Here is a 288,358-nt window from a genome sequence, read left to right as displayed (position 1 = left end):
CTATTGAGTTTGAATCTGCCATAGCCTGTATTCTGCCAAAGATAGAATCACTGGTCCTATTCTATTCTTCCAGGGCTTAATGGGCCAGTTGAATCCCTTTTAAATATCATGCTCTCTTAGATAATAGAAAACAGTTTCCTTGCATTTTCCCTTCAAGAATCCAATTCCCTTGGGCTTCGCTGGTGGCACAGTGGTTAAGAATTCGCCTGCCAATGCAGGGGACACGGGTTCGAGCCCTGGTCTGGGAAGATCCCACGTGCCTCGGAGCAACTAAGCCCATGCGCCGCAACTACTGAGACTGCGCTCTAGAGCCCGCGAGCCACAACTACTGAGCCTGCATGCCACAACTACTGAAGCCTGCACACCTAGAGCTTGTGCTCTGCACAAAACAAGAGAAGCCACTGCAACGAGAAGCCCGCGCAACGCAACGAAGAGTAGCCCCGGCTCACCGCAACTAGAGAAAGCCCCGTGTGCAGCAACAAAGACCCAATGCAGCCAAAATAAATAAATAAGTATTTAAAATAAATAAATAATTAAATAAAATGGAAGAAGCTTAATTTAAAAAAAAATAAAGAATCTAATTCCCTCCAGTTCATATAAGCATCCCTCATGTGACTTATTTTGAATTATCTTAGCACTTACCATCCTCTCTGGAACCCGTTCCCATTTACCTATTTCCCTCTTAAGATGTGGTCCCAGAAGAGAAGCAGTTCTCTAGGTGACAAGTTCCCAGCCAAGTGTGGCTAAGCCTGCTCCCATTCCAGATTTCTGGTTGTTCCTCTTATACTTTATTCTAGCCAGGGGTTCCATGGTCCCTGCTGAGTGATCCTGCTGAGTGGCATACTATCCTCAGCAATACTTCTGTTTTTAGGATGTGCATATTTATTAAAACTGAATCAGCCAAAGACCACCAGGGACAACCGTGGTCTTGGACGGACACACACACACACACGCATGCACGCATGCCACAGTCAGATTTCCTGGCTTGCTGCAGTGAGGGAGGACACTCCAGAGGAACGGTGGCCAAGAGGAAGGAGAGAAGCATCCTCCACCAGGACTGTGTTCCTGCAGAAGGATTCTGAGGGGGCTGTGAGGGGAGGGTGCTCTGCTCTAGACTGGTTGCCTTCTGCTTCAGACTCAGGGGAAGTGGAAGGATGAAGGGCTGTTAAGAGACCAGAGCGGCTTAGTAACTGGGTGTCCTCAGTACTGAGTAGGTTTAGCAAAGCGGGGCTGGGGCACCACTGGGAGGAAAGTGGTGGTCGCTCATTTTACAGTCACTACAAGACCCTGGGAGAAACCAGGTCGCCTGTTAAGTTTGCAGCTGCTTTTATCTGCATCCTCCCAGCCTGATTAACTAGAGGATTCCTTTTTTTCTTTTTCAGTCTGAGCTGATTTTCACTCTTTCCATCCCAGGTTGATATGTACTCTTTCAGTATCTTCATGGATTCAAGGGGCTTTAGGAGGCCGGAGTGGCACTGAGCATTGTCCTCACATTCTGCCGTGTGTTTCCAATGAGAGTCCCAGGTAAACCACACAGGCCCGGTGGTGGTTCTTGCCCGACCCTGTTCTTTTTACTCCTCATACTGTCATTCTTAGGCCTCACCTGGACTGTGGCCACAGTCTCCAAGTGCCCCCAGACCTCTCATCTGAGCCCCAGATCCATTCATCCAACTGTCTGCCCAATAAGCCCACTGGGAAGTCCAACAGGCCCTTCAAATTCAACACCCCCAACTCACCTCTCTCGTATCCCCCCAGCTACCCTTGATCACTTGTGCCCGCCTTAGGGTTGCTATTGGGTGCACTGTGGCTCCATCCACCCAAGCATCCTCCTCACCCAAGACGCCTCCCTCCCCACCACATACAAACTGTTGCCATAGCTTACTGGTTCTTCCTCCTAAATATATCTTTTAAACCTGCTTCTCTTCTCTCTCTCGGGTCCTTTGATCCTTTGCTTGGATTAATATAAGAGCCTCATGGGAATTCCCTGGTGACAGAGTGGTTAAGAATCCACCTGCCAATGCAGGGAACACGGGTTCGAGCCCTGGTCTGGGAAGATCCTACATTCTCTGGGGCAACTAAGCCCATGAGCCACAACAACTGAGCCTGTGCTCTAGAGCCCGCGAGCCACAACTACTGAAGCCTGTGCACCTAGAGACTGTGCTCCGCAACAAGAGAAGCCATGACGATGAGAAGCCCGCACGCCGCAACAAAGAGTAGCCTCCACTCGCTGCAACTAGAGAACTCCCATGTGCAGCAACTAAGACCCAACACAGCCAAAAAATAAAAAAATTAATTGTTTTTAAAAAGAGTCTCAAAACCCACCTCCCCCCTCCAGTCTCATCTCCCTCTAATCCACCGAATGCCCTGCTGCCAGAAAGAAATCTTAAACATGCAAATCTGATCCTTTCCCTACCTGTGTAACGTTCTTTCATAGCATCGCATCACCTGGTGTGAGACCTGAAATATCTGACACAGCTCACGGGGCTTTTCATCTGATGGGCCCGTTTTCCCAACCTTGTTTTCTACCAACCTTCCCTTCGCCAGATGACCCAGCCGCAGAGAACCACCGACTCCCTGGACTGGCTGCCCTTCATCCTCTCCCACCGTTGGGCAAGCTATTCCCACTGCCTAGAATGTCAGAAATACTGATGACATCGTTACTAATGGTAACGATACTGTTACCATTTATTGATCACATACCCTAGGTCAGGCACTCTGCTAACGAATTCACGTGCATCAACGTAACAATTCTGTAAAATTGGTGCAATTGTTATCTCCATTTTACAGATGAAGAAACTGAGGCTTAAAAGAGGTTAAGAGACTTACCCAAGGTCACACAGCAGATAAGTGGCTGAGCCAGGATGTGAATCCAGGTTCAATGAGACAGATTCCACTGCATCTCCTCCTGCGTACGTGATAAATTCTAGTCATGCCCTAAAACCCAACTGCCACATCCCTGTATCCTGAACCTGTCTCTCGCCTCTCCTCCATAAGCAGTTAGTTTCCCACCTTCCTGCCACTGCATCTTGTACCTAACTGTGTTATATCAACCATCTCCCTGCTGGCCTGGGACGGTGGGTGGTGCCCTCCCCAGGTAAGCAGCCAAGCTCCACACCGTGGGTTTTGCTTACAACCCAGGCTGTGGCTGACCAAACGTGGAACAGACACCTAATCCCAAACGGCTAGTGTGCGGGCTTGGACTATAGCCGTGATGCCTACGTGTGTCTGCCTAAACTGAGAGCTCCTGGAAGGCCGTGTCGGCCATGGAGGTGCTCCACTCAGATCTCCTTCCAAAGCTCCTGCTGTGGGAAATGTAACTGGCTGACAGCCTCCAGCTGCTGCCTTTTATATCCACCATGGCGTTCCCGTTTCTCCCAGTCTGTCCTCAGCCAGTGAGTACACTGCAGGTACTGGGGCTGGTCTGTTCCTGCCCCAAATGGGGCTCCTCCAACTGGCAGTCTTGGCTTGGGAAGCTCTCTGTCCGCCTGGCTGAGACCTTCTCGGACCTGCATGGCGTCTGATGCTCTTCCTTCCTGCTCTCCTTTCACAGGTGTCAGACTTGCATCGAGTCTGAAGACTCTCCCCACCTGCTCCTGCTCCTTCATCCTCTAGCTTTCCTTAGCATTTCCCCCAGTAAGTTTCTTGCACATCACATTCTGTTTGGGTGCCTGCTTCATGGAGGACTCTAAAATGACATAGAAGCAGAAACCATGTTCATACAGCTGACACATAGCAAGTGTCCGATAAATGTTTGCTGACCAAGCAGTCTCCCTGACTGTTGCTAGCTCTCCCCCAGCCATACCTATACCACTTCCAGAACAGTCCTCCTAGAAAGGGCTGTGTGCACGGCACTTCCTTTCCTCCCCACAGGCAAAGTCATAGCAGATAGAAGAGGAAAAGATACAGTGGTTTAAGTATTTTTAAATGTGGCAATTAATATTAATAGTGGTACTAGTGACATGGAATGCAAATTTCTCAAATTGCATTATGAGTTTTTTAAAAGGAGAAATTCAAAATGGCAGGATTTTTTTTTTTTTTTTTTTTTTTTTTTTGTGGTACGCTGACCTCTCATTGTTGTGGCCTCTCCTGTTGCGGAACACAGGCTCCGGACGCGCAGGCTCAGCGGCCATGGCTCACGGGCACAGCCGCTCCGCGGCGTGTGGGATCTTCCTGGACCAGGGGCACGAACCCGTGTCCCCTGCATCGGCAGGCGGACTCTCAACCACTGCGCCACCACGGAAGCCCTGGCAGGATAACTTTTGACCATTGAGTCATGAAAATGGGATTAAAAGTGGTTTTAGAAAAGGGGAACTTTGGGGCTTGGGGCTTCCCTGGTGGCGCAGTGGTTGAGAGTCTGCCTGCTAATGCAGGGGACACGGGTTCGAGCCCTGGTCTGGGAGGATCCCACATGCCGCGAAGCAACTGGGCCCGTGAGCCGCAACTGCTGAGTCTGCATGTCTGGAGCCTGTGCTCCGCAATTAGAGAGGCCGCGATAGAGAGAGGCCTGGGCACCGCGATGAAGAGTGGCCCCTGCTTGCCACAACTAGAGAAAGCCTTCGCACAGAAACGAAGACCGAACACAGAAAAAAATAAATTAATTAATTAATAAACTCCTACCCCCAACATCTTAAAAAAAAAGAAAATGGGAACTTCACTGGTGTGAAAGTGCCTCTGTTCCTCCCACCCCAACATGATTCCTTTGGGAGATGTGCCAGGCTTGGGTGTCTGCCTGATTGCCTCATTGTCCTCCCCCTGGGAGGAGCTCAGAACACTCGGCTATCCCCTGAAGCACCTGCTTCCCCTACCATTAATCTTGAATTCAGGTTTCAGGGTCTTCCACAGTTGCCCACTTCCTGTGGGTGGCATCAGGTCTGCCAAGTGTTCATTCCAAGGGGGTACCATTCCCATCATAGTTTCTCTGGATGGCAGCCCCTTGAGTCACCCAACGCACAGCTCTGTGTGGACTCCTCTTCCCCAGGGCAGCTTCCAGGAAAATTTCTTTCTCCCCCGGACTCTACAGCTTGAAACCAACCCAAAACAATTCCTCTGTGATCAGATGCATTCTGCTTTCCCTGGCAAATTTCCTTGAAAAAGACTCTTCATGTAGTGTTTTTGGCATGATAGTCCAAGACAGGGTTATAATAAGCATCCTCTTGAAGCCTTAAATACAGTCTCTGGCTCTGCAAATACCATTATGACAGACTTGCGTTCTCAGTCCCAAGAAATGTTGTGGGCACTGGAGCTCAGAAACGTCCTAGGCGTGGAAGCAGGCTTTATTCTTATCCGTGTCTGGGATCCAAGGAGAAAATGGCAGGGTTCCAAGTGCCAGTTCACGCGACACTCTCACGGAGGCCGAGGGAGGGTCTCTGCAAGGGTGCTTCTGTGATGAGAAGGTGAGCAGAACACATCTGGGTGGGTCACATGGTGCCTCTGGGCCACGGGGCTATGGGAGTGCAGTATCAGAGTCTCAAGTTAGCACGTTAATGGCCAAAAGCAGAAGCTCGGGAAAGGCCTCAGCGTTGCTGAGTGGTCAGAAACACTCATGGTTACTGCTGGAATTGGAGACATGGGGCTCAAATGACATCGGAAGGTTACCGAGGGGTTACCTCGCTAGAATCACGAAATGGAAAGGGTGAACGTCAGGCTCCCTGTGTGCCCCACCCTCCCCGACTCCCACCCTTCCCTCATTCTCCCCGGGTAGTTGCCTGGGCCCTATCCAGCCATTCCTGGGGCCTAAGGCAGACTCCTCCTCCCGAAATCAACTCTGATACTTATTTCAAATCCACGTGTACCTTTGTTTCACAGAAGATGAATGTGTCTGAGGAATTCAAGTAAAAATACAAAAATGTTGAAGCCTTGTATTTTTGTTAGGAAGGAAGGCCTACTTGAAAGGACTTCAGTTGAGAGTATTTTTATAAATCACACCCAGTTTGGAAAGCTAGCTTTTTCATCCATTGAGTTCCTTAAGGCCTGGGTAAAACTGCATTTTCCTAAGGAAACTGTGGAATCCTTGTGAGTTGCCTTACCTTTCAGGATTTTTCAGAGAGGGACACAAAGTTGGTGGCCCATGAGTTGGCTGTCTGGGGGGCACTGTCAGCACCCTAGTGCTGGCACAATACCGGCCTGGACAGTGGGGTGCAGTGAGGCAGGGCCAGAGTCCCAGGGGATGCTACTGCCATGGCCAGAATGTCGGCAGTTTCCAGGGCACCCCTTTTCCCCCCAGGGCAGCCACTTGTCTGCTGCAGCCCAGCCTGGGCTTCCAGGCTTCACCAGAGGCACGGTCTGGGAGGGACGAGGCAGAGGATTTCCTCCCGTGAGCAAATTCTCCATGAGTGGCACCTTTGCAATCATTTTTACAAGATGCTATTGTAACAGGAAGCAGAGGGACAGATCTCATCTGTTACTTAGCAGAAGCATGAAGCCACCTGGGGTCAGGACACAGCAGCCTTATAAAGTCTGTCCTTGGGCAGACTTCCTCATACATTTCACAGGTTAAACCATTGAAACTTGGGGGCTTCCACATGCCTGACCTATAATGTGGAGACCATTCATCATGTGTTAAGGCCAGGTTAATCTGCTAAATAAAAAACACTTGGGTTGGGGGAGGGATGAGTGGGAGTTCAGGGTTAGCAGATGTAAGCTGTTATGTATAGAATGGATAAACCACAAGGTCCTACTGCATAGCACAGGGAACTATATTCAATATCCTGTAATAAACCATAATGGAAAAGAATACGAGAAAGAATGTATATATATGTGTAAGTGAATCACTTTGCTGTACAGCAGAAATTAACACATTGTAAATTAACTATACTTCAATAAAAATTAAACAAACACCTGGGATTTGTCTATCATTACCAACAGCTCAAATTACAGGCAAAGAAAAGTCTCCAATCCCTTTTATTCTTCCCTTTTCACCCTGGAAAGTTCTGTGGTCTCTATTCCTGTTCTCCTCAGCCTGCACTCCCACCCCCACTGCTGGCTGCTGTCCTTTCTCTGCCTTTGTTTTATAGCAGTGAATGGTAATGACCCTCAAAAGCTCAGGGGACATTCTTCCATTGTTAGAGAATCCAGCTACGCCACTCAGGCCGCCCCAACTCAAGACTGTATTCTTCTAGCCATGAGTCACTGCTGCCATCTTGTTCCTGTGCTTCCTGCGAGGAGATAAGAGGAGGAAAAAGAAAGGGGGGGCACCCGGCCGGCTCATGGAGCACCTGCAGGCCTGGGTGGGCTCCGGCCATAAAAGTCTGCAGAAGATGAAAAAGGCAGGAAGGGGAACTGGGCTGTTGCCCTGAACAGGGACAAAAGCCATGCCTCTATGGGGGCAGGGGTCACATTGGGCCACACAGTCCTCTAGGTAGGGGGCCTAGGGCAGTACCATTAACACAAACGGCTCTGGGCTCCAACAGGCCTGGCTTTGAAGTCCAGACCTACTGCTTCTAGCATCCTGGACAGGTTCCCCAGCCTCCTGGAGCCTTCCTTTCCTCATCTGTGCAATACGGAGCCCGGTCCCCTTCATAGGATCATGGTGAAGGCTGAAGGACATGACCTATGCAAACCACCTAGAACACGGCCTGGCATAAAATTAGGAACTGAGCGTTTAGTAGGTTTCCTCTTTCTCTCTCAGATCTCCCTTCTCTCCTTCCTCCTCCTAATGGGAGAGCAATCATCCCTAAGCAAGAGGACCATCCTCAGAAAGGTTCAGCAGTGCCCAGCCATCTCACAAACGCTGGCTGCCACACCCACAAAGGGACTGTTTTTGCTTAGAAACGGAAACTGGGGGAAGGTCGGGGAACAATGAACCTTGCCCTACACCAAGGGGGACCTCAGCCCTCTCATTTGTTTGATCTCGACTCTGTTTGGCAATGGTTAATTCTCACATCTAAGATTCGTGGCAAGAATTTGAATCCCCATTTAAAGGCAGCTCTTATCATTCAGCTCCGTAATCATCATTCAATATTTATTATGTTCAGGGCCTTCTTCCAGACATTATATATCGCCTTCAGTCTGGAAAGTGGAAGGCTGAGAGGGGCTGCTGAGAGATCCGTAAAGTCCCCAGGGACACACAGGGCTTGGGAGCAAGTCCTTGATCACCCAATCCCAGCAGCGTAGGTCCAGGAAAGGACTGGTGACATTGGAGCAAGAGGACTTTTAGGTTACGTGAAAGGAATCTATTTCATTTCCGGCAAGTAATAAACTCACAGAATTCATTACCCAAGAGGGAGCTGAGTGTAAGCATAGAAAGTACATCAAATGAAGTTTCAGGCAAATTCATGGTTGGCTGATCTCTGTGTGGGGTGTCCCCTGACCCTGCGACCTTGCCACCAGGAAGGACATCCAGCATTTGGCAGGACTTTAAAGGAGAACTCTGTCCCCTTGGGCCTGAGGTTCTGGTCCGTGCAGCACTTCCTATGCCCATGAGATTGTCCTCAATTTCTTAGATTTGTGATTTTTCAGTGTCATTCATCTGAACTGGGGGAGAAAGGGGGTAACAATCCTGGAGAGAGGGGACTTTCAACAGTGGCGTAAGAATCTCCCAGGCAGCATACCTGACTGTGATTTCTTTTCTTGTCTAAAATTCCAAAGGCCTACACCCTTTTAAGACTGCAGCAATTTCATAAGAGCATGGAGTGTTTGCACTGGAAGTGAGTTGCTGGACCATTCCACTTACTGCCGTTTCTGCTCTGAACAGTTCTGTGCAATAGCAATTAGATTCAGAAATAGAAACAGTGACGATGCTAGAAATGCAGTTGCTGAGCTATGTATCTTCGAGGCAAAAATGTCTATATACCTGAGGACTGAACGTTTACTTATTTATGCAACAAATATTTTGAGCACTAACACTGAGCCATGTGCTCTGAATACAAAGATGAATAAGACATAAAAATATCTGTCTTCTGAGAGGTTAGCCAGTGGGGGAAACAGGCAAACAGCTCTCATATTGTGGGCGTTATGGGAACAGGAAGAACAGGAGGTCCATCCATCTCTATCTGCAGGAGTCAGGATTCGAAGGTCTACAAGGGATTCCCTGGTGAATGTGAGAAGGGGAAGGGTGATTCATGCAGACAGGAGAGTGCGGAACATTTGAAATGCTCAAAGTCACTACAGGTGGAGCTCAGGCCACCTGAGACAAATGGGAAGGAGGTGATTCTGGAAAGAAGACACTGAGGGTGGTGGTCCAGGCTAAGGAGCGGGGCGCTGATTTTCGAAGGGAAGCTGGGAAGTGTATAATCAGATTCTAACCGTAGGGAGATCATGGGATTACCTAGATGAGGATGAAGCTAGAAACAAGGACGGGATAAGGTGATTTGCAGGAGAGTAATGACTGGGGATCAAAACAAAGCCCTGAGGGCTTCCCTGGTGGCGCAGTGGTTGAGAGTCCGCCTGCCGATGCAGGGGACACGAGTTCGTGTCCCTGGTCCGGGAAGATCCCACATGCCGCGGAGCGGCTAGGCCCATGAGCCATGGCCGCTAAGCCAGCGCGTCCGGAGCCTGTGCTCCACAACGGGAGAGGCCACAACAGTGAGAGGCCTGCATACCGCAAAAAAAAAAAAAAAAAAAAAAAAAGCCCTGAGGCTGGGCCAAAGGTAAGATCAACGGGCATAAGGGGGAGAGAGAGAAAGGGGGTGTTTCGGAACGACTTCATGATTTCTTTGAGTGGATGGAGGTATCATTAAATGGTAACTGAATGCTAAGGGAAGAATGTGACGGAGAAGATAACAATTAAGTTTGATATGCTGCACTTGCTTTCTGTATGAGGCAGTCAAACTGAGATACCCGCCAGCTGGTGCATACAGAGATCCAAGTCCCAGAGAGAGATGTGGTCTAGAGATCTCCGGTCCCAGGGGCACCAGCAGGTGGAGATGAAAGTTTGCCAAGGGAGAGTCCAAACGTGGACAGAAGAGTGAACTGAGGGTGCTGCGCCAGAGAACGCTGAGGGCAGAGGAAAGTGAGCTCTCCAAGGAGAGCAAGCAAAGAGGTGGGAAGAGACAGGCTTCTCAGAAAACAAAGGAAGGGTGATGATGTTTGAAGAAAGGGGAAGTGTTTGACAGTGTCAAATGATGCAGAGGTCAAGGAATATAAGGACTGAAGAGAAGCCATTAGACATGGCAATAAGGACCTGGGTCCTTATTGCTGACCAGGTGGAAGAAGATTCTGTGGGAGATGCGAGGAGAAGCCAGAAGGCAGTGGGTCAAGGAGTGAATGAAAGGCAGGAAGTGGTGACAGGAGGTAGACTATTCCACCCAGAAACTCAGCTGGGAAGGGAAGGAGAGAGCTTGGAGGATGAACCAAGAAGGAAAGTTCAGTAGAGGAGACTTGAACATAATCAGAAACAGACTGTTAAGGAGATTTAAGAGAGAGAGAGAAAATTGATGGAGCAAGCATGCGGAAGATACTCAGAGTGGAGCTCAGCTGTCATGTGTCAATTTTCCCTCCCTGTTCCATTTCTTCTCTGCAACCCTATGACATCCATTTGGACCACTCATCCGTCTTCAGACACTACTTTGTGTTATGGTTATTTGAGTGTATATCTTATCTTCTGTAATTAATTTTGTATCTCTTTCAGGGCAGGAACTCTGTCTTAAACATTTTTGTTGTAATCCATGGACCTTTTATTTTTTTTAATAGAACTGAGTTTCATAGTATTTTTTAAATTAAGGCATAACTTACATAAATTACTGGACACAAAGATAGTACAGCTTGATGAATTCTTACATACGTATAAACCCATGAAACCACTATTCCAACATACAAATATTTTCAGCACACTTGAAGGCTCTCATGGTCCCACCCAGACAGTATCCTACATCGAAGTAACCATCATTCTGACCTCTACTGCTATATAGTTTTGCCTGTTCTTGGTCTTCTTAAAAATAGGATCACATGGTGTATGTTCTGTTATCTAATTTCTCTTTCTCAATAATATGTCTTTTGTTGTGTGCAATGGTTTATTAAGTTCTTTTTTTTATCTGTGAAGTAGTCCATTGCGTAAATATATACCACAGTTTTTCTATCTGTTGATAGATGCTAGGGCTTCTTCCAGTTCGGGGCTATTAGAAACAGTGCTGCCATGAACGTTCCTGGCTACATACATTGGGGTCATAGCACTCATTCTGCTGGGTGTATGTCCAAGAATGGTACTGAAGGGTAATAGGTTGATATTTGTTCAGCTTTAGTAGATGCTGCCAAAGTGTTTGTACCAATTTATATTCCCTTGCAGTGTATGAGTGCTCTGGCCCTATAGCATTTTAAAATAAAATGCAATTCAATGAGGAATGCTTAAAACATTGAAAAGAACAACCACTTTTAAGAACCATCAACACTTCAGAAGTATCTATTGATATGTAACAATTACTGTGTAAATAACAGATCACTTCCCTATCCACTAAGACTTCTGTCATAGAACCCCTGGTTGGTCTAGTTTGAATTGAGGTAAGTTCTCGAGTATAAAATAAGTGCATTTCTATATAATTAATTTCTATAATGTACTACTGTCACTAATTTTAAAAACGCTTTTTTGCCTCACATTCAGATCCACGAGATTTTATTTTAATACTCCTTTATGGATCTGATTTTTCAGGGAGCTGGCAGAACCGCCTTATCCTAACATGACGTATGCGTCCTGGATGTCTCAAGAGTCAGCGTTAATTCAATTATTTATTCATTGTTCACTCTGTAAATATATATTGAGCAGCTACTCTGTGCTAGGCACCGTACTAGTCACTGGGGGCTGTGGGGCGGGGGATATAAAGAATCCTCTGTTATGGATTCTGCCCTCAAAGAACTTGGTCTAGAAGAAGGCTTGGATACAAAGAACTTAATGCAGAGGAGAAAGTTAGCAAGCCTCATACTTCATCAAAAGCTTTGCCAAGAGAGCAGAGCCATACCAACTTTAGTGGAAGTTTAGCATAAGAAACTGTCATTTGATAGGTCAGTTATCTGAGTGGAGACAGCAAGTCCCCTGAGGGCAGATCTTTGTTTTCAAGTCACTTGAGTGTTCCCTCAATGTAAGCTTCATAGGCGCCCATTATCTAGAGGGGAAAAAGAAATGACAAGAACCTTACTGGGTTTGACAAAGCCTGCTCTTTTAAAAACCCCTAGGGAGAAACTTCCTTGCTTGAAGTCAAGGAACCTCTGGGAACCTAGAAGTCCTAGACCCTGACATGCTTATAATCTTTCCAATTATTGAGATGGTTCCAAATGGTGTTAGCTGGCAGTAAAGGGCCCAAGGATGCCCAAGAGTAACTCATTAAACTCAACGCTAGGCCTAGATGGTTACCACAGGAATGCTGATTCTGGCACAGTGAGCAACCAAGAACAGAAGCTTTGCTCTCTGGACCCACTATGCCAGCACAAAGGACCTACTTTGGAAATAGCGGCTGAGTATGTGAGTGTGATCTTGGAATCCAAGTTAGAGCATCCTTAGCTGAACATCATTTGGGAGACAGTGGGAAGTGAACATTTAAAAGCTGAATTCCTAGTCACACTTCAAGCTGCTGAAGAGCTTCATACCAATTATAGGCTTAGCAGATACTACTGGTTATTGTGGCAGAGTTTTCATCCCATATTCCCTCCAGACCCCTTTACTATTTCTTGAGCACATGGGCTTCTGAGGCCTTCCTACAGGAAAACTGTCAGAGAAAAATGACTGCTATGTATATTCTGCCTCTAACAATATGTATTCTGGGATTCTTTTGTACCATCCTCCTAGAAATACTTCTACTTCTCTCCTGTGTTGAAACTTCTGCTCCTGTTATATCTTTCCCTTTCTCAGGTAAGGTTGCAAGGGAAATACATTTTTTAGATGTTGTGTGTCTGAAGATGTCTTTATTCTATCTTTGTACTTTTTGGATAATTTGGCTGGGTATAGAACTCTAGTTTGGAGAGCATTTCCTTTCAGAATTTTGAATGCATTGTCTCATTTTCTTTATGTTTCCAGTGATGCTATTGCAAAGTCCAAAGCCATTCTCACTTCTGATTCTTTGTATGTGACTTTTTTCTTTCTCTAGAATCTCGTAGACTCTATTTCCTCCAATTTTTTGAAAATGTCCAGTGAGGTACCTTAATATGGATCTATTATTATCCAACGTGTTGGGTATTTGATGCATTGTTTTAAGCGGGAAACTTTTGTCTTTTTTTGAATCTCTGGGAAATCTGGGGAAGTCATTTCATCTGTGAATATCTTCTTTCCGCTTTCTGTTTTTTCTTGTTCTCTCTCTAGAACTCCTATTATTTATGTATTGGACTTCTTGTACTAGTCTTCTAATTTTGCTTTCTTTTCTTTCCAATTTTTAAAAATCCCTTTGATTTTTTTACTCTACTTTCTGAGAGACTAACTATTGAGTTTTTTATTTCTGCTGTTTTTAATTTCCAAGAATTCCCTTTTGGCCTCTGAATGTTCCTTTTTTGTTTCACCCTGTTCTTTTTTCTTGGATGCAATATGTTCTCTTATCTCTGTAAAGATGTAATTTATATACACTTTAATTCTCCTCTCCTTGCATGTTCTCAGTTCCCCCACACACACATTACTTTTTCTTAAAAGTCTTTATTGAGTTTGTTGCAATACTGCTTCTGTTTTATGTTTTGGTTTTTTGGTCCCAAGGCATGTGGGATATTGGTTCCCTGACCAGGGATCAAACCCTCACCCCCTGTATTGGAAGGTGAAGTCTTAACCACTGGCCCACCAGGGAAATCCCCACCCATACATTACTTTTATTTTTAATTGTTGTTTGTCTTGGTGTTTATTGTCCACATTATTAGCTCTCCTCAGACAGTAGTATTGGGATATCTGTTCATGATTAAGAGAGTGGAACTATTAATCTGACTGGCAGTTTTTAAGGTAATTGAAAACTCTGGGCAAGTGGGTGAAACTTTGGACTTTGTGCTTCAATGTAGGATTGTTGGAGAACCTCCTATGTCAGTATTCCTAGTCTGTCCCTTGTAGGTTACACAGGTTCCCTAAGCACTCTAAGTGTTTAAAAGAGTGCCTGACACATAGCAAGCAAGTACTCAATACTTATTATTCCGAAAGCTACTGTTATTGTTATTGTAGAAAATACGTTTACAGAGAAGCAAATATATACATTATTCAACTAATCAAAAGCCAATACCCTTGCGTGGATCTTCATAGAGATTCACAAAGGTGCAATCATTCTCAGAGAGTTGGACACAAACTTTAAATGGTGCTCTGATGCTTCATGGTTGGGTGGATGATAGAGAAGGTGAGTGGAAGGAAAATGTTTGGGGCCAACCTAGGAGAGGTGGAGAGGCAGCTGACTGAGAAGGAGGAAGTGGCTAGAAGAGATGCCAAGTGGTCATGGTGGCTTCCAGAGAATGCTAGTGGTTTCCTCATTTAAGCTGGTATCTAAACAGTCGTTATCTTTGCAGTTCTAGTGGAATGGGTTTTGGCACACTTGGGGGCAGATTTATTAATTAGCTCCATGTCTCCTTGGATGGCCATCAATTTTATGGGTGATAGCACCAGAGGACCAGCCCTGCCAGGGGAGAGAAGGAATATTCCATTAATCTGGCTATGGGTTATTAAGCCACTCTTTCTTCCTGTCACCGACAGATTGTGAATAACACTGTGTTCTCTCCCACCCTCCTCCTCTTCCTCCTCTTCTCTTTCCACAGCCTGGGGAGTACAGTGAATCTAGAAAAGCCTCATTGTTCTCAACCCTGGTGGGTCCTGGCCTGTCTGGCCCTTGGTAAGGGGAAGGGCCCCCTTTTTCCTCCTTCCTACACCTGTTGGTCCCCAGCCACCTGGAAGTCCCCTCCAGGAACCTGACTTGCAGCTTCCGCAGTGCCAGACCACTGGCCAGAGTGGTGGATTCTTCCCGGGAGCTGGTGTAGCCTTCGGCAGGGGATCAGCTCCTCGGGTCGTTGATTTCAACTGCTCAGCATCTTGTCTCAGCTCTTCTTGTGCGTCTGCCTCTCTCAATTCAATTCTAATAACTTTATTGGCACAAAGATGCGGAGAAAGGATTGCCAAAGTCAATAATCAAGTTTCTGCAACGGAGACAATTTTTTTGGGGGGGTGGTTATTTCATGCAGATAAGAATTGTGTGGGCTCATATTGGGTTTTATCTTTGGATTATTCTCTCGTAAGACAGCACATATTAGGAGGTCTGAGTCAGATCATTTCTCTCAGTTATACAGCCTCATTATTCTCTACTTCTTGGTTTATGCTTGTTTGTTTGCCTGTCTCTTTTAAACACAATTATTTTAATGACAAAAAATCAGGTAAGCGAATTTTTATTGAACACCGACTATGTCCTAGGCAGTGTGATTGGGTATTTAAAAACATACACTATATTTTATCGAGAGTAGGAAAAATCTGGGTCAGGCTATAAAGAAATGATGAAATGTGATTGTCCATCTATCCAAGGCAATTAATAATATAATTCCTATCAGAGAGGAAAGAGACCTGAATGGTTAAGTGTGTGTGTTCTCAGCTCTTCCCCCTCTTTATGTGACTTTGGGCAAACTTCCTTGTGCCTCAGTTTCTTCACCTAAAAAAAGGGAATAATATCAATAGCAATACCTCTTAAGGTTGTTGTGAGAATCATGTAAGATTGAACATAAAGCACTTAGAAAAAGCCCTGGAAATCAGTAAGCACTTAATAAATGTTAGCTATTTTTATTACTGTGATTTACAGAGACCTTAACAGTTTTCTTATCCAAGCTCCTCCTCTTCCCACTGAGTATCTAGGGGGCCAGCGAGACTGACTTGCCCAAAGTCACAGCTTGGTCTCTTTAATTGCAGACAACGATGCTAATGACCTCGACACCATGCTGCCCCTTGGTCAATGGTGTGAATTTTGATTCTAGAAACTCAAGCAAAATTTCGGTGGGGGATTCCTCTCCAGCCCACCATACCATGAATAACCACTCACAGAGTATGCTGGGACTTCCACTGTCTCCGACTCACTTGATTTCTTGGAGTGGAATTACACAGACATGACCAGCATCCGACTGAATGATGGTACCTCTGGTTCATACGGTGTCAGGATGGTACAGTGGTTAAGAGCCACAGTCTGGTGCCAGACAGACTTGATTCAAATCTTGGCTCTTCCCTTTATACATGCTCTGTGATCTCGGACCAGTTACTTAACAGCTTTAAGCCTCAAGTTACTCACAAGTAAACATGCATAGTAATGACACTACCCCTCACTGCATCGTCATAAGGATGAAACACAGTAGCATATAAAGAGCTCAGCCTGGTGACTGGTACAGAGTAATTCTGAATACATGGAAATTAATATGGTTTTTATACTAGTTTTTGGTACTTTATTTTACCCATCTTCATTTTATCCTCAAGACATTCCTCTAAGAGAGGAAAGAGAGATTCTTTTATTCCCACCACCTATTCATAAAGGTTAACTTAGCATCATAGCTGGCAGTGGGACCTGAACACACAAAGGCTTCAGTGACCCTAAAACAGTGCTCCTTCTTCTATACTTACACCTCAGGACTAAGAAAACCTGAAAATGTCCTCGAAATAGAGAGGGGAGGGGAAATAAAGAAGAACAACTGGGAAAGTTAATAGGGTCATCACAAACTGAAAGTTGGAGTGATGTTTTTGTTAGACATAGTAAATCAAAATGCACACAAATGAAGCAGAGATGGAAAAAAGAAAGTTCCATGTAGCCCCAGAAGGACCAAACAACAACAACAACAATGTGAAGCACGCTATCTATAGAGAAGGACAGACAAACCAATAATCAGAAGCTCCCGTGTAAGTTAAGGCCAGGAGGAACTGAACACTTTCAGCTTATCCCAGATCTGGTGCAAAAACAAGACAGGGAGAAGGAAGGGAAGAGGGCCATGGAGTGAAGGATGAGATCATTGTCTGCAAAGACTGTGCATTGTCACGAAAATGGTTCTGAAGATGAACGTGGTTGCTAAGATAGTAAACTTTGTATTCATGTAACCACAAGCTAGGAAGTCAGTGCATTCTGGGATTGTTCGTTAAGTCAGGATGCAATTGGATGAGAGGAGGGAAAGGTGCCCATTTGCTATAGATCCTTCTTTTCCCTCTCTTCCCAAGGCGCTGCGAATCAGGAGGTCCTGCACAGTCTACTTGCATTGGGAGAGGCAAGGGAGAGTCCATGCACTGACTGCCTACTCTATGGAGACAGGAGCCAGGTCTGTCCACCTGGGATCTCAGCACGTTGGACAGTTTGCCACCTTCTGTAACTCTTTGTTGATGGATCCCTTGGGAAACTCTACTGGGCATTTTGCTATCCAGTGGTAAAGGGACCGCTGCCAGGGCAGTATGGCATGACAAGGAAAGAATGCTATGAAAATCTGAGAAACAAGAAGGGAATCTGGACCTTTTACACTGAAAGAAAGTAATGATGGGAAGGAGCATAAGGTGAAGAGTGAGAGATGGGTACTACGGTGAGGGAACAGGAGCTGGCATTCCTGTCTTGAAGGGTCTGAGGGACTTGGAGCAGATTCACAGAGGGGACCAATCATGGCCTGGGATAGTCCCAGGGGTGGGTGCCCGCCTGGGACAAGCAGAGGAAGGAGCAACTACAAGACTGTCCTGGTCTTTTGGCTACATTGGCGTGTCCTGACCTCACCTACTGGGAGTAGTGCTTGTTGATGGGTTAGGGGTATTTCAGTTGGTGCCTTTTTTCAAATCAGCTGCTGAAAAAAGGTACAGGGCTGATCCATGAGCTTGAGGATGACATTTGCTTACGGAGAAGGAATCTTCTGCTCCCTGAAACCACCAAGCCTACTTTCAGGCCTGTCCTCATGGGGTGCAGTTTTGAATTCAGTAAATTAAATTGGGAAGTAAGAGCCATCACGCTGTTTGGATTTATTGCCATCTGAGTTTTTAAGCCAACATTTGTAAAGTGCTGTGTAATTTAAAACAATCTCATACATTATCCACTTGGTTCTTTTTTTTTTTTTTTTTTTGTGATATGCGGGCCTCTCACTGTTGTGGCCTCTCCCGTTGCGAAGCACAGGCTCCGGACGCGCAGCCTCAGCGGCCATGGCTCACGGGCCCAGCCGCTCCGCGGCATGTGGGATCTTCCCGGACCAGGGCACGAACCCGTGTTCCCTGCATCAGCAGGCGGATTCTCAACCACTGCGCCACCAGGGAAGCCCTCCACTTGGTTCTTGACATAACTCTGCTAGTTCCATTTTATAGACGTAAAATCAAGGTCTTAAAGATTCAAATAAGGTAACGCAGCTAACAAATGTCCATCAGACTTCCTGATTTTGCTGTTTTGTTTTGCTTATTTCCTCACACATAATTTTTTTTTCACTATACCAATCAAGGTTATCATGAGGCTATAACTTAGAGTTCATGAATGAGTGACAGGGCATCAGTGAATCTCCTAAAATTATTTGCAGGATTTGCATAAGAGGGCATATTTGCTCTTTTTTCTGGGGAGGCGAGGTCACAGTTTGAGCAGATTCATGAAAGTTTTCATGATACACGAAACATTAAACAGCACATCATAAAAAGAAAAACTGTATTGCTGAACACTTCTTTTGCATCCAACACGTACCCCCATCCACTCCAGTGCAAACTTAGTCCAAACTAAGCCCTTTATAATTATTCCAACATTTGGAATTGGGCTACATAAAACATTCAGATCAATTGAATCTTTACTTTTATTGGAATGTTTTGGCTCTCTGTAGACACAGCCTAGCTCTCTCTTGTCCTAACTGTTCCCTGTGTCTTTTCCTCCCATTGACCACCCAGCCTGGGGAGGGGAGAAGGTAGACAGGCAAGAAATGATGTTTCTGGTCCTCTTTAGAATGCTAGCCTCCAGCCCAGCTTCTTTAACTGACATTCTTGGTTTCCCACCCAGAATCCCAGTTTGTCTGTTTTTCCTCAGGATGGTCATGGACTTTCCTGAACTTGGCCCTATTCCCAGGCCTAGCACATCAATCTTGATAATCTCACCAATCATGGTAATTTTATTCCCCTTGCTAGGAACTGGCTTAAGAAGGAACATGTGGGACTTCCCTGCTGGTTGAGCGGTAAAGAATCTGCCTTCCAATTCAGGGGACGCGGGTTTGATCCCTGGTCAGGGTACTAAGGTCCCACATGCTGGGGTTGGGGGGTGGGGCAACTAAGCCCTCACACCACAACTACTGAGTTCGCACACCTCAACTAAGAGAGACTGCGTGCCACAAACTACAGAGCCCACGCGCCCTGGAGCCTGCGTGCCACAACTAGAGAAGAGAAAACCCTCATGCCACAATAGAGAGAAGCCTGCAAACTGCAACGAAAGATCCCGCAAGCCTCAGAGAAGATCCTGCATGCCACAACTAAGACCCGACATAGCCATAAATAAATAAATAAATAGATAGAGAGATAGATAGATAAATAAATAGATAAATCTTAAAAAAAAAGGAGGAACATGTAACTCAATTCTGGTTAACAAGATTGGAGGGTAACTCTTCTGGGAAAGATTTTTAGCCTTTTAAAGAACTACAAAGAGTATAGAGGTCTCTTTTCTACCTCTGAACATGGTTGCACACAGATCTGATCCTTGGAGCTGTAGCAGCCATCTTGTGGCCACGAGGGAAAATGGCCAACAAGGTGAAGATGGCTGAGCAGAAAGTACAGAAAAACCCTAGGTCTTTGATGAGGTTGTTGAAATATTAAATTAACCAAGGAGCTGCCCTCCTTTTAAATCCTGTGTTATATGAGATAGCAAATGCCCTCATTGTTTAAGCCATTTTGAATTGAGTTGGCAGTGACTTGCTGGCAAAACCATCCTAATTAACATGAGTCCCTTGCCGTGGAACTCCTATGGAATGTCTTAAAGTAAGATCATTTGCTATTTTTGAGTTAGACCCGGCTTATAGAGAATAAAGAGCCAGTGTAACTGGATGAATGACCAAAATAGGGGGGGTTGGGTAAGATCTCATGAATTAACCTATATGACTCCAAATTCCAAATTTTAGAAGAGACTTTTGAGATAATTTAGGTGATTTTTAAAATTCTGACTAATGGACCCCTACAGTGATGCAGGGATGCTTTAGAAACTTACAAATATTTGATTCAAATTCATTTAGAATTGTGTTCTACAATTTTAAATTCCTCAATTAAAAAATCACAGTTAAGTATTTCACACACCAAATGCTTATTACTGGAGACAACCCAGGCATTAAATTGTGTTTCTGTGTATACAGTTCCTAACATAAATATTTTGTAAATGTTCATTTATTCAGAATGTGCAGCTCTATACTGGTTCTTTCTATATTATTATTATTTAAATGCAGGCCTTCCCATGTCTGTTTACATAAAATTATACACATGAGTATCAAATATACCATGCATGGGCCCTATGAAATTAAGTGTCAGGTGAAATATACCTTTGCTCAGCCCCTGTGTGATCATGGTATAAGTTTTTAAAAACTAATTAGGCAGGTGTTGTGGTGCAAAGATTGTGTCACCTTACATATAGTTTTAGCACTTATTATAAAATGTGAATGCCTCTCTCTTCCTTTTAAAGATAATAAGCTCACCTTGGCAAGGTAAAGCTTCTGGGTTAATCCTAGAAAATTGGTCAGCAAAGACATTATACCTAAAATACATATTCAGTGTTCCAAGCAAAATAAATTTGTCTACCTTAAAATTTTGAGTAAATATCTGACAGAGATAAGCATTGGAGAAGCTGAGACATCACTGGACATAACTGTTCACGGTTGTTATTACGATGTATCCAGCACTGTTCTGAGGTCTCACCTGTATTGACCAATTTAAACCACCCACTAACCTTGTAAGGTTGGTACAATTATTGTGCCCCATTTTACAGATGAAGAATCAAGACAGAGGCACTCAGCCAGCAAGTGGTAGTCCAGGATTTGAACCCACAAAGTTTGCCTCCAGAATCTGGACTCTCATTCACTATATTGTATTTTCCTTCAAACAATGAAGATTTACTTGGTTGAAAAAGCTGTTCGCTGACTCCCTCCCTCCAGATTGGATGTTTGCCAGTTAAGGAATGAGAGCAGATCTTACCTGCTGTTATTGACTCCACTTTGAAGGGAAATTCTCCTCATAGCCTTCTTTCAAACTTTTGGACCTGAAATTGTAGGGTGAAAAACTGATATATTTGCAACCACTTATTCGTGTGAATTAAGATTTTCTCAATACTATGCAACTAAAACAAATTTTTAAAAGACATTGAATGAGAATTATTTACAAGTTGCTAAGATGTGGAAGCAACCTAAGTGTCCATCAACAGATGAATGGATAAAGAGGATGTGGTACACACACACACACACACACACGCACACGCACACGCACACACACACACACGCACACACACGCACACAATGGAATACTACTCAGCCATTAAAAAAATGGCTGAGCAGTATTTTGCCATTTGCAACAGCATGGATGGATTTGGAGGGTATTATGCTAAGTGAAATAAGTCAGACAGGGAAAGACAAATACTGTAAGATATCACTTATATGTGGAATCTAAAAAATACAACAAACTAAATGTAACAAAAAAGAAGCTGACTCACAGTTATAGAGAAGAAACTAGTAGTTACCAGTGGGGAGAGGGAAGGGGAGAGAGGTAGGGGACTAAGAGGTACAAACGATTATATATAAATTAAATAAGCTACAAAGATATAATGTACAACACAGGGAATATAGCCAATATTTTATAATAACTATAAATGGAGTATAACCTTTAAAAATTGTGAATCACTATATTGTACACCTGTAACTTATATAATATTGTACAGCAACTATACATCAATTAAAAAATACATTGATGAGGCTGATATAAGAGTATAACTGTCATTGGTTTCCCTTGTTTTCAAATTTTATATATTCATTGGAACCTTTTTTTCTTATAGATTAATGTGGTGACAAGTAATTGTTACAAAACTCAACTTATAAAGTGAATTTATGGTAATGTCCACCTCTGTCCTATTTGATAGATGTGGACCTGTCCTTCCTGTTTTGGGCAATGAACTCTGGAAGGTTCTGCGGCTGGTAGAGAGCAAATATTAGAAAAGCACTTAGGAGCAAGGAATAAAAACTCAGTGGCTTAAACAAAGAGGGGTTTATTTCTCTCACATAACAAGAAGTCAGGAGGTAGGTGGTGCTGGTAATGGTCTGGCAGTTCAACAATATCAGGGCCAACATCTCTGTGATTCTCTTGGCCTTTCCCTCATGGGCACAGGAAGACTGGTGTAGGTGTAGCCAACACATTCACCCTCTAGACAGGAAAAGGAGAAAGGACAGCACCTGCCTCCTCTTTCCCTTCCATCAGGAAAGCAAAATGTTTATAGAAAATTCCTGCAGCTTCTGCTAACATCGCACAAGCCAAATCTGTCACCTGGTCACTTCCAGTGCAGGGAGGCTAGAAAAGCTTCCCTGGGCTTTATAAACAAGGTGGGCAAGGGAAATGAGGCTGGTAATGGATGCTGAGTCAACCACAGAAGCTGCCGCAAAGAAAAACGAAGACTTTCCAGGTTACCTTGGGCAAATGGTCCTTTAGGGAACCAAACGATGTTGGCTTTGAGGGATTTAATAAGTAGGACATACGTACACTCATTTTAAAACATTTGATTAACTGCTTATTATGCATCTAACACTGTACTGGGTACTGGGGAGTCTCAGAGGTTTGACTGTAGAGGCTTCTCCCAGCTGAAGGAGGAGATGAGCTTGCTAACCAATTTTCCACTGTGCTAAGGAATCATGGGAAATTCTCAATCTCCATTTTTGTATAAACGATAGGGTTAGATCTCTAAGAACACTTCAAACTCTATAGTTCTCTGATTTTGCATTAAAAAATCATTTAAAATGTTCTCTGTCCCTGCTTCAATGTCACTATCAGTGTTACTGTCAACAACATGTAATGGCCCATATTTTTCTAGAAGCTTACGTGTCATGGCATTAATTTGATATGATGGGAGCAACCAGAATGTTACATGGGAATTATATTTTAATGGGAAGTGTGCTACAAGCTTCATAAGCAAGGACAGATGGTAGAAACTTGGAAAAGGAAAAAGTCAACACTAACAGAAATTAAGGATTTAGACTACGAAGCTAATATCAATAAGCAATTTATAAAGATGAATTTTTGTCCTTCTAAGATTCTATCACTCGTTAGACCACCTTTCAGGAACAAGTGGCATACCAGTTTCTGAAGGTGGTTGCTCTTCGTATGACCTCAGGCACTTACCCTCAGAGACCATGTAGACACAGTCCTTCACACATTCAATAAACCTGCAATGAGCACCTATTATGTTCCAAGCACTGTAGTAGGTCCTTGGGACATAAACACAAAATAAGTCTTGGTCCCTTACCTTAGGATGCTTATGTCTACTGGAAGAAAAATGGATACTTTGACTAAAAGTTGAAATTCACTGTGACAAGCTGCCATAATAGAACTGTGCAGGGGAAACCCTGAAGCTATCCAGGTCGATCCCACCTGATGCAGGCATGGGGCAGGGAGGGGTAGGGTGGTAGAGAAATGGGAAGAGTCTTCATAGGCAGAGTAGAGGTAACTTTTGAGCGGTAGGACAAGTGCAAAGACATGGAAATATGTTTGGAAAATTACATGTCATTTCATGCATCTCCTAGAATACAGTGTACATGGGAGAGAAGGGTGAGTGAAGCATTTGGAGCGTTTAGCTCATTTTGAAAGTGTTTTGGGTACCTTATACACAAAAGGATAGGCTAGTAAATTAAGGGAAAGCTTTGCTGGATATTAGTTTTTCTTGATTTCTTTTTGCAACCAGCTTTTATTTCTACTATCTGTTTATTACAGGGGCTGAAGCCTGGGAACTACCCATCCCAGTCTCCTTTACCTCCAGGGTTTTGAACACCATTAACAGTCAGCCAGTGAGACGCACTTGCTCACATTTGGGGATGGAAAGGAGCTGTGTTATTATGTCTCTGGCAGTGGCTTGTGTGCATCTGGGCTTTGGCAGAAACAAGGAGTTACAAAGTTCTCAAAGCATCCCTGTCGACTACCCCCTTCACTACCGTAGGACGGCTGTGATCATCAGTGGCAGCTTCCTTGCAGTTTCCTGACCCGGATGTCAACAGCAACTTTCTAATTTGTAGGACCATGGCTGCCACAGTGAATCTAAAAAGCTAGCGGTAGCTCCCCCACTCTCATTTTTGCAACAGTTGTGTAAGCATCCAATCCCCTCTATTAAATATCGCTGCTTGAAATACCAAGAGCAGTTTCTCTTTTCCTGACTGAATGTTGACTGATGCCATATAAATATAAATGAAGGTAAGGGACAAAACCATCCTTAGTGGCAGGCAATATAATTGTTTAATGTAGAAAATCTACAGTTAAATTTTAGAACTGAAAAAAATGTTCATCAAGGTTGCTGGATATTAATATAAAAAAAATCAATGCACACATCACAAACCTGGATGTCATCCTTGATTCTTCCCTCTCTGTACCTCCCACATCTAACCAATCACCAAAATCTTGTTGATTATACCTACTCAATATTTCTAAGATGTACCAACACCCCCTTGCCACCACCCTCAACCAGACCACCAACATTTTCTCCTAGATTACTTAGTCCATCTGGGATGCTATTTAAGGAATACCATAGACTGGGTAGCTCATACACAACAGACATTTTTTTCTCCCTCTTCTGAAAGCTGGGAAGTTTAAGATCAAGGTGCTGGCAGATTGTGTGTCTGCTGAGAGTCTGTTTTCTGGTTCATAGATGGCTGCCTTTTCACTGTGTCCTGACACAGCTGAAGGGACTAGGGAGCTCCCTGGGGTCTCTTTAATAAGGGCATTAATTCTATTCATGAGGGCACCACCCTCATGATCTAATCATCTCCCCAGAACCCCACCTCCAATTACCCTCACACTGAGGGTTAGGTTTCAACATGAATTCTGGGGGGACACAAACATTCAGTCTATAGCAATCACCATAACAGCCTCCTAACTGGTCTTCTGGATGCAGTTTTATCTTCTTGCATTCCTCACAGCATAGCTGGAATGGTCTTTCTAAAACACGAACTCAATCCAGGCATTCTCCTGCTTTAAAGTCTCCTCATTACTCTTAGGAACAATTCCAAACTCCTAAACATGGTTTACAAAGTCCTTCACAATCTGCCCCCATCTGCCTCTCTAGTTTTATTTCTTTCTACACCACACTTCTCTCGAGAACTCCTACCATACTGTAATTCTTTCACATTCTCAAATAAACCTTTTCATAAGCAGTTGTCTCCATCTGGGACATGGCATCCTTCTCTGTAGCCCCACCCCACCCCCTCCTTGCCCCTTTAGCTCCTAAACAACCTTCAAGCTTGGGATTGGACCTCATTTCCTCTGACTCGATAAACTAGGCCAAGAGTCCTGCCAAGTGCTCTCATAACTCCCTGGACCCCCAGCCCCATCATGGCACATACCATACTTTATTATTGTTGCTTGTTTAATTGTCCTCCTTCAGCCAACTGTAACCTCCACAAAGGCTGGAAGTGTGTGCATCACTGTATTTCTGGTGCTGACACATAGAAGATGCCTATTAAATATATGCTGAAAATAAACCCCTATTCTAGGTCCTTTTCAGAGGTTGGATTAAAGGATGAGGGGGTTTGGGGAAAAGGGTGAAGACCACCAAGGCTCTACTGATGGGTTATGGTCCTGCACAAACCACCACATAGGACAACAGTGAAGTTCATTTGTATCTCAGTAAACTCCAGAATAAGATGAAGCACTTGCCTTGGGGGCACAACTTAGGGAGGTACCAGAAGGCTCAGGAATTGAGATACAGAATACTTTACTGAATGTGATAGCCATAGCAGAGCTGGAGACATAAGGAAAGACCAGGAAAAATACTGAGCCTATTTGCCTATTTTGCCTATTTGCCTATTTTGTGTATTTTGTTCTTCAAGTTTTTGCATTTTGCTTTTAAAATACTGCATTAAAATACTATTTATTCTACCGATTACTGAGTTTTTTGGCATGCTCTTAAATTCTGTACCTCAAGTAAGTTCATTACTCACCTAACCGTAGTCCCAGCTCTAAAGTATCTGTAGGGTGTTTTACCAGACTCTCATGGGGAGGCTTTTTCTGTCTCCTTGTTCAATATAATGTTTGCTGTAGATTTTCGTTTTTATATATACCCTTTATAAATTATAAGAGCTTCCCTCTTATTCCTGGCTTACCAAATACATTTATTAGGAATGGTCATTGAGGTTAATAAGTACTTTTTAAGTATCTATCAGGATGATTATTCATGTCTCTCCTTTAAGAATGTAGTGAATTCAACAGCCAAGACATGAAAACAACCAAAATGTCCATCAACAGATGAATGGATAAAGAAGATGTGATATATATATACACTATGGAATATTACTCAGCCATAAAAAAGAATGAAATAAAGCCATTTGCAGCAACATGGATGCAACTAGAGGTTATCTTACCAAGTGAAGTCAGAAAGACAAATACCATATACCGAGACCAAATACCACTTATATGTGGAATCTAAAATATGACACAAATGAACCTATCTACCAAACAGAAACAGACTCATAGAGAACAGACTTGTGGCTGTCACGGGGGGAGGAGTGTGGGGGAGGGATGAAGTGGGAAGTTGGGGTTAGCAGACGTAAGCTATCATATATAGAATGCATAAACAAGGTCCTACTGTATAGCACAGGGAACTATAGAAAGAATATAAAAAAAGAATATATATATATATAACTGAATCACTGCTGTAGCTGTACAGCAGAAATTAACACAACATTGTAAATCAACTATACTTCAATTAAAAAAAATAAAGAGAATGTAGTGAATTACATGGATAACAAGTTATATTTTTCCCAATTATTTTAATCATAAATAAACAATATGCATATCTATGGATCAATTATCTTGTCATTGAATTATAACCTTAGGTCAAATCCCCTATGAATAGTCTCATAAATTAGCGTGTTGCCATTTTATTTTCAGCTTTTTCATTTTAAACTTTTCCCAAATGCAGCACATGTGTTTAAAAAATGCTATTATCAATAGCAGCAGTCTTCCTTCACTAGTGGTCTACGGGAATTTAACAGGTTTTCATTTCCTCGTGCATCTTGTTTTCTGTCACATTTTGTGCTTGAGGGAGGGCCTGGCAGTACAATAATCATTAAACCTGAAATTTTCACTACCTTTTTATGAGAAATAAGAGAAAATCTCCACACATGGCAGAATTCTGTCAGGGAAATTTACTGCCATAGAATCCTCTAACACATCTGAATGCTGCAGAACAATAAAGTTGGAGCTTAGGTAGCCAACTCTTTTATGTCTTCTCTTCATATCCTGGCTGGGAATATAAAGTAAAAAATTATTTCATGACTGACTCACCAAGGGTCGTTCAGCCTCTTCTTTCTCTTCTAGGAGAATCTGTCGACTGTTGATTAATTGGATAAGTCACTGTGAAGCCCGGCATCAGAAGGTGCAAGATGGAACAGCTGCACGGGGTAAAGCCAAGGAAGTAAATAAGATTGTCCAGGAGAATTGTGGACAGTGGCTGTGCACAGTGGTTGAGGAAGTGGGCTAGACTCGAGGGTAAGCTTCAGGAGAGCAGGGGCCTCGTCTTGTTTCCGTGGCTGCATCTGCTGCACGTAGCACACGAGTAGTACTCAGTAAATACCTAGCAATGGATAAAAGAATGAACCACTAAATCCTGCCAGACTCCACCGTCAAGGACTAAGCTAAGAGAAGGAACATGAGAAGGGATCAAAACATCCAGCAACATAGCGTCATGAATGCCAAAGAATGTTTTAAGTGGAGGGAATAGACATTGTGTTAAATATTGCCAAGAAGTTGTAGCAATTACAAAATGGTTGATTAGAAGTAAAAAAAGAAAAATACCACAGCAATGACTTAAAAAAATAATGGTTTTGGGACTTCCCTGGCGGTCCAGCAGTTAAGACTCCACGCTTCAAATGCAGGGGGTGCGGGTTTGATCCCTCGTCATGGAACTAAGATCCCACATGTTACACAGTGTGGAAAAAAAAATGCTTTTGATGTTGTTGTTTGTTTGGTGCAAGACAGGAAGTTCAGGAGGTAGTCTAAGATGGGCAGTGGCTCAACGATGCCAGAGACCCAGCTCCTTTCTCTCTGCCTTTCGCAGTGTGCTGGACTTCCTTCTTGTGTCACAAGATGGCTGCTGCACCTCCAGGTGTGTCCACATCCACAGCAAGAGGAGGCATGGGCAAAAGGGTAAGAAGCGGGCCAGCTGAGTCCGTCCATTTTTCTCAGGAACACCAAAACTTTCCCCGAAGAAGCTTTTACTTTCCTTTCTTTGTTGAGATCTGGGTCACATACTCACCTCTTGATCAACTCCTGACCAAAAGTCTTGAGATTGTGTTACCCAGCTATGGCTCGCCGCCTGACGCGCATAGAAGCCAATACTACAGCAGCAGCTTTTGAAAAAAGAAAGAGCTCTATCACGAGATCGGGAGACAAGGAGACAGGAGGCAAGACTCTCAAACCTGTCTCTATGATCCAGGGTTCGGCGTGATTTTTAAGGGGTTAGGCGACTTTCAAATTTGGAAGCTGATTGGCTAGTCTTGAATTAGTCCATGAGCTACTCATGCTGCTGGAAGCCAGATTTTCCTCACTGAAGAACTTCTGGCTTGTTAAAGGGCTCTGGCGGTAACATCTCTACTCTTTGAGCTCCGTAGACTGAAGAGTCTTGGTTCCGGGTCATCCTGGAGACAGAAGTTCCCACCTTGCCCATGCGCAGTGCTGCCTCTGTGAAACAACTCCAGGTTTGATTAATCAACAACCTATTTAAGGAGGCAAAACTAGTTTAAGCTGGTCAGTTTTCGTGTTTTAATCAGATTTGTTCCCTGCAGCTGAGGAGAGGCCTCTTCCTGCAGTCAAGTGGTCTCCAATGGTGACTCAAAAAAAATGGGATTCTGTTGGAGGGAAGAAGGGCAAATGCGTGTTGGGTAAACAATGGGTGTTGTCTGCTGCAAATGTTACGTTTTTAAAGGACCCAAGCAGGATCGGCAGCATAATTTGCGGGTTCACTGCAAAATGAGAATTTAAGATTCCCTATTCAAAATTTATTAAGAATTTCAAAACCACAACAGTGAAGCATTAAACCAAGCACGGAGGCCCTTCTGAGTGTGGAACCCTTCTGAGTGTGAGGCCCTGTGCAAATGCATTTATACCATGTCCATGAAATCAGCCTCAGACCCAAAGCTGCCCATTGAGCTGGGCAGTTGGGAGGTCATTGGTCAATTCAGGTAACTTGAGGAGGAGAGAAGGGGAAGAGAATGCAGTAGGCAGAGGATTGAATGGGAGGTGAGAAAGTGGAGATTTCTTGTAGAAAATAGACATGATGCAGTGGGAGAAAGCTGGCTAAATAGGGAAAGAAAGTAGAGAGTGGGCAGAGGCTGCATGTCCCCAGCAAACCACTGCCCGGGCATTTTCTTTTTCCTTTTTTTTAAATAAACTTTTTTTAAAATTTTATTTATTTGTTTTTATTTTTTGGATATGTTGGGTCTTCGTTGCTACACGTGGGCTTTCTCTAGTTGTGGCGAGCCGGGTCTACTCTTCGTTGCAGTGCGTGGGCTTCTCACTGTGGTGTCTTCTCTTGTTGCGGAGCGAGGCTCTAGGTGCACGGGCTTCAGTAGTTGTGGCACGCGGGCTCTAGAGTGCAGGCCCAGTAGCTGTGGCACACGGGCTTAGTTATTCCGCGGCATGTGGGATCTTCCTGGACCAGGGCTCAAACCCGTGTCCCCTGCGTTGGATGCAAAGGAGAGAGCCCTGGGTCAGAAAAGCTAGGTTCAAATCCCAGTTCTGCTAGGGACTAGCAAAACTGAGTCCCTGTCCCTTAATTAGCTCAGCAGAGGATAGCAAAACATGTCGTGTGTTTTGTATGAGGTTGACTTGCTACAAAGGGAAAGCAGGGTTGTTGCCCTTTGAGCAGTCACCCTCCATACAAAGCCTGGCATCCCCTTCCTGCCTGTTCCTTCACATTAGTGACCCCAGCCCCTCAATACTTGTTATAAGAAGGTGTGTCAATTTTAAGAGATTAATTCTATAATGATACTGTAAATACAAGTGGTGGGTGAGATGGGGTGGGGGATTGTGTTGGGGGAGGGGAAGGAAGAGGTAGACCAGTTGGTTTATATAAACCCACTCTGTTCTCTCCCACGTCCCGCCTTTGCCATACATTGCAACTTAGGCTCTGGGTTTATGCCACTTGGTGATGTAATCAGTGCTTCAGTGATGTCACCCCCATCAATGCCAGGAGACATAAATTTCATTTCGCAGATGATGCAGCAGACAGCTTCTGGGCAAACAGTGACTCTAGCAATAAATATTGGCAAAGAGAGACTTTTAATGGAAAAGCTTTGTGAACCTGGAGTAGCCAGGCTGTAAATCCCAAAACAAAGATGGATTTAATACTTTAGAAGACAGAGTCATCAGAAGCAAAATAAATAATTCCAAAGCCCATTGGAGGCAATCAACTATTTAAATCTAAGTATTAAATAAAACCACAGCTAACTCAGGTTAAATATATATATATATATATATATATATATATATATATATATATATATGAAAATGAGACAGAAACCCCCAGTCTAGAAAGAAAAACGCCTTGCCTAGGCTCTGAGCTGTGTGGCCAGGAGGAGGGCCATGTCCTTCCCCAAGGAGGGAGAAAGCAGAGCCAGTCAGGAGCTGGTGAGCAGAGCCCCTCCTCTGGGGCCAGGAAGAAGGATGGGGACAGGAGAGCCACAGCTTTGGATCACACCAGATGGAATCTATCTGATGGTTACAAAAATTGAGAGTATGAAGGGAGGATAGCAAAAGAAAACAAAAAAGGACATGTTTTAAGCTTATGTAAAAATCAGAAAGTGTCCCCCAAATATCATGTCAGTAAAATACATTAGGAAACCGAATTCTATGACATATTAAGTAATTTAATGTGAATTTCACGTTGTATTCCTCTGCAGTGAGTTCACTTCAAACACTGAGTGATGCAGGAAGAAACCTGAGGCTTTCTTCATCCTAAAAGATGTCTGGGCACCTAACACCTAACAGACCCTGACACTAAATCCTGGTTCTAGGAATGACCTCCACCACCTGGACGGAAGGAGTGTCCTCTAGGGTCTGGAGTCCTGAGTGGGCAGAGGTGAAAGAGGATGCTCGGCTCATGGCTGAGAGTCCCAGCGAGATGCTGATACACTCAGGACAAGAATCAGGACTTATTCATCTTTAGATTCCTCCTGCTCAGCACATCACCTGACCTTTGGTGCCCTCAAAACTTGAATAAATGAACAAATAAACTCTGGATAAAATACCTGTATCTGAGTCTTGGCTCTGCCAGGTAAAGGCCGTGTGACAGTAAGCAAACTCCAAAGCTCTTCAGACTATCGTTTCTTCAAGGAAGTCACGCCTGGGGTTGTAAGGAGTAAGTCGACTAAAGTGTGTGAAAGAGCCTGATAAAATGCACCCTTAAAAGTAAAAATTCAAGAGGAATCACTGCTCACATGAGAAATCCTTTTCCTGACCACTTATTATCTTTCCTTGCTACCCTCTCTCTCTCCCAGGTTCACACTAATTTATGGTCTCCCACTCTGACCTAAAGTGCACTGTCGTGATGGTGGGTGGGGGAGGGAGAGAAATCAGCCTCAGGTTGCTGACCGTCTACACAGCTCTCTCTCACCTAGAAGTAACAATATTTCTAAAAGTGCATCTGCAATGTTCATGGACCCGGAGACTGGCCCCCTCACACCCTGGTGTCCAGAACAGTGGCCATGTATTAGATGGATCTGTGTGTGTGTGTGTGTGTATGTGCGCGCACACACACACACCAGGGAGGGGTGTGGATGATCCAGCTGTTGAGGCACGGTATCTCCCAATGGCTATTAAGTGACCCCAAAGTACCCACGGAAGATCTAGGTTTACTCCCACTGAAAACAGGAAGTGGGCCTTTTTTGACGCCAAGGGTCAGTAAACTATAACCTGTGGGCCAAATCTGGCTTGTTGCTTGTTTTTGTACAGCCCACAAGCTTAAGAATGGCTCTTACAATTTTATTTTATTTTTTTTATTTTTGGCTGCGTTGGGTCTTCATTGCTGTGTGCAGGCTTTCTCCAGTTGCGGCGAGCAGGGGCTACTCTTCGTTGCGGTGCATGGGCTTCTCGTTGCCGTGGCTCCCCTTGTTGCGGAGCACAGGCTTTAGGTGCACGGGCCTCAGTAGTTGTGGCTCTCGGGCTCTAGAGCGCAGGCCCAGTAGTTGTGGCGCACGGGCTTAGTTGCTCCACGGCATATGGGATCTTCCCGGACCAGGGCTCGAACCCGTGTCCCCTACATTGGCAGGTGGATTCTTAACCACTGTGCCACCAGGGAGCCCGGCTTTTACATTTTTAAATGGTTGAAAAATCAAAAGAAGAATATTTCATGACTTGAAAGTTCCATGAAATTCACATATCAATGTCCATAAAATAAAAATGTATCAGGACATCACCCTACTCCGTTGTTTACATATTAACTGTGGCTGTATCACAGTTGAAATAGGGCTGCCATAGAGACCATATGGCCCACAAAACCTAAAATATTTACCACTGGGTCCTTTACAGGAAAAGTTTGCTCATCCCAGGGGTAGGTCTTTGATTCAACAAACTTTCAGTGAGAATAGATTCTGGTGAGTCAGACTCTGGGCTCATCCGCAGGGGTCCACTGATGTATAATGCACTGCCTCTGTCCTTGCAAGGCCCAGGGTCCAGTAGAAGAGCATACAGGTCAAGCACATAGTCCTCTGTGTTCCTAGAGATGCATGGGACCATCCATCCTGGGGCCCTGGTTTATACAGAGATCCCAGTTTGAGGTAATGTGGCTCCTGCTAGAGGTCCTAGCCATTCATGATCTCACTGAGGGTACAATGCTGTGGGAGAGCAAGCTGGTCCCTTGAGGCATACCCAGCGGTCCCTGTGAGTGCTGCAACTAAGACCTGATGCAGCCAAAAAAAATAAAGAGTTCGCATGCTGCAACTAAAAAAAAAGTGAGCCTTAAAGATAACTAAGGATGTAAAAGAAACACCTCTTGCTGCTGAATGGCAGGGACGTGAGATGGTCAAAGGGAAAGGCCCCCAAAGCAGTAACTGGCAGGCAGAGGAGGAGGAGGAGTGGTGGGGCAAACAAGGTGACCCTACTGGAGAATGAAACTCTGGTCGGATGCATATGAGGGCTCAACATGGAGGGTGACGGTGTGTATGTATGTGCCTCATCCAGGAAGGAAGATTGCTATGGCAAAGGTGTGGTTTTGCTTGTTTTGGAAAGAGGCCCTCAGGATGCAATTTGTAATCTTGGGGGAGAGTTGAAATGGGTTATGGAATTTAGAAGCAGGTGAAAGACAATGGGGTGAGGGGTGGCAATTGTGGAGTTTGCTCTTTTGCACCTGTTTTCAGAGCCTGTTCTGCCCAGTTGGCTGCGGGGGGCGGGGGGGAGGACTGTGTTTACCAGTGTCTCTGCGCTGTCCAAGTCCACCTGGTATCCTGAGACAAAGGATTCACACAGGGACAGGCTGCTTGATGTTGGAGTAGCAACATCAAGGAAACCCCCAAATGCGTTGGTGCTTCTACCCGCACTTTACCTCACTTTCAAGAAAGCTGCACATGAGCAAAATGTGTATAATTTGAATTAAAATACAAAGGCCCTAATTCAAATAACACTTGTAACTTGCATTTGTATAGTGCTTTACAATGCTAGAAGCTATTTTCAAAGGTATGATCTTCCCTAGGTCTTTACAATAATCAGGGAGGTGGCTATTATTATCAGTTCTACTATTTTACAGTTAAGGACCTTGAGACTGAGTGTGAATCTATTACTTTGCACAACAGTAAGTCCAGAGGTGGGGAAGCTCTGGGTTAATCCAGTGGCTCAACATCATTAGCCGTAAGGTCTTTCCATCTTTCCACTCCACGCTGCTCACCTCTTGGCCTTGTCCTCAGACTGTCCTCCTAGATCAGAAGACAGCTGCCACATCCTCATACCACAAACCCCGGCAGCATAAAGGGATTGTGCCTTTCCTTGAGTTCACCTTTAAGATAAAGGGAATCTTCACCGGAAGCCCTTCCCTGCAGACTTTTCCTCCTGCCACATGAGCTAGAATAGGGTTATAGGTCCATTCTTAATGGAATCGTTGGAAGGGGGATGCATTATCAGGATGGGCTGGGATGAGATGCACTGACTGTCCACTCCAAATTCATGGCCACTCACCTCCGGAAGGCTCTTACAGCTGCCTTGCAGCACACTGGAGACTCCTAGACTAGTGCTCCTCACACTTGAGTGTGCATCAGAGTCACATGGGGGGCTGGTTCGAGCAAGACTTGGCACCAGCGTGTCTGGGCCAGGAGGTCTAGAGTAGAGCCTGAGAATCTGCATCTCTGACAAGTTCTCAGGTGAAGCTGATGATGCTCTGGGTCCTGGGACCATACGTTGGGAACCACTGCTCTAGATCACTGACCTTTACTTCTTAGACAACACCATCGGCCTCTAATCATTTTTCCTCAAACATCTAACACCTCTCCCCACTTGCTTCTCCATCTCAACTAATACCTTGATGCCCATTTCATAAGGCTACCTTGCTGCTGCCACCATCGCATCTAACATGGTACTCATACACTCTGGTTTTCTTTCTGTTACTCTGGATGAGCGGCCATGCTCTTATCGAAGGCCAGTCCCTACATCTGCGCACTCGACCTCATCTCGTCTCCCCTATCCAAGAACATCTCTCCAAAAAGTGTTCCCCTTGTTGGCAAACATACTCTGATATTGTCTGTCCCCAAACAAAACAAAACGCAACCCAAAATAGAAAAACTGGACTTCCCTGGTGGCACAGTAGTTAAGAATCCGCCTGCCAACGCAGGGGACATGGGTTCGAGCTCTGGTCCGGGAAGATCCCACATGCCACGGAGCAACTAAGCCCATGAGCCACAACTACTGAGCCTGCGCTCCAGAGCCTGCAAGCCACAACTACTGAAGCCCACGTGCCTAGAACCCGTGCTCCACAACAAGAGAAGCCACCGCAATGAGAAGCCTGTGCACCACAACAAAGAGTAGCCCCTGCTCGCCGCAGCTAGAGAAAGCCTGCACACAGCAACGAATACCCAACGCAGCCAAAAATTAAAATTAATTAAAAAAAAAAAAGAAAAAGAAAAACTCCCTTGACCCCAATCCCTCCTCAACCATTACCTCAATTCTCTGTTTCCCATGACAGCGAAACTCTTGAGATCTTCATTCTCACTCTCCTCACCTCCTTTTTTCATCCTCTCTTGAACCAAGTTCCATCCAACTTTTGTTTCCACCTTTCTGTTGAAACTGCTCTTGTCAAGGTCAACGATGACGTCCTGGTCCCTAATTCTAGTAGTACTGAAGTCCGAACACTCATCTTACTCAGTCTGTTAGCAGCGTCTGACACAGCTCGTCACCTCTCATTTGGAACCACACTCTCTATTGGCTTCTGGCCACTGCTCTCTCTTGGCTCTCCTCTCTCCTCTCTCCTCTCTGGCTGTTCCCTCTCAGTATTTCCTCCTGAGTTTTCTTTGTTTCACTGAACTCTAAAGACTGGAGAGTCCTAGAGCTCAGTCCTCTCTACCTACATTCTCACTGGATGTAGTTTCAGCTAGTGTCAGGATTTTAAATGCTGCCTACCTGTCGTGATCCCCCCAATTCATACCTCCAGCCTAGATCTCTCCACTGAATTCCAGACACACAGACCCCACGGCATGTATCTCCATTTATATAGTGGATATGTCAACATTAACATTCCTCCAAACTGTGCTCCTGCTTCTTCGCCAGCAACCCAGCACACATATACCAAGTTTTTCTTCCTACTCCCTGCAAATGGGGACTTCATTCTTTCTGTTCCTCACGCTAAAATCTTGGAGTCATCCTCGACTCTACTCTTTTCTCTCCCACACCACATCCAAACCATCAGCAAATGCCATTGGATCTATCTTCAAAATGTATCCAGCGTCTGACCCCTGACCACAGCTTCTACTGCCACAGGTTCTGATCCAAGCCACGCTCCTGTCCAGCCTCCACTGTTACAAAAGCATCTTAACTAGTCTCCCTGCTTCTTCCCTTGCCTCTACCCAACCCCCATCATCTATTCTTGACACAGCCAGCCAAAATGCCATTAAAATGTAAATCAGATTATGTCACTCTTCAGCCCAAAGTCTCACTCAGAGCAAAAGCCAAAATCCTTACAAAGGCCTGCAAGGGATCTGGCCTTGGAAGTTTATCTGATGTCATCCCCTTCCCCCTTCTCCCTTCTCACGCCTCTCATCTGCTAGGCTAGCCTCCTTGTAGTTCCCTGAACCCATCAAGCACATGCTTACCTTATACTTGCTGTGACTCTGCCAGGGGTACCCCTCCTGCAGAAATCTCTGAATCTAGCTCCTTCACATTTCTGCTCAGATGTTTCCTGATCAGAAAGACCTTCCCTGACATCCCTAAATAAAATAGGAACGATTTCCTACTCTCACTTCCACCCCAACACTTTCTCTTCCATTTAACTGACCCTAATTTATGCCTAACATATTCTATAGGTATCTGCTTATCATGTCTCCCCACTAGAATGTATGTAGCATGAGGGCAGGCAGTTTGACCCCATACCAAGTACCCAATAAAAACTGTGAATTTATTAATGGAAAGGCAAGTTCCCACAGAAAACAACAAATTAGCAACTAACTTATACTTCGGACTATTGTGAGTTAGATTAGGGGCAGTCAGTCCCACAGAGCTCTGTCAACTTTATTTTCAGTCTGAGCTTCTGGATCTGCATGGCCAAGAAACAGACTCTGGACTACATTATCTCTCTGTAGGTGTTGTCATACTCAGAGACCTGGGCAGCAGGCTTTCCTCAAAAGAGCTCCATTTAGAAAAGGGAACCCTTGTACCCTGTTGATGAGAATGTAAATTGGTGCAGCCAGTATCGAAAATATTATGGAGGCTTCTCAAAAAACTAAAAGTAGAACAACCATATGACCCTGCAATTCCACTCCTGGGTATATATCCATTTAAAAAAAAGAAAACACTAATTCGAAAAGATACATGCACCCCAATGTTCACAGCAGCATTATTTACAATTGCCAAGGTATGGATGCAACCTGAATGTCCATCCACAGATGAAAGGATAAAAAAGATGTGGCATATATATATATACACACACACACACATATATATATATCTCACAGATTCGGTTAGCCAAAAAGTTCATTCAGGGTTTTCCATGAGATATTATGGAGAAACTCAAACAAACTTTTTGGCCAACCCTATATATATATATATATATATATATATATATATATATATATATATATACACACACACACACACACACACACACACACACACACAGGAATACTATTCACTCATAAAAAAGAAAGAAATTTTGCCATTTGCAACAACATGGATGGACTTAGAAGGTATTATGCTAACTGAAATGAGTCAGACAGAGAAAGACAAATACTGTATGATATCACGTATACATGGAATCTAAGAAATAAACTACTGAATATAACAAAACAGAAATAGACTCACAGATATAGAGAACAAACTAGTGATTACCAGTGGTAAGAGGGATGGGGGAGGGGCAAGATAGGGGTAGGGGAGTAAGAGGTACAAACTATTAGGTATAAAATAAGCTACAAGGGGCTTCCCTAGTGACACAGTGGTTAAGAATCCGCCTGTTAATGCAGGGGACATGGGTTCGAGCCCTGGTCTGGGAAGATCCCATATGCCACAGAGCAACTAAGCCCATGTGCCAAAACTACTGAGCCTGCACTCTAGAGCCCACGAGCCACAACTACTGAACTCACATGCCACAACTACTGAAGCCCATGTGCCTAGAGCCCATGCTCCTCAACAAGAGAAGCCGCCACAACAAGAAGCCTGTGCACTGCAATGAAGGGTAGCGCCAACTCGCTGCAACTAGAGAAAGCCCGCGTGCAGCAACGAAGACCCAAAACAGCCAAAAATAAGTAAATAAAATAAATAAAATTTAAAAAACAGCTACAAGGATATATTATACAACACAGGGAATATGGCCAATATTTTATAATAACTATAAATGGAGTATAACCTTTAAAAATTGTGAATCACTATGTTGTACCCTGGAAACACATGTAATATTGTACATCAACTATACCCCAATTAAAAAAAAAAAAAAAACCATCTTCTCTCAGCTTCTCCAAGTCCCAGGTCCTTTAGTATTTAAAGGAACTGCTGTCAGGGACTTCCCAGGTGGTCCAGTGTTGAAGAATCCGCCTTCCAATGCAGGGGACGCAGGTTCAATCCCTGGTCAGGGAACTAAGATCCCACATGCCACGGGGCAACTAAGCCTGGGTGCCTCAACCTGAGAGCCTGCGTCTGCAAGTAGAGAGAAGCCCACGCGCCACAACAAACGATGCCGCATGCCTCAATGAAGATTCTGCATGCCACAACTAAGACACGACGCGACCAAAAAAAAAAAAAAAAAACACGGGCTTCCCTGGTGGCGCAGTGGTTGAGAATCCGCCTGCCGATGCAGGGGACACGGGTTCGTTCCCCGGTCCGGGAAGATCCCACATGCCGCGGAGAGGCTGTGCCCGTGAGCCATGGCCGCTGAGCCTGCGTGTCCGGAGCCTGTGCTCCGCAAAGGGAGAGGCCACAACAGTGAGAGGTCCGCGTACCGCAAAAAAACAAAACAAAACACTGCTGGCAAATTCCTCTGGCAAGCAGATAATCCCTCCCTGATTGATCAAGTCCACAACCAATTAATTTTTGTACATTGTTTTCCCCAAAGCTGGCCACACACATATGCCCCCACAAAGAAACCTACCTGGCATAGTTCACCCCCTCCTTTCCTGCCACGAGATCATACACTCCTTAAAAACCACCTGATCAGCCGGATGAGGATCATTTTGGTGATTGCTTCCCTCACAGTATAATCACCTGTACCTTGACAAGTAAACCGAGTATTCTATCAGGATCCTTTACATTTTTATCAGCATTGATGTGACTTTCTTCCTTCACATAAGCCAAAACTTTTTCTCATCCCGAAAATGATGTTCTTTTGTTAAAAATAGAAATGTTCAGCATCCTGTGAAAATGGCAAGAATGTCCATGAGGAACTGTCTGGGTTGGAGCGCTGCCAGCTTGGCATTTAATACCTGCCTGCACTATCAAGAGACCTGAAATGACCTCCCAGGGTGATTTTTTTTTCTCTTCTGTGAAAGACCACACTAGAGATTTTGGAACAATCCATCAGATCATGAGATTAGCAAAAGGAGACAGGACTCAACGGGGAATGAGACAGGACAGCAGCCTGACCCCTGCTGCACCCCTCCACTGAAAGAGATTAAATTGAACTAATTGGATTAGAAGCTAAGGCAAGAGGTCTGTGATGCTGGGAGGGGTGGGGAAGGCTTTCACTATCCTGCCAGTGGTAAAGCATAGGTGTAGCTGGTTTAGAGCAAGCCACCTGAAAATAAGGCAAATTCCAAACCCGTGGGTGAAATCTTTGCCAAATGAATCATTAACTCTCCTCTTTGTAAAAAGGAAGAAAAATCTCCTTAGGCAAGAAACTCAGCTAGCTGGGGGCATTTAGTTTTGAGAGCAGTATGAAGGGGGTAATCAATACATGAAGTCAAAATAGAAACTTCAGAAAAGAAAAGAATACAATAAAAAAAAGAAAGAAAAGAAACTTCATCCAGTCTGGAATAGGGCCAAATGCTATGAAAATGGCCTGGGGTCACCCACTGGTAGGAGTGAAGGGACTTTAGAGTCATAGATCCTCCTGAGAGTTAAGTAATTAGAGTTTTTACTTGTGCTTGAGTTGGGTAGTTCAACATTTTTTAACAGATGTAGAACCAGTTGTAGGTAAAAGTGCTTCATAAACTGCAAAAGGCAAAACCAAACCAAACCAAAAAAATAAAAACCCACTAAATAAACAGAACTGTTGTGTTTGTTATCTAGCTGCTATTATCCAAATTCATAGTTTATGTATTAAAAAGCTCAGGTGAGTTCCCGTGTTACCAACATCTCAGTTTGTGCCCAAGTCCAGTGGGTCATCACAGCCACTATGCCTGGGGGCCTGTGCTAATCTTGTGAGACCATCAAGATTCAGATGTGCAGCAGAAATTAACACTCAGAACTTAGCTCAAAAGCAGAGCCTGTCAAACTGTACTGTGCCTTCAAATCACCTGGACAGTCTTGTTAAAATGTAGATTCTGATTCCTTGGGTCTGGGCTGTGGCTCGAGAGTCTGCATTCTAACAAGCTCCCAGGTGATCCCAATGCTCCTAGTCTGCAGACCACACTTTGAGTAGCAGGGCTTTGGGTTATGCAGTCTGCAACTTTGGTTCTCTTTTCAAGGATAGAATTTCCAAGTAGGTGGATTCCGGGGTAACTGGTTAGGTCAACTGTCTGGGGCAGTGGCTCTCAAAGTGCGGTTAGTCCAGGGACAGGCAGCATAGACATCACTTGGGAGTTTGTTAGAGAGAGGCTAATTCTTGGGCCCCATCCCCAGAGTTTCTAAACCAGAACCTCTTTGCGGGGCACGGCAGTGATCTGTGTTTTGAAAAGCCCTCCATGTGACTCTGGTGTTCATTAGCGTTTGAGAACCACTGCTCCAGCACATTAAAATCACCTCAAGAGTTAAAAACAAAATCAAGACCATGGACATTACATCCATGGACATTCTATTGTGTAGTCAGTGTTGGGAATGGCTGGGCTGGAACAGAAAGCTGAGCCTGCTCATATAGGAGAATTAACTGTAAAGCATCTCAGTGAACCACAACAGGCTCGTCGCAGGTCTGGACATCAATCTGAACAGGGTGCACCCTGGGTCTCCAGCGTGACTGGGTCAGAGTATGGATGATGCAGGATTAAGTCCTCACTTCCCTGGCTATGCCCTGTCTCTCCTTTCGCTCACCATGTGCTCTGGCTGGAACAGCCTCCTGCTATGTTGCCACCAGTCTACAGTTTCACCCAGCCTTAAAGACCCATATCAAACCTAGGTCTTCAGAAATCCCTTCCTAAACTCTCTTGCTGGATTAACTTTATTCTTCTGTAGAGTTTCATGGCATGTTATTTGCAATTCTTATTTTCCTGTATTACCTTCGAGTGCCGAAACCCTGGTGTTGAGATTTGAACTGTAATAGGGGAGAACAAACCTGACTCTGTATTAGATCTGTTTCTTTTACTTTAACCTTTGTATTCTATTGCTTTTGCTACAAGTTAAGAATGTTGCCTATAGCCTGAAATATACAGGATAGTCCATTCTCAAGGCTCTGACCTTTAAAGGTGTAACACTTTTCCATTCACATAGAGATAAAAAGTTGCAGAACAGAGAATAACATTCTCTTCTTGGAGGTTTATAGGAACCTTGTGACCCGCAGACAGAACAAAGGATTCCCGCACCAGGAATTTTGTAGGCGGATACTTCCTGGTGGCACAGCCGTTAAGAATCGGCCTGCTAATGCAGGGAACACAGTTCGAGCCCGGGTCCTGGAAAATCCCACATGCCAGGGAACAACTAAGCCCGTGTGCCACAACTACTGATCCTGTGCGCTAGAGCCCGTGAGCCACAACTACTGAGCCCACGTGTCACAACTGAAGCCCACGTGCCTAAAGCCCATGCTGTGCAAGAGAAGCCACCACAATGAGAAGCCCGTGCACTGCAAGTAGAGAAAGCCCGCGTGCAGCAACGAAGACCTGACACAAACCAAAATAAATAAATTAATTAATTTTTTTAAAAAAGAAGTTTGCAGGAGGCACCCACACCCCCTCCTCTTTTAGTATAAAAGAAGCCTGAATCCTAACTCAAGTAATATAGTTTCTTGGGACCCTAGTCCTCCATCCTCCTTGTCTGCTGGTTTTCCAAATAAAGCCGCTATTCCTTGTCCCAATAACCTGTCCTCAATTTATTGGCCTGTCATGCTGGGAGCAGTATGAACTTGGACTTGCTAACAGAACTGTTACGTAGAGTCTGGCCACCTGGCTGGAGAGACTATGCAGAGAGGGCTTGAGTCTACAGGAAGAGAGAGGGGCCCATGGAGTCCACCCTTCCAGCCATCCCTGCCAAGGTGCCACATGTGTGAATAAAACTGTTCTGGACCCTCCAGACTGGCCCCATTACTGGCTGAATATCACCAAGTGATCCCAGTTGACACCACCTGGAGCAGAAGAATCACGCAGCTGAGCCCTGCCCTCCTACCTGAGCTACAAAATCACAACAACATAACAAAATGGTTTGCTGTTTAAGTCACCAAGTTTAGGGTAGTTCATTATGCAGCCATAGACAGCTGGAACACTGTGTTGATGGCATTATGTGAATTCTTTGCAGTTTAACATGTAAATATTTGATAGTTGTTGGAGAAAACATATAGGAATACACACGTTCAGAAGAGGGGATTGTGGAAGTGGATGACATCTTGTGCTATTTCCACTGACTTTGATTTCTCGAGTCAATTATATGGCTTGTGGACACATATCTAGAGCAAACTGCACACCCACTAAAACAAGGGCCTCCGTGAGAGAGACGCTCAAGGCCTGTGACGTAGCACCCCGGTGCAGTGTAGGGGCTTGTCCAGCGGATGTAGAGCCAGGCAGGGAATTGTAATGAAGGCTTGAGAAGGTGGAGCCCACAATCAAAGAGGGCTTTGTCTGCTCCAGAACACAGTGTGGCCATTTCCTCAGGCGAAATGTTCAGTTTGGGAGAGATTTGCAATTTGAAAAGGGGGATTTTATTTCCTCCACTCCCCAGCTAATTTAAACTTCCACGGATCCCAAGGGAGATTTTTAGTGCAGTATAATAAGGAAACTTTCAGCATCACAGCCTCTTTTTTTCTGAACGTGTTTCTTATGTAAATACTGCATCAGAGCCATTCCCCTTTTCTTTACACTTTAATTCTGCTTTTAAAACCTGCAAAATAGAAACACAGAGAAAGACACCTTGAAAATACTTTGGGTTTCATCTCTTTTCCATTTTTACCTCAGGCTCCTCACATTTTTTTTAATCCTTGTTCTTCAAGTCAAGCATATTTTAAAATCGTCTCCTGTTGAACTGGGAAAGCAGAGGGAAAGAAAAAAAGATGATTCCTGTACATTTAGGATGCCCAAATAGACCATGAAATGCAGGGCACTTCATGATGATCTAATAATCCTCAGAATGCTGCAGTGAAGTCAGGTGGCCCTGAGCAGAGGCATCAAGGGACATTCAAAGAGGCCCCGGCCGAGACCCCGGTGCTCCCCTCCCCCATATCACAGTGGTTTCTGGAGGCAACGCGGGGGAGGGGGAAGAAAAACGCCCGGCTGAACAGGTCTCTTTCAAAAAGGTTTTCTTTTCTTCCTGGCTCCCTTCCAGTTCCCCACCTCCTGCCTACGCGGAATTGGCCACGATTTAGCGTTTGTGGTCCACTCACAGCACCCCATACGGCGACTATCATACAACACCTAACTGTAGTGATTTGCTCATATCTATTCGCCTGCTTGGGAGCATAAACAGGGAAGGGAGGGTAATATCTCATCTCCATATCCCTGCACACAGCAAAAATAATAAAGAATAAAAATACGCGTAAGGAATGAATGAATGGGTTTCGATTCCAACCCAGGCACTTCCTAGCAGCATGTCCTGGGGCAGGTTCTTTCACCTCTGAGAAGGACCCCGGTTTCCCTCTTCTGTGAGATGCGGAAAGTAGCAACCACCTCGTGGGTAGCTGTGAGGGATCAAGGGGTAACATTGACGAAGCGTGCGGCAGAATGTGCCAGACACCCAGTAGCTTCTCAGCTAAGGTCCGGCCACTCCTCTTTTCCCCGTAAGGCCGAGCCCGCGGATAGAAAGGGCCCGGCTTCTCTAGGGGCTGCGGGGGGCCGGGGGGCGGGGCTGCAGGGCTTGCTGCGCCCACAATACCGCTCTGCCTTCCTGGCTGTCACTTAAATCAGTTCCCTTAAGACAGGGCCCTTTCAGCCGAAGCTTAGATTCTATTTAAAAGGCAAATCCTGGGGAGGGACGAGAGGGGGACACTTTTCAGGCCTGAAACCTCACTGTGGGTGGGATAAGGAGAGAGAGGGGGGTGGAGAAACTGGGAATGTTGGGATTCCAAAGACAAGAATCAGGAAGGGCTGCCTGGTATACAGGAGAGATCATGGCTCCCATCGGAGCTTTTCCTGCTGCTGGAAGAGTGCAAATTACTTAACCTCTTGGAATTGTCGTTTTCTGATCTGTAAAAGGCGGCTGTAAAAGCCAATATACGGGGTGACTCTGGGGGCTAAATGAGGCAGTATAACAAATGCTTAGTAGATGGTTAGTGCTCAGGCGCAGTGGGTGCTGGAGAGAGGCGAGCGAAGCGCGGGCGCGGGGGGGCTCCGCCACTTAGCGGGTTAAGTAAGGCTCTCTTTGTGGCTCATCCAGGCCACGGTTATTATTTCCTTTCCATCGCCTCAATTTCTCAGGCTCTGCTCTTTGCCTGGGGCCAGCTGTGACCACAGTGACAGCCACCTAAATTAAGTATGAGAGAATGTACCTTCTCCATCCTCAAATCCCAAACCAGAGACAGAAGCGAGAGTACAACAATAATATTTCATACCAGCGGAGACAGTGGGCCTCAACCTCAGCTCCAGGAAGGAAATGGTGAAATTCCACCATTCAACTGAAAGCTAGGAGAAAATACCAGTAGGTGGGAGGCGATGCGGCGGGATGCGGCGCGGAGCCGCCCGGCGCTGGGGGCGCAGGTGGGAGCCGGCCCGCGCCGCACTGCCACCCCTCCCCAACCCATCTCCCAGGGCGGCGTCAGTAAAACCTCCCGGGCCCTGTGCTTCCGCCCCTTTTTCTCCCCGGCTCTTTCCTTCTCCTCCCACCTCAACCCTGCCCGCGGCTCCCGCGCCCCCTCTCCAGACGCCCCTTTGGGGATGGCGGGTCCCACCGGCTGCAGCGCGGGCGCATCGGAGCGCGGGGAGCGCCAGCCGCAGTGCGGCCTTTGTCGCCCTCTCCCCGCCCTTCCCCTGGGTCCACCTTCTCTTCGTTTCTCTCTCCCAACTTTCTCCTTCCCCTTACTCTCCTCCCCCATACCATTCCCCCCTTTTCTCCCCGCCTTCTTCTTTCTTCCCTTACCCCCCACCCCGTGCAGCCTCCCTTCCCACCTCCACCCCCAGTTTAGAACGCCCCAGGAGAAGGCCGGTGCCCTGACAGCGATCCCAGCACCCCGCTGACCTTTTCTCGCTTTGCTATGAGGAGTTGGAGAGACTTTCTGCAGCATGCTTTGGCTGGCTTGTCCCAGTGGGCCCGCGGAGCTGTTGGAGACCCGGGGCCCGAGCTTCCTCCTGGGCATTCCACAGCACCCTCACTGTCCTGTGTGCCCACTAGGCTGGCCCCAGACCCGGTAAACTAGTCAGCCTCGGTGATGCCCATACACCACCTCTGAGAGCTGCATGCGTGGGGGATCGGACGGGGGGAGGGGAGCAAAATGTAACAAAGCAGAGACAGCTTCTCCTGTCCCTGCTGGCCCCTGGGGACAGAAATGCTGCCACAGGGCTCAGGTTCACCCCAGTTGGGGTGGGGGTGAAGGCGGGAGAACCAGGTGCACCCCTGGGGGGGGACTGGAAAGGGGCCTCTCAATGCAAAGACTGGAGGGCCTTCTGGCGAGGCTGGGCCCCAGAGCAAAGCCTTATCCAAATTCAGTGCCACACTCTGGAAGCCTTTGACATTTCCTCCTCTGTGGGGATGGGTTTCTCTATAGGTCACATTGCTCGGGGAAAGAAACAAGAATCGTGATCTGAATTGTTGTGGAAAGCATGTATTTAAAATCTTATTAAGGTTTATATTTAGACCCCGTGTCTGCTGCCCTTATCACCAGAGATGAATTCTAGAGGGGTCTCTGTGCTTTACTGACCTTTAAGAAAAGACTTCAAAGATGAGAGAAGAGCCGGGAAAGGCAGGTCCTGTCCTGGGAGGGTAGGTTTTTGCGATGCTTGCAGCCGTCACCTGCCTTGACAGGGAGGCGGCCCTGGGCTGGGTCCACCTAGATGGCATCCTAGATGCACCCAGTAATTCCAGGACAGTGTGAATCCTTTCCAGGGGTGAAGGGCATTGACGGTCCCTTCCTCCAAGGCTTGACACCACAAAAGAACGGTCTCCCTACCCTCCCTTACCCCCCATGCCCCGCGAACCCTGGGAAAAGGCCAGATTGACCTCTGGGATCATCTAATAGTAGCAAACAATTGTTGAGTGCTTTCTACATGCCAGATACTGTCCTAAGTGCTTTCCATACAGTAACTCACTTAATTCTCACCATCACCCTGTTACCATCCCCACTTTACAGATTAGAAAACAGCCACAGAGGGCTTAAGCACTTTGTCTGACGTCACAGAGCTTTCTGATCGTTTTCCCTCATCCTAAGAGAGTCCCCAGCTGCAGGCACCCTGCCTAAGCCTCACTGCCAAAGAGCGTGCTGGGGGTGGTCAGTCACATCCCGAAGCCCCGGGCACAGGTGCTGAGGAGGAGGGAGTGCACGAAATCGCGCAGGAGAACTGCTGCAGAGGGAGTGACTTTGCATCCGCCCTCTGGCAGCCGATGCCAAGAGCTGCCTCTCCCTGCCAAGCTGCAGAACCCATCTCCCACATCTGCCTCTTGAACTGGCACTTCTCTCCTAACAGCCCATCAGCAGCTTCGCCTTTCTCTCTCCATCAGAGTCCAAACAGTCACAGGTTGTCACAGCCCTCCCAGTCCCCAGTTCTCCCAGAGTTGAGGGCACCGTGGAGGCTATGAGTACGATCCCCAGAGATCTAGAGAGGAGCCCGGAGGCATCTCGGAGGGTGACGCTGCTTCCCACTGGAACCAATCAGAGGCTGAATGAGTAGAGAGGGAAGGGCCCTCACCCATGAGTTGTGCCCACCTGGGTTGGGGGGAGAGGCTCAGATCAGAAGGGGATGGAGTGTGGACTGCTGAGGTTCACGGACATGGTCCTGCCATGGCACCGGGGACTCTTGGGCACTGTCTTTTCTTTAGCTCAAAAGCTGCCTCCAAACCAAATGTTTGCCAGCTCCCTCTGATGGGGCCCAGGGGGCAGTCCACATGGGTGGGCCAGAGCAGGAGAGGAGGGCAGAAACCAGTGGGAGTAGAGGAAAGCTGGAGGGGCTGTTCCTACAGGAACAGAAGCCAACAAAGAACTAAGCCACCTTAGTTCTTGCCTGCTCTGCGAAACGGGGCCCAGATGGTCTTGGAACATTGCTGCGGGCCTTGGAGCAGCACAGGAGGAATGCCAAGGCGGCTATAAGCCACTAGGCGTGTGCTGAGAGCCGCTAGGAGAGCCAGCCCACTCGCACACACGTGGATGCACAGCTACATACCTCCAGCCCCTCTCTTCCACACACACAGACTTTGACGCACTTTATGCTCATGTTGGTACATACCCACATTTGACATAAGCCACACACACACACACACACACACACACACACACACACACACACACGGGGTGGGGGGGAGTAAAGACACAAGGGGACAACCAGTGAAGCACACCCTTGCGAAATACACCTTTGTCTGTTTACACAGACAGGCCCAGCCCCAGAGGTATACCATGACAGACTCCAAGATGTGTCCACTGGGTGTTCCTGGGCAGGGTCCCCGTGGCCTACTGCTGGCCGTGCCCGGACAGCTGGTCCCAGAGCCCGGGCGTCCAGTACCCAGTTGTCCGTAGCTCATTTACTCAAACCAAGTCTGGTTCTAGGAAGCTTTGAGAATTCCAGGAATTGCTCTGGAGGTGCTGGGCTTCCCACAGGGATGTCAGGCACATGAACTGGGGTTACCTGAAAAGCTCTGGGAACATCTCAGGGAGAAAGGAGAGCTTTGTCCCCTTTGAATGGCCTGAAGCTTCCACAGGGCTCCTCTTCTCACGTGGGTGGTCCTCAGCGCTGATCGACTGTGTCCTCAGCTCCACGGTGTCCGCTGGCCTGGATGCCACCTGTCATGTACCCCCAGTTTGTTCTGTATGTTGATCCACACAGAAAAAGCACCAGACCTGGGGGCTGAATAGCACGAAGTTAAAAGCACAAATTATGGAGTCAGATGGCCCGGGTTTGAATCTGTGCTCTGCTGCTGACTAGCTGTGTGACCCCGCGCCAGTTACTGAACCTCCTTAACCTCTCTAGGCCTCAGGTTTTCTCAGCTGTGAAATGAGAACAGTAATAATACTTACCTCCTAGGGCTGTTGTAAGAATTAAATGGGTACATTTGAACAAAGTGCTGCGTGCTGTACACTGGGAGTGCTCTAAACAGGTGGTACATGGGCGAGAGGGGTGGAGGCCCAGGAGCAGGCGACAGGGTGGCTGATAAGGAGAGGAGTGTGGGACCGGGAGAGGTAAATAGTCTGAAACGGACCACAGACCTATGTCTCTGTGCTGTCAACTTTGATATTCTGGAGAGAAAATAAATAAGAGCATATTTCCTCACAGAGTACAGTGTGCTCAAACAGAAAGCCTCAGAAAACAGAAACACTTCCTCATTATTCTATAATAATAGCAAAGGCAATGCCTCCTTCGCAAAGGGGCCCAGAGCACCTAGAGATTGCATAGTCACAGCTCGACCGGCACGGGCCCTGCGCTGCGGGGCGGAGGCTGCCGGCTTACCAGCTCAGGCTGCTCCTGTAGTGGGGACAGCAGCACGTAGGCTGAGGGCATCCCGGGGACCCCTCCACACACACACACACACCCCACCACCACCATACTCAACCTGAGGGCTGCATCCTCAGAGCTCCCACAGCGGGTTCGCTGCCACATGGCCAACCCACACGGAGAGGCAACTGACCTTGGAGGTCACCAGCAGCTTCGAGGCCTTGGAAGGACTCCACAGAAGGAGGGGAGGAGCTCTCTCAACCCACTGCACTGTCAGAAGGAGACATGAGCTGATGGGGTGCAGGCCTGCCTGCCGCAGATTGGCACTTCCTCCCCGCCTCTCTTGCAGGCTAAGTTTATGTCTGAGAAGGTCCCAGAAGCAGAGCAGCTAGAGGGATGCTCCACAGGGGAAGGCAGGAAGTGACTCCCCTTCTGTCCAGAGCAAGCCCTGGCTGAGTTGTGGACTCCACTCCCAGGGCGGAGAAACCCAGGTGGGCACAACTCATGGGTGAGGGCCTCCCGTGTCTGTCCACGCTCTGGATTGGACTACACGCAGAGAGAGTATGAAGAAGCAGAGACCCACGGAAGGATTCCATGAGGCCAAAGCCATTTCAGAGAGTTGCTGACTTGATAGGGCCACTGAGGCAAAGAAAAGCTGTCCAGGATCAAGTGTGAGTCTGGTACCAGGAAGGCTTGATACTTTTCTCCACTACTAAACATATTTGGTATTTTCCTTTTAGGAGAAAGTGGGAAGCATGTGGCTTCCAACTTGAGGAGTTCTTAATGCCCTTCTTTCGGCCAGCCTGCCTCCCTGGGCTCTCAGATACCCACTCTTACGCTTGCAGCTGATCCTAAGCAACTTCAGCAAAGGATGGATGGATCATTACCACTTCCTGAACACCCCGGCAATTGGCACCAGGGAATCCCACCGTCACAACCCTTTTTTTTTTTTTTTTTTTTTGCGATACAGGGGCCTCTCACTGTTGTGGCCTCTCCCTTTGCGGAGCACAGGCTCCAGACGCGCAGGCTCAGCGGCCACGGCTCACGGGCCCAGCCGCTCCGCGGCATGTGGGATCTTCCCGGACCGGGGCACGAACCCGTGTCCCCTTCATCGGCAGGCGGACTCTCAACCACTGCGCCCCTGGGAAGCCCCCACAATCCTTTTTGACTAGATTGCTGTGAGGTCTACGTCTCTTACAGGTGTCATAATACAAGTAAGACCACTGAATTTCTGGTGATTCATGTAAAGGCAGGTACACAGTAAGTGCCTTCCTTTTTTTCGGTGCCTTCCTATCACTGATAGCATAAGAGCAATGACCTCAGCAACAACGATCACCACCGTTTGCCAAGGGCTCATTATTGGCTGGCACAGTTCTGCATGCTTTGTACATACTGTCTCATCTAATGCTCTCAGCAGCCCCACGGGACAGGTACTCTTTCCAGCCACATGTTACAGATGAGGAAGCTGAGGCACCAAAAGGTTAAGTACTTTGCTTAAAGCCACACAGGTCCTAAGTGACGGGGCCAGCATCTGAATCTGGTAGAGTCCAGCATCTAGCTGTGAGGCACAGACTTAAGCACCCCTCTCCAGCTTCAGCCCGTGACACTCTACCTCACGTCCCGCTCACAACTTTTGCACCTCTCTGTCTCTCTGTCTAGGCTGTTTTCTACCTCAGCACCCTCTCCCCCACTTTCTCCTGGCTAATAGCTCCCTCTCTTTCCAGACTCATTTTACCTGCTGCCCCCTCTTGGAAGGTTCCCCCATCTGCACGCCCTCAGTCCCAAGGCTGAGCTGGGTGACCCTCATTTGTGCTTCCCTAGCAACATGTGTATGACCCCACTGCACATGCTGTGAAGGCGCATTTATTTTCTCCCACACAGGTCAACAGTGATGTCTTATCCATCGTGGGATCATCAGCGCCTGGCAGCGTGCTTGGTATCTGGTCATTGCTTGTTGAGTTGTGAACATTACCTATAAAGGGCCAAAGAGTAAATATAGACTTTGCAGACCGCATGCAGACTCTATTGCTGCCTCTCCTCTTCCTCCCCCCAGTTCTTTAAAAATACGAAAACCATTCTTAGCTTGAGAGTCACCCAAAAAAGTAGGCCATGGGATAAATTCTGCCTGCGGTTCATCGCCTGCCAGCTCCTCTGTCATTGGGTAAGATATTTCTAAATAAAAAAATTACTAGTCAAACTAATTCAGTGATTTTCATGTGAGGGCCATATGGGTATTTCAAAATGGCAGGAGGAGGTTGGGTGGATGTGCTTGGTTGTCACAGTGACTGGGGAGGGGGGTTAGCAACATTTGGTACCCAGGCACCCGGGATGCTAAGCATCTGGCAACGCTCAGGGTGGTCCTGGGCAACGTGACAGCAACTCACCGACCGACACGGGCTGGCCCTTTGATGCTTCTTTCTCATGGCTTCCGGTAATGTGAAATAATGTTGGGAATTCTCTGAAAGAAAAGGCGTTAGAGAACCAATTCCTTTGCAGATCCGATTGTTTAGGTAGTACAAACAGGAGAAGTGAGACTGTATGCCTTGAGGCAAGGACCCTCTTGGGTTTTTCATGGGATCCCAGGCACAACCTCAGGACCCGCTGTAGCTTACTGTCCTCCAAGGACTGCCCTGAGCAGGCCAGATCCATCTGCGAGGCCTGTCCCCTGTCGAATTTGGGGACGCATGAAACTGCAAGTGGGCAGGCTGAATTGAAAATGGACAACCAAGTGGCAGGAACCATGCAGTGCAGAGGCTTGGTTAGTGGTCAATCCAGGAAGCCCAGAGCAGCCTGTGGAATAGCCCACCTGACTCCCTCTTTCTCCCCCACTTCATCCCATTATATACTTGGAGTTTAAGCACATGTTGCAACTTGAGTAACACAGGTAAAATCTCACATACTGTCTTCATGAAAACTAATGAAATATTAGTCTAAACGATTACTCAGATGCTTGCAAGGCACTGTAGAAAAATGCACCAATAAGTACAAAAGGGTTCAGTCGTCTTTTGAAGAGCTTTAACCATAGTCCTCTGGACCATAGAGACAGAATTGGGCATAAGAGTCTAGGTTTGAGACTACTTCTAGCCCTTATTAGCCATGAGTGAGTTCTTTACTCGCTTGGAGTCTTCACTTCCCCATTTGTAAAGCCAAAGTGATTGAACCCTCCCCAGCCTTTTCTCTGGGGGTGATTTCGGTAATTCAAAAGAGATGAGGCATGTCAAGGTCATTTATGAACTATAAAGCACCATAAAAAATAGAAACTACCTCAGGACATCTTGTTTTTGCATAAATCAGAAGCTAGTTCTTTATAAAAATTCTTGCTGCTTTAGAATTACCTCTCTTTAAAACAATCTAGTTTGCACAAAAAACAGGTCATGTCGACCTTTCATCTGGTGGCCAGATACTAAGGTACCAAGATTAGTTCCAATTTTACAGCATTATATGGAAGTTCCAAGATAGGACTTCATAAGGCGTTGGGGTGATTTACTCTGTCATTGATTTATTCATGCAGTACATATGCATACCATGGTTCTACACTTGCCCAGCAGTGCAAGGTGCTCTTAAGATTACTATCTTATCTACCCTGTGTCATGGCAACCCCTGAGGTAGGTTTTATTATCTCTGTTTTACAGATAAGGAGACTGAGACTTACGGAGTTGTTTTGTTTTTTTTTTTAACATCTTTATTGGAGTATAATTGCTTTACAATGGTGTGTTAGTTTCTGCTTTACAACAAAGTGAATCAGTTATACATATACATATGTTCCCATATCTCTTCCCTCATGCGTCTCCCTCCCTCCCACCCCTCTAGGTGGTCACAAACCACCTAGCTGGTCTCCCTGTGCCATGTGGCTGCTTCCCACTAGCTATCTACCCTACATTTGGTAGTGTATATATGTCCATACCACTCTCTCACTTCGTCCCAGCTTACCCTTCCCCCTCCCCGTATCCTCAAGTCCATGCTCTAGTAGGTCTGTGTTTTATTCCCATCCTACCCATAGTCTCTTCATGACATTTTTTTTTTCTTAGATTCCATATATATGTGTTAGCATATGGTATTTGTTTTTCTCCTTCTGACTTACTTCACTCTGTATGACAGACTCCAGGTCCATCCACCTCACTAAAAATAACTCAGTTTCATTTCTTTTTATGGCTGAGTAATATTCCATTGTACATATGTGCCACATCTTCTTTATCCATTCATCTGTTGATGGACACTTAGGTTGCTTCCATGTCCTGGCTATTGAAAATAGAGCTGCAATGAACATTTTGGTACATGACTCTTTTTGAATTATGGTTTTCTTAGGGTATATGCCCAGTAGTGGGACTGCTGGGTCATATGGTAGTCCTATTTTTAGTTTTTTAAGGAGCCTCCATACTGTTCTCCATAGTGGCTGTATCAATTTACATTCCCACCAGCAGTGCAAGAGGGTTCCCTTTTCTCCACACCCTCTCCAGCATTTATTGTTTCTAGATTTTTTGATGATGGCCATTCTGACCGGTGTGAGATGATATCTCATTGTAGTTTTGATTTGTATTTCTCTAATGATTAATGATGTTGAGCATTCTTTCATGTGTTTGTTGGCAATCTGTATATCTTCTTTGGAGAAATGTCTATTTAGGTCTTCTGCCCATTTGAGAACGAACAATGGAGCTGGAGGAATCAGGCTCCCTGACTTCAAACTATACTACAAAGCTATAGTAATCAAGACACTATGGTACTGGCACAAAAACAGAAATATAGATCAATGGAACAGGATAGAAAGCCCAGAGATAAACCCACACACATATGGTCACCTTATCTTTGATAAAGGAGGCAAGAATATACAGTGGAGAAAAGACAGCCTCTTCAATAAGTGGTGCTGGGAAAACTAGACTTACAGAGTTAAGTAACTTGCCCACAGAAATTCAATGAGAAATTAACCATTTTCTTTAAAAACAATTTTTTTTTTTTTTTTTTTTTTTAGCCGCTCTATGGCATGTGGGATCTTCCCAGACCGGGGCACGAACCCGTGTCCCCTGCATCGGCAGGCAGACTCTCAACCACTGCACCACCAGGGAAGCCCTAAAAACAATTTTTTAAAATAAAATTAAATCTAGTTATTTTAGTCTTTGCTAGAATACTTTCCTTCTTGTTAAATCACCAACACATGTACAATCATTCTTCAGTAAAAACAAAATATGCAAGTGCAAAATAAATTGATGGAAAAAAATGCAAATTCCAAATTTTCAGAAATATTGGCTTTGTTTTGTTTTGTTTTTATGTTTTGAAAGCAGACCCTGTGAATCAGTTTTTAAAGAAAAATGGGAAAGGAAGTGAAATATGACTGGAAACTTCAGGAAGAATGAAAAAGACATGGTTATGAGGACTTATGGCTGTTAATTCTCACTTTCTCCAGAAGTTTTCCTTGTTGGTTGATCTCTCACGTGTCTGGAAGGGATGGGAGCTATTTTCACCTCACATTTTCCCCTCTGTTCCTTCAGGCAATGAGCTGGAGACCTCCTGCCTGAAGCAAGTGTTTTCGTTACCACCCCTTGTCATTCTACTCTTCTCTGGCTTCAGCGACTCCAGTATTTCCTGGCTTCTGTGGGCCAGAGAGGCCAGAATCCTAAAGGTAATTTGACTCATGGTCACAACCTGGTAGCGTGTTCCAGGGTGTGCCACTGAGTTGCTTGATTGTCTCAAGTCCTTGACTTTTACGTTCTTAGCTCAATTTCTGACAAAGCTGAAGGACCAGCTCTGTCTGTGAGTTTGCAGGATGTGAGGGAGGTAGAATACTCTTTTGATCTTCGTTTTTATTTTTATCACCCCCACCTTTACCTCTGCTGGCCCAGAAAACACACAACAATACCTGTTTCTCTAAAGGCGTTGGGAGCTGCCTCCAACCTTTAGAAGACCCTCAGTCTAGTGGGTCTCATGAGTCCATTCCCCAGATATGTGTGGCCTGAGCAGATCAAGTGTGCCAAGCGTCAGCAGGCTCAGTTGGGCACGGGAAGAGAGGTGCCCACAGGGCAGGAGCTACTGCCACTGCCAAGCAAAGTTCTGTCTAACTAGAAATGGTCTTCCCTAAGACCATCACTATAGAAATCATACCCATTTTCAAGGTCCACCTCACACTCTTGACCTCAACCACTTCAGCTGGAAGAGACCCCCATTGCTGTGCTGCTCTGTACCACGCAGAAGCATGTATCACCGACCACCATGCATCCCACTTATTTGCCAAAGTCTTGGCTTTCCTCCTAGACAGTCAGTTCCTTGAAGGCTGGAATTAAATCTCATGCAGCCTTGGACTCAGAACAGCACCTATCCTAGTTAGTGCCTTGCACACAAGAGGTGTTCAATAAGTTATTGAGTTTTAAAACTAATGGCTTTTTAAGATTTCTGCAGTATTCCTAGGTTTAATGGTCATAGAAGCATATGTGAGAAAATCTCTACACTCTTGGAAATTAAATAAAACACTTAAAAATAATCCATTAGTCAGAGAGGAAGTCTCAAAGAAAATTAGAAAATATTTTGAACCAAATGAAAATGAAAATATATCAAAATTTATGGAATGTACTTACAGCAGTGCTTAGAGGGAAACTTATGGGATTAAATGCATATAGTAGAAAAGAAGAAAGATATAAAATCAATCATCCAAGCTTATACCTTAGGAAACTAGACCAAGAAGAGCAAAATCAATCCAAAGCAAGCAGAAAGGAGGAAATAACAAAATAAGAGCAGATATCAGGGCTTCCCTGGTGGCACAGTGGTTCAGAATCTGCCTGCCAATGCAGGGGACATGGGATCAATCCCTGGTCCGGGAAGATCCCACATGCCGCGGAGCAACTAAACCCGTGTGCCACAACTACTGAGCCCGCGTGCCACAACTACTGAAGCCCGTGTGCCTAGAGCCTGTGCTCCGCAAAGAGAAGCCACCGCAATGAGAAGCCTGCGCACTGCAACAAAGAGTAGCCCCCGCTAGCTGCAACTAGAGAAAGCCCGTGCACAGCAACAAAGACCCAACACAGCCAAAAATAAATAAATAAAATAAAATTTTTAAAAAACAGATGCTTCAAAAACAAACAAAAAGAGCAGATATCAATAAAGTTGAAAACAGAAAAACAATAGGGAAAAATCAGTGAAACCAAAAGATGGTTCTTGGAAAAGGTCAATAAAATTGATAAACATCTAGTTTAAAAAGGACAGAAGACACAAATTACCAACATGAGGAATAAAAGAGAGATATCACTATAGAACCAGTAGACATTAAAGAGATAATAAGGGAAGTACTATGAACAACTCTACACACACAAATCTGACAATTTAGGTTACTTGGACCCATTTCTCAGAAACCACAAACTATCAGTTCAATCATGATGAAATAGATAATCTGAATAGTCCTATAATGACTAAAGACATTGAACTAATAGTTTTTAAATCATTTGAGGGGAGTTCCCTGGTGGCTCAGTGGTAACAAATCCACCTGCCAATGCAGGGGACATGGGTTTGAGCCCTGGTCTGGGGAGATCCCACATGCCTCGGAGCAACTAAGCCCCTGTGCCACAACTACTGAGCCTGCACTCTAGAGCCCATGAGCCACAACTACTGAGCCCACGTGCCACAACCACTGAAGCCCGTGTGCCTAGAGCCCATGCTCCGCAGCAAGAGAAGCCACCACAATGAGAAGCCTGCGCACCACAATGAAGAGTAGCCCCCACTCGCCGCAACTGGAGAAAGACCGCATGCAGCCATGAAGACACAACACAGCCCTAAATAAATAAATAAATAAATAAATAAATAAAATGTTAAAAAAAAACGATTGAAAAAGAAATCTTGAGACTTCTCTAGCAGTCCTGTGGTTAAGACTCCGTGTTTCCACTGCAGAGGGCGTGGGTTCCATCCCTGGTTGGGGAACAAGATCCTGCACGCTGTGCAATGTGGCCAAAAAGAAAAAAGAAAACAGAAATTTCCAGGTCCAGATGGTCTCACTGGTAAATTCTAACCAACATTTCAAGAAGAAATAAGGGCAAAGAGAAGAGGAAGAAACACTTCCCTGCTTATTTGATGGGGCCACAATTACACTGATACCAAAACCAGATGAAGACATTACAAGAAAATCCATATCTCTCATGAACAAAGATGTAAAATTCTCAACAAAACATTAGCAACTTGAATCCAGCGATGTAATACAATAATAACACAGCACAACTAAATGTCCTTCAGTGAATGAATGAGGCAATGATATTCTTCTATATTCTCACTGTGGTGATGGTTGCACAAATCTATAAATGTATCGCAAGTCATAGAAATGTACACACACACACAGACCAGTCAATTTTACTGTATGTTAATCTCTACAGTAAAGTTTAAAAAATTGTGTGGTGTGTGTGTATGTTACCTTTGTGACGATGGTAACTAGCATTTGTATTATACTTTATTTTTTTATTGAAGTAGAGTTGATTTACAATGCTGTGGCAATCTCTCCTGTACAGCAAAGTGACTCAGTTATACACATAGAGACGTTCTTTTTTTATATTCTTTTCCATTATGGTTTATCTTTTGATACAAAGTGTGCTTTCAAACACATTTCACAAAATCCCCTCAACTACAGTCATATGAGGTATGTATTACTGGTCTCATTTTTGCAGACAGGGAATCTGAGTCTTAGGTGAAATGTCCTCCTGTGTATTAATGAGGAGAGTCAAGCTACAGGCGCAGACCCTCAGTGGAAGGTCTTATAAGCCCAGATTCCCACTAACACTCCCTCACTCTGTGCTTGTACCACCCGATGGTGATGGCAGTGAAATTCCTTGTCCCCTGGATAGAAAGCGAATCCAGGAGCAATCCTGCTCAAGGGCAGTGGCTGCTGGGACCTCACTGGAGAAGGGGTTGGGAGCTCACAGTGCAGGGAAGCTGTGGTCTAGCTCCCGGCCATGGCAGGTAACTCCATCCCCCTGAGAGTTCAGTTCACCTGCAACACAGAAGCCTTCCACTCTTTAAATGCCTGCTCTCCATGCGGTTTCTTTTCATCTTATGATTTTCTTTCCTACAGTGAGGGTAAGGTATTCTACCATGTTCTAAGGAAGCAGTGGGAGGTGTGCGTGGAGGAGCAAGAATGAAGATTGCCACAGTATTGCATCCTATTAATATTTTCTCTAATTCCCTGCAACTTCATTACACCCTTTCTCTGAGAGATCCTCCCTCTACTCCCACCCTCCTCAAAGAGCACGTGAGTTAGGGGCAGAAGAGAGAGCAGGACCTGGGGAAGCACACCCACTGCGGTCCTGTTGATTGAGGTGGTCGAGAGGAGTGGGTTATGTACCAGAAACACACCAATGAGAAGCGTGCTAATGACTGATTGTATTTTTTTGTTGTTGTATATCTCTCCCCTTCTTTCAATTCAATTTGCATTTATCAAATATCCAGAGAGGTATTTGATACAAGTAATTGCTTATATCCCTTCTTCATCAGAGAAGTAGATGTTACTGGCCAAAAGCCATTTTCAAAGGACTTAATTTTCAAATGGAACCACAGCTCAGGGTGCTGCAGGAAATTTTGCCCAAATGCTAGAACCCATCAGGAAACTCTGGACAAGCAAGGGGCCGGTTTATTTACCAGTGGTCACCCTGCTGAAATCACATCTTGCTCGAGGGATATAGTACATCAGCCTTGATTCTGGCTGTAGCATCCCGAGGCTGAGTCATTCCCCACCATTGCAACCTCACTGGAGTTTAAGTCTGGCATGGGGGCTTCAGGGATGAGAGAATTCTGGAAGGCACAGAAGATGTAAAACTGAGTCTGAGGCTATGTTGGAAGGGAGCAGTAGGCTAAGGGAGAAGTTTGCAGGGTCTTTGTAACCTGGGCTTTGTGAGCAGAGGGTATGGGCCAGCCATAGTTCATACACCAGCACTAGCAAATCACAGCAAAGGGCAAGAGATGACTTCGCCTTGTCTTTCTGGAAGCATGAGGCACCGGGACATGCTTTTTAGGGAAGCCAATTGCGTGTCTCCCGTGCTTAAAGCAACAAACCCTAATGGCTGGAGGAGGCACAACCCCAGGAGGACATAGTTTAAAGACGAGTAAGAGGGAACCCAATCGCTTCTCAGGCAGCCTGAGGTTATCCTGGGAGCCCAGGACTCTTTCTTCCTCAAGAATCAAGAATGGTAGATTTAGGGGATTCCCTGGCGGTCCAGTGGTTAGGACCCTGCGCTTTTACTGCTGAGGGCCTGGGTTCAATCTCTGATTGGGGAACTGAGTTGATCCCACAAGGTGGGATGGGAAAAAAAAAAAAGGTAGATTTAGAAATAATATTTTAAAATATCCCTATATCCAGAAGCTTTCTTCTTTGGGGGGCAGATAGTCTGCCTTAGTGTTCTGCGAAGAAAGCCAGTACAAGGCCCTAGAATAATCCTGAATTGATTCCAAGATTATGGGGTACTTTATTTTTAGTTTAAGAAGCAATTTCTCACATGCTGTCTTATTTGATTTTCCATTTCTGTGAGGCACGTTTTATGATCCCCTTTTGAGGAAGCTAAGGGTCCGCGAGAGTAAGGAACTTGCTCGAAAATCTCCAGAGTCACGTGGTGAGGCAGGGACGAAATCCTGTGTTTGTACAGCACCCTTGCCCTGCCCTATGTCACCTCTCCTACCTGGAGTGAGGTTGTCTCAGCGAAAGCCATCTCTAGGGATTGCAAAGTTGATAAATGCAAGATAAGAACATACTGTGAATTTAACAAAACACAGCTCCACTGCTGGCTAGGAGTATTTGTTAAATGTTTTCCAAATCCCTGTCTTCCTTTCTTCCTGTCCTTCCTTCCTTCTTTCCTTCCTTTCACAGACACACACTGAGGGGCCACTACACAGATGGGATGATGTTGGCATCCTGGAAGTTCCAAAGAGAAGTGAGACTCAGATTCTTCGTTCAGAGGGTTTACCAGGTAGTGTTTGATGACAACTAAGCACTTTACAAGTAGACTGTAATCAGGGCCGGTGACTCCAAGAGTTCCCCCACTGTCCTTATTAGAATCGATAATTTTCTTGTCTGTTTGCTTGTGTGTGTTCTGTCACCCTCAACAGTAAGCTCCCTGGGAGCAGAAACTCACCTATCTTATTTGCCCCCAAATTCTCAGTGCCCGGAACAGAATTTGGGGCACAGTTGATACTCAGTAAATACTTGCTGACTGAATGAATCCAGGAGAAATTGATCCTTCATGGGGGCCTCCTGGAAAGTTTCAAGGAAAACATAGCATTTGCACTGGGCCTTGATGAAGAGGTCGTTTTTATAGGCAGGTACAGGAGTTGTCCGTGTTGCAGACAGAACAGGGAGAGCGTGGAGACGGTGAACAGGAGGTTGGGTGAGGGACGCGATGTTTGGCTGAAGCAAAGGGGGCGTGCGAAGGGGGCATTAGGTTGGGCCTACATGGTGGCGGGGTGCAGATGGTAGTTTGTTCACTTGGCCACAGGAAACCATTCAAGTGTCTGTAGTGGGGAGAGGCTGGCTAGAGCCGGGGATTAGCGTGATGACCCAGTAGTGACACTTCCTATGGGTGGAGTGGAGAGTGAAAGCAGGGGGGCTGTTGAGGGTGTGAGGGCAGTAGGGAGAGCTCCTGTGACAGGTAACAAGGGCCTGAACTGGGTAGACGTCGTGAGACTATGCAGGAGAGGGGCACGTCACCTAAGACAGCCTGTTCAGGTCTCAGCAACTGAAGGACTTATGGAGGCTGAAGGACAGCAAGTTTGCAAAGATGGTTTTGAGGTGCCCAGCTCCCGGGCCAGGAAGAGAAAAGGGGAAGTCAGAGGAGTTAGACTGAGAAGAGGGGCAGAGGGGTGGGACAATGTGTCTGCTTGGGGCGTCTGAAGCTTGAGAGCCCACTGGGATGTCTAGTGAGAATGTCCAGTCAGCTGTCAGAATGTTAGAGATACGGGTATGGCCGACAAGCCCTCTAATCACTGAGCCAAAAATAGTCAACGGACCAGAGCTGGGGGGAGCCTTTGATGGCAGCCTGCAGGATTATGGGCTGCAGAGCACTGGTCTTGGAGGGGACCTTGGAGCTCACTCCTCCTCTGTACAGAAGGGGAATCTGAGGCCTAGAAGGGTTGGGTGACTTGCCCAAGGTCACACAGCCAATCCTGCCTCTCGAATTCTTACAGGAGGTCAATGAACTTTAAGGGGATTGAGATGTTAAAATAGAACAGTCCCTAGCTTGCATCTCTCTAAGTGCAAAGCTGATTAGGGTATGTAGTAAGGAAATGAACTCTGTTGGTAAACATAGCTGCCACCCAGATAAGAGCAAGCTCCTAAAGGAATCAGGTGCAGGATGGGTGGTGACTTGCATTTTATTTGTTTTTTGGTTTTGGTATGCTTTGTCTCCTACATATAGCACTGCCCTCTCCCCCCAGGGCCACAGCTATAGATGATCAACTTATTCTGAGTCCTGAATTCATAACCTCTCACTGAGAAAATGTTTCCAAACTCCTGGCAGATGGAGGGCAAGGAAGAAAACCAAGCTTTGTCCTGAACCCCAAATTCCTTTCTTCCTCACTGAAAGGACATTGGTCCAATTACAGACTCCAGGATTTTTAAGAAAAGCATACGAAAGCCCAACCACATGGCAAAGGTCATCTGGCCTGTGGAGAGAGTGAATGATTAACTCCTGCAAAAGTGAGTTTTGAGGATTTTTTATAGAGTTCAGAGGTGCTGTTTAGAAAATTTTAGCCCAGGGCAAATTGTAAGAACAGCTCTTGCATGGCGGGGGGGGGGGGGGGGGGGGGGGGGTGGGGGGGGGGTGGGGGGTGCTCTATCTCTCTCTCTCTCCCATCCTCATGCCATGTGCTCCACCCATCCCCCCTTCCCTGAGGAACTTGATCCCTATCTATGTGAGAAGTATCCTATGTCCAGAGCAGAGGGTGTGGGTCCCTTCCTGCCAGGCCCCTCTCCCTTGGTTCCTGCAGGCTGGTTTGGCTGCAGAGCCAGCAGGAAGGGCAGAGGCTTCCACCTGGAACCCAGGTCCTAGACTGCTTTGCTCCACGTGTCTCTACTGTCACCTACACTGTGAGAAATTCATTAGGCCAAGTGCACAAAACATGGCCTTGTTCACCTCCAGCAGGGTGACCTTGGGGGAATTTCTCTTACTCCCTCAGCCTCCATTCAGCTCATCAGCAAAATGCGTTGATGATGCCTACCTACCTCAAAGAGCTATTGAGGGGATTAAATGAGAGAAAGCATAAAACGCGCCGCAAATGTGCCCGGCACAATGGAAGTGTCCACATGTCTTGTTGGACGTCCTTTCCTTTCCGATCCTGGAACATTTCCTCATCCTGTCCTCAACCCTCCTACCGGGACGCCTCTGGGCTTCTACTTTTCCCTCGCCTTTTCCTACAGGCATTATCTGAGGAAAAGGGGACCACGGGAGCACGGCAACTTTCTTCCCTCTCCCGCGGCCGCTTCAACCTTGCAGGGAAGGCGGGCGAGCGACCTACAGCGGCACAGATAGGTCTGTGCTGGAGTGGCCATGCCTCCCCTCGTGCAATAAACACTCCCCACTGCAAAGGGGGAGCCCAGGGAGCACGGCCCGCCCTGTGGATCGGAACAGCCTTGCTGGGCACTGGGTGAGCTGTGGATGCAGGGCCCGGGTGGAGCCGCTGGGAGCGGGTGCTGCAAGCTCCCGACAGCTGGAGAGGGCCAAGCGGCGCCGAGGTCCGCAGTGTCCCGGCCTGGTCCCCTCGGCCGGCTGGCTCTGGGCTGGCGGAATTTCCCCAGGTTCCGAGCTGCGGAGGCGGGTCCGCTCTAGGGAGCCGCGGGCGCCCCCTGCTGCCCTACACCGTAGCGCCACGGCCGCCCCGCCACGGCCGCCCCGCCCCACAGATCCCCGTTCTTTTTATCACCCACCCCACCCCGGCACCCCAGCCCGCGGAGGGTTTTACCAGGCCCGCCCTGCGCAGAGCCGAGGGTGCCCGCTTCCACCCTCTTTCCTGCTCCTCCTTACTCCTTCAAGAGCCCAAGTCCTGGTTACCAAGGGCACCAGTCACTAATGGTAGCCCCTGGCGACAGTCAAGGGCAGGGAGCATTCTTGATGCCCCTCGCATCTCACTGTGTGGGCAAACATTCCGGAAGGAGGCAGGAGAGGCCCCGCCTGAGCGGCTGTGGTGATGGGGATAAGCGCAGGGCAGGAGACAGAGGTCAGCTCCCTTTGACCCCTGCCACCACCCCCGCCCCCGCAAATGTCCCCAGCTGTGCCTTTCTCTCCCAGGGCAGCCTGGCTTGCTCGGCTGGTCTCCCAGGTCTCAAACGACGCGTTGGGGCACTCCCTAGCGAGCACGCAGTATGTTGGGTGCTGGACCCAATACCCTAATATCCCTCTGTGCCCTGAAGAGGGAAGTGACATTTCACGTGATCACGAAGGGATCTGCATTAGGCTGTCCGGGCGTTTTGTTCATTTACAGCCACATTCTGTCTCACACGAGAACCCTCACTGGTCTTTTGCACCAGTGTTCAATGCGTAGGTCCCGACCAGAGAGTCACAGGTTACAACGTCCAAGCACAGAAGATATTAAGTTCACAAAAGAAGTCACACAGCCAGAAATAAAGCTGGCTGAATGAGCGGAAACGCATGGTCTAGACTCGGAGACTTTCTGCCACTACTATTCGTAGCCACGCTTGGCAGGAAGGGAGGGTGAGAGCCTGAGGGCCTTTCTGACATGCTTTGTTTAAATGCAAAGAGTGTGTGTGTGTGTGTGTGTGTGTGTGTGTGGCTTACAGTCACAAAACACATGTGTTGGATGCTGGCTGAGTAGGTGTATCTGGCAAACACTCTACAACAATTATGTACCCGTACCCCCACTGGCGGTGGAGGGAGGCTGAGATGCCACCGTCGTGTCTGCAGCATGAGTGAGCATCCTGGCTTTGCTGCACCACTGCTGTGCTCTGCAATGAGAGAGGAACCGGGCCCTTCCTGGAAAAAGGCTTCTGGTGCCAGAGGTAATTCCTCTTTCTCTAAAGCTAAAGATGTGATTCTTCAACCCCTCAAAATGTTACTTGGTGCGGGAAAGAGCCTGGCCCAAGAGTCAGAAGACCTGGGTTCAAGTCCAGGCCTTGCGAGGAAGCAGATGCCTGTCATGGAGCAAAATCATTCACTCCTTCATCCATTTAACCAATATGCATTGAGCACTTGCTATGCACCAACATTGTTCTGGGTGCAGGAGATACAGCAGTGAGCAAGACAACTAACCCTCTGCTGGCACAGAGCTTACATTCTAACAGGGGACCAGCCAACCCACTTCGGGGAGAATAAAGCAGGGCAGGCGCAGAGGGATGGGGTGCTAATTGTTAGACTGGTCAGGGAGGAGTGGGCAAGGGATATCTGAGCAGGGGGGCAGACAGGTATAAAGGCCCTGGGGCAGGAACTTGGTGTTCACTTGGTGTGTTTGAAACAAAGCAAGAGAGCCAGTGTCCTGTCCTCAGCATAGAGTGAAGGGGAGTGGTAGTGGGCGAGGGCAGAGAGGGCAGCAGCAGATTGTGTGGGTCTTGTGAACCATGGTAGCGAGTTTCAAATTTTTTCGAAGAGCGATGGGAAGCTGGTGGAAGGATTAGAGCAGGGAAAACACATGATTCGATGTGCATGTGGAAAAGACCACTCTGGCTCTTGTGTGGAAGAGACTCTTATGGGATGGGGTGAGGTGGCATGAGTGGTTGTAAGGGACCAATTAGGAAAACCCCGCAGAGTCTAGAAAGGAGAGGAGGACGACGTGGCCTGGCAGTGGGGCAGTTTGGGGGGTGTGGGGAGTCATACTTGGACTATATTTAGAAAGTAGAGCCAAAAAGATCTGCTGGTGGATTGAGGGTATGGGTGATGGAAAGGAGGCTCAAGGATGACTCCTGGGTTTCTGGTTGAAGCAAATAGTTGAATAATGATTCCATTTTACAGAGGTGAGGGCAGGGTTGAGAGGGGAACTCGAGAGTTCAATTTGGGACATAATAAATTTGAGCAAATCGTTTTCCATCCTCTCTTTTGGCCCCTGCCTTCTCAGCTATAAAATAAAGAGGATGCCCATGTGATCCCCAGGACCTCTCTGTGGTCATTAGGGTTATTTTTCTTAATTCTTCCACATTCTCATGTCTTTTAAACCCACCAATATATTTTGAATTCAGAGAAAAGAAGTGACAGGACTCTTCTAATTCTTCTTTGGGGAGAGAAAGAGATAGAGATAAAGAGAGAGAACAAAAGTAAGTCTCCATGTCCCATAAGGGTTCCCACCCATGCTGTTGTCCTAACAACCAGGAAAAAGGAAACAGGGTGGAGGGTGAGGGGAGTGAATCAGAGCAGAGAGCACAGATGAGAAAGAATCACCAAAAATGTATGACTGGCCAGTGTGACTTACACTTCATTTCCTACATTTCTTAGGTTTGCACTTGAGAAGTTTCAAAGGCTTTTGAAAGGAAAAGCACTTTAGCCTTTGAATTACAAACTACCTCAAAGTTTGTGATTTGAGCCCAAATAGTCATTCAACCTGTCTGAACCTCGGTTTCCTTTACTGTAAATGTAAAGACCTCCACTATCTCTTCAAGCTAGAACATTTTGTAATTCTACTGCTGTTAAGGAAAGAAAAAAATCTGACTGCATGTCAAAGTCCAAGAAACTTGAGACCTGAATGGTTAATTTTTGAAAAATTTTGCAAATATTTTCATTCAACACATTATTTATGGGGCACTTACTATGTGCCTAGGGTTGCAAAGGTACAACCTTGAAAATACAGATAAAAGTCCCTTCCTTATGGGGCTTTCCCTCTGGTGGTAGATAGATAGATAGATGATAGATAGATAGATAATAGATAGATAGATAGATAGGGCATCCAGGTGGTGATAAAGCAGAGAAGGAGGGTAGGACATGTCAAGACTTGAGTGAAGACGGGATGGGGACCAGTGATACTATTTTATGTAAGGAAGTTAGGGAAGGTCTCCAGACAGAGGGTACAGCAAGTACAAAAATCTTAAGGTGAAGTCACATTTAGAGTGTTCCAGGAAGAACAAGGAAGGCAGCAGTATGACTGGAGATGAGTGTGAGAAAGGGGAAAAGGAGGAGATAGATTTATAGAGGCAGGGGCTCCAGATCATCCAGGACCTTTGGATTTTCATGTGAGTGAGATGGGAAGCGACTGGAGGATTGTGAGCTGAGGACTGAGATAGAAGAGTAGAGTATCCCCTTGAGGAGTTTTCTATAAGAATTACGTGATTCTGCCTGAGCCAAGTCAGGGTGCTCACCTTTGGGGGTGGGGGCAACACTTGTTAGGTTGGAACAGCCTGTGAAACATCAGGTGGAGGCAGTCCATAGGAATTATCTGGAATTCACAAGGAAGGCTTGGCTAGAGCTATGCACTTGGACATCCTGGAATGATAGATGGTATCTGGAGCTATAGGAGTGGGTCAAGTTGCCTAGGCTACATGTGTAGAGTCTGAAGAGAAGAGAGCTCAGGACTGAGTCCTCAAGAGAGGGATGACAACATTTAGGGGTGGGCAGAGAAGGAGTTAGAAAGGAGACTAGGAAGGAGCAGAGGGAGAGGAGAGAGAGGGGTGTCACAGGAACCTAGAGAAGAGTGGTGCAAGGAGGAGAGGTGGACTGTGCTGAATGCTTCCCAGAGGTTGTGCAAGATGGGAATGGAGAAATGGCATTCAATTTGGTATGCAGGGTTGGGCAGAAGCAACATTTGAGTTGATGTTTGAAGTTTCCAGCTGCCTTGGGTCGTGCTAAGTAGCTAGTATAGCAGATTAGGTGTTCTGGATGACTCCCCCACCACCACCTGAAAGAGCTAAAATTCTGGGTTACATATATATTTTTAAAAACCTGTATAAATGTCTCCCTGAGATAGAATGAAAGTAATAAATCCATAGACTTTGAAAATGAAGTTGAACTATGAACCTGGGCAGGTGAGTGAACAAAGCTCGCTTTTACCCTGAGGGTTTGCTGACCCTTAGAGATCTGGACCTTTCACTGGCAACTGTGCAAGTCTAGGGGACAACTGAGATCATCTAGGGCCTGCCCCAGGTGGGAAGCCTGATAGAATTTTCCTGCATAAATCTGGACCTCAAAAGGCTGTATCCTCAGAATAAAGGTGAATAAGGAATAAATGTGCCATGAAGAAGGCAACTAGCTTGCCTTGACCTTGGCACTGCATAGAGGGAAAAGAATCCTCCCAGGATTTGCAGCCATGAGCTAGCCTCAAATATTTTCTGTCTGAATTTATCTGTCTGTTGGCCTGAAAAATCTCAAGCATTTAAATTTAATTTAAATGGCCTTGGGTTGGTAGTGCTCTCAGATAACTGGCAGAATTAAAAAGAAATCCTTTCCAGGTACTGCAAACAACTTCAATCCATACCTCAAACAATTCTCACAGGTAAAGTTTTAAGAAAAAATGAACAGTTCACCTTAAATATTTACAAAACACACAAGAAAATAAGCTCTATGACTGGCAGGCAGTAAAAAAAAACAAACAAAAAATAGACAGCAAAACAACCAGTCAAAGATTTCAGTTATTTGAATTTCAGATGTGGAATATAAAACAATTATGTTTAGTATGCTTAAACAAATAGAAGGGAAGCTTAAAAACATGAGCAGGAGTAAGAGATTTTAAAGAATGAACAGGCAGGCTTGAGAAATAGGCCTAAATGAGAACTGAAAATAAGCACTGTAACACTAAAAATTTAAGACTCAGTGGATGGATTAAACATTAGCCTAGATGCAGCTGAAGAAAGAATTAGTCAACTAGAAGATAGATCCAAAGAAATTATTGAGAATGCAGTTTTGAGTGATAAAAAAGATGTAAATTACAAAAGAGAAGATAAAAGTATAGAGAGTGGAATGATAGAGTCTACTATACATGTAAATTGGATTTCCCTCTAGAATGGGATAGAGAGAGAATGGGAAGGAGGCAACATTTAGCGTTAAATGCTTATAATTTTTCAGAAATACTGGAAATAATTCCTCAAACTCAGGAAGCCTAACAAATCCAAAGAAAAAGAAAGATGGGAGGTGGGAGGGAAGGGAGGAGAGAGAGAGAGAAAAGAAGAAGAAGGAGGAGGAGGGGGGAAAGAGATGGGGGGGGGAGAAGAAATTAAAAGCAGCTAGAGAGAAAAAGCAGACACCCCACAAAGAACACCAAATAGTCTAGTGATTGACTTGTCAAGAGCAACACTGAAGCCAGAAGAGAGTGGAAAATATCTTCAGTGTGCTGAGAAAAATTGTGTGAACCTAAAACAAAACACTCAGAGAAACTGTCAAGAATGAAGGTGAATAAGGACAATTTCAGACAAATAAAAACAGAGAGCTTACTCTTGTGGACTCTCACTATAGGTCATGTCCAAGCATACAGTCCAGGCAGAAGGAAAATGATCCCTAATAGGAAGTTTGAGATTCAAGGAGTGGTGAGTATATAGAGTGGCAAATATGTGATTAAAATAAGAAAATAGGGCTTCCCTGGTGGCGCAGTGGTTGAGAATCCGCCTGCCGATGCAGGGGACACGGGTTCGTGCCCTGGTCCGGGAAGATCCCACATGCCGCGGAGCAACTAAGCCCGTGAGCCATGGCTGCTAGGCCTGCGCGTCCGGAGCCTGTGCTCCGCAACGGGAGAGGCCACAGCAGTGAGAGGCCCGCATACCGCAAAAAAAAAAAAAAAAAGAAAATAATAATGATTATTTGTATTATTTATAAAATGATAGTATAATATTATTTTATAGTATAATATAAAGTTATAATATTTTAAAATAATAAATATTTTAAATATTAATTTATAATATTTTATACATATTATAAGATTTATAATATAAATAGATAATAGTATATTATAATACATTTATAAAATAATAAAATTTCTGTTTTACGTATGTGTGTGTATCTGGAGGCAGGGTGGTGGCCAACAGGTGAGAACCAAAATTCTGGCTCACAGCAGCAGGTGCCATGGGACAGGGAATGGCAGGAGCCACGCCTTCTAGGTTCCTTGTTAGAGAGGAGAGTAAAAGTGTTGGCTAACTTTTGTCTCTAGAGTTTAGTCTATATGGATAGGCTTTGTAACCATTAAAAGGACAGAGACAGGATACGAGCCTTCCAAACTAGTAAGGGGGGGAAAGGAATGAAAAAAAGAAAAAGAAAAAAAATCAAGGTTTAAAAGGCAAGAAGGTGAGGTGGGAGGCAGAGGAAGACATGGGTCAAGTAAAAAGTAAACAACTAGAGACAAATGAATCCAAACACATTATTCACCGGAAGAGACGCACACAGACTAAGCATTAGAGTTGCAGATCTCAACTGTCAGATGGGATTTTTTAGAAAATCCACCATTTACAAGAGACAGTTTTCAACCACACAGAGACACAAATAGGTTAACAGTTAAAGGATGGGAAAAGATATAAGAGGCGACAGGGAAGCAAAATAAAGTGGTGTCCCTATATTAAGACCAGACAAAATCAATGTTTAGGTAAAACATTTGTAAAACTTTAAAAAAGGTCACTTTATAGTGACAGAATCTTTAACTGGGAAGACGTAAAAATTCTAAATCTGTATGTCCCTAACAATACCATCTCAAAGTGTGTAAAGTAAAAGTTTGACAGAATGATAAAGAGAAATTAAAAAATCCACACTCAATGGAAGATTTAAAAATAACTCTCTCAGGACTTCCCTGGTGGTGCCATGGTTAAGAATCCACCTGCCAATGCAGGGGATATGGATTTGATTCCTGGTCTGGGAAGATCCCACATGCTGTGGAGCAACTAAGCCCGTTCACCACAACTACCAAGCCTGCGCTCTAGGGTCCATGAGCCACAGCGACTGAGCCCGCATGCCACAACTACTGAAGCCTGTGGGCCTAGAGCCCGTGCTCTGCAACAAGAGAAGCCACCACAATGAGAAGCCCACGCACTGCAACTAGAGAAAGCCTGCATGCGGCAACGCAGCCAAAAAAAAAAAAAAAAACCTCTCTCAGTAAATGTTGGAAAATGCAGCCAAAAGGCAATTTGTGATACATGGAAAATTTGAGCAGTGCATGGTTTAACTGACATTTCTTGAACATTGTATCTAAACTTGCATCCCTTCTTTGTATGCATAAAATAAGAAAGAAATGCTAGGCTAAAAAGCTGACCTCGAGGGGTATCAGAGGATTGAGGCCTTTCAGACTTTCTCTGACTATAATTCAATTTAGTTAGAAATCAGTAACAAAAACATAATTACGAAACACAATGAATTTGAAAATAATACTTTTTAAAAACTTCTAAGCACGTCATAATTCAAAGAGGAAATCATGGCTGAAATTAGAAAATAAATAGAACTGAAAAAAGATGAAAACACAATACACCAAAAGTTGTAAAATTCCACTAAAGTGGTATGAAGAGGAAATTTATATAGTTAGGAAAGAAAAACTGAGGATTTCTGAGCTAAGCATTAATTTAAGAAGTTATAGAAAGAACATCAGGATAAACCTGAGGAAAGTAGAGGGAAAGAAAGATATGAGCAGAAATGAATGAAACAGAAAACAAGTATACAATGGATAAGATCAACAAAACTCACAACTGATTCTTTGATAAGTCTCTAACAGATTATCAAGAAAGATGTGTATAGATGCATCAGAGTTTAAATAGATAATAAACTATTATGAACAAGTTTGTCAGTAAATTTGAAAACTTAGATAAAATGGGTAAATTTCTAATAAAATACAAATTGATAACACTTGCTCAAGAAGAACTAGAAAACCTGAATATCCTTTATCCCTAAAAGAAAATAAATAGTTTAAAATCTTCTGACAAAGAAAACAGAAGGCCCAGTCAGCATCTTAGGTGAGTTTTACCAAACTTTCAAGAATAATTTATGCATGAAATAGAATAGAATAGAAAAATTAGAGGGCACTTCCTAAACCTGTTGAAAGGCACAACTATAAAATTTTAGAGAACAATATAGGAGCATATCTCCATGACCTTAAAAAAATGAATGGGAAAGATTTCCTAAATAAGACACAAAATGTGCTCCATTATAATGGAGAAAGTCACTGAAAATTCACCTATGTTAAAACGAAGAACTTAGATCAGTGTTATCACTTCAGAAAATATGTTGACATTACCTCATAAACTTAAACACACATTTATTCCTTGAACCTGAAATTTCACTCCTATGTATATACCCTTAAAAGACTTGAGAGCATCAGAAGACATATATAAAACTGTGCATAAAGACAGTTCAAATCACTGAAACTATAAACAACCCAAATGCCTAATTGCCGTAACATAAATATATAAAGTGGCATAATCTTACAGAGGAATATTATACAGCAGCTAAAAGGAACACACCACTCCACATGCATCCACATGGGAGAGTCTCAAAGGTGTACTGTGGACGTAAGAAGCAAATCACAGACGACTTCGTTCAGGATGGTTCCATACACATAAAGCTTAAAAACAGGCAAAACTAAAAAGACAATTGGGATGTATGCAGGTCACATTTTTTAAAATGATTTCTGACTGCATCTTTATCAAGAACAGTATTTCTTTTATTTCCTTTTAATAAATTTATTTATTTATTTATTTTTGGCTGCGTTTCGGTCTTCATTGCTGCACATGGGCTTTTCTCAAGTTGAAGTAAGCGGGGGCTACTCTTGGTTGTGGTGCGTGGGCTTCTCATTGCGGTGGCTTCTCTTGTTGTGGAGCACGGGTTCTAGGGGCAGGGGCTTCAGTAGTTGTGGCATGTGGGCTCAGTAGTTGTGGCATGCGGGCTTCAGTAGTTGTGGCTCAAGGGCTCTAGAGCGCAGGCTCAGTAGTTGTGGCGCACGGGCTTAGTTGCTCCGCAGCATGGGGGATCTTCCTGGACCAGGGCTCCAACCCATGTCCCCTGCATTGGCAGGCGGATTCTTAACCACTGCACAACCAGGGAAGTCCCGCAGGTCACATTTTGTTGATTCTGAAATTTACTTTTTCACCTTTTAATCTCTAAAATTAGGATGCATCTCACCCTCTAAAATTAGGATGCATCTTATAATCAGTGGTGTTTTGTAATTACCCTTAGCAACACTTTTTCTTTCTTAGACATGAAATAATGATGCATCTCACAATTGTTGGGGGCTTAGGTTCAATGAAATATGATAGGTGGTAGAATGAAAGAAAAGCAGCAGAATGACTAACCTAAAATTTGGGATCACAATTACCCATGTTCAGGGAGGGAGGGGGCTAAGGAACGGAAGGGTCACCTAGGAGAATTCTTAAGTATTGGCAAAATGTTATTTTTTCACCTAGACAGTGAGTATATTGGTATTTGTTTTACTATAATTCTTGAAACAGTTTAGACTCTCACACGTATGATATTTTTTACAATTAGAAAAGTGTGAAGAGGTAAGGAAGTGGAGACACAGGTATAGTAATTCAGGAAGCTGGATAGAAAGGGGAGAAGAGAGGCAGGTGGTGGTTGGGGGAGGGTGTGGAGGATGCTACAGGGAAGAGGGCCCTGAGAAGCTGGGGGGCCAGCCCATCGCACGTGGAGAAGTCAGGAGAGATAGTCCTCTATTGCAGCAAGAGTGACAAAGGAAAAGATGGGTTTATGGAACATGTGGTGTATTGGGGGCATGTTTTCCTTGTGATGGTTTCTAATTTCTTTGTGAAGAATTTATCTGTGGGGTGGTGGTGGTTATCAAATGGACAAACGGACATGAGGAGTAGGCGTCTAAAATGCTACACATTTATTCCACGCCACGTCTAAACGAAGAGTTTTGTACATCCATTGCTCTGTTTATTCCCCCCATCAAAGCAGTGAGGTATATATTCTCTTATGATGTATTCATTTCCCAGGGTCGCCATAACAATATACCACAGACTCAAACAGCGCGGCTTAAACAACAGAAAATTATTTTCTCACAGTTCTGGAGGCTGCAAGCCCACGATCAAGGTGCTAGCCTTGCTGGTTTCTCCTGAGGCCTCTGCTCAGTTTGCAGATGGCCTTTTTCCTTTGCACCCTTGCCCATGGTGTCTCTACCTCTTCTAAGAACATCAGTCCTATTGGATTAGGGCCCAAACCCTAATGGTCTCATTTTAACTTAATCATCTCTTTAAAGGCCTTAGCTCTAAATACAGTCACATTCTGAGGTACGGGAAGTTAGGGCTTCAACATGTGAATTTGGGGGTTGGGAGACATAATCCAGCCCATAACGATGCCCATAAAGAAATGGAGATTTAGGAAGGCTGAACAACTTGCCAAGGGCATGCAGGTACAGTGTAAGATCTGGGACGCGAATGCAAGCAGATCTATTGCAGTCTCTGAACGCCAGCGATTCCACTAAAAAACAGTCCGGTGCGGAGAAGAGTGGAGATACATGAAAAAAAGGCTTTTGGAGAATTAAAAAAAAAAAGCTTCCGAATAAAGGAGTACTATTATATTATTAGACTTTCAGAGCTGTGCAATCTGTCCCAGGAAACAGAATAGATGGACTGTCCTCTCATACACTCCCTTTTTAAATCTGAGCTTTAATCAAAAAGACTGTAGTTTTTGGCCAAAACGGCAGTAAAGGCCAACAACTCAGCATCTGCTGAAGTCCTCAGTCCCTGGTTCCCTTTTTTGGAGAAGCCCGGTGTACATTATGAGCTGAGGAGGGCGACACCTGCTGGGCTCTGCAGTGATGGGTGGGAACCTGGCTCTTTTCACAGGCAGTCCTCCACTGCTCTCTGCTGGCCAGCAGTTAGGAACACCCAGGAATGTGCAGACAGCCCTACTTCATTCAAAAACTACAAATCCATACGGAAAGGTGGGAAGAATCTACTGGAATCAGACTGTGGGGTATGTCATTCCCACTCCTTTCCATATATATACATACATTTCAAATCAACGGTACAGTCAATTTTCACTTGGCATTCCGTGACTGTGCAGCTGTTTTAAAACTTGTGTCAGTTGTTTTCATCATTAAAAAAAATATATCTGCCACCTTCTCGAAAATGATGTTTCTCAGAATCCAAGAATATGAGAATTTGAATGCAGGTTTTGATGACTTAATAAAATATTGGCTTGTTCATACTTTCATGTTTTCAAAAACTATAGACTGATTGTAAGTTTGTTCAACATTTTAAAACCATGATTTCCTATGTGATAGTCCAAGGACCCCACCACTTGGTTACAGCATTTTTGTAAAAATAATTGTTCTCATTTTCAAATGTGACTTTTATTTTAAAAAGGATCAGCAGTTCATGCTTTTAGAAATTATTTCTCTGGGGTAAATGTTCTAAGTAATAAAGGATTCCCTTGAATTGAGAAGTGTAAATAGGTCCCAGAAGAAACTATGGATCTCCAGAGAACTCCTAGAATTCCTGGTGTGTGTGTGTCCCAGGATGTGTGGCCTTGAGGACCTCGGTGAAATTCAAAGTGAGTGGGGGCTCAAGGGCCTTCTTTCAGTGTCCCCATCCTCGTGTGGGTCCCCAGACCCCCTTTACACAGTTGCCGGAATGGGCATTCAAAATGCAAATCAAATCGTAATACCCTTCTGCTTCTGGAGAGGTCAAATATCACACATCTGATTTTAGAGTAAAACACAAATTCCTTACCAGGTTTACAAGGCCAAGTGATCTGGCTCATGCCAGCCCCTCTAAGTCTGCCCTTGGCCCCCTTTTCTTCCCTTTCAGCTGTCTGCCTTTTCATCCTTCAAGGATCTCTCTGTGGCTCTATTTCAATATTCTGTTTATTTTCTTCAGGCCACTTGCTATACTTTGTAATAATCAAGTGTGTTTATCTGTTGTTCATTTCCTGTCTTTACCATTAGGCATCATCTGCATCAGGTATGTCCTTGTCCATCTTGCTTTTGCTGCATCCCCAGTACCTAATGAGTATATTATTTATCAATGAATGAGGAAGTGAACCACTAAGTGAGCAAAGGAAGGGACTGAGAGGGGAGTGACACCAAAGTCATTCCATGTGGATCACAGTACTGAGTTCATTCCATAAACAGAAGGATGTCTCATCCCTGACCCACGGCATGGGAAGCAAGGAAGGACAGTCTCTGGGTTTGCTGCACTCTCATCTTTGACGGCACTAGTCACCACAACCACTCCTCCCTTCTTAGAGAACACCGGGGAAGCAGGCAGATCCACAAGGCTGAACCACTGTTTAGAACTGGAGGGCACACAGGCAACACAGGCGTGCTAACCCACCAGACGTAATCATTTAATCAGCGGTGTAGATACTGATCCTGAATGCAAACACCAGCCACTAAACCGACAAGTAACACTTTGTGTTGATCCAGCACCTTCCCCTTGAGAGGGCGGCAGCACAGTCCGTAGGCTCGCAGCCCTGCTCTGAGGGAGGCATATGAACAGTCCCATTTTACAAATGGAAAAATAATGAGCCCGTGGTCAGTGGGCTGGAGAACCACTCGTGGGCAGCAGGCTGACGCCTGGCCTTCCGGAGGTTCTCTCTACATCCTCCCTGACGGACAACCAGAGCCTGAACAAGGGAAAATAAATTCAGAACTGTCATCAGTTCGGAAACTATGGCTCGGGGAAGCTTGATGAGAGCTGTCTCCCAAAGAGGTAGCTAGCGGGGGCAGAAATGCTTGCTTGGCAGCAGGGAGGCCTGGACCAGACATCTTGGGGCACAGTTTGCCCCCCTGAAGTGCTGCTGGGTTGATGGAATTTTCCTCTGCCATCTGTTGCTTCTCTCCTGGGCAGGATCCTGGCAAGCTTGAATGAAATGTGCAAGAGCGTCCCACGCAGGGCAGCGTCAGGGCAGGCTGACCTGGGGGTTCTTCAGGAAGAAGGCCAGCTTCTGGGCCAGGGCCCCCAGCTCGCCTGAATTGGCATACAGCAGGAGGTTGCTCTTCCGCACAAAGTAGTGTTTCAGAAAGTGCTGGCTCACGCACTTGTGCAGCTTCCTCACCAGGCGCAGGAACGCTCTGCTGAAGACCTGCCAGTCCTTTGGGTGGGGATACTTCTCACAAGTCCAGAAGAGCACTGTCTGTGGAAGGAAGAGGCGGGGTCAGACATCGTCCCGGTCTATCGTCTATCGAGGAAAGTGTCTTCAGGAACGTCCCTGAGCTCGCGTGGCCTTGGAAGGAGGAGACGGGAGCCCCGGGGGCAAGCTGGGTCTGCCGTGGATTTATGATCCCCAGCCTTGGACGGGCCCTCAGCCTCCTCCTGCTGGTTTCCTATGCTTCTTTGGTAATTTATTCTCTCTCCACTGGCATTTCCAATGATCACCAGTCTCCTAAAATTCACGATTCCCCACACCTGGCAGATGCCTTGGCCTCCTTTACAGGGACGATGCCTCGCGCGTGCAAACCGGCCATCGTTCCCTCATTTGGTATCTTCCTCTCTGCGTCCCCCTAGCCTGGGAAAATCCCTCTGCGGGGCTGGGATCTCCCCTTCCGGGAACTGTAAATGATTGAGCTTCTTCTTCCTCATTGGCTTTTAAATCTATTAAAGCTCTCCTGTTCCCCAGGTGCCACACCTCCCTCCTGCCCTAACTCTCACCTCTCTGCAAATCCACGTTTCTGCAGAGAATCATCTTAATAATTTGTCATTTCCTCTCCTCTGATTTCCTGCCTTAACCCGCTCCAATATGGATTCTTCTACCATCAGTCCTCAAAGGCTGCTCTCCTTAAGGTCCAGTGGTCCCCATGTTCACTAAACGCAGCAGGCGCTTTCCAGCTCTCACCCTACCTGACCTTTCAGTGGAATCCGGTTCTCTCATGCATACCCACACTCTTGAGCCATTCTTCACTTGGCTTCCGAGTGGGTTTCTCTGAGCAGTGCAGCTCCTCCTTGGAGGGCTCACCCTCCACTTGCCCTAATGCTGGAGCTCTGGGGGCTCCGTTCCAGGCCCTCTTCTCCCACTAGATATAGATAACTTGCTATTTCTTTTCTCCAGTTCCCACTTCTCCTCTGACCTCCTTACCTGGTATCTCTTGGCCATGTGAAAGTTATTTCAGTCCATATGTCCAAACTGAACTCCTGGCCCTCCCCCACACACCTCTCGTGCTTCCAGGGTTGTTTATCCAGCCTGTTACGCAAGACGCAAACCTAGGAGTCACTCCCCTCCCTCACCACCTCCAATCAAGTCCTGCCAATCCTCCTGCCTACGTATTTTTCAATCCACCCAATACGATCACCCTCTCCCACCGTGTCTGGCCCGGACCTCTGCCACAGCCTGCACCTCCTTGTCACCATCCTATCTGTCGTCATACACACTGCAGCCAACGTGATCTCTTTGAAATATAAATCTGTCTATGTTTCTTCTTCAAAGTCTTCCCATTGTTTGTTAGCTTAAAAATACCATCCTTAGCATGGTTTGGTTGACAAGGTTTGGTCCCTCCCTTCCTTTCCAGCCTCATCTCACCCTGTGTTCTCCCTCGCTCTTTCCTTCTAGCCACACTGGCCTCGTTTCATGCTCTCTTCTATCACAGGGCCTTTCACAACCCACTTCCTCCGTATGTGGAACAGACTTCCTTCCCCAACTTGTCCAGGAAACTCATCCATCAGATCACACTTCCCTGTGACACCCATTAAGCACTCTCCTCATCCCATATTTCTCACATGCAGCAATGATGACAGTGGTTGTTGTTTTCCTATGTATTTAGGTGATTCCCTACTAGATGGCAAACTCTATGTGGGCGGAGGACTAGACCTATTTGTATTCGCGCTGATGTTACTACATTCAGCAGAGGGACTGGCCCACGGGAGGCAGTCAAGACTGAGTGAAATAATTAATGTTTGGGTTTAGATGTTGAGTATTTTGAAAATATAGACTTTCCTCAAAAGTAAAAGAGCGGTTTTAGGTTCACAGCAAGATATTGAATGTGTTTTGATTTGGAGTACATTGTTTCGAGTAAATGAGTTGGAGATAATTTCATGCTAGTCAAGATAACCTAGATTAAAAAACCTGTTTTAATTCCTCTGGTAGCTAAGCTTTTATCTCCCTAAGCAAACAGAAGCAGTTAAGCCTATTATAAGCAAGCCTCTGTGCCTTTGAGCAGGTTTAGGAATAAATAAGCCAATGAAAGATAAGCTCTTTCTTCACATGAAATTGCTATGGGGGAGAAGCCTCTTTGGGGAGGAGGCAGACCCTCTAGGAGGTGCCCATGATTCGCACATCCTTCCTGATGCTGTTTTGCAACCCAGTGTCTTCCACTCTCCCCAGACTAAAGTCTTGGCAAGGATCCTGCACACTCAAGCCATCATCCAGGATGGTATCTCATATACCACATTACCAGCAGCCACACCCATCCCAATGCCTCCGTGTGAGAGAACACTACCCTTGGACGAGGGTGGAAGACGAGGGGAAAAGGCAGTCAGTACTGTTTTGATTTCTCAACAAATAACCCCCTTTTAAATGCTCATTCTTGAGAATGCACAATTTTATTATGCCGTGTAGGTGGGTTAGGGAAGACTAAAACAGGGGACCTTTAAGGAGTTGCCCTGAAATCCTCTAGATGATTTAGAAGCCACTAGAATACAAGTAAATCCTGGATGGAATGCAGTTTTGAGAGCAGTCAAGGGCTGGGAGGCCCCTGGTGGCCCTATTCAATCTTTCTAAAATACTCATGGTACTTAAAGTGTTTTCATTCATCCTAATTGAAGTCAGCAGTGAAGTCAGTGGTTAGTTAAGAATATGAGATTTGATATGAGACCACCTGGAGTTTCCTTCTCACTCTGACTTTTCCTAGTGTGGCCAGTGGAAAGGCAAGTAAGAAAGAAGCTAAATCCCCAAAATGAATTAGACTAGCTTCAGAAAGTATGTGTCCTCGATCCAGGAGAACAGGTGTGTGTTTTTAGGGGGACATGTTTGGGGACACTTCAAGAATGTTGAAACTGGAGAGAAAGGCCCCAGTATGTGCAAATGAGATGTTAACAGATTCTTGGGGTGTCAGGGAGAACAGGTTATCAGAAAAGATAAGAAAGCAAAGCAAAGCTGAACAATTTTGCTGGGGGGAAAAGTGGAATAAAATGTGAAGTCATTCATTCAGATGATCAGCAAATATTTACTGAGCAACTACTACATACAAAGCATTGGGAGAGATACAAAGGGATCTGTATGAGTTGCCCTTAAATAGCTTGTGTTAGGCCTGAAAGAGTAATACAGGGCTGGGAAATGGTTGTCTACTGGATGAGATGAGGCCCAGGTAGGAGCATGCAAGGAAGGCACCGCACACCCCAGGGACCTGTGCTCACCTGTGTAGAAGGTCGGGGGGGGGAAGGGCTGAAGCTCCAGGATGGATACTAGCTGGGCTGGCGCTACTAAGAGTCGGATACCTACCCCGCCACAGTGTGCTGTAGGCAGTATTACCCGAGCATCCAGTTCACCATGGGTGGTCAGAAATTTGAGAAAGAGGAGCTGAGAGTGTGATCAAAGGCCATCTCCCCAGGGGGGACCCCCTGATCCCCCGGCCCAGGTCAGGTTCTGCTACCCTGAGCCTTCCTAGAGCAACGCTCCTCTCCACCCCAGCATTTCCCCACGTGGCACGATTCCACGCCCACCTGCAGACTGACTAACCAACGTCTGTCTCTCCTGCTGGACCACAAGCTCCATGAGAGCAGGAACCACATCTGCATTTGTTCATCTTGTACCGCCAGGTGTAGAGCACACAGCACGTGTGGGGGCAAGTGACTGGCCCACAGGGATCTCAATAAACATTTGCTGAGTGAGTGAGTGAATGCATTTATGGCTGTCTAATGGTAAGTCCTTGGCTGGTGATTTGCAACCCAGAAGTTCAGGTTTGCTGCCAGGTTTGTCGGGTGCCCAAACATTTCCTGGTTTTCTCCTCTGCACAGGGCGCGTGTGTGAGTGTGTATGTGTGTGTGCATGAAGGGCTGCACTTGGGCTAGAATGCGGACTGAATGAGTCATAACGTGAGGGAAAATGTGAATCCATCTCAGGTTTGAGGAACTCCCAAGATTTCACCAGACTGTAGATTTCTCAGGGGCGGAGACTGCATGCTGTCATTAATTTCTGAACCTCAGCCGGGTTTCTGGCACATAGCGCTTGTGTTGGTTTGTTGAGTGAAATAAAAGGAGGGGAGAGGGAGAGGGAAAGAAGGCAAGACAGAAAGGAAGAAAGGGAAGAGGGAAACTGGAAGAGGGAAGAAAGGAGGTGGAGGTCAGGGACCCTGGGCAGGGATGCTGTGGACATGCACGCAGCTGGGGCTGTATATCTCCATAAGGAGTACGAATCTGTGAGATGGCAAATATGGACACTAGGCCCTCTCCTACTCGTCACACACACTCCCCCGTTGTGAGTGGCTCTGGTGACCCTGCAGAGGCCGCAGAGGGACCCACCCAGCCCCAGCTGCCCTGGCCCTCTAGGCCGGGGCAGCACACTCACCTGAAGGTGGTAGGACGTGATCACAGGGCTTTTCCCTGGACACCAGACGTCCTCCTTCATCTGCCTCATGGCCTGAAGACACTTCCTGCGGCAGCCCCCGTCCTCATCCAGCTGCTCCAGCAGCACCTGTTCAGCCCGCAAGAAGCTCAGCTGCCAGTGATAGTTTGAACAGGCCAACAAGCTAAACCCAAATGACTGGGGGAAGAGAAAAACAGCAGGAAATGAGAAGGATGATGCTGGTTGAGGAGAAAGCCACCTCCAAAGCAGTCCACTAGGAGGGGGGACCTGCCACTGGGCGAGCAGCACATCCCACGTGGGGACGCGGAGGGAGCCTCAGGGGAGCCCCTTGCACGCAGGCAATTAACTGGGGAGGCTGCGTCCACTTTCTCTTGGGCAGTGGTTCTCCAACTTGAGCCTGCCCCAGAATCCCCTGGAGGACCTGTGAGAACACAAATTGCTGGGTCCTGCCCACCGAGTCTCATTCCCTAGGGCCAGAGTGGGGCCCTGGAATCTGCATTTATAACAGATTCCCAGGTGCCCCTTCAGGTTCTGGGGATCTAGTGAAATTTCAGTTTTCCTTCCGAAGCTGGTTGGTGGTTAGTGATGCTGTGGTTGGTTAAGGTGAGAGCATCTCTGGTGAGCCCGGACCCTGCAGGCTAATACCTTGATGCACCGCACTCTCTCTGCAGAAGGCCAGCGCTTCAGACACGAAGGCCACCGGGCTTTCTTGGACCAGGCGGTGGGGATCTCCACTGAGGGGGTCAGCTCTAGTTCCACCCGACCTGTGGAGGTTTCCACGGCAACTCGAACTGCAGGGCGGTCCATTAGCATGCTGACCTTACCTGGTGGTAAATGACAGACAATGGGAAGACAAAGCTTGGCTCAATACTAGCGTTCAAAGGACTCTGTGAGCTGTGGCTCCTACCAGCTCCTTGGAACTGGTGGGGCAACTTTCAGAGCTTCAGTAACACACCAGGGCAGAGTGCTTATGTCAACACTAGACAATCAGCTAAGTAAATACTGATAGAAACATTGCTAGAAAATCTCATTGTTGGTGGGGTTTACTTTTTTCTTTCATCCTCCTCCCCTACCTTTTCTAAAAAATTAATAGACTCTTTCCGGAAGGCTCGACTGAAAGAGACAGAGAATACAAGGGAAAGGTGTAGGTTTTGCTACTGTAGGATGAAATCCAAGCATTTTTCTATAACCCCTCCATTCCACCCAGATGTCGACCCCATTTGGGACAGCCTCAGACCCCTTACTTATTCATTTGCCTTTGGTGGAGTTCAGCTTAACCTGTCTCTTAACTAAGTCACAGTCTCAGAGATGGTATTTGTTCCCACCACCCATTAACCAGCCTGGCCTCAGATGGATTTATCATCATAAGCCTCGAAATCATAAAATACTTCCAAGTGTGGCATAGCCGCTGGCTTGAATAGTCAAGTAAGCAGAAAGAAGCCCTCCCTGTCTTTTCCAACCAGGCAAAGAGAGGGAGAGAAAAGGAATGGATCTGGGAAAGTTTTCCAGCTCATACGTTAGAATTCATTTCCAGTTTGTTCCCCCTTCTTTCAACAGATACACAGTAATGTTTTGTTTGTTTGCTTGCCTTCATCGTAGATAAGGATAAGGCGTCTTGAATCGGGATCTCTTATTTTGCTTTTCCTTGCTCAGAGAAGGAAACGGAAACTCATTTATTAATTGTGTTAGGCTGTTCAAAAGGAAAACACTCCTCTCCTTGGCTGGGGTGTGATAAAGAGCTCATTGTCTGCATCTCATCAGAGCTGCACAGACAGGAACACGACAACGTCTGTCACTTCAGCATTATTTACTGAAAGCACCTCATCAACCTGGCCCAGTTTGAATCTCTTATATGCACTTTCACCATTAACAGTGTCACAGAGTAAGGTGAGCAAATGTTGGCACCAGCCTGCCTGGCCCACACCCTGCTTCGGTTACTCTGCTAACTCGGTGTGTGACCTTTGGCCTGTTACTTAATCTCTCTAAATCTCAGTTTTCTTGTCTGTACAACAGTTAGAAAAATGCTCCTAACTCTAACAGGGTTGCTATGAGTATTAAATGAAATAATCCATGAACGCACGCTCTACATGGTAAAAATCCATTCAACATGAGCTATTTCCATTACAGAATCTTTCAGAACTATTCTGTCTAGACAAGCAAAAGTACATGCAAATCCTTTTCTTTCTTTACAAGTGGAGCTGCATATTATTCAGCAGTTTGGTTTTTCACTTAATTATGTTGCACGGGCATTTTTCATAACTCTGTGTGTGCATATATACACCACACACACCCCATTCTTTTTTAAATTCTAATTTATCTTTTACTTCAATTTACTCCACCAATGACGAGTATATGCAAATGAAAAAGTCAACAAAGTATTTTAAAAGGGAAATGAAAAGGAGGGATTTCTGTTAAAGTCATATGCTGGATTGGAGATCCCCAAACCCACTGCCAATAAGACATATAAAAGTTTAAAAACATTATTTGTATGTATTGAGACTGCCAGAAAGTAGGAGAATCATTTGAAACTAGCAATGAAGCAGGAACACCTACGCAGGAAAGTACTAAGTGGGAGAATTGCCAAAATACCCTCATGGCGTTAAGCCTAGGTACTTACAGCTTCTGTGTATAGAAACTGCACAGAGAGGAAGAGAGGAGGTCTAGTGGGCTGAGCCTGGGGCTTATGCTAGGTGGTAAGCCTCACAAACCAGGAATCAGGAAAAGCTGTACCTTGAGGGAAATTATGAACTAAGAGAAAAAGACAGATTTTCTTGTGGGCTCTGGATAGTTGATGTAATACAAACAACAACAACAAAAACCAAGCTCTTCCCTCCTCCCTAGAATTTCAAAGGCGTTAGTCAGCATCCTGTGTTTAGGGCCTGGATGTTTACATTCCCAAATCATCTAGGTACGATGGTACTTCTGAGAGTACCAGGAAAAATCAAACACAAATCTTCTTGGAGAAACACACCCCGATATGCACATGGAGTGTGAATGCTGTTGCATAGACAGGGGGTGTGGGGCTCCAATCCATTATCGACACACCTCGTGCTTTTTAAAGGCCACATGATAGTCCACTGGGCAGAGGTAGCATAACTGATGAAGTCAGTTTTCCTTTGTTAGCCATCAGATGATTTCTAATTACTTACTATCACAAAGCCAGTTCAGTAGATATCCTCAGGCATATTTCTTTGTGTATCTGCAGGAATGTATCTTTAGAACTGGAATTGTTGAATTGCCAGGTGAGCACATAACAAAAATAAAAATGGACTGCTGCCCTTTGAAAAAGGAGGCACCAATTTACACTTCCAAGAACAATGCATGAAAATGCCTATTTAACCATACTCACTCCTGCACTAAGCATGATTATATGTCAGCCTACTAGGTGTTTTAATGCATATTTCTTGAAATGTATGTTAGATGGAGCATTTTTTATTTTTACTAGCCATTTACATTCTTTTTCTGTGAGTCGTGCTTTTCGGTCAGTATTTCTATTGGTCTGCTCATAGCTTTTCTTATTGGTTTATAAATACTCTTTTATAATTAAGGAAATTAGCCATTTTCCCAGTTTGAAATTCACCTTTTTACTCTGTGTGAACAGAAACATGTGTGTGGGCAGGTGTGCACATATGCTACACTGTACAGTAGCTTAGGATTTGGGGGTTGTGAGAAAATTATAATTCGAAAAGATTCATGCACCCCAATGTGCACTGTAGCACTATTTACAATAGCCAAGGCATGGAAGCAACCTAAATGTCCATCAACAGATGAATGGATAAAGAAGATGTGGTGTGTATATATATATATATATATATATATAAAATGAAATATTGCTCAGACATAAAAAAGAATGAATAATTTGCAGCAACATGGACGGACCTAGAGATTATCATACTAAGTGAAGTAAGCCAAAGACAGATATCACTTATATGTGGAATCTAAAAAAAAACAAAAAAACAAAAAGATATAAATGAACTTATTTATAAAACAGAAATAGACCCATAGACATAGAAAACAAACTTATGGTTACCAAGGGTGAAAGGGGCATGGGGAGGGATAGATTAGGAGTTTGGGATTAACATATATACACTACTTATAAAATAGATAACCAACAAGGACCTACTGTACAGCACAGGGAACTATACTCAATACACCGGAAACTAACACAACATTGTAAATCAACTATACTTCAATAAACAAGAAAAGAAAAAAAAAAGATTTGGGGGTTGTCAAACATAATCAGTTCCTTACGGCTTCTGGCTTTTTGTATTTTGGTATGTCAGTGGTTCCCAGATGTGCTGTCCCAGCACACTGGAATACTGCAGTCAGTTGGAGTGTGTTGTAGTGGAAATGTGCTAATAACAAAGATCTGAGGTTGATGAGTAATTTGCAAAAGTACCCAGGTTTTGAAGCTAACATCTTGGAAACGGCGCATAACCTAAAGACTGTCTTATCTACGCCAGGGCAGTACTCTACTGAAGCCACGGAAGTGTGTTGTGAGTATGAATTCCATTCTGTGTTGTGAGTATGAATTCCGTTCTGTGTGTCACAACAGAAAAAAAGAGCTAATTCATATTATGGGGATTAGACAGATGTAAAAAGCACATGATTTTATCCTCAATCTAGGGGCGTGAGCTTCAGGAAACACCCAAGCAGAGGGTTTTTTTAGAGCAAAATGGAAATGCCAGACATTTTCCTTGTACATTTCCTGATTGGCTCACCTGACAGGTGACAGGTTTCAATTGCGTTTTCGACCAGTTTCCGGAACACCTGGAGGACCTTGGCGGGCACAATGTCCCCGTCAGTGTTCACATCTGCCTCGTGCCACTGCCACAGGCTCTTCAGAAACTGCTTCACCTCCAGCCACTGCTGCAGGCCCTCCGGGTCCCGCAGGGGGCAGGGCAGCCGGGCGCCCTGCAGGGTGTAGTAGCGCCAGCGCTGCTGCCGGGCCTCCCTGTACCCAGCCAGGCCTCTCATCGGGACTGTGATGAGGAGCTGGGTGGGGGCCAAAACCTGGGGTTAGGAAAGGAGGGAGAAGGAATGTGAGTCCATAGACTCGGGAGGTGGCAGAAGCCCTCAGGGAGCCGCCCTGCTGACCCAGGCCGCTCAGTTAACCACTCAACCCTTAGCAATGTGACAAGGAGGACAGAACTGCGCCCACCTGCCCGCCAGTTGGCAGAGGATTCCATCTCTGTTGTGCCACTAGCCCATTGTAACGCTTCGGGCAAAGAAATTAACTCAGTGAGGCCTGGGTTTCATGGATCTGCAAGGAAAAAGAGTGAAGTGGACCCAGAACTCTAGAGACACCTAAAGCTTGAGGGGAGGGGGACAAAAAGCAGGGAGGGGAACTGGTCGTCACTGCTTTCTGCACCTACCAAGCACTGCGATTCTTGTGCATTAGCCTATCTCATGTTCACAGCCACCCATGAGGGAGCCTTTGCTAACATTTCCCAGATGAGGAACCCGAGGCTCAGAGGAGCTACAAGTCTCCCCGGGGACACACAGCCAGTCAGCAGTAGAGCTGGAACTTGACTTTAGAGCTTCCGATTGCTTGTTCAATGGTTAATTGTCTCTCCTGAGCTGGTTCTTAGTCAAGAATCAATGACCTGGGATGGGTGAAAGATCCAGTATGAATTAAGGGTGAGGAGGGATGGGAGAGGAGGTGAAAGAATTCTGCAAAATGCCTCCCTTTCTTTTTGCTTGTCCTGATGACCCACAGACAGTGTTAATGACTAATCCTTACAGGATCACAGGTGACGTGAAAGCCTGTTTGTTGAGACGAGGTGAGCTATTGAGATGATTCTAAGTTTAATGGGAAGAAGTAAACACTAAGAATGTACTTACTCTGTTTCTACAGGAACTGGGAAAGCATTGGTCAGGCCAATAGTCCAAGAGATAGAACAAATTAGTCCATAGTGCGGTACCACCAAAGGGAAATGACCTTTAATCACATCACACATCAGCCCACTCCGCCCTGCATGTTTTCCCAACACTCAGCTATACACTGGAGGAGCCACCTCCTTTCCACAGAAAGTTCTGACAGTGGAATTTGGATAATCTTTGCCCAGGGACCAGTCAGTGGTGAATTCAGGGGTAAACACCAAAATCAGCAATAACTGATTCTGCCTCATTTTCATGGAACAGTAGTATGGATGCTTTACATGATGGGTGCACATGACTTCTGGTGTCCATTGAAATGTGGTGGGATTAAAACAAGGGAGGGGGGGATCTAAACTATGGCATTTAAAATCTATGTATTTGGGGGGACTTCCCTGGCGGTCCAGTGGTTAAGACTCTGCACTTCCACTGCAGGGGGCACGGGTTTGATCCTTGGTCAGGGAACTAAGATCCCGCATGCTGTGCGGCGTGGCCAAAACAAACAAAAAACCCCAAATCTATACATTTTTTGAACCCACTTGCATGTGAATCCAAGAACACAACTATCATGTTATTAGTCACAAAAATGGTGGTTAATAAATGCTTATTGAATTGGGGCCAAGATAAAATAAAAGCATTTTTATATGCCCCACTGTAACTATTTTCAAAACTTATATAATATGCAGGATACAGTGTATATAAGTGCAAGATATATTTTAAGCTATGAATTCTAAGTGAGACCACAGAAGGAAATTTCTCCAGATATAGTTCTAGGAAAAGTGGTGTTATGTTTCTATTCCTAGTCACTTGCCTATATTTGTCCTGTTTAGGTTGGCAAGGTAGTAGAGGTGGGCAGATGATGTTCTGACATTCCAGGATCCAATCTAATTTTATAATTTTCATCCTGGAGTAAATTTCCTGAAGTCTGATTCTGTCCCCAAATCCACAAGTCCCAGCATCTTGTGGGCAGTCCTTATACCCAACAAACTTGAAATGTACTGGACTAGCAATGGTCTTTCGTTCAGGTACTAATTCTTTTGCTTCCTCATTCATTCAACAGAAGTTGAGTGTCTATCATGGGCCACACATTATGCTGGGTGCTAGGAAGGGAGCAATCAAGAAACATGATCCTTATAAGCAAGGAACTTATGGTCTTGTGTGAGAGCTGGGACATGCGTACACATAAGTTTAATACTTGTATGAAAGGGGTGGGCTCTTGGGTGTCACAAGAAAAATCAAGATAAAGGAGCACAGGGATTCAGAACGATTCAGAGGCTCATTTCTCTCATCTCTAGAAAGGGAGCAAACCATAATGTCTGCTCCACTAGGCTGTGTGCAGGTTTGGGTGAGATCATTTCTGTGAGACTGGCTTGGCCCACACTACAAGGTTGCACGAATGCTGGTTGTCACACATGGGCCCTGGGGGCTTACAGCTCTGTGGGATTCCTCAGCAGGGACAGAGTTGTCAGCTGCTCCTGCAGTTCCTAAGGGCCACCTCTTCCACTTTCTTCCTTCCCCCACCTGTAGCCCATCCACTATCACTTTCAACTCTTCTCTCACCAATGCCTTGAGTTCCCTCTACCCAGTCCCCAATCTATTAAATGGGTGCTTAATAAATGAATGTGTGCTTAACTGAATTTTAACTGGTACGGTGGAACATGCTTTGGAATCAGAAGCCACAGGTGGAGTTCTGGTTTTAGGGCCTAATATGACTTGATCAAGTCATTTGACTTTTTTTTTTTTTTTTAAGGTCATCCTCTTGGACCGAGCACACAGCTTCGGGAGGGACACACATGGAGCAGTGAGGGAGGAAGGGGACACCCGCCTAGCCAGCCAGATCAGCCGAATCAACCCTGGCAATCAATGGGGTGACAGATGTCGCAGCCAGATCGCCCTCACATCCCATTTGACTTATTTAAGCCTCTATTTTTATCATCTGTAAAGTAGGAATGTGGGGCTTCAACTGCAGTAACATCTATGCAATGAGTGTAAATGGTAAATACTAAGAGATCTTGTTAGTAATCTTAGTGGTGCGAGTGCCTGACACATGCTGAGACCACCCCCCATTTCCTGGCTCGCTGGGTGGGCACTTAGAGCCAAGTGACCCACATACCTTAATGTTCTCATTGTACATGTCAGAGTAAAGGACGGCTTGAAATCGAATGTCTTGGTAGCTGATTTCTGTGGTCAGATGATGGACAATTTTCTGCACCTCTTCCACCATCTGGGAAATCCACTGGCGCCTCAAGTCCACCTGGGTGTGAAAGGATCAGCAAAGGCAGTTATTCCCGGATCAGGCCCCAAGGAAGTGACGAAACAGGGCACCAAGCAGTCAGCTCAGAAAATCCTGCCCTTCCAAGAACTCCAGGAGAGATGAACTTAGGTCTGATGATACTCGTTGGTGCCTCAGTATTCTCTTCTGAAATAGAAGCGTTGCTCAATATTTACATAGTACTTGCCTTAGTAGGTGGTGTCTAGGTCCTTGGCATGACAGTGAAGAGGACAGCAGCAAACAAGATAGATACTTGCTTTCTAGTTGAAAATACAGGACACATGCATATGTGTGTGTGTATACATACACACACACAAACATATATACATATATGTGTACACACATATGTATAATGTAAGATCAGGTATAAGTCCCAAGAAGAACAATACATTAGGATAAGGAACTAGAGAATAAATGGGCTGCTATTTTAGACCGGGTGGCCAGGGAAGACCTCTCGAAGGAGGTGAGACTTGAGTGAGCCCTGATGACAGCTTGGGAAAGCAAATTCCAAGGCCTCTAAAGCAGGAGCAAGCTTGGCAAGGCTCAGGGGCCAGCAATGAGGCCTTTGCTGTGGTTATAGGAAAAGAAGAAGGAGGGTGATAGGAGATGAACTTGGAAAGGATGGTGGGGGCCAGGCCATCCCACAGGGTTTTGTGAACCATGGTGAGACTCTAAAATGGGATAAGAATGCCTGCTGTCCAGGTTGGTGAATATAAAATAGTCTAATGCACATGAACATACGGCGGATTGTTTTCTGTATGTCATCAATAAATGATGGTTCCTTTCTCCCCTGCGCTCACCCCCTCCTTTGGCTCCTAGACCCTTAAGAAAAGGCATGCACTGATGTTTCTTCTGAATCTGCACAGCAAGTCTCCAAGAACTGGAAGGGGCTCTTTGTTACATTGCTCCAGAGGCACCTGCAGGCTGGTGTATGATAAGGGTCTCCCTCAGAGATGCTGCAGACCATGTGTCTTATGTGACCTTAAGTACAATGATCAGGTCTATACTAGCTTTTAATATCATCTTCTTGCCACCAGCAGACACCCACCCCTCTCCGTGTGTCCATTTCACAACATTCATCATGGGAGAAGGGACAAAGGGTAGCTTTCTTGAGCATCTGTAAACTATCAAGATTCTGCATCTTTTGGAGTATGTAAGTGGAAGAGAGAAAAGAAGGTAGTCACAGAGAGGGGCAGGTCATTTGCCATGCCTAAAATAAAGGCAAATGCTTGTAGAAGCATAATCAAGGGTCTCTCCAGTATAGGACTTCTCTGACGTGCTGGGATTCAATTCCATTTGACCAATTTTTGTTGAACATCCACTTCATGCCAGGTTCTGTGCCTACAGTGTTTTCAAGAGGTTGACAGATAAGATGACAAAGCAAGACCAATAAACTGGAAATTAAAATTATAGCCATTAGTGCTAAGTATAGGTTTGCAAAGGATGCTAAGGGTACACAAAAAAGGGAAACTGCATCTAGCCTGGAGGCCTTCCTGAAAGCATGGTATATCAGAGTTGTATTTGAAAGGTTAGCAGGAGTTAGCTAGAAAGAGAAGGTTGTTCTAGAAAGAGAAAATGGTAGATACCTAACACAGGAGCACAAGGGGAGAACTGCTATTGTTTCTACTTTGTTGGAGCAGACGTTGCCTTGGAGGAGAATGGTGAGGTGGGAGAACAAACGGTGAGAGGTCTTGAATGTAAAGGAAGAAGAATTTCAAGAACAAAGTCAACAGTAAGTGGCTGAGTGAGATAAGGCCCCCCAAATGCCCGTAGAGTTTGGTAACTAGAACAGGACTGATGTGTTTGGGGAAACCGTGGGCGTCAAGCCAGATGGCAGTGGGTTTAGAGAGAATGGGAAACCAGCAAGTGAAGTCAGAGGTAAGAGACTCCTCCCGCAAGTCTGGCTGGGGGAGGGAAAAAACAAAAACAAGGACAGCAACGGGTTCTTTCAAAAGGACACACAGGTTCGAACATGTTTAGATGCTGAGAGAAAAGAGCCAGTGAAGAAGGAAGAGGGCAGAGAGCAAATCCCCTGAGCAAGGGTTTCCCAGCCAGGAAGCATTGTGGAAATCCAGAAACCTGGTGAGGAGCTAGTCTCCGTGTGTCAGAAGGAAAATAAGAAGGCTACAAATGCAGATAAAAGCATAGAGATTTCCTGCCTGACATCAACAGGAGACAAGGCAGTGTGCTGAGAGTGAGGTAAGAAGAGGAAGGCAGGGGACTTCAGGGTGACAGACATTGGCAATAGCTTCTCTAAGGGATGAAGGGGCCATTTGGGCACATGGGTAAAGGTTGCCAGACAGAACCAAGACTCAGCTGTGGGTGCATGAGGCTGTGGGATACCAGTGGGCTCAGTTATAAGAGGTTGTCCAGTACCTCCCAGCCCTCCAGGGGTAACAGTGGAGGTGCTGAGATTAGAGTTTGTTGGCAAGATCTGGAGAAGAGCAAGGGAAGGGGTCAGTGGAGGGCCATGTTTTCAAGCCTGGGCAGAGAATGGATGAAGCCAGTTTGGTAGATTAGGGGACATTGGACAAGTTCAGGGGCCAGACATCTGATCAGAAATAGTGGGAAAAAGTAAGACAAGGGCTAACTAGATAGGACATTGCAGTCAGAATGGTTGGGAAATAGTAATCTCGAATAGTTAAGTTCTCAGAATGTGTTGAGGACTAAGGCTAATTTCCCAAATCTTCCAAGTCCACTGATGTGAGTCCATAGAACTTGACTGTTAGTAACACAGTGGCGACTATATATGCAGATACATTTTGTTTCCTATGTTAATAAACTAATGAAACATTCATTACCGTATTGATACTATCAAATAATTTTTAACTGATAAAAGCTGGAAAGTGTGTGTGTGTGTGTGTGTGTGTGTGTGTGTGCGCGCGCGCACGTGCACCTAGTGGGAACAGTTCTCCATCGTGAACATCATCTACAAATTATGCCGCCATTTGATGGTAGAATTTTCTTACCGGCAGGACAAGTTCAGACACCCCTTAGAAGACACCTATAATTTCTCATTCATTATTCCTCTTTATGACCTGTTTTGACGTGTGAAGATAAAAGTCAGAATAAGGAAATACTTTTCCGGGCCTAGAGCCACAAATTCTGGTTTTAATTTTCTTTATCTGTCACTTTTGCTGCAATTTAAACTCAGGATCTTAGAATTGGAAGAGTCTTGGAAATCATCTTGTTTGGTATCCCTTTACAGAAGGCCAGAGTGACAGGGGGGCCCTCCTAATATCACACTGGTACTTAGCAGTATGACTAGACCTAATGCCCAGCTTCTCCAACTCTTCCTTCTGTCACACTGTGCTACACCCTCAATTAGGGGTTCCAGAAATAATACCTACCTTTATCCTCTTTCTGAACCTGACCATGCCCTCAATTTGGAGCTCATGATATAACAAGTCCAAAGTTGTTCTGGCATGCCGCACCACTGACTGTTCTGGCATGCCGCAGACACATAAGGGTGACACAGCAGGGGCCGGACAGTGATGCAAGGCTTAACCAGAGCTGTGGAGGGAGAGCCCTGCCTTGGACAGGCCTGCCCCAGGACCCAAGCCACTGGAGTCCAGGGGGAGCCACTTTCCTGTTAGGTGATGGGCAGCCCCTTCCTGCCTATGTCTCTGGATACACTTCCTGACATTGGTTCTTACCAAACAGGATCACAGAGCTATTCACCGGCCCCCAAAGGGGTTTGGGCTGGGGATTTCCCAGGCTCAGTCCCACGTACCTCTTGTCACTCCCAGGGTCTAAACCACAACCCGGAAGCCCCAGGCTGTTTCACTCTGCTTGTCCTGACCATGCCTAGCGAGGTAAGAAGATTCCATTTCACTGTGTGGAAAAGCAGGAAATGGGGCCTGAGGCAGCTTTACAGGGAGTGGTCTTGGTGAAAGAAGGAGGCTCCACCGCAGGTAGAGACCTGTCGCCAACCCAATGTCAGAATCCCTTTGTTGCCTCTCAAACGTCAGGAAGCAAGCTAAGATACCAGTTGTAACCTTGAAGCAGCCTTGTCACTAAATTTATTTCACAGCAAAGTTTTGAAACGAACTTAAGGAGGAAATATGATAATTTAAGAAGATGGATCAAAGCCCATTCGGTCCATTTTTTTTTTTTTTTGGCTGCTCCCCGCGGCTTGTGGGATCTTAGTTCCCTGACCAGGGATCGAACCTGGGCCCTAAGAGTGAAGGAACCAAGTCCTAACCACTGGACCACCAGGGAATTCCCTCATGCAGTCCAAACTGGATCTCGAGTGCCTGTTTAAGTTTCATTCACGTCCTCTGCTGATTAGGTCAATGCACAAAGGTTGGGACTTCCCTGGTGGTCCAATGGTAAATAATCTGCCTTCCAATGCAGGGGATGTGTGTTCAATTCCTGGTCAGGGAACTAAGATCCCACATGCCAAGGGGCAACTGAGCCCACGCGTGGGAACTACTGTGCCCACGCGCCTCAACTAGAGAGCCTGCTTGCCGAAAACTGCAGAGCCCACGTGCCCTGGAGCCCGCACACCACAACTAGAGAGAAGCCTGCATGCCTCAACTAGAGAGAAGCCCGAGTGCCACAACGGAAGAACCCGTGCGCTGAAATGAAGATCTCGTGTGCTGCAACTAGGATCCGACGTAGCATAAATAAATAAATAAATAAATAAAAGAGACTTTGTCTTAACAAATAAATAAATAAAGAGAAACGCTTTGTTTCTAAACAGAAGCATTTGTGGGTGTGGCAGAGCAAAAGCAGAATTGAATTGTGGTAAATTAACCAGGCCCATGGTGTTGATGCAGTTAGATCATCTAATCCAACCCCTGCATTGCACTTACCCTGCAAAAGTTATGCCACACTCCTTAGCACGCAGATTTAGTCACTCTAACTAAGCAGAGTTTACGCAGAAACAGTCATTAGAGACTGTTGGCACCTTTAAGGTTGCCATGCATTTTGTGTGGGCCTCCCTCCAGGGCTTGTCTATGTGCCCACACGCATGTCCACCTCCTCAGGCACGGTGTCAGGCCTATTGTTGTCCCACATCATTTGCTACTATTAATAGCTCAAGTTTGTGAACAATTTCCTGTTTCAAATATAAATTGAGAATTCAAGGTTATTCCTTATAATTACATCAATCTGACTCACTTGTATTCCCACATGCTTTCCTGAGAGGGCGGTAGGGGGTATGCTAAATAGTGCACCAGGAACGCCACCCAGGCCTGGCCACACCCAGGAGCATGTGGCCAAAGCGAATGTCATCCATGGCGAGTGCCACTGGGGAAAAAGGCTGAGAACTTCCTTCTAGACAACAGGAAGTCAGACTTTTAATTCTGGAATTGCATTAACTCCAATAATCAGTTTTAAAAAGTGGTGGGGCGGGGGGCGCAGACACTGTCTCTGTCCTCCAGGGGTTAATAATTTAAAGGCATGGAGACTTAAACTCAGTGATCCATACAGATAAGACATCACATTCTCCATCTTTTTAGACTAATTCTTCCATGAACCAAATGCTTGGGCCCCACAGGATATTTGCAGCTCCCAAACAGCAGAAGCCATAGCAACAGCAGCACTGTGGAGCTAAGACTGGTGGGGTGTTGCTGTACGCAGGACACTTTATAAGGGTTAGCTCCTTTGAGACTCCCGATAATCCTTTAAGGGGAATGCTGTGATAATCCCCATTTTACAGAGAACGACACTGGAGTTCAGAAAGTGTAATAATTTACCCAGGGTCCCGGAGTCAGTAAGTCACAGAACAGAAATCCACACCCAGGCAGTGCCCTTATATATAATCACTGCACCTCTCTGCCTCCCCAAGGACAAGGAGACTGGGAATGAAACCCGCTAACTGCTTGAATGGGGTTCCAGTAGCTGGAAGGCCTCTCCTCCACTTGTTAAAACCCTATGCATTACGCATGCGCTAAGGCTTTGTCATCACTTTCTGTGAAACGCCTCTCCCATCAGAGGTCACACTGCTCTGTTCTCCTCCAGCACCTTGTTTAAATCTCTATGTAGTGGGCTTCCCTGGTGGCACAGTGGTTGAGAATCTGCCCGCCAATGCAGGGGACATGGGTTCGAGCCCTGGTCCTGGAAGATCCCACATGCCGTGGAGCAACTAAGCCCGTGCACCACAACCACTGAGCCTACACTCTAGAGCCTGCGAGTCACAACTACTGAGCCTGTGTGCTGCAACTACTGAAGCCTGTGCACCTAGAGCCCGTGCTCCACAATAAAAGAAGCCACTGCAATGAGAAGCCTGCGCACCACAATGAAGAGTAGCCCCCGAGCACTGCAACTAGAGAAAAGCCATATGCAGCAATGAAGATCCAATGTAGCTGAAAATAAAATAAAATAAAATAAAATAAAAATAAATAAATCTCTATGTAGCGCTTGTGATGTTAAGCATTTTCTGTCTGCATGGGGAACTTCCTCCTTTTACCTTTGGGGTTATGTGCAAAATCTGCAGGTGAGACAGGGCCACCCTTAAAGATACCCAAACACAAAATTTCTCTCTCACTAAGCAGGCCACATCCGGACCTGTGTTTTGGGCACTGTGTTTTGCACTGTGTGTGTTTATGGTGATATAGAGGGTTTAGCAGAGGAAATGTGGTTTGGTGTAAAAACAGAATAGGCTGAAACCGCAGCATCTTCACTAACTGTGTGACTTTGGACACGCTGTTTAATCAGCATGAGCCCTGCTTCCTCCTCTGTTAAAATGGAGGTAATATGCACATGTCACATGATTGTTGATTAAATGAGACACTGTAGGGCCTCAACTTTCTAGCACATTTAACACTCGTCTTGCATTATCTTCAATGAGCCCTGAAGATACTTCTGACCACATATGTGCAATGATACTATGTGAATTCAAGGGGAATAAAGATATCCAAGACACTGTTCTTCCCTCTGGAAACTTATAAAGAATAAAATGATATACTATTTAAGTTGCCACCAAGATAGGAAAGGCATCAGGAGTCAAGATACAATTGATCACCAAATAAATATGATCAGTGATCATTATGATGGGAGTTCACAGGAAGACGCAAACGTTTTGTGTTGGGGTGTCAGATTAATCTCTCATGAGCAAGTAGACTCTGAGCTGAGTTTGAAGGATGAGGATGAGCCAGAAAAATGAAGAAGAGACAGGATATCTCCCCAGGTCGGGGGGAGGGACGCTCTGGCCTGAGACCTTCTCAGGGCACAGTTCTTGTGGGACAGGGCTGTCAGACTCAACCACCTACGGAGTGGAGTAGGGGACACACATGGGGAGGGTGGGTGGGGGGAGGCGGGTGTCAGACCCAGCAGTGCCGCAGCCTCCAGTGGGACAGACACTCAGCTCCAGCCCATGGCTGCCAGGTAAGAAACTGGGACCTGTGGTTGCCAGATAGCCTGATTTTTTTTCCAGAGAAGATGGAAAGCTGGATTTCTATGCAAAATCTCATTATTTTGAAATGTTTGTAACAAATTTAACAAAATTAAAAAATTCTCTGCAGGCCAAAGAAAACACATGCACAGGCTGGATTCAACATAGAGAGCTTTTGTTTAGAATTTCTGTGATTGAAGATGCAGGGAAGCAGGGAGTAGAAAGATAAAGTATTATTTGAATGCCAGGCTAAAATATTTGGATTTTTTTCTTTCAGAAAACACAGGACAATGGGGAAATGCCAGCTAACGCCCCTTCCACGTATAGCCCTCAAAAGGAGAAATCATTTTGCTTGCTATAATTTTTATTATGGTAAGTTTTCCCTATTTATCCCTATTAATGGTTTTGCCTAAGAAATCAACTTGACTTATCATTATAATAATGAACTCTGCTTTGTTTACTCGTAAAGGCATGAAAACCCTAGACCAGTGCCTAACTTTGTTTAAATGTTTTAGTTTTAAGGGTGGCTCTGTGCCTTAATCGCTTCGGCTGTAAATGGAAAGGCTTAAACTAGATAATATTTAATGTCCCTTCAAGTTCTAACATCCATAGAGCCTATGACTCTATAGAGAAGAAATTAAATTAGTTCTTAATTGATGCATACTAAAAATATAGTGGTAATACATACATATATTAATCTAGCAGTTTTACAGTTTTCAAAGAGCTTTCTTATTTACTCTTTTTCAAAGACCCCACTAAGATCCTATTATCACTCCCATTTTACAGAGAAGAAAACTGAGGCTCAGACAGGTTAAGTGTCTTGCTCATGACCACTCAGGCATCAGCGGCAGAGCTGGAGTTCCAGCCCAAGTTCTAACTCTTCCTTCCACATTCTATTCCCTATCTCTTGCACTAGAACCTCAAAGAGAGGACTGAAATATGGTAAGTCCCTGAACACTCTTATGGGTGATGGTCTTGAGTTCCTGAGGAGCATTTTCTGTATCTTTGGAAACAGGCTGAAATTCTTTCTGCATCAAGGTTGGTGGGGTGGGAGGGTGGGAGGGGCGCATAGGAGAGACCCGTATCTGTCCTTACCTTATTCAGCAGGCGATCTTCTAAGTTTCCTTCCATTAGGGATTTCATGTCTTCTTGGTCTATGCTGAGCAGAACAGCAACGTCTTGGTTTGTCTCTCAGCAGAGAGAGCACTTGTGCATAGATTTCTCAGTGATATTAGTCTCTGGGTGCTGACTTTCTCTGGGAATGTGTATGTGGACCACAGACTTGCCTTCTCAATTCTTCATTCAAGCTCTCATTTCCAAATTGTGAGCATCCATCTTTCATCTTTTGGGAAATTAAAAAAAAAAAAGAATTGAAGAAGGATAGTTGATGAAACTGCATTTGAGTCCAGCCAAATTTTACTCTATTTAGCTCTGTTGATTGGTGCGTTGACCGAAGGGCAATTTTCCAAGTTGTATTTCCCACTCAAATACTCAAAAGTTCCACTACAGACGGAAATGCCCTGTAGTTGTCTTCTTCCGAACTATTTATGCTCTTATCCTGACACTAGATGCACATTTGAGCTCAGTATCTTATATCTCCTTGTTCTAATCCTGTTGACAGTAAATATCCCTTGCCCTCCAATCCAGACAACCCCACAGATGGATTTACCTTCTTTACAATAAACAAATAAGAAACTGCTAAATAACCAGCCTGGCACCCATGATTATGCCTACAAACAAGTGATCAGGACACAACAATTCGCATGTGGAAACACACACACACACAGGCACTGACACAAACAGGCACACACACACACACAGGTATGGACACACACAGGCACACACATACACAGGTGTGGACACACACAGGCACATACACAGGTGTGGACACACACAGGTATGGACACACACACAGGTGTGGACACACACAGGCGCGCACACACACACAGAGGCGTGGACACACACAGGTGCACACACACAGGCGTGGACACACACAGGCACACACATACACAGGTGTGGACACACACAGGCACACATACACAGGCGCACACACACCCACACAGGCGTGGACCCACACAGGCACACACAAGCACACCCAGGAACGGCAGGACAGGATCCTTCCGCTCACCTGCTGACCTTTAAATCTCCCTCTTCCCACCTGAAAGCTAGCAGTAAAAATAAAGTCAGTGTAAACAGGCTCCTCAAGAGTCGAGGAAACACTCACATCTGGTTTTGCCAGCAAAACTATGTTGGAAAACAGCTCAGGCAGCAAATTCCCAGTCTGGCTGGCTGGGGCTAGTTTTATTACAGAAAAAAAATTTCACAATGGCTTGATCTCCCTGAAACTGGTAAACATCAGAGTCTGCTATCAGATGATCTAAAGGTATTAGAGCACTTCTGAAGGAGCCCAGCTCAATTCGGAGCAATGTTCCAAAGGCAAGTGTTTTTTCCAAACCCACCTCTGAGTGCATCCTCTGGGTGCTTAGCAGCCATGTTGGGCGCCCGGGCTGCTCTGTGTTCTGTAACCACAGCATTCGCATATCTTCCCGAACTTGGCACCATCTGAAAGCCACATCCACAACAGAGCTCTGGCTGCTCCACCCACCTCACTAATCCCAGTGTTCTGTCCAGCTTCTACAGCTCCCCTCTGGGAACCTGCAGCCTGATATGTATATGGTAAAGCCACCCCTCCTCAATACAGCCTCGACTTTTCATTTTCTTCCATTTGTAATTTTAAATCTCCTTCTTTTGACAGCAAATGTTCCCGAATATTTCAGAATCTTCTTCTTTTGCTTTCTCTTACCGCTGGTCAGTCGTTCCAAACTATCAGGTTTTCCACAGACCAAGAGTCTCTTCCCTCTGTGCTTCTTGCAATTCCGAGTTCTCTTTCTACCTCATTTTCAACTTCACCAAAGTCCTCCTGCTTTTCCCAGGTGTTCTTGCTGTTGTCCTTACTTCTGCTTCACTGTAATCATTAATGCAGGAGTCCCTTTCCTCTGGTGGGGCCTTTCCTATGATTCTAAGGTTACCCCAGTCACCCGTCATCAGATGCACAAACTTTCATCCTTTTACGCCTGTGGTGGCCTTACCTCGATTGCTCCAGGACCACAGCTGATCAAAATGCTGAAAGCGGCATTCTTCTCTCGTGCTAGGGTCCAGTGACACTTGCCAGATGTGAGCGGGGAAAGCAATGAACAGGGCCAACTGAGGAGCCTGGGAGAAGGAGAAGGAGCACATGCTCAGGGTGACCTACTAGAGTCTCATTTTACCTGGATGCCGTGCCCAGGAAATGGGGTGTTGTATAAACACAACCAGTTCCCTGCTCCATGATGTTCCTTATGGGAAATGGTTTTGAAATACAGGGCAGTCCCACAGACACAGGTGCTCTGACCGATTGGCAAAGACAAAATTTCTTTGTAGATAGAGATCTCTGGCTAATTGGATATTGGATCAACAAATATTTATTGAGCAACAGATTGTCCAAGGCACTGTGCTGTGTCACTGAGAGGGATTAAAAATGGACTCAGATTCCCCTCTTTGCTCGGGGAAATAAATATCCCCGTTTCTCATGACTCATACCACATGCAAGTATGAACATGTAAACCAACTTGAGCTCAATTTCTGTTGTGAGGACCAAGAAGTTATTCTTTAAAGTCAGTTTAACAAGGCATTCAAACCCTAAACCATCAATATAAGAAGCCCTGGGAAGATCATGTCACCTGGTTCACCAGCAAAGGTGTTTGTTACTGATTTACCTTAGTGGCCAGGATTTTCATACCAAAAAGGGAAAGTGTTGGCTTGATTCAGATCAATCTTAAATATACAAATTTGTTAAACTTCACCAAGATTACAAATCCTGACTTATTCTTTCAAAGATTTCTTTTAATCCCAGGGTGACTCAAATCTGACTGTTCAGAGGACCAAGTAGAGATAATTGTTTAAGCTGTGAGGAAGCCCCCAACAGTGAACAGACCCTGTCTGTTCTGTGTCACCTGTGTAGCCCAGTACCTAACACAGGGGTCCCCAACCCCCAGGCCGTGGACCGATACTGGTCTGCGGCCCGTTAGGAACTGGGCCACATGGCAGGAGGTGAGCGGCAGGCGAGCGAGCAAAGCTTCATCTGTCACTTCCCGCCTCACCCCATCTCTCCCCATTACCACCTGAACCATCGCCCCATCCCCACCCCCAGTCTGTGGAAAAACTGCCTTCCATGAAACCAGTCCCTGGTGCCAAAAAGGTTGGGGACCACTAACCTAACACATAACTGACCCTCAATGGATAGTGGTGAATATTTCTTTGCCTTAAACATTAAAGTGACCATTCTAATAAATAAAATACTTTGAGATGCATAAAACAGCAAAGATGACCTGTTACAAAATAGTATATACTCAGTGATCCCAGATTGGGCTAGAGGAAAGGAAAGGAAAATATTTAGATCTGTGTCCATCTGGCTGTGTGTCCATCCATTTATATTTCTGTGCACTGGAATGTTGTTCTGGATCTTCCCCACTCAAATGGCCCAATGCTGAAAGGCAACCCAGAAACTTATTTTTAACAGAGACCAGCTGTTGATGTAATAAAACTCCTGCTATGGCTTGGATGACACTTTATTTTCAAATTAAATAGTAAGGTATTTCCATGTTCATATCTCTCTACCTGGTAAACAGAGTTATATTTTCGTCTGAAACTTTTCCTTAAGTCAGGGTGCAACTCCCTTCCCTCTGCTCAGAGTCATGTGAGGCTGGCATATTTTTCAGTTGACATCACGAGGAAAACACTGGGCATGAAGAAAGCCTTTAAGGAAGAAGACATTTGGTTTTATTAATCTGTTATACCATGAAACTAACTGGTTCACCTACGTTTCTGTGATACCTGAGTTAGGAAGTGGCAGGAAATAGGCAATGGGAGGAATTAATTGTCCCTATTTGTTGGGAACACACGGAACTGCTTTTCCTCCTCCTTCTATTGCCCATGACACGTGACAAATTTATCTGTTTTTAGTTAAAAGAGACCCAGCCAGAAGATAAAGACATAGAGATCGAGGGAACAAAATAGAAAGTCCAGAAATAGACTCACACAAACACAGTCATTTGATCTTTGATAAAGTGTAAACACATTTCAGTGGAGGGAAGATATTTCTTTCCACTAATGTGTATTGGAAAACTTGGTTGTCCATAGGAAAAGGAATAAACCTTAATAAATATCTCCTACCTTACATAAAGATTAACTCAAAATGGATCATAGATCTAAATGAGAAATGTAAGCTAAATCCTTGTGACCTGAGGTTAAGCCAAGAGTTCTTAGGAATGATAAAACAAAAATTGATAAATTAGACTTCATCAAATTTAAGAACTTCTGTTCTTCCAAAGATACTGTCATGAGAATGAAGAGACAAGATATGGACTAGGAGGACATATTTGAAAACTACATACCCAACAAAGGACTTGTATCCAGAACATGTAAAGAACTCTCAAACTTAATGATAAGAGAACAACATAATTTAAAAATGAGTAAAGGGCTTGAACAGACACTTCACCAAAGAGGATATAAGGATGGCAAATAAGCATGTGAAAAGATAGTCAGTATCATTAGACATTCAGGAAATGCAAATTAAAAACACAAAAAGATACAATTACATACTTAATTGAATGGCTAAAATGAAAAAATGGTGACAATACCTAGTGTTGCCAAGTATACGGAGCAACTGAAACTCTCATACATATCTGATGAGAATGAAAAATGGTTTGGTAATTTCTTATGAAGTTAAATATATATTTGACCCCCAGCAATTCCACTCCTAGACATATAGCCTAGAGAAATGAAAACCTGGTTTACACAAAAACCTGTACATGAATATTCACAGCACTGTTATTTGTGACAGTCAAAAGTTGGATGCCACCCCAAAGCTTCTCAACAGGTGAACTGATAAAGTGTGGTACATCCATACCATACAATAATATACAACAATAAAAAGGAACAAATTATTGATATACACAACTTGGATGAATCTTAAATACATTGTACTGAGTGAGAGAACCCAGTTTCAAAAAGTTACATATTGTATGATTCCATTAATTTGGCATTCTCAAAAATTCTTGAAAAAAGACCAAGTTATAGTGGTGGAGAACAGATCAGTGGCTGCCAGGGGTCTTGGGGTGAGGTGAGGGTGTGACTACCAAGGGATAGCATGAGAGAGTTTTTTGGAATGGTCTAACTGTTCTGTGTTCTGATTTTGGTGGGGTTTTCATGAATCTGTATATATGTTAAAATTCATACAACTTTTCACCAGAAAAAAAAGTGTTACTATAGATCATTTGTAAATAAAGAAACCCAAAGATATTGATTATAATGAAAATACAATCAAGTTACCAGGTCCTCAAAGATAATACATTTTGTGTTATTTTATGGGAAAATGTCAGTATTGTGTAATCAAATAGTATCCTTAAAAAAATTTTTTTAGAGCAGTATTAGGTTCACAGAAAACTTGAGAGGAAGGTAGAGATTTCCCATATACTCCCTCCCCCAAGACATGCATAGCCTCCTCCATTATCAACATCTGCCACCAGAGTGGTACATTTGTCACAGTTGATGAACCTACATTTTCACACCATATCACCCAAAGTCCTAATTTACATTATGGTTGACTCTTGGTGTTATGCATTTATGGGTTTGGACAAATGTATCCATCATTATAATATTGTACAAAGTATTTTCACTGACCTAAAACTACTCTGTGTTCTGCCAATCATCCCTCCTCCACCACCACCCACCACCAACTCCTGGCAACTATTCTTTTTTACAGTCTCCATAGTTTCACCCTTTCCAGAATGTCATATAGTTGGAATCATACAGTATGTAGCCTTTTTAGATTGGCTTCTTTCACTTAGTTATATGCATTTAAGTTCCTCCATGTCTTTTCATGGCTTGATAGCTCATTCTTTTTAGTGCTAAATAATATTCTATTGTCTGGATGTACCACAGTTTATTTATCTGTAGCCTACTGAAAGACATCTTGGTTGCTTCCAAGTTTTGGAAATTATGCATAAAGCTGCTACAAACATCCAGTTACAGGTTTTTATGTGGATATAAGTTTTCAGCTCCTTTGGGTAAATATCAAAGAGGGTAATTGCTAGATCATATGACAAGGATATATTTGGTTTTGTAAGAATCCACCAAACTGTCTTCCAAAGTGGTTGTACCATTTTGTGTTTCCACCAGCAATGATTATCATTTCCTGCTGCTCCACAGCCTCTCCAGCATTTTGTACTGTCAGTATTTCAGATTTTACCCATTCTTATAGTTGTGTAGTGATATCTCATTGTTGTTTTAATTTGCATTTCTCTGATGACTTATAAGGTGGAGCATCTTCTTATATGCTTATCTGCTATCTGTATGGCAGTGGAGAGGTGTCTTGTTAAGGTCTTTGGCACATTTTCTAACTGGATTTTTTGTTTTCTTCTTCTTAAATTTTAAGAGTTCTTTGTATATTTGGGGTAATAGTCCTTCATCAGATGTGTCTTTGGCAAATACTTTCTCCCAGTGTGTGGCTTGTCTTCTCATTCACTTGCCATTGTCTCTTGTAGATCAGAAGTTTTTACTTTTAATGAAGTCCAGTTTATTCATTAGTTCTTTCACAGATGGTGCCTTTGGTATTTTATGTAAAAAGTCATCACCATACCCAAAGTCATCCAGGTTTTCTCTTAAGTTATATTCTAGGATTTTTACAGTTTTGTTTTTTACATTTAGGCCTATTATCTATTTTGAGTTAGTTTTTGTTAAGGGTGTATGTGTCTAGATTCTTTTTTCTTTTTTTTTTTTTTTTTGGCATATGGATGTCCATTGTCCTAGCACTATTTGTTGAAAATATTATGTTTTATTGTACTACCTTTGCTCTTTTGTTAAAGATCAATTGACTGTATTTATAGGGGTCTGTTTCGGGGTTCTCCATTCTGTTCATCCATTTGTCTATTCTTTTGTCAACACTACACTGTCCTGATTACTGTAGCTCTATAGTAAGTCTTGAAGTCAAGTACTGTCAATCCTCCAACTTTGTTCTCTCCTTCAATATTATGTTAGCTATTCTGTGTCTTTTGCCTTTCCATATAAACTTTAGAATCAATTTCTCAATATCCACAAAATGACTTGCTGAGATTTTTATTGGGATTGCATTTAATCAAGTTGGGAAAAACTGACATCTTTTCAATATTAAGTCTTCCTATCCATGTACATAGAATATCTCTTCATTTATTTATGGATCTTGTACATAAGTATTCCATTTTGGGGGGATGCTAATGTAAATGGCATTGTATTTTTAACTTCAAATTCCACTTGCTCATTGCTGATATATAGGAAAGCCATTGGCTTTGTATATTAACCTTATATCCTGCAACCTGTCTATAATTGCTTATTAGTTGCAGGGGTTATTTTCTATTGATTTTTTCAGATTTTCTACATAGAGGATCATGTCACCTGAGAACAAAGAAAGTTTTATTTTTCCTTTTAAAATCTGTATACCTTTTATTTATTTTTCTTGCCTTGTTGCATTAGCAAGGGCTTCCAGTATGATGTTGATAAGGAGTGGTGAGAGGGAACATCCTTGCTTTGCTCTTGATCTTAGTGGGAAATATTCTAGTTTCTCACCATTAAATACGATGTTAGCTGTAGGTTTTTTGTAGATATTCTTTACCAAGTTGAAGAAGTTACCCTCTATTCTTAGTTTACTGAGAATTTTTATCTCAAACAAGTGCTAAATTTTGTCAGATACTTTTTTTGCTTCTATTGATATGATCATGTGATTTTCCTTTCTTAGGCTGTTGATGTGATAGATTATATTAATTAATTTTTGAATGGTGAACCAGCCTTGCATACCTGGGATAAATCCTACTTGGTCTTGGTGTATAATTCTTTCTATACATCATTACTGATATTTTGTTGAAGATTTTTGCATCTGTGTTCATAAGAGATATGGGTCTATAGTTTTCTTTCCTTGTAATGTCTTTGTCTCATTTGAGTATTAGGGTAGTGCTGGCCTCATACAATGAGTTAGGAAGTATTCCTTCTGCTTCTATCCTCTGAAAGAAATTTTAGGGAGTTGGTATAATTTCTTCTTTAAATGTTCAGTAGAATTTAGATGTGAACACATCTGGGCCTGGTGCTGTTTTGAAAAGTTATTAATTATTGATTTGATTTCTTTAAAAGATATAGGCCTATTCAGATTGCCTATTTCTTCTATGCATTTTGGCAAATTATGTCTTTCTAGGAATGGGTCCATTTCATCAAGGTGATAAAATCTGGCATAGAGTTGTTCACAGTATTTCTTTATTATCATTTTAATGTTCATAGGACCTGTAGTGATATCCCCTCTTTCATTTCTGATATTAGTCATTTCTGTCCTCTCTCTTTTTTTCTTAGTCTGGCTAGAGGCTTATCAATTTTATTGATCTTTTCAAAGAATCAGTTTTAGTTTTGTTGATTTTCACTATTGATTTTCTATTTTCAATTTCATTTATTTCTGCTCTAATTCTTATTCTTTTCTTCTGTGTATTTTGGATTTTTTTCCTAGTTTCCTAAGGTAGAAACTTAGATTATTGATTTTAGATCTTTCTTCCTTTTTAATATATCCATTCAATGCCATAAAATTCCCTCTAAGCACTGCTTTCACTGCATTCCACAAATTTTGATAGGTTGTATTTTTTCATTTAGTTCAAAATGTTTTAAAATTTCTCTTGAGATTTCTTCTTTGACCCATGTATTATTTAGAAGTGTGTTGTTTAATCTCCATGCATTTGGGGATTTTCCAGTTATCCTTCTGTTATTGATTGTTTTTTTAGTTTAATTCCATTATGGTTTGACAGCAGACATTGTATGATTACTGTTCTTTTAAATTTGCTTTATGGCCCAGAATGTGGTCTATCTTGGTGAATGTTCCATCTGAGTTTAAGAAGAATGTGTATTCTGCTGTTGTTGGATAAAACAGTCTGTAGATATCAATTATATTCTGTATTTTTATTAGATAAATAGTTGTTTTTTTAATTGAAATAGTTGATGTGCAATATTATGTTAGTTTCAGGTTTATTATAAAATGGTTGAACTTTTGCATAATTGTGAAATGATCACTGTGATAAGTCTAGTAACCATCCATCCCCATATGAAGTTATTATAATACTATTGACCATATTCCTGATACTGTATATTACATCCCTATGGCTTATTGTATAACTGGAAGTTTGTAACTCTTAATCCCCTTCACCTATTTTACTTCCTCCACCTCCCTCCTTTCTGGCACTTATATCTAGTATTGATGGTGTTGTTGAATTCAACTATGTCCTTACTGATTTTCTGCTTGCTGGATCTGTCCATTTCTGATAGAGGGGTATTGATGTCTCCAGCTACAATAATGGTGTCATCTATTTCTCCTTGTTGGTTTTTGCCTCACATAGTTTGACACTCTGTTGTTAGGTGCATATATGTTAAAGACTGCTATGTCTTCTTGGAGAATTGACTCCTTTATCATTACATAATGTCCTTCCTTATCCCTGATAACTGTCCTTGCTTTGAAGTCTGCTGTCTGAAATTAATATAATTATTCCGGCTTTCTTTTGATTAGAGATAGCATGGAGTATTTTTCTCCATATATTTACCTTTTATCTTTATATTTAAAGTGGGTTTCTTGTAGACAACATACAGTTGGGCCTTGGGTCTTATTTTTTAATCCACTCTGACAATCTTTGTCTTTTAATTGGTGAATTTAGACCACTGACATTCAAAGTGATTATTGATATAGTTGGATTCATATCTAACATGTTTGTTACTGTTTTCTATTTGTTGCCCTTATTCTATGTGCCTGTTTCTGTCTTCCACTCATTTTTCTGCCTTTTGGGGTTTGAATTAAGCATTTTTTGTGATTTTCTCTCTTTTCTTAGCATATCAGTTAATTAATAAGTTAACTTATTTTAACATTTTTTAAGTGGTTGACCTAGAGTTTGCAATATACACATAACTAACCCAAGTCTACTTTCAAAGAACACTATACCACTTCACAGGTGGTGTGAGTACCTTATAATAATGAAATAATCCTAATTTCTTCCTCTCATCCCTTCTAACCCTTGTAACATTATCATTCATTTCATTTATATATAAGCATACATAAATGTGTGTATACATATATAAATGTATTATATATATATACACACACATATATATAATATACAAAAATACAGTCAAATTCATTGTTGCCATTATTATTGTGAACAAATTGCTTTCTGTTAGATCAATTAAGAATAAGAAAAATAAGTTTTATTTTCCTTCTTGTATTCCTTCATCAATGCTCTTCTTTTCTTTATGTAGATCTGAGTTTCTGACTTATATTATTTTCCTTCTCTAAAGAACTTCTTCATCTTCTTTAACATTTCTTGCAAGGCAAGTCTAATGGCAACATATTCTCTCAAGTTTTGTTTGTCCAAGAAAGTCTTTCTTTCTCCTTCATTTCTGAAGAATACTATATTGGTGTTTTTTATTCTCTCAACACTTTAAATATTTCACTCCACCCTTTTCTTGCATCATTTCTGAGAAATCAGATGTAATTTCTTTGTTCTTTTATAGGTCAGTGTTTTTTCCTTGTCTTTTTTTTTTTGACATTCTAATTGAAATTTTATTTCATTTACATATTTATCTTAGACAAACTGACATTTTTATGATAAAACATCCTTTTCTTTTTTTTTTAACATCTTTATTTGAGTATAACTGTTTTATTTTTCCTTGTCTTTGATTTTCTGTAATTTGAATATGATACCCCTAGGTGTAGTTTTTATGGCATTTATTACACTTGGTATTCTCTGAGCTTCCTGGTGTGGTATCTGCAATTTATTAGGGGAAAATTACCAGTCATTATTGTTTCAAATATTCTGTTTGTTTCTTTTCCTTCTGGTATTCTCATTATGTGTATTTTACACCTTTTGCAATTTTCCCACAGTCCTTAAATATTTTTTTTATAGTCTTTGTTCTATTTTTCAGTTTTGGAGGTTTCTATTAAGATAGCCTCTAGCTCAGAGATTTTTTTTCCTCAGCCATGTCCAGTCTACTAATAAGCCCATCAAAGGCATTTTCATTTGTTTCAATGTTTTGTTTTTTTTTTTCATCTCTAGCACTTCTTTTTGGTTCTTTTTTAGAATTTCCTTCTCTCTGCTTACATTACCCATCTGTTATTATATGCTGTCTACTTTATGTGATAGAACCCTCAGGATATTAATTATAGTTGTTTTAAATTCACTATCTGAAAGTTCTGACATCTCTGCCATGTCTGATTCAAACTGTGTTTTTTGTTGTTTCATATGCCTTGTAATTTTTTCTTGTCAAACATAATGTGCTGGGTAAAAGGAACTGATGTAAATAGGCTCTAGTAATGTGGTGGTGGGGAAATATTCTAGAGTCCTATGATCAGTCTTTTAGTGAGCCTGTGCTTTGGACCATGGACTTCATTAGTGTTTCTCAGGGTTTTTTTTCCTCCTTCCTGAAGTGAGACAGAATGGCTAGAGTGGGCTGGAGTTGGCTATTCTCCTTCTCCCTTATGGAGGGCTAGAGCTTACTAGAGTTGCATATTTCCCTCCTCTCAGGACTGATAATACTCCAGCAGGTTAGGTTTTGGTTAACCAGTTTCTGCTGAGGACAGGCCTCGCTAAAAAGAATAGATTGCTCTGGTTCATTTTCCCTCTCCTGCAGGAAGCATGAGGGATTTTTTGTTTTGTTTTGTTTTGTTCTTTCTGATATTTACTGTGAGGATCTGGTGGAGAACCTAGAGGTAAGTCTCACAAAATTGTGGAGGCCCCCCCACGACCGGGTCCCTGGAGTTTTCTGCATTGAAATTCCAGCAATTCGTCAATTACAGTGCAGGTTTCCCTACCTTGGTGCTGGTTCCCGTGGTGGTTTCTACATCCATGCCTCTTCTCTGTGACTCCCCGTATTTGCTTGTCTGTCTCTTCAATTTGGGGGAGAGTGGTCTGCCTGTGTTATCTCCTCTCTTACTAATCCAAGAGGAGTTGTTGATTTTTCAGTCTGCTCAGCCTTTTTTGTCATTGTGAGTAGCAACTTCCAAGCTCTTTACATGTGGAACCAGAGACCAGACATCCAATAGTGTCTGTTTTGAACTCTCATTATTAGATCTCAAATATTGCTAGTTATTAAAATGCTAATAGTAATTTTTTTAAAAGCCCGACAGTGGTCTTTCTGAATGATATATTTTAAACAGACATTTTGGAAATTTTTAAGAATATGTAGAAGAGGCTCCCCTGTTGGCGCAGTGGTTTAGAGTCTGCTTGCCGATGCAGGGGAAACGGGTTCATGCCCCGGTCTGGGAAGATCCCACATGCCATGGAGCAGCTGGGCCTGTGAGCCATGGCTGCTGAGCCTGCGCGTCCAGAGCCTGTGCTCTGCAACAGGAGAGGCCACAGAAGTGAGAGGCCCGTGTACCGCAAAAAAAAAAAAAAGAATATGTAGAAGAAAGAGAAGAGGGAGAAAAATATGCAATGAAATTAACAGTTGTTTTTGGATGTTGGAATAATTATGGGCTTATTTCTTTTAATGAATTGGTTTTTATACATTTTCTACAAAGAGCATATGCTATTTATAATCAGAAAAAAAAGGTGTAAATGCTATAAATGCTATTTAAAATAAAACAAAATGAATTCATTTCTTGATGCTTCTTTTTATATTTGCTTTCCAGTTTTGCCAACATTATTCTGCATAATCAGAAAACAGACCCAATCTTATAAATGTTCAAAAGTAGGAAAATACTATTAGCACAACTGTAACGTATATATTTCTATGTTGGTTTTCTTTTTAAGATGTATCATGCTGAGGCAGGAAAGATATAATCAGAAAAAGAAACAAATGTAGGTCAGAGGCAGTAAGAGAACATTCATAAATCATTTTGCAGTACATGTCTATCTTTTCAAGGTAGCTACACAATTTCAAGGGCAAGCATTTAATATTTGAAAGTACACTGGGAAATTTTAAAAGAATCTTCAGATGATACAACCAAACTCATTGCCCTCCTGCTTTGTCCAAGTCCTGTGCTGGGTGCCCAAAATGCAAAGATCCTGTTGATTCCAAAGGTTCCTGCCTCAGGTAAAATTAGAGAGTTGAGGCCATAGTATAAAGAGTGGTTATCATCAGTCCTATACTGAACAGTCAAGCCCCAGCTGGCCCAGACAGGAATTGTTGTAGGGAAGCATGGGAGGGAAGGCTGAGTGTACACTGAGGAGGTGAGTGATAAGAGAGGTATGTGGAAGGTGGCATCCTAAGCCAGGGATAACAGCTGGGCACAGGTATAGAGACGTAGCCAGGGAGTGTGTGGTCAGAGCAGAACACCTGAAGGATGCCAGATTAGTTTGAAGAGATTACACAAGGCGCTGCATTCAAGGTTAAGGTATTTTGATTTTTCCCTGTAGGCAATGGAGAGCCTTTGAAGGGTTTTAGATACTGATAGGACAGAAATTGTTCTTTAAAGTGATTTATTTTGCAGCTAGTTGTCTATGGGATTATCCATCTCTATTAGCTTGTCAGCCTTGCAGGCATAGATTGTGTCTGATTCACTGTTGTTGTGGGACTCAGGGCTGATACTAGCTGCTTTAACACCATCGTGCAAATCAGGAAGGGTGGCCCCTCTGGGTAGACTCAGTCCTACAAGGCCAATGCTTGGTGAGCTGACCATATCTGTGTGAAAAATATCTTCCAGGAAGAAGCAGCCCCCACAAAGGTTTATGGCTTGACAAGGAAATAGGAGAGAATTATATACACTTTCTCTGTATCTCTCTAACAATATAGTGTGGAAATCCGCACCCCCTTACCCTGCCATGTTTACTGCTATAGACAGAATTCACTCTTTAAGCAGTTATATAATAGTCTATAGTATAAGCATGTCATAATTTACTCCACTTCTGATGGGCATTCCCTTTGTTTCCAGGTTTCTGCCTGGAAACAAACAATGCTGCAATTCATCTATATTTTTTGAGAGTTTAGAATGGCTTAAATAATGTAAGGAATGTCTTTTCTTCAAAGCTTAGATAAAACTCAGCTGCCAAAGCATTTTGGCTTGGTCCTTTTAAAAATAAAAAAAATCTATTTTTGAACATCTCTCAATACTAATGATATGTTTAATTTTTCTACCTCTTCTAGGGTCAATGTTGGAAGTTTATAGTTGACTCAAAAATCATCCATTTCCTCTAAATTTTCAAGTTTATTGTCACAAACTTTTACATAATAATATTCCTTTATGATTATTTTCATTTCTTCATACTAAACCCTCGATATTTCTCCCAAATCTGCTCTTTGCCCAGTTTTATGGAGATCAGAAAAAGGAACCATCATCATCCCAAATTTAAAGCCACCTTTGTCTCTTTCCTATCCTTCACCTCCCACATTCAATCTTCCATTCAATCCTGTCTGCCTCTAAAATAACTCTTAGGTCCATCCATCCATTCCTCCTGACCGCCATTGCCATTGCTTCTCTACCTTACCCTTGGGAATGTAATTCAAAGAAATAAATAATCATATATGAAGATACCAGATACAAGTAATAATGACAATACCAACAATAATAATAGCTAACATATATTAAACACATTTTATATGCCAGATACCATTTAAAATATTTTACAAATATTAAGCCATTTTATCTACATGACAACCCAGTGAGATAAGTACTATGACTTTTCTCATTTTACAAGTGTACTAGAAAATGTAAATACAAGGATGTTTATTACAGCATTATTTATAATAAAGACAAAAGGGTTGCCTATCATTGCTGGAATAGCTGAATAAAATGTGACCATCAAATGGAAGCAATCTGGGAGTTCCCTGTGGCACAGTGGTTAAGAATCCGCCTGCCAATGCAGGGGACACAGGTTTGAGTCCTGGTTCAGGAAGATCCCACATGCTGCAGAGCAACTAAGCCCATGCACCACAAATACTGAGCCTGTGCTTTAGAGCCCATGGGCCACAACTACTGAGCCCACGGGCCACAACTACTGAAGCCTGTGTGCCTAGAGCCCGTGCTCCACAACAAGAGAAGCCACCGCAATGAGAAGCCCACACACTGCAACGAAGAGTAGCCCCCACTCACCACAACTAGAGAAAGCCCATGTGCAGCAACAAAGACCCAAAGCAGCCAAAAATAAAATACAATAAAATAAATTTTTTTAAAAATGGAAGCAACCTGAGTGTTCAACAACAGATGAATGGATAAATAAGATGTGGTATATATATACAATGGAGTACTACTCAGCCATAAAAAAGAATGAAAATTTGCCATTTGCAGCAACATGGGTGGACTTGGAGGGTATTGTGCTAAGTGAAATAAGTCAGAGAAAGACAAATTCTATATGATATTACTGATATGTGGAATCTAAAAAATACAACAAACTCGTGAATATAACAAAAAAGAAGCAGACATATAGAGAACAAACTAGTGGTTACCAGTGGGGAGAGGGAAGGAGGGAGGGGCAATATACAGGTGGGGGAGTAAAATATACAAAGTATTAGGTATAAAATAAGCTACAAGGATATATTGTATAACACAAGAAATACAGTCAATATTTTATAATAACTATAAATGGAGTATAATCTTTAAAAAAATTGTTTAGGGACTTCCCAGTGGTCCAGCGGTCTCTTCCAATGCATCAGATGTGGGTTCAATCCCTGTTTAGGAACTAAGATCCCACATGCTGCAGGGCAACTAAGCCTGAGTGCCACAACTAGAAGGTCCATGCACCACAACTACAGCATGCCCTGGAGCCCATGCACCACAACTAGATAGAAGCCCGCACAACTCAAGGAAAGATCCCGCGTGCCGCAACTAAGACCCAATGCAGCCAAAAATAAATAAATAAATATTTTTTAAAGTTAAAAAAAATCAGACCATCCATATCATGCAAGTGTGTAACTATTTAAAAGAATGATTTGGATTAGTTCTCAACCCTGGTTACACACAGAATCATCTGAGTAGCTTTTGAAAAACATGCTTGGGTCCCACCCCAAACCAATTAAATCAGTCTCTGGGGGTCAGTTAGGGTGACAGTCATTGAGTTATATTTGGCAGTTAACTTGGAGGGATGTCCATAACAAATTACTAAAGATGATAAGAAGGCTGCATTACATAATGCCATTTTTAATTTTTTATTTTATTAATTTTTTTTTTTTGGCTGCATTGGGTTTTCATTGCTGTGTGTGGGCTTTCTCTAGTTGCGGTGAGCGGGGGCTACTCTTTGTTGCAGTGCATGGGCTACTCATTGCGGTGGCTTCTCTTGTTGCAGAGCATGGGCTCTAGGCACACAGGCTTCAGTAGTTGTAGCACGTGGACCCTAGAGATTGTGGCCTTCAGTATTTGTGGCACACGGGCTCAGTAGTTGTGGCTTGTGGGCTTAGATGCTCTGTGGCATGTGGGATCTTCCCAGACCGGCATTCGAACCCGTGTCCCCTGCACTGGCAGGAGGATTCTTAATCACTGCACCACCAGGGAAGTCCCCATAATGCCATTTTTTAAAACAATGACAAACAAACAACCCCAGTATGAGTATATCTTTCTACTACATTTATATTTGGTGTACACAGACACACTATGTAGATATAGATACAATATATATACTTATATAAAATGTCATATTATATATATCATATATAATAATACATGGGAAAAGTATATATATGTGAACATGAAAAAAGTACAGATATATACACACATTGTTATTAGTTAAGAAATGGGGTACAAATGGCTTGTAAGTGGGAGACAGAGAGGGAGGATGCAGAGGGAAGATGGGAAGAAACTTAAAAAGCAAAAGAAGCTTAAGGCTGCTCTTCACCATGTAAAACAGCATATATTCTGATAGTAGTTATCTCAAGGAGGTAAAATTTCAGGTAATTTTTCTTACAGTTCCCTGCGTAAAAAAACATTTTCTATAAGCGTGCATCATTTATATAATCAGAAAAAACTTTCACATTATCTTCTTTTTTTAAAAGCTGTCTTTTGCTTACGGCTTTAGCACACACAGTGCTCTCTGCTGGAACAATGCTCCTCTGATTCTTTGCCTGGCTAACTCTTCCTTATCCTTAAGGCCTCAACTTACATGTCAGTTCCTCAGAATTCCTTTGAGTTGGATCAGAATGCGTTCTCTCTGTCACTCGCAATCCTGTCCCACTGCTCTTTGATTTCAGAGCACTTATCACAGTTTGAGATTAAACGTGCGGCATTTAGACCACATCTGTTCCCTGCTCTAGAGTGGAAGCCACAAGAGATCAGGGACCAGGTCTGCTTGGCTCTCAGTAAACTCCCAGTGCCTTGCCTAGGGCTGGACACACAGAGGTCTCAGAAAAACCTTGGTAAATGTTTGGATCATTTCTCTGAACTTAATAACTTTCCACATGTTCCTACCTTGTGCTTTAATGAGATTTTGTGCTCTCTGATGTCTGGGACTGTGTCTTCCACCTCTCAGCACTCTCCTGAGTGCTCAGCAGATCTCTGGCTGATTGGACATGCTGATAAACCTTGATTCCCCCAGGAGCATAAGCATATTTCCTATCATTCAGCTGCTGCTGTCTCCTTCTCCTGATGCTCTGGGAGAAAGATAAATGGGGATAAAGTTCCCAACTACCCCAGAGGTTTCAGTTCTTTTGAATACACTTCAGCTCTTTTGACTATACTTAGACGGTCATTAGTTGCCAAGTATTGTAAATTACAAGCCTTTCTTTTTTTTTGGGGGGGGGGGGGTGGGGGAGGGCTTTCCCTCCTATCCCCTTATTATGAACTTATGTTGCCCCCCTGCTCAATTCATGTGTTGAATTCCTAACCCCTAGTATCTCAGAATGTGACTGTATTTGGAATCAGGGCCTTTAAAGAGCTAATGAAGTTAAAATGAGGCCATTTGAGTAGGGTACAAATCCAATCTGACTAGTGTCCTTATAAAAAGAGGGAGAAACATCAGGGATGCGTGTGAACAGAGGAAAGGCCATGTGCAGATACAGTGAGAAGGTGGCCATCTGCAACCCAAGGAGAGCCCTCAAGAGAAACCAAACCTGTTGACTCCTTGATCTTGGACTTGTAATCTCCAGAACCGTGAGAAAAGAACTTCCACTGTTAAGCCACCCAGTCTGTGGTATTTTGTTCCAGCAGCCACTGCACACCAGTACTCCTCTGTTGAAGACCTCATGTGGGTTCCCCAGGGCTAAACAGGCCTAAACAAAGGCACTGCCCTTTGTTCACTCCCTGACACTAGTCAACCAATTGCCCCAGGAAGGGCAACAACATTTCAGCTGGTGTCTTCTGAAGGGTGAGTTTCTTACTTTTCCGGGACATGTTTCTGCTACTCTTTCCACCTCTACCAGAAGTTGGGGACAGCCTTTTTTTTACTCAGGACTTTCAATCCTACAACCACAGAAAGCTCACTCTTACACCACAATTCCCTCTTTGTTATTTTTCTTTAAATGAGTCTCCCAAAAAGTCTTGATAACATAGCATTCTTTTTTTTAAAAAAGTAATTAATTAATTAATTAATTTTTGGCTGCATTGGGTCTTCGTTGCTGCATGCAGGTTTTCCCTAGTTGTGGTGAGCAGGGGCTACTCTTCGTTGTAGCATGTGGTCTTCTCATTGCAGTGGCTTCTTTTGTTGTGGAGCATGAGCTCTAGGCACGCGGGCTTCAGTAGTTGTGGCACATGGGCTTCAGTAGTTGTGGCTCGCAGGCTCTAGAGTGCAGGCTCAGTAGTTGTGGCGCAGGGGCTTACTTGCTCTGTGGCATGTGGACCAGGGCTCAAACCTGTGGCCCCTCCATCGGCAGGTGGATTCTCAACCACTGCGCCACCAGGAAGTCCAATAACATAGCATTCTTGATTTAGACCCCCAACTTGGAACCTACTAAAGTAAAATCTTTCTTCTGAGCTTTCTCTTAGGACTTTAGGAAACCTAGAAAGCCCACAAAGGCTACATGAGGAACAATGCCCTTTCTTTCCTCTCAGAGTGCATGCTGGAGGCTTCATCATCAAAAGGAACACTCAGGGCTTCCCTGGTGGAAGTGGTTGAGAATCTGCCTGCCAACGCAGGAGACATGGGTTCGAGCCCTGGTCTGGGAAGATCTCACATGCCACGGAGCAACTGGGCCCATGAGCCACAGTTACTGAGCCTGCGCGTCTGGAGCCTGTGTGCTGCAACAAGAGAGGCCCGCAGGCTGCAATGAAGAGTGACCCCCACTTGCCACAACTAGAGAAAGCCCTCGCACAGAAACGAAGACCCAACACAGCCATAAATAAATAAATAAATTAATTAATTTTAACAAAAAGGAACACTCAGATCCCCTTCTCTGCTTCACTACTCAGAAACCACAATATTTGTCCTTGAAACATGATTAAGGAAACCAAATGCCAAGGAGAACATAGCTTTTTACCATGGGTATATGGAAGTTTATAATCTATAGTCAATGTTGAGAAAAAAAAATTTGGCCTTTTGGGCAGATGTTCCTTCAATAAAAGTGATCAAGGTCAACCCATCCAGAGAAAACAATAACAAAATAAGAAAAGAATGAATGAATTTTGATTCCTAAACATCAAGGAGTCTTTATTATTAAACATTTTATTAAAAAAAAAAAACACATGGTGGAACAAAGTGCCAAATGACTGGTACCAATTGAAATAACTTTTACATTTTTCTTTAGTTCCTAAACTTATCATAAAACACTAAAATTTCTCTTACTACCAAGTCTCTCTCTCAGTATGTAAGCCTCCTTAGGGTCATGGGATAATGGAGTGAACACAGAGACAAGTCTGATTTGCAGAACCATAGGATATTTTACTGTCTTCATTTTATACTCTAGCATCAAGAGAGGCAACATGATATTACAAGCCCTATTCAGAGGAAGGCTATAACAAAGTCCTATTAACAAAAGATATGTAGGTTAAGTCCTATTCTTCCACACTGCAATGTCTATCACAGCGACCTCCCAATTCATTCTCTCCCATCACCATGACAACCCCCATCAGTCATAAGCAGCCACAATACTATCAACCAAGAAGTAAAGAGTAAGCCTTTATCCCCAGCTCGTGTGGGTTTATTTCAAATAATGATCTTGTTTCTCAGTAAATTCTTGCCTTATTACATCGAGTAGCCAGTCATTAGCACTGGAGAGATCCAAGGGCTTCTGGGCTCTTGGCACCAAAAACTGCTTAGATTCCGATTTCCTCTTTAATATCCAATTAAGGGTAAGATTACATAAATCCTCAGCTTCCCAGCTACCACAATCATTAAATGAGACTAAAATGATCTAAAATAAAAGGCAATGCTGAATGACACTGGGCAACAAATTAATCATACACAGGCCTTACTAAAAATGAAATGAAAAAAATAGCATAAAGGCTAACCAGGTCTGCAGTTTTTGTACCTCAGCTTGGGGACCCAGTATAGCTCAACATAACTCCTTTTGATTAACTACTTCTAGAAGCTTCCTAAACCAAAATATCTGTTAAAAATATTTCAGGTTGGGCTTCCCTGGTGGCGCAGTGGTTGAGAATCCGCCTGCCGATGCAGGAGACACGGGTTCGTGCCCTGGTCCGGGAAGATCCCACATGCCGCGGAGCAACTAAGCCCGTGAGCCATGGCCGCTAGGCCTGCGCGTCCGGAGCCTGTGCTCCGCAACGGGAGAGGCCACAACAGTGAGAGGCCCGCATACCGCAAAAAAAAAAAAAAAAAAAAAAAAAAAAAAAAAAAAATTTCAGGTTAATTGAGACCACCCAGGTAAAGATAGAACAATCCATGGCTGTAATTATGTGGGGATTATAACAGCTTTTGTCCACAAGCTGGGGGCAAAGTAATTATTCTTCATATAGTTTGTAACCCTAAACTGGGTAAAAGCCAATCACTCGCAGCAAGACTGCTATGTAGGGTGGATAGAAGAACACATAACTGACAAATCTGTCTGCCATTTGGAGGTCTATCAATAAGTTGGTTTTAATCTTATGATAAGTGAATTTTGTATTTTCTACTTTAAAGCCTTAAGTAAAATCTTTCAGGGTAGCTGTGTGCATTTAAGTGAAGCTATAGAACACCGAGAACAATTTTCTTTACATTAAACATAGCGCCACACTGAAGAGTTCCAAACTCATGGAAGGGAAACAAAAGGACTGTTTTCATAATGAGAGAAACACAGACACTTAATTGTCATACACGGTGATAATAAGTACAACAGTGATAAGTACGAGCAAGACCATTAATGGTGCTAAAGTAAATAAGATCAATACTGCCTGGCAGGTTAAGGAAAACCTCACTGAAGAAGGAACACTTAGACTGAGTCTTGAAAAGTTAAAAAAATTCCATGAGGGAGTTCAGTAAAATGATCTCTATTTGAAGATGACATAATCTTGTATATAAAAAAATCGTAAGGAATCTACACATACACAAATCTATTAGTGCTAATAAACAAGTTCAGCAAAGTTGATGGATATAAGCTCAAAACCAATATACTAAATCAGTTAAGTCAGTTTTATTAATATACACTTAGAAATGAACAATCTGAAAATGAAATTAAGAAAATAATTCAATTTATAATAGCATAAAAAAGAATAAAATACTTAGGAATAAATCTAACAAAAGAAGTATAAGACTTGCACACTGAAAATTTAAAAACACTGACAGAAATTAAATAATACTTAAGTAAGTAGAAAGATATTTCATGTTCATTGAATGGAAGACTTACTATGGTTAAGATGGAAATACCCCCCAAATTGATCTACAAATTCAGCACAATCTCTACAAAAATTCCCACTACCTTTGGGGCAGAGATTGACAAGCTGATTCTAAAATTTATATGCAAATACAAGGGACAAAGAATAGCCAAAGAAATCTTGAAAAAGAACAAAGTTGAAGGACTCATGCTTCCTGATCTAAACTTACTACAAAGCAACTATAATCATGACTGTGTGACACTGGCATTAAGTACAGACATCTAGAACAATGGAATAGAATTCAGACTTCAAGGGAAAAAACCCATACGTCTACGACCAAATGATTTTCAATAAGAGTGTCAAGACAATTTGATGGGAAAGAACAATCCTTCAAAAAATGGTGTTGAGACAATGGATATTCATAGGCAAAAGAATGAATGTGGATCCCTACCTCATACCATATACAAAATTAAATAAAAATGGAACAAAGATCTAAATGTAAGAACTATAAAACTCTTTGAAGAAAATATAGGTGTAAACTTCATGACCTTGGAATAGAGATTATTTCTTAGACATGATATCTAAAGCACAAACAATTAAAGAAAAATAGATAAATTAGACTTCATAAAAATTAAAAACTATTGTGCTTCAAAGATCACTATTAAAATGTGAAAAGATAACCCACAGGATGGGAGAATATATTTGCAATTTATATTTCTGAAAGAGTCTAGTATACAGAGTCTACAGAGAAGTCTTAAAACTCAACAATAAAAAGATAGTTAATTAAGAAATGGGCAAAGGATCTGAACACACATTTCAACAAAGTAGAAATACAAATAAGGTAATAAACACATGAAATGATATTCAACACCATTAGTCATTAGGAAAATGCAAATTAAAACCACAATGAGATGTGACTTCACATCCAGTAGGATGGCTATAATCAAAAAGACAGACAATAACAAATGTTGGGAGGATAAAGGGGAAGTTAGAATCCTCATAAATTGCTGGTGGGAATGTAACATGGTGCAGCCACATTGGGAGACAATTTTGCAGGACCTCAAAAAGTTAAACAGAGAGTTATCTGATGACCCAGCACTCCTAGGTATATACCCAAGATAAATGAAAACATATGTCCACACATAAATCTGTACCTGAATGTTCATAGCAGCATTACTAATAATAGTCCAAAAGTAGAAACAACCTAATTGTCCACTGACTGATGAATGAATAAATAAAATGTAGTGTATCCATACAATGGAGTATTATTTGGCAATTAAAAAAGAATAAAATACTGATACATACATGCCACAATATGGATGAAGCTTGAAAACATGCTAAGTAAAAGAAGCCAGACACAAAGGGCCACAAGTTATATGAAGCATCTATAATAAGTCCATAGAGACAGAAAATAGATTAGTAATTGCCAGTGGTTGGGAACAAGTGGGAATGGGGAACCACTGCCAGTGGGTACAAGGTTTCTTTTTGCGGTGACGAAAATAATCTGGAATTAGAGAGTGGTGATGGTTAATGCTAAAAAAACCAGTGAATCATACATTTTAAAAGAGTGGATATTATGGTATGTGAATTTCATCTCAATTAAAAAATAAAGAAAACATGGAGTCATAACAACTTTCCTAAAGCATTCTCTATATGCTTCCTGCTACAGGAGTTATCAAAACTGGATTGTTAATAAAACTGACACATTTCTGTGTCTCCTCAACCAGTCTTAAAAGATGCTTAAAGTTAGAATTTATTAGAAAGATTCTGTTTTCCTAGAGTCCAGAATAATGCTTAGCAGAACATAGGCTTAAGGTATTTAAGCAACTGGAATGAGTTAGTCGTTGCTGGAATGAGGTGAAAAAGTGGTGGGATTTGAGACCCTAGAGGTCAGCAGCATCCAGATAATGGCTGGGCCTAACATGAAGAGTCATCTGAACTTTGTCCTGTAGGCACTGGGGAACCCTTGAGAGTTTTTAAGCTGGGGAGTAAAATGATAACATTTGCATCTAGAAATAAATCCCTCTGATGGCAGAAAGATGGCAACAAAATAGAAATATTAAGTTAGGAGGCACTGAGTGACCATAGACTTCCAATCAAATGACAAAATACACCCAGGCATCACAAACCCTCCTCTAACTCTCACCCCTAAGCCAACTGAATTGACTCATGAAAAATAAAAACGTTTGTTTTTTAATTCACATTGGAACTAAGAAGTGATATTATGGGTCTGTCACAACCTGCAGAGGGATACAAATTGGAAGACACCAAGAGCCAATTCCCTGTAATGATAGTGAGGATGGGATATATGTTATAGTAGGTAGGTATGGGTTCTGCCAAAAGCCATTAATCACCCTAACTTGGAAAGCGAGGGTAGGATACTAGCTAGAGGAAATGTGCTTCACCTCTCCCACTTCCTAGTTGTGAGGCACCAGTCTCAGAAGCTACTGTATTGGAAGTCTCTAGGTGAGAAGAAGCCCAACCAGATTGTAAGCCTGCTAGACCTGGGAGGATAAACTAGTAAGAACCCAGATGCATGCATATTGACCCCCTGGGGTGGCAGCTAAGCCAAACAGAAAATTAAATTCAGTAAACCAGACCCTGGTTCAGATGTTTTACCCAGCCTGAAGGAGACAAATTTCCTCTGCTGAAACAGCCTGCAGCCCCAGCTCTGTCTCCCCTCCATTCAGGTCCTGGGACATTGAATTACTTAGGTAAACTTTTATCAACCATTTCCCAAAGATAAAATCCAGGGAGTAAAATTCTAATAGTATTCAGGTGAGGGGATTCTCCAGTAAGAAACCAACACATTTGCTGGCAAGCCTCGGGACTGGATTTGTCCTTTTGGTTCATAAACATTTAATAATTAACATGGGATTGTGAAAATATTATATAACCTAAAAACGTGGAGGAAGAGCATCATTCAAGACGTGGAGCATGAGGATATTTGTGAAAGTACTATAAGAAAGAAGATTTAGGGGGTTTCTGTTTTCATGTTGTATATAAAATTTTAAAAAAACACAGGGAATTGATTAAATCAAAGGCAAAAGATAAAACTCTAAGGCAAGAGGGATCTGGCTGGACTGAGTTAAAAAAAGATTGTGAGAAATATAACAATAATCAAAATGAATTTAAAACAATTAAAAATAGAGAAGCTGCATTACTGTAAGTCAAATTAATCATGTGGACAAAGTTGAGAAACCTCCTCTAATGCAAAGAAAAAGGACAAAACTATTAACATACTGGGAAGATGATGGATATAAAGAAAAGAAAATGGAAATCCTACATATGGTGCACCTTAAGAAGAGAGAAGAAATAGAACAGAAGCAATAATTAAATTAAAAAATAGAAGGAAGCTTCTTCCAATGAAAAAAGACCTGAATCCAGAAGATAAAGGACTCACATGTTCTATACAACATAAATGAAGAGACAAGATTAGTTAGATGTGTCCAGGCAAATCTTTACAATTTAAATGATAAGTAGGGGGCTTCCCTGGTGGTGCAGTGGTTAAGAATCCGTCTGCCAACGCAGGAGATATGGGTTTGAGCCTTGGTCCGGGAAGATCCCACATGCTGTGGGGCAACTAAGCCTGTGTGCCACAACTACTGAGCCTGAGCTCTAGAGCCCAAAAGACACAACTACTGAGCCCGTGTGCCACAACTACTGAAGCTTGTGCGCCTAGAGTCCATGCTCCACACAAGAGAAGCCACCGCAATGAGAAGCCCACCCACTGCAACGAAAAGTAGCCCCTGCTTGCCACAACTAGAGAAAAGCCTGTGCACGCAGTAACGAAGACCCATCACAGCCAAAAATAAATAAATTTACAATAAATAAATAAATAAATGATAAGTAAAGAATTCTACTGCATGCAGGATGGAGAAAAATAACCTTAAAAGGAGCAAAAAATGAAATAGCCTCAGACTTCTCTACAACAATGAGTGACAGACTGCAATCAAGAAAACTGACGAAGTTTTTGGGGAAAATATTTTTATTCGTCATGAAGACAGCAAAAATATCCTCAGACATATACGAATTTAGAAAGTATACCACTATGTAGCTATCGTGAAAAATTTACTCAAATTCATGAGGACAATTGGATTTCCACATTCAAAAGAATGAAGTTGGATCCCTACCTTAAACAATACACAAAATTTAACTCAAAATGGATCAACGACCTAAACATAAACACAGTAACCATAAAACTCTTAGCAGAAAACATAAGGGAAAAGCTTCATGACATTGGATTTGGCAACAGTTTCTTGGATATGACAGAAAAAGCATAGGTGACAAAAGTAAAAAGAAATTGGACTATATCAAAATTTAAAACTTGTGCATCACAGGGAGATCAGCTCCATGCTTTGTGACAACCTAAAGGGGTGGGATAGGGAGGGTGGGAAGGAGGCTCAGGAGCTAGGGTTATGGGGATATATGTATACATATAGCTGATTCACTTTGTTGTACAGCAGAAACTAACACAAGATTGTAAAGCAATTATACTCCAATAAAGACGTCAAAAAAAAAACCCAAAAAAACTTGTGCATCAAAAATCATTGTCGGGCTTCCCTGGTGGCGCAGTGGTTGAGAATCCGCCTGCCGATGCAGGAGACACGGGTTCGTGCCCTGGTCCGGGAAGATCCCACATGCCGCGGAGCAACTAAGCCCGTGAGCCATGGCCGCCAGGCCTGCGCGTCCGGAGCCTGTGCTCCGCAATGGGAGAGGCCACAACAGTGAGAGGCCCGCATAGCACACCGCAAAAAAAAAAAAAAAAAAATCATTGTCAAGAAAGTGAAAACACAATCCACATAATGAGAGAAAATATTTGCAAATCATATATCTGATAGGGGAATGACATACAGGATATATAAAGAACTTCTACAACTCAGCAACAACTAAAAAATGGGCAAAGGATGTGAATATCATTTCTCTAAAGGAGATCTACAAATAGCCAATAAGCACATGAAAAGACGCTCAACATCACTAATCATTAGGGAAAAGCAAAACAAAACCACAATGAAGTACCACTTCACATCCTTTAGGAAAACTGTAATTTTAAAAATCAGAAAATAATAAATGTTGGCGAGGATGTGGAGGAACTGGAACCCTTGTACATCGCTGCTGGGAATGTAAAATCATGTAGCTGCTGTGAAAAATAGCATGGCAATTCCTCAAAGAATTAAACATATAGTTACTACCTGATCCAGAAATTTCACTTTCGGGTATTGTACTCAAAAGAAATCAAAGTAGGGACTTGGGACAGATATTGCACACCCATGTTCATGGCAGTATTATTCACAACAGCCAAAAGGCAGAAGCAATCCAAGTGCCCATCAATAGATGAATGGATAAACAAAATATGGTATATACAAACAATGGAATGGTACATGATGTTAGAAAGGAAGGAAATTCTGACAACATGCAACAACATGGATGAATCTTGAAGACATTTTACTGAGTCAAATAAGCCAGTCACAAAAGGACAAATATTGTACCATCCCACTTGTGTGAGGTACCTAAAGTAGTCAAATTCATAGAGTCAGGAAGTAGAAAAGTGGTTCCCAGGGGCTGGGGAGAGAAAGAATGGGGATTTAGTGCTTATTGAATAGAGTTTCAGTTTGGGAAGTTGAAAAAAATTCTCGAGATGGATGCTGGTGATTGTTGTACAACAATGTGAATGTACTTAATGTCACAGAACTGTACACTTAAAAATGATTAAAATGGTAAATTTTATGTTTATTTTATCACAATAAAAAACACAATTCATATAGAAAAAGATAGAAAATATATAATATAGCAAGAAAACACATAAGCCAGAAAACATAAGATGACAGAAGCCCGAAATATCAATTATGACAATAAATATCAGTGGGTTAAACTCCCTTATAGACTTGCATATGGAACACAATCATTTCAATTTTCTGCTATTTTTAATAGGCATTGTGTATATGTAGTAAACAAGTAAGAATCTTCATGTACCATTACTAACATTAAGAATAATCATATAAAGCATAAAATACTAGAAGTCCAAAGAGAATTTGGCATAAACACAGTTGTGGTAGGAAGTTATAACATTCCTGTTTCAGTCCCTGGCAGATCAAGTAGGCAAAAATTAAAACAGAAACATGAACAGTCTTATCAAGTGCTTGTAAAAAATACAGAAAAATCATGGCAAAGAGAATCTTAAATATTCTAAAAAGAAACTGTACTGACTACATATTTTGACCAGTGCAAAACAACAACAAAAAGTAATAATAATTATATAAAAATAATTCCAACTACTTGGAATTTTTAAAAAAATAATTAAAAACAACAGAAACACAAAGACACTTTAATCTCATCAAGTAAAAAGAAGACAATTACAATATACAAAATAGGAATCAGAAAGATATAATCACAGATATAAAGAGATTACTCTGTTAAACCACATACCAATTAATTCAACACCTGAATAAAGCGGATAATGTCCTAGAAAAAAAATTAATGAGGAAAATCGACTCAAAAGAAGTAAGAACATTTTAAGGGCAACCACTATAGAAGAAATGATAAACCTGTTAAGAAGGTGCCAGGCTCAATTTACTGGTGACTCTTTTAAACTTCCAGGGAATATACAGTTCTCATAAATTTTTTTACAGAGCACCAGAAAAATATAGAAAATAATTCTAGACCCATACATCTAGACTTTACAAATGAAAACATTTGTCATTTTTTGCTACTGATTTTTTTTAAAAAACTGTAATTGACACAATACTACTCATAAAGTTGAAGTCTCCTTACTTTCTGCCTTTCCCAAGCCCCATTCCCTCCCACCCACCTCCCTTCTTCTGCCTGAACAACCCTGACCATGCACGAGCTCTGGATCCTTACGGGCTCTGAGATAAAGGTGGCATTTTTAATCTGTGGGGGTAATATGAACCACTGAGATGAAAGAAAAATGCTCAGCTATTCAGGAATTAAAAAAAAAAAAAGCCAGGCTCCTATATCCTTTCATACAACAAAATAAATTCCAAGTAAATGAAGGAGTTACATATAAAAACAAATCACAAAAGAAACCAGAAGAAAAAGGAGATCAACATTTATCTAAACTTGGTATATGAAGAACATATGCTGAATGTCCTGAAAACTTTAAATAAAAATTAAAAACTTCAAAATTAGAAAACATAATTCCACAATATAGAATAAGCAGAGTATCCGAGTAGGCAATCCATAGAAGAATAAATACAAATGGTTAATAAACATTAAAAAAAAAAAAGCCCGGGACTTCCCTGGTGGCGCAGTGGTTAAGAACCCGCTTGCCAATGCAGGGGACATGGGTTCCAGCCCTGGTCTGGGAAGATCCCACATGCCGCAGAGCAAGTAAGCCCCTGCGCCACAACTACTGAGCCTGCACTCTAGAGCCTGCGAGCCACAACTACTGAAGCCCACGTGCCACAACTACTGAAGTGCGGGCACCTAGAGCCAGTGCTCCACAGCAAGAGAAGCCACCGCAATGAGAAGCCTGCGCACCACAAGGAAGAGTAGCCCCGTTCACAGCAACCAGAGAAAGCCCATGCTCAGCAATGAAGACCGAATGCAGCCAAAGATAGATAAATAAATAAATAATAAAAAATTTAAAAAACGATTACATCTCTAATTACAAAAACTTGCAAATTAAATTCTAACAATGAGACACTCCTTCATCTGGCCCGTCCCCCAATTTGATAATTTGGCAATTATTAGAAAAAGGTAATAGTGCTTAGAAGCCTGTTGGAAATGTGGCCCTCATGTACTAACAAGGGCAATGTAAACTGTAAACTGAGACTGCGGCCAGAGCACAGTCTTCCTGAGCACACCAACAGCCAGAAAGAATCCTCAAGAATCATCCCCTCTCCCTACAGCCCAGAGAATGGTGCAATCGGTGTTGGTGGCTTCCTCTCCCCAGTACCCTTATAGAGCTCTAGATGGGAAACACATACACACACACACCCTAATTGCCTCTCTGCCACACTTACCCTTCCAAGCTGGTTCCAAAAGGGAAAGAGAGAAGATCTGCGGTCCAGGTCTAGAGAAAATTGATTTTATAGTCCTTCCTCTCCGCCCACCAGGAGGCGACCCTCTCCTCCCCAAACCAGGATTCCTCAGGAAAGTGGGAGGGGAAAGGGGGAAGGGAGCTTACAGATCTTCAAGGAAGATAAGAAGGAAGTGGTCTTACAAAAGTCTTACTTTCTCAGTTACATGATTAGGTGGCAGATGAACTGGACCAAATTGAAAATATGTTTTCTTGAAACATTCCTTATCAATTTCATTTTTGGAAAAAAATATGGCATTATGAGAGTTCACTTTTTTTTTTAACTTTTAAAAAAAATGTGTGTATTAAATCCTTGTTTTAAAATCTTTGGCAGTTTCTAGGCAGTAGAATTTACTGAAGCCCTCCTACTTGGCAGCTGGGGTTTTACATACACAATACTTAGTAATCAGCACAAGGACTTATAATAAAAATGATATTATTAATATTTCATGTTAAAGAAAAGGAAAATGAGAAAAAAAAACTCTCTTGATTCTAAAACCGTATTCCTGTGATACTGTGACGATTTCAGAGGGTACTTAAAATATCTTTTGGGAATATTCTGAACTACTCCAAAGCTAAAAGTTATTAAGAATCAAATAAAGAAGTTTAATGAGGAATGTGGGGGAAAAAATGGTGGCAGTCGGGAAGGCCTGGTCTTTACACTGGACTTTTAACTGATAAAGGGAAGGAGTATTTACAAGAGGAAATGTTCAGGTGTCCCTTTGCTGATAGCGGCATGCTTACTCTCCCTAGATAACAGGCTTTAGCCTGTTTATTAATTTTAATTGTTGGCATAATTAAAAGCATAGGGTGAGGGACAGCTCAAAAGTTCCATAACTTAGACTTCCTTGAAATCACTATCAAAAGCCTCAGCCTGTGACCTCACTGCTCAAGAAATTTTTCATTGAAAAAGCAATTCATTTCTGTCACTAGCAAGTTTCCCAAACTTGGATCCCAGAAGCTGTCTCAATTTCACCAAGGCCTTTTCAGCTTTGTAGTATTTAAATCCCTCTGGGAAGGCTCACAGCTTGAGAAACCCACCTCACTGATCTTTGACATCTCCAAGCCTACGACAATGCCTAGTACACAGTAGGCGCTCAGTGAATTTTTCTTGAATATATTTGGTGAAATGGTAGGTTAATAGTTGCCCTAAAGTGAATAATGAAAGTAACCTCAAAGGGTACTCCAGAGATATGGAGAATTTTTCCATCTTCTCTACGAGATCATAGCTGGATTTGCCCCATTAATGAGAAGTCTGAATCTTGATGAGCTTCTGAATCCACATTCTTGACTGACAAATGTATTCCTTTACTGATTTAATTGTGAAGAGAAAAAAAAAACATCAATGGTTCTAAAATACAGGGAGAATCATTAATTAGAATCCTTAAAATGCTCTGCCTCCAGAAAGAGCCTAATCAAAATGTCTGGGCCTTGGCATAAGACAAAATGGGATCTAGACCTAACACTGCCTCTTGTTAGTTGTGACCTTGAAAAAGTTATGTAATGCCCCTAAGCTTCATTGTTTTCATCAGCAGAGCAAGAATTATACACTACCTAATAGAACTGTTGTGAGAAGTTTAAGACATAACCACAGAATGTATTGACATGGTGACATGGTGCATGGTACTCAATGCATAGTAGTTATTATTACGATCATAGTATCATCAAACAGCCTATGGAAAATATAAGACCTGGCTAAAATTTAAGAGCCCCTCTAGAATTGTAGCAGTATAGTTTAGTCACTTAAGAAATGACCTCTGGTTGGTGGGAATGTAAATTGATACAGCCACTATGGAGAACAGTATGGAGGTTCCTTAAAAAACTAAAAACAGAACTACCATATGACCCAGCAATCCCACTACTGGGCATATACCCTGAGAAAACCATAATTCAAAAAGAGTTATGTTGGGGCTTCCCTGGTGGTGCAGTGGTTGAGAGTCTGCCTGCCGATGCAGGGGACACGGGTTCATGCCCTGGTCCGGGAAGATCCCACATGCCGTGGAACGGCTGGGCCCGTGAGCCATGGCCGCTGAGCCTGCGTGTCCAGAGCCTGTGCTCCGCAACGGGAGAGGCCACAACAGTGAGAGGCCCCCCGAAAAAAAAAAAAAAAAAGAGTCATGTACCACAATGTTCATTGCAGCTCTATTTACAATAGCCAGGACATGGAAGCAACCTAAGTGTCCATCGACAGATGAATGGATAAAGAAGATGTGGCACATATATACAGTGGAATATTACTCAGCCATAAAAAGAAACGAAATTGAGTTATTTGTAGTGAAGTGGATGGACCTAGAGTCTGTCATACAGAGTGAAGTGAGTCAGAAAGAGAAAAATACCATATGCTAACACATGTACATTGAATCTAAAAAAAAAAAAATGGTTATGAATAACCTAGGGGCAGGACAGGAATAAAGATGCAGACATACAAAATGGACTTGAGGACACGGGGAGGGGGAAGGGTACGCTGGGACAAAGTGAGAGAGTGGCATGGATATATATATACTACCAAATGTAAAATTGATAGCTAGTGGGCAGCAGCCACATAGCACAGGGAGATCAGCTCAGTGCTTTGCGACCACCTAGAGGGGTGGGATAGAGAGGGTGGGAGGGAGGGAGACACAAGAGGGAAGAGATATGGGGATATATGTATATGTATAGCTGATTCACTTTGTTATAAAGCAGAAACTAACACACCATTGTAAAGCAATTATACTCCAATAAAGATGTTAAAAAAAAAGACTTCTGAAGTTAGATAATCCAGGCTTTGCCAACTATTAGTTGCCTGACTTGAGGAGGTGACTTAGCTAGGGCCTCAGTTTTCTCATCCATAAAATGGAGTCCATAGTATATGTTTCATAGTTTTCTTCTGAGGATTGGCTGTACCAAGAAATATAAGCTGTTTAGAGTGATGCTCAATACATGTTTCTTTTAACCCAGCACTAAGAATAGGACACAGCACATAGTAGGTACTCTAAATATTTTATGAATAAGTAAATGATTTTTTTCCCTGAAATAATCTTTTGAATACAAAGAAACTAATTAAGGAAATCTTTTGATCTTTTGTGCACATCTTCCTAGGATAAACTTGAAGCTATCTGGATGGTTTGAAAGAAAATTTAAAGACGTACAAAGCCTAGGTGGTCACTCCACTTCTCACTGGATATCATTTTATGACACTTTTGTCAACAAAACTTGTTAATGATTCTGTACCTCTGCTTAACTCAAATACTTTGTTCCACAAGACAAAACAACACTACCTTTGCTCTCTGATTTTCTTCCCCAAATTCTCTGCTGCTGTCCAGGTCTTCAACTTTTTACCAAGTCATTCTTTCCTTTATCAGTTAAATCCTTATCAAGCCTCATCTCTCTCCTGATGGACTGGATTGGGAAGATAATAAATTCTTTCACTGTGAGAAATGCATCTGCTATGCTCTGACTCTGCTTTGATATCGGCAAATCAATCAGTATAGAATTCTATAGCTCAACAGCATCTGAATGCATTTTCTGGCCTTGAAGATGCTTTGGAACCTACTTACCAATAACAAATAGTTTCTGAATATGGCAGGATGGAGAAGTAAGTACAACTAGCCTAACTGTCCAGCATTCCCCTTAAGCTTTACTCTGAGTTGTTTTCAGGTGTTTATTCATTCCTCTGACAAAGCATTCCTCTGATAAATCAAGGAAAACTTATATTTTAGTCAACATTAGAGCCAGCTTCTGAATCACCTAGCAAACAGGAAAATCTAGACATTGATCCAACTCCTAAAAACTTTTTTTCTTACTGGGCTGATCCCTCAAGCACCTGGAATCAAATTGACAGCATTTCTGAACTTCTTACATGTTGTTTCTACTAGATGAATTATTTTAGGAGATCTGAATATTACAATATTGAAGGTTATACCAAAAATTCCTCCAAAGAATAACCTCATAGGGTAGAATGTGTCTCTATGGGGAGAGGGAGGTGCCTCAGTGAAAAGAAAAGAATCACCAAATTAAAATTATTCTACAACTCAGTGGGAAGAATCGTATTTTAGTAGTAAGTCTATAAATACATGGACAAGATTGTTATTTAATTATCAACTCTTCTTTGCTTACTTCTATTTTCAAGGTAGACATTTTAGACCAAGGTAGACATTTAAAAGGGATCATTTCTCTCTTGAACATATTCTAATCCTAACTCTTAACTTTGCTCAAAATGGTGATTTACGTAATAGGAATGTTAACGTGGAATGAAGGTTTTTCTAGTTTCCTATGAGTAATTTTCTCAGAGCTAAATAATCCATAGACCTTCTTTTCAAATTGATCTTGGGGAAGAGTATCCCATTTGAGAATATTACTTGATAGGTCAGTTAAGCCAATCTTGACTACCTGGTGTCCAGGTATTCACTCCTTTAAAAATTTAATGAATGCCTACCATGTCCCCAATACTGTGCTAGCTCTTAGAATTACTAAGATGAGTAAGATACAGCCCCCTTGGTTGCTTTTGAGTTCAGTGTACTGACTGAGCTCATAGGAAAGAGAGGTGAGGGATTCATGCATTTCTTTAAAAATATCTGAATGCCTAATAAACACTGGGTCCAGTGTTATGGGCAGGAGTGTAGTAGGAAAAAAGACAGACATGTACCCAATTTTCATAGAGCTTATGGCTTAGTACGGAAGACATCATCATTTATTAAATTACACAGTAAGTACTATAATTATGGAAAAGTATAGGATGCTTAAGAGCATGTAACAAAGGTAGAGATAATAACAATTGATTTTGATAAGAAAACTACTGGAAATTGTTAAGATACAGCAACAAATAAAACTCAGAAATAAAGTCTTAGTAGGTTCAAATTCTTTTGTAAGCAGTTCATTCTTTCAAACAGTAACTGGAAGACTTCAGGCTTACCCAGCTGGGTCTATAAACTCAATAATAAAAGTAGATTTGAGGCTGTTACCTGTGGTCTGGGTCCAGCTTCTCTTGATAATGACTAGGTTTTCCCATAAAACGTACAATTATACACTGATGACTCCAGCAGGTCTCATCTACTCAGAAAACTTTAATGACACACACTTAAGACACCTGTGATAAACCGAATACTGGCCCCCCAAAGATATCCACATGCGAATCACCAGAACCTGTGAATGTTACCTTTTATGGCAAAAGGGACTTTGCAGATGTGATTAAGGATCTTGAAATGGGGAGATGAGCCTGAATCATCTGGGTTGGCCTGATGTAGTCACAAAGGTCCTTGTAAGAGGGAGGCAGAAGGTCAGAGTGAGTAGAAGGCCGTGTTAGACAACAAGACTGGAGTGATGTGGCCAGGAGCGAGGAATGCTGCAGCCTCTAGAAGCTGCGAGAGAAGCTGCAAGAGACAAAGGAATGGATATCCCCCAACCACCCCCCCCAAGAACTCAGGAGAAAACAGCCCTGCTGACATCTTCATTTTAACCCCTTACAATTCACTTTGTTGTCTAACCTCCAAAACTGTAATAGAATAAATCTGTGTTGTCTAAAGTTTGTGGTATTTTGTTATAGCAGCAATAGGAAACTAATATAACGCCCGATTACTTATATAAACTAAAAAGGGTCTTGGGAGTCTTTATGGAAAAGTTAGATTGGCATTTCTTAACCACCCGTCTATTCTGCTGCCATTCTGCCAGTAAAAGCAAAATATTCTTCCTCTTCCTCCTCCCCTCTCTTGGTTAAAGTATCTGTTCAGAGAAAACTATAATGGAAAACTTAATGACAATAAATAGTACGGGAAGGATATTATTTGAAAGTGAACTGCTGCTCTCTACCAATTTTCTTCCCTGTTAACTTCAGAATTAAGTTTTCCAATCTAACTATGCTGCATTAGAAGCAAGCATATCATAGACATAACAATTCATTTCAATTCACCATTCTTCTATTTTCTATTTTCAGGGAAATTAGTGGGGGGAGATGTGAGACTTTAAAATATTTGGGGATCATCGTCAACCTGTTTCCTTAAGAAAGATCATCAATACATGGTGAAATGCTGCCCTTGATGTTACTAGTATTTCCTCAGAAACCACTGAAAGAATCAGAGCGGTTGACGGAGGTCATTTGGCAGATCACACTCCAGGTGCAGGCAATGTAAAACACGTTATAGTCCCTCTTATATTCATATACATATAACTTGATCCTGCTACACAATTAAATAGATGCATGCCATCTGCAATAGCCAATAGGAAAGCAAACATCCTATATATGGTGAAATGAATCTCTAATAATTAAAGTGGCTCTAGGAAACAAATGAATCTATTATATTATCACCAGCAAGCATATTGTAGCTTCTACAATTTTAAAACCCTAATCTGACATGACAAATATTTACCATCTTTCAAGTGCTTCCCAGTGCTGAACAGTTTACCTCTCCGGATCCACTCCTCGACCTATGGACTGTATCAATAGGCTTCCTTCTGCATACTTCCTTCTGTTCTGTGGTTTCTGGAAGCTCTGCCTACATATTGGTAAATCATTCATTGATTAAACTCACTTCCAAACTGAGTGTGCATTTTTGCCCATCTTACACAATCATTTCACTCAGTTTCTTGAAGTTATATTTTGAAGCAAAGAAATTCCATCAACATGTATTCTATTCAAAATCAATTGTTCTGCAAGATCTAGACTTGTTATTTTAATACTACTTTGACTATATCTGCCCTTGACATTTTTCAACAAATAAGTAATCTCTTCTAAGCTTTGTATTACAGAGATCTAGGATCTCAGCTGAGAAGTCCAAATGTTTCCACAGATGCAAAGCTCTTTCTTTTCCAAGAGAAATTTAGATCTATAGGGAAGAGGAATAACTCATTTGGGTGGGAATAACAGTGAGACTTGTATTTCTGCAACAGAATATCAAGTCTTGACTGTAAAGTATGGCCTAAAAAGCATCTGAATCTCTTTAACTGGCAAATACTCCTATCACTCTTAAAAATTTAACCGTGAAATAACTTTGATGTAGCAAAAATTTTGTTTCACTTTTTCCAACTGCTTGGTTTGATTTGCTTATGAATTGTGAAATCACTTTGTGTGTCTTCACCAACATTCTAAAGTAAAATATAATACCATAGAAAATACATTGCAATGTATCTAGTATTATTTTATGAAACATTTCTTGGTGATATATATATATATATATATATATATATATACATGTGGATATATATATGTAGGTTTGTGTACTGTATATATATGTGGATATGTATATGTAGGTTTGTGTACTGTGTGTCGCACAGTGTGAAAGTTTCCTTAAAATTTTAGTCAAAATATCTGAAAACTCTTCCATGACATATATAGAAGCAAAATTCCTGTGTCATAGAACATTTACATTTTTCAACCTCACTTGCTACTGATAATCTAGTTGATGAATAAATTTATACTATCAGGATGTAAATAAATTCCTTTTTTTTCATATCTTCAAAATTTGGTATTAGCCTCTTTTTTTCTCTAATCTAATGGATTTTACATAACTTAATCTTTTTTCAATTTGCATTTCTCTGATCCTCTACTGAGGCTGAGCATCTATTAACTGTGAACTGCCTAAAAATATTTTTTGTAAACTTTCTTATTGTTTCTCTTTCTTATCTGCACTAATTCTTTCTATATTCTGATATTGATTCTTGGTTTTTTTTACAGCAGTTGCAAATATTTTCTTCCTATCTATTGCTTTTCTTTTAACTTTGTGGTGTGTCTAGTCATACAGAAAGAAGTTTTAAATTTAGATGCAGTGAAACATATCAATCTGTCTCTTTAAAAATGATTTGTGATTTTTACTTCTTGTCTGAAAAATCCCTCAATCCCCTAAGGTCATAAGAACATTCTCCTATACCATTTTATAGTTGTTTTAAAGTTTTGACTTTTTCCATTTAGGTCTTCAACTTATTTGGAATTTTTGTTATGGTGAGAAGAAGGGTCCTAATTTAGTTTTCTTTGATATGGAAAACCAGTAGTTCCCACATCAATAATTGAATAGTTCGTTCTTTTCCCACTGATTTGTCATGCCATCTTCAAAAAATGCCAAATTGTTATATATGTTTGGTCTTATTCTGGGATCTATTATGTCCTGTTGATCTGCTTATCTATTGCTACACTGACACCACGGCTTCAAAATCTAGGAAGTTGAGTCCCTTCTCCTTGCTCGTATTTTTTGGGATTGTTGAATACTTCCGAATAATTACTTTTCTTTTTTTAAAAAATTTAATTTAATTTATTTATTTTTGGCTGCGTTGGGTCTTCGTTGCTGTGTGCGGGCTTTCTCTGGTTGCAGGGAGCAGGGGCTGCTCTTTGCTGCGGTGCATGGACTTCTCATTGCAGTGGCTTCCCTTGTTGTGGAGCACAGGCTCTAGGTGCACGGGCTTCAGTAGTTTTGGCACACAGGCTCAGTAGTTGTGGCTCGCAGACTCTAGAGAGTGGGCTCAGCAGTTGTGGTGCACAGGCTTAGTTGCTCTGCGGCATGTGGGATCTTCCCGGACCAGGGCTTGAACCCATGTCCCCTGCATTGGCAGGCGGATTCTTAACCACTGCACCACTAGGGAAGCCCCAAATCATTATTTTTCTTTACTAGAATTATTTTGCCAGGTTCTATGCAAAAGATCTTGTTAAGATTTTAATCAGTATTGCCCCTATCAACATCTCTGCTGAAACTGCCTCAGCAAGACCAAATGCCTCTATCCCTGGAGACCCCAGCAGGAAAAAACGATGCATCACAAATATGGCCTCCACCTCACCCCCACCTTCCAAACTCCATCTGAATCTGACTGATGGAAACATAATTGCACCTAGAAGCCTAGCTGCAAAGGGTGTTTGGGAAATGTACATCTTAGCTTTAAAGCCTCTGCAGTACAAGAAGACAGAGAAGAACCAAGGGTTTTTAAACTACAGTAGGTCATGAAGTTTAAAAAAAGTTTACTAGTGGGTCACAAGTGGCATTTTAAAAAACAAAATGGGACAGAATATAAGCTATCAGGGTACCAAGCAAGAATAAGCATGTTTCATGAAAGTTTTCTGTATATATTTTAAATATATATATAGTTAAGTATTGTAAGGCGAGGAGAAAGAGACAGAGATTAGAAAGAGGTGGAGGAACAGGGAAGAGAAAGAATATGTAAAATACATTTCTTATTGTGGTCATTATCAAGAAAGTCTGAAGGTCCCGGGAAGGTGAAGAGATGCCTTAGGTCAATTCACCTTACCTGCTACAATATCCCTTATACTGCTAAGGAAGTTTCCTTTTACTCCTTGTCTGCTAGTAGCTTTTATTTTAAATAGGTGTTGAATTTTGTCAAATAATCTTCATGCATCTATTGAGAGAATCATAAGATCTTTCCCTTTAACATACTACACAGATGCATTTTCTAACAATGCAGTATCTTTGCATTTTTCTCTTTCTAGAAATACTTTTATAGTTATCTTTTGTACCCACTGACTCCCTAACTTTGCTACAGCCCCTGACCCACATACCACCCATAATTTCTAGCAGATTCTATATTTGCTCAATTTGTCAAAGATGTTACTGTGTACATCCTGATACGTTCTGTAAGAACAAAAGGTCTACATTTTACAATTTTTTATCGTATTCACAAGGAATCAAAATACCTGCATTTTACTTTGTTAAAAAAATCCTTTATACATGTCCAATTTAAGAACTAATAATCTAGTAAGAATTAGTAATGGAAGAGTAAGTCCTATTAGAAAGCTGCAGTTTAATTCAGTTTAATTAGTAGAGAGAATTATTTCAATATGTTTTCATTAGGAATATGAATCTATTAAAATTACCTTTATCAATTTGACCTCCATAAAAATATTTGCCCAGATTACATTTACTTAAGTAGTGTCCCAGAAACTTTCAATTGCTTATTTGTTGTATTTTATTTATTCATTTTTAAGTAGTGAAGAATGTCTACATTTCTTGAAGTCAGCCAAATGACAAGTACTGCATTTTCAATGGGCAGTGGTTTTAACTCAACAATCAGGAAACTACAAAATAGTTTCTTTCAACATATCCATGTGGTGCCAGGATTCTGGACAAGCTGTTGATAAGACCTTTTGACTAGGGAAGCCCTTGGATTTCTTATGTGTCTTATGGTTTTCTTGCTGCTTTTTAGGAGAAAAGATATTTAATTTTGAACACAATCAAAAATTTTAAAGGATACCTTTTACAAATCATCTGAACAAACAAAATGTTACCTATAAATTAAGTGTTTTCCAATAATTTAATCAATACAAATATGCTCATGTGCACCATCTCTACAATCACTATTTTTCAACAGTTAATAGCAAAAGGAAAATATGTTTTTATAAAAGGCAAAGGGATGAAAAAACAGTAATTATTATTTTTTTAAATTAATTTATTTATTTTTGGCTGCGTTGGGTCTTCGTGGCTGCACGTAGGCTTTCTCTAGTTGCGGTGAGCAGGGGCTACTCCTTGTTGTGGTGCGCGGGCTTCTCACTGAGGTGGCTTCTCTTGTTGTGGAGCATGGGCTCTAGGCACGCGGGCTTCAGGAGTTGTGGCACGCGGGCTCAGGAGTTGTGGCTCACGGACTCTAGAGCGCAGGCTCAGTAGTTGTGGCACACGGGCTTAGTTGCTCTGCGGCATGTGGGATCTTCCTGCACCAGGGCTCAAACCCATGTCCCCTGTATTGGCAGGTGGATTCTTAACCACTGTGCCACCAGGGAAATCCCCAAAACAGTAATTATTAAACTTTGCCAAAAGACCATCTAGGAATAAACAAAATTTAGTGACACATCTGACGTGAGCAGCTGATAGCCCAGCCTTAGCAACATGTGTTCAAACTGTGTACCCTTCCCTCCTTTCTTCTACCCTGGAGCTGGGAAAAGAGAATACACAGGGGCAGAACTAATGGAATCCTCAATTATCTAGCCAGAGGCAGAGGGAACCCTAGTGCCAATAGAAAGATGGATTCCCAGTTGGTCTTCAAAGAGAACAAAGCCATGACACTGGTTGTCTCTGGGTGTTGGACCTATGAGTAATACATTTTTAAACTTCTAGTTTCCACATGTTTTTATAATGGGATTATTACTTTTATAATGCAAAGAGGGCTCCAACCAACCAAGAATCACCTATGTGTTGGTTTCTTGTTTTACGTTTAACTTCACGATAAAGAGCTTCTAAGTGTCCTTGTAAGATCTTCCTTTCTTCCTCTCTTGATGGTGGGTAGTGTCTCCATTTCCCAGAGAAAGACAGCGAGATTCCACAATTTGGGAGTTTGGGTCAGATTTGCCTGTGATTTACAAAAATGATACTGGGAGGAGTTCTACAATTTCCCTGACGGCTATAAACAGTAATACTTACTGTGTTCTGGGCATAGCAGCGAGAAATAAACAGTAGTAGAGATGACCCCTATTTATAAAGAGCCCAATACATAATCAAGGGCATGAAGACATAAAAATACTTTAACAAAGGTACAAACTGGTATAGTGCAAACCAAGAGGTCAATGGAAGAGGACAGGAGAGGGCTGGAGCCAATGCAAGGTGAGTCCTCCAAGATTCCCAGAAACAGACTCCGTGATGACTTCTCTTTATCTCCAGTGAAATTTCTTTTTCTCCAAGGGATTAATAGAAATGGAAATTCTGAAAACACAGAAATTTTCCCAGTTGGGAAAGTGACCTAAAGCAACACTGTCCAAGCTTGTTGACTCCAGGTTAACACTCCTATTTGAGATAATATTCAGGTTTCATGGGAAACAGTTTCAGCACATGATTTTAGGAAACTGAGTACGACTTTTATTTATTTGAAAGCTAGCAGTACTTAATGAAAACCAACATTTACTAGGAAATTACTGTGCCTTCCATTCTAGCTAACCAAACAGGCTGGAGCTGATCTAGGACTAGAAGAGTTCAAGTTCTTAAATGTTGCCCAAGTCCCTCCTTGCACAACACTGAAAACAAAACAAACAGAAAATTGTGAAAGATAATTTTCTTTTCTTCCTTATTAAAAACAGCACTTTTTTTTCCTTTTTAACATCCGAAGTCTTGACATGTCAATTTTTAACTGCCCTCCTCCCCCTTTATAAAACTTCGTCATTTACTGGGCATGGTTTGGAAGTTATTGCTGGTACTAGAATCTGAGATGGAAATTTTTCTCCAGGTGCACACAAGTGGGAACTGAAGAAATTACACAATTCGAGTATCAAAGGGAGCTGCCAGGGAGAGGCAGCCACACCTCGGACTCTGAACATTACTCTGGTGCAGCTGGCTTTTCCCAGCGGGTCATCTGTGGGACTGACTGAAAGCACAGGGAGCTCAAGCCAATCACTGCGCCAGGAACCAAGCTGGGGCCCAAATTTCATCCACTGGGATGAAGGTGGAAGGCCTCAGGCCACACAAATGACCTCTCAGTGCTTTTCTTCTGGCACAAAAAATGAATAAAATGCTAACACCAACCTGCCTCAAAAGATTCCTGGTGAGGAGCAACTGAGAGGGGCGGATGTCAAATTTGGTGGACAGATTACGTGTTAATGGTGAGAAGAAATTTTACATATTTGCCTTCAGGTCACAATGAAGTTGAAAGGCAACGTAATCAAACTTCTAGAAACAAATGAGCTTACCACTCTGGCATGTGGACTTCAGCAATCTGGCCAGAGGTCATGATTTTGAGCTAAACCCGAACTGTGGGCTCTTAACAACTATTCACTTGATGCAGTGATATCCTGTTTCTTGAAATCTCTTCTCCAACTTCCTTGGTGCCTAAAAAACATCAGGCCACACTGAATACCTTCGATGTTTCTTCAAGCCTATCTTTCCACAGCTCCCTTCAGTGTCCTGGGAGAACCTGCCCTCGTTGGAGGCAGAGAAGATGACCCTCTGCATCTGAGGAGGAAGCTGGGACACGTCACTTGATCATCTGTGTCTCTTCATCCGCATCGTAAAACTCTTCCTCTTCCTCACTCTCACTCCCTAAAGGGCTCTCCTTGTCCACAGACTAAAGCAGGAAAGGAGAAAAGGACAGGGAAATGATGTCACGACATTTCTAAAATTAAATTACTGTCTAGCGTTCAACTGACAAATGTACTCTGATGACATTTATTCCCCTAAGAATTAGCCCCTATAGTGTTCTAAGACAGCTAATGAATCATCTTTATTTCTCTGACAATCAACTGCTATCAGATCCCACCTTTTTTTCTTCCAGCAGTTTTGCTCAGTTCTATTTAATATAACCAGATATTCCTTTTTTTTTTTCCTTTTCCCCCAAAACTATCATCATCCGAATGGTAAATCTGAATGATTAAGAAAAATTCCATCATACCTGAGGGGGATCCAAGGTCTGTAAAGATAACGCCTCCTCCCCCAGCCTCCGATATGAGTACACCTGAAGGTCAGAAAACGTCTCTAGCAATGGACTGTTAAGGGTTTCTGGCAATAATAAACTCAGGAGGCCTGAGGTCAGCCCCGTGGCTCCAAAGACAATGAAGGGTAAAGACCACTGCACGTACTTCTATGGGGGCAGGGAGTGGAATGAAAACAAACAAAAACTCAGTGTTAGTTTCCTAGCAGATGACATCAGCAGTCTTATGACCCAGGACCTGCCATGTTTACTGTCCAGGTCCTGCCTCCTCACTAGAATACACCAGAAAGCCCGTCTTCTTTCCCCTTTGAGAATTACCCCAGGAAACCAGTCAGTCCTCGGGCACAGAGACAGGAGTGAGTAGATCAAAAGGACAGCGCTGGCCTGTGGAGCAGACGCAGCAGACTGTTCATGCACGGGCTGGGGACTGTGGGGAAGGGGCTTGGCTGTCTGAGCAGGGCAGACACACGGCCAGAGTGCGTGGTGAGTCAGACACTCAGCTTCTACTCCAGGTGAGTGGCCTGCAGCACAGCGGTCTCCACACGCAGGAGACACCCCGCATATTTGCTGACGACAACGAACTTTAACGTTCTCGACCCTGGAATGGGCCAAACAGTCCCACATATGTGTTCTGATTCACTAAGCACCAGAACTGAGAGGCACGGGGCTTAAAGGTGTAAACACTCTACAAAGAGAAAGGCCTAGAGAAACCTATACACATGGTTTGGACATGGTAGCGGGCCGGTCCAAAAGACGTTCTCAGGAAAATTTAAATACAAACATACAATTTCAAAGATAACACCAAGGTTCTTGCAGGACGGGGCTCTGGGGGATTTCTGAGCTGATTACCATTCCTGAGTTCCTGCACAGGAGCCACTCAGCTTTATCACCTTCCGGTTTGGGCTTCCAAATACGGTGGCTAGTTAGGATGTCCCTTTTGATCATTTTTCCTGATTTTTCAAAGGTGAAGAGATGATGGAGGAGGAGAGGGAGGCATGGGGAGGGGAGAGGAGGGGGACGAAAAACTCTGACGTCCGGCCCCCCTGCGTGCAAACACGTGCCCAGAACTGTGGGCTGTTGTTGAATCAAGGGGAACGTTCACCTCTTCTCAACTTAGTGGGACTCAGGGAAGACACAGCGCTGGGTGTTATAATGTTCTAGGACAGCCATCCAAAGTCGGGCATCATTAATGATAAACACCTAGCGTTGGACACATTTTGCAAAATGGAACTGATATGACTCCTTCATAAGAAGGGTCTTGTGATCTAAAATTGAGCATGATAGTGGGAAGCAGCCGCACAGCACAGGGAGATCAGCTCGATGCTTTGTGACCACCTAGAGGGGTGGGATAGGGAGGGTGGGAGGGAGGGAGACGCAAAAGGGAAGAGATATGGGAACATATGTATATGTATAACTGATTCACTTTGTTATAAAGAAGAAACTAACACACCATTGTAAAGCAATTATACTCCAATAAAGATGTGGGGAAAAAAATGAAACACAGAGAAATACTCAGAAAAAGGAAGTGTATCCCACTTCCTCAAGAAAAGAGTAGGCTACAGTGGCATTTCAGAGACGTCCTGTACTAGGATGAGGCGAGTAGTTGCCTGAGTGGTGAGCAATTGTCTCCAGAACAGGCTCAAAGCCCCACATCAAACCTAATCACGCTTCAACAAGTCTTGGCTGGGAAAGTCCTAGAGGAGACCAAGCAGAGACATGCACAGGGGCTCCATGGGATCTTTCTCAGAACATGGACATTTTGAGATTGGATAGAGTTTACTTTATCTCCCCTTCACCTTCTTCTCTTCTAATTTTCTCTTCCGAGTGGTGTGCTGTGCTCTCTGTTACTTAATACAGGGTACCAATGCCTACAGCATATGGTTGTGGTGACGACTGCATGATATGATGTATGTAAAGGGCGTAGCACAGAGCTCAGCACACAACAGAAACTTAGGAAATGTTCACTAATCAACTAACGTACAAATGCGGACAGGAAGGGGCAAGCTGGCATTAGCTAACTCTCCAATGAACACAGCCAATCCCTGGGAAGGGTCCATCTGCCCTCATGGATCCTTAATCTAAAAGGCACAAGGTGCACATTTGTGTCAGGCTGATCTTAAAACGGCAGCTGTTTGTTACCTCTTTCTACTCAAAAGCACAAACATTTCCAAAGCAGAGAATCAAGAAAAACAAACTAGGAGGTACAAACCAACCAGTGAGGGGATGAAGGGAGCAATAATCCCACCAACTCGGGAGAACATGGAACAAGTTCCAAGCCCAACATTCCTGAAAGGCAAAAGGAAAAGGAAAAAAAAAAGTCAGTAAGTTCTAGGGGGACAATTTAAAGACTCTAAGGGATAGTGGGCTCAGAATAACAAATCCCAAAGTGGAAGTGCAGGATGCTACAGAGCAGTACTGCCCACTAGAACTTTCTGTGATGCTGCAAATGTTCTGTACTCGCCCTGTCCAATACGGAAGCCCCCAGACACAGGCAGTTACTGAGAGCTCAATGCAACTAAGAACGAAGGACTGAATTTTTTTTGCGGAGGGGGCCTATATACGCGGGCCTCTCACTGTTGTGGCCTCTCCCATTGCAGAGCACAGGCTCCGGACGCACAGGCTCAGCCGCCATGGTTCACGGGCCTAGCCACTCTGCGGCATGTGGGATCTTCCCGGACCAGGGCACGAACCCATGTCCCCTGCATTGGCAGGTGGACTCTCAACCACTGTGCCACCAGGGAAGCCCAGAACTGAATTTTTAATTCATTTCATTTTAATTAATTTAAACTTAAATAGCCACATGTGATATTGGACAGTGCATGTATAGAAGTTGGTGCAGAAATGAGCATGTGAATATTTCTTGTTAAATGTTCTCCTGGGTTCAAATGTCTTAGGTCTCCTATCAGTTAAAACATCCATAGAAGAGCCGGGGTTTAATGATCTGAAAAGTCTGGCCATTTCTTTAAACTCAACTAATTAACTATGAAAGGATCAGGCATATAAATAGGAATTGATTGGACATTTATTCTCAGGAAATCAAGAACATTACCTTCTTGGGGAATGTGGGTAGCAAGGAGGGGGAGGAAATGAGAATGATAATGATTATAGGTAGGGTGACCGTACAGCACCCTGTTATCCTAGCCAAATTGTTAATAATGCCCACATTCGCTCTCAAAAGTGTCCCAGTTTGGAACTAAACGGTCACCCTAGTTTTATAGGCAATAGCCAGAGAAAGCAGGTTCTGGGAATAATCAGGGAATGACAAGCCAATCACAGACAACCTGACCTCTTACTGGGAAAAAGGCAGACAGAACCATTACGCTTCTTGCATGGATAAGGGAAAAAGAAGTATCTGTTCGGAAGGATCCTCAAAAAAAGACGAGGAAAATGCCGACTGGGGGACTATGGTCCAGCCCACAGAGGCCGTTCTGTAAAGACTAAGCTGCATCCCTGCCCTTCAAATTTAGGTTTGTTTTTCTGTTTTCAGACTTATTTTATGAGGGGAAACTTAAGATGGAATATGTTGGGTTTTTTGGTTTTGTTTTTGAATGTTTTTTTTTTTTTTTTTTTTTTTTTTGCGGTACGCGGGCCTCTCCCGTTGCGGAGCACAGGCTCCGGACGCGCAGGCTCAGCGGCCATGGCTCACGGGCCCCGCCGCTCCGCGGCATGTGGGATCTTCCCGGACCAGGGCACGAACCCGTGTCCCCTGCATCGGCAGGCGGACTCTCAACCACTGCGCCACCAGGGAAGCCCTGAATGTTATTTTTGATATAAGCACGTCCTACTCATTGAAACCCACCTTTAACAACTAATATGTAAGTATAATATTCACTTATAACTATAGGGAATTATCTTTATTTATTTATTTATTTTTGGCCGCGTTGGGTCTTCGTTGCTGCCCGCGGGCTTCCTCCAGCTGCGGCGAGTGAGGGCTACTCTTCGTTGCGGTGCGCGGGCTTCTCACTGCAGTGGCTTCTCTTGTTGTGGAGCACAGGCTCTAGGCACGCGGGCTTCAGTAGTTGTGGCATGTGGGCTCAGGAGTTGCGGCGCACGGGCTTAGTTGCTTCGCGGCGTGTGGGATCTTCCCGGACCAGGGATTGTACCTGTGTCCCCTGCGTTGGCAGGCGGATCCTTAACCAGTGTGCCACCAGGGAAGTCTCATCTTCTTTTAAATGTGTATATTTTGTGCTAAAATATAGGCTCTGTGATAACAGGGACCTTGTCTCCTGGTCCATTGTGTACCTGACACAGGAGGGTTGACTGAATAACTCACATGCACTGAAATAAAAATGACATCCAAGCACTATTTGGGTGATGGGATACGTTTAGTGCAGAGTACTTCTCCTACGATTGACAGGGAATTCAGCCCAAGATAAAGTTAAGTTTTCCTCAGCCAAGCAGGCAAGAGCAGCCTCCACACGTTCTGGGCTCACAACTTCTTGTTGAGTTGCTGCTAGCCCACACTCCCTGTGCTCCAGGTGAAGTGAGGACCATGCCTCTGTCAATGCAAACATCGACAACAGAACTCAGGACATGGGAAGGAGAAGCCTCTGTGTGAGGCATACCTGATGACCGTGGGGTACAGCTCCGAGGTGTAGATATACACGACATTGAAGGCAGCGCTGATGGTCAGTTTCCCCAGCAGGGACAAGGAATGGCTGTTCACCACTGCGAACACACCTGTGTCTGAGGAGGACAAGTGCCACATCTGTGAGGTCCTCGGTGGAGAAAAATTCGTCTAAGTGACACACTTAATTCTGAAGGAGCGAGAGACATTTGTGGTGATCTCAAAAACAGTGAAGAGGTCACATAACCAGACACACATTCAGAAGGTTTAGTCATCACACACAGCACACAGCAAATATTTCTCAGCATTTTGGCCATCCCCAGGAAATCTTACACAGTGGCTGTCGTGATGTGTGATTAAACCTGCACAACCTAAATGTCCATCAACAGATGAATGGATAAAGGAGATGTGATATATATATATATATATATACACACACACATACACACACACAATGGAATACTACTCAGCCATAAAAAAGGATGAAACAATGCCATTTGTAGCAACATGGATGGACCTAGAGATTATCATACTAAGCAAAGTAAGTCACACAGAGAAAGACAAATACCATATGATATCACTTACTTGTGGAATCTAAAATATGACACAAATGAACATGTCTGTGAAACAAAAACAGACTCAACAGGTATAGAGAAGAAACGTGGTTGCCAAGGAGGAGGGGTGGGGGAGAGAAAGATTGGGAGTTTGGGATTAGCAGATGCAAACTATTATATAGAGAATGGATAAACAACAAGGTCCTACTGTTTAGCACAGGGAACTATATTCAATATCCTGTAAAAGCCATAATGGAAAAGAATATGAAAAAGAATATATGTATAACTAAATCACTTTGCTGTACAGCAGAAATTAACACACTGTAAATCAACTATACTTCAATAAAATTTAAAAAACAAACAAACAAAAAAATCTGCACTCACTCCTGAATGACAGAGCGCCCTGAAAACTTCTGTACTGGGGGCAAGTAAGCTTCACGGAAGTCGTTAAGTTCCACCTATCTAAGGGTATTACTTGCCTCTCCTTTCTTCCCAACCTAGTTCAACAATCAATGATGTAAAAGGTTGATCAGCATGACAAGCCCTGACTCACAAGAGGAGTGAGTCTCAAAAAACTCCTATCTTCTGTTTGCATTCCTTGTGTTTCATTGTAAAGATAAGGAATGATCCCACTAAACTACTACAGAAGATATAAAACATTAACGTTCTTTAAAGAACAAGACTCTAAATGTGGAACTACTTTTCATCCTTCCTCCTCCCCAACTTCTTACTTGAAGATTACTAATCAATAATGATATTTCAGTTTCTTAATGTAATGTTTTTTACATAAAACACAAAAATACAGTTTATGCTAGTTCACGTCCCTATCAAAAATGCTATCAATTGTCCAGTGGTTCTTTCCTTTATTAATACTATCTTCTCTGGGATCTTACAATTTAATTATTCCCTTTCAAACACATTTAACCTCTCCCCTTCAGCAACCCACTAGGCCGTAACCTTCAAAATAACAGTCTTCTTCTCCTTAGGAAAAAGCAAAAATTCTCATTGGCTCCACTGCACTTTCTCCCCTTCACAGTCAAACATCTTCAGTGAGTGACTGACCCTCCATTTCCTCAAACGCATCTGCCCTGTACATCACTACAATGTGGCCTCCAATACCATCCTCTCCTGAAACTCCTATTCTTGAAGGTCAGCAGCAATGTCCTGATCACCAAAGTAATTGCCTCTCATTCTCTTTGACATTTCTGACTAACAGATCATGCCTGTCCCTTCCTTGGGACTGCATACCTAGCTCATCCAAACCACTCTTCCCTTAAATAACTCAAATGCAATATTCTTTCCTGCCCTTGACCTCCACGGTGCCTATTTCCCAATCCATGCAAATGGCATGCTTTAGACACTCTCCTGTAGTTGCTTACTTTTCCATCTTGTCTGCCCCCAAATACACTTTGAGTTGTCTCAGGCTAAGGCCTTGTTTGTATCTGTTTCCCTCACGACACCTCCCATAGTCTGACCACAGTGGAACTCACTAAATATTTATTGAAAGAGTAAGTATAAGGACGATAACAGGGATTAAGTGAAAAGAATCTGTGCGCATGTTCTTTCAATGTCTGAGGAGGGAGGCGCATAATATATCCCATTCCAAAATAAAAGCTTCACATTCCCAGCTTGACTATGAAATAAAACTTCAACTACTTTAAAGATGGTGTTCTGAACGCAGTGGGCCAGGCACTGCCAAACTCGACCATCTGGGGCCTTCTTCTCTTCTGCCAGGCTAGTTGGAAGAATATGTCAGCAATTTTAAGTACTGAATATATTATTTTAAGCCATGAGGTACTTCTGGAAAAATAATCATGCTCAAGGTATAGGTCTGGACTTTTGATATCTAACAACTTCAAGTAAACCAATAATGAGGGCAAATTAAATTCATCAATGATTTTCCAGAAAACTGAGTGAGTCAGGAAGAGGTCTTGGGTGGCACTGAAGCAAACAGAAATGTGCACATTTGCTTAACTGCAAATGATCTTTGGGACTGTTTTCAACCCATACAGGATGGCACCTTCCAGAACTGTGTTGGAGATACTCTACAACATCTTTAAAACAGGTTAGGGGATTGCCATCCTGAAAATTAAATTCAAATAACATGTTGCAGAAGGCTTACCATCTAAACACCCACAAGATCCAAGGCTGGAAGATTTCTCCCCTGTGAGGCTCAGGACACTTCCAGCAGTGGCCCATCTGGGGAGCCTGGCTCCAGCCACATACCCACAAGTGCTCCCATCAGCCTGACACCTCATCTGATGCTTGAAACTTCTCTCCTTGTTCCTGCCAGTGGAGTCTGCAGTGGCCATTTGAACCTGGGGGAACTCACTCTCTCCAAAGATAGCCCATGTCAATTTCAGACAGCTCTGTTTATTAGAAAATTATTTCTTAGCCTGCCTGTGGAGCTGCCGGTCTATCAGTCATCATGAGTTAATATTTAGGAAAGCTTTTCGGCCACTGGGCTGGTTCCCTGGATTTCTGACCTTGGTTTTTATCTGAAAATGAAATTAGATATTATTGGCTATTATCAATGAATGTTCAAAGTGACTGTTTAGGAAAAAAAGAGTGATTTAAAAGGAAAAATTAAGCTCAATTATCTTTGGGAGAAAAAAAGGGAATTTTCAAAACACTTGTATTCTTCGAAGTACTGAACTTCAGAGGTTTTAAGTTGATTCCAATGATGAGGATACCAGGGACATCATTTTCAGAACTACTTATCTGAAGTTTTCTCAGAGCCCACTAGGGTCACCAGAACAAAATACCTCAGTACGTTACAGTCACATTTCACTGACCCAAATAAGAAAAATTAAACTTAATCATCCACTTCATTCACTGAGTGATTATAGTAAATTTTTATTGTTTATGAATATGTTAAAAATCTTTAACACAGCTGTAGGTCCTGTACTATGATACATAAGTTGGGCAAAGAAGCACAATTCATTTTGCTTTCCTTTGGCTTTTTTTTTTTTTTCTAAAGAAAAATACCACATATGCCAAAAATTCCATCACTATAGTTTTGCCATTTCTAGAATTTCACATGAATGGAATAATTCAGTTTGTAGGCTTTTGTGTCTGGCTTTTTTTAGTTAGCATAATGCTTTTGGAATTCATCCACATTGCTCCCTGCATCAGTAGGTCATAGCTCATTGCTTTGTTGCTGGTGAGTAATTCATTGTATGGATATAACACAATTTGTTTATCCATTCCTCAGCTGAGGGGCATTTGGGTTCCTTCCAGTTTGGGGCTATTATTACTAAAGCTACTATGAACATCAAAGTCCTTTTGTGGATCTATGTTTCTGCTTCTTTGGGGTAAAGTTTAATCAGACAGTAAATTTATGTTTCTCTTTAAAATAAGCTGCTAATGTTACCCAAAGTCTCTGTACCATTTTACATTTCTATCAGCAGTGTATGAGAGTTCCAGTTCTTTCTTAATCACTGCTGACATTTGGTATGGTCAGTCTTTTTAATTTTAGCCATTCTAATAGGTGTGTAGTGGTATCTCATTGTGGTTTTAACTTTCATTTCCCTAATGTCTAATGATGTTGAACATCTTTTCCCATGCTTATTTTCCATATTTATATCCTTTTGCAGAAGTGTCTGTTTAAACCTTTCTCCCATTGTTTTCTCATTACTGAACTGTAAGAGTCCACTCTATCTTCTGGGTACAAGTCCTTTATCAGGTATACGTTTTACAAATATTCTTCCCAGTCTGTGCCTTGCTTTTCATTTCCTTAATAATGTCTTTTAAAAAGCAAAAGTTTTGGGCTTCCCTGGTGGCGCAGTGGTTGGGAGTACGCCTGCCGATGCAGGAGACACAGGTTCGTGCCCCGGCCTGGTAAGATCCCACATGCCCGTGAGCCATGGCCGCTGAGCCTGCACGTCCGGAGCGTGCTCCGCAACGGGAGAGGCCACAACAGTGAGAGGCCCGCATACCGCAAAAAAAAAAAAAAAAAAAAAGCAAAAGTTTTAATTTTGGTGAAGTCTAAGTTATGAATTTTTTCGTGTGCTTTTTGTGTTATATTTAAGAAATCTTTGCCCAAAGGCACTGAGATTTTCTTCCATGTTCTCTTTTAGAAGTTGTGTAGTTTTAGCCTTTATACTGTGGACTGAAAAAAAAACACAACCTAAAAGTTTACAATTATGTTTCATTCCAGGGACACACTGAGAACTTACACCTGGGAGACAGCCTCTCAGATAGCTCTGAGGGACTGTTCTGGACAATAAGAGGACCCAGGATATATAGGAGTTTTCGCAAAAAAAAATCAGATAGTCAGAACATCAAAAGATTACTGCTAGTTAAAGAAAAAAACAGATATCTCAGGTTAAAGAATTTAGCACTTCCTATTCGTGGGAAAATGCAAGAATCTGGGCTCAATGAAATCATTCTTTTGATATGCACCTTAACTATCTAGGGCCAATATCCTGTTTTCTCCATCCTGAATCACCTCAGGGTGCATCACAGGGGGAACAGATATGGTGGCTGATGGTTTGATGGCTGCAACATCCTTTGTTTACTGACATGTCTGGTGATTCTTTGTCCACAACATTTAGACATACCATTCATTTCAAGTTAATTACTGCATATGATGGGATGTGCAGGTTGAAGGTAAATTTTTTACATATGGATATCCAATTATTCCAGCACGGTTTATTGAAAAGATTGTCTTTTCCTCATTGAATTGACTTGTCATCAAAAATCAATTGACCATGTGTATTTTTCTCTATGTGTGTTATGATTGAATGAAACATTTTTAAAAGGTGAATAAAATCTCAGCCCCCTCAAAAATAAAATAAAAATCAAATGATTATATAGATCTATTTCATATTCAATTCTATTATCTATGCATCCACCATTATGCCAATATCACACTTTTTTTTTTTTAAATTTTCAAGCCATGCCTCATGGCTTGTGGGATCTTAGTTCCTCAACCAGGTATCGAACGCAGGCCACAGCAGTGAAAGTGCCGAGTCCAAGGAATTCCCCTACTGTCTTAAAATAACTTTGTAGTAAGTTTTAAAATTAGTTAGAATAAAGTCCTCCAACTTAATTTTTCTTGATAAAAATTATTTTGGATATAATTTGCAGTTCCATAGAAATTTTAGTATTAACTTGTCAGTATCTATCAGCAAAAAGAAGCCTGGTGGAAATTTTATTGGGATTGTGCTGAAAATAGATTGATTTGGGGAGAACTGACGTCTTAGTATTTTCTGATCCTTGAGCGTGGTAAGCTCTTCATTTATTTTATTATTACCATTACCACCAATTCATTTATTTAGTCTTCTTTAACTTCTCTCATCAATGTTTTATATTTTACAGTTTTCTACAGGTCTCATACATATTTTTAAGTTTTTATTCCTAAATATTTCATTTTTATTTTTTATAAATGGCATTGTTTTACTTCAATTTTAAATTGTTAATATATAGAACTAAAATTGTGTGTCAAAAGACTGCTAAACTCATTTCTTTATTCTAATAGATTTTTTTTTTAGGATTTTCTATGGAGACAATCATGAAGTCTTGCGAATAAAGACAGTTTTAGTTCTTCCTTTTCATTTTGGATCCCCCTAATTTCTTTTTATTGCTTTATTGTATTCATGAATAATTTCAGTACAATGCTCTAAAGATGTGGCAAGAATGGATATCCTTGCCTTTTGCCAATCTTAGGGAACAAGCATTTAGTTTTTTCACCATTAAACGTGATGTTAGCTGTAGGTTTTCCTTTATCAGGCTAAGGAAACTTCTACTTCTACTTGCTGCTAGTTTTTGTAAAGAATGGGTGCTGAAACCTGACAAGTGCTTTTCCTACTTGTATTGAAATGATCATATGATTTTTTTTTCTTTTTGGTCTTTTAATATGGTGAATAACACTGATTAGCTTTTGAATGTTAAACCAACTGTGCGTTTGTGGGATAAATCCTTCTTCGTCATGATGTATTATACCTTTTTTATTCATTGTTGAATTTGCTAATGTTTAGTTAATAGATTTTTGCATCTATATTAATGAGAGATATTGGTCTGTAGTCTTCTCATAATGTCTTTGTTTGGTTTTAATATCAGGGTAATTGCTGACCTCACACACTGGGTTGGAAGAGTATTCACTTTTTTTTTTTTTTTCTGGAAGAATGTGTAGAATTATGTTATTTCTTCCTTATGTGTTTCATAATTTACCAGTGAAGCCATCTGGGCCTGGAATTCTCTTTGTGGGAATGTTTTAAACTACAAATTAGATATCTTTACTGGATAAAGGATTATTCAGGTTATCTATGGTTTTGTACACTTTGGTAGTTTGTATCTTTCAAGGAATTTATCCATTTTAGCTAAGTTGAATTTATTGGCATAAAAATGTTTATAATATTCCCTTATAAATGTCTACAGTTTCTATAGTGATGTCCCCCATTCATTCCTGATACTGGTAATCTGTTTCTTCTTTCTTTTTCCTTTATTAGTGTGGCTAGTGGCTTATTGATTTTATTGATCTCAAACAACCAGCTTTTGGTTTCACTGATTTTTCTCTATTATTTTCATGTTTTTATTTTATTGATTTTTACTTATATTTATTATTTCCTTCCTTTTGCTTACTTTGTGCTTAATTTGTCAGTCTTTTTTTTTTTTTTAATTTGCCTTCTATTTTCTTAAGGGAGATGCTTAGATCATTGATTTGAAAACTTCCTTTTTGCTGATACTTTTTTAAAAAATTTATTTTTGGCTGTGTTGGGTCTTTGTTGTTGCGCATGGGCTTTCTCTAGTTGTGGTGAGCAGGGACTACTCTTCATTGCAGTGTATGTATGGGCTTCTCATCGTGGTGGCTTCTCTTGTTGCGGAGCACGGGCTCTAGGCACACAGGCTTCAGTAGTTGCAGTACACGGCCTCAGCAGTTGCGGCACACTGGCCCTAGAGCGTGTGGATCTTCAGTAGTTGCGGCGCGGCTCAGTAGTTGTGGAGTGCGGGCTCAGTAGTTGTGGCTCACAGGCTCTAGACCACAGGCTCAGTAGCTGTGGCACAGAGGCTTAGCTGCTCTGCAGCATGTGGGATCTTCCCGGACCAGGGATTGAATCTGTGTCCCCTGCATTGACAGGCAGATTCATAACCACTGTACCACCAGGGAAGCCTGATACATTTTTTAATTATACAAATTTCCCTCTAAGCACTGCTTTACTGCATCCCACAAACTCAATATGTTGTACTTTAATTATTGTTTAATTAAAAATTTTCTAATTTCCCTTCTGATTTCTTCTTTGACCCATGTGTTTTTAGAAGAATGTTTTTTGAAATCCAAATATTTGAGGATTTCCTGAAAGCTTTCTGTTATTGATTTCTACTTTAATTCCATTATGGTCAAAGAACTTATTTTTGTAAGATTTCAATCCTTTTAAATTTATTGAAACTTGTTTTATGGCCCAGAACATGGTCTCTCTTGGTACATGTCCTGGGTGTGCACTTCAGACAGAATGCATATTCTGCTGTTTTAGGTAATGTGTCTGACAAATGACAGTTAGGTCATGTTGGCGTTTAAGTCTCCATATCCTAATTCTTTTCTGTCAGTTTTTCTATCAGTCACTGAGAGAGAGTACTGAAATATCCAACTGTAATGTTGGATTTGTCTATTTCTCCTTTCAGTTCTGTCCATTTTGCTTCCTGTGCTTTGAATGTCATCAAACACACAAATAGTCGGGATTGTAACATCTTTTTGATGAACTGACCACTTTCTCATAATGTGTTTATAGTTTTAATCAAATCTGGAAAGAAGTAGACCATCATTTCTGCAAGTATCTTTGTTTTTTACTTCCTCCTTCTCAGGTTCCATTGCATAACTGTTGGGCTTGGTGTTGTCCTACAACTTTTGTTTGTTTCGTTCTGCAGCTTCTTTTGTTATATCTTCCTCACTGATCTTTTCTTCTGTGGTTCATCTCATCCACTGCTTATTTTTTATTTTCATATAATGTATGTTTCATCCCTAGATGTAATGTGTGCCTCTTCTATCTTCTCTTTCTCTGCTCATTATTATCTTGCTTTCTTCTACCTTCGTAAACATATGCAGTATATTTATAATAGCTGTTTTAAGGTCCCTGCCTCCTCATTCTATTGTCTGTGTCATTTTTGGTTCTGTTTCTATTGATATTTCTCCTGGTTGTGGGAGGTATTTTCCTGCTCATTTGCATGCCTGGTAATACTGACTGGATGCCAGAGGTTGTGAATGTTACACTGTTAGGCGCTGGATTTTATTGTATTCCTTTACATATTGTCGCTCTTTTTCCTGGAATGCAGTTAAATTACTGGGAATCACTTGATCCTCTGAATTTCTTAAGCACTTTTAGAGCAAGCTCTGCTATAGCAGCATAGCCTATAGTGTTGGGCTACTTTGACCCAGGAGGTCTTTACCCAGTGGTCCACATCTGGCTAAAGGCAACACGAACTAGGCATGGCCCTAGGTTCCGAGAATTGTTCCACTTGTTCCTTTCTGGTGGCCACCTCCCCAGCCTCAGTAGCTGTCTCAAATGCATGCCCAGGTCAGTAAGCAGCCAAGGGCTCAGAGATCTTCTGCAGATCTCTAGAATTCTTACTCCATATATTCCTCTATATATCTTACTCCTCTCCAGTAGTTTGCCCAGGAAACTCTAGCCATATTGGCCTTCCCAAGCTTTACTTTCTGCCTTATCAATTTGGTAAGAGCACCAGGATTTGCTGGGTGTCCCTTTGTGCACTGAGGCCTGGAGACCTGAGCTAGGGTACTCTTAGGGCACATCTTGTTTCATTTCTCTCAGGGATCACTTCTGTCTTCTGCAGCCTGTTGTCAAATGTCTGAAAATCAGTGTTTCTTATATTTTGTCTGGTTTTATAGTTGTCTAAAACAGGAGGTTAGCTGGTCTCCATTACTATCATAGGCTATTAAAATTAAAGTTCCTGTAGCATTCTGTTGTCAATTCTCATATGGCACCTTCTGTTTTTATTGTTTTTGTTTCTGTTTTTATGAATCATTCGTTTTCCTCACTAGATTATAAGCTCTTTGAGGCCAGGAACCAGACCACATTTATAAATAGTACCCTGTACATAGCAGGCCCTAGAGAAGTCAAATGAATAAAGAATGGACAGGCCGAGGTTGAACAAAGCAATGAGAGATAAAGGTTCTGCTAGAGCTCAGTCTGAGGACACTCCCTTCAACTGTGAAACTGTTCATCTCGTCATGTGCTGTGACTTCCCAGAATTCAGATTCTCTGGCAGGATCACAACTGCCAGAAACCTCCTTGCCAACCTCCTTACCCAGTGCAACCCTGACACGCCAGGTTCTTGAACTCTGGCCAATTCCCATCAGGCCTGCCCACTGAAGAGTTAAGAATGGGTCCTAGTCAGGCAGCATTAATTCTCTAAGGCTATGGCTTTACCATGTGCAATGAATACTTTGGTCTGAAAACTCTAAGAGGACAAATAAGCATTCCCCAAAGAGCACTGATTTTAGAGTCAGAGAGACGTGGGATCTGAATCCCAGGTGTGCTGCTTACTTGCTGTGCAACCTTGGACAAGTTGCTTGACCTACCTGAGCTTCAGTTCCCTTAGGAAATGGGGAGAAGAGGTAATACCTCTATGTATGAAGAGAAACCAGCACATAGTTAACACTTAATAAGTGGTCACCAGGGGACTTCCCTGGTGGCACTGTGGTTAAGACTCCTCACTCCCAATGCAGGGGGCCAGGGTTCGATCCCTGGTCAGGGAACTAGATCCCACATGCATGCCACAACTAAGAGTTCTCATGCCACAACTAAGGAGCCCTCCTACTGCAACCAAGACCCAGCACAACCAAATAAATAATAAATAAAATAAATATTTTTTTAAAATAAATGGTTGCCAGTATTACAGCTTAATTAGGACCCTTTAAGCAAGGAGAGAGGTCAGGTAAAATGTATGAGGACCAATCTGTGGAAGAAATTAGTGGCCACTTGGTAACACTGCCCTCAGGGGAGAACATTTACTTGGAGGCCGACCAGGGTGCAGATATGTACTGAATAGGACACTTTTGTCCAATAATTATCAACCATAGGCTAAGGAATGCCAAGCAATCTATTTTCTAGCTTATTGGCCGTCTCTTATAGAGGTATCCCTATGTCTGTACCTCAGACACTGAGCATCACAGTCATACGTAGATGTTAAAAAAGAGTTGGTTGGTAGAGGGCCACCTAAGTTGACAGAGAGAGCAAATGCATGTTTGGTGGGAAAAGTGAGGGCAAATGAGCATAAAAATCAGTGAGAAAATGAGTGGTCACCAAGCTCACGTAAGATGGTAACAGATGTTTTCCAACTGCTAGGTTTCTTTCTTAATATATATTTATCAGAACTTTCACAACAGGTAGCCTAACCCTCGGCACTTTGAAAAAATTGAGATTTAAAAGAAAGCAATCAAAATATTCTGAAGAGTAAAATATGAAAGGTTCAAAGAAAGTTTGAAGAATAAATACTTTTAGCTCAAAGTAGTGAAGATTCAGGAATAGCTAGATACTCCCTGCAAAGAGAGAAAGGATTATGCAAAAAAGGTGTGACCATCTGTTCTCTATCTCTGGTGATGAATAAAACGAAAGGAAATGGGCTCAGCTGTAGTGGAAGAGCTCATTCTAACCTTTGCGTGGCTATTAAAAATAGAAACTACTTGCTAAGGAACATCATGGAACTTCTTTCTCTGGAAATCTTCAAACATAGACTACATCCACTTTTCCGGCAGGAATCCTGCTCCCGGGGCACATCTGTGGGTGCGTAAGACAGACGTGCTGTGTTTGTTACTCAGTGTCCGCCAAGGGCATGACCCATGAGGGGCTCCGCTGCTCGCTTAGGACAGACGGGACGTGAGCACAGGGTGGTGACTGGTCTAGATGGGAGACCACGCATCTGCTTTCCCTTTGGGTTTGTGTAGAAAGGGCTGTGTGCAGAGGCCCAGGGTGTGGGTACCTGGAGTACAGATACGTGGGAGTGAGGAAAGACATGCATCGGCCTGGCTTGTCAAGGTGTGACAGCTTACAGGGGCATTTAGAGTAACAAGGAAAAGTTTCTCTCTATAGAGTAATAAATAGACCACTGGATATTACAGGTAGAAAACAACTGAATTTCTAGGTTGTCTATGAGAAACAGAATCTGCTGAACTGAAAGTTGCAGTGATTTGAAGCCCATTAATGTCTTGTCCCAGACAAACAGAACTGGGCACTTAGTTCTACGAGCCCACGGCAGGGCAACAGTCGAGTTTCTCCTTTTGCTGGCACTAGCACAGGTAACAACTTTCTTAAAACTATGACATTTTTTTCTTTTTGTACATGAAAGAGTATTTATTGAAAACATGGTTACTGACAGGAAGCTCCTGGCTACTCTCAGGTTACAATCTTGGCTCACAACTGGAAGTGTTACTTTTTTTTTTCTTGGCCTCCCATTTTATTTTCCCTCAAACGTTCCATCCTAGGATAGGTAGATCTTATATAAATATATATACATGTCTGTATAAGTATGGCCTATAGTAAAGAAAACATATAGTACACTCTTCATTGGGCAGTACCCACCATGCTAGGCTACCAATACTGAATGCCACCGTGCCCACGCGTGTCCAAGGAGAGGGGCTGTGTGTGTGGTTTACAAGTGCTACAGCACCAGGGAAGCCTCGATGGCAAACTTACTGAATTCTCTAGTTTCCAGGATTCCGTGAAAATCACTGTAAGGCTGTTCTTTTTTTAAAAAATTAATTAATTTATTTATTTTTGGCTGCATTGGGTCTTCCTTGCTGCGTGCAGGCTTTCCCTAGTTGCGGTGAGCAGGGGCTACTCTTCGTTGTGGTGCACGGGCTTCTCATTGTGGTGGCTTCTCTTGTTGTGCAGCACAGGCTCTAGGTGCACAGGCTTCAGTAGTTGTGGCACGTGGGCTCAGCAGTTGTGGCTCGTGGGCTTAGTTGCTCCATGGCCTGTGGGATCTTTCCGGACCTGGGCTCGAACCCATATCCCCTGAATTGGCAGGTGGATTCTTAACCACTGCACCACCAGGGGAGTCCCCAAGGCTGTTCTAAATATTGAGTAAAATACTAACTAGTGAACCAACAGGGTTCTGGATTTAAGGCACAGAACTCCCGGTGGCAGCTAGCAGCACAGCAGGTATACTGGAGGGCTGCATAACTAGGACATGTAGCCTTGGAGTCTTCAGTGAGACGCTGGTACACCTGACCCTTAAGGAAAAGCGATCACCAAAGGAGCACTTAATACATGGTATGCTCCGACGGGAAATGAATTCGTCAGCCGCATTTCTAGTTGTTATCAAAACTTTATGTTAGGGAGTTCCCTGGTGGTCCAGTGGTTAGGACACGGAGCTTTCACTGCCGGGGCCTGGGTTCAATCCCCGGTCCGGGAATTAAGATCCCACAGGCCGCACGGTGCAGCCAAAAAAGAAAAAATTATTTTAAACCATTTCACAATGATTCCCACCTGAAGAACAAGCTCCATGGTGGAACCCTGTCAAAATCCCAAAGTCACCAAAACAGGGCTTTCATTGTATCCTATTCCCTAGCAGCAGAGAGTCTGTTATGACCCACTTCTTACAGCTGACAATCACTGCTAAAACCACAGTTTTTGATGTAATAGAGGGCATGTCTCAGGTGTGCTAGTGCGGAAAAGAGGTTGAGGACCAGCACTATCTATAGTATTTCTATAGAGGGGCAGAAGTCATGTTAGATATGGATGCCAAAGGGACCTTTTTTTAAAGCTGTGTTTACATAGCAAAGCTACAAATATAAAAATAGCAAGTTTCCTAAGGATGTTTTATTCACACTTTCTATAAGAATGAGAGGTCAACTGTCACCAACAGTGACTATTATTCAATAATTGTGCTGCTGTTATTATCAGGGTGGCTTGGGAGTATTGATGGAGACAATGAGGGGTGCCGAAGCCACCGTGGAGAACCAGTGCCTCTCATCTCCAGTCTATGACTGGCTGGAATGAGGAGGTCAATCTGCAGCTTTGGACAGAGTCTCCTTCTGTGCAGAACTAAATGGCCCACATCATCATCAAATAAACAACTCCAACATCACCAGTACTGCAGTCCAGACACCCCAGATGGTAGCTTAATCGCCTGAAAGAATTAATAGTGCACCTCTAAGCACATTATTCACCCGGAGAATAGTATAGGCAATGGAAAGAATCTGGCCCATTATATCCCACACCATTGTTAAATAATATGCAATCACAGAGATGAAGCACGGCATATGGTGATCGCTCCACTATATTGAGATTCATTGTAATAAAAGTGCTATTCAAAACCCTCATGTAGAAATTGGAAAGGCATACCTTTCTTTTCTGGAAGAAACATGACAATAAGACAAGCCAGTCCTCCTAGGCACAGAAATGCTGCTAATGTCCGCTTCCGACCAAACCTAAATAATACAAAGAAATTTACGTTTCCCTTAAGAATCTTATATATTCATCTGCTTCATCCCCCTAACCTTCCTTTTTTAATGTCCTCACTTTCATTATATGTTCATCTTTTCTTAAGGAGTGGGTGGCACCTGTGACTGACCAGGACATGAAATAAGTAACCATCCGTGACAGTGAGAGGCCCGCGCACTGCGATGAAGAGCGGCCCCCGCTCACCGCAACTTGAGAAAGCCCTCGCGCTGAAACGAAGACCCAACACAGCCAAAAATTAAATAAGTAAATAAATAAATTTATTTTTAAAAAATAAATAAATAAGTAACCATCACAAAGCCAAGGAAAACTTGCTGGATGGCGGGTTTAAATCATGTGTGCAGGAAAAGAATAGGGAATCATTCTATCTATTTCTGTGAGTGCTATGTTTCAGGCACTTTCTGTGCTGAAATGCTTTCTGTCTATGTTATCTTACTTAATGCTAATAATAAACCTGTAAGGCATATGCTGTTATATTCTCCGTCTTCTAGAGAATAACACTGAGACATGGAGAATGGAGTCTTCCAGCTCATTTCATTTTCTGGTTACTTGTATCTTAAGCAGTTAAAATTTTAAACACACCTCTCTCTCTCTTAAAAAGACACACATGAAGAAACTCCTGTTAGCATGTCAGAATTAAGTGAAATTTATTGCACACTTTCTTGGGAGAAATAATTTTCAAATAAGAGCTCTAGACTTAGAAGGAAGATACGAACATTGATTAGCCTTCCTTTACTAGGAGCCGGCAATGTGTTAGGTCCTCTGTCAGGAGCTTCAATGTTATTGTAATTTTTTTTTTTTTTTTTTTTTTTTTTTCCGGTACGCGGGCCTGTCACTGTTGTGGCCTCTCCCATTGCGGAGCACAGGCTCTGGACGCGCAGGCTCAGAGGCCATGTCTCATGGGCCTAGCTGCTCCGTGGCATGTGGGATCTTTCCGGACCGGGGCACGAACCCGTGTCCCCTGCATCGGCAGGCGGATCCTCAACCACTGTGCCACCAGGGAAGCCCTGTTATTGTAATTTTTATAACAATTTTTCCAGGGGAATTTTATGATCCCTGGTTTAAGGATAGCGACCATGGAGGTTTAGCAAGGTAGCTTCTCAAAGTTATAAAACTAACAAGAGGCTAAGACTAGGTTTGGATGCAGGTCTGCCTGACCCCCAAGGTGGTGTTCCTTCCCTCTGCTTCAGATTTTAATCCTGGCTCTGGTGCGGATGGCTGGGAGACAGGGAAGGACTCGGGTCTCCAGGTTATCGTGCTTAATTTAACAGTCAGTATTGAATGTCTTTCAAGTGATACGCATCATTCTAGGCAGGCACTAGGGATGCAACGACACCTAGGACACACACCCCCATCGACTGTGTCCTTGTAACACTGTCCATGGTCATCAGAGGAGGGGGCACAGGAAGCTGTAACAGGAAGCACGCCGGGGATGGTGGGAACAGATTTCTGAATACTCTGCCTGGCTCAGCCCTTGGACCATGATGAAAGCACACTCAGTCACTAACAGAGGGGTCAGCAGAGGCAACTGGAACCACTCCCCAGAGAAAAGCCCTTCAATCGAACAGAATCCAAAACTGCCCTTTAAAATGAGCTGACCGCAATATCCATGACGACAGCACCCAGTGCAACGCTAAAGGAATGCTGTTTTGGTAAAAATGATGATTTCTGGAGAATGAGAAATGGCAAAATCCAAATGTTTCCTAGCTCACAATTTTCAGTTGCCCTGGTCAGGGGTTCAATAACAGAAGGAATCTGAGAAAGCTGAGGAAAGGGTGCTCTATAAAAGAACTTTTAAAAAATATTTCAAAACTGTGCCCACTGACAATGAACAGCAAAAGCAGGATCTCTTCTTCCTCTCAACAAAGTCCAGGGGATCTTAAGAGGAAAGAAAAGTCTTTTTCATTCCTCCAGCTCTTTGTCTTATGTGAGAGTTTCTAAATGATAGTGATTGGGTCATGGAGCTCTACCTACGTCGAGTCAATATTCCCACATGTTGGGACGAACAAATCACACACAGACTGCTCAAAAACAGTTGGGTGGTAACGTCTTAATATTGGGTTAAAAACCTATGAAGACCTAAATAGACATTTCTCCAAAGAAGATGTACAGATGGCCAATAAGCACGTGAAAAGATGCTCAACATCACTAATTATTAGAGAAATGCAAATCAAAACTACAATGAGGCATCACCTCATACTGGTCAGAATGGCCATCATCAAAGTCTACAAACAATAAATGCTGGAGAGGGTGTGAGGAAAAGGGAATCCTCCTACGCTGTTGGTGGGAATGTAAATTGGTGCAACCACTATGGAAAACAGTATGGAGGTTCCTTAAAAAAACTAAAAAAAGGGCTTCCCTGGTGGCGCAGTGGTTGAGAGTCCGCCTGCCAATGCAGGGGACACGGGTTCGTGCCCCGGTCCGGGAAGATCGCACATGCCGCAGAGTGGCTAGGCCCGTGAGCCATGGCCGCTGAGCCTGCGCGTCCGGAGCTTGGGCTCCGCAGCGGGAGAGGCCACAACAGTGAGAGGTCCGCGTACAGAAAAAAAAAACAAAAAACTGAAAATAGAGATACAATATGATCCAGTAATCCGAATCCTGGGCATATGTCTGGAGAAAACTCTAATTCGAAAAGATACACGCACCTCAATGTTCATAGCAGCACTATTTACAATAGCCAAGAAATGGAAGCAACCTAGATGCCCATCAACAGATGAATGGATAAAGAAGATGTGGTATATATATATATATATATATATATATATATGATGGAATATTATATATATATATATATATATATGATGGAATATTACTTGGTCATAAAAAAGAATGAAATGATGTCATTGCAGCAACATGAATGGACTATTGCACTGAGTAAGTCAGACAGAAAAACAAATATCGTATCTCTTATACATGGAATCTAAAATATGACACAAATGAACTTATCTACAAAACAGAAACAGACTCACAGACATAAAAACAAACTTATGGTTACCAAAGGGGAAGGGCAGGGAGGGATAAATTAGGAGTTTGGAATTAGCAGATACAAACTACTGTAGATAAAATAGATAAACAACAAGGTCCTACTGTACAGCACAGGGAATTATATTCAGTATCTTGTAATAAACTATAATGGAAGAAATTATGAAAAAGAATATGTATATGTATAACTGAATCATTTTTCTGTATACCAGAAACACAACATGGTGAATCAACTATACTTCAATAAAAAAACCCCTACATAATAACTCATAAACTTGAAGCCTAAGAAATAACACACTAAAAAATGAATTCTCACTGTGTTTGGTCTGAAAAGAATTCTAATCACCATGGAGTACTTAGCAGATTCTGCATATGGACAAAGACAATAATACTTAGATATTTATGTATGTTAGTGTGTGTGTGTCTTCTACATGGTGCACTTCATATCCACCCATACTCACCATTTTTGGTTAATTAAGTAGATGCAGATAGGGTAAGATGGAATCTCTATGAGGCCAGACAGGGCCAAGTTGGCATAAATATTTCCACCTAGATCACCTGCACTGAGAGTTAGGCCATAATACACCAAGCTGCACACAAACCTGCAATTGGGGGTGAAAGACAAGAAAGACAATAAAAAGCCGGTAAGAATTTACCAGAGAAGATTCAAATCTTGGTTCAACAATGCCATCTGGCTCAAACAGTAAGCCTGACTCTCCCACTAAGCTTTCTATCCTAATATAATTTCTATACTAGGACAAAATAAAAAATAAAGGGCCCTTGGAAATGATTTGAGCTACATCCAGATGCTCTATAAAGCAAATGTGTGGGGCTTCCCTGGTGGCGTAGTGGTTGAGAATCCGCCTGCCGATGCAGGGGACATGGGTTCGTGCCCCGGTCCGGGAAGATCCCACATGCCACAGAGCGGCTGGGCCCGTGAGTCATGGCCACTGAGCCTGTGCGTCCGGAGACTGTACTCCGCAACGGGAGAGGCCACAACAGTGAGAGGCCCGCGTACCACAAAAAAAAAAAAAAAAAGCAGCAAATGTGTGGCCAGCTCCTGACAGAGGAGACATCGCTTGTGCTTTCATCACACTTTTCTGCATTTAAATGAAGACAGTGACTCTATTCTTACTTTATTTAATGCAACAACTTATAGAACACTTGCCCTAGGCAATTGTGATATTATCGAAATGACTCAAGAATAAAGAACTCCCAGAGAGAAAGCCAACAGAGGATGGTGTTGAGAACAGATGCTGATAAGTGCCTGGGTCACCAGCGGGTGGCCTGTAGGCCAGGGTGACAGGGACTCTAACCCCTGACCAGGTTCTCAACCCCTCCTGGCGTTACGCGAGTGCATATGCTATAGACGCCCAGAACAGGAAAGAGAAGACGAGGGCCATAGTAGAGGCAGGCTCCTCTAGGATGATCAAAGCCCTGCATCTATTTCTGCACGTCACTGCCAAAACACTGAGGGGGCGCCTCCTAGGAGGCAGGCATTGTGCCAGGCACAGAGCCCACATCCCGCAGCCCAGGAGCTACGCTGGAGCAAGGGCCATCCTGAAACTCCAGGTTGGGGAATAATAGGAACTTCTTCCAGAGTGAAGTGACTACGGTAGCCCCTGCTTATCAGCTGGGGATACGTTCCAAGACTCCCAGTGGATGCCTGAAACCTCAGATAGTACCGAACCCTATATATACTATGTTTTTTCCTAGCCATACACCTATGAAAAGGTTTAATTTATAAATTAGGCCCAGTAAGAGAACATCCGAATTGCTGGCATGACTACTCTCGTGCTTTGGGGCCATTATTAAGTAAAATAAGGGTAACTTGAACACAAGCACTGTGATACCCGACGGTGGATCTGATAAGAAAGACAGTGACTAAGTGGCTAATGGGCAGGATATGCTGGACAAAGGGATGATTCAGGTCCCACGTGGGATGGAGCAGGAGGGAGTGAGATTTCATCACGCTAATCAGAATGGCATGCAATTTAAAACTTATGAGTTGTTTCTTTCTGGAATTTTCCATTTAATATTTTCAGAATGCAGTTGACCTTGGGTAACTGAAACCACAGAAAGTAAAACCTTTTGTGCCTAGGAAATTGCAGTATTAAAAATAAAACAAACTAGAATAGAACGAAAATAAACCCTGACTAGGCTTTGTTAATATACGAACACATTTTGTAAACCATAAATTTTTAAATTAATTCTTATTGCAGTATAGCTGCTTCACAATGTTGTGTTAGTTTCTGCTGTACAGCAAAGGGAATCAATTATACCTATACATATATCCCCTCTTATTTGGATTTCCTTCCCGCTTAGGTCACCACAGAGCATTGAGTAGAGTTCCCTGTGCTATACAGTAGGTTCTCATCAATTATCTATTTTATACATAGATCAATAGTGTATATATGTCAATCCCAATCTCCCAGTTCATCCCACACCCCCTCCCTTTTCCCCCTTTGTAACCATAAATTTCTATACAAATAGTATAAGACTTCGGAAGTTCATCAGTTTTTGTTTTTACAATTCATTTTGACAAGTGTTTATTATGAGGAAATTCCCATTTGCTTCTCTTTTCCGTAGAAAAAGTCCAATGAGCTGCAGCTATGATGAGACCAACAGGAAAGGGAAAGCTTTCTTTCCGTCTCTGCCAAAACAGCAAAATGGGCCAAATGCCTTGGGCTATTAAGAATGGGCCACAGGAACCAAGGAGAGGGATGGGGAGGGACGATGGACCCCTGGAGCTGGCCTGCTTAGTGACTCATCCCTCTCTGGCAAATTAGCCCAGGCAGCAGCTACTTCCCATTACTTCTTCCTGGGTGGAGCTGTCATTCATATACTGAGGATGATGAGCAGTCATAGCTGGGACATCACAGGTAAGGATGCAAGGTGACACTGAATTTTCTGTTTTCCCTGTCCCCGCGAGCACTTTGCCTGTAAGCAGCAGGCTAGAGAACTTAACATATTTTCCTGAAGTACTTAAAAAATCCTTTCCATCTGCAGTAGAGAACCCCCCCCCTTACATAACGCTATTCCTAATGTGTTGTATGTGTTAGTGTGTATCTATTCTGCATTTAAAATAGAAATCCCAGTGAAGTATTCCAGCAATGGAAACACAGATACATATTTAAACTAAGTTGTGAAGGTAGCAAGTAGGGCACAAATAAACAGAGCCAGTTCAAGACACTAGAGGAATTTAGTTACCAGCTGGTGGTGAGAGAAAATGGGGAGAACCTGGGCAAGGAAGGCCTACGGTCTCAGACTCTGCTGGCAGATTTCTTTGCTGGTAGAGTTGGTCGTGGGGATGCATGATTACAGCTATTCAAATCAGTTCAATCCTGTTTATGGGCCCCAAACAAAATTTAAAATGCTTGTGTAACATTTAACAGTATATTTAGGGCATCAAAGAACTATTTAAAAAGGCACTACTGGGCTTCCCTGGTGGCGCAGTGGTTGAGGGTCCGCCTGCCGATGCAGGGGACACGGCTTCGTGCCCCCGTCCGGGAAGATCCCACATGCTGCGGCTTAGGCCCATGAGCCATGGCCGCTGAGCCTGCGCGTCTGGAGCCTGTGCTCCGAGATGGGAGGGGCCACAACAGTGAGAGGCCCGCGTACTAAAAAAAAAAGCACTACTGTGGGAAATAACCAAAGGAACAGATGTTAAGCACAGAGATATAATTTTACTCCCCATTTAAGGTTTTCTTCAATGACAGATCCACAGAGAAAATTTTAGAATTTTATAGCACCTTCAAAAAGAACGGCAGTATGTGGAATGACACTGTCTCTGTTATCGTGTATTTTAACATTCTGAGCCCCGGGGAAGAAGTTTATTTGAGAACAGCTCCTTTGGCCGTGTAAGACATAAAATAAACATGAACATTCTCCCTAGCTCTAAGTCTAGTTTGTTTGTTTTTCTGTCTGTCTGTTTTTTATCCCCTGAAGGCCAGAACCCAAAAGTTAATATTCCTGGAAAAAACAAAAACTTAAAAACAAGAAGTAAATAATCCCTAAGAAAGTAGATACTTCCTTCAAGGCAGAGGGTTTGACTGACTGTCTACTTGACATGCAAATGCAGTTTTATGGAGCCTAAGTACCTGAACATACTTTGTAAGGATTTCCTGTACAATTGGTGGAACCTCAAATTAGTAGCTCCTACGCTGTATTGTCAGGTTTGGCTTTAAAAAAGCATGAAATAATGCCATGTGCAGCAACGTGGACGGACCTAGAGATGGTCATACTGAGTGAAGTGAGTCAGACAGAGAAAGATAAATATCATATGATGTCACTTATATGTGGAATCTAAAGATAAAGGGTACAAATGAACTTATCTACAAAACAGAAAAAGAGTTACAAATATAGAAAATAAACTTATGGTTACTGGTGGGGGTGGGGGGAGGGATAAATTGGGAGGTTGGGACTGACACATACACACTACTATATATAAAATAGATAACTAATAAGGACCTAACTGTATAGCACAGGGAACTCTACTCAATACTCTGTAGTGGCCTATGTGGGAAAAGAATCTAAAAAAGAGTGGATATATGTATACGTATGACTGATTCACTTTGCTGTACACCTGAAATTAACACAACATCGTAGATCAACTATACTCCAATAAAAATTATAAATAAATAAATAATAAAGGCTCCCTTAATCTCCATGCCTCCAAACTTGTGTCCTTCATTCAACATTTCTTACGCATCTGTGATATTCCAGCACTAGGCTGGCTCAGTGGGGACGGTGGCAGCTGATGTGACCTGGACCCTAACCATACAGGTGGTAGCCAGGGTTCGGTTAGGTGGGAAAAGAGAATCAAGATTTAGAAAACTATCTTGGCAGTTTCTTATTCTCAATATACTGTTCTTTTTAGCTTTATATATATGATTAATTTAATATAAAATGACTCTCCTCTTTTCCCAAGTGAAAAATGTAGGTTTCTATGCAGGCTTCTTGCCAAATACAGGCAAACCATAGCACAACAGTCCTCTAGGCCAGTAAATATGATGTTTGTGTCCAATCCTGGACCAAGTTACATTTATGACACTTTAACAGAATGAATAATATTAAAACCTATGGTACTCCACAAATTCTACGTATGAACCATCCATTTCTCCCTCTTCCACAATGTAATTCTTTAAATGGCACAATCTTGAACCATTCAGTGCAATTTACATTAACGCTGAGAACATTTTGAGGGCAGGTCAGAATCAGCCAAACTAGAAAATCAGGTTCAGGGAGTACTAATCCGTTCATTCACTGACTTGCACATGTGGCTTTGAGGCTGTCACCTCACACTCCAAGGATCTCAGTGGGATGCCAGTGCAATTAGAATGTGCCATCTAAGTGCCTGAGGCCAAAACCAAGGGGAGGTGCTCCAAGTCCTCCTTAGAAAGTCTTCTGTCTCTGGTGTGCTTCCTTGCTTTCCTTTTTTTTGGAGTGGGGAAGGGGGACTTAAAAACTTGCATTAAATACCTCATAAGCAAAGATGTGCTTCTGACACCTACTTCTACAAGTTCAGTAAAGCTGCCACCAGGAACCATCATTTCCTCCTTGAAGGGGAGGATGCTGAGAAAGCACAGGTGAGCACAACACCTAAGCTGGGGGATGGGGGGGGGAGGCTTGTTTCTTTGGAAACAACTTCAGGCTGAAGGAAAAAGTGAAATTTTCTGTAACCCTGAAGAAATAACTGATTATCAATAACCTGAGTTGCAGATCAACAGAAGAGCTCTTAGAGAGAATTACCAGATGAACATCAGGGTCAGAGTATGCCCCAAGAGGACCCGGTAGCGGAACAGGTCCAGGACACTTCCCGTCTCCTTGCAGCTCCTGTTAGCCGGTTGTGTTAGTGAGAAGGTACACTTGAGCTGGCGGTTCCTCTTGGCGATGAGGTGCAGCGCGGCTTCAGCCTCACGCAGTCGACCCTGGGAGTATAACCAACGAGGTGATTCAGGAATGAATCTGAAAGAGATGTCATCAAAGGCTGTATATTCATATAGGTACACGTGCACCAGAAGGAGACAAATCACCCATGCCATACGTGGTCCCCAAACCACAACCGGATTCCAAGTTAGGTCTAAAGCTTGACTCTCCCAGTGACATGTGGAAGAGAGAGAGGGCTACTGTCAACAGCTGCCATCATTAAATGATGACCTCCTTTAAAACAAATGGAAACCAAAAACACACTCCCAAAATTGCAGTAAAAAAGTAAACAGTATGTGTTTACTTTTAAGTAAATGTTAATATATGAATGGCAAGTTAAGTTTACAGTACTGAGTAATTCTTCAGAAAGCATGTGTCAGAGAATGGCTCTAAATCATAGCCAAGTGTTGTCAGAATAATACTGTAGAGTGGGTTTTTAAAGTTCTGAAAAAGCCTCACAAAGAAGATTAAAATCTCTATTATCCATCAGAAAAGAATTTTTAAGTGTCTTCAACACAGTGATATGTTATTGAAAAGGTAGAGATTATTTTAAGACTACACATAAAAATGAAAAAGGGTTTATCACACCTTAGTTACTTTTGAGCTTTAAAGCTTTAAAATACTCCAATCAGCTAACACATTCACTTTAATATGTCCTGAGGATATTTCATGATCCCCCAAGACCTTCAAGAATAAAAGTTTATTTTCTGGTTAACTTCTCCAGTTCCAAAACAACAGTTACTTCTTACTATAGCTACAAAGTATTGAACATTTCTATTGCCACTGATATCTTTCAACAGTTTCAAGACAGATATTACGTATCTTTTCTCCTCTTCACAGTTCTGCATACTTTTAGAGGACTTCTCAAAAACCAAAGGGTGGCAGGAACATGGAAGCCTTGTTTACAAAACACAACATCAAGTACCTTTTGATTTAATCTGCTATTATTTTCCTAAAATGAAACTTGCATGAATAATACTAAAAAAAGCTATTTAAGGTGCCTTTCAGTAAGGATGGTGAATTGGTAACAAACACCACAGGATTTGGAACTTCATGGACAGCCAGTTCATCAATAACCATTTACTGAACACTTTCATGTTGTATGGAGCAATGTAATAGGTGCTGAGAGGAAAGACACAGAAACAAAAAAGCAGGCGTTTTCCCAGGAGTTCTGCTACTGGGGAGAGATTATTCATGTACAACACTTGGTTGACAACAAAAGCAGGAACAAAGGCCTCTACAACATCCTGAAAAATTCTTTTATTTACTTTTTCACTGCTATCTGATAATTGTTACTAATACACAAGTAAATAATCAAGTAAAAGGTTGTTTTGTTGGAAGTTATGTCTGCCGATCATCACTGGATCCACTGGCCCTGTCCACCAGCCCGTATATGAGGTACCTATGTAAAACTACCTGATCAAGTCTAACTACAAATAAAAAGAATATAAGACTAGTGGGGTGAGTACAGAGAGTATATTTGGGATAGAATTATAAGTGAAATGCTAGAAAGTCTATGATAATAAAAATGAAAGCTGAGGGGCATTAAGAGGAGTGAAAAAGGATCAACAAGGAAATAGTCAAAATATAGGAAAGTCATTATTATCTTTGGATAATTTAAGTCATTTTTCCCCTTCCTATTAAGCTTCTCTGTGTTTTCAGAATTGTTTATAGCAATAAAAATTACTTTTGAAATGATATAAATCATATTTAATGATGATATCTGAGAGATATTCAGGCTTTGGAAATTTGACTCTGAGTTAATAAAGCGATTTCTACTTGGGAAAGGGTTTATCTGGATCATGTAAACTTAGGACCTGATATTTCTCCACATGTTGAGAAGCCTATATAAGCTTCTCAGTAACGAAGCCTCACCTAGTTGCCAGTGGATAGATTTGGGAATATGAGTTCTAACACACGCTGACTGCACATGCAAAACAGTAAGACATGTTTCTAAAAGAAAAAGCAGGCCCTTGAACATGCTGCCTGCTACACAGTGCTGTGCTCACCTTTAGAAGCTACAGTGCTAATTTAACAATAAGGTCTCTGCTCAAAAATGTCCTGTGAATTTCTTTAAAGGGGGAAAACCTTTGTAAATTAAGGGGGCACTGGTTTCTAAAGTAAAACTATCCAAATTCAAGTATTGCGAAAATAAGGAATTTTTAAGCTAAGTAATACTGTCTCTAGTAAAACAAACAAGGTATGTCTCTAAAATAACATGACTTTTTCTGATGTTGCTGATGGCTAATGCAGGCTAATTCCAAAGGTTTTTTGTGCCAACATCTGCCCAATGGATACGAGGCGTCTACTGCGTGGAGGAAGGCCCAGAGCTCTGGAGCTGGGAGAAATGCAGCTGAGCAAAGAGCCTGTGCTATCAGAGAGCTCCTGCTTTATAAAGAGGACAGGCTCTGGGTGAGGCAGAAATAAGGGGCCACTTGAAGGGTGCCAGTTTAGTGCTGCAGAATTAAGAAAAGAAAGCAAATGACTGGAGGTCTGACCTGGAAAAGTGCGGAGGGGGTGGCATTTGAGCAAACTGGGAACGCTATTAACTAATAAAGAAGAGGGATGGGGAGAAGGGTGTTGAAGGAGCTGGCAATAGCACTGGGTAGGAGACACGGAGGCAGACAAGCCTAAGCTGTAAACTGGAACAGAGAGCAGCTTAGTGTGCCTGGAGCAGCGTGTGTGAGATGGGATGGGAGGGAAACTGGAGGCCGACTGCAGCAAGCCTTACTTTCTAGGCCTGATGGAACACACATACATTGTGATTTTACATGCTCTTTTCTCTGTTTTCTATTTTTCATGACCTGAATTAATTTCCCAGTGAGTCAATGTCCCCACCTAGCACTAAGCAGTAACAAACAGACTACACATTCTGAAAATGAAAAGCAGAATGGTCGGATCATCCAGTGAAGTCACTGTGCTATTGAAGGAGAGATGAAAGCCAGCCTGATTAAGAAGTATGTGACTTATTAAATATTTAAAAAGAAAATTTGTTGATCTACTGATATTTATATGAATGCTTATTAATTCAAGGAACTATACTAGGAACCCATTTATTCCAAAATTTTACAATACACAAGCTAATAAAATATGGTTAGTTTTCCTTTCTAATAAAATTATGTCACTCTATTTCACATAACTAAATGCATTTCATAAATTGTGCCTTTCTAAATATATGTTAACTATTTCTACTATATTCATTTTTGTACTTAACAATCCTCTTAATTTCAAAGAGAGGATGAAAACAGATTTTAGGTCAATTCCCACCAAATCTCAGTTAGTAGAACTTGAATAAAGAATTACTATATCAAATTGCTATCTGAATGAAAATTCTATTACGGGTATCTCTCACTTCACAGAAGAAAGCTGGTACCACTGGCTGAAAACTGTATTTATCTCAAAGATTTTAATGATTAAAATTAGAGGTCTGATACCTGAGGGGAGAAAACCTTTCAGAAGCACAATAAAACTTCTGGTGAAATAGGCCTAAGTTGGTGGCTCGTCTTACAGTCTTTAGAGGACCATGGTGTGATACTCTGGATGAGTTTTTTGTAGAACCCTGTCCTGACCAGGGCATCACCCTTTTCCTGCTTTGAGTCCATGCACTCTAAGGATATCTCCCATATCTGAGTATCTTCCCATGTCCACATGTAGAGGCCCTGAAATTATACTCATCCGTGGGATGAAGAGGTGTCACTATATATTCAATATGCACAGATTGCTCTATATCATACCTCAGTCGCACCCCTAGCACGTGATCTGACCAAGCCTGAAGATCTTTAAGCTTGAAGCGTTAGGTTAAAAAATAAATTGGTACCCTCCATTGGCAATATGAAGGTTAAAATGCACTCTAGTGAGAGGTTACTTTAAACAAGGGATACCTGCATTCTGAATTAATTAAGCATCTCTCTTCCCAGGAGCTGCCAAGCATTGGAGCGCTTGCGGAATTTAGTTCTTCACCAAAGTCAGTTCAGGCAAACTCCTGAAAGGGAATAACGCCGCTCGTTGACCAGCATCCTCTTAAGACATTCCTTCTGCATATTAAATTAAAAGTCTAGGGCTTCCCTGGTGGCGCAGTGGTTGAGAGTCCGCCTGCCGGTGCAGGGGACACGGGTTCGTGCCCCAGTCCAGGAAGATCATACATGCCGCGGAGCGGCTGGGCCCGTGAGCCATGGCCGCTGGGCCTGCGCGTCCGGAGCCTGTGCTCCGCAATGGGAGAGGCCACAACGGTGAGAGGCCCGCATACAGCAAAAAAAAAAAAAAAGTCTAAGAGGAAAAACTACTTACAAAGATAAGAGAAAGACCACTGTTCCCTGCAGGTTAACCAGAATGGCTAGGGTTCTCCAGGAGCGGATGAAGTATCCCAACAGGGCATATTGGGCGATGCCAACTGCGAAGAAGAGGCCACCGATCGACCCTAATTCAGGAAAAGAGACCTGTTACTGGGGAAAGGACCATCTGCAGCCCCATTTCCAACCCAGGTCACGGAGTCAATCCCTTCCTTGTGAGATGTCAGCAGAAAGAAAAACCTACACAAACATGGAGGATCTGATGATAAAACTAGAAGAGAGGCCAGGAAATTAGTGGAAAAGAAGGAAGGACAGATGAAAAATACAAACCACATGTGGTCAAGATGAATTTTAAGGGCCTGCCCAAGTGCTTTCTGCATTGATGTTGTACTGACATCCACCTGAACTTGTGGCTGAGGCTTGGAAATATTGTTTGCTGCATGGTGGGAAGGTTTTTAGGTCATGAGATTATGACAATGCTGGGACTGCATCTTTATCACAGGGGCTGTCACTGAAATCCTTATCTTAAATCACAACCTACTCCTCAATTCTCCCTATTGTTCTTCTCCACCTAATTTATCACCATCATATGTATCACCATCAGTTATATTTGTTTCTTGTCTGTCTATCCCAAGTAGAATATAAGTTCTATGAAGCATGAATTTTTGTCAGCACGCTGATAGAAAAAACATCAACTATGGGGTTGTTAAGGATCCTGTGGTTTTTGAAATAAATGCTGAATGGGTACAAACCCACTGCCTTACCCAATATACTTGCAAATTCTATACCTCTGACATACTTTCTGTACCTGCTACTATTAGTAGTAGTTAAATCTATCGCTATTTATTTATATAATAGCTACTATTTATCGAGTATTAAGCCTTATCCATACATTGTCCTATAATGCAGGTACCATTATTAGCTATATACAGCCACATAGCTCAGAGAAGTTAAGTGCAACTGCCTAAAGACACAGGGCTGTGTGTGGCCCAGACAGGAGGCGTTGTCCCCTGGTCTGTCTGACTGGAGAGGCTGCACTCTGTACCGTTCCCCTCCCCGTCACCACCATTCTGGGGAAAGGCGGGCTCCTGTGGGCATCCCACAGCAATAGGACTTGTTACAAGCATTTTATACAACAATCCTGTAAGACAAATGTTTCTTTTATTCTTGTCCATAGATTATTAACCTATAACAAAAACAATGCCTTGTATGCTGTCTGCCCTAGTGAGGAAAAGGGGGACGCAGAAGCAAAAGCTGCTGTGACAGCAAGTCCAGTGCGCTCAGAAAACCAATCAGAGCATGTGGTTCGCTCAGTAAGGGAAGGCGGACTTCCATTCCTTGTGATTTCCCTGGAAACGTAAGGTAATCAATAGCTATTACAGGTTCATTACATTGCACCGAATAGCACCTGGTTTCCAAGAACAAGGCTTTCTGTCATTGCTCAGAACAGTCCTGAGTACCCAGTGTCCACTGACAACAATGTAGGCAAAAAGACAAGAGACCACAGGATGGGACCACTTCAGAGGGACCAAGTTCAGACCCCAGTTCTGCCACATGCTGCTGTGTGACTTTAGGCAAATCACTAAATGTCTCTGAGCCTCAGTTTCCTTATCAAGGAAAGAGAAATAATATCTACTCCAAAGGGTAGTTATTGGTTTCAAATGAAACAATCAATGCATGTGGTACAAATGTGAGGACGTTTTATCATCCTACTGTTAAAATGGGTATAGCCCCTTATATCCATTAACCTCCCCCCAAAAGCCATCTGGAAGCCTCCTCTACCTAGCCTCCTCTATCAATAATTATAAAATACTGTCTACCTAGCACTCCTTTCTAATTCCAAGAATGCTTTCCCTTTTTCAGAGAGATGACCTCCCCTTACTTTACCCCTGTGGTTCAAGTCAGGGCTGCCAGTCATGGGCCTCTTGCTGGGACCATCAGAGCTCCTACCAAGGATTTTAAATACTGGACGTGGTGGTGAAACCTGAGAGCTGCTGGGCCCCATCCCTGACTGAGCAGAGGAAGCTCCTCAGAGATGATGGGAAACAGAAATGAGATGCATCTGACTTCCGGGTTCCAGGTATTGTAAGGGCCTGGCTCTTCTGTGGTTTGGCTGTGTTAACCAAATGATTTCCCTTCATACCTAAGCTCATCACAGTTGAAACTCTGTCTCAGAAAGACTTGGTATCAACTGGATATAATGGATAGGAGGAAATGATTCCAAGCTTCTAGTTTAATGGCTTTAAATAAAATGATGACATTACTATAGAAAGAGCTCCCAGAAGAGGATGGAGATTTTAGGTAAAAGAAAGCAATATATTTAATTTGAGGTGCCAATAGACATTTGTATCTAATATCCAGCAAGAAGCTGCACGTGTATGCCCCGAAATGACGACAGTAATAAGGTGAGAAGGATACAGGTGTGGTAAGGCTCTAGGTCATTTGGTTAAAAAATTTAATTAGAAAAAAAAGAACACTTCAGATCACCACTTTTGCACATTGTAATTCTGGCGAACCATAGGTGGTTGTGTAACTGTTTATGGGCGTTTGGGTATTTATGCCTATTTTTCAGATTTCTTTTCTGCTTATTTTAAATTAATTTCATGTCTGCTATTCCCACTCAGTTCGCACTAGTAAAAGCCAAATTTCAGCAGGTTAGAAAACAGCGTATAGCAATGACTTCGTTTTTGTAAATGTCTCCAGTGATCCCTCCAGTTTTCAAGCACAAGCCATGAAGTCCCCTTGATTCCTCTTGCTCTTGCCTTTTCTGCTGGTTCTTTTAACAGGTCACGTTCCCACCAAATCCAGCTCAAATGCACCCTCTTCCCTCCTCCTCCACTACTCCCACCTGGTCTAAGCTGCCTCTGGGTTGCATGGGGCCAACCACACCAGCCTCCTGAATGACCCCTCAATTTCTACTCTTGCTCCTCTATAATCCATTCTTCACACGCCTACCAGAGTAATCTTTCTGTATACAAGATCCCATTGTTCCTCTCTTTAATTCACTCACTGGCTACTCACTGCACTGTGAGTGAAAAAAAAACCCAAATTCCTCATGTGGCCTATCATGGGCCCTGTATCATTCTGCCCCTCCGACCTGATCTCATCCCAACCTCCCCCTGTCTCTCCACACTGCATCTTTTCAGGTCCTCAGAGAAGCTCATTCCTACCTCAGGCCTTGGTCCTTGCCATTCCATCTGACTGGAATGTTCTCTCAGAATCTCACATGCCTAGGTCTCCCTCATCATTCACATCTTTGATCAGATCAAACACCTACGTCTCGGTTTTCTCTATCTGTCCCCTGCACTTACTGCCTAGTCTATTACCCTGTTTAATCTTCTTCACTGCTCTTAAAATTTTCTGAAATTACCTCATATTGGTTATGCCTCTCCTGATTAAAACATAAGCTCCGTAAGAGCAAAGACCTTCCCCCACCCTGGCCTGCCACGTTCACCCTTTTATCACAAGTGTCTATAAAGGCAGTGTCTGGTACCTGGCGGGGTCTATTTAATAAATGAATGTTGTAGAACAGATATGCAAAGGAGAAGCTCTAGGATACATAGCAATATGTTTACAGTGGTGGTCTTTACGTGGGTAGGACTATATGTATTACTTATATTTCACTTCTATATGCTCTTGATGTTTTTTACAATGAACATCAATTCCTTTTGTTATAAGATATTTATATAAGAAAAATAATAAATATATTAATATGACTTTTTCATAGCTTTAGTATTTTCTTTTTTCTATTCTCAACAACTTTCAATCAATTATCCTCATTCTTGTTAAGCAATACACTGCAAATTGGTCAAAAATGGATGTTTTCAGTTTGTACTTATATTTTTTATATGTACTTTACATAGTGTTTTATACATACTGCAAATATTTTGTAATCAAGCACAATTTTTCAAAATCTTTTTTTAACTGCTAAACAATTAGGCTACTTCCAACTAATTCCCTATTGCTAAACTTTTAGGTTTTTTTCTCAGTTTCTTGCAGTTCATGAGCGTATCTGAAGCCACAGGAATGTATAAACTTGTGCTGGAGAGAAAAGAGCTTCGAAAGAAAGGCCAAGGACAAAATTCTGGGGAAGACTCGGCTCATGGGAGAGGGACGAAGGAAGCTCCTCACAAAAGAGTTCCAGGGGCATCAGAATCTTACTTCTGTCCTGGTGCAGGTCAAGTGCACTGGCCTTCAGGGAACTCTCTCAAGCTCCTTCTGAATTTCACATTGAATTTGGCAACCATCTGATACCACTGTTGCAGGTTTTTTTCCTTTCTCCCTTTTCCCTTTGCTATAGAAATTTTAATAGCTCCATCTTAACTCGGCTTCAAGGACAAGAATGGAAGGTAAATGCGTTTTAAAAGCAATCTTTTCACTGGCTTTAGGCCGAATGGCAAGGAAGCAAGAGACCAGGAGGTCTTTCTTTTTGCCCAAAATATGCAACAGGACAGGAACAGTCCTAGAGAAGTGGGTAGGGTGGGGGCAGTTATATGTGTTTTGTAAGACAGCATCTTCTTCATGGAACAACTAGAGTCTAATGTGAATATTTTAATAGAGGAATGTTCTGGGTACATGAAAAATATGTACTCCTGATGCTCTAACATGAGCAAGATTTTATTTTTTAATTATTTATTTTTTAAAAATTTATTTATTTATTTATTTTTGGCTGCACTGCCAAAATAAAGCCAGCACTGTTGCTGGCTGCGGGCTTTTCTCTACTTGCAGCAAGCAGGGCTGCTCTTCGTTGGGTTGCGCGGGCGTCTCATTGCGGTGGCTTCTCTTGTTGCAAAGCACAGGCTCTAGGTGCACGGGCTTCAGTAGTTGTGGCTCGCAGGCCCTAGAGCACAGGCTCAGTAGTTGTGGCGCACGGGTTTAGTTGCTCTGTGGCATGTGGGATCTTTCCCGGACCAGGGATTGAACCCATGTCCCCTGCATTGGCAGGCAGATTCTTAACCATTGCACCACCAGGTAAGTCCCTGAGCGAGATTTTAGACTCAGGAAAACCAAAACCCCAGAAGAGGGTGCCTTTGTGTCTTCCCTGGACAATGTGAGTGGTCGTGATCCCATCATTACTCACTTCTTGGGAAGTCCCAGCAAGTCTGAACCCACTACTTGAAAAAGTGACCTTAAAAGTCTCAGTGCAAACTGAAGACTCAGAGGACATTTTCTCACTGATCCTGACTTAGGAGCTGGGTTAGGGAAAAAAGAAGCCCATCTGTAAAGGCTTTGAAAGCTGCTATAGATAAAGTGAGTAATAAAAAAGCACCACGTGTAAGAGACAGGCAGGAAGCCTGTCCTGCTAGGATGGAGCAGGTGTCTCCTGCTCCCCACCTTAATTCTAATTTGTCCAACCCTCTGTGTCCTTCAGCTTGGACAGCAGTTTGGTCGACATACAAATAGAGCAAAATTTATTTTATTTAGCTTTGTCTTCCAGCTCAATACATTAGCCCTCACCAACTCCGAAAACACCACCCAGTGAGAGAAAAATAGGCTAAGCAGACCAGTATTCTTATAAGGTGACCCACTGAAGATCTAAGAGGGGGGTACTCAGGGAACAGTGGGACAACATGAGCCTGGCGTCATCCTAGCCCCGTCAGTGATGAGCTGTGTGAAAATGGGCATATCACCCCTCCTTTCAGAGGTGAAGTGTCCTCATCTGTAAAATGAAGGTAGAAATTCTTAGCTTGTAGGCTCAGGGAATATTACAGATATGAGTCAGATGCCTAGCATGGTACCTGGCACATAACAGATGCTCAGCAAATGGTAGCTGGCACGCTCTCATCCACATCCTCATGCAGGCAATTTTCTACAGTCCCACAGTCAACTTGTTCCCATATTAGTACAAGAACATCAATAGCATTCAGTAATTGTCAAATGAATGGAAAGCGAAACAAAGTTCTCACTGCAAACCTACAGTCCACAAAGTAGAGTCTTAGTGCAGTTGTTCTCCTAAGACATTATTTTAAGTCAAGGAAGCTTTAAAATCATTTATTTTACTATAGTGTAGTTCTTAAGAAGATGATGGGATAGTTAAAAATAATACAGAATATGGCCTCTATTTTGGAACTTAAACATCATTAAAGAAATACAAGAGTACTACTAACTTGAAGAGACCAGTAAAAATCAGAAAGGCCTATGAGACAAGGATTTAATACAATACAATACAAAAGCACTAAGAAAGGAGTTTCTAGTATTTCCTCCGCACTATTTTTCTCTTTACCGGTAAAAAGCAGTTAACGAAAGCCCTTAGGCAATCTGTGAGGATAGGGGCAAGGTCACCATCTGTGAGGCAGGCCCCATGGGAGACTATCTAGAGAGAAATACAAATAAAATGACTAATGACTCGTTCAAGGTCATATAGAACAAATTCAGGAAAGCAAATCTAATAGTTGGATAGAGCACCTCAAGTCCGAGTGCATTTTTAGGCTCGATGAGCAGCTCCCCATCTCCATGTCTGCATGGATTGAAGCAGTACCTGCGAGTGCCCAGTAGGCGGTGCCCACACATTCGTTCAGCAGGACAAAGGCCACCAGCGACATCCCTCCATTCATCACGCCCACCAGGAAGCGAGTTATTGCAAAGAACTCATATGAGGGGGAAAACCCATTTGCGATAGCAAATAAGATGTCAAGAGCAAAACCTAGAAAGAGAAGAACACTATTCAATAATCCAGAGACAAAACAGCATTTGATGAACGTAATGTATTATATTCATTAGTTTGTAAAGATAAATCTTTGTGAATTTAACTTTTCTGAGCTATGTTATTTTTAAAAAAGTTTCTCTTAAAGACTATCAAGAAAAACTGAGGTTTTCTTTGTTACAAGTTGATTTCTGTCATGCGAAGTTTTCAATTATTAACAATGCTGGAAACTGAAAAATCTTAGCTCATACTCAGCTTGTCAAGAGGACTATGCTGAATCCTATAAAGCTCATCTGAAATGAATCAGCACACAAGATATAAGGAAATGGATCTAGTAGACTGCCTCAATCTTTGTTTTCCTTAGAAACATGGATTGAATTAGAATCCAGGGATTGTAGAATTCACCACCATGAAAAGCTTACAGTGCAAACATCTGGCCTTCCTCGGGTATGCTGGTCACTTTAAAATGCCTGGCCAGAATCAACTCAGCCTCTTGCCAGGGAAATAAAAATCAGTTCCGGGTCCACGTGGCAATTCCCTGAGAACCTTAAGGAAATGGTCCCCTTATTATTTCCCTGGGAACCTTAGGGAAATAACTCCTCTTATTCAGTCCATGAACACTAAGAGATTACCTGTGAGATAGACTTTTTTCCTTCCGAACCGATCCGAGAGCTGACCAAAAGAGATAACTCCCACAAACACACCACTGAAGAAAAAAGAGCTTGCTGCACTCACTTTGTAAGATCTGTTGGCAATTAAAAACCACTAGAGAAAGAAAAAAACAAAAGGCAGACATTTAGGTCACAGAAAAGATGGATGGGTGGAGTGAGCTATTAAAAAAACCAAATGTACAACAAAAACGTGAATATTGGAACTTCTCCACTGCATTACCACTATTAACTGGAATTCAGTACAACGTCCATCCAGGACAACACCCAAGGAGCTTCTGTCTTCAGGAACCCCAGAAATCATTATTATAAAGTGCTCCCACAACAGTCTATACACATCTTGTTCCAGCACTGAGCACAGTATGTAACAGCTAATTACTTACTCATCTGTTGGTCACGTCTTTCATCCTAAGTCCCTGTGTTTCTAGACAGGAGGAGCCGTATCCCATTAATTTCCATTTCTCTGACACCTAACATTTTACACGACATATATGAGGCAAAAAAATGAATGGTCCTCTTCTCCAATAAATTAATGGGTTTAAAATCTCTTGAGTACTTTCCTTGAAAAATTGAACATACAATTACCTTATGATCCAGTGATTCCACTTCAGAGTATATACACAAAAGAACTGAAAGCAGGGATTCACAGATTTTGTACACTAAGGTTCATAGCAGAATTAGGCACAATACCCAAAAGATGTAAGGAACCCAAATGTCCATTCATTGATGAATGGATAAACAAAATGTAGTACATACATCTAATGGAATATTATACAGCCTTAAAAAGGAATGAAATTCTGGAAAGCTACACATGAATGAACCTTGACCTTACGCTAAGTGAAATAAGCAGACAAAAGGGAAAATACTGTATGATTCCAATTATGAGTGTGATACTGTAATTTACAATAAGCAACATATATTTGGTTTTTATCCATTGTTCCTGGAACACAGCTCCTGAAATCCTCATAATTTCCTATGTAAGAACCACCGGGATATCTTTTTTTAATAATATTTAGATTTTTTTCCCAGTTCCTGGAAAAGCTTCAGAGCAATAACGGTAAAATGGGTGTCTTTTGTTATTTATAACAAGCCCCTTGCAACCACACTGAGCTTATGTTAATGAGGTAACTTTTGGAAAGCCCCTTAGATGGGGGCTGGTTGTCAGGGGAACCAACCCTGTGAAGAGAGGGCTGGGATTTCAGCCCTACCCTCTAGGCCTCTGGGTAGTGGAGAGTGACTGGAGGTTGAATCAACTGCTTACAGCCAGTGGGTTAATAAATCACACCTTTGTAAGAGGCCACCATAAAAATTCAAAGGGAAGGGGTTTGGAGAGCTTCTGGGTTAGTGAACATGGGCAGGTGCTGGGAGGGTGGTCAGCTCAGAGAGGGCATGGAAGCTCTGTGTCCCTTCCATCCTTCCATACCTTGCCCTGTGCATCTCTTCCACCTGGCCATTCCTGAGTTATATCTTTTTGTAATAAACCAGTGATCTAGTAAGTAAAATGTTTTCTTGAGTTCTGTGGGCTGCTCTAGCAAATTAATCTAACTGAAGGAAGAGGTCGTAAGACCCTCTGATTTACAGTCAGTTGATCAGAAGCACAAGAAACAGCCTGAACTTGTGACTGGTGTCTGAAGTGGGGGGCAGGGGCAGTCCTGTGGGACTGAACCCTAACCTGTGGGATCTGATACTAACTCCAGGTAGATGGTGTCAGAACTGAACTGAACTGCAGGGACACCCAGCCGGTGTGGCAAAACGGCTTGAGGTGGTAACCTCCCCCTCCACAAACACACACACACTCCCACCCACCTACATTTGGTGGCAGAAGTGTCTGAAGGGAAGTAGCTGCCGGTAGAGAAGAAACCAGAGGAGTGTTTTTCCTTTACCTGGAGTAGTCACATCCACAGACACAGAAAGTAGCATAGGGGTTACCAGGGGCTGTCAGACAGAGGAGTTACTGGTTAATGAAGATAGAGTTTCAGTTTGGGATAGCGACAAAGTTGTAGAGATGGACAGTGGTGATGGTTGCACAAAGATGCAAATGTACTTAATACCCCTGTACTGTATACTTTATTTTTATTTATTTATTTTTTTAAAAAAAATTTTAAACATCTTTATTGGAGTATAACTGTTTTACAATAGTGTGTTAGTTTTTCCTTTACAACAAAGTGAATCAGTTATACATATACATATGTTCCCATATTTCTTCCCTCTTGAGTCACCCTCTCTCCCACCCTCCCTATCCCACCCCTCTAGGTGGTCACACAGCACAAAGGTGATCTCCCTGTGCTATGCGGCAGCTTCCCACTAGCTATCTAATTTACATTTGGTAGTGTATATATGTCCCTGCCACTTTCACTTCGTCACAGCTTACCCTTCCCCCTCCCCATATCCTCAAGTCCATGCTCTAGTAAGTCTGTGTTTTATTCCCGTCCTACCACTAATCTCTTCATGACATTTTTTTTCTTAGATTCCATATATATGTGTTAGCATACGGTATTTGTTTTTCTCCTTCTGACTTACTTCACTCTCTATGACAGACTCCAGGTCTATCCACCTCATTACAAATAACTCAGTTTCATTTCTTTTTATGGCTGAGTAATACTCCATTGTATAGATGTGCCACATCTTCTTTATCCATTCATCTGTTGATGGACACTTAGGTTGCTTCCATGTCCTGGCTATTGAAAATAGAGCTGCAATAAACATTTTGGTACATGACTCTTTTTGAATTATGGTTTTCTCAGGGTATATGCCCAGTAGTGGGATTGCTGGGTCATATGGTAGTTCTATTTGTAGTTTTTTAAGGAACCTCCATACTGTTCTCCATAGTGGCTGTATCAATTTACATTCCCACCAGCAGTGCAAGAGGGTTCCCTTTTCTCCACACCCTCTCCAGCATTTATTGTTTCTAGAGTTTTTGATGATGGCCAATCTGACCGGTGTGAGATGATATCTCATTGTAGTTTTGATTTGCATTTCTCTAATGATTAATGATGTTGAGCATTCTTCCATGTGTTTGTTAGCAATCTGTATATCTTCTTTGGAGAAATGTCTGTTTAGTTCTTCTGCCCATTTTTGGATTGGGTTGTTTGTTTTTTTGTTATTGAGCCACATGAGTTGCTTATAAATTTTGGAGATTAATCCTTTGTCAGTTGCTTCATTTGCAAATATTTTCTCCCATTCTGAGGGTTGTCTTTTGGTCTTGTTTATGGTTTCCTTTGCTGTGCAAAAGCTTTTAAGTTTCATTAGGTCCCTTTTGTTTATTTTTGTTTTTATTTCCATTTCTCTAAGAGATGGGTCAAAAAGGATCTTGCTGTGATTTATGTCATAGAGTGTTCTGCCTATGTTTTCCTCTAAGAGTTTGATAGTGTCTGGCCTTACATTTAGGTCTTTAACCCATTTTGAGTTTATTTTTGTGTGTGGTGTTAGGGAGTGTTCTAATTTCATACTTTTACAGGTAGCTGTCCAGTTTTCCCAGCACCACTTATTGAAGAGGCTGTCTTTTCTCCACTGTGTTTCCTTCCCTCCTTTATCAAAGATAAGGTGACCATATGTGTGTGGGTTTATCTCTGGGCTTTCTATCCTGTTCCATTGATCTATATTTCTGTTTTTGTGCCAGTACCATACTGTCTTGATTACTGTAGCCTTGTAGTAGAGTCTGAAGTCAGGGAGCCTGATTCCTCCAGCTCCATTTTTCGTTCTCAAGATTGCTTTGGCTATTCGGGGTCTTTTGTGTTTCCATACAAGTTGTGATATTTTTTGTTCTAGTTCTGTAAAAAATGCGAGTGGTAATTTGATAGGGATAGCATTGAATCTGTAGATTGCTTTGGGTAGTAGAGTCATTTTCACAATGTTGATTCTTCCAATCCAAGAACATGGTATATTTCTCCACCTATTTGTATCAGCTTTAATTTCTTTGAACAGTGTCTTATAGTTTTCTGCATACAAGTCTTTTGTCTCCTTAGGTAGGTTTATTCCTAGATATTTTATTCTTTTTGTTGCAATGATAAATGGGAGTGTTTTCTTAATTTCACTCTCAGATTTTTCATCATTAGTGTATAAGAATGCAAGAGATTTCTGTGCATTAATTTTGTATCCTGCAACTTTACCAAATTCATTGATTAGCTCTAGTAGTTTTCTGGTAGCATCCTTAGGATTCTCTATGTATAGTATCATGTCATCTGCAAACAGTGACAGCTTTACTTCTTCTTTTCCTATTTGGATTCCTTTTATTTCTTTTTCTTCTCTGATTGCTGTGGCTAGAACTTGCAAAACTATGTTGAATAAGAGTGGTGAGAGTGGGCAACCTTTCTTGTTCCTGATCTTAGTGGAAATTGTTTCAGTTTTTCACCATTGAGAACGATGCTGGCTGTGGGTTTGTCATATATGGCCTTTATTATGTTGAGGAAAGTTCCTTCTATGCCTACTTTCTGCCAGGTTTTTATCATAAATGGGTGTTGAATTTTGTCAAAAGCTTTCTCTGCATCTATTGAGATGATCATATGGTTTTTCTCCTTCAATTTGTTAATATAGTTTATCACATTTATTTATTTGTATATATTGAAGAATCCTTGCATTCCTGGGATAAACCTCACTTGATCACGGTATATGATCCTTTTAGTGTGCTGTTGGATTATGTTTGCTAGCATTTTGTTGAGGATTTTTGCATCTATGTTCATCAGTGATATTGGCCTGTAGTTTTCTTTCTTTGTGACGTCTTTGTCTGGTTTTGGTATCAGGGTGATGGTGGCCTCATAGAATGACTTTGGGAGTGTTCCTCCCTCTGCTATCTTTTGGAAGAGTTTGAGAAGGATAGGTGTTAGCTCTTCTCTAAATGTTTGATAGAATTCGCCTGTGAAGCCATCTGGTCCTGGGCTTTTGTTTGTTGGAATATTTTTAATGACAGTTTCAATTTCAGTGCTTGTGATTGGTCTGTTCATATTTTCTGTTTCTTGCTGATTCAGTCTTGGCAGGTTGTGCATTTCTAAGAATGTCCATTTCTTCCAGGTTGTCCATTTTATTGGCATACAGTTGCTTGTAGTAATCTCTAACAATCTTTTGTATTTCTGCAGTGTCAGTTGTTACATCTCCTTTTTCATTTCTAATTCTATTGATTTGAGTCTTCTCCCTTTTATTCTTGATGAGTCTGGCTAATGGTTTATCAATTTTATTTATCTTCTCAAAGAACCAGCTCTTACTTTTATTGATCTTTGCTATTGTTTCCTTCATTTCTTTTTCATTAATTTCTGATCTGATCTTTATGATTTCTTTCCTTCTGCTAAATTTGGGGGTTTTTTGTTCTTCTTTCTCTAATTGCTTTAAGTGCAAAGTTAGGTTGTTTATTCGAGATGTTTCCTGTTTCTTAAGGTATGATTGTATTGCTATAAATTTCCCTCTTAGAACTGCTTTTGCTGCATCCCATAGGCTTTGGGTCGTCGTGTCTCCATTGTTTCTAAGTATTTTTTGATTTCCTCTTTGATTTCTTCAGTGATCACTTCGTTATTAAGTAGTGTATTATTTAGCCTCCATGTGTTTGTATTTTTTACAGATCTTTTCCTGTAATTGATATCTAGTCTCATAGCGTTGTGGTCGGAAAAGATACTTGATACGATTTCACTTTTCTTAAATTTGCCAAGGCTAGATTTGTGACTCAATATATGATCTATCCTGGAGAATGTTCCATGAGCACTTGAGAAAAATGTGTATTCTGTTGTTTTTGGATGGAATGTCCGATAAATATCAAGTAAGTCCATGTTGTGTAATGTATCATTTAAAGATTGTGTTTCCTTATTTATTTTCATTTTGGATGATCTGTCCATTGGTGACAGTGGGGTGTTAAAAGTCCCCTATTATGATTGTGTTACTGTCGATTTCCCCTTTTATGTCTGTTAGTATTTGCCTTATGTATTGAGGTGCTCCTATGTTGGGTGCATAAATATTTACAATTGTTATATCTTCTTCATGGATCGATCCCTTGATCATTATATAGTGTCCTTCTTTGTCTCTTGTAATAGTTTTTATTTTAAAGTCTATTTTGTCTGATATGAGAATTGCTACTCCAGCTTTCTTCTGATTTCCATTTGCATGGAATATCTTTTTCCATCCCCTTACTTTCAGTCTGTATGTGTCCCTAGGTTTGAAGTGGGTCTCTTGTAGACAGCATATATATGGGTCTTGTTTTTGTATCCATTCAGCTAGTCTGTGTCTTTTGGTGGGAGCATTTAATCCATTTACATTTAAGGTAATTATCAATATGTATGTTCCTATTACCATTTACTTAATTGTTTCGGGTTGTTCTTGTAGGTCTTTTCCTTCTCTTGTGTTTCTTGCCTAGAGAAGTTCCTTTAGCATTTGTTGTAGAACTGGTTTGGTGGTGCTGAACTCTCTCAGCTTTTGCTTGTCTGTAAAGGTTTTAATTTCTCCATCAAATCTGAATGAGATCCTTGCTGGGTAGAGTAATCTTGGTTGTAGGTTTTTTTCCTTCATCACTTTAAATATGTCCTGCCACTCCCTTCTGGCTTGTAGGGTTTCTGCTGAAAGATCAGATGTTAACCTTATGGGGATTCCCTTGTGTGTTATTTGTTCTTCCCTTGCTGCTTTTAATATGTTTTCTTTGTATTTAATTTTTGACAGTTTGATTATTATGTGTCTTGGCGTGTTTATACTTGGGTTTATCCTGTATGGGACTCTCTGTGCTTCCTGGACTTGATTGACTATTTCCTTTCCTATATTAGGGAAGTTTTCAACTATAATCTCTTCAAATATTTTCTCAGTCCCTTTCTTTTTCTCTTCTTCTTCTGGGACCCCTATGATTCGAATGTTGGTGCGTTTAATGTTGTCCCAGAGCTCTCTGAGACTGTCCTCAGTTCTTTTCACTCTTTTTTCTTTCTTCTGCTCTGCAGTAGTTATTTCTACTATTTTATCTTCCAGGTCACTTATCCGTCCTTCTGCCTCAGTTATTCTGCTATTGATCCCATCTAGAGTATTTTTCATTTCATTTATTGTGTTGCTCATCATTGCTTGCTTCCTCTTTATTTCTTCTAGGTCCTTGTTAACTGTTTCTTGCATTTTGTCTATTCTAGTTCCAAGATTTTGAATCATCTTTACTATCATTATTCTGAATTCTTTTTCAGGTAGACTGCCTATTTCCTCTTCATTTGTTAGGTCTGGTGTGTTTTTATCTTGCTCCTTCATCTGCTGTGTGTTTTTCTGTCTTCTCATTTCGCTTATCTTAGTGTGTTTGGGGTCTCCTTTTTGCAGGCTGCAGGTTCGTAGTTCCCGTTGTTTTTGGTGGCTGTCCCCAGTGCCTAAGGGTGGTTCAGTGGGTTGAGTAGGTTTCCTGGTTGGGGGGACTAGTGCCTCTGTTCTGGTGGATGAGGCTGGATCTTGTCTTTCTGGTGGGCAGGTCCACGTCTGGTGGTGTGTTTGGGGATGTTGGTAGCCTTATTATGATTTTAGGCAGCCTCTCTGCTAATGGATGGGGCTGTAGACCTGTCTTGCTCTTTGTTGGGGATAGGGTGTCCAGCACTGTTCGTTGCTGGTCCTTGGATGAAGCTGGGTCTTGGTGTTGAGATGGAGATCTCTGGGAGATTTTCGCCGTTTGATATTGCGTGGAGCTGGGAGGTCTCTTGTGGACCAATGTCCTGAGGTTGGTTCTCCCACCTCAGAGACACAGCCCTGGTGCCTGGCTGGAGTGCCAAGAGCCTTTAATCCACACGGCTCAAAATAAAAGGGAGAAAAAATAGAAAGGAAAGAAAAGGAAGGAAGGAAGAAAGGAGGGAAGGAGGGAAGGAAGGAAGGAAGAAAGGAAGGGAGAAAGGAAGAAAAGAAGGGAGGAAGGAAGGAAGAAAGGAAGGGAGAAATGAAGGAAGGAAGAAAGCAAGAAAGGAAGGAAGGAAGGAGGAGAGGAAGAAAGGGAGGAAGGAAGAGAGGAAGGGAGGAAAGAAGGAAGGAAGGAAGGAAGAAAGGAGGGAAGGACGGAAGGAGGAAAGAAAGGAAGGAAGAAAGGAAGGAAGAAAGGGAGAAGACAACATAAAGTAGGATAAAGTATAGTTATTAAAATAATTATTAAGAAGAAAATTTTCTATTAAAAAAAAAACAGAAAAATGGGTCGGTCTAACCCTAGGACAAAGGGTGAAAGCAAAGCTATACAGACAAAAATCTCACACAGCAGCACACACATACACACTCACAAAAAGAAAAAAGGGGAAAATAATAGTTTATCTTGCTCCCAAAGTCCACCTCCTCAATTTGGGATGATTTGTTGTCTATTCAGGTTTTCCACAGATGCAGGACACTTCTAGATGATTGTGGAGCTTTAATCCGCCGCTTCTGAGGCTGCTGGGAGAGACGTCCCCCTCTCCTCTTTGTTCGCACAGCTCCTGGGGTTCAGCTTTGGACATGGCCCCGCCTCTGCCTGTAGGTCGTCCAAGGGCGTCTGCCCTTCGCTCAGACAGGATAGGGTTAAAGGAGCAGCTGATTCGCAGGCTCTGGCACAGGCCGGGGGGAGGGAGGGGCACGGATGCGGGGCGAGCCTGCGACGTCAGAGGCCGGCGTGACGCTGCACCGGCCCGAGGCGCACCGTGCGTTCTCCCGGGGAAGCTGTCCCTGGATCCCGGACCCCGGCAGTGGCGGGCTGCACGGGCTCCCGGGAGGGGCGGTGTAGAGAGTGACCTGTGCTCGCACACAGGCCTCTTGGTGGCGGCAGCAGCAACCCTAGCATCCCACACCCGGCTATACTGTCCGTGCCGACAGCTGCGGCTCGCGCCCGTTTCTGGAGCTCCTTTATGCGGTGCCCTTAATCCCCTCTCCTCGCGCCCCAGGAAGCAAAGAGGCAAGAAAAAGTCTCTTGTCTCTTCGGCAGCTCCGCGCCCGTTTCTGGGGCTCCTTTAAGGGGCGTGCATAATCCCGTCTCCTCGCGCCCAGGAAGCAAAGAGGGAAGAAAAAGTCTCTTGCCTCTTCGGCAGCTCCAGACTTCAACCGGACTCCCTCCCGGCCAGCCGTGGCGCACTAACCCCTTCAGGCTGTTTTCACTCTGCCAACTCCAGACCTTTCCCTGGAATCCGACTGAAGCCCGGGCCTCAGCTCCCGGCCCCCCGCCCGCCCCGGCGGGTGAGCAGACAAGCCTCTCGGGCTGGTGAGTGCCAGTCGGCACCGATCCTCTGCGGGAATCTCTCCGCTTTGCCCACCGCACCCCTGTTGCTGCGCTCTCCTCCGCGGCTCCGGAGCTTCCCCCTCCGCCACCCGCAGTCTCCGCCCGCGAAGGGGCTTCTAGTGTGTGGGAATCTTTCCTCCTTCACGGCTCCCTCCCACTGGTGCAGGTTCCGTCCCTATTCTTTTGTTTCTGTTTATTCTTTTTTCTTTTGCCCTACCCAGGTACGTGGGGAGTTTCTTGCCTTTTCGGAGGTCTGAGGTCTTCTGCCAGCGTTCGGTGGGTGTTCTATAGGAGAAGTTCCACGTGTAGATGTATTTCTGATGTATCTGGAATATACCACCACACTTCTTTGTGTTCTCCAAGAATTTATCTCAAATCAGGTTCCCCTCCAGCTCCCCGACTACCGAAGCTCAACTCCTTATAGAATCGCAGAAAATCGGGCTGGCACGGCAGCTTCCGGGCGGGCGATATCCTCACGGCGCCCCATGCCAGGCCACAGTCTTCTGAACTCCCCTCCTGGCTCTGCCGGCTTAGGACCCTGTACTGTATATTTTAAAATGATACATTTTATGTTATGTATATTTTACCACGATAAAAAATAATCCCTTGAGCACTATTACCTTCTGTTTTAGGAAAACTTATAAACTCAAAGAGAAAGTAGTCATCCTCAGCTTAAAATGTCATTATCTAAAGCCCTGCCTAGTGATGTGCTACTGTGATCTTTGATTATAAAGCAACCTGTGTCTCAGAGGTGACCTCAGAGAACCAAGAGAATGCTCATCTCTCTCCTCCACAGCCCCCTTCCTAGGCTCAGCAAAGACAGGTTTAAGAAAGCCCCTTCTCGAAAACTCACATGGAGACACCCCTTTAGTTGTCCCTTCTCTGTCTTTCAGACCCCTCCTGTCCCACACTTTGACAACCAGTCATTATGGCCCAAAGCATATCTAACTTCTCTCCTTCTCTTGTATTTCCTGTAAGACAAGATTGATAAAGATCTTGACAAGACAGCTTCTGTACATCTTTATGCAACAACAACACACACACAAATTTAGGCACTGGAAAGTAAACAATAATGCCCCTCACTAATGCTGTGCTTTACTTCTAAGTTCTTCTGTCCTTCACAGGCGAATTTTAACAAGATTAACTAACTGGTTTTCCTAGCTCTTCATGGATTAGAAATAGTAGTCTAGTGTGACACTGCCCTTAGAAATAGTAGTCAGGCAGTTACCACTCTTGGTGGCAGTCATAATTTAAATAAGAGAGTGGTGGAAGCAATACGATTAAAAAAACTGAACTACATTCCAGGCTTTTTTCATTCCGGTATTCAATAAATAGTTGATTAGTTTCTACTAGAGGTTAATAACTATTCTAAACACTGGGAATACAGAGGCGAACGATCTAGACTTGGTCCCTGCCCTCATGGAGTATAAGTTCCAGTAGCGTAAGCTAGACATGAAACAAGTAAACACAGAGGGAGAGACTGGGAGGAAACCTCTTTAAATAAGGTACTCAGGGAAGCCTTCTCTGGGGAGGCTTGTGACCTGAATGATGAGAAAGTGACCAACCCTGAAAAGCTGTTTGGGGAACATGTGGATAACTGCAGTGGCCCTAAGGCGAAGACACATCAGAGCTCCTCTCATGGGGGTGGCATGAAATGAGGCCAGAGAGGTGGGCAGGCATCAGGTCATGCAGGCCCTGAGCCACGGTAAGGAGCTAGGATTTTATGCCAGTGCAAAGGGATAACATTGAATTACTGTATTTATGTCTCTAAAGATCAGCCTGGGCCACACTTAGAGAATGCATTACAACAGGGAAAAGTGGGAGCAGGGAGGCTACTGCAATAGTTCAGGAGATAATGGGGGCTTGGACTAGGATGAAAGCAATGGTGATAGGATTACATGAATAACATGAACGTGGGATGGATCTTGAAGATAGAACTAGCAGGACTTGCTGATGAATGAGATGTGGAGTGGGGAGGAGAGAAAGGGAGAGTCAGGATTTAACCTAAGTTTTTAACTTTAGCCATTCAGTGAATGGTGATGACATTTACTGAGGTGGAGGAGGCTGCAAAGGGATATCGGGTGTGTGGCGGTAAAGTTAAGAGTTCTCTTTAGACACGTGGAGGTTGAGATGCCTAAAAAACACCCAAGTGGAAATGCCAAGCAAGCATTTGAATGTGGGTCTTGAGCTCGAGGGAGAGGACATGAGGGCTTATGAACTTAGAGATAAGGAAGAAGGCTTGGGAGAGAGACCCAGGACACTTCCACATTCAGAGGCTGAGTAGCAGAGAACCACCACAGAAAACTCACAGGCAGGGGTCAGAGAGAGAGCAAGAAAACAGGTGGGAGGGTGGTGTCACAAATACTACAAGAGGAGATGTGATTCAGGGAGAAAGGGGTGGTCAAGTTATGTCAAATGCTGCTTTAGAGGTCAAGTTAAGATGAGGACAGAGATGTGCAGTTATATTTGGAAACAAAATGGACACTTAAAAAACAGCAATTTCAGTAGAGTGCGAATGGCAGCTGGACTGGAGAAGGTTGAAGAATTGGATGAGCTTGAGGAACTGTAAGCAGAGAAGTTATCCTTGCAGGAGGAAAAGCACCTGGAAAAGCAAGAAGTTAGGGGCTTGAGTGTACCAAGTAGGGAGGGTAGCCTTTCGCAGAAGCAGGGAGGTTCCACTGTAAGTGGGAGAAAGACAGAACGTGGGTTCAGAAGCAGGTAGTAAAGGAACCCTTGCTGGATGGCATCATTGCTTTTTCACTGAAATATCAAGTGAGGTCGACTGTTGAAGGCAGTGTAAGTGGAGGGGGAGCTAGAAGTCTAAGGAAGAAGAAGACAGGCCCTTCTCAGAATGGAACATGGCCCATTCACAGGACATGTCACACGACTGCCATACCAAATGCACACTTGAGTTGCGTACTTATCCATTTTGTGAGGAGAAGATGGGGAGTTGGGGGGGTTCCCAGGAGTATTCCACAGGGAGAGAGGTGCCAGGAAGTTGCAGGGATTTGCAAAGGAGTGTTCATTATAATAACAAAATACATGCTGGTTAAGGAGAAAAGGAAGACATAGGAGGATGGTAAGTAGTGAAATAATGTCACCATCAGGAAATCCCCCTATTTCTTTAACTCCTCTGTACTTTCCATTCTTGCCCTTATTGAAATTTGGTTGTCCCCAGAGGAAATCACTCACTGAACCAGATCCCTCTCAACTGGAGGCTGTTCTTCCTTTTACACCCATGGACCTGAGAACCTGAGATGGGAGCAGATAGCCAAACTTCAAAATTGTCAGCCTGTGTGAAGATCAAATCATTAGACTGTGTAATCTACTACCTTTCTGGGGCAGAGAATCTAGCCCATTTGGAAATAGCCACTCTTCCTTTCTTCCATAGGAAGAGAATGTTTAGCTGGGCATAAATTTCCCAATATCCCTGACAATTAGGATGGCCACGTTATCAAGCTCTGCACAATGAATGTAAGCAGAAGGATCATGTGGCAGCTTCCAGGAACAGGTCTTAAGAGATGGCTGATCAGCCCTTTTTTCCCCTTCTTTATTTCTACTACCCTACTGCTTAGAATGTCCATTTGAAAGCTGGAGCTCTAAAAACATAAAACCAGAGTTACCATATGATCCTGCAATCCCACTCCTGGGCATATATCCAGAGAAAACCATAATTTGAAAAGATACATGCACCCCTATGTTCACAGCAGCGCTGTTTACAATAGCCAAGACATGGAAGCAACCTAAATGTCCATCAATAGATGAATGGATAAAGAAGATGTGGTATATAAATACAATGGAATACTACTCAAGCATAAAAAAGAATGAAATAATGCCACTTGTAGCAACATGGATGGACCTAGAGATTATAATACTAAGTGAAGTAAGTCAAACAGAGAAAGACAAATACCATATGATATCATTTATATGCGTAAACTGAAAAAGAAAAGATACAAATGAACTTATTTACAAAACAGAAATAGACCCACAGACATAGAAAACAAACTTCTGGTTACCAAGGGGGAAGGTGGGGGATAAATTAGGAGGATAAGATTAACATATACACACTACTATATATAAAACAGGTAACCAACAAGGACCTACTGTATAGCACAGGGAACTCTACTCAATATTTTATTATAACTATAAGGGAAAAGAATCTGAAAGAGCATATATATATATATATATATATATATATATATATATATATATATGTAAAACTGAATCACTCTGCTGTACACCTGAAACTAACATGACATTGTAAATCAACTATAATTTTAAAAAATTAAAAAATAAAAAGATAATGTGTGTATAAAAAAAAAAAAAAGAAAAAAAAAAAGCTGGAGCTCTACCTGAGGCCATGATGAAGAGGGTCACTTGTTAGCAATAGTGAAGTCAAAGGCTGGGTCCCTGACCACAATGAAGCAGAGCCCAGGCACTGCATATGCTTTTAAGTTCTCCAGATGATTCTCATAGGCAATCAGGTTAAGAATTACTGCCCTGGACCTAGTCATCCTCAACAACAGCATCACCTCTAAAATCTTGATTTTGAACAGCCCACTCACCATTCCCTAGACTTCCTCCCACTTCCTCCAGTACCCTTACTCTAAACATTCTTCAACCTCTTCAAGGCCTCCCGTTACCAAACACAATAGGAAGTATGGCCTGAGTCATCAAAAAAGCTTAAGTCATGTTAAGAAGCCCTGATTTAAGGATCTGTAAAGGAAATGGTAAAATACATTTTAAAGTTTCACATAAAATAATTAAAAGAGGTTTGGAATTTGAAGGAGAAATTCTGTTTCATGAAAAATTAACTTATTTTGGATGTATGGATAGTTCTGTGACAGAATTTTCAACTTACAAGGAATGCATATGAGGATATTTTTACAGGTTGAAAAATGAATCAAATATTAAACATTAGGTTGGCCTAGAGAAGACAGGGCTGCATTTGTCACAGGGCTATATCCCTTCTCTTTCAATGGCCAATAAAAAACAAGTACAATTAGGCCTTGTTAACACCCTGGAGTTCAAATACTTGCTTTTATGTCTTTCATATTCTTAGTGTTTGTTTTGGTGCTTTCATGCCTTAAAAATCTGGCCTGCAAGTTTAGCTTTGACTATCCTGCACCTCAATTCTGCTGGTCTATTTACATGGCCAAGAGGTTCAGGCTCACACTGATTGGTTTTGTGTTTAATCAATAAGGAGAGGCCAACATGGCTGCTCCATCATCAACTATCCCGTGAACCATTTGCAGAACTTCTCAAACTCATCAAAAAGGCTGTAATACTATCCTTCTAGCAACTGGATAACTATCAACTTGGATGGCAATTTTAGGAAGACCTAGCCCAAGGAATGTTTGACCAGCAAATTTCAAATTCTAATTCTTAGGCTGCCAGTTCTAAGTGTCAAAGTAATTTCTAGTAGTTTTTCTTCAGGTCAATGCTGGCTGGACTAATGCATCTTCCTACTTCTTCTGGAATACATGCAGGAACTGATAGAAAAACTGAAAAGCACTGCCAGATTTTTAAAAAGCAAACTAGAGAATGTGAAAAATGGAACCCAGGAGATCTCACTGACAGATGTAGGTGAACTGAGGATGGCTGACTCAGGAATGCCAAGTCAAGCACTTACGACAATGTGTTTACAATCCACTTTCCACATTCCCTGTGCCCTAATATTGTGCAACTTTGGTTTAAATGTTTTGTCTTGTTTTCAATATTAAAAACTTTCCAAATACAGTTTACATACTTATCACATACCTACTATATGATCTAAAGAGTTTCATTTCGTCAAAGCTCAGACAAAATATATCAATAATACACTAGGAGAGTGATCCCTACAGTATTTGAGAAAATGTATTGGGGGATGACCTATTTTTACAGTTTTAGAAAAAGGTCACCCACCAGGCTAGACTCAATTACTAGGTTATTTTCTTGTCCCTTTGGTCAATACTTAGTAACAAGGTAAAACCCAAACCAGGATACCACCAGGATACCAGAAATTAACTATAAGAAACCTAAATATGATGACTGTGACATTCTTGAAACATGTGTTCTTTATGAGGCTTTACATTTTAAAAATCATAAATTTACAAGTCACTCAAACCCTTAATTGGCTAGAGATTAAAGTGATGACTCTCCTATTATTTTTAATGACAAGCCAAATTCTAAAGCTGCAGAATGTTCCTTTTTATACTATTTCACTTCAAATTGAAAAATCACTTGCAAATTGAAAAAGCAGGAAATCTACTTTTCTTTTCCCATACATTAACAGAAAAGGAAGAATATAAAGACAAAATATTTTCAGTGCCTCAGTTTGACCTAGCTATAGCTAAATCTATTTGTGTTTTATAACCAACATCTGTATTTTTGTTCATATGCTTACCACAATCACTATATTGAGTTCTTAAGTTCATTTATCATACTGTATTTTCAAAAAGGATATAAGGAACCTAGCATTAAAAGCACTGGTACAATCATTCACTCATCTAAAGAAAGCAGACCTGAGAGAAAATCGGGCACAACTGGGGACAGACACCAAGAGCAGGTGCCTTGAAAAGAGAAGATGAAAGGAACATAAATATGGCAAATATGGGTTTGAGTACAGAGTCAGGTGCCATGCCAAGCCTTCCAGCTCTTAAAGATGGAAAAAAGGCAGGCAAGCAGAAGCAAAGTGTTGAGACAGTAACTACTGACCGGGTATTAAGGAAGCATCTGGGAGGTTTTTTGTTTGATATTAGGATTCTCACTGCTTAGAGGCTAAGAATAAATGGCATCTCTCAAAAAGGGATAAAGTATTGGTGTATGTCAAGAAAAGTTGCTCTAACTATAATAATATAGAAGGGATAAACAGCAAGTTCCTACTGTATAGCAGAGGGAACTATATTCAATATCCTGTGAAAAACCATAATGGAAAAGAATATGAAAAAGAAGGTATATATATATATATATATATATATATAAAGAAGGCGTATATATATATAAAATGTATAATTGACTCACTTTGCTGTACAGCAGAAATTAACACAACACTGTAAATCAACTATACTTCAAGAAAATAAATTTTTTTAAAAAAGAAAAGTTGCTCTAGCTGCAATTCAGAGAATGGAAGAGTAACTGTAAGCATGGGTGTGGGAAGACCTGTCAAGGTCATAACAGTGATCCAGGACAGCTGGACAAGGTGGAGACCTCAGAGAACAGAACAGATTAAAGCCGGATATAGTAAGGCTGACTCATCCATGAGCATGTATTATCTGACACCACTAGTATGGACTAGATCAACCACAGATTGAGTGAAGCTTGAGATAAGGTGGTAACAAAATATGTTTTAAGCATCTCCCTTGAAATCATCAAACCTTAAGCTTTAAGGAACTGTCACAAATCATTTTTTTCTGACATGGCAGAAACATAATTTGAAAAAATTAATTATTGCTTTAAAATGGATTGCATGCTTACATAATCCTAAAAATAAAATTAACATCTGAGTAATAAAAATATATATCAAAGATGTGTCACAGACATGTAGATCAATGGAACAGAATATAGAGCCCAGAAATAAATCCATGCATATATGGTCAATTAATTTACAAAAACGGAACCAAGAATATACAGTGGGGAAAGGACGGTCTCTTCAATAAATGGTGTTGAGAAAACCAGACGCAAAAGAATGAAACTGGACCCCTATCTTACACCATACACAAAGATTAAAAAAAAAAAATCCAAATGGATTAAAGACTTGAGGGTAAGACCTGAAACTATAAAACTCCTAGAAGAAAACATAGGTGGTATTAAGTTCCTGGACTTTAGTCTTAGAGATAAGTTTTTGGATTTTGACACCAAAAGTAAAGGCAACCAAAGTAAAAATAAACAAGTGGGACTATATCAAACAGAAAAGCTTCTGCACAGCAAAGGAAACCATCAACAAAATGAAAAAGCAACCTACTGAGCAAGAGAAAATATTTGCAAATCATATATCTAATAAAAGGTTAATACCCAAAATATATGAAGAACTCATACAATCCAATAGTAAAACCCCCAAACAATCTGATTAAAAATTGGGCAGAGGATCTGATTAGACATTTTTCCAAAGAAGATATACAGATGGCCAATAGGTACATGAAAAGGTGCTCAACATCACTAATCATCAGGGAAATGCATATCAAAGCCACAATGAGATACACCTGCTAGAATAGCTATTATCAAAAAGAGGAGAAACAACAAGGGTTGGTAAGGATGTGGAGAGAAGGGAACCCATGCGCACTGTCGGTGGGAATGTAAACTGGTTCAACCACCGGGGACAACAGTATTGTGGTTCCTCAAAAAATTAAAAACAGAACTACCATATGATCCAACAATTCTACTTCTGAGTATTTATCCAAAGAAAATGAAAACACCAACTAGGAAAGACATATGCACCCCCATATTCATTGCAGCATTATTTACAATAGCCAAGATATGGAAACAACCTCATATTAATCAGTAGATAAGTGGATAAAGAAAATGTGATATATACATGTGAATATTATTCAGCTATGAGAAAGAAGGAAATTCTGATATTTGCAACAATATGAATGGGACTTGAGAGCATTACGCTAAGCAAAATAAATCAGACAGGGAAAGACAGATAAACAAATACTGTATGATCTCATTTATATATGGACTCTAAAAAAGAAAGAAAAAGCTCATAGATACAGAGAACAAATTGTTGGTTGCAGGGAGGGGAAGGGGAAGGGGCACAAAATGGGTGAAGGTGGTCAAAAAGAGACAATGGTGCCTATAGTTAATACCATATTGCACATTTGAAAGCTGGTAGGAGAGTAGATCTTAAAAGTGTTCATCACAAGAAAAAAAATTTTGTAACTATGTATGGTGAGGGATGCAAGCTAGACTTATTTCGGTCTTTTCACAATATTAAAAATATTGAATTGTTATGTTTTACACCTGAAACTAGTATAATGTTGAACGTCAATTATATTTCAATTCAAAAAAGATATGTCAAGTGGGAGTATGCCACTTCGAACCAAATAATTAATAACCATCCAACTTTCATATAACATTCTCCTCTAATCCAAAACAACCACCTTTTAAAATAGATATTTATTATTCCCATTTTACAGATGATACAAACTGCAGCTCAGACACAATCACACAAGCAGTGGATTCTGGCCCTAATGCCAAGACATCTGCCTCAAAATCTTCTTTGAGCACCATATGTTTGAATTAGTTAAGTTTTAGAATTCTGGAGCTAACTAGTGACATAACAGTATATTTGAGTGTGTTAAACCACAAGCACAGAAATTACAATATGCTGGGTAAAGACTTTCTATTTTTTAGCATGTGTTCCATTCAGGAAGCTATGGAAAAAAATCAACTGAATATTAGAAGAAATACTAGAAGTAAGAAGGTCCTTGTGGCTTAGGGTAACAGAACCAGGGGTAGGAAGAAAGGAGAGGGAAAAGAGAAAAGGAAGATGGCATGTCAAATATGAAGCGAAGGTTCCGTGGCCTGGGTGCTTGGGAAATGACAAGGAAAAGGCTGGGCATGAGGAGATGTGAATAATTAATTTTAAAATCAACTTCCAAGTTGGTTTTGTTTACTTATTTACCCATTTTTTGGAGTAGATTTAGTTCATTCTACAGTGTATGCTTTAAATACAAATACTTAATAAAATTTCTAACTTTTAATTGAACTTTTTTTTTAACATCTTTATTGGAGTATAATTGCTTTACAATGGTGTGTTAATTGAACTTTTATCCTTTACTTACTGTCTATCTGACACCCTGGTGTAGCCACATGGACACAAACAAACCATCCCCAGGTTGCTTTCTTTTCTTTCCTCCACTGAATAGTCCTGTGCTGCCTTATCCTTCCCCACTGGCCTAGAATGCAGATTATAAGAGATGTTTCTTAAGTTGGTCATGAATATTAGGAAGACTTCTTTGGAGCAAGGACCCTTAGACACACATCTAGCCTCTGCTCTGAGCAACTCCTCACTGGCTGTGAATGTCATGAATTTGTCGGTCTCTGCTTCAGTTTTCCCTTGTGACCTGGGCTGCCCATTTCTCCACCCTCCGCCACCGTGCCCCCCCACTAATGTATGGTGACATTTCATGGAACAGGGGTTGAGAAACATGCTATAACCAGAGACCTCTCTAATGGAAGGGGCGGTGCATGGTAAATAAAAGCCCTTTCCCCTAAGCTTTCTCAAGCATGGATCATTTCCCTCCCCCAAGGAGGTTGTGCCCTTCCGGTCTTCGTTGCTTTGGCCATCAGTAGGTGAATGATTCTGCATTAGCCACACATGAATAATGTAGGACCATGCCTTGCAGCCACCCAGGGAGGGCACCACTCCCCAAAGGAAAACAAACATTACTCACTCCACTTTTTCCAAGAAGCCTGCTACCTTACAGAAACTGACTACTCTTCCTACGGGCTGTGCCCCTGCCCCCCACGCCTGTTCCCAACCCCGCCTCATCCCCTAATGAGTTCCTATTCACCCTTCCTCCTCCTGTGAAGTCCTGCCTGACTCAGGGAGCAGGGCTGACCACTCCGTCCTTTCTGCCTTCTCTCCTATTTTTGCTTCTGCTGTGATGTATGGTGAATTATATGTTTACTTGTCTCTTCCCCTATGATGCTTAGTTTCCTAAGGGCATATTGATATCCCAAGTGCTTACCTGGCAGTACCAGGACAAATTAAATATTTGCTGAACTAACTATGCAATAAGAGTGAATGCTAGAGTCTTACAGGCATCTTCATATACACTATCTCAATGTCACAACTTCAAGCATCAAGTTGTAAGTTTACAGACACCCAGGAAACTATCTAGCTTGTCATCTTTTCCTTGGAGCCAATGAATGGCTTTCTCGTAAAAGGGAATGTGAGGGAGATTTGGAATCTGAGGGGTTTTCCTTCCTCCTAGAGCCAATCTGACAAACAGAACACTTTAGTTTCATCTTTAGCCCTACATTAATGAGAAAGAAAGATAAGGAGAAACATAACTATGGCAGTTTTCTGGAAACGTGGGTGAAAAAGCTGTAAAGGCAAAATCTGTGCCATTGAAACATCTACTTCCCCATGCCCGAGTGATCGAAGCGGTATGGCCCTGAAAGCAGTTTCACTGGTCCACAGATACCCCACTAGAAGCACGGGGATCTCGCAGGGGTAAGAACTTTACCACAGATGATACACAGAGTGTCAGTGAGCCCGCAAGCCAGGCAGTGGCTGCAACAGGTCGGAGAGGGGCACCCAAGCTCCCCACCTGGCTGCTGTGTCTCTTCCAAAAGGTACACTCGCTCACGAGCCCAGAGGAGGTCACTAGTCCCAACTCAGCCTCCCCTGGAAGGGGGGACAGAACCCATGGCTACTCAGGGGTGTAGCCTGCCTGACCATAAAGAAAAACAAAGACTAAAGCAGCTTCCGCGGGCTGACCAGTGGGCCAATGAAAATGGGCAAAGAAGACTGGGCACGTGTTATTGATCGAGCTCCTTTTCGCCCAAAGTCCTGCTTTGATGAAAACTAAGTCAGATCACCAGCACCAGAGCCCGAACCAGACTGACTCCCCACGTGTCAGTATTTCAAGGCTGCAGGGCTGGATCAGACAGTAGCTTTCCACACACCCCTGCAGTGCATCCCCCAGGGCTCCGCACAACCAGTGCCCTGGTTACTGTTCTGAGAAAAAATTCTCAATGGTTCTGCTAACAATTCCAGCCAAACTTCAGCCCTCCGCTGTTCTCTATGTCCGATAAAAATATTTAGGGCTTCGTACAGGAAAATCTCCCTTCTACGTCAGAAGCCTCCTGTGATTAGGGAGTACTTGGACAGGGTAGTTCAGGAACAGTTTCACGGTGATTAACTAACTTGCTTCATTTCAATGTAGTTGTCACTCTGAATTACCACTTAATGGGTGAAGTGTGCAGCCTATAACAATCAGTAGTACAGGCGTAAGGAAGCAAGACATTAAAAAAAATTAGCCCCTAAAGCAATTATTGCAGTGAATTTTTCGAATAGTTTTAATACTCTGTCTTTTGACCCCAGGGTATGGCTTGGGGAAAATATATTAATCTCAAGATAATAATCAGTCAATTTCAGTTATTCAATATCCACAATGATATTAAAGATTCCAACCTTACTCTTTTTGGTTGCAAACATTAATTAAGCATGATAATTATGTGTCTCCATGATATTTGGTGCTTTCTGAATGAGTCAGAGCTCAGGGAATAATTTGAATACAGCAGACAGCAATTTGCTACATAAATTCACCCCAATGGCTATTAGCTCATTTTAAAGTAGTCAAGACTCCTAGATTAGAGGGGTTTTTTTGCATTAATACCAAGTTAATCACATCTACATAACCTTTTATTCACCCTTCCCCAAAACCCTCCATGAATAACTTCTGCAAGGCCTGACCTGAATGTAACAAAGTAGAGGGTAGGAGTTTTCAAATGTATATTTTTAAGACAATCTCTTTAAACTACAGAGTTCTGTAGACTCTATCTTGATATTTATTTTCAGGAATTTAATATGAGAAGTCAACAAGACTTTATAATTTTTTTTAACTCTCATTTTATACCAAATAATTTCAATATGAAACATGTATTATCTACATACACAGACTGTACACTAAGGATATTTACCAACTTACTGGCAAAGTTTGAGTGCTGCTTTTAATATTACCACTTTGGAAACTTGAAGGAACAATTGAAAAACTAGAGCAGTAAGCAAAATTAAAGTAATGCTAAGCACGCAATTAAGTAGAGGGTTTGGCTGGGGCTGCACTCCACCATAATAAAGGGGAATGCAACTGGGAGTGAGCATAGAGAGCAGCAGCTCCTCAAGGACACTGGCTGAAGAGTGGCCAACGCTGCCATCCCTCCTGGCACCGCTGCCCCCTTGATCATCATCTCATTATTCTGCCCTCTGCTGCTGTTTCCCTGCTAACTCTTGTCATTCTGGTAGCGGCAGCAGGAAACCTGGACGCCACCCATACCACCGGCGCCAAACCACTGCCAGACTTGGAACGCCACCCGACTGGGGCTCTGATGTCCTAGGTAGAAGTGGAGTGTGTGAACCTGCATGGAACTCACACACTCTGAGCGCGGGAGATGAGGGCACACAGGGCGGACACTTTATTTGTACCTTGAAATAAAATGACTTCAGGGAAGACATGAGATTCTGCACTAAAAATGCAAAGCAGACAAGACTTGTGCTGGGTCTATATGGACATATGCAAAGAGATGTGGTGACGCTATGAACACCAGGGCGGCAGGCTGCTGAGTTCCGAACATGCAGGCGAACCGCTGAGGAGCATGGGAGTTGCTGCTTGTTTTATTTGATTCTTTGTTATTTGTGGTTAGATCAGGACACCTGTAACTTTATTTGGGCTTGACAATTATGAAAGCTGAACTGAATCGTTACTACTTTGGTAGTACTTGTGTGATTTGTTTGTGTGGGACCGCTAGCCAGGATCCTTATGAGCTGGATACAAATATCCTGAGAGTCCCATCACTTTAGAGAAGACAAGCCCGTGACAGATTCCTAAGTGGGCTGCCTCCCTGCCTCCCTCCCTGCCTCTGTCACATGCCACTGTAGAAAGGCCACAGAAATCAGTGGCCACGCTCCTCCATTTACCAACCGTGACACTAACTCACCCAGCTACTCTGAACCCGGGCAGTCATATTTTTCATCTGCAAGCCGCGATACAAACATTACGATTGTTTGCCCTTTTCCCTTAGAATTCGCTCTGTCAGAGGCAATGTCAAGCAGGCAACTGGCAGCCAGGGGAGGTGAGCATCTACTTTGCTTAGCTTTCAACCCAATGTGTGTGCACCATGTGCTATCACCCACAGTCACCCTGCTAACCTTCACTCTCACTGATCCATGCACCCACACTCCCATCCGCTCCTCCCAGGCAGAGCTGAGCTCTTGCCCTGCTCCCCATGGAAGGGCTTGTGCAGCTGGCAGGGCTGGCTGTTGGCGGCAGAGTGCTGGGCCCTGGCCTCTGTTCCTCTTCAGTGATAGCAGCACAGTGCCCAGCTCTTTTCATACTGAAATGCCAGCTGAGGCACCATTCAAAACTAAAGGCCTCTGTTTGTTAAGAGAAAAGAAAAGAGTTTGAAAATCACTGGTGTAGTGGGAAGAATATGGGCTGGCTCACTGAGTCCCAGATCAGTGGCTTATTAAATACGTGATTTAGGGCAAATTTTAAAAATTCTCTACACGTCAGTTGTTTAATCTACAGGGTAGGGCTGTTGGCAGGAGTAAATAAGCAGCACACGTGGAAGGCCCCTGGGAGGGGTCTCTCACATAAGAGGGCATTGGGAAGTAGTCAGTTATCCGCCTCTTCACTCACCTCTACCTAATAACCCCTACCAGACTCATCATCTCACCCACAAACTCTCTGCCGAGTATGCAACAGTCTCGTTGCAGCTGAGGAGCCTGTGGGGACTGTGGACTTCTGTCCCACTGTGCAGCCAGCGATGCCACCTGTGCTCCTCCATCACCAGGGCAGGCAGGCCACAGCCACCCTTGCAAGCATGAACCCACACAGGCTGGGAGCAGCCGGTTGAGAATCTGGGATGGTCCAAGAGAATTCATCCTAAACCGTGACCCCAGACCCTCCACGGAACATCCCCTGGAGATCCCATGGAGCAGCACATTGATATCAACCAGCTGTGCAGCTGGGCAGGCCCCCTACCCCCCACGCATAGCTCTGGAGCATCTGCTGGAGATTGAAGGTCACTTTCTGCTCAAGGGATGTTTGCGCCTTGAGACACACCTCGGAGGTGGAGAACTGTCTGACCTTCTGATGGCATGGGAACATAATGTGTGCTTCTATACCGTGGGGGGGAAGTATCGTGTATTTATAAATCTATAGTGGTATATGTATAATCAAGATGGATAACGGTATATGCAAGTATATGTATCTCAGTGGAGCGACATAGGTGGGAATGAGAAAGAGGACAGGCGAGTAACCAGGAAGACAGAGAGAGGGCAGGGAAGAAAGCGAAAAAGAGAAAGACTCATGGAGAAATACACAGAGAGACGGAGACAGAAACATCAGAGAAAGAGACGGAAAGGCAATTCAGAGACAGACAGTGAGACAGAGACACAGAGAAAGGCAGAGATGAAGAAACGGGATAAATACAGAGACAGAAACCGAGATGGAGAGATAGGGATAGAGAGAAACAGATTCAGAAAGACGAAATGACAGACAGAGGGATACAGGAAACACGGAGGGAGAAAAGAAGGAGGGAAGGAAGGGAAGCAGGCAGGTAAACACAGAGTTACAGTCTGACAAAGACAGATTGCAGGAGAGACAGTCACTCACAGACACACGCAGTGGTAATAAGAAGAGGGACCTGAGGATACTATCACAGGTAGGTCAGGTAAGGGCCATCTTAGCCCTTTATCTCCTCTTTCTCTGAGCTGCTTTACAGACCTTCAGCACTTGCTGGGGAAGCTATTTAATTCCATTTCTCCTGCATCTACCAACTCTGTCTTGGGAGTAGTAGCCCTCAGGGCTCCCTTCCCCCCATATTCAGCCTCCAGTCAAGCAGTGTTAAGGGTGAGCCTCCCAGGTGCCAGCACAGGAGACAAGCTGGTGACCAGGGTGCCCATTCCTGCCATCCCAGAGCACAGGGTCTGACAGAACTCTCCTTCTCTGTATCAAGGCTTTCTCTGGCATTGGGCAAGTAGTCATTGCTCAATGACATTTGCTAAGAATGGTGTCCCTCCAGTGATATCTAAAAGAGCTCCTAATTACAGACTTCCTAAGTATTCATTTAATTCAATTCTACTGAAATTCGTTGAGTGTCTGTGATGCTGAAGCATAGTGCTGCTATGTTATCTAATTTACTTTAAAGTATTAAGCACGTTCAGTGGGATATTCTGTATCAATGTTAGGTCAAGCTTTCACCCTGGTACTACGAGCATTCTCATTAAGGTTGCATTGTCCACTGGTGGTCAGCTGGCCTTCCCTTCAGAAAGCCCGTTCTCCAGAGGGAGCTACTACAAGGGCTTCTGTAATCATTGTCTCTATCAACAATGGGTGCTTTGCTTATTCTTGATTAAAATAGTGGCCTGTTGACTAGCAATGATGAATATAAAAAATAGGCTATCCCTAGTGAAATTAAAGACATTCAAGATACACAGATTAGCTCAACATATTTTAGAGACACTCACTACCCTTCCATGAATTTTTGAGATAATCCAATGTGTTCTGTACTCTATCTATAGGGGTGACGCCCTAGGTTAAAACCCCTCCTTGGTCCTGAGCCAATATGAACTCTGGAAGTTTCCGTGTGCTTGAAGCTGATGGGAAGTACTATTGTCCATAGTACCCTGACTATGGAAAACTGGGGTTTTCCTATAGCGACCTGCCATACAAGCAATGTACAGAACACCTATAAAAGCAGAGCTGAGACTTCTAAAGCCTGCAAGATAGTTTATTTTGAGCTTCCCTGAGAATAAGAATCGAGTTAAAAAGTTAATAAGTTCATTTATACATGTGGCAGAATTTGGTTTGAGATCCACTTTCATTATAATGTGTTGGATTTGTTGGAAAGCAGACCAATGGCTCTCACCCATTTCAAAATCCTATGGGGGCAATTAAATAGAACCAGGGCTTTTTGGAGAAATACCTAATCCCACAGATGGAGTAGGGAGATGCAAGATAAACCTGGACTATTTTGTTACATCAAAAATTTTCGAAGTGCTCAAAAAAATTTTTTAAAAGATGGACACATCAAAAGGACACAGGACTTTCAGCTCCAGAAAGACGGAGTAAACATGAATATAAAAATTAGGCTAAACATAGGAGCAAACATACTGTGATACTGTGATTTATAGGAGAAATATACATTTGGTCATTCAGATGACCAAATGCAGATATATTTGTCATATATATTTGGTCTTCATTCATAGTTCCTGGCTCACAGCTCCCAAAACCCTTGGAATTCCTGAGCTTAGGTTAAGAGCAATGGGATAATTGTCTCTTGTCCTTAGTTCCTGAAAAATGCTTCAGGGAATGTGACTTTGGGTCCCACCCAAGGGTGGAGGCTGGTTGCCAAGGGGAACCAACCATGTGATTAGAGGGTTAGATCTTTTACTCTCAACCCCCATCCCTCCCCCCAAACTCTAGGGAGAGGAGAGGGGCTGGAGTTTAAATCAATCACCAACGGCCAATGATTTAATCAACCATGCCTATGTAATGAAGCCTCCATAAAAACCCAAATGGAGGGGGTTCGGAGAGCTTCTGGGCTGGTGAACATGTGGAGATTGGGGACAGTGGCGCTCAGAAAGCATGGAAGCTCCACACTGTTTCCCCATGCTCTGTCCTATGTAGCTCTTCATCTGGCTGTTGTTGCATATCCTTTAATATCCTTTCGTAATAAACCAGTAATCTGGTAAGTAAACGGTTTTTTCCTGAGTTCTGTGATCCATTCTAGCAAATTAATTGAGCCTGAAGAGGAGGTCATGGGAACTTCTGATTTATAGTCAGATGGTCAGAAGCACCGGTAACAACCTGTGTTTGCGACTGGCATCTGAAGTAGAGGGCAGTCTTGTGGAACTGAGCCCTTTACCTGTGGAACTCCATTCTATCTCTGGGTAGATAGTATCAGAATTGAGCTGAATTCTCGCACATACTGCTGGCATCCGAGAATTGCTTGTTGGAATTGGGTCCAGGAACTCTTTCGCATGTACTTTTCCTTGTTTCCCCTACTATGTACTACTAAAAATCCTGGACATTATACATGAAATAAACATTAAGACAACTCTGAAAGGTGGAGAGAAGACCAGCTAAGGACCTTGACACTCAAGGAATGGTGCAGTGGTGAGTTCCCTGGGCTTCCCTTTACCTCACACACCCAGACTGGGTACTGGAGAAGCCAGCAACTCAGAAATGCTAAGAGGAGCCACAAAAGAAGTCCCAGGGAGGTCTGCTCTCTATCAAAAGGCCCAGGAGAGGGGCAGCCCAGAAAGACAAAAGACTTTTGGGCAATCACTGCTTTATTCTGGCCAATTACCACCACAAAAAAATAAATGAATAAACCTACCAACTGGGGCTCCAACCCCATCTACACCAGCAAAGTCTAAGTGGGGAACCGAGGCTTCCACCTGGTCAGGCAGTAATAAGTCGCTCTACCCCACCCCACCCAGGTGGTGTCACAAAAGACAAGTAGGAGCCAGCACTTTCACTCCTTCCAAAGCTCCCCTCCCTCCTGCCCCAGTACCACCACCGCCACCACCACAAATGTCAGTGGAGACCACATGGGGAGACTGGATTTCACTGCCTGGTAGTAGTGAAACACCCTTCCCTTCTTCCTGTGCCAGAGCAGTGTCATAGAAAGCCAGCTAAAACAGAAGGCTTAAATAAGACACAGTACCTCTTAGCATAATCCCCCAAACTTCAGGTTTCAAACAAAAATAATCTGTCATACCAAGAATCAGAAGAATCTCAAAGTAGAATGAAAAAAGACAACCACTGAGATGATAGAAATAACTGACAAAGATTTTAGAGCTGCCATCATAAGCACTTGTAAACTGCTTGAAATAGATGACAAAATAAAAAGACTCAATGAAGACAGAGTCTCAGCAAAGAAAGAGGATATATAAAAAAAAAAAATAGAAAATTTTAAACTAAAAGATACAATGAATGGATTCAACAGCAGAATAGAGGAAAGAATCAGTAAACTTGAAAATATAACAACAGGAAATACCCAATCTGAAAACAAAGATAAAATAGACTTAAAAAAAAAAAAAAAAGAACAAACCTTCAGGGATCTGTGGGGCTAGAACAAAAGAATTAACATTTTTGTCACTGGAGTTCTAGAGGGAAGTACTAAAAAAAAAAAAAAAGTACACGAACAAATAACAGCTGAAAATCTCCCAATTTAAGAGAGATAAACCTGAAGATCCAAGAAGCTCAGAAAACCCCAAATAAGATAAACCTGAAGAAATCCATGCCAAGAAACATCACAATCTAACTTTTAAAAACTAAAGACTAAAAAATACCTTAAAAGTAGCAAGAGAGAAATGACACGTTCCCTATAATGGAAAAAAAAATTTCAAATAACACCGTATTTTTCGTCACAAACCTTTATAAAGACCAGAAGGAAGTAGCACAGGAGTTTTTAAATGCTGAAGGAAAAGAATTGTCAACCAAGAATTTTATAACTAGTGAAAACAAGAGATGAAGGGGAAACCAAGATATTCTCAGATAAAGGTAAACTAAAAGAATTTGTCGCCATCAGAACTACCCTAAAACAACGGTAATTGAAAGTTCTCTAAAAAGAAAGAAAACATAAAAGAAGGGACTTTGGAATATCAGGAAGGAAGAAAGAACAATGTAAGAAATAATTGGGGTAAATACAACAGACTTTCCTTCTCCTCTTGAGTTTTCTAAATTATGCTTGATCGTTCAATGAAACAGAATGTTGGCTCTTTAAAAAGATCCGTAAAATTGACAAAACTCTATCAGGACAGATGAGTAACTAAATACGAAAGGACACACATCACCAATATCAGGTAATAAAAGGGGATATCATTTCAGACTCTGCAGACGTCAAAAGGATAATAAAGTAATACAATGAACAACACTACACACATAGATTTGAGAACTTAGATGAAATGGACCAATTCTCTGAAAATCACAAACTGCCCCAACTCACAACACAATAGAGGTCATTTAAATAGTCTTATAGATTTTGAGGAAATTGAATTCATAATTTTAAAACTCCCATAAAAGAAACCTAAAGACCCAGATGATTTTATTGGAGAATTCTCCCAAATGTTTAAAGGACTAACACCAATTCTATATGAAAAGCCAAAGGAACTAAAACAATCTTGAAAAGGAATAAAGTAAGAGGAACCAATGTACCTACACATAAGACTTATTGTATAACTAAAGTAATATAATTAAACCTAGATGAGTCTGTAGAGATTTATGCTGAGTGAAAAAAAAAGCACTGATCCCAAAAGGCTACATGTATGATTCCATTTTTATAATATTCTTGAAATGATGAAATTAAAGTATAGGAGAAAAGATTAGTGGTTACCAGGGAAATTAGACAGCACTGGGGAGGGAGGAAAGTGGGTGTGGCTATATATAAATATATATGGTAACAGATCCTTGTGGTGATGGAAATGTTCTGTGTCTTAGCTGTATCAATGTCGTTATCCTGGCTGTGATAGTATATTATGATTTTACAAGTTGCTACTATTGGGAAAAACTGGGCAAAGCTTCACAGAATTTATCTGTATTATTTCTTGTAACTGCATGTAAATCTACAATTATCTCAAAATAAAAACTTTAATTAAAAAAAAGGAGACAAGAGCCAGCTTGAAGATGTTCCCACTGGTAAACTGGGGATAATTTGAGCACCAAAATAATTAAAAGCTGTAATAAATTATAAATAATTGAAAAGACTAGGAATCCACTAGTACATACTAAAGACAGAGAGATAAAGAAATAGAGAGAGAGAAGAAGAGGGAGATGAAGAGGAAGAGATAGAGACAGACAGGCAGACAGATGGACAAGGAAGAAGAAAGGGCTGTTGCTTACAGCAAAATCTAAAAAGACAAAAAACAAAAAATGAACCCAAGCTCTGACATATAGAGAACAGACTGTAGTTGCCAGAGGCAAGAGGTAGCTGAAATGAGTGAAGGGGGTTCAAAAGGTACAAACTTCCAGTTATAAAATAAATAAGTCACAGGGATGTTATGTACAGCAGGGTGACCACAGTTAATACTGTATTGCACATCTGAAAGTTCCAAAGAGAAGAGATTTTAAAAGTTCTCATCAGAAGGAAAAATAAATTTTGTAACCATGTATGGTAAGGAATGTTAACTAGACTTGTTATGGTGATTTTTTCACAGTGATAGAAATAGCAAATCATTATGTTGTACAACTGAAACTACTATAATGTTATATGTCAATTATACCTAAATTTAAGAAAAAAGCCCAACTGGCAAATGTAGAGGAAGCAGTAGAATTAAGAATTCATCATCTTGTAACCATCATAGTCTAGCTTGGTTTATGAAAAAATCATCAAAGGATGCTAAATTGGAGGGAGGGGTTTCTGATAAGGAATAGTAATTTAGCATAATCTTAAAGTGACTCGACTCCACATAGATTACTTATTTCTTGAAATGAAAAAAAAACTGTACAGGAGAGAAATCAGGCAATACCTGGATGGTCAAATTAACATCACCCAAAAAGGGCAGATGAATATTGTGTGTCTCCCGTGTGATCCTCCAAGGACACAACATTACTTATGTACTAGTCTGACTATGGATGTATAACCTGAATGAGGAATCATCAGACAGATCCAAAATGGAGAACATTGTTATTTTTAAAAAGGGAGAGATTATGCATTCTTCAAAAGTATAATATCATAAAAGAAACAGAAAGGCTGAAGGTGAAAAGATACTAAAAAGCCATGACAACTATATGAAACGTGTGATCCTAAACTGAATTCAATGCAAGAGGGGAAAACCACCACTATCAAGGACATTACTGGGTCAAGTGACAAAACTGGGTGTGGATAGTAGATTTGATAAAACTGCGGCATCGATGTTAAATTTCTTGAAGTTGATAATTGTACTGTGGTTATGTAAGAGAATGTTCTTATTTTTAGAAAATACACACTGAAGTATTTATTTGGGTATAAAAGAACAGCAGCATGTGCAACTTTCAAATGGCTTTAAAAAAACTGAGAGGGACAGTAACACCAGTGAGGTAAAATACTAACAACAGATGAAACTAAAGGATATAAGGGTATTCTTTGAACTATTCTTGAAATTTCTGCCAGTTTGAAATTATTTCCAAATAAAATAACTTTTAAAGTTCTTTGGCTTTTGTTAACCTATCAAAAAGAACTAAGAGGGCTTCCCTGGTGGCGCAGTGGTTGAGAATCCGCCTGCCGATGCAGGAGACACGGGTTCGTGCCCTGGTCCGGGAAGATCCCACATGCCGCGGAGCAACTAAGCCCGTGAGCCATGGCCGCTGAGCCTGTGCGTCCGGAGCCTGTGCTCCGCAACGGGAGAGGCCACAACAGTGAGAGGCCCGCATAACGAAAAAAAAAAAAAAAAAGAACTAAGAGACGTGCATACCAATTTAGATGGGATAGGTCCCTAAAAAGTACAATAATAAGAGCATAGGCTTCTGAGTTAAGACAAATTTGGGTTCAAATCCTAGCTCTGCCCTTATTAGCTGAACTCAAGAAATCTCAATTTCTTCATCTATAAAATGCAGAAAATAATGCTTACCTCATAAAATTATTTTGAGGGTTAAATGAAATAAGGGCTGTAAAATATTACAATGTCTGGCATATAGTCATCATTCCACAGTGCTATTTATTATTTTTATAGCTGAGTAGTGGTGATACTTGTGATGGTAGTTATTGTGGTGGTGGCCAGAAAGCCATGGAAAATCAGAGACGACCAAAATATGGTTCCTGACCTCAAAGGACTTAAAAAAATAGAGCTGAACCACAAACTACAGTGTGTCACATAAGTGCAAACAAACTGTTGCTGGAGCAGAAACAAAAGTGTATTTACTTCTTCTGGGGAGTGGGTCGGGAAAGACTTCTTAGGGAAGGTAATGGTCAAGTGAGCAGTAGAGGGTAGGTTAGGATTTCACCAGGCAGAGGCGAGGGTGAGTGTTTGGGGCCATTCTGACGCAGGTAACAGGTATGGGCTGAGGGCTCAGGGCACATGTGGGAAGCAGGGGAGGCAGAGAGAAGTGTAGAATGGGGCTGGAAAGTACACCCAGGACAAAGCTGGGGAGGGTGAAGGGCTTTGAATGTAACATGTAGAGTTTCACTGTTTTCTGGGTGTGGCGGGAGAACCACTGGAGGTTTTTGGGTGAGGGATGACAGGACTGGATCGTTGTCATGGAAATGCCACTGGGCTAGGGTGTCAGTGTGCAAATGGATAGCTTGTGAGGTGCAGGCAAAGGACACACAGTATTTCAACACTTTAACAACCAGGACCCGTGCTTTCCAGCTGTGCCTGGGCCCTGCACCTCTTATTCCAGGGTTTCTCTTCACCAGACTATCTATCCTCAGCTTATATACCTCACACTGGCCCAGATGGTGCTCTCCTTACCAGAACCTTCTTGGCCAGGAAAGTTCCCTTGAAGGTAAGGCTTTCTGCCCACACTGGACAGTACCATTTGTATTTTATGTTGTACAGTCAAGGTGCCCCATGCAGTCTACACACAGGACTGGACTTAAACATCAACTGTGGATATTATAGATGAGCCATTACATTTCCCTCTCTTTACTTTGTTAATTTTTGAGGATATAAGAAAAAGACATGGGGACTTCCCTGGTAGCCAGTGGTTAAGGATCCGCCTCCTAATGCAGGGGACACGGATTCAAGCCCTGGTGTGGGAAGATCCCACACACCACGGAGCAACTAAGCCCATGCACCACAACTACTGAGCCTGCATTCTAGAGCCTGCGAGCCACAACTACTGAGCCTGCATGCCACAACTACTGAAGCCCACACACCTAGAACCCGTGATCCACAGCAAAAGAAGCCACCACAATGAAGAGTAGCCCCCGCTTGCGGCAACTAGAAAAAGCCCACATGCAGCAACGAAAACCCAACACAGCCAAAAATCAATGAATAAATAAATTAATTTTTAAAAAAGAGAAAAAGAAAAAGACATGAAAGTTTTAATTCACTTTTTTTTTTTTTTTTTTTTTTTGCAGTTTGCAGGTCTCTCACTGTTGTGGCCTCTCCTGTTGCAGAGCACAGGCTCTGGACGCGCAGGCTCAGTGGCCATGGCTCACGGGCCCAGCCGCTCCACAGCATGTGGGATCCTCCCGGACCAGGGCATGAACCCGCGTCCCCTGCATCAGCAGGCAGACTCTCAACCACTGCGCCACCAAGGAAGCCCTTAATTCAATTTTTAAAAGGATACTCTAATCAAAATGGGGCTCTTCTGGAGTTTATGTCTTACTTCATCTATAACCAGTTTGGTAGGACTCATGCTTCTCCCATTTGCAGTAAGAAGGAAGAACAATGTATTTCCATAGGATATTTTCCTTTAACTCTAAAATTTACTAGAAAGTGATTGGAAGGTGAGCTGAAATTTAAATCAACAAGACCAAACAATGGCTCCAAGGGGACCATTCAGTGGTCAGAAGGGTCTGTCCCCTGCTCCTGCCATTACCTCAGAGGCGATGGAGGTGAAACTGCTGCTGAAGTGCACGTGCTTGTGCATCTCACTGCCGTTGGCCGTCAGGAGCCAGGCCCCAAGTGCCTGGTCCTCACCAGCCGACCGGTTGCTGTGGCTCTGGTTTGGCAGGAGCTCCGCCAGGTCCCAGTGGTACGATGGTGTGGCCCCGACCAGCGCAATGAGGATGGCCTCCGTGGCCACGTAGAGCTGAAAAGAGGAAACACAATTAGTAAGCTCACAAACCTTGAAAGAGCAGGTCTCGCTTTTATGTCTGTAGGAGCTACAGAAATGAGACGCTTCAGAAACAAAGGAGAAAACAGAAGGAAGCTTCCTGATCTACTACTAACGGAGCCATCAGCAATCTCATCTGTAAAGCACCTTCTACTTCCTCTGAGGGTTTTCTTCTACATTTGAGATACATCTGATGCTGAGAACACGGCACATTAATGGTTCCGCAGTGGCAGGGAGTGGGGGAGGGGTGATATTACTGGCTCTGATTTGGAAGACTAACATTCCAGCTCTTTTCTCCTGACCACTACACCTCTGTTCAGATAAGCAGTCACCAGGGCCCAGGAGTACCTTGGTCTTGAATTCACAATCTAAACACGAAAACATGTGACACAGTTAAATGCTTCCAAAAATAGTATGTGTTTGTATACACACACACACAGACACACACACGGGGAGGACAGATGCTCTATTAAATCAGGGAAGCATTATATGCACTTGTGTAGGTACTAAAGTATAGTATACAACTTATAAGATGTAAAAAATTCAAAATCCCAGGAACAGGTACCCACTTTATAACCTTTAGCTGTAGTTAATCATTGTTTAGTCTAAACATAGTTTCCCCCTAAAGAAAAAATTATTTCATTCATTCATTCAAGGAATATTTATTGAGCACATACAACATTTGTCACTGGCTGTTTTGGGCTTTCTGGCGATTCACAATTGGGTTTATAAGCTGTTGAGCCCTGTGCAGCGTTTTAATGTTATAGATCCATTTATATAACTCTCCTTGGATGATTGTTTCAAGCTTAAAATTTATTAGGAAGACACAGAAATAGTCTGTTCCATAGTGAGACAATCTTATTTGAAGCAATCGCTATTTAAAAAAAAATTTTTTAATTAAAAATAATTATCACTATTAACTTAGACCTTAATGTCTTAAAATAGCTTTAAACAGAGTAAGTGTTTAAAAAACGCAAAGCATGTGATTTCAGTACAGCATACAGTAACACCCCCACTGGATGGATGAGTTGACTGTGGCATGAAAGGATGGAGAGACCTGCCCACAGCATTATCTCCACTGTCAGGGAACTCCCAGCTCCTTCCACACCCTTCTGGAGGGGCATATTCAGCTGTTGAGGGGATAAGCTAAAGCGCCAAAAGCAGAGTAATTTATCACAAGTAGATGATGGAATTACTGACAAGGAAAGAGAAAAGAAGTCATGACATGGTATGTGTCATAACAGAGAGCTACTGTAAAACCCAAGATGTGATTTTTCCCCTCTCTGCCAAGGCTGCAAGGCTGTCAGGAGGCCCCAATCTATTGTGAGTCACTGTGGGCCTCTGGAGATGCACAAAGCTGCCACACGTCAGTTTAAGTGTGTGATTTACTGTAAAACGCAAAGGAAAACATGTTTCTCGGTTTATATTGCTTCCTGGCACCTATTTGCATACTATGAAGGAAGTTTTCAGGACAGGAGGCAATCAGCTTACAAAAATGAAAGCCTTAATAATTACAAGAACAGGTAGATTACACATTTAGCTATAATTACAAAGCCACTTGTACCCATTTTAGTAACTGCCCTTCCTGATTACAATCTGCTGAAATTTAATTCATGGGTAAAGAAATGAAAAAAAAAAATGGGGAAAAGGGAACTCAGGAGATGATGCAAAACACATGTTCCAGTAAACGCACAGCCTTCGATCTGGCAAAGCTAACTAGTTATATTTTTTTCTCTAAGCGTGCTCTTTTCTGCTTTTGTTCGTACCATTAACTTCACCTAGAAAGCACTCTCTCCTGCTGTGAATGCCTGAACCTTTCCCATCCTCCAAGATGTAACTGAGGTGCCCCTCCTGCCACCCTGCCTCCCCTCCAGCCCTCCAGAAGCCCTGTCCTGCTTCTGCGCACCTCCAAAAGTTCCATTTAGACCTTGCTTAGAACCCATATCATTTTCTTCACGGCACTATATGTATCTGCTTGTCTTATTTTTTCTACTGAAATATACTCTCTCTGAGGGCAGGATCTGTGTCTGATGCACCTTTAGGCTCCCAAAGCAACTAACTCAGGGCCTAGATAGACGATATCACACATTCAACAAGTCCATGGATGACCATAACAGAATACTAATAATAACAGCAAACACTTCTCTAATGCTACCTATATGCCAGGTACCATTCCAAGTGCTTGGTGAAAATATATTAATGCATCTTATTTTTATCTGTATTACTCTAGGATAAGCAATGTTCTGTGTAAAACAGGAAATGCTCCAAAGGGGACATCTGAGGTGTATTTCATTGTGGAGGCTACCATTCTTGGAAGAAACCACAATGTGCAGAAAAAAAGTTAAAAAACAAAGGGTGATGCTGATATACACCCTTATTTATAACGCAGGGAGCAGAGAAACCTAGCTAATCAGTATTATCTGTATTAATCAGTATTATCCTTAGCAATCAGTAGGTTGAATAAGCACTTTCCTCCTTTCTCACTTTCTCTGCTCTCTTCCTACCCCTCACAATGTTTCCATTACCCACCCCATGTGAGCGCACACACACACACATACACACACTCATGCACACACACACAGGGACCTCACAGAATACACAGGGCCATGGCTTTGTGTCACCAGAGGGGTCAGAAACATGCAGCTCTTCCTTGCAGTGCCAGCCTCCATAACATGGTGTCAGCCTTTCTGTCTTTGACACAAATGGCCATGCCTGGTTTTGCTAAAGGTAAAAGAGAGAGTAGGCAGGCATCTATGATACATGCTAACTATGAAAGGTGAAAGGGACATCATGAGGATTAGGTAAAAGAGGAGATGCTTAAACTCTGCATACAGATTACTGTTAGGTACTTTACACCAGAGCCACATACATGGGTCACATGGTCCTATGAAGTCAAAGATGGTTTAGCCTTTAGCTAGTCAAGGGGATGCACCACCTATACAAGGCATATGGGGCGGTTTTCCTCGGTTTGCCTTCTTCATCTGCGACAATCTTGCTTCTCTCATCTTGCTTCTTCCCCCAGAGTACACTCTCCCACTCTTCCCTCTGCTGTGACTCTGTGCACACATTCACTACGTAGCCTTGTCTAGAGAACTGCACCCATCAGCAGATGGGTCTTAAAGCCACAATGAGAAAACCACCATCCATTCCCCTTCGGAGTGGGACCAACAACATCTCAAATAGATCATTATCTTCTCTAGTGCTACCTCCAGGGAAGGAGAACGAGTGCCACAGATGGCGGGACTGTTTTTTCCCCTTCAGTGTAATTATAATTAGAAAAGTGACTAAGATGCACTGGGGATGGGGGGTTTGAAATTTTTAAAGTTTCAAAAGTGAATGCTTTAAAAGTAATTTTATACTAACAGCATTATAAGCCTTTATAATACTCAGGAAACCAAAAATGTCTCCCATAAATTATCTCATCACAATATCTTGTGCTGTGAAGTCATGGTAAATATGATGTTTATGTTGTAAGTGGGAAAGATGAGCCACAGAGTGATTAAGTGAATCGTTCAAGGGTACGTAAAACACTAATAGCAAAGCCAGGATGAGACTGGGAGCCACCTAACTTTGGGGCCAGAGCTTTTTTCAGAGAAAAAGTTGGGGGGAGGGATCAAAGATGATTTTATTGTCATCACTGTTAGTATTTTATGCACTTAGAACTCAGTTATCTAATTGACTCAATCAAAAGCATTACACGAGTATCACCACATCACAAAGGCAGCACCAAATGCCCAGGGCCCAGCACAACGTGGGTATTCAACAAATATCTGTGGAGTGACTTACTGATACTATTTCTTGTATTTAAAAAATTTAATTACGCCCTGAATAACAGATGTCTCTAAGTCCCATTTCTTCCCTGACTCTAATTTATCCACATGATGCCACCAGATCAGTCTCCCTGAGATATTCTTCGTGAAACTCCTCTGGTCAAAACATACTAATGGATAAATGATAGCTGTCCTAGCATCCAGATATCCACCACATGACCCGATGGCTACCTTATCTGCATCCAGGCTTTCTGTACTAGCCTGTTCAGTTCCCCAAACAGGACTTTTCATTGTGTGCTGTGAAAAGCATATGGGATGTGTAAACCTGAGTCTGAATCTCAGCTCTAGTAAACTTACAGCAAATCAAAACCTTTCTAAACTTCATGTTTTCTTCCAGTAAGGCTGGACACTGGCAGTACATCTTTATCTAGTTCATTCATATCTAACTAACCAAATCTGAAGGTCAAAGGGATATTTCTTTAGCCAACATCACACAGTAAATCGCACAGCACCAACCAAATAGCATCTGTCAGCGCCTCCCAACTTTAATGTGCAGAGTGTGACTCTGCAGGCCGGGATGAGACCTGAGATCCTGCTTTTCTAACAAGCTCTGGTGAGGTCAAGGCTGATGGTCTGGGCCACACTTGTGTAACAAGGGTCTAGGTTATTCCCTCTTCTATACTTTCTCTAATGTTATGTTTTTCCACCTGAAACGGCCTACCCACCTGTCTCTTAACCCAACCTTCAAAGTTCAGCTCAAGCTCAACCCTCTTTCTGAAGTTTCAACACACCACTCTGGACCATGCTGATGTCTCCTTCTTAATGTCTAAAGCATTCAGTGGCTGTATTATTTACTGGGGAAATATTACTTTGTACCATTATTTAACAGTATAGGTATAAATTTTTCTCTTCTAATGATTTGCCATCTCCCGAAGTAAAGAAAACCCTAATTTCTACTTCTATATCCTTTCAAGAAACCCAACACACTACTGTGTACATAACAGGCTGTAATATATTTGGTTAACTAATTCCTTGCATAATGGTGTGGCAAAGAAAATGGTGATGGATTAAAAACCAGTAATTACGGGACCTAATCTTGGTTCTAACCACTAATTAAGACCTTGGACACATTATTTGACCTGCATCAGTTTCTCTCTCAACCTCCCCATTAAAATGGGAATGCCACCACCAGACCACCTTCATTCTGTTATTTCAGTTTAATTTTTAAAAAATTTTAGTGAGTACCAACACTTTGCTACACAGTGTATTCTGAGCCTCAGGTGATAACAATGATGGATAAGAAACAGTTGTTTCCTTCTTAGGCACATACATTCAAGTGAGGACAACAATATGTCCAGAGCTATAAATACAAGGCAGATTTGGACAAATGCTCTATTAGCCAGAGTAGAAGTGAAGTTAATGAGAGAACAAAGAAAGCAGATGTGAACTCGGGGAATAAGGAAAAGGTTGCAAATGTGAAACCTGAGCTAGACAGTGAAAGACTGCTAGGGGTTTAGTCAAAACAAAAAATCAGGGAAGGAATTCTTAGGCCAAAGAAAGAGTCTGATCAGAGTCATGAGAGTAAAGAACCTATTTTTAGTGTTCTTTGAATAAGTATTACTGGACAGGCTCAGCTTTTCCCAAACTTCAGGCATGTGAGTACCCCCTGCAAGAGTGTTATGTGCCCATTTGTTTTCTATTATTTACTTAATGGTCTGCTTTTAAATTGACTCAAATATTTTAACTTAAGTAAATTTACAGAGAAATAAAATTGTATATCAATACAAATATAACCAGCCAGATGGAACTATAAAAATACAATTTTCTGGGGCTTCCCTGGTGGCTCACTGGTTAGCAATCTGCCTGCCAATGCAGGGGACATGGGTTCGAGCCCTGGTCCGGTAAGATCGCACATGCTGAGGAGCAACTAAGCCTGTGAGCCACAGCTACTGAGCCTGAGCTCTAGAGCCCGCGAGCCACAACTACTGAAGCCTGCGCGCCTAGAGCATGTGCTCCACAACAAGAGAAGCCACCGCAGTGGGAAGCCCTCACGCTGCAATGAAGAGTAGCCCCCGCTCACTGCAACTGGAGAAAGCTTGCGCACAGCAACGGAAGACTCAACACAGCCAATAAATAAATAAATAAAATCTTTTTTTTTTTTTAAAAAAGAGTTTACATAAAAATAATGCATTCCAAAACACCAGAGTACTGCATCTCAAGCTGAGGTTCATAGCAGCATCATAATTCTGCTGGTGAAACGAATGTTTATTACAGGTTACATGTTCCTGTTGGTTAATGAATGTTTTAAATTCTGTGCAAATTATACCACAGCATATGATTCATGACCCTGAGGAAAACGAAGGAGCCGGAGTCTCTGACTTAGAACAAGGAAGTAGGGTCCATTTCCACTTTATGTCTAAATGGATCAAGAAACAAAGAATGGTATTCAAACCTTCCTCCAAACAGTCTGGCAAATAAGCACACACAAACACAAACAAAAAATAGTGATAATGGCTATAGTGATTATATAGTGATAATCAACTTTGAATCACGATTGGAAAATAGAAATGGTAATAAAGTAAATAGAATTATTCATATTTAAATACCACAAATAACTCTTACCCAAAGGAGGACATGTATATTTGAGTGGGTAAGAATTTTTCTAACTGCAAAATTATAAATCTTATTGTTTGTTCATAGGACAACCAGTTTTACAAAAGGCAATTTTTCTCCTCTAGCTTTCTGCTTAGGTACTGTAAAACCAAGTATCACTATTATCAGGCCACTTGCATCTTATCATGCTGATGAGAAATCTACAAAATCTGCATTTATTCTGTACGTATCTGAAAGTTGACCACTATGGAGATTCCAAAGATTGTGTTTGCAAGGCAAGTGAAGGTAGGTCTCCTAGGCAAAGGAAACAATATTGAGACGTTTGAGGAGCTACCTGATGATATCTATAATCCAAGAAAACAGTTAACCTAAAGATCTTTCAAGTTGGCTTGTAATGCAGTTTTGTCCTTAGTTTGAACTTGGATGTGTTTGAAGTAAAGGGAGTTAATGTCATTTAAAAAATAATAATGATCCTAGAAGTCTTCGAAGAAAACAAAAGAATCTGTAAGGTTTCCATCTCTGTCCCTCTAGTTTTGTGTTTCTCAGCTGGAGTTGGTCATCACCAAACCACAGATGCAGATAAGGCTCCTGCTGAGGCAGCCCCCTCTCCCTGGTGGTCCCTCTCCCTGGCAGTCCCATCTACAATGTGCAGGACTCCCCCTCTCTGGCAGGGCTGCTATACCATTGGTCTGTACACTCACTGGTCACTGGTAGACAAGTGCTTTGGTTTTAAAAAGCAAACATCAAGCTCCTTCCATTAAAGCCAACCAACTCTGAAAAAGGCTTACTTCTTCCTGTTAGAGGAAGCAACCCCCAGAAGAATAATGAAAGCATCATGTTACAACTGTGTAATGGGACCCTCTAGTACTCACACTCTGCAGGCCAGCTCCCCTAGTCTAAATCACCTCCAACAACAGACTTGATAGAGCAGCCTTTGGGGAACTCCACTCTCATATCCAGGAGAGCTCTGGGTGACCATAGGACCATTTGGATTATGTATCTCAATGGGGTAGTTGAGTCCTCACAAACAGGTAACAGCTGTGAAGAATTCACTTCTGCTTGGACCTGGGCATCTACTCTTTTGGGATCCGCACAGCTACAGGGCACCTCCTCAGCCCACACCTACAAGATAAAGTCAGTCGCTCATCCCCAACACTCTAAGAGCTAGTTCTTCTATGGTGAATATGACCACACATCAGGCAGGGTTCAGTGAACAGTCATGGTCATGGGCTTAGACCTCTTTGCTACCAAACTCTAACCAACTGGGTCAACCGTAACAAAAAGTAGATGATGGAAATTTAACAGGTCCTGAACACAGAATGGTGGCCTTTTTAGTGCCACACTCCCCTCAAGACAAACTTATTCAAGGTCAGTGGATACCTGGCTAGGCAGGTGAGAACATAATGATACAGGAGATAGAGTGTAGGTGAGATTACTCAAAGAGGGAGTTATGTTCCTGAAATTCTTGGTTAGAATAGGAAAAGAATTTTCTCAAAGAGAAAATATTATAAACGAACGTCAGACATCATGGTCACAATTCTATTCTCTCTGCATTAAATACTCTTTTGTGATTTAGCACAAATACTTTTTCCCCACAGGAAAGTATGTGTAAAGCTAAAACACACTTAAAGGAACCTCAGAATATTGCATATTTGTGAACTGAGAACTTGTTTTGCTAGAGAAAGAACTGACTTCATCTGTCAGTGCATCATTTAAATGGTTCTTCTGGCTGGTTATGAAATCAACTGAACTTTCAAACATTTTAATGAAAAAGAGAATCGCTTAGTCAACCCTCACCTCTAACCCTCCCAGTCTTCCTGTTGAGCAGTTGATTTATGCAAGGTTTAAGCAACTGGTGGACTGGTGCTTATACCCATGACCACCCTGTCCTTCCCTCAGAATAACAATCATCACATGTTAATTGTAATTATTTAACTGCCTGCCTGCTTCATCCCACCCCCACTAGAATGCAAACTTCACAGGAAAGGGTCTTTATCTGACATTATAGCCGCTGATAAGCACATAGTAGGCACTCATTAAATATATGTTGAATGAAGGAATAGGTAAAATGGCCGACTGGCAGATACTAATAAAGGATCTGTGAATGAAATGCCTTTAGAATAAAAGAAGTAATTGACTTCAAATGGGCCATTTAAGCTGGCAAAAGAGGAGGAACTTGCGTGGCAAAGTGTATTTGTAGTGATCTTGAGCATATGGAACCTACATTTTTAAGTTGGGACAGAAAGTTTTAATTCCCTAAGTTCAACTTTGTGGGAAAACTTTTGGGGCCACATGGCAATTCTCCGAAGCGTTTACAAGAAGAAACCTTGACAAAAATGTCCATCCTTGGAAAAGGCTCCATGAGAGACAGGCAAAAGAAGAAGAGTTGAGGAAAAGTGAAGAAGCAAAGTACTTCCACCTCAGTGATGATCTCCATGTTCTGACTGAAGTGTGTGCCCCACCCAGCAGAAGCCTATGCCCGAATGGGACATGTTCTGGAGGAAATCAAAAAGTTCCTCATTCCTGACTATAATGATGAAATCAGCAAGCACAGCTCCAGGAATTAACATATTTGAATGGTGGTCCAGAAAATGCAGATGTACCAGTTGTTACACTGCGTACAAGAGGGGTACCAACCCCAGCAATAACCAGGGGAAGGGGAGAAGTCACAGCCCAGCCAGTGGGAGTCGGGGTACTGCAAGAGACACCGACTTCCAGGGGAGTCCTTTCCACCCGAGGGCCAGTGAGTCGGGGAAGAGGACTTCTCACTCCCAGAGCAAGAAGAGTCCCCCCAACTGGGTACAGACCTCCACCACCACCCCCAACACAAGACAACTATGGAGATTATGACTACGATGATGGATACGGCACTGCTTATGATGAACAGAGTTATGATTCCTATGATAACAGCTGTAGCGTCCCAGTCCAAAATGGTGCTGATTACTATGATTATGGACACCAATTCAGTGGAGAGATGTATGATTCCTAAGGGCCAGAGGAGTGGACTAACTCAAGACACAAGGCACCCTCGGTGAGGACAGCAAAGGGCGTCTACAGAGACCAGCCATACAGCAGATACTGACTGTACTGTCTGATGTTGTGACACAGCCAGTCTCCATCAGTCCTGTATACTGTTCAAAGTAATTGTTTTCTATGAACAATCCCTTTTTAAATAAATCAAAATGCTTAAAATCTGGAGAAAAATAAAAAAGCAGTCTCTGAGAATTCTGTACAATGAGGAAGTGATTCCATTTTACACCACACGTTGTAGATGGCACTATGGACTTTAAAAAGTCTCAACCCAAGGGGACTCTGGGCAGAATGACCCAGCAGAAGTTAAACCAAAAAGAAATAAACCCTATGCATTGAAAGCCCCTGGATAGGAAGCCCCCTCAAATCCAGGAAAAGATGGTAAGTAAACACCACAGCTGAAGGAGGCCCTCTAAATCAGCCCTTTTGTCAGCGGGTGATCGGTGCCCTCTCTGTGTTCCAGATTCCAAAGTGACAGCGCCACAGGTTAAAAATTCCCTTCCTATTCACAGCGTATTCCAGGTAACAACTGGATTTCTCATCTCTTACTAACCAGCTCGCTGGCTTAAGTACCCCCCACGCAGTCCTTCCCCACGCGAGGTGAGAGGAGCATGGCGCCTAAGAGACGAGGATCCGAGGCTTGGGCTGACAGGCCGGCCGGCGACCTTGGCTTTCCGGGGCCCAGGCCAACTCGCGGCGCCTATCCCAGAGCCGCCCTCGCGCGGGGTGAAGGTGGAGACGCGAGAGGCTCGCCACACCTGAGGGTTTGCAGAGGCTCGGCATCCGGGCCGGGCGCTGGGGAGGGAGGTACGCCTCTCCCCGGGCGGCCAGGAAGCGGGGACGTGGGAGCCATACGAGCGGCGGGGGACTCACCTGCAGCAACACCGCTAGCAGGAAGCACAGGTACATCTGGTAGATGCCCATCTCGCCCACCGCCTGGAACGCCTCCTCCACCTCCATGGCCGGCCGCGCGCTCGGCCCCGGCCTAGCCGCCAGCGGGAGCCCGGCCCCGACACGCCCTCCCGCCTCCCCCGCTCCGGCACGGCCCTCCCGGGCCGGCCCGGCGCGCGAGCTCCACGGCGCCCCGCACCGGCTTGGCCCCGCCAGCGAGGAGCCGGGCGCGGCGTGGGGACGTGGGGACGTGGGGGCGTGGGCGGGGCGGCGGGAGGTGCGTCTGCGCAGGCGGGGTCGGAGGTCGGGGGTCCGCGCGGGCTTGGGGGTCCGCGCGGGCTTGCGGGTCCGGGGCGGGATGCCAGGTACCCGGGCCTCTAGGCTTCTCGTTAAAGATTTTTTTGAGAGGGATGGGTATGTGCGCAGCGCGAGAGGAAAGAGGAAGTGGGAAGTGGGCTCGGGCGTCGGCATCCTCTCTGATGGAGAAATACGGGAAGGGCAGCGGCGTCTAAGCCACAGCCGCTGCTTCGGGGGCGGGGACGCGATGACTGTTGGGAGACCCGGTGACTGCTAGCATTATCTGCCCTTTTGTACAAATCAGTTAAATGCGGGAAGTGGGAATGGGTTCTAGATCCTTTGGAGAAGAGTGCTGTTCAACATTTCTTTCCATCCTGCTCTGTGCTAGCTATGTGGTCAGGCAACCAAATTCTTGCAAAACCCTGAGATACATTTGGTTATAGAAATACCCATGAGGTAAGAAGGAAATACAAAAGATGAAAGATTAATTTGTGGGACAGGACGTGATGGCTGCCAAAGTGTTTGAAGGATAAACAGCAGTTTGAAGGGCTGGAAATGGAGAAAGATGCAGCAGGACCTAGGGACGCTGGTCACTTGCCTTAAGCCTCCTCATTTCTCCACCTCCTTAGATTGGTTTTAACAGCTGCATGGTATTCCATCGCCCAGGCCACCGCACCCAATACAATATTGAACAGAAGAGGTAACCAGCTAATGCTTTATCTAGCCTTTTACGTCTAAGAGAGTGAGATAGGTCTATAATTTTCTTGTTACTGTTCTTGTCTGGATTTGGCTGTGAGATTATAGTAGTTTAGTAAAATGAATTGGAAGTGTTTAGTAAAAGCTCTTCTTCAAGCCATCTGGACTTGGTTTGTTTGCAGGGGGAGCCTCTTTATTACAGAGATAGAGACATAGATTTATGTCACTTATTTTTATGGCTTTTTGTTCTTGAATTACTTTTAGTTTTTTTTTCTAGAAGTGTTACTATTGTCTAGTTTTTCTATTGTTTTTGGAGTAAACTTGTTCATCTTGTTCTCTTGGGGTTTTTTAAATCATGCTCTAGCTGTATGTAGGCCCCATTTTTTATCCTGAATATCATTCATTTTTGTTGTCCCATTCTTATCAGTCTTGCCAGAAGCTGGTCTACTTTATTATTTTTTGAGGAAACCAGTTTTTATTTTGTGATTTTTCTTTCTTATGTCTTTGTTTTCTGTTTTACTGCCTACATGACTTGAAAGTTTAGCTTTTTGCTTTCAATTTTCCTTTTATAAGAATAATTATACATAAGACTATGCATTTCTCTCTAGGTACTATTTGCTCTATTCCACAAGTTTTGTCATGTGGTACTTACATTGTCTTTAGTTTTAAATATTCCATGACATTGTAATGTTCTCTCTACCCAAGGAGCTATTTGTTCATTTTTTTTAAGTTTTCAATTAAAGGTTGTTGCTATTTTTTAACCATCTTTTTATTGTTGATTACTAATTTAAATGCTTTGTGAACATAGATGATATTAAATCTTGGAAATTGAATTTTCTTGTGACCTAGTGTGTGGTCATTTTAGAAAAGTGTACTGAATGTATTGAAAATACTCTCCATTTGTTTGGGTGCAAGTTTCTTTATATATTAGATCAACCTTATTAATTTTACCAAAGTAGTCTGTACTACTACTAAATTTTACTTTGCTGGATGTATCAGATTTTAGTAAACGTGTCAAAATCTTACAAAATGATTATCATTTTCAAGTTTTATCAACTTCTCTTTTTGTTAAAGTTTATGAAAGTACCAATTGTATCATTCCTTTTATCGTGATAAAATACCTTTTTTTCTCTTAATGTTTTTGTCTTAATTTTTATTTTGTCAAATGTTAACATTGATGTGTCAGTTTTTTGTTGTTGTCATTTTCCTTGTAATCCCTTTGTTTTCATCCTTTCAGCTTTGTTTCATTCTAGACATGTTTATGGAAGAAGGGTTTATTTGTCTATCCAATTTTGTAGTCTCTTTTAACAGGTGAGTTAAACCCACTTATACTCATTGTGAATGATATATTTAGAATCATTTCTACTATTTCGTGTTTTATGTTTACCATCTTCTTTCTTTTTACTTCCTGGCCATCTATTGAAGTCTTAAAGCCATTTTTATATGGTCCTTCTTTCTTCTATTTTTGGGAGCTACACATTGCACTATTATTGTTATTATTTTAGTAGTTACTCAACGTTTTAACATCCACATAACTGTACACTGTTCTACAATGTTGATAGTTACTTAATATATTTATTCTCTTTTCAAACTACACGAGATTCCAGAATGCTTTATCGGAGAAAACATAGGAGGACATAAAATGTTATGTTCTGAAAAGCTTTGTTAGGTGACTCAAGAAGTGACTATTGTGTTGCCAAAACACTGATGAACAAGACTGATGTGAAGTGTTTTAACAAAAAACTTTCACTGTTAAGGAAAAATGTCCTGCACTTGGAAATAATCAGAAAGCAAGAAGAGGACTATATTTCCTTTCAATGTAATTATGAAGCATTATTCAACAAGCCCACCCCAAGGATTATACTTATTTAATTCAGTAGGAAAATTTACCCGTGTTTGACCTGGCTATTTGCTATGAATTAGAGCCTAGATACTGTGCAGTTACATGTAAATTTGTAGATTTTCTTTTTTTTTTTTTGCGGTACGCGGGCCTCTCACTGCTGTGGCCTCTCCCATTGCGGAGCACAGGCTCCGGACGCGCAGGCTCAGCGGCCATGGCTCACGGGCCCAGCCACTCCGCGGCATTGTGGGGTCCTCCCGGACCAGGGCACGAACCCGCAGGGCAGACTCTCAACCACTGTGCCACCAGGGAAGCCCTGTAGATTTTCTTTTTGGTAGAGATGTAAATGATTATGTTTAATAGGAAAGATAATAATCTATTATTTCATTGCCCTGCAGAACATTAACTCGTTTTATATATAATCTAGCAATCTTTTGTTTTTTCCTAGAAATAACCAGTTCTTCAAATGCTCTTAGAACCAGCTTTACCATCCTACTGCTTCCTTCATCAATTAAAATAAAATCATCGACATGGGTTCATTCTGTATAGGTAAGAGAGTCATATTTTTAACTTTTGAAATTTTCCTTTGATATTATGATGTGTGAGAGTGAAAAAATTATACATCCATATTTTATGATATATAGCTAAATTAATAAATTAAGTGTTAAGTAGAAGTTGGGTTATTTCATCTTACTCGCTAAAAGTTTATGTATTTTAAGTGGGTCAGAAGCTTTGCTACATATTCCGTGTTAATTCACATTGTGTTGGAACATATATCCTAAAAGCAGTTGGTTATTGTGAGAACAGAAAATACAACCCTGGGAGTGTCAGAAATTAGGTCTGTGGATTGATAGAGGCCAGGTATGCAGTGCTAAGGAGCTTCAACTTTTTCCTGCAGGTGATGGGGACCACTGAAGTGTTTTTTCAGGTTGAGCGATGTGATTTTTATAAGATGATTTGGCAGCAGTGGAAAACGCACATAACACCAGTTGAGACACTGTTGTAAGGGCCCAGGCAGGATCCACTGAGGGTCTGAGAGCTTAAACCAGGACAGTGGTAATAGGGATTGAGAAGTGAAGTCAAATTTAAGGTAAAATCTGCAAAAATTGACAGTGATTAATTTTGCAGAAGCATACGAGAGAGAAATCAATGATTCCTATGTTTCTGGCTTCAACAACTGGGAAAATGGAGGTAGTACTATTAACTGAGGTAGGGAACACAGAAGGTAGAGTAGGTTGGTGGTGGTAGGTTGAAGGGCCTGAGACAGGAATGGGGAGGCCTAGGGGCATTGCTCTTTTAAATGGTCGTCGCCCCTTTAAGATCCTGCCCTTCCCCCGCCTTAACCCACCCTGGCCCCTGCTGGATTTCCTTGCCCTCATTTACAGTCCGTTCCAGAGCTTCTGAGCATGCGCTGAAGGAAGAGCAGGACTAATTAAAGCTCTCCTGAGGCTCATGGTATTGCATCTGTGGCTCTTAGCAAAGAGTTCCATTTGAGAGCATATTTTGAGAGCATATTTTCCCCATCTGACCATTCTTTACTCATTTTTCTTTTTCTTAAGTCCTTTCCTACTATAATTTTATAGTACCTCTATTTCTTTTTATAACTCAGAAGTAATGAACATCTGGGGTTTTTTTAAATAATAAACAACTAAAATAATGTTTAAAAGTGTGTCTATCGAATATACACTTGTTGGGATATGAGAGGAAGAAAGGTTAACTTTATCAGGTAAATTACATAAAGCTTTGAAGCAAATATACTCAATTATCGTCATCTTCTTTCTTTTATTGTAAAACCTCCACACCTAACCACAGTGTCATGCCTTTTGCTTCACTGGTAATTTGGTGTCCCTGAAGGCTACTGAAATTTGGTATGCAAGATAATAGAATTCATGTGTGTTATTTCAAATCCTTGGAAATCAGTGTTGTATACCAGCCTAAATGTACCCAGAGTTAGTCTTTTTAAAAAAATCTAAAGAACATTTTTCCTTCTGCATAAACCTGCATGCTGAGATAACTCTTTATTGTTAGTATGTCACAGCAACATGCCTTAATAAAGACAGCCAAAGTCCAAATATCCCTGTCAACATTAAGTTGATATAAACACAGCAAATGTGATGGGAGTGACCAGATCACAAGGAAGCCAGATTTTGAGGACAGATGTCTGGGAGGAAGGAGCAAGAAGACAAAGGGAGGAAAAGCAAAAAGAAAATGGAATTAGCAGTGATATGGACGTGTCTCCGTGTTCTGGCCTCCCAAACCAACAACTATCATTCAAAAACCATCTATAAGTGGGTGAAAGCATATACTAAAATAGATCTAAATCTAATATGGAGGAATTGGCCATTTCCATGTCCCAAACCTTAACAATAAAAGAGTATGAATAGAGTTAGGTCTAAAGTTCTATTTTTAGGTTACAGCAGAAAGAGATGAAATATGAGGGAAATTAGCCATTAATTATGTTTGAATTTAGATCATAGAGTGTTTTGCTTGCCAAGAGTCCAGTTTTACATGCTGTCCCAAGAGGCACTGAGCTTAGAGAATGGGACTTTCATTTAATTCAACAGATTCATTCCTGAGTACCCAACTTTAATGAAAACGTCAGGGTTGTTGCTGTTACTGCCACTATGCTGCTATTTCTTATGCAGGGAAGTTTTACAAGTAGGGAATACAGACTGAAATGATGAATTTGCCATACTCACGGACGTCTGTCATTTGAGGGTATAATTCAGTAGGATGGATAAAAATTTGCCAAATGCCCCCAAAGTTCCCCAGGATTAAAATCTGGGTGCTATTGGAATTGCCTGAACCACTTGAGTTGGTTAAGTATTGAGCAAACATGATGAGAACCTGCACATCAAGAGTGTTAACCCCAACTGGGCTTTCTAAATTAAAACCAGCAATTTACATTGCCTTCAGAAAGTAGGAAGCCAAAGTAGATTTCAGAGAATCAAGTTTGATCCACTGGATCTACTCAGTCTCAGAAAGGAGAAGTCACCAATCCCAAAACCATTCTGAAAATTGTTATGTGTGAGAATTCATTCAACAAATGCGTCCTGGGCAACCACTCTTTCCTGGGCATATTGTTCTAGGTGTGAGGAATACAAGGTTAAACCAGCAACCTCTCCTCTCACTAGGGGCGCTTGCCTTCCAGTGAAGACTTTCTTCTTGGCTGCAGTACTGGATGGGGTGGTAGGGGTGAGAGCAAGGAAGAGGAAGAGGAGGAAGAGTTGTTGACTCTGGAAATTGCATACTTGCTCTACTATCTGATCATAAAATGGGCTCCAAATTAAAACATAACAATGTGACTAAGTAGATTGGAAAGAAGGATGGTATCCATTATGTCTTCTTCAGTCTAAAGGCTCTTGCCCCTGTGTTTATCTGCCTTAAGAATAATTAGCCAGATCTTGTTATCTCCCTATAGTAGTGAAAGTCACTTAGTAGAAAGTGACATCAGCACACAAATTCACATGATTTTCAGAACCAAGTTAATCCTTAATTTACTGGCATCCAGCTGTTTGAGCCAGAAGATCATATTGCATCTTAAATGATATAAACTCATCTTCATCAGTTTTCATATGAATGAGAAGAGTATCTTATTCTCAGCCAAACAGCAAATCAAATCCTCCTGTCAATTATCTGTTTCAGTGCAAGATTTTGAATAGTCTCAGTTTTATTTGCCCCTCCTACCAGGCGTGAGATTCTTCCTTCACCTTTTTTAAATAAAGACATTTTTTAATTGAATTATAGTTGATTTACAATCTTATGTTAGTTTCAGGTGTATAGCAAAATGATTTAGTTTTACATATATATGTATATATATATATGTATACTTTTTCAGATTATTTTCCACTATAGGTTATTACAAGATATTGAATATAGTTCCCTGGGCTATACAGTAGGTCATTGTTGTTTATCTATTTTATATTTAGTAGTGTGTATCTGTTAATCCCAAATTCCTAATGTATCCCTCCCCAACTCCTTTTCTACTTTGGTAACCATACATTTGTTTTCTATGTCTGTGAGTCTTATTCTGTTTTTTAAATAAGTTCATTTGTGTCATATTTTAGATTCCACACATAAGCAATATCATATGGTATTTGTCTTTCTCTGCCTGACTTACTTCACTTAGTATGATAATCTCTAGGTCCATCCATATTGCTGCAAATGGCAGTATTTCATTCATTTTCCTTCACTTTTTTTTATCACAGGACCTTGTACAAACCCAATGAAGTTAATGTTTTTTTAAAAAATTTATTTTATTTATTTATTTTTGGCTTCACTGGGTCTTCGTTGCTGCGCGTGGGCTTTCTCTAGTTGCGGCGAGCGGGGGCTACTCTTCATTGCAGTGTGCAGGCTACTCTTCATTGCAGTGTGCGAGCTTCTCATTGCAGTGGCTTCTATTGTTGCAGAGCATGAGCTGTAGGCGTGCAGTTTTCAGTAGTTGTGGCATGCAGGCTCAGTAGTTGTGGCTCATGGGCTCTAGAGCACAGGCTCAGTAGTTGTGGTGCACAGACTTAGTTGCTCCACATCGTGTGAGATCTTCCCCAACCAGGGCTCGAGCCTGTGTCCCCTTCATTGGCAGGCGGATTCTTAACCACTGCGCCACCAGGAAGCCTGAAGTTAATGGTTTTTCCTCGGGACAATGAGGGTACTGGAGAGGGTGCACTCATACACACACAAATTTTGAGTGCCATTTTTTAGAAATCATTGAGCCCACCCCACCACATTATAAAAATGTTAAATTTAGGCTATGGAAGGTTAGGTAATAGGTTTAAGATGATTCAGGGACATACTGCAAGTCACATAATTAGTTAGCACAGCAGTAACTAAAACCAAGTTCTCAAAAGTTTGTGAGTTGTTTTTTGTTTTGTTTTGTTTGTTTTTACTAACAGATTCCACTCTCTGGTACAGGCCCCATCTCAGAACCATTTTTTCTTATCTGGAAATATTAATATAGAACAATATTATCCTTGTAACACATTTACACTCTGATTCCTTTGTAAACAGAGTAAATGTGTCCCCAGATCCACGATTTTAAGGTTGGGACTTTAGCTCAATAGGGGCCCTCCCTCCCTGATAACTCAGCAACATAACTGCAGTCGCAAACACGTGCTGAAGGCCTTCTCATCTGTTGTGTTTGAAGCCAGAGAATGGAATAGCATTGTAGCTTTCCTTTGTGGATTATTCCTTACTCAACAGCCATTCTGCTTTTGACCTGAAATACTGGGCCACAGAGATCTTGCACCATCAGGCTTCTTATTGGGCTGTGAAAGTCTAGCATATGGCTAATTATAATTTACACCTCTTAAGTGCTCCAACAATCCGCTAAAGGATGTTTTGTCTCTTTGGTTTAGTGTTCAGAGCACTTTTTGCAGACAAAGCAGTAAACAGTTCCTTTGGAGGTGCTTTTTAATTTCAGATGATGATGGAAGATGATGATCTTCTGTCTGGGTTCTTTTTTTTTTTTTTTAGCAGTATGCGGGCCTCTCACTGTTGTGGCCTCTCCCATTGCGGAGCACAGGCTCTGGACGCACAGGCTCAGCGGCCATGGCTCACGGGCCCAGCCGCTCTGCTGCATGTGGAATCTTCCCGGACCAGGGCACAAACCCGTGTCCCTTGCATTGGCAGGTGGACTCTCAACCACTGTGCCACGAGGGAAGCCCCTGTCTGGGTTCTTAATGAGGTATTCTTGGCCTGGTCTGTTATATGACGGTGTTCCTAATGATGTGTCATTGCCATTTACAGCATCCTGGTGACCTGCATGCCTTTTCCTCACCATCTTCTTCCCATGGTCAAGACATGAGACAGGTCCATTGAGGATAAAATGAAGAACTAAAGTAAGTGAAAGAAGATGAGATTTTAGGTGCAAAATGTCTATGGCCTAAAATAAATTAATATAACTGATAATAAAGATATTTGATCAAAGACACCTGAGTCATTTTGTGTTTATGTTTTTATTTTTGTCATTGCTCTTTTCAGCTGTGTATGTGTTTATGAGATAAATACAGGAGATGGGTGCTTCTTGAAATAACATATAATTTTAAGTTATTGCTTCAGACTAAAAACTTAGTTTTCGTTTGTTGGATGTCAAAATACAAGCTGATAACGAGAAATCACTTAAGCAGAGAAGTTTTCTATTCAGTGAAGTGGTTTGCACAGGGAGAAGATGTGCTGATGGAGATGTTTTATTTGAAGCTGGATGTAGAAGGTAAGGATGGATTTAGTCCTGGGGCTCTCTTCTGGCCCCGCCAACAGGTGACCAGCTGGCACCAAATATAAGCATGAAAGCTTGGTGCACTCAACTGAGACCCACATTTCTATTTTCCTTCATCCAGGGAATAGCTAAAAACACGACTTCTAATTCCCTTACTGGCATGGGGCTGTGCAGAAATAAATAAGTTTTCAGTTACATGAGTGTAAAAAAAAAAATGTCCTATCATTTATCATTTTAAAGTTTAAGGTTTGTAGTAGTGCTTTAGAACTAAAGTGATCTATGAACTAAAGTAATGTGAGCTCCCATGAGTTCTTGACCATATGAACAATCTTGGAAAAGCTGATAATATGGGAGATTTCAAATTTGAAAATTCAGCTTTGAGATCAATGTTTATGGGATGAATATCCTTAGGGGAAACCTATACCTCCTTAATAGGGATGCAGAGCTAAGTGAGAAGATCTGGTCTTTCTCCTATTACCTTAAATTGCTGATGTGCCCAAGACTCAACATAGCTCTGATAAAGGTGCTCACAGATATACCAGATGAGCTCCTGAACTTTAATGTTTTCCTTTTAATTAATATTTCTTTTAACTTTAAGCATACCTTTAAAAGTACTCTTAACGCTCCCAAAGGATGGTTAAAAGAGAATGTGGCCAGCATTTATGAGTCTGCCACAATAAGGCTCAGGACTGCTAGACCTTAGATCAGAGGGACCAATAGGCAGGTGGACCCAAGACACCAGCCTGTTCAGGAGAACACACAACCTGGTCATCCGTGCAGCTCTAGGCATCTGCTCTGTGCTCAGAGACCAGGAAGTCTTGTACTTTCTACAAACAATGTCAATTCAGGGCAAAAGTGCATCTGCAATTCTATCACAATCACACCTCCCTCCCTCCTTCCCCAGCACCTATCAAGGTCACTTTAAACTTTCTTTAAAAATTACATATGATATGGTCCCCAAGGCAATTTTAAAATACTTCCATACAAGGAAACAAATGTACAAAGTTATAGGAAAAAAAATATTTTGCAGAAGAGAGGCTGCAGGGCAGGTTATAATTTTTTTTGGTGGGGGTAGGGGTGGTGCTTTCTGAAAAAGAAATCGTTATATGATTGCTTATATTTTCTTTTTTATATCTTCACTTCTCTTTGTAGTGGTATTTTCCCCAATACATGGCCATATTTCTAATAACTATTTTGAAGTCTTTGTCTGCTTATCTGCTCATTCTCTTATCTCTTCCTTTCTGGGTTTGTTTCTATTGACTGATTTTTCTCCTGGTTATAAGTCCCAATTTCTTGCTTCGTATATATAGTGGGTTTTTTTTTTTTGCTGTACGCGGGCCTCTCACTGTAGTGGCCTCTCCCGTTGCGGAGCACAGGCTCAGCGGCCATGGCTCACAGGCCCAGCTGCTCTGCGGCATTTGGGATCTTCCCGGACCGAGGCACGAACCCATGTCCCCTCATCGGCAGGCAGACTCTCAACCACTGCGCCACAAGGGAAGCCCTATAGCGATTTTTAATTTGGGGGGAGGTTTTAAAAATGGAAGTATAGTTGATTTACAGTGTTCCAGGTGTACAGCAAAGTGATTCAGTTATATGTATATATGTTATACATATATATATATATATATATATATATATACTCTTTTTCATATTCTTTTCAGCTATAGGCTATTATAAGATATTGGCTATAGTTCCCTGTGCTATACAGTATATCCTTGTTGCTTATCTATTTTATATATAGCAGTGTGTATCTGTTAATCCCAATTCCCAGTTTATCTCTCCCCACCCCTTTCCCTTTTGGTAAGGATGAGTTTGTTTTCTATGTCTGTGAGTCTGTTTCTGTTTTGTAAATAAATTCATTTGTATCATTTTTTTACATTTCACAGATAAGTGATATATGGTATTTGTCTTTGTCTGACTTACTTCACTTAGTATGATAATGTCTAGGTCCATCCATGTTGCTGCAAATGGCATTATTTCATTCGTTTTTATGGCTGAGTAGTATTCCACTATATATATATATATATATATTCTATTACATATATATATTCCATTATATATATATACACATATATACCACTTCTTCTTTATCCAGTCATCTGTTGATGGACACTTAAGTTGCTTCCATGCCTTGGCAATTGTAGACAGTGCTGCTATGAACATTGGGGTGCGTGTAAATGATTTTTTATTGGATTCTATAAATTATGAAGTTTTGTTATTGACCACTGGATGTTGTTGTCTTAGTTAAAGCTTGTTAGCCTTTGTCCTAGCAGGCAGTTTATTTATTTGTGCATTAGCTTGAACTTTTGAAGCTTTTTCTTAAGCTTTGTTGGAGTGGGTTTGGAGCAGCCCCTACTGCAGGGCTAATTTAGGCCTCCTGCAAGCGCATGACTCTTCTGAAGTGTCTAGTGACTGTCCCACATGTTCATGGTAGACTCTTCACAACAATTTGGCTTTTGCCTCTTCCATGCCCTAGAATCGCTCTTTCTAGGATCACCAAGGACTTTTTAGTCCAGAGGATACTTTTCAGTTTTCATCTTACTTGACTGAACAGCAGTAGCATTTAATATTGTTCACCACTCCCACCTTTAAAGACTTTCTTCTTCAGACTTTTGTTTCATGCCATTCTTGTTTTCCTCTTACCTCCATCGATATTTTGCCAGTTCTCTGTCTACCTAATCTTTGAATATTCCTCAGACTTTTAACAAAGCCCTCTTCTTATTTTACTCCACACTCTCTTTCTCCAGGGGATCTCATGGTGTCCCAGAGCTTCCACTACCTTCTGTTTTACACTGAAAAAAACGTGTGTGTGTGTGTGTATTTTCTCAACCCCAGATGTTTTCCAAGCTTCAGACTCCCCCATTACCAATCACTTCTTCAATATCTCATCTTGAATATTTCAAACACATCATGTTCTAAAGTGACCACATGATTCCAGCCCACTGCCCTGCACCTGCTCCTCTCCCAAGGTTCCTGTCTCGTTGAAAGGCACCATCCAGTTTCTAATGCAAAAAACTCTACAAGTCATTCTTGAAGCTTCACTCTCAGTGTATATGAATCATTAAATACAATCATTTTTTTTCCTTCTAAATATCTCTTGAATCTGTCCCAAGATCCAACAAGAAACTATTGGTCCTACATACCAAGCATGATTCTAGAGCAGAAGGAGATATGTGGCCAAGGATGTGTCAGTGGATTTCAGAGTAGAACACAATGAAGGAGAGAGAGAAGACTGTTCCCCCAACACCCACTTTGTACAAGATCTCAGCATGTCTTCTTCCCCAAATTCAGATACATACCAAGGAAGAAGTGGAGAACCCCCCCACACACAAATTTACCGAAGTCAAATTTACAAATTCCAGAAGAATGTGGCTTGAGACTGAAATTAATTTCACTTATATAAAAAAATAATACTCTACTTCTTTGCAAAGGCATAAAAATCATACTCAATATCTAACCAACATAATTGATAAAGACTTGATATTTAATCTAAATTGTAAATAAATGTAAATGCAAAGATTAAGTAGGCTCTGCAATTAGGAAATCTTCATCCTTATCCAAGCGACCATCATTTCCTGCCTGAAGGCCAGCAATCGCCTTCTGAATGTTCTTTTACTTTCACTCTTATTTACCTCCAATCCCATTCTCTACACCAAAACATGGGTGATCTTTTTGAAATGCAAACTTGAGCCTATAACTCTTCTGCTTATGACCCATTAACAGCTTCTCTTTGTTTTAGAGTAGAGTCCAAATTCATTTTCCAGGGCCTCCAAGGTTACCTATGCAGTCCTCTCTCTTCCATCCTCACTTTCAATCTCTATGCACTGGACTTCTCTCAACTCTTCTAGTGTGCTAATTCCATAGGACTCCAGATAGACCAGGCGTACTCCTCTTCAGTTCCTCGCTACACACACACTGACCTGGCCAACTCCTATTCATCCTTCAGTTTCCTGTTTAAGTGCTACTTCCTCCCTGAAGCCTTCTTCCTTTGCCCAGATCAGTCTGGGGCCTGCTGTGAGCCACTCTCTCATTTGCTCCCTACGATTTTCCCTCATAGCACTTTACTACCACTGTGCTCCGTGAGAGCTGGGCCAGGCTCTCTCCTATCCTTCATACCCGTGTAGTACCCCAAACGGGGCTGTCTGGCACAAGAGGACAGGTGGTAAATGTTGAATCAAAGAAAGGAGTCCAGGAAACTAATTCCCACCAAAGTGTTAACTGATAATGGTTTAAAATGCTTTCTGGAGGGTAGAAGATATTCAGATAAAATTTCCAGACTTAAAGGAATGCATCTCTACTGGTAAGGCTTCAATTACTGGCATATTTCTTAGCTAGAGGCTTTCCAGCTCCTGATACTCCCAGGCTGTTCGCCAAGAGAAAAGGGACCAGCGATGTCTGCCGTTACCCTTGAATCTCTAGGTCATCTGTCCCCTGCCTACCTAACTTCACTTATGCTCTTATCATCGCTTCCTGCTGTGCTCTGCCCAAATGCGTTTGTTTGCATCTCTGACACACACTAAGCTCTTGCCCCACCTGGGTCCTTGGGTGCTGTCTCTCCATGTGGGATGCTCTCTTCCTCCCACCCTGCTCTTTGCAAGACAAATGCCATTTCCTAAGACAGGCAGGCCAGCTCTGTCATTCCCTGGCACTGTACTCTCTTTCTCTCTGTCACAGCATTTAACCACAGTTGGTTCTTTTATGTATTTATATGTTTACTTGCTGTAGTCCATCTCCTTTACTAATCTGTAAATGAAGGCAGGGACCACATCTACCTTGTTCCCTGCTGTTCTGCCAGGATCTAACGTAGTGCCTAGGGCATAGTTGATACTCAATAAGTATTTGTTGAATAAATGAATTAATATTTATTATAAACCGTGAGCTGGTAGTTACATTTATTATTATACCATAGATGATTTCACAAGGAAAATTGGAACGTTTCTGTTAACATTGTAGAGGTTTGGCAAGTCAGACACAAAAGTACATCTAAAGTTGCATCTGGATGGGTTGCTAATCTTGGGGTGGAGGATATTGGGAGAGGGAGGGCAAGGAAGGACAAGGGGATGGAGAATCCAAGGCTAGAGAGTGGGATAAAAGCTAAGGAAAGATGAGAGGGCAAATGCCATTCAGAGCACTTTACCCTTTGATCTGTGTTCTCCCAAGACCTTTATCTTAGAGATTTCTATTTTCCATGCTTTAAGCCTATAAAAACTAATGTGATTGAAGGGAAGAAATTCAGCCTCTAGGTTAATTTTGTGAAGTCACTGGGGTCCTGTATTAGGGTCTTATTGCTGCCATTACACATTGCCACAGTGTAGTGGCTGAATACAGTAGAAGTTTAACTCTCTTACAGTTCTGGAGGCCATAGTCTGCAATAAGTCTAACGGTACTAAAATCAAGGTGTCAGTAGGGCTTGTTCCTTCTTGAGGCTCCAGGGGAGAATCTATTCCCTGCCCCTTCCAGCTTCTGGCGGCTGCTGACATTCCTTGGCTTGTGTTACATCACTCAGTTCTCTGCTTCCTGGTCTGTAGTCTTCGTGCCTTCTCTTCTGTAGTCAAATCTTCCTCTACTTTTCTCTTGTAAGGACACTTGTGAATACATTTAGGTCCTCCCTGGATAATCCAGGATAATCTCCCTCTGTCAGGATCCTTACTTAATCACACCTGCAAAGTCCCTTTGGCAATATAAGGTCACATTTCCAGCCTCCAGGGATTAGGATGTTTGTATCTTTGAGGGCCATTACTCAGCCTATGGGTCCATTTCAAATTTGAATGTCTATCATATTGTCTCTTTAAAAAAGCAAGTGCTTTATTTGTTTGTTTTGGGTTTGGTTTATTTTTAGAACTCTAACAGGCTCTTCATAATTGTTCTTTTCCTCAGAGCTCTAGCGATTTTCAGTGCTAACCAAACTTCAGCTCTAAATGTACTGCCTCTCATTTCTCACAGATCAAAACTTTGTTTTTATAAAAAAGAGAAAGTATATCCTAAACCAACAAAACACTTCACTTTTATGTCAGGCATTTCTTTTGAAAGGCATCTCCAGTGAGATAAAATAAATACTTCTCTGATTAAAGGTTTGTTTTAGAGATGACAAAAAATAAAACTTCCAGAGATTTCTGTTAGGCGAAGTCCTGAGCAACATAGGTTTTAGTATGTTTCTGCTTGTAACAGATCTAATCCCACCTACTTAGAAGGTAGAAATTCACTGTAGGGAGTTTTTTGCTTTTTTGCTTTGACACCACAGAAGTGGTGCTTGAAAATCAACTTAAATGGAATTTGCCCTTTAGACCGTCATCTCATAACCCTGAAAACCTGCTAAATGACAAATCCTCAGGTTAAGTCAGGTTTCTGATGCAATTGATTTTAATGACCACTCCCTGAAGGCACATAATTTGAGAGCCTGAGTGAAGAGCCTGGAGCTGCTCTTTGATGGAGACCTTAGTTTCAGGCCAGGACCATGCAGGGAGGAAGCTCTTCCTGGAAAGAACCCCAGCCTTCTCAGCTCAGTTGCCACGGACATGAGTTAGTTACTTCCAGCCCAGTGCTGTCCAAATAGAAATATAACACAAGCATTATATTTAAATATGTGATTAACATTTTTCTAGTAGGCACGTTAACAACAGCAAAAAGAGTAAGTGAAATTAATTTTAATGATACACTTTACTTAGCCCAATATATCCAAAACATTATTTCAACACGAATCAATAAAATAAATAATTATTGAGAGATTTTACATTCTTAAAAATTTTTTTTTCATATTAAATCTTGATTCTGGTGTATATTTTACACCTCCAGCACATCTCAGTTTGGACCAGCCCCATTTTGAGTGCTCAGAAGCCAATGTGGCTAGCAGCTACTGTGTGGGTTACATAGCCTTTTTGGATGACTAACAAAACTTTAGTCACTTGTGGTTCTTCGCCATCACAGATGCACGCTTTTACTTCTTTATATACTTTCTGGTTTTGTTGTATTTTTGCTTATTAGTTTTCTTGTAAGCTGTAAATCTTTGTTTTTCTTCAATGGGAAACAAGAACTTTCTCTTAAGGGATGAGAGTTGGAGGATAACCCGTGTACTAAAAATGAGATAAAATGATTTTTATTCCCCTGGTTAGCTTCACAGATGCTCTCTGAGCCCTTCAAAAAGATCTCCTCCAAGTCCTTGGCTGGAAAGGCGCACATTGGGAGATGGTGATGGAACCATATCACAGCTGCCCTAGCAAAGCCCACATGCCTCCCAGGACAGAAATAACACCTTCTCAACACAAGGTCAGGGACAGATTTTGGAATAAACTTGTTTTCTTATATCTGGGATTCCTCAGTCTCTGCCTAAGGAAAGAGTCTTGAACTGAGACTCAGAACACCTGGCTTTCTTAGCTACTTGGGAGACCTTGGGTAACTTATTTAAATTCTCTGTGCCTCAGGGCACTCATTAGTAAAATGATGGAGTCAGAATAGATCAGTGGTTTTCTAATACTAAGCAGTGAACTCGTTTTCCAAACAAAACTTTACAAATCCCCATTCATTAAACAGATCCAAGTGGAGCTGCTCTGATACCAGTCAGGGCAGGGAGTTGTAGGAGATGGGGGTACAAACAGGAGCAGGGTAGACCAGGGCCCCAGTGCCTCAACCTTCCTTTTGTATCTGAGGCACAGTTTGAAAACCTGAATAGATGGTCTCCACTGTAGCTTTCAGCATTAAATGTTCTAATTCTCTGTTATTCTCCATTGTACTCTATCAGCCAGTGCTCTCAATAAACAAGCTATAGACCAAGAACAAAGTAGGTGGAAGATCTTTCCCAGGAGGTTCAAGGCTGGCTTAGGGCTTGCATATGTTCTAAATACTTTTCCTTTGGAACCCCACTACCCTACCTCATAGCATATCAAACATGTAATTTTCTTTTGGTATTTGAGAGACAATTTTTTTCAGATCTCAAACATTTCTGAAAGGCCTTGAAAAACTCAGAGTCTGAAGGTACCATGCCTTCAGTACCTGATGGATAAATAGCCCAGGGGAAGGTATCTCAGTGTCATGTCTCCACGGGTCCAATTTCTTTATTTCCAGTGATGGAACGTGATGGAGCAGAACTGGCCAATGTGCAAAACTGTCCATTTCCTTCAGCAACTCTTTTTTTAACCCTGAATAATTCCTATCTTGCTGTTAGAATATAAAAAGACCTAGTCTAAGATATCAAAACCATGAGCAAATGAATGAAAGGAAATAAGAGCTATGGAAAAATTGCAGTAGAACTGAAGCTCAGTAAATATTAAAATATCTGTTCTGAACCTGAGTATTTCAGGGTATGTGACCATTGACATAATAAATAATGTCTGATTTTGATATTACTGAGTGAAAAAAACCTAATTTTAGAACAAATAATATAATTATTAGACAATGAACTTGTTTTGTTTTTCTAATCTGACTGCCTGTTAGAAATATTATTGTTTAAGTGTAGGCAACATTTTATTTTGTGGCATTATCAGAGAATGAGATACTCTGCTTGAACAAAAAGCAAATTAACCCTTTTCTTAAACCCATATAGATCCTGCATTTAACTAAGCCCTGTGGTGCTTTCTTGATATTTTTACTGAAGGTCACTTCCTTTAAAGTAGTTACTGCTTGATGATCACAGGTGAGGCATGGGAGGAAGTTTCCTTTTCCTGACAAGATGGCAAAATTTGTTTTGTCCCTCAATCTCAGCTCTAGGTATGCCAAAGAAGTGAAAGAGAAGTTAATGAAGTGGCCAAACTATACAAACAAACAATACAATCAAGAGAGAAACGAAACAAACAAAATAACTAAGAGAGAGAAAAAATAATCATAAGCAAAGGTCTTAAGAATTTAGGGAAATAACTGGAAGAATAAAAATAGAATGTGTAACTTTTGGACTCATTATTATGTTCTCCATCTCTGCTGAAATTCCCTCATGCTTCTTGTCCTCCTTTTCCATTAGATCCTTCAGCATATGCACCATAGTTATTTAAAGTCCCTGTCTGATCATTTGAATACCTGGATCAGATTCTTTGACTGTTTTATGCCTTGGCCCTATTTTTTTTAACCCTATAATTTTTTATCCTATAATTTTTTTCTTTTTAGTTCTATGACTTTTTTTAAATTAAAAAGAAATTTTAATACAGTTTTTTAAAGTTACTTTCCATTTACAGTTATTACAAAATATTGGCTATTACAAAGTATTGGCTATATTCTCCATGTTGTACAATACATCCTTGAGCCTATCTTACACCCAACAGTTTGTACCTCTCACTCCCCCACCCCTATATTGCCCCTCCCTCCCTAATGGTAACCACTAGTTTGTTCTCTATGTCTGTGAGTCTGCTTCTTTTATTTAATATTCACTAGTTTGTTGTATTTGTTAGATTTTACATATCGGTGATATCATAAAGTATTTGTCTTTCTCTGTTTGATGTATGTCCTATAATATTTTACTGAATGCTGGACATTGTGTGTGGAAGAAAGTTGAGACTGAGATAAATAGTGTTTATGTCCAGAAATAGGTAAACTTCTTTTTGTGACAGGCCATAGATATGGAGGGTTAAGTCAGTCCAGTCAGGAGTTGAGCTGAGTGTACCACAGGGTTTCTGTCCAATAAAGAAAATCTAGGGGCTTACCTGGTGGCGCAGTGGTTCAGAATCCGCCTGCCAATGCAGGGGACACGGGTTCGAGCCCTGGTCTGGGAAGATCCCACATGCTGCGTAGCAACTAAGCCTGAGCACCACAACTACTGAGCCTGCGCTCTAGAAGCCAATGAGCCACAACTACCGAGCATGCGTGCTGCAACTACTGAAGCCCACGTGCCTAGAGCCCCTGCTCCACAACAAAGAGGGGCCCCTGCTCGCTGCAACTAGAGAAAGCCCTTGCGCAGCAACCAAGACCCAACACAGCCAAAAATAAATAAATAGAATAAATAAATTTTTTAAAAAAGAAAATCTAAACATAGGTAATAAAAAAGTGATGACTTGAGAGAAGATATTTCCAATATCCAAAATTAGCAAGTGCTACATATCTAAAATATATAAGAAACAACTTCAAACCACCAACAACAAAAAGACAGGATGCCCAACAGAAAAACAGTCAAAATATACATATAGTTAATTCTCAGAAAAGACATAGGAACAGCTAACAAGTATATGCTCAGTCTCACTCTCCACAGAAATGAAAATTTACATACTATTTTTGCCAATCAGATTGGCAAAAATTTTAAAAGTCTGATGACACTGGGTGTTGGCAAAGGTGTGGGGAAACAGGAGCCCTCGTGTGCTGCCAGCAGACATGTAAACTTGCTCAAGACTTTTTTTGTGTGTGTGTGGTACGCGGGCCTCTCACTGTTGTGGCTTCTCCCGTTGCAGAGCACAGGTTCCGGACGCGCAGGCTCAGCGGCCATGGCTCACGGGCCCGGCGCTCCGCGGCATGTGGGATCTTCCCGGACCGGGGCACGAACCCGCGTCGCCTGCATCGGCAGGTGGACTCTCAACCACAGTGCAACCAGGGAAGCCCCAGACATGTAAACTTGTGAGCAGGTGACCAACATTCAGTGAATTTAGGTAAGTAACCCCATCGTGGTTGTATGTCTCTGGGAAACTAGCTTTTGCACAAGACTAAAGGAAAATGTTGCCCGACGTGTATTAGGCACTCAATAAATGTATATTGAGTGAAAGTCTGAAAGTGTTCATCACAACATTGTCTTTGGTAAGTGGAGTTGAGGCAACCCGATCATCCATTATTAGTACGGGAAAGTAAAATGTATACGAAAGATGCATTTGACAACACAGTAGCTAACATTGGTAAAATTATTGCAGTGTGCCAGGCAGTCTTTTAAGTGCTCCATGTGTATTAACATAGTTGCCCTCAAAACAATGCTGTCAGGTATTTATTTCACACCGAAGAGATTAAGTCAGATTAAGCAGGAGGTCATGCAGACAATAAGAGGAAGACCTGGGTTGGAACCCAGACATCTGGCCCTAGCAGCCAAGCACTGAGCCACCTGTGACTAAGGGCTGTCTGCCTTCTGTCCTGGGTGTCTCTACTGGAGACCTGCCCTCTGGTGGGACCATTCCCACCTTCCCAACCAGCCCTTTCTGTCACGGGCCTTCTGTCCCTCTTTAAGGGGAGACTGTTTCCTGTCCAGTATATAACTAAGCTCCGAATGCTTCTTCCCCTATACGGTTAGTGAAAATGTATCCTCCCAGGCCTTTCGAATCTTTTAAGCCCTGTCATGAGGAGCTGGGACTTCAGGCAGCCTCTTTCCTAGTCTTGAGGTTCATTTTCAAATAACCTGAGACAATATGGTGATTCCCTCCTCCAAGTCCCTTTCCCCTGGGGTGCAGGCACATGCAGTCCTAACAGGGTCTTTCAGAGATACTCTTTGTGTATCTTTGTGTATTGCCAAGAGGCTTTAGACATGTCAGTGTTAATCATCACACTGGGCTGTGAGGTAGGGAATCCCTCAGAGGCAACTTAGGTCCGAGGACTGTTTTTATCTACACAAAAGGACCCTAGGCTACCAAACTTTGGAATTTTGTCTTATTTTTATTAAATGTTCTATTTTTCTTTATGTATTTAGCATCTCTTTTAGCCCTGTCTCTTTTATCCCTTGTCAATGAGTTTCCCCCTTTGTAGGTGATCAGGTGACCCGGCTTGAGTTTTGCCTAAAGAAGAGGTCATTAGGTCCTGAGCCAAACACTGAAGGGCTGTGTGTCTGAGCTCTGCAGAAATTATTTTCAGGTTCAAGTTCAAACATTTGTTGAGTCATTAAGTGCCACACACTATATCCTGTATTGTGCTGTGTTTCTTACTGCATCCTCATGACCACCCTGTGAGCTGGGGAAAAAACGTCCCCATTATGCAGACACTGAAATTCAGGGAGAGGAGAGGCCCTGCCAAGGGTCAAACAATTAAAAGCTTGCAGAGCTGGGATTCAGCCCAGGTCTTTTGGCACGACTACCTCTATTTTTTGTTGTTGTTGCTGATTTCCATGCTCTAAATTGCCAGTTAATTAACCTCTATATAAATGGTACATTTCTGTATTCAATTTCCTTTTTTTTTTTTCCTAAAAATAAGTTGCCTGTAATTTGAAACACTCCCTTACTTTAAAATATTCAGTGGTCTAGTAGAGCTGAATTAGCAAATGGAAATTTCCTGCAAGGAAAAATATCACTTTATAACCTGAAATGCGATTCAGTTCTTTGCAAGCAAAGCTCTGTTTCCACCAGCCTGGCTGTTCTGTCAGGAGGAGAAGTCCCCTTTGCTTGGAGCACGTTTGTTTGTTGATTTAGCAAACACATGGTGCGTTATGTACTGGGCTATCCTGGACCTTTCGTAGATATTAACTCAATCAGTCCTACAGTTGAAACTAATAATACCATCCACATCTCACAGATGAGGAGACTGAGGTTCAGAGAGTTCTATTTGTAAGTGGCACAGGCAAGACTTGAACCATAAAAGTTTGTGTCTAGAGTCCAGGGGCGTAAGCACTGCACCACTGTCCTTCTTTGCTAACTCATGTTCCGTGCTTTGCCAAGCAAAGTAGAACAATAGCGTGTAGAAGGCAAGAGAACTCAGGGAGGAGCCCTGGGGACCCTTCTCTGTTGAAGGGTCTCTGGTTGAAGGAGCTTTGAAAGCCAAACAGCCTATGGTGAAACTATCCTCAGTGCCTCCATCAGCTGTGCTGTCCCAGGGGATCATTACCGTGGGCTCAGAAAGGGAGAAGGGCCCCCAGTCTTTGTCAACTGACCCTGCTTTGGCCTGAAGCAAATTAGTGGGAAGGAGAAACATGGTAGCCTTTTAGGTAACCTGTAGCAAAATGACTGCCCACTCTGGCTTTTCTCACTCAAACCACCTGCCTGGCATTTTACAGGAAGGATCCAGGTGTTTAGAACACCTTGGACTTAAGTAGAGCAGGTTGTTGAATCAGAAAAAAATATATCTTTTGTAAGGAAGTGGATTGATGTGTTTGGTTCATAGTCATGAAATGGAAGGAGGAAAGAAAGAATTTCATTTTGCTTCTGGTTTTACAGTTTATAGGATGAAAAATACTCTCAATTCTGCCTTTATCCACAGAGGGGAGCAGAGAGGTGATAAAAGCCCAGCTCTCAGCACAATGTAGTCAAGTTCTACCATTCAGAGTCTGGTTCTTATGTTTGTGGAATATCCTGACTTCTTGCTTCCCATTTCACTTTTCTGTTGGTTCCAGCATTTGGATTAGTTAGATCACAAGAGGAAGAATGGGGTAAAACTAAAAAGATGAAGGACCAATTGGTTCACAAGTTTCCTTTTTAAAGGTGGATGAGAAAGAGAGTTTCAAACAGGATCAGGTAGCTATAAGGAACAGAGATCCACCAAAGTTTCCTGGGAAATTCAGAAAACCCTGGAAGGCGTGGAGCTCTCCCCTCAGCCCCTCCCCTTTATTTTCCTCTCTCTCTCAATACCTCTGTGTCTCTCCGTCCATATACTCTGTCCACTTCTCCCCACCAACCAACTTCCTTGTCCTCTGTTTTACAGAGGATAGGCTTTACCTCCTCATAACATTACCTTTAGTGTGATTTTTAAAATCAGTTTGACATCAAAGCATTCCTCTCCCTTCAGTTCCATTGCTAACTTGCTCAGTCCCTCAGTTTCCCAGTTCCTGGTTCCCGTGAGAGCTATCTGAATGACCCATCTTTTCAAGACCGGCTGCGGAAGCCACAGGCTAGTCTCTAAACGGTGGCCTTGGGCAAGTTGTCCATGGCTCATCAGCAGTGGCAATTAGTATAATAAGTGTCTGCTTCAGCTACAGGGACTGGATGGAGGTGGGACTTTCTCTTCGAGGGCATGTGGGTGGACAAGCTCCATAAACGAGTCCAGTGCACAGCAGGTGAAACTCAGTTAAAATGAGTACATTGCCTGGAGACATAATTTAAAGGTCATCTCAGCGTTTGTGCCACTGACCTTACTCTACATTAAAAAGTGATCAATGTCTTTATGGTCCTTTGGAACAAAATCCTTGGGATGGACTCCAGGATAGATGTTTCTGATATTAACTTCAACAATGGCTGAGTTGTACTATGGAGATTTGGTTGGGTCAAATCTGCCACTTTAATTTCTGATAGCATAAGTAAATGAAAATAATGACTCATACACTGGGAAGATCCAGTCAAGCAGACTTGGGTCATTTGTCACTTGTACCATGTGTGACCAATCTTCAAATCAGCTTCCTTATCTGCAAATCATAGACAACCCAGTAATATCTTCCTCATAGGAAGATGTGAGAATTGAATCCATACTAAAGTACTTTTGTAGCACCTGGCACCTATTAAGCTCTCGATAAATGGTATTTGTGAGCAGCTATATCCCCTTTCCTAGGACATCTTTCAGGACTTGTATGGCCTGAATTTTACTGAGGTGGGGGGAGGGGTATTAAAATAACATAGAGACTTGATAAATATGAGCTACATTCTAGTGATAGTATATTTATTCACTGGCCATCTTTTGAAACCCTCTGAGAATACCAAAAAGAACAACAACAGAAAGACAGAAAACCTCATTTTCAAAGAACCAACGAAACAGCCAAGTTATCAGCCAGGCTTCTTAGCTACAAACAACAAAAATCAATTCTTGCAGTTATAAGTGGAAAAAAGATATACTGAAGAGATGTTCTAAAGCTTAGCAGCTCACTGGGAAAGCTGGAAAATCAGGGTCAGAAAATGACCAGGAACAAATGGAGGTGAGAAAGAGAGAGCCACACCAAGATCACTCCAGTGGAACTGCCTACACCTTAGGGGTCATTCTTGTGCTGTACATTCTATGGGTTTGGACAAATGTAAAATGACCCCATTATAGTATCATGCAGAGTATTTTCACTGCCCTAAGAATCCTCTGTGCTCTGCCCACTCATCCCTGGTTCTTTGCCTCGCTCATTCCCTCACTACAGGCTCTGTGGCAGCCATCTTGGCACCATGAGGGGAGACATTACCAAGCAGCTGAGGATGGAGGGACAAGAGGCTGGAAGAGCCTGGTTCTTTGATGATGTTGTTGAGCCACTGAATCCACCCTTAGACAGCCTTCCTCCAGACTTCCCATGATTTAGGTCACTTTTAAATGTATTGCTATAGTAGATATTTAAAGGCAGTGCACCCTAACTGATATATCCCCTTAAACAGTTGGGCTCAAAGCCCTGACCTTGGGCTTCCCTGGTGGCGCAGTGGTTGCGAGTCCGCCTACCGATGCAGGGGACATGGGTTCGTGCCCCGGTCTGGGAAGATCCCACATGCCGCGGAGCGGCTGAGCCCGTGAGCCATGGCCTCTGAGCCTGCGCGCCCGGAGCCTGTGCTCCACAACGGGAGAGGCCACAACAGTGAGAGGCCCGCGTACTGCAAAAAAAAAAAAAAAAAAGCCCTGACCTACATCAGAGCCCCTCCCCACCCCCTTTTGCCTATTCCCTTGGCATTAGGAGTTTAAAATGGCCAGGTGGCAGCCTCAGCTTTTAATGCAGTAGGACTACTGCTTTTTCCCCCTGGATGGTTCCTCCTTTAGATTATAAATCCTCTATGTCAGCAGGGCCCTGAGTTATGGGGAACAAAAGCAGTTTCCCAAGTGGGAGTGAAGCATACCACCCACTTCTACCTTCTTGATTCCCAAATAGGTAGATTCTTTCTTTTTTTAATTTAAAAAAAATTAAAAATTGAAGTATAATTGATTTACAATGTTTCAGGTGTACAGCAAAGTGATTCAGTTATATATATATATATATATATATATATATATATATATATATATATATATCTTCTTTTTCAGATTCTTTTCCATTATAGGTTATCACAAGCTACTGGATATAATTCCCTGAGGTAGATTCTTGCTATGGCAGAAATGGCACCATATGTTGGCCACTGGTTCCGAAAATAAACTTCACTTCCTAGAACCATACTGCAACCTCACCTGCTTTTGTTTCTAGTGAGCCTCCATGCTGAGCCTTTGATGGACTGTTCTACTCTGTCGTAGGCAGTGCACATCGGTGGTTACAGGTATAGCCTCTGCAGCTGGACTGTCTGGATTCAAATCTCAGTTCCCCCTTCCTAACCGAGTGACCAGAGGCAGTTTATTTACCATTCTTGCTTCAGTGTCCTCTTGTTAGAAATTGGTATAATAATGATAATTATATCAGAGGGCTGTTATAAGGGTTAAATGAGCTGGCATATGTGAGGTTCTTAGAATAGTGCCTGGCGTGTAAATGTCAGTTGTCATTACTATTCTATAAAGCCAGCTGCTTCTGTGTGATAAGGAGTAAGTCCTGTGAATCCCATTGCTGTCCTTTGTCCAGAGCACAGTGAGTTCCTTGGTCAGAACCAATGCCGTGTGGGATGCCATAGCAGTGTATTGGGCACGATTGCTTCTACAGAAAACAAGGAGGGTAGAAGCATGGTGGGCAGGGATCTACTCCAGGGAGCACAAATTTCTGCCTTCCCACTTGAAGGCAAGAGACCAGTGTTACCAGGGTTTGGCTGGGTCCCTGGGGACTGTGGTACCACATTAGAATCCTGGGTTAGTTAACACTGAGAGCAAGTCAGGCACTCAGAAATGGCGAAAGCCAACAGCAGGACAGATGGGAAGTCCACAATGTTAAGCCTAGCAAAAGTTCTAACTCTACCATTACAGCCAGTGATTGCTGTTCACGAGCCTGTTGAGCAAGCCCTGGGAGGAGGGTGACAGCTCACAGAGCAGGTAATCTCCTTCGCCTGATTAAAACCTTTCTCTTTGGAGGGGACTTTTGGGTAAATATTTACCTGAGACACTGACAGTCTCACATTTCTGGACCATTCTCAGGGATCCACCACCTACTTCTCCAAACCTTGCCATCAATTCTCCAATCTTGTGCCTTCCTGGTCCCTACCCATCCAACCAAATTATTGGCTACTGCTTATGAAGCCGAATAGATTCTGACCTCAGGCCATTTCTCCTGAGAAAAGTACACTGGTGATCCTCTTAAAGTTCTGCCTTCTGGAGGCATTTTCTTTCCTGACTGTCCTTCAGGGCCACCCTGAACAGGGCTGTTATGCTGTGCCATCCACTTCCACTGGTATCACTGAATCATGCAGAGCCATCTCTGTATCCAAGATCATAGGAATGGATTGAAGAATCAGCCATGGAGAAGGGTCTGCTCATATGACTTTCATATCTTTAGGGCCTGTTCAGCCTGCCCTATATATTACACCACTTCGCCCTGATGATACAGAGCTGCTGGGCATTCCCAGCACTATGGCTAGGGGAGGGGCAGCTCTCAGCCCACTCAACCTCAATGGCAGGCCCAGTTGTTTGCCAAAACCATGTAAATAAGGTGCATCCATTTAATAAAAAGAGAATAATCCCTTGAATCGTGTAGCGCAGGTGTTGGCAAACTTTTCCTGTAAAGGGCTAGATAGTAAATATTTTGGGCTTTGTGGGTCATACTCAAATTTGACATGGTAAGTGTTACAGTAGCCATCGATAATGCATAAACAAACGATCATTCACACTCATTCATATGGACACTGAAATGTGAATCTCATATAATTTTCATGTCATGAAACCTTCTCAACCATTTAAAAATGTTAAAACCATTCTTAGCTTGCGGGCAGTACAAAACAAGCAGAGGGGGGTAGATTTGGCCTGTGGACCAAAGTTTCCCCACCACTGGTGTATAATATTATATCTTACAAAAGTATTTTGTATGTTCAAATTTGCCTCATTTGTTTCTGAGATCAACTCACTGAAGCAGGTGGGGAAGAAGCTATTAGCCCCATTTTACACAGAAGGGGAAGGTCACAGAAGGAGTAAGCAAGGTACTAAGGATCACAGTTAATCAGAAATAGAAATTCGATCTAACCCTAGTCTCCAGAATTCAGCTACTCTTTTATTATACCTTTCTCCCAAGGAGACACTCACCTTTATGTCAAATTGTATAAAAAGCTATCAGCTCTTGGCTATGTATACTCAAGGAAGGGACTTCTCTCACAGGTGAAGCAAGAGCTCTCGTAACTGGGATTTGCTAGTACTTTCTCTATCTGATGTTCAGGAATGGTTTGTATTCACTGTGAGGAGGACTGTGAGACAGAGAAATATGTCTGCTGACTGTCCACTGCCCCAGAAACTCAACCTCAGGAAGCAGGCCCTGAGGGATTTGAACCTCCTCTGAAAGCTCTTATTATGGCAGTCCCATAGTGTATCCTGCACACCCCATCTAGAGGCTACATGGCCTGTGTTTGCTTTTCTATCTATTATGTGTCCCAAAGGCCCAATACAAGGAAGAAAGAAAGAGGGAAAAGAAGAGAAAGTGACTGAAAATTGTGAGTTTATGCCTTACCCATAGTGTAGAAACCAGAATTTCTTCTTTGGTATCTGCCTATGTGTGGTGTCGTGCCACTGCATTGACTGTAGGGCCCTGGTCATAGCCCTAAGATTTGAATACCAATTTCTCCTTGGACATGGACCTCTGAGTCATAGAAAATAGTCTGATTTTCATTCAATTGGGAAGTTATTTCACATTCAAAGTTAACTACTTATTAAAAAACAAAACATTAAAATGACCAAGGTATACACATAAATGTATATATAATGTATAACGTATATACTACTGTATAATTATACATGTTCCCAAGTGGGACAAGACTTAAAGATATATAAGGGCTTGGGTATAGGTATTGTCTTAGCCTGTTCAGGTTGCCATAACAAAATACCACAGACATTTATTTCTAACAGATCTGGAGGCTGAGAAGTCCCAAATCAAGGTGCCAGCCTTTTTGGTTCCTGGGAAGGACTCTTTTCCTGGCTTGCAGATGGCCCCCTTCTATCTGTGTCCTCACATGACCTCTTCTTTGTGCTGCTGGGGAGAGAGAGAGACAGCCCAGCTCTCCAGTGTCTCTTCTTATAAGGGCACTAATCCCATCGGACCAGGGCTCCACCCCTATGATGTCACCTAACACTAATTACCTCCCAAAGGCCACATCTCTCAATACCAACACGTTGAGGGGTAGGACTTCAACATATGAATGGTGGGGGGGCATAAACATTCAATCCATCACAGGTACTCTTTTCAATAATATTTATAAAGTTTCCTCTAGTTATTTTAATAATTTTTGAGCACCTATGATGTGCCAGATCTGTGCTCTTTCAGGGATCAGAAGCCTCGGGACTCACAGAGCTCCCTGCAACCCAGAGTAAACATCCCCTGACTACCTTTCTCCCTGGCTCTCATTATAACCTATTCTTTTTCATGCGTAGTTATTGAATAAATTTCCCAAGGAGTTTTAAATACTTTTTTTCTTAGATCTCCACCTTTCTTTTAATGTGGCTCAGCCAACAGAAAATGACAACTGCTATGTGCACCCCATGCTTCCCAGCATGACTTCTCAGCAGCTCTGTGTTTGCAATTAGTTTTTGCCTCCTCAAAGGAAAGGGCCTTCTGCCCACAGGTATTATACTTGGCTGTTAGGTGTTTAATAATTAATTGCTTGGATTTACAATTTTTCTCTTTATTAATCCTAGCCAGCATCTAGGTCACTTGTAAGATTGATTCAGATTTTTAAATGGCCATACTTTCTCCCCCAAAAAACATACATTTTAAACACATACCTACATAACATTAAAAATGATGTTTAAAACAGAAATATAAAGTGGTTTCCCATAATCACCATCACCTGGATAGAAACAGGGTGAGAAACTCTGTAGCTCTGGGAGGATAATAAAAAGGGTTGTTAAGGTCCTCACACACCCATTTGAGAAGAAGGAACATGTGTTCACAGCACAGCTCTTCTTGCACACACAGACCACTCGATCCATTCCCTCTGTGCTCACAAGTCTCTGTTAGTTGTTCCCAGTCCTGGTCAGGGCACACTGATGGGCAGAATCAGTTGTGGGAAGCGCCATGTGTACTTGTTACTTACGTGACTTTTAATTATGCAAACAATTTACTTCTTCCATAAATTAAGGCAGAGTCAACCCCATCGCTACAGGAAACAGGAGACCGTAACGCATGACATGTAGGACCACTCTGGTTCCATAGTGCCTAAGCTCACAGCCCAGCTCCACCAGTGATTAACTGAACAACTTTGGTCAAGATGCTTTAAAACCAATAAGCTTCCATTTCTTCATCTATAAAATGGAGGTTATAATAGGATTTAGGTTGTAAATTATAAGAATGAATTCAGAATATGAATAAAAGAACAGAGTATTTGGCATTTAGAGTAAGTACTCAATAATGGTTAGCTAAAATAACAGTATTTTCAAAACTACTACTACTAATTATTATTATTTTCATCATCATCATCACTGTTATTATTGGGAGGCCGTCTACTTGTAGTGGTTAAGAAAGAGGATTTCGGTTCAAATAAATCTAGTCAAGATCTAGCTCTGCCCCTTACTAGTTCTGTGATCTTAGGCAACTTGCTGTACTTCTCTCAGCCTCGGTTTCATCATATCCAAAAAGTACATAGAGCATTGTAGATGTTAAATGGGCACTAAGTCATGTGCATAAGAAAATACAAAGTACACAATAAATAGTAATTGTTCAATAAATGTTAGCAATGGTGGTGATAGTGCTTTCTTAAATGTGAAAGGGAAGGAAGAATTATGTTTAGGAGTGTTAGATCTATGATTCATTGGGTCAAGAAAATATATTATTATTGATAAAAGGGTGGTTCTCCTAGCTCATTTGAGTAATAACAAGTACATGAAAACACATGATCAACTCTTCTCACACAATTCCAAACCACTTGAGAAGCCTGGAACCCTGAGGCAAACTGAGACTGCATATGCATAGATCAAAATTGGGAGTTAATTGTTTAGTGATATAAAGAACACACAATTTTGAAGCAAGGAAGAAAGAAAACTTAGAAATGATGTAGCCCAACTCTTTCATTTTTTAAATGAGAAAACTGAGGCTCAGGGAGATTAAATGATTTGGCCAAGGTCAGGATCAGGCGCTGAATCTTAACGTGTAGTCAATAAGACTTTGTTAAAAGAATGAATAAGAGAAGGATGTATTTTGCATCTCTGTATTTCTATGTTTGTGTATTGGTGTAACTCTAAGTTTTTGATTCAAGATTGTATTTACAGGTCAACTGAAAACTAAGGGAAAGAGAAGAGGCAGAGACAGTCAGTTATCAGAACCTTTCAGAACACCTGGATGTTTCACCTGTGACTTTGTATATACAAATTATAAGAGAAGGAAAATTAATTCTTTCTAAGTACTCATTAAGTGCCAGTCACTTTTACATAAAATGTCTCACAGAAACTCCATAATAATCCAGGAAGGAAATCTACCCATCAGGGTTCAGTGCAAAACACAGAAACTATGCTGGCTATTTTTAAAAGGAAAGGAATTTGGTGCCTACAAAAGTACTGAAAGGGCTAGATAGGCAAGTATTAGATAAGATCTTCAGGAAAAATGGCTCCCAAACATCACCTTCAAAGGACCCTGCCAAGGGAACTGCTCCCTCTGCTACAGATTACATGCTAAGAGTCCAGAAGATTCCACACCTACTGCAGACTCTGAGATCATACCATCAAAGCCATGCATCCAGGACATGACTCCAACCAGGACTACTGTCCCTGGAGCTATGCTATAGCTGCTATTATCCACACCAGCAAAAGTTGATATCCTTTGATGCCCTTCCAGCTACTGCCTATTTTCCCATTTGATTTAGTTTCAAAGTCAGTTCTCACAGTGTTCATCTGATTGGTTGAAGGTAAGTCATCATGAACCTTAGCCGCAAGGGAGTCTAATAAATAGTTTTTATCTTTTTAAGCTACTGCAGAATAGGAAGTCAGATAAGAAGGAGGTTGCAACAAATATAATACAAATTCATATGATACCTTTAGGTTTCCTACTTCCAGGAAGAATGTCGGAAAGGAAATTCTGTAAAGGAGGCATAATACACTGGATGCATTAAAACACTACTACTACCATAATAGGAGGTCCAAGTAGCCAACTTGAGGGTGAAAGACATATAGAGAGAGAAGAATTCCAGATCCTCAGCTGTCCCAGCTGAGTCCAACTCCTGAAGACCCTCAACTTAATGCAGGACCATGAGCAAGCCCAGGTGAAAGAGCAGAAGAATTGTCCAGCCAACTCACAGAATCATGAGAAATGATTATTGTTTTTGTTTCTAAGTTTGGGGGCTATTTGTTATGCAGTAATAGATAATTGAAACACACAATGTATTTATTGTTGTATCCATCTATTATTGGTTTATCCATTTCTATGGCAGTTATTTAATCAGCATGTGCTATTATCACAGGCACTGTGATATGTAGGGGGGAATATAATAATGAAAAAGACAGAGGCCTTGCTTTGGAGAATCATCCAGTAAAGAGTATAAATAAATAAAGATATGATTACCGTACTAAAAGATGTGGTCTTTTAGAAGGGTAAACACTGAGTGCTACGGAAGCACCTAGCAGTGGCACCTAACTCAATTTGGGGACTGGGTGTCATAAGAAAATGCCTGAAGCAAACACTCATTGCATATTTATTTTTAGTTCTTGCAGATGAGAGAAAAGTTCAGCAATTTGGCCAATGTCACTTGATTATTGGGACTAATATAACTTCTCATGAATCTCATTTGAGGGCACTGTACTCAAAGGTTGTTTATTTTCATAGGTATTTTTGTTTGTCTAGTTGGTTTTGTTTTGCCTACAGTGGAAATACATTTTCACCAATGAGAGCAAGGGTCCTGTGTCCAAATAACTAGGCTTTCTGAAAGCATAATTTTCTAAAACAGATTAGCCTACTTTCACACCCAATCATTCTTTATTAAAAGGTAAAAAGTAGAATAAATTATTAGAGTAGTTAAGTAAATATCAGAAAACACTGTACTGGAGAGATACATTTACAGAGCAAGACTTCAGGAAAACAAATACTGAGATACGGTTTGATGCCTTTCTTACTTATTTTCAACTATTACCAGTCATGAATAATCCAACCATTTTCTTCCCATCAAAACCTGAAGGAGCACACAAATCCTAGGACAAAAGTGATCTTTGGCCCAATGAAATGGCTTCTTAGCGATGGTTCTATGACCTCTCAAGGAGTCCTAAGTGTCACAGATGGAAAAACTAGTACATTAGGAAAATACAGACATAATCACTAACCCTTATTTTCATTAAAATACATGCTTGTACATAGAAACAAGACTAGCAGTCTAGGTCCTCAAACAGGCAGTGCAGTTTTAATTAGTTGAGAATGGAGACTAATTAATATGCAAATGAGGAGCTTACCAATATTAATCATTTGTTTTACTAGGCAGCTTTTACTAAAGAGTTTCTAACGAGTTTGCAAATTAAGTTTCTTTGACATTAAAAATCAGCTAAATGCCTGTCTGAGAATAATCTCTTCTAACTCCAGGGCAGGAAGGGGGGATTTTTTTTTTTTTTTTTGGATGAAAAACAGCCATGTTTAAAACCAAATCCCATGTTGGCAAGCACCGAGAAAGAGTTCTGTATCAACCCTTTCCAGGCTCTAATTGAAACCATTTCAGCAAGAGAGATACTAGAAAAGCAGTTGGAACAAGAGACTAATATAAGTCATGGTTATTTAAAGATACATGACCTAGAAAGCTACATCACAGAACGTGTTTAGTACGTGACCGGCATTGTTAAAACCCGAAAGAGGTTATTGCATTTTTTAAAGTCCCTTCTATGGCCTTTAGCATTCACCTATGGCTCTCTTTTCTTGCCCATATTGAAGATGGGGTTGGACCTTGATTTATCAGGGATGATTGGAAGTATGGGGATGGATTTCAAGGTTCTCCTGTGGTCACTTTAATTTTTGGATTTGTTTTCATTCAGTTTGTAAAAAAGTGTATGGGCTTGGGCTCAGTCGTGTAAATCATTTTCATTGTCAGCTAACTCCATTATTCTGCCATTCAGCCATCAACACAAAACAATACAAAACAAACTCATACATTACTTTAGGTTCCCTACTTCCAGGAAGAATGTCAGAAAGGAAATTCTGTAAAGGAGAGAATAGGCTGGATGCACATCACCGAATCAATCACCAATTCCATGAATTGAAACACACAGTTGCCCTTCAAAAAAGTTTTCTCTCCCATTATAACCCTCTGGAAATGCAAAGGAAGCTTAGAAGGGATACACTTTCAATTAGCTCACAATTTGTTTCTTGCTAAAATTTGAACCTCTTCCCCCTGTCCTCCAACTTCCTATAGCTATCAGCTAAAAATTACCAGGCTAGACAAATTTGTCACCCATAATCTCCTTATTCATTCATTCGTTTGTTCAATTAATATTTGCTGATGGAGTTGAACCAAGGTGCTGAGCACCTCCTACTGTATCAGGTACTTGTGGGATGCAAACATGCATTATTAGCAGTTTTAAAGAACTTACAGTCTACTAAGAATATAAAACATGTTTCCAATAAGCCCACTTTGAAGTATGTGATAAACGTAATGAGAATTGTCTACCTCACGTGCTTTTTGCAAATGACTGAACCATCTTACGAAAACATCCCACCTCAATCTCTTTCTTGATATAGTAGAGATAGCCCTAGTGAGATACATCGGAGAAAAGGATATGATTGGTGGTGTATTACTTTTACGTTTTTACAAGTTAAAGTGGCTAATGCAGCAAGCACTGGAAATTGTTCCCACCCTTTCAATCTTAGAGGAAGAACTTCAGTCTATGGATTAGATAGGTTTAATGATGAGGAGCCAATGACTGGCATTCACTTAAAGATGTCCAGTCCAGGAATACCGGCCCATACTGTTCAGTCTCTGTCATAATCCTGGCTTGTCTGAAGCCTTCTTTCTTTTGGCCAATGCCCATGCTAAATGTCATGGCTGGTGGAAAACCCTGCTAGGTTCAGATTCATTTAAATTCATGGCACAAAGAAAGAAAGTCCTTAATCAAAGGCACAAGATAGATTTTGCAAAGAAGTAACGGCCAGAAAACTAGTCCAAAATGCTCTTTGGGTTGGGCTTCTGTGCAAGCACGTCTTGGTGGCAGGTCAGGACTCAAGGTTCTGAGAGTTGCAGGAGTGGAAAATGGAAATGGCTCATCTGTACCTGCCCTTTTTCCAGAGATTTGACTCATCCTCTCCCATGACACTCAGGGCCAGTTCTCACTCTGAGTAAGAAAGCTGCAGGCCACTTCCTCCTTGATGCCCAGGCCCCAGCAGCTTGGTCTCACTAGTCACTCTCAGTGAAACTATATGGTTCTACAAATAGATGATTGGATATAGGGTGTATTTCTGCAGCCTGTGTGGATTTCAGTCTTTTGCTCTAGAACAACTTTGTCCAACAGAACTTTCTATGGTGACAAAAATGTCCTATAAATCTGCACTGTCCAATACAGTAGCCACTAACTACATGTGGCTATTGAGCACTTGGAATATGGAACTTAATTTTTAATTTTAATTAATTTTAATTTAAATAGCCACATTTGGCTAGTAGCTACTCATAACGTACAGTATAGCCCTGTAAGACAACTTCAACCATTTGGATTTCCATGAATGGGAAAGAATGAATGATCAGAATGATCACTCTACAGTAATGACACAATTTTGGCTTAGGAGCATGAATTAATTCTCTTAATTTTGGCATAAATAGAATGAATAAAAGCCTGAAACTCCCCCTCCCCCCCAGGATTTAGGTGGCATCTCAGGGTGTGTCTCCTCACTATCCAAATGACAAGATGAAAAGAAAATAATTTATAAAAACTAGATATTTTACCAGATGATTACCTGGGTGTTTTGAATATCAGTAGATAATTATAGTGTCAGACTCCTTCATATCCTCAGTCAACATTTTTAGGCAAGTGAAAGTGATGAATTCTTATACAAGAAACTCCAAGGAAAAAATATTCAGCCCTTCTGCTATTGATAAAAAACTAAGGCTGTAACCTCAATTGAATACGTGACTGACCAACTGCTCACCTTGATTTTTTTCCCATTTATTATAAATCTTTGCATCCTGCTCCTAGCCTTAGACAAGTAAGATTACAATTGGCTAGTCTTTTATCTTAGGAGCAACATAAAGGTGTAATAGGACCCTCTAATCAAGACAAAAATTACAAAAATACAAGTAAAGTAAGTGCAAATAATAATATTAATAACTTCTAGATAATTAATTCAAAGTGCTGTTTGATCAGACTCCTGAACAACTTGATGGCATGTCTACATGGAGCTATATTTGCTTGAAGGTTATGGCCTCAAGTATGATAAATGATGTGTTCTAATGAGAAATAAAGACAATCATCTTTTGAGTGTTTCGTAATATAGATATGAAACCAAGCACCACTAATACAAAGCAACATATAATCCAAAATATTTTATTTTAGGAATTTTGTGATCTCCCTAAATTTAATGTACAGGTCATATACAAAAGGAAATGCCCCTAATATCTTCAGCAGAACTAGAAGGAACAAGAGACTCAGTGGGTCTGATTCTGACGACCGGAAGGTGAGATCTCCTAAGATGCTGTGTGCACTTCTGAGACTGCTTCCTCTGACTGACCCATGTTGACCAGCCTGGACACATACAACAGACTAGAATATTGTCACTTTAAAATCTGCCACCATCCATGAATAAGGTCAGTTTAGGCTAGACTGAAAAATACAGTTGTTCAGCCAAATTCTAGGCATGGGCTTAAGAGCACCTGCTCCTCTGGTTGCATTAGTATGGCTTCTGGCAAATCGACTCCCTTGTTTATATGGCCTGCTTTACTTCACAGGATTCTTGTGAGAATCAAACGAGATCCCAAGACAGTTAGACTCCTGCGGTAGAAAGAGCAGTCTCGGATGATCAAAAATACCTGAATTCTAATGCCAGGACTTGACTTAATTTCTTTGGGTTTTTGTTTTCTAATCTGCAGGATGAAGGAAGAAATACCTGCTGTATGTATCTTCCGGAGTTGCTGCATGTGCTACCTGAGACTCTATGTAAACACACTTTTTAGTTCTGCTTCCTTTGTAGAGATTTCTGATCTTCTAGATGAGATTCATTTACTTTTATCTAGTCCCCGAGTCACCAGTTGCATACATACACAGACCGGCTGGGATTAGTGGTGTGGTCTGTGAGGGTGAAATTGAGTGAGAAGAACCATAAAAGGCCCCAAATCTGTGGCTCTGACTTCATTAACCAGGCACAGTATTCATCAATGCGATCCATCTTCAGCCAAATGCAGCTTTCTGCCCTTTTGCCGGCTTAGCCCTGCTATCAGCAGCTGGGGGGCCTGCCAAAGGGCAGGGGGAGGGAGCCGCAGGTTGCCCACACTGCAGATGATCTCAGGAATATTCAAGAAGGACTGTAAAACAAAACCCCCAGTCTTGTCATTTTACTTCAAAAAGCAAAAAAATCTCCCAGATAATAAGCATTTTGCTCTAATAAGAACTGTAGGATTGATTAGGTTCAAACTGTTAGCAGACATCCTTCTGGTTAATGAAGCAGCATTGAAAATGCCTCTTGATTCTTTGGGAACTTAAATCATACAAAGGCAGCAAGGAGCAAGAAGAGAACTGGAGGTGGGGTAGACTAAACTGTCTGCTAGTTACAAACGTACTCAAGATAATGAACAAAAAATGTTTGTTCTTTGAAAAGCTAATATTTATTGACAGTCATCTCTGCAGTGGGAGAGCAATAAACTTTGATGATTATTGTTAAAACATTCTTTGGGGTCACATGTTTTCCTGTGGATCTTGAGTGGGGGATGGAAGCCACTGCCTTTTTAATTCCTTTGTTAATGTCTTTATGAATGCAATTAACACTTCATTCACGCTTCTTTGTTTCTGGATCCCATTAGGATGTGGTTTATGCCAGTTTCTCTCTCCCAGGAGACAGCCCACATCACACAACATTTCACTCAGCTGTGTGGCTGAGCGCTGACAAACTCAATTTACCGAAGGCAGGAGTGAGTTGACACCATGCTGTGGCAGCCATCCTGATGGGAACAAATGACTCATTTCATTCCGAGGTGGAACCCGCCTTCTCTGAGCAGCACGCTTATGCACCAGAGTATGGGAGGCAAGGAAGCAAGGATAGCTTCCCGGCTGACACAGAATAAAGTCACTGCAGATCAAGAATGCTAAGATCCAAGGCCTTAAAATGGAAAGCCAGCTATGGTAGATACAACAGGCTGTGATCATCTTCATCAAAACTTAGTGAGGGCTAACTAGGTAGAAAGCAAGGGAAGAGCCCAGAAGCAGGGGACATAGTCTCTCCCCTCTGGAGTTTACAATTGAGAGACCAGAAATATACAAAACAAATACATCAACGAGAATCTAAGGCAGGGGTCCCCAGTCCCCGGGCATTGGACTGGTACCGGTCTGTGGCCTGATCGGAATCGGGCTGCACGGCAGGAGGTGAGCGAGCGAAGCTTCATCTGCTGTTCCCATTGCTCGCATTACCGCCTGAACCATCCCCTGCTCCCCCACCCCCTCAACTGTGGAAAAATTGTCTTCCACAAAACTGGGCCCTGGCGCCAAAAATGTTGGGGACCGCTGATATAAGTCACCACAGGCTAAGTCCCGAATGAGAAGTGTAGACCATAAGAAATGAGGAGTTCAGGTCTCTGAACCACAGGGTGTCGGGAAGGCTTTTCTGAGGATGTGGGACTTAAAGTACAAGCAGGCCCCTCGGCCATCCTATAGAGGTCACCAGGAAAGAGGTGGAGGGTGGGAAGAACTGCGGAGAGGGAAGAGGGGCAGGTATTAGCAAAGACGCAGAGGTGCAAAGTGAGTTAAGAGGGGTTGTGTTCACAAGAAATTACTTTCCCTTTATATTAAAGTCTCTCCTCCAACTGATGGCATCATTTCTATTTCAAATATCAGTGTGATATTTGCTTAACAGCCAAAGACACCACAGATGAATATATCTGAATCTTACTAAGATACTGTACAGAGGGCATGGAGGAGGTCTGAAGTGACATCACAGACAAAGGAAAGAAGAAAGGAGGCACTGCCCATCGTTCGAGGTGATGTTTTTACTTTCAGTGAAAAACAATTACGGGCCTTGGACCTGTGTCATAATTTTAAGTTTAGTTTTCTCTGACAAAGGTAAAAAAGAGCAGAATTTCTAATAAGTGTTATGAAGCATAAAATATTACCAGGAGAGGAAGTAAAACAGCCTATAGCCCCCAAGTCATCTGTGCCTAGGATGAAAGGTGCATGAATAAATCAAAGACAGCATTCCATTTGCAGTTTTAACATTATTTAATGATATGAAGATTGGTTGTTTTCTTCTGAGTTTCTCCAAAACTCTAGCCTTTGTCCCATTAGTTACACATCCTTATTACCAAGACCTTTCTCATGTCTCTCAACCAGACCTGGGCCATCAACGCCACTATATTCTATTATAATAAGACCGGGATTGGCCAGCCCCTGTGCATTAAAGTGTCACCCGACACCTTTTTGCATTAAGAAGGGTTATTTTGCTTACATTTAATCATATATGACTGCTCTTCGTGGGAAGAATGGCTTCCTGTACTACAAATAATTCTTGGCCAAAGAACAAGTTACAACTAAAGTTACCGCTGATCCTAATCAAAGGTTAAAGTGTTGGTAATTTTATGAGTGGCTCTTTCTTTTTCTGAAGCAAAGAATTGTCAATTGTCAGTTTTAGAACTACTCTGTGATTTATTGGAAGGATAACACTTCATTAGAATTACTAAATTAATGCCCAAACATTAAAAGGGGAAAGAAAATTTAAAAAGGTGATAGTCTGTGTGTATGGGGTGAGGATGGGGTTATTCGGAGGTTTTAAAAAAAAAAAATCTTTACTTTTGTTCTTGTGCATTTTTTTTTTTTCATAGAAAAAAGTCACTCTTCATTCCCTGGCCCCAAGCCACTAGGTGGCTATGTAAAACATAAACAGGGTCTATGTTCTACTGCATTTGAGAGAGATGTAAATATGAGGGAAGAGGTTTTATTTTCTTTCTTCCTCTCAGGAGTGGTCTGACAGCCCCAGGCTGGAGAATGTGTCTCTCCCAAGTGCTCTGTCACCCTGGTAACCATGGAGACCATGACGATCGATTAGATGCCATCTGATCTCAACCTCATAAAAAAAAAAAAAAAAAGGCAGCAGATGGCAACCAGGCCACTAGACCTGTCTCAAGAGAGATGCAAAGGAAGGGAGAGAAAAGGAAGGAAGGAGTGGAGAAAGGAGACACTGGGGCAGGCAGATTGGTGCCGGGAGGAGAAAGCACGGAAGCAGCTCTGAAAATGAACATTTTGGAAAAGCGTGGAAATAGAAACGGAAAACAAGGCAGGCAGGAATCGGGAAAGAGGAGACACGATACAAAAATGAAACTAAAACTACACTTCTGTAGTGAGTGGGAAGAGGAAAAGCACAAAGAAAGCAAACCAGCTCTTTCCTAACCTCCTTGTGTTTGTAGATCTCAGAATGCTCTGGAACCTGGGCCCCAAGGTTCTCTGAGGGGTATTCACAATGTTGTCCTTGTGGCTCTTGTATCAGTTGGAATTGGATGTGTCTGCAGAAGAACCCTGAGACCCGGCTTTCAGAAGGAATGTCCCTGATCAGACGGGGTTGTACCATGGTCTTCAGATGACTGGATGAGTCAGTACCTGATAATCTTGCCACCCCGTCTCCAGCAAAGTTCTAGTTACCCCTTAAAGGAACAAGTCATAACCAGGTCAGCGGATACACAAGGTGAAAAGAAGAACAGTTAAGTTAGTGCTGGTAACAGGAGTCTTGGCCAGCATCCCAGAGTAAGGTAACGGCTACTATTTATAAAGTGCTTTGTGCCAGACACTATTAAACACTGTATACAGATTTATACAGATTATTTAATTTAATCCAGATAACATTGCTATAAGATAGGTGCTATTATTATCCCCATTTTACAGCCAGAAATTGAGTTTGGAGAGCACACCTAGAATGTATACATAAAATATACATACTATATTTGGTTAAATTATATTTGTTTATCTATCTATCTATCTACACACACATATTTCTACCAAATATAGTATTAACCCTTTGGTTAACTTGTCTTTTCTCAACAATATTTTATGAACACTTTCCATGTTTTTAACTATTCTACTTAATCTTATTTAAAGACTATATAGCATTTTATTGTTTGAAGGTATCATAATTTAACTACTTCCTTATTATTGAACTAATTTATTTCTCGATTTTTGCTACAATAAATAACCCTGTGGTGATGGTTCTTGTATGTAAACCTCCTTTGATTTTTCCTTTAGAATGAAAACATAACTGCTAAATCAAAGGATATGCTTTCTTAAAACTTTTTAGTTCATGTATAGCATACATACATCAAGTGTACAGCTAGTTGAATTTTACCTACATATGTACAACTATGTAACCACTACCCACATCACGTGTTAAACACTCACAGCACCCCAGAATGCTCCTTCACCCCCCTTCCCAGTCAATAGCTACCCCATGTTCTTGAACATCATATAAATGGAGTCACAGGGTGTGGAATTTTTTGTTTCTGGCTCCTTCCACTCAACATAATATCTGTGAGATTCATTGCAGTAATTCATTCTTTATATTGCTGTGTGGTATTCTATTTTTTGAATATACAATTTATTGATTCATTTACTGTTATCAGACATTTAGACTATATGAATAAAGCTGCTGTGAATATTCTCATACATTTTTTTGAAGAACATAACTATGCATTTTTAAAATGTAAACTAGAAGTGGAATTACTAGGCCATAGAGAGGCATATATTTAAATGCAGGGCAAACCTTTTTTAAAGTTATTTTTTTTAGGTGTTTTTTTTTTCTCCACTTTTAAATTGGCCTCCAAACAGTTGATCCAATTTGGACTCCCACAATCCAACGTTATGAGCCTGTCCCCTCCCTCACACCCTTACCAATGGCAGGTGGGCATCTCATCCTTCTTTATCTTTGCCAGTCTGGGAGAAGAAATGGTATCTAATTGTTTACATCATGTTTGATGACCAGGTATGTTAAACAATTCTTTCTGTGTCACCAGACATTCTTATTTCTTCTTTCAAAAATTGCCCACACATCGTTGCCCTATTTGGTATTAGCCTCAGGATAAAGCAAAAAGGTGAAATATAATCCATATAGTCTGTACAAATTTACTGGCATTGTCAGAAAATGCACTGACATTTATGACCAGAACAAATTTACATTCTTTGCATAAGCTGACGTCCTGCTCTATGTATTTCAGAAGGAAGCTAACATTTACAGAACACCTATTACCGAGCACATTTACTCTTTAGAACAGCCCTATTCACTTAATCCTTATAGCTTCATTTAATTTCAGTAGTAGCATTTAATTTTCACAAAAGCTCTAAAAGGCACATAATATTCTGCCTATTTTTACAAATGGAGAAATCAAGTCTCAGTCACACAACCATTTAAGCAGCAGGACTGGGATTTAAACCCAAGACACTTCAAGTCCAAAGTAAACTTTCTTTTCTCTGTTCTCCAGATACAATTGTCTAGGGCAGTGATCCTCTTTTTTTTTTTTCTTCACTTTATAAACCCTAAGAGGGCTTCTGAATTCCAGAACCCTATTAATTTCCTTATATCACCAACACACAGATACCATCCTACCACCAGCATGGTAGGGATGGCTGTGCTATTAAGGAAAGACTGATGATATGGAAACATTCATGTTAGATCATTTCACCCATTTTATAAATTTTTCTTTTATTTGTGTGTGTGTTTAAAATCTGAGTAATGGTTTAATCAATTCAGAGTTGAAATGAATAGAAGCATAGGTGGATCCAAGATCTCTTCCTCTCAACATCACTATTGGTTTGGGGATCTGAAGCTTCTATCATTTAAGAGGGCTTTTAAAAGGAAAAGGTTACTAATACAAAATTAAGCTCAAGACTGAGTATTTACTTAAAATGATAAGAGGAATCACCATAAATTACACATTTTAAAAATATGTAAAGAGACTTTCCTTGTGGTCCAGTGGCTAAGACTCCATGCTCCCAATGCAGGGGGGCCGGGTTCAATCCCTGGTCAGGGAACTTGATCCCACATGCTGCAACTAAGAGTTCACATGCCACAACTAAAGATCCTGCACGCCGCAACTAAAACATCCCAAGTGCTGCAACTAACACCTGGTGCAGCCAAATAAATAAATAAATAAATTTTAAAAATTAAAATAAAAATATTTAAATGCCACAAGCATCACAAAATCCAAAAAAAATCCACAATATTTTTGTTGCCTACCTGTCTGATAACCCTGTAGATTTTTACTTAATTTGTGGGAGCTCCATGCTCTTGGATTACCTCTTCATATGACAGAGGTCTTGTAATATTTTCTCTCTAGAGAGTATAAAGATAAATCATTCTTGAAAAAACGGGCACAAGCCTCTTAGATAACCTCATCCACCAGAGGGCAGCCAGCAGAAGCAAGAAGAGCTACAATCCTGCAGCCTGTGTAACAAAAACCACATTCACAGAAAGATAGACAAGATGAAAAGGCAGAGGGCTATGTACTAGATGAAGGAAAAAGATGAAACCCCAGAAAAACAACTAAATGAAGTGGAGATAGGCAACCTTCCAGAAAAAGAATTCAGAATAATGATAGTGAAGATGATTCAGTACCTCGGAAAAAGAATGGAGGCAAAGATTGAGAAAATGCAAGAAATGTTTAACAAAGATCTAGAAGAATTAAAAAACAAACAAACAGAGATGAACAATACAATAACTGAAATGAAAAATACGCTAGAAGGAATCAATAGCAGAATAACTGAGGCAGAAGAACGGATAAGTGACCTGGAAGACAGAATGGTAGAATTCACAGCTGAGGAGCAAAATAAAGAAAAAAGAATGAAAAGAAATGAAGACAGCCTAAGAGACCTCTGGGACAACATTAAACACAACAACATTTGCATTATTGGGGTCCCAGAAGGAGAAGAGAGAGAGAGAAAGCACCCGAGAAAATATTTGAAGAGATTATAGTTGAAAACTTCCCTAACATGGGAAAGGAAATAGCCATCCAAGTCCAGGAAGCACAGAGAGTCCCATACAGGATAAACCCAAGGAGAAACATGCTGAGACACATAGTAATCAAATTGGCAAAAATTAAAGACAAAGAAAAATTATCGAAAGCAGCAAGGGAAAAATGACAAAAAACATACAATGGAACTCCCATAAGGTTAACAGCTGATTTCTCAGCAGAAGCTCTACAAGCCAGAAGGGAGTGGCATGGTATAATTAAAGTGATGAAAGGGAAGAACCTACAACCAAGATTACTCTACCTGGCAAGGATCTCATTCAGATTCGATGGAGAAATCAAAAGCTTTACAGACAAGCAAAAGCTAAGAGAATTCAGCACCACTAAACCAGCTGTACAACAAATGCTGAAGGAACTTCTCTAAGTGGGAAACATAAGAGAAGAAAAGGACCTACAAAAACAAACTCAAAACAATTAAGAAAATGGTCATAGGAACATACATTTCGATAATTACCTTAAACGTGAATGGATTAAATGCTCCAACCAAAAGACACAGGCTTGCTGAATGGATACAAAAACTAGACTCATATATATGCTGTCTACAAGAGACCCACTTCAGACCTAGGGACACATACAGACTGAAAGTGAGGGGATGGAAAAAGATATTCCATGCAAATGGGAATCAAAAGAAAGTTGGAGTAGCCATACTCATATCAGATAAAATAGACTTTAAAATAAAGAATGTTATAAGAGACAAGGAGGGACACTACATAATGATCAAGGGGTCAATCCAAGAAGAAGATATAACAATTATAAATATATACGCACCCGACATAGGAACATCCCAATACAAAAGGCAACTGCTAACTACTATAAAAGAGGAAATCGACAGTAACACAGTAATAGTGGGGGACTTTAATACCTCACTTACACCAAAGGACAGATCATCCAAACAGAAAATGAATAAAGAAACACAAGCTTTAAATGACACAATAGACCAGATAGATTTAATTGACATTTATAGGACATTCCATCCAAAACCAGCAGATTACACTTTCTTCTCAAGTGCGCACGGAACATTCTCCAGGACAGATCACATCTGGGGTCACAAATCAAGCTTCAGTAAATTTAAGAAAACTGAAATCATATCAAGCATCTTTTCTGACCAAAATGCTATGAGATTAGAAATCAGTTATGGGGAAAAAACGTAAAAAACACAAACACATGGAGGCTAAACAATACATTACTAAAGAGCCAAGAGATCACTGAAGAAATCAAAGAGGAAATCAAAAAATACCTAGAGACAAATGACAATGAAAACCCAATGATCCAAAACCTATGGGATGCAGCAAAAGCAGTTCTAAGAGGGAAGTTTATAGTTATACAAGCCTACCTCAAGAAACAAGGAAAATCTCAAAAAAACAATCTAACCTTACACCTAAAGGAACTAGAGAAAGAAAAACAAACAAAACCTAAAGTTAGCAGAAGGAAAGAAATCATAAAGATCAGGGCAGAAATAAATGAAATAGAAACAAAGAAAACAAAAGCAAAGATCAATAAAACTAAAAGCTGGTTCTTTGAGAAGATGAACAAAATTGATAAACCGTTAGCCAGACTCATCAAGAAAAAGAGGGAGTGGACTCAAATCAATAAAATTAGAAATGAAAAAGGAGAAGTTACAATGGATACTGCAACAATACAAAGCATCCTAACAGACTACTACAAGCAACTCTACACCAACAAAATGGACAACCTGGAAGAAATGGACAAATTCTTAGAAAGGTATAACCTTCCAAGACTGAACCAGGAAGAAATAGAAAATATGAACAGACCACTCACAAGTAATGAAATTGAAACTGTGATTAAAAATCTTCCAACAAACAAAAGTCCAGGTCCAGCTGGCTTCACAGGTGAATTCTAACAAACATTTAGAGAAGAGCTAACAACCAACCTTCTCAAACTCTTCCAAAAAACTGCAGAGGAAGGAAAACTCAAATTCTTTCTATGAGGCCACCATCACTCTGATACCAAAACCAAACAAAGATACTACAAAAAAAAAAAATTTACAGACCAACATCACTGATGAATATACACGCAAAAATCCTCAACAAAATGCTAGCAAACAGAATCCAACAACACATTAAAAGGATCATACACCATGATCAAGTGGAATTTATCCCAGAGATGCAAGGATTTTTCCATATATGCAAATCAGTCAATGTGATACACCATACTAACAAATTGAAGGATAAAAACCATATGATCATCTCAACAGATGCAGAAAAAGCTTTTGACACAATTTAACACCCATTTATGATAAAAACTCTCCAGGAAGCAGGCATAGAGGGAACCTCTTCAACATAATAAAGGCCATATACGACAAACCCACAGCAAACATCATTCTCAATGGTGAAAAATTGAAAGATCAGGAAAAAGACAAGGATGTCCACTCTCACCACTATTAGTCAACATAGTTTTGGAAGTCCTAGCCACAGCAATCAGAGAAGAAAAAGAAATAAAAGGAACACAAATTGGAAAAGAAGAAATAAAACTGTCACTGTTTGCAGAAGACATGATACTATACATAGAGAATCCTAAAGATGCCGCCAGAAAACTACTAGAGCTAATCATTGAATTTGGTAAAGTTGCAGGATACAAAATTAATGCACAGAAATCTCTTGCATTCCTGTACACTAATGATGAAAAATCTGAAAGAGAAATTAAGGAAACACTCCCATTTACCATTGCAACAAAAAGAATAAAATACCTAGGAATAAACCTACCAAGGGAGACAAAAGACCTGTATGCAGAAAACTATAAGACACTGATGAAAGAAATTAAAGATGATACCAACAGATGGAGAGATATACCATGTTCTTGGATTGGAAGAATCAATATTGTGAAAATGACTCTACTACCCAAAGCAATCTACAGATTCAATGCAATCCCTATCAAATTACCAATGGCATTTTTTAAGGAACTAGAACAAAAAATATAAAATTTGTATGGAGACACAAAAGACTTTGAATAGCCAAAGCAGTCTTGAGGGAAAAAAACAGAGCTGGAGGAATCAGACTCCCTGACCTCAGACTATACTACAAAGCTACAGTAATCAAGACAATATGGTACTGGTACAGCAACAGAAATATAGATCAATGGAATAGGATAGAAAGCCCAGAGATAAACCCACACACCTATGGTCAACTAATCTATGACAAAGAAAGCAAGGATATACAACGGAGAAAAGACAGTCTCTTCAGTAAGTGGTGCTGGGAAAACTGGACAGCTACATGTAAAAGAATGAAATTAGAACACACCCTAATACCACACACAAAAATAAACTCAAAATGGATTAGATACCTAAATGTAAGACTGGACACTATAAAACTCTTAGAGGAAAACATAGGAAGAACACTCTTTGACATAAATCACAGCAAGATCTTTTTTGATCCACCTCCTAGAGTAATGGAAATAAAAACAAAAATAAACAAATGGGACCTAATGAAACTTAAAACTTTTGCAAAACAAAGGAAATTACAAACAAGACGAAAAGACAACCCTCAGAATGAGGGAAGATATTTGCAAACGAATCAACAGACAAAGGATTAATCTCCAAAATATATAAACAGCTCATGCAGCTCAATATTAAAAAAACAACCCAATCCAAAAATGGGCAGAAGACCTAAATAGACATTTCCCCAAAGAAGACGTACAGATGGCCAAGAGGCACATGAAAAGCTGCTCAACATCCCTAATTATTAGAGAAATGCAAATCAAAACTACAATGAGGTATCACCTCACACCTGTTAGAATGGGCATCATCAGAAAATCTACAAACAACAAATGCTGAAGTGCGTGTGAGAAAAGGGAACCCTCTTGCACTGTTGGTGGGAATGTAAATTGATACAGCCTCTATGGAGAACAGTATGGAGTTTCCTTAAAAAACTAAAAATAGAATTACCATATGACCCAGCAATCCCACTACTGGGCATATACCAAGAGAAACCCATGATTCAAAAAAACACATGCACCCCAATGTTCATTACAGCACTATTTACAATAGGCAGGTCACGGAAGCAATCTAAATGCCCATCGACAGATAAATGGATAAAGAAGATGTGGTACATATATACAATGGAATATTACTCAGCCATAAAAAGGAATGAAATTGGGTCATTTGTAGAGACGTGGATGGATCTAGAGACTGTATACAGAGTGAAGTAAGTCAGAAAGAGAAAAACAAATATCGTATATTAACGCATATATGTGGAACCTAGAAAAATGGTACAGATGAACCGGTTTGCAGGGCAGAAATTGAGACACAGATGTAGAGAACAAAAGTATGGATACCAAGGGGGGAAAGCAGCGGGGTTGTGGTGGTGGTGGTGTGATGAATTGGGAGATTGGGATTGACATGTATACACTGAAAAAAAAAACCAGATAAATCATTCTTTCCTGTAACATGGTTGATCAAATTTGTTTATTAATAATTTAGAAGAGTTTCTGTGTGCTTCACAGCTCATTATTGGTATCATCACATGGATGTATGGGATTATAGTCAATTTTGGGAACTTCACCCAAATTTTTGTCATCTATAAGATTTCAGACCTTTTCCAGTTTTTTGTTGTTTAGTGCCTAGTCTTAAAGGTTTTGAATTGATATTGCTCACTGTTAACTATTTTGTTGGCAATGTCCTCATTGTAGTGGTGTATTATGAAGTACATGTTTGTCAATATGCATATTCCTGTCAAATCATAAAGAAATACAAATATTTTTTCAAATATGTTCAGATAACTCACTCTTTCTCATTAATTAGATCATTAAATAATCCAAGAGCCTATGTATTATTTCTATTAGTAATTAATCTCTTCCTGTTAATCATTTATACCTTTGGAATAATTTTCTTTTTTTCGTTACAATTCACTTTAGATGTCACTTTAGATGTTTCCATGGACTTCATATACAAATATATGAAAAATAATTTTATTGTGTGGTACAAAACCACAAACATATACATTGCACCTTTGTGTGTATTACCAATAGGAAAGAACTTCATTTTGAGTAGGTGTCAATGAATACTGAATCCTTTGTTTGTAGAGAATGGACCTGAGGACACGGGGAGGGGGAAGGGTAAGCTGGGAGGAAGTGAGAGAGTGGCATGGACATATATACACTACCAAATGTAAAATAGATAGCTAGTGGGAAGGAGCCACATAGCACAGGGAGGTCAGCTCCAGTGCCTTGTGACCTCCTAGAGGGGTGGGAATAGGGAGGGGGGAGGGAGATGCAAGAAGGAGGAGATATGGGGATATATGTATATGTATAGCTGATTCACTTTGTTATAAAGCAGAAACTAACACATCATTGTAAAGCAATTATGCTCCAATAAAGAAGTTAAAAAAAATTGATTGGAAAGAATTTTCTACAATCTTCTGGCTCCATTTCAAACCTTTATTTTCCTCCACTAAGGTCATAGAACACATTCATATTGTGATACAACATTTAGGTCTGCCACTTTATGTGATGACAACCAGATGAGCTTCCACAGTGGGCTGTGGGAATGTTCCTGAAAGCCACTCCTACAAAAGGATAGCTAGAAATATTTATACATAAAGTGACTGGGAATCACATCAATACATCCCGTTAAACACAAACCGATATATTTCCAACTGCACTTGCCTTAGCTGGGCCCCCCAAAATGCTTGCAGCCACCCTGATGCCACCTGATAAGAGGGCAAGTCAGAGTAGAAAGAGAGGGCAGTCTGACCTATTATGACTAAAATATGTGACTTTTACAAATTTTGCCAAAACATATGCCAAGTGAATGCATTGCTAGGATTCCTCCTAACAAGTGGGGGCACCAAAGCTTGACCTATATCAACTTCATGATAAATCCACCTGTGGACTTTGGGGAGGGGATTTGGGGGCATTGATATTTGGAGAAAGAGGACAGGCCTGTGGAAAGCGCAGGTACAACGTGGTTCTGCTACTTGGCTCAAATACTCTTCGTGATTCTCTAGCCTGAGGATGTTGGGTTTTCCAGCTCCGTGACATGCGTCTAGTGTGAGAATCCAATCAGGAGCTGCCCTTAACTAAACAAAGTAAGAAAAAATTGCCTTTCCCATCTTTCGTCCTTCCCCCCACCTTTAGCTTCTGCATGGTTCACTTTTCCTTTATCTTGTTCAGCCATATAGTGTCCTCTAAAAATTTCTTCTCTCCTATAAAAGTTTGTTTTGGGTAAGGATTTGGCTATCTCATTCATCCATTCATTCACAAACATTTTTGTTACATGTACTATGGATTGGGGACCATTTTAGTTACAAGGGACAAAGCAATGAACAAGACAAAAATATACCTGGCCTCACAAAGCTTATACTCTAGAGCCAGTGCAACAGAAAGTAAACTAACGTCCACTTCAGAGCAGCCTAGTTTTTAGTACCATATTAGTGCTCTCATGGAAGTTTCCATCTGAGACCTTTATCTCGTTGTTAAGGGACTGTCTTTATTCCTAAGTTAACATAATTTCAAACATCAGGGATTTCAGGGAGGTATTTTAGATGGGAAGGGAACACTTTTCAATTCCTTAAAGCCTTCCACTTTTATTTATGCCCCAAATAGGCCTTGGCTTCCATAAATTTTATTGACCCTCCTCCAGCCCATGCCCCATCCACTAGGAACCGTATTTTTATTTCCAGAGCCTCTAGAACAGTCTCTGGTCTCTCAACCAAGGCATCTTGAGGGCCATTTTAAACTGTACAGTAGGATGTACTGCTTTATCCTCTTCAACAAGTCCTATGCTAAGGTTGAGTATGGCCACAATAGATATCTGTTTCTTAGACTTTGGATCATTTTACCTGGTCGTATTCATACTGTCCTGAGTGGTGACAAGGCTTTAAATTCAGTGGTAAATTACTTCATAAATTAATCATTTTCACTGTAGAGAAAGCCATTTTGTTATATTTCAATGCAGTTTCTCTTCTTTTTATCCGTTAGTCAATGTTACATTCTTTATACCGGCAAATGCTTTGTCTTTGTCATTAGTACTGTTTGGAAGTTTCTAGTTTTTGACAACTTGTATTAGTTTAGATTTACTTATATGCAACAGAAAACTCCAGCCAGCTTATAAAGCAAGTATAGCTCATATAACTGAATTCCAGCGGTACTTGAGGCTTTGAGGTTGATGGGGTCTTTTGGCTCTGGCTGGATTTCCCTGCAATTCTCTTAGCTCTGTCCTCTTCCCCTCGTAACTTCATCCTCAGCCTGGTAGCAAGACAGCTGTAGCAGTTTGCCTCACATCTAGGAATAGTAATGTCCAGAGAGACTTCCCATGGCAGTCTCTAAAGAACAAGGATATTTTCCCCAGAGGCTCTCAGAAAGTCTCTCCTTTTGCCTTGTTGGCTCAATCATACGATCATTTCTGAACCAACCCCTGGCAAGGGGTTGAGATTAGCCATGCCCAGGAGTAAGTGGTGGTGAGAAGCTGGGTTTTGATTAGCTTCCCCTGAGGCCCCTGGGCTTCCCGGGGAGATAGAACCTGAGTTCTAACAGGCAGGAGGAAATAGGAACTTACGCTGGGTAGGTGAAGGGCAATATCACTCTGCTACTTTGAAAGTAATTCTAGTTGCCCCAGTTATATTTTGATTTCTGAACTTATTTCTCCAGTTTCCAGGTAATAAGACCAGGCTCATCCATGACAGGTGATGACCATAAAAAAGTTAAGATTATGTCATTATCTTTTGTTTAAAAAAACAAGGATGTAGAAAACAAACTTATGGTTACCAAAGGGGAAGGGGGTGGATAAATTGGGAGTTTGGGATTAACATATACACACTACTATATACAAAATAGATAAACAAGGACCTACTTATAGCACAGGGAACTCTACTCAATATTTTGTAATAAACTATAACGAAAAAGAATCTGAAAAAGAATACATATATAATATATATACATATATAGATAAAACCAAATCATTTTGCTGTACACCTAAAACTAATACAACATTGTAAATCAACTATACTTTAATAAAAAATAATTAATTAATTTAAAAACCAACAATAGATATAGTACATAACTAAAATAAATAGTTTTTTTTAGCTAAAGAGTTAAATTTCAGTTTTTGAAAATAGTCCATAGGCCTTAACTGCCAAAGTTTCTATGGAAAGTTTGGAGAGATTTTACTGACTAATCTTGCCACATAGAAAGAAACTCCCCCAATCCCACCCCAGCGTGTACATAATGAGGTCACTGGTTTCACCTGCATCTTGGCATGTCTTGAGCCACTGAAGGGCTAGGTCATACTCTCTGGTCCCTGCTTTCCTTCTTCAGAGGCATTTTTTAAAAAATCAAATCTCAGCTGGTTCCTAAAATTTCAAGGAGACTTGCTGTTCTCCCTCTGTTTTCTTTAAGAGGCAGGGCAGAAACGGGATATGCAGAAATCCTTAATTTTATGTAAATGGCCCACCTTTCCATCTTTCCTTGGGGTGTTATAAAAATTAGTGTTCTAAAAACATTTTTACAGGGGCTTCCCTGGTGGTGCAGTGGTTGAGAGTCCGCCTGCCGATGCAGGGGACTCGGGTTCTTGCCCCGGTTCCAGGAAGATCCCACATGCCGTGGAGCAGCTGGGCCCCTGAGCCATGGCCGCTGAGCCTGCGCGTCCGGAGCCTGTGCTCCGCAACGGGAGAGGCCACAACAGTGAGAGGCCCACGTAAACATTTTTACAAACTGCTCCCTTGAGATGCAAAGAACGTACTATCAGCCCAGCAGGTTCTCTACAAAAGCTTTTATGTGGAAGGAGGGAGGAAGGAAAAGTCATACACATGCCTCTGGCATCTTTCAGATTTTGGGGAATTAAAAAAATATATATCATTATAGAAATTATTTTTGGCTTTTCACCATGAACTAGTTCACAGACTGGCCTGTGTTCACTTTTCCTATTTGGCTGGCTGTTGACTTAAATAGGACACCTCCCTGGGAAAGGTTAGTAGTCAGAGTGGTGTTTGTTGAAAGTGACAAAGTGATAAACTAGGTTTGTATTTACTTTGTTATTACTAAGGATACTTTTAACATCCTTTTGAGGTGCTAATAGTCCTTCCTGAGGAGAATTATGCAAACAAGCAAACCATTAATTAAATCAAGAGCAGCGGTCCCCATAGAACTACACTATGCAGATTTGCTGATCTGGATGGACTTGTTGCAGGCAGTGGCCTTTGCTGCAGAGATGCTCCCAGTGGCCAGCTCTCTGTGCATTTGTGCACTTCCAAGAAGGACTACAGGGGCCTGGTGTCCACCCAGCCCTTGGGGACCTCAGAGCTCCCTCCCTTGAGGTCTCTGGACATATCGCTCCAACTCACCTGGGAAGAGCAACTACAGATCCTAGTGACTAAACACAGGGACTCAGGAAGGCAAGATAGAATTTTCCAGAGACTCTATGGAGTCCTAAATTGTTAGAGTTCCTGTATGGCTTACAACTGTCTACAGAGGTGGAAGACGTTTTATTGCATTAAAACCCAAAAGCAATATATGTGGAATCTAAAAAATATGACAAACTAGTGAATATAACATAAAAGAAGCAGACTCACAGATACAAAAAACAAACTAGTGGTTACCAGTGGTTACAAAAAAACAAACTAGTGGGGAGGGGGGAGGGGCAACACGGGGGTGGGGGAGTGAAGGTACAAACTATTGGGCATAAGATAGGCTCAAGGATGTATTGTACGACACAGGGAATATAGCCAATATTCTTTTAATAACTGTAAGTTGAAAGTAACCTTTAAAAATTGTATAAAAATAAATTTAAAAGATTAATTTTTTTTTAAAGCAAGAAAATGAAAAACAAAAAAACCAAACCACCGAAAGCCAAAGGGATGATATTCTGTCCTATACCCGAAGTCTTGGTTGGCTGAGTGCATTTCACCTACTGACTGCTGTGGTCATAGGAGCTATCATATATAAATATGGCGTGGCCATTGCTATTATTGGGCAATTAATGCTAATTCTGGCCCAAGTTGGGTCTCACAGCACGTGTGCCAATGCTGGACACATGCCAAGAGCAACCCTGCTCTTTCTTGGCCCCAGACGTGCTCAGTTTTATCCACAGCCCAAACCGGCCCTGGCATTCCTTGATGCATTATTGCGCTGGCAGTTTCCATCTTGCTGGCTGCCTGCTCTTCCTGTTGGGTAATTTTCAGCGGCACAGCTGCTGACAGACACGGTGTCGCACATGACATTTTTTTCTCTCTAGCTCTAGGTTTTTATCTCCCAAGAGTAATCCCAGTTTGCCTTTTTTCTGCCCAAGCTTTCAATTGTTTAGGTCATTCTTTTTCTCTCTTTCCTGCCTACAATGTCCCTCAGTGCTGTGATTCACCCTTTCCAAAGTTCCTTTTTCAAAGTGCTTTCCTACACAAAACCTCATGACTCCCACATCTTGAGCTGGACCCCTAGGAGGTCCTGTGCCCTTGGCTCTGCTCCATCCCTGCCGCCAACCATGAGTAGATGCAAGAAGGCCCTGACTCTTCCCAAGGAGCATGATAAGGAGGGTGACATGGAGTCACTCTCCGAGCCCCCAGCTGTCTTATTAGCTTGGGGAGGCCTAAGATGCCACTGCTGTAGATATACTCCTTTGACCTGATAAAGGCATTTTTCCTGATTAAAATAAATCTTCCTAAGAGGGTTCACTCAGTGTAAAGGAGTAGTCTGGGCCTCCTCAGGAGAGGGTTCTGAAGAGGTAAAAGATGTCGGAGGAACTTTATGGTTTGAGTGCTGGAGTGGGGCAGGGTGGGAATGAGGCTGGGGGAGACCGATGGCATAGGCAGGAAGCAGGTGCTTCCCATTCATGAGTCTCATCTGCCTCCCCACTTTGGTCAGGGCCAGTCCAGCCTTGGTGCATCAGCTGCCAGGATGGAGCAGGGTCTCAAGACAGCGCAGGGTGAGTGAGCCCTGGGCCCTGATTGAACTCAAGACACTGGGCTTCGGTAGGATTCCTGGATTCTACAAAATATCGAGTTAACCCAATAAAAGAAAGTAGGCTCTCTGGTTTTGGGGGTTGATTTTACTTCAGTTCTCTTTATTAAACCGATCGGTTGTTCTTGGAACTGACCACGTGTGTCACTGAGCAGCCTGGCTGCCTTGCTGAAGAATCACAAATGAATGACATGACCGGTTCTTTTGTTCTTGTGTAACCACAGCCTTTAAAAACCAGTCTCTCTTCAGGTACAAGCAAGGCCTCTGGGAATATGGCCTAGGAGCTAAGAATGCAGTTTCTGGGGTCACAGAGGCCTGGGTCCAATTCCTGAAGCCACCCTTCATTAGCTGTGAGGGAACTCCGTGCCCTAATCTTTTCATCTGCAAATGTGGGTAATAGTTACACCTACATTATGGGTTTCTTTAAGGACATGAAGGACTGTCACAGTGCCTGGCAAATACTAAGCGTTCAATAGACGCCAGCTGCTATTTTTGATACTAGTATAGGGCCAGCAGACCAGTTACTTAATAACTAATATCTTGACAATCAGGAAGACTTACAGCTTCTTCCCAAAGAACCTAATTTATCCTCAGAGAGTAGTATCCAGGGAAGAAGACACACCTGCAGCCTTCCTTCCCCAGCTGTGTATAAAGGTAGGGACAGGAGGAAAAAGGCCCCTCTCCTCTGAGTCCTGCAAACCTCCAGTGAACATGGAGAAAGCAACACCCACATCGAGTGGGGCCTTCTGGGGGAAGGAGCAAGGATTGGGGAATTTGGAGAACTCCGAACCTGACTGATTCCAAGTCCATTACCATCAGGAAAATGATTTCTGTCTACAATGCACATATAGGAATTGCCTCAGTGTGTGTACACGCACACACACTTTCACTCCAGGTTAGAACACCAGCACACTGGATGTGTTTTTTCTCATCTTCCTTCTCATCTCCTGCATCCTTTGCAGTCCATTCAGGCATAATTATTATTGCTTTGCTGGCTCCGTTCTGAAGCTCTCTAGAGTGGAGCAGATGTCAACAGCTCCGAAAGATCCCATGCTATTACACAGCAGAACAAATGAGGATGTCAAAAAAGCCTCTTCCGTCTAACAAGAAAACAGAGGAAAGAGACAAAAAGAATAAAGCCTTCAGAGACCAGCAGACTCGCTCTGATTAGATCTTATGCTAACATGATGCCCACTCTGCGTACTAACAGTGATTTAATATGTTTAAATGATACAGGGGAAACACAGAAATATGTCTCAGGGGAAAAAAGGGAGAAAAGAGAATTTCTTCCCTGCCAGGCATGATTAAGATGGTGTGGGCATCCTACGAAAACGCGACTGGAGCATGAGACCAGTGCAAGCCCAAGTATATTTACCTACATTACCTGATGTCGTCTCATTACATGGGGCAGTGACTGCTTTCTCCACCAGCAGGTAAGCCATAGGAGCTGCTCTGATAGATTAGCTGGCTAGGGGCTTGACAAAATGTCCGTCTCACCGCTGGACCATTGTTTCTTCTTTTAATATGGGAGGCTATACTTTAAAAACATTTTATATATGGGGCCACAGGTCCAAAAATCTTAATTATCCAGGACAAAGATGAAAAATACTCTAGATTTTTCGATGTCTTGGAGAGGGAAATCTCTCAGTAATCAAACGGTTGCTCCAATGTCCATGAATTATAGATCATATAAAGTAATTTACTGATGGAATATATCTTCAGTTCCTTGCTCTGAACCTATTTACTCATCTTCGATGTATAATGGTAACCATTAATGTAACAGTTCTGTTTCACCAGACCATGGCAGAATAGAGAACATCATTGGAGCAGGCCCTCAGAGCTATCTAAAGAGGCTGTCTCTTAGGTTTAAGGCCTCAGTTTTGTCCACCAAATAAAATATAATTCTTAAAAAAAAAGAACATCATTTACAAAGGCTGACTTGGGGATAGGGATGAGGAAGTGAAAGGCTGTTAAGTATGTATAAAATTCTGACAGTGTCAAATGTATCTGATAAGCTGACAGTAGTAAAAGGGCACAAATACCACAATGAAGTAGAGAGAGTACAGAGCATGATATACTTTTTCTGGTCTCCTTATTTGTTCTTATACCTTCCACAATGGATCTGAGGCAGCTGTCTAGGGACTTTTGTTATATAGGTAAAGAGTAGCACATACTTCAAAAATCCTTGAGGCATTATAGTTTAAAAAAATAAGGTAGCTCCCTGGAGGGGAGTGTTGTATCAGTTTATTGGTGTTCATTGTTGAAATGCAAGCCATTGAAAACCCCAGGACATTCTCCTGTGCCTGAAAATGCCCAGGCTCTTCAGTCCAGATGTCAGGACTTGTCTAAAAGCCCAGAACCCTCAGTGGGATGGGAATTCAAAAGTCACCTGGTCCCGTGATGGTTCCTGGCAAGTGATCAATCGGCCTGTGCTTGATACCATCTAGTGACACTCCCTCGTTAGATGTCAGTCCATTGTCAGAGAGCTGTCATTATTAGAAAGTTCATGCTCGTTTGAACCTGAATATGCGCCCTTGTATCTGCACCCCCTTGGCCATGGCTCTGTCCTCCAGGACCTGAGGGAGGGACAATCTAAACCTATTACACATGGGAGGACAGGGGTCATGGCCCAACCCCAAGTCTTTTCCCATTTTGTCTGTGATATGACTTCAAGTCCTCAACTCCTTCAGCTTATAAATGTTCACTTTTATAAGGTGAACTGATATACCAAAACCTAGCACTATTGTCTAGCTAAAGGGACTAAAGGCAGCCCGGCGTAGCGGTTTAGCACGCTCTGTGTGGTCACAACACCCATGTCCCCATCCTGGCTCTCGCATGTGACTTTGGACATATTACTTAATCTCAGCTTTGGTTTCCTTATCTATAAGATGGGGTTATAATAGCCCCTCAAAGGCCAGTAGTGAGAATCCATGTAAAGATGTTTACCATACAATGAGCACTCTGCAAATATGAGCCATCAATTTGGAGTAAGAAAGGACACTGCCTCCGTTATTTTCTACCCACACTTCCATTATAGTCTAAGCTTACAGTGCACTGGTGATTCATTTTGAGCTTACAATCAATTGAAACATCTCTATCATTTCCACATAGGCTACTATCAAAGCACATCTCTCCCATCTGCTGCTTATTCCATCTTATTTGCTTGTTTATTTTAACCAAGTGTAGGACTTTACATTTATCCCCATTAAACATAATCTTATTAGATCTGGCCCATTGTTTCAGCCTGTCAAATCTTTTTTGCATCGCAATTCTGCCGTCCAGTGTATTAGCTGTCTCTTCCAGCTTTGTGTCATCCACAAATTTTATCACCAGGCCATCAATGTCTCTATCCAAGTCATTAATAAAAACACTTACCAAGGCAAGATGGAGGCCAGAAATCTGTAGTGTGAAAGATCCATTCTCTAGATCAAGGTCAATCCATTAATTAGTACTCTGCATCCAGTAAGCTACTCACATACCCGGCCTGGCTACCATCAGCCCTGACCCAGAGGTACATCTTATCTTCAAGGACAGAGACTTTATCTGTCAAATGTAGCGCTGCAACCCAAATGCATTCTTTTTGCACAATACCTGGAAAACCAATCTGGCAACTCTCAGAAAGAAACTGTCAAGTCTGGGAAAATGCAGACACTGCCTATCGCCTGGGAACAACATCTAGCTCACCAGACAAAAAAATCATCCAAACTGTCTGCCCTTTATTTAAAAGATCAAAATTTTCTCATGGCTGGGCTTCTAGCACCTTTCCAAAAAACCTCAGCCCCTTGAAGGAGACAGCGGGTCTTCTAGAATATAATTTATCTGGTCAGGTCCCTGGACCCCAAGGGCTCCACTTATTTATTTAAAGTTTTTTTTTTTTCTGATGTGGAAAACCAGTTTTAAATTCTTTATTGAATTTGTTACAATATTGCTTCTGTTTCATGTTTTGGTTTTTTGGCCACGAGGCATGTGGGATCTTCACTCCCCAACCAGGGATCGAACCCGTACCCCCTGCATTGGAAGTCCAAGTCTTAACCACTGTACCACCAGGAAGTCCCCAAGGGCTCCTTTTAGAACCTTCTCTCTTGCTTTGGGATTCCATTTTCTGCCACCAAGACCTGTGGGAACCTTATCTTTTCCAACTCAAAGTTACTTTCTTAGGAAGGAAAAATGGAAGGAACATAAATGCTGAAAGGATGTGTTTCCTTTCTGTCATCTGTTCCGGTTATGCCGATAACAATATTGATCTCAAGCAAAGGAGATATTTTCGTCCTTTGCCAAACATAATTAAAAACTCTTTTTGAGGAATTCCCTGGTTGTCTAGTAGTTAAGACTTGGTGCTTTCACTGCTATGGGCCCCAGGCTCGATCCCTGGTCAGGGAACTAAGATCCTGCAAGCTGCGCAGCGTGGCCAAAAAAACCCCTCTTTTTGTTTTCTTTGTCTTAAAAGTCTGGGTGCCTCTTAGAAACCCTGGGATCAGTATCAATGGAAAGCTAGCCCAACCACTACAAGACAGCCTGCAGTGGCAGTGGCTTACCAAGGGGAATCTGTCCCAGTCACTGGGGTCCTGGGTGTCCCCCAAGCCCTCAGATCCTCACATCCCACCACTACTGGATAGAAACAATGGTTAAGAGTTTGGTAATTCTAAGTCCATATATTATACATGTGGCCTTGGGCCAATTTGTAAGGGAGGGACAAGAGTGCTTACCTCATAGCGTGGTTGTGAAGGTCACTCTAAAGAGCCATGCACGGTGCCGGGCATGAACTGTGGTGTCCCACTAACGCCATCTGATTTCTACCTAGGTCTTGTCCCCCTTTGGTTCCTCTCTTGTCACCAGTTCCTTGTCTACCTCCTCTCAGTTCATGTTAGCTCTGCTAACATGAATTTCTGCTTGCCTTTCATAGACTGGCTTTTTCCCCCACGTACTGGCTTGGAAAATACTGTGTGTACATTGACAGTCCCTTGCTGACTTTAGTTCTAGAAATACAGACCGGATGTGTGTGAAAATCCTATCCCTTTCCTGGAGGTCCCCATTTATGACAAGTCCCACTGAATAAGGGATAACAGCCCTCAGAATTTTTTCACAAATCTCAAAAGCCACAGTGTTTGGGATCCAGTCCTGGCTTCTTCCTTTTTAACTGTATGGTCTTAGGCAGGCAGCTAACCTCTCTAAGTCTCAGTGTCTGCAAGGTGGGCATAACGGTATAGGGTTTGGGGAGCATAAACTGTTTAGCATCACACCTCCACAAAGTAAATGCTCAATAAATGTTACTGTTATGATCAGCATCACTGCCATCATCCTTCCTTCCTTTCCATTTCCTGAAGAGTAACCATTTTCTTAATAGATTGTTATATTTGCTCTTGGACATGCACCCCTCTTTCCTTCTTCTGTTTATGTCCATTAAATTTCTGAACTCAACAGCAAGGGACTCTAGAAACCACATGGATCATTCTACATCATGCCTTTCCTTCTTTGAGAAAACGCATAGAAACTATACACTATAAAGCAGAGTGAAAGTGGTAGTTACAGTATCACTATAAATTGAGATAAATTTCAATCACATGGTTCATATTCCATTTTAGAGTTCACATCCATCCTTCTGTCTTCCTAGAGTTCTTTTAAAAGCTGTATGGAGCCATGTGTTTATATATGACACTATGAGTTACCTGTAAGTAACTGGCAAGTCAGTGTTTAAGTCATAACTCTCCTTTATTTTGATCTTTAGCATTCATTAAATAAATTAATTCTTATGTTCATCAAATTTCTGTTATGTGGCAAGTACTGCCATTATGGAAACAGTAAGCTATAATTCCTGCCTTCAAGAAGCTAAGTTAGCTGGGGGAGAGTTCTGTTTCTGGTTAGCATGTGAAAGATTGTAGTAGAACTTCATTCCCACAGTAGCACCAAGAAAAATTTGGTTTAAGAATCATATGAAATTTATCCAGATTCTGGCCACACTTGAATTTAATTATAAACCAGAAGCTCTCTAGAAAATATTAAAATATTGGGAAATTAAGTCATACACTTCTAAAGAGAAAATCTCAGGGAAAATTAGATAATATTTTAAAATAAATGACAATAAAAGCACACAATATCTAAATTTCTGGGATGCAACTAAAGTGATACTAAGAATAAAATTTAGAGTTTTAAATGCTTATATTAGAAAATGAGAGAGGGCTAAAATCAATGATCCTAGCTTCTACCTTAAGAAGCTAGTAGGGCTTCCCTGGTGGCTCAGCGGTTGAGTCCACCTGCCAATGCAGGGGACACAGGTTCGTGCCCTGGTCCGGGAAGATCCCACAGGCCGCGAAGCAGCTGGGCCCGTGAGCCATGACCGCTGAGCCTGCGCGTCCAGAGCCTGTGCTCCGCAACGGGAGAGGCCACAGCGGTGAGAGGCCCGCGTACAGCAAAACAAAAAAAAAGTTAGTAAAAGAACAGTAAACAAAGTAAATAGAAAGAAGGAATAATAAAGAGTGGAAATAAATTAAATAGAAAACAAACAAACAATAGAGAAAATAAACACAGCCCCATAAACGATTTTTTGAAAAGACCAGTAAAATTGATAAGCCCTTAGTTAGACTGAACAAGGAAAACAATAAAGAGAAAATGCAAGTGATGAATATGAAGAATGAAAGAAAGGATATTCCCAGGATATTCCCACAAATCCTACACACATTAAAGGAATAATAAGGGGATATTTTAAACAACTTTATGCCAAAAGGTTGGCAATGTAAACGAAATGGATAAATCCCTTGAAAAACAGAATTTTTCAAAAATGACACCAGAAGAAATAAATGACCCGAGTATCTGTTAAAGAAACTGAATTCATAATTAAATGTTTTCCACAAAGAACACTTCTGGCCCAGATAGTGCTAATGGCGAATTCTGTCCAACACTTAAGAAATCATACCAGTCTTAAATAGTCCCTTACAGAAACAGAGGAGGAAGGGCCACACCTCAACACTTTCTAGGAAGCCAATGTGTTCATAATACCAAAAACTGACAAAAACACCACAAGAAAAAAAGAAAATTGCAAACCAATATTCCTCATGAACAGAGATGCAAAAATCCTTAACAAACATTAGCAAACCAAATCCATCAATATATGAAAAGAATAACATATCATGACCAAGTGGGGTTTATCACAGATAAATGCAAGCTTGGTTAAAATATAAGAAAAACAATAAAGTAATCCACCTCATTAAAAGAATAAAAGAAAAAAAATCATATTAACATCAGAGTAAATCCAGGAAAATAACTGACACACTACAGCATCATTCTGTGATAAAACCTGTAGCAAACCAGGAATAAAACAGAACCTTCTCAGGCTTCCCTGGTGGCGCAGTGGTTGAGAGTCCGCCTGCCGATGCAGGGGACGCGGGTTCGTGCCCCGGTCTGGGAAGATCCCACATGCCGCGGAGCGGCTGGGCCCGTGAGCCATGGCCGCTGGGCCTGCGTGTCCGGAGCCTGTGCTCCGCAATGGGAGAGGCCATAACACTGAGAGGCCCGCGTACCGCAAAAACAACAACAACAACGAACAGAACCTTCTCAATCTGATAAAAGGCATCTATAAAAAACCCTACACGTAACATCATAATTAACGATGGAACACTTTCCCTCAGGTCAGAAACAAGGTTAGGTAGGATGTGTACTCTCCTTGCTTCTATTCAACATTTTATGTGAGGTCTTTCCAGCAGGCAGAAAAAGAAATAGAAATTGTAAAGACTAGGAAAGAAGAAGTAAAGTTATCTTCATTTATAATAGCATGATTTTATATACAGAAAATTCAAAAGAATCTACCCTTCACATCCTACTAAATCTAAGAAGTACATTCAGCAAGGTTCAAATATACAAAGTCAGTATGGAAAACTTATATGTCTACACACTATCAACAAACAATTAGAAAAGGAAATTAAAAGTTAATACCATTTATAACAGAATCAATATTATAAAATACCTACAAATAATTTTTAAGAGATGTACAAGACCTCTACACTTAAAAATATAAAATCTTGCTGAGGGAAATTAAGAAAATCTAATAAGTGGAGAGAGATAAGCCATCTTTACAAAATTGTAAAGATGTTGATTCTCACAACATGGATCTATAGATTCAATGCAAGTCCAATCAAATTTCCAGCCAGTTTTATGTAGAAATTGATGAGCTGGTAAAATAAAATTGTTGGAGAATTTACACAACTTGATTTTAAGTCTCCCTATAAAGTTTTTAGTATTTTTTAAATGACTGTTTTAGTCTTTTACATTTCCATGAAAATGTTAGTATTAACTTGTCAATTTCTAAGACAGTATGGTATTGGTGTAAAGATAGACAAATAGATCAATAGAACAGAAAAAACAAACCCATGATTACAACCTAATGACCTTTCCCAAAGGTGCTAAGGCAAATCAATGCAGAAGGGACAGGCTTTTCAACAAATGGTGTTGGAAGCCATTCAGCCACTAAAAGAAATGTACCACACATACTTGAGCCAACATGAAGGAATCTCTGAAATATTGTGTATTAGACTGAAAGGAGCCAGACACACAAGAATACATGCTTAAAAATTCAATTAATATAGAACCCAAGAACAGGCAAAACTAATCTGTGGGGACAGAAATCAGAAAAGTGGTTGCTTCAGGATGGAGGAGGGTGATAACTAGGAAGGAATACAGAGGAATTCTCTAGTAAAATGGCAATGTTTTATGTCTTGTTGGTGTGTTAAGAGGGTTTTTACATTTATCAAAACTCATCGAAAAATCTATGTACTTTACTGGGTGTTATTTTACTTCCATAAGCAAATATCACACACACAATCTAGGAGCAGGATAAAGGGGAAGAAAAAGACACATGAAGATAAATTATAATATGATGTTGTAAGTGTAATGGTAGAGGCATGCGGAATTTAATGGGAGAACATGGAAGGAGGACAAACAGCTTGATTGTCCACAAGCATTCAGCCTAGATCTATGAGAGGTATATTTCTCTACCCATTCTGGGATCCCTTGTCAACTTGCTATCAGGAGCATCTCACTTTCCAGAGGTTGATGGAGGTCTTAACATCATGAACCAGTTCTGGTCTGCCCCTGCTCATGCTTACTTGAACCTAGGACAGTTCATTGTGGTAAAGGGAGATCCCTCACTTGGGGAGGAAGAGAAAAAGAGGGACAACCCAGAACCCACTCAGTTGCTGATAGATACTTGTTTTATCTGACAATTTTCCCAGTGCTTACTGAAAAATCCATCAGGGTTCTGAACACCCCAGCTTTATGTATCCCTCGAGCAGCAAATCCTCTCATTGCTCTTTTGTTTTGTTTTGCTTTGTTTCGTGTGTGTGTGTGTGTGTGTGTGTGTGTGTATGTGTGTGTGTGTTTGGTCCGATGTAACATCAAGATTCAGTCCATCCAAATCTGTTGAAAAATCTGGCTATTTGCAAACAAGGAAGACAATGTCCTGCCTCACAAACCATATAGCCAAATAAATCCAGATGGATAAAAGAGAAAATTTTAAGTGAAACCAAATTTTGAGAATATTAAGATGAATATTTGTCTGTGCTCTGGGTGGAAAAGGATTTTCAGAGGGAGTCAGAAAAGAGCAATAGATTCCTCAATAAAGATATAAAACTGACCTATGTCAAGAAGTCATTACAATATTTTAAAACTTTACAACAATCTGACAGAAAGCACTTGCTACAAATATTTCTGAAAAAGGATTTATATCCTTAATAACTAAAACAGTAAAGAGGAACACTATGACTACAATTTTTTTAAGTAAGCAAAGGAAAATATAAATGACTAACAAAGTTGAAAAAAAATGTCACCCTCAGAAGTATTCAAACAAATAACCTTGAGGCTCCATTTAAAAGCCTATCAAAATAACAAAGAGTTTGAAAAATGACAACACTCAAAACCTGGTAAGGGGCTTCCCTGGTGGCGCAGTGGTTGAGAGTCCGCCTGCCGATGCAGGGGACACGAGTTCGTGCCCCGGTCCGAGAAGATCCCACGTGCCGTGGAGCGGCTGGGCCCGTGAGCCATGGCCGCTGAGCCTGCGCGTCCAGAGCGTGTGCTCCGCAACGGAAGAGGCTACAACAGTGAGAGGCCCGTGTACCGCAAAAAAAAAAAAAAAAAAAAAAGCTATTTAAAAACCTGGTAAGGGCAGCATTTTATTTTCCCCACTGTGGAAGGAGTGCAAATTGGTGCAGCCTTTCTGGAAGGCAGTTAGGCAATTTTGTATCAAAAATCTTTAAAATGTTCTTAACCTTCTATTAAGAATTCCATGTGTGTGAGTCTATCCTAAAAGAGTCAGAAGTGTGCACAAATCTTTATGCCCAAAGATGTTTAACAAAAAAGGAAAACTACCTATGTGACTAATTAATGATGTGTAATTGATTGAATAAATTGCTGTATATCAAAATGATGGAATATTTTGCAGGCTTTACAAGTTAGTTTTTGAAAAAGGTTTGAAGACCTCAAAGACACCCAAAATATGTTAATTAAAAAGGATACGCTGGGCTTCCCTGGTGGCGCAGTGGTTGAGAATCCGCCTGCTGATACAGGGGACGCGGGTTCGTGCCTGGTCCGGGAAGATCCCACATGCCGTGGAGCGGCTGGGCCCGTGAGCCATGGCCGCTGAGCCTGCGCGTCCGGAGCCTGTGCTCCGCAACAGGAGAGCCCACAACAGTGAGACGCCCGCATACCGCAAAATAAATAAATAAATAAAAGGATACGCACCATTATACTCTGTAATTTCTTAATGTAATAAGACAAAATATACACGTCTACCTAGAAAAATACTGGTAGAAAATACACATATTTACTGAATCTTTACTCAAGAGAAAGATGGAGTTCCTGATTTAGGACTGTAGCCCGTCTGGGAAGCTGGTTCTATCCTGCCATGGGTTTATGTAGAACGGAAGACAGTTTCTCACTGTGGAGTATGGAAGGTAGAAAGATGGGGGAAAGGGGAGTCCTCCACTCACATATCCAAAAAGCACTTAGGATCACTCAGGGACACCAAGTGCTCTTCCCGACTTCTCCTTAGGGACAGAGGGTCCTAAAGGCATCCCTACATATGACTCTCCTCTTTCAACATACAGTGAAAAGAGCTCTGCTATTGGAGAAGAGCCAGGTTTAATTCTGCCTCTTTAGAGCTGTTAAGTTCAAGTAATGCCTGTTAAGTAGGAATCTGAATTTACATTGGGCAAAAAAAGGACTCTGATGGTTACAGGACTCTGATGTTTGAGGCTGTCTCACCTACTCAGTGCTTCTCTGCTCTAGTAGGATATTAACCCTCTTTTAGAGCAGAAAATCTGAGAAGAGGTCACAAGGGAGTGTCTTTCCCTGGGGGCTTTGGAGAGCAGAACCCCAAGGGGAGGACTTGTGGAGAGGTGATGAGAACACCAGACTGGGAACCAGTCCCCATAAGTCTAGTTGTAGCTTTTGTTTCTCGACTGCACTGTGACCTGGGAGAATTACTTCCTCGGAGCCTCACCTTCCTCATGCACAAATTGGGCATGGTGGCACCTACCCAGCTTACTTCCCGAGTTGGGGAAGATTAAATTAGCTGGATATGCACTGTGAAATTGTTTTGCAATGCAAACCTAAGAAATGATTATGTATCTAGTATACACTGGCTTGTTATGTAAGAATTTAGATCTTGTGTATCCTTATATTTCCTCTGCTGTGTGATTTTGGGGTATAGAGCATATCATGCTCACAAATGAAAGCACTTCTTTGTTCATCACGAACCTGGCTGAATGGTGTGTGCCACGCTTTACACATGATAGGTAGAGCTGCATAAAAATAAACAAAGGAGAACAACCCTCTCTCTCTGAGAAAAATCAGAATCTGAGAGTCACAGCATTCTCCTTAACCTTTCTTGAACCATGGGATATTCATTATAACAGGGACAGATATAGTAGGTAGAGGGTGTAGCCATTAAAGAATGTAATGACAGATCTATTAAACATAAACTGGCAAGCATACTATTGTAGAATAATTTGTCACACCTTCTGTAGATGGTCAATATAAACAACATTAAGATACCATCTGTATATGGATAAAAGCAGGAAATGCAGCAAAGTGATA

At 42.1% G+C, this 288,358-nt stretch overlaps 2 protein-coding genes, 1 long non-coding RNA gene and 1 pseudogene across 11 annotated transcripts; 2 read left to right on the top strand and 2 right to left on the bottom strand.

Annotated features, from left to right (window-relative positions):
- Positions 1-72,926: 72,926 nt before the first annotated feature.
- Positions 72,927-131,955, bottom strand: MAB21L3 (mab-21 like 3). Of its 6 annotated transcripts, XM_059058505.2 has the most exons (9): positions 131,255-131,955; positions 100,043-100,180; positions 98,476-98,599; positions 96,482-96,728; positions 87,889-88,029; positions 84,620-84,911; positions 80,544-80,722; positions 79,881-80,075; positions 72,927-75,518 (listed from the first exon to the last, which is right to left on the bottom strand). In XM_059058505.2, exons 4-9 carry the CDS (start codon positions 96,527-96,529, stop codon positions 75,285-75,287), a joined length of 1,089 nt encoding a protein of 362 aa, XP_058914488.1. In that variant the 5' UTR covers positions 96,530-96,728; positions 98,476-98,599; positions 100,043-100,180; positions 131,255-131,955; the 3' UTR covers positions 72,927-75,284. The 6 variants fall into 6 exon arrangements, with proteins under 6 accessions (XP_058914488.1, XP_066890004.1, XP_058914479.1 ...); XM_067033903.1 differs by lacking the exons at positions 98,476-98,599; positions 100,043-100,180; positions 131,255-131,955 and adding an exon at positions 98,190-98,460; XM_059058496.2 differs by lacking the exons at positions 98,476-98,599; positions 100,043-100,180; positions 131,255-131,955 and adding an exon at positions 97,846-98,182.
- A 4,369-nt stretch (positions 131,956-136,324) lies between these two features.
- SLC22A15 (solute carrier family 22 member 15) lies at positions 136,325-222,502 on the bottom strand. Of its 4 annotated transcripts, none has more exons than XR_010840641.1 (12): positions 222,346-222,502; positions 211,823-212,035; positions 178,451-178,583; positions 177,654-177,818; positions 171,174-171,303; positions 166,710-166,925; positions 161,420-161,560; positions 157,860-157,945; positions 144,000-144,120; positions 141,644-141,720; positions 139,396-139,584; positions 136,325-139,071 (listed from the first exon to the last, which is right to left on the bottom strand). XR_010840641.1 is itself a non-coding variant. In XM_059058472.2 (12 exons), the coding sequence occupies exons 1-12, from the start codon at positions 222,430-222,432 to the stop codon at positions 138,982-138,984; spliced, it is 1,644 nt and encodes a 547-aa protein (XP_058914455.1). In that variant the 5' UTR covers positions 222,433-222,502; the 3' UTR covers positions 136,325-138,981. The 4 variants fall into 4 exon arrangements, 3 of the variants coding, with proteins under 3 accessions (XP_058914455.1, XP_066889963.1, XP_066889978.1); XM_059058472.2 differs by having other exon boundaries at positions 141,648-141,720; XM_067033862.1 differs by having other exon boundaries at positions 137,856-139,071; positions 139,396-139,458; positions 141,648-141,720.
- On the top strand, positions 220,698-221,524 carry LOC131765073 (KH domain-containing, RNA-binding, signal transduction-associated protein 3 pseudogene; annotated as a pseudogene).
- Positions 222,503-222,644: 142 nt separating the features above from the next.
- LOC131753359 (uncharacterized) lies at positions 222,645-259,042 on the top strand. The gene is made up of 6 exons (XR_010840642.1): positions 222,645-222,728; positions 223,290-223,360; positions 225,645-225,745; positions 230,942-231,033; positions 241,772-241,966; positions 258,257-259,042. It is a non-coding gene; the product is annotated as an uncharacterized lncRNA (long non-coding RNA).
- Positions 259,043-288,358: the final 29,316 nt, after the last annotated feature.

The sequence above is a fragment of the Kogia breviceps genome, chromosome 1 (assembly GCF_026419965.1).
Source record: "Kogia breviceps isolate mKogBre1 chromosome 1, mKogBre1 haplotype 1, whole genome shotgun sequence".
Lineage (NCBI taxonomy): Eukaryota > Metazoa > Chordata > Mammalia > Artiodactyla > Physeteridae > Kogia > Kogia breviceps.
The sequence above is the reverse complement of the archived record's forward strand: the minus strand, read 5'-3'. Positions and strand labels throughout refer to the sequence as shown.

Coding starts and splice junctions, on each gene's coding strand:
- MAB21L3 (XM_059058505.2), bottom strand. CDS start 96,529: ATGAAATCCCTAATGGAAGGAAACTTAGAAGATCGCCTGCTGAATAAG. Junction 80,076..80,543: donor AGAGAGTGCGGTGCATCAAG/GTATTAGCCTGC, acceptor CTCTTCCCCCAG/TCATTTGGGTTTAGCTTGTT. Junction 75,519..79,880: donor TCACGTCCTACCACCTTCAG/GTGAGTGTGCTG, acceptor TTCCTTCCACAG/ACAGTGCTCTTCTGGACTTG.
- SLC22A15 (XM_059058472.2), bottom strand. CDS start 222,432: ATGGAGGTGGAGGAGGCGTTCCAGGCGGTGGGCGAGATGGGCATCTAC. Junction 171,304..177,653: donor CGCCTACTGGGCACTCGCAG/GTACTGCTTCAA, acceptor TTCCTGAATTAG/GGTCGATCGGTGGCCTCTTC. Junction 157,946..161,419: donor TACTTAATTAACCAAAAATG/GTGAGTATGGGT, acceptor TGTATTATTTAG/GTTTGGTCGGAAGCGGACAT.